Raw genomic sequence first — 288,358 nt, forward strand, 5'->3', positions numbered from 1 at the left:
AACGGATCTATTATTGAAGCTAGTTTTGAAAATAGTATATCTATAGATAATATTAAAAATATATCTAAACGTGTGATTCGTTGTCCTAAAGGTAAGCATGTTCATAAATTAAATGAAGAAATTTTGGATAGACTCAATGGAGATTTTCACACTTATATGAGTGATGATCCTATTTGATTCAACAGATGATGCCAGGAAGAAAAATTTTCCCATTGAATTTCTTTTTTTTTTTTAATATATTTTATTGATTTTCTACAGAGAGGAAGGGAGAGAGATAGAGAGTTAGAAACATCGATGAGAGAGGAACATCGATCAGCTGCCTCCTGCACATCTCCTAGTGGGGATGTGCCCGCAACCCAGGTACATGCCCTTGACCGGAATCGAACCTGGGATCTTTCAGTCCGCAAGCCGACGCTCTATCCACTGAGCCAAACCGGTTTCGGCCCCATTGAATTTCTTAATAGTATTACTCCTTTGGGAATGCCATGTCATAAATTAAAATTGAAATTAGGTGCAATCATCATACTATTGAGAAACCTTAATAGTAAATGGGGTCTTTGTAATGGTGCTAGATTTATTATCACAAGGTTGCGACCTAACATAATTGAAGCTGAAGTATTAACAGATGCTGTGAAAGGAGAGGTTGCTCTGATTCTATGAATTGATTGCCCTGTCTGACACTGGCGTCCCATTTAAATTAATTTGAAGAGAGTTTCCCGTGATGCCAGCATTTGGGATGACTATTGAAAAATCACAAGGACAAACTCTAGACAGAGTAGGAATATTCCTACCTGAACCCGTTTTCGGACATGGTCAGTTATATATTGCTTTCTCTCGAGGTAGAAGGGCATGTGACATTAAAGTTGTAAATATTTCATCACAAGGGAAATTAGTCAAGAACTCTGAAAGTGTTTTTACCTTTAATGTAGTATGCAGGGAGATATTAGAATAAGTTTAATCAATTTATCAGTCATTATTTTTATCAATGTTTTTATATCATGTCTTTGTTGTTATATCATGTTGTTATTGTTTATTTAGTAATCAATTCAAATGTTATTTTCATATGCATCTTACTTATTTTCTTTCATCTCTGACACTTCTATTAGAGAGAAAGGGCGACTAGAAATATTAAAATATTTCTTTTAGTTAATTTTCTTTCAATGTGCACAAATCCGTGCATCAGCCCACTAGTATTGTAAGAAGTGTGAATGGTGTCAGATGGGTATTGAAATTTCAGGAGGTTCACTTTGTAAAGTATCTGATTGTCTAACCACTATGCGGCACAACGGAAAGTAATACAAATAATGTTGACTGTGAACTGTAATGTAAAGATCAAAAAATATAAAAAGAGATAGAACACCTTCCAAAACTAAAATCATGGCAATTATCATTTTGACATGTATGTATCATATATGTCACATCAATTATTTGCAATAAAATCAATATTTATCTCTATAGGAGAAGATTCAGTTTTGAGGTTCATTGACTTTTAAAATGGAAAAAGCTTGATATATGATGCATCTTTGTAAGAAAATGTGGATGAGTCCTCTCATTACACTACGGCAGTGGTTGGTAAACTGCGGCTCACAAGCCACATGCGGCTCTTTGGCTCCTTGAGTGTGGCTCTTCCACAAAATACCACTTGTGGGCGCCCATGTACAGTGCGATTGAAACTTCGTGGCTCATGTGCAGAAGTCGGTGTTTTGTGGAAGAGCCACACTCAAGGGGTCGAAGAGCCGCATGTGGCTCGCGAGCCGCAGTTTGCTGACCACTGCACTAAGGCATTAAATTACTTTTCAAAAGTCAAACTTAATTTACCTGATTAATTTGACAAAATTTTCTGTTTACTTATCTGATTGAACACTATAGAATTATATCCTTTCTTTTGGTGCCATACAATGCTAGGGATTGCATCCTTACCAAGTTTGGACAGTTCATCTAATCTTGGTTTTATTTCCATTATTAGTAGCTATGGGGCTAAAGTAAGTAGATTTTATAGTGATCGTATTACTCATTTTCCAGAATTGAACATTAACCACCAATCCATGGGTTTCACTCTGCTCCAGTGCTGTGGTAAACTGTGGTTCATATATTTTATGAGTACCACCAATTTTTTGAAGCCCTCAAAGATCTTAAAGGAAAAAGAATTGTAAAAGACAATGGGGGAAGGAATAGCTTAGTGCAGACCCAGGAAAGCTTCCTATTTGTTCCTGAAGCACGATTTCACATCCTCTAAATCTGGTGGGTAATGCAAGATCCAGGTTTGAAAGACAGAAGAGGACACATTTTGCATCTTTGTCCTTTTATTTCTCTGTCTCTGCTAGTTAAATGGGGTGGGGCTGGGTAAGGGGAATGTTAGGTAACAAAGTGTGGGTGTGATGTGAATAGGAGCACAAAATTAAGAAAGGCCTGTTAGAAATCTTGGAAAAGTCATCTTCTTTACTGACACAAATGAAGTAGAATTGACAATTTTAATGACCTTTAATAATAAACCTCAACACACAAAATATTTTTATTGATTCAAGTCATAGCAATTTCATTAATTTCATAAAATTAATGAAAACACAGCCTTTTTAATGAATAATGTAATCACAATATCCTTAATATTAAACTTTCATCAAAGGTTGAGGAAAAAAAGAAGCAGAAAAGCAGCAAAAGGGAAGTGTCTGGAAACATGGATGATCGTGCTGATAAGGACACTGGCAGTATGGGACTGAGTCAGCAGAGCAACAAGGAACACACTGATCACCAGCGGCCAAATGATAAAATTAATGAAAACACAGTCATTTTCATGAATAAGGTAATAACAAAGCCAAATAATAAAAGCCAAATGGTAGAATTAATGAAAACACAGTCTTTTTAATGAATGAGATGATTACAATATCCCTAATATCAATCTTTCAACAAAGGTTGCAGAAAAGAAGAAGCAGAAAAGCAGCAAAAGGGAAGTGTCAGGAAACATGGGTGATCGTGCTGATAAGGACACTGGCAGTATTGGACTGAGTCAGCAGAGCAACAAGGAACACACTGATCACCCGCGGCCAAATGATAAAATTAAAGAAAACACAGTCATTTTCATGAATGAGGTAATAACAAAGCCAAATAATAAAAGCCAAATGGTAGAATTAATGAAAACACAGTCTTTTTAATGAATGAGATGATTACAGTATCCCTAATATCAATCTTTCAACAAAGGTTGCAGAAAAGAAGAAGCAGAAAAGCAGCAAAAGGGAAGTGTCAGGAAACATGGGTGATCGTGCTGATAAGGACACTGGCAGTATTGGACTGAGTCAGCAGAGCAACAAGGAACACACTGATCACCAGCGGCCAAATGATAAAATTAATGAAAACACAGTCATTTTCATGAATGAGGTAATAACAAAGCCAAATAATAAAAGTCAAATGATAGAATTAATGAAAACACAGTCTTTTTAATGAATGAGATGATTACAATATCCCTAATATCAATCTTTCAACAAAGGTTGCAGAAAAGAAGAAGCAGAAAAGCGGCAAAAGTGAAGTGTCAGGAAACATGGGTGATTGTCCTGATAAGGACACTGGCAGTATTGGACTGAGTCAGCAGAGCAACAAGGAACACACTGATCACCAGCGGCCAAATGATAAAATTAAAGAAAACACAGTCATTTTCATGAATGAGGTAATAACAAAGCCAAATAATAAAAGCCAAATGATAGAATTAATGAAAACACAGTCTTTTTTTTTTTTTTTAAAAACACTACCGTGAAGCTCGTGCAAGATCTATGAGTTAGTGCTTCAGTTAATTTTACTTAAATCCTTACAAAATAATTATTCTTTTTTTTAATTAAATCTTTATTGTTCAGATTACATTTGTTCCTCTTTCTTTCCCCCCCCCATAAATCCCCTCCTCCCTGTTGCCGCCCCACCCTCCGCCCTAACTCCTCACCCACTGTCCTCATCCATAGGTGCACGATTTTTGTCCAGTCTCTTCCCGCATCTCCCATTCCCCTTTCCCCCCCAAGAATAGTCTGTCCATTCCCTTTCTATGTCCCTGATTCATTATAATCACCAGTTCATTCTGTACATCAGATTATTTATTCACTTGATTCTTAGATTCACTTGTTGATAGATGCATGTTTGTTGTTCACAATTTGTATCTTTACCTTTTTCTTCTTCCTCTTCTTAAAGGATACCTTTCAGCATTTCGTATAATACTGGTTTAGTGGTGATGAACTCCTTTAGCTTTTCCTTATCGGTGAAGCTCTTTATCTGACCTTCAATTCTGAATGATAGCTTTGCTGGATAAAGTACTCTTGGTTGTAGGTTCTTGGTATTCAGCACTTTGAATATTTCTTGCCATTCCCTTCTGGCCTGCAAAGTTTCTGTTGAGAAATCAGCTGACAGTCGTATGGGTATTCCCTTGTAGGTAATTGAGTCTCTTTCTCTTGCTGCTTTTAAGATTCTGCCTTTGTCTTTTGCTCTTGGCATTATAATTATGATGTGTCTTGGTGTGGTCCTCTTTTTATTCCTTTGATTTGGGGTTCTCTGAGCTCCTTGGACCTGTAAGTCCATTTCTTTCACAAGGTGGGGGAAGTTTTCTGCCATTATTTCTTCAAATAGGTTTTCAATATCTTGCTGTCTCTCATCTTCTGGCACCCCAATACACTGTCTTTTTAATGAATGAGATGATTACAATATCCCTAATATCAATCTTTCAACAAAGGTTGCAGAAAAGAAGAAGCAGAAAAGCAGCAAAAGGGAAGTGTCAGGAAACATGGGTGATCGTGCTGATAAAGACACTGGCAGTATTGGATTGAGTCAGCAGAGCAACAAGGAACACACTGATAACGAGTGGCCAAATGATAAAATTAAAGAAAACACAGTCATTTTCATGGATGAGGTAATAACAAAGCCAAATAATAAAAGCCAAATGGTTGAATTAATGAAAACAAAGTCTTTTTAATGAATGAGATGATTACAATATTCCTAATATCAATCTTTCAACAAAGGTTGCAGAAAAGAAGAAGCAGAAAAGCAGCAAAAGGGAAGTGTCAGGAAACATGGGTGATCGTCCTGATAAGGACATTGGCAGTATTGGACTGAGTCAGCAGAGCAACAAGGAACACACTAATCACCAGCGGCCAAATGATAAAATTAATGAAAACACAGTCATTCTCATGAATGAGGTAATAAAAAAGCCAAATAATGAAAGGCAAATGATAGAATTAATGAAAACACAGTCTTTTTAATGAATGAGATGATTACAATATCCCTAATATCTTTCAACAAAGGTTGCAGAAAAGAAGAAGCAGAAAAGCAGAAAAAGGGAAGTGTCAGGAAACATGGGTGATCGTCCTGATAAGGACACTGGCAGTATTGGACTGAGTCAGCAGAGCAACAAGGAACACACTAATCACCAGCGGCCAAATGATAAAATTAATGAAAACACAGTCATTCTCATGAATGAGGTAATAAAAAAGCCAAATAATGAAAGGCAAATGATAGAATTAATGAAAACACAGTCTTTTTAATGAATGAGATGATTACAATATCCCTAATATCTTTCAACAAAGGTTGCAGAAAAGAAGAAGCAGAAAAGCAGCAAAAGGGAAGTGTCAGGAAACATGGGTGATCGTGCTGATAAGGACACTGGCAGTATTGGATTGAGTCAGCAGAGCAACAAGGAACACCCTGATCACCAGCGGCCAAATGATAAAATTAATGAAAACACAGTCATTTTCATGAATGAGGTAATAACAAAGCCAAATAATAAAAGTCAAATGATAGAATTTGTTATGCCCAGATTTCAGGATCCCCAAGAAACCACATCAGGGAGGCAGCCAGTCCGATGCAAAAGCATAAGAGTCTTTATTCGAGCTAGCTCGGCTCCCCCACCTTGCCGACACAGCGACAGGAAGCAGAGAGAGATAACTCTGTGTGGAGATGGGTTATATAGGGGGAGTTGGAGGAAGGGGAGGAGAAAGGACTGTGCTCTGCCGATTAGCCAGGCATCAGTCTGTGTCTTGTTCCTGGGTGTGGCTAGCAGAGGCTTAGACTTCCAGGAAGGAGCTCCTTGCCAAGCACGTGGCCAAGGTAAGATGGAACACTTACCCTGGGGCAAGGTGGAGGGCGTAGCCCGTACCCTGGGGCAAGGTGGAGGGCCTAGCCCTTACCCTGGGGCAAGGTGGAGGGCCTAGCCCTCACCCTTTCAGAATTAATGAAAACACAGTCTTTTTAATGAATGAGATGATTACAACAGCCCTAATATCAATCTTTCAACAAAGGTTGCAGAAAAGAAGAAGCAGAAAAGCAGCAAAAGGGAAGTGTCAGGAAACATGGGTGATCGTGCTGATAAGGACACTGGCAGTATTGGATTGAGTCAGCAGAGCAACAAGGAACACACTGATAACCAGCGGCCAAATGATAAAATTAAAGAAAACACAGTCATTTTCATGAATGAGGTAATAACAAAGCCAAATAATAAAAGCCAAATGGTAGAATTAATGAAAACACAGTCTTTTTAATGAATGAGATGATTACAACATCCCTAATATCAATCTTTCAACAAAGGTTGCAGAAAAGAAGAAGCAGAAAAGCAGCAAAAGGGAAGTGTCAGGAAACATGGGTGATCGTGCTGATAAGGACACTGGCAGTATTGGATTGAGTCAGCAGAGCAACAAGGAACACACTGATAACCAGCGGCCAAATGATAAAATTAAAGAAAACACAGTCATTTTCATGAATGAGGTAATAACAAAGCCAAATAATAAAAGCCAAATGGTAGAATTAATGAAAACACAGTCTTTTTAATGAATGAGATGATTACAATATCCCTAATATCAATCTTTCAACAAAGGTTGCAGAAAAGAAGAAGCAGAAAAGCAGCAAAAGGGAAGTGTCAGGAAACATGGGTGATCGTGCTCATAAGGACACTGGCAGTATTGGACTGAGTCAGCAGAGCAACAAGGAACACACTGATCACCAGCGGCCAAATGATAAAATTAAAGAAAACACAGTCATTTTCATGAATGAGGTAATAACAAAGCCAAATAATAAAAGCGAAATGGTAGAATTAATGAAAACACAGTCTTTTTAATGAATGAGATGATTACAATATCCCTAATATCAATCTTTCAAGAAAGGTTGCAGAAAAGAAGAAGCAGAAAAGCAGCAAAAGGGAAGTGTCAGGAAACATGGGTGATCGTCCTGATAAGGACACTGGCAGTATTGGACTGAGTCAGCAGAGCAACAAGGAACACACTAATCACCAGCGGCCAAATGATAAAATTAATGAAAACACAGTCATTCTCATGAATGAGGTAATAAAAAAGCCAAATAATGAAAGGCAAATGATAGAATTAATGAAAACACAGTCTTTTTAATGAATGAGATGATTACAATATCCCTAATATCTTTCAACAAAGGTTGCAGAAAAGAAGAAGCAGAAAAGCAGCAAAAGGGAAGTGTCAGGACACATGGGTGATCGTGCTGATAAGGACACTGGCAGTATTGGATTGAGTCAGCAGAGCAACAAGGAACACCCTGATCACCAGCGGCCAAATGATAAAATTAATGAAAACACAGTCATTTTCATGAATGAGGTAATAACAAAGCCAAATAATAAAAGTCAAATGATAGAATTTGTTATGCCCAGATTTCAGGATCCCCAAGAAACCACATCAGGGAGCCAGCCAGTCCGATGCAAAAGCATAAGAGTCTTTATTCGAGCTAGCTCGGCTCCCCCACCTTGCGGACACAGCGACAGGAAGCAGAGAGAGATAACTCTGTGTGGAGACGGGTTATATAGGGGGAGTTGGAGGAAGGGGAGGAGAAAGGACTGTGCTCTGCCGATTAGCCAGGCATCAGTCTGTGTCTTGTTCCTGGGTGTGGCTAGCAGAGGCTTAGACTTCCAGGAAGGAGCTCCTTGCCAAGCACATGGCCAAGGTAAGATGGAGCACTTACCCTGGGGCAAGGTGGAGGGCCTAGCCCTCACCCTTTCAGAATTAATGAAAACACAGTCTTTTTAATGAATGAGATGATTACAACATCCCTAATATCAATCTTTCAACAAAGGTTGCAGAAAAGAAGAAGCAGAAAAGCAGCAAAAGGGAAGTGTCAGGAAACATGGGTGATCGTGCTGATAAGGACACTGGCAGTATTGGATTGAGTCACCAGAGCAACAAGGAACACACTGATCACCAGCGGCCAAATGATAAAATTAAAGAAAACACAGTCATTTTCATGAATGAGGTAATAACAAAGCCAAATAATAAAAGCCAAATGGTAGAATTAATGAAAACACAGTCTTTTTAATGAATGAGATGATTACAATATCCCTAATATTAATCTTTCAACAAAGGTTGCAGAAAAGAAGAAGCAGAAAAGCAGCAAAAGGGAAGTGTCAGGAAACATGGGTGATCGTGCTGATAAGGACACTGGCAGTATTGGACTGAGTCAGCAGAGCAACAAGGAACACACTGATCACCCGCGGCCAAATGATAAAATTAAAGAAAACACAGTCATTTTCATGAATGAGGTAATAACAAAGCCAAATAATAAAAGCCAAATGGTAGAATTAATGAAAACACAGTCTTTTTAATGAATGAGATGATTATAGTATCCCTATTATCAATCTTTCAACAAAGGTTGCAGAAAAGAAGAAGCAGAAAAGCAGCAAAAGGGAAGTGTCAGGAAACATGGGTGATCGTGCTGATAAGGACACTGGCAGTATTGGACTGAGTCAGCAGAGCAACAAGGAACACACTGATAACCTGCGGCCAAATGATAAAATTAATGAAAACACAGTCATTTTCATGAATGAGGTAATAACAAAGCCAAATAATAAAAGTCAAATGATAGAATTAATGAAAACACAGTCTTTTTAATGAATGAGATGATTACAATATCCCTAATATCAATCTTTCAACAAAGGTTGCAGAAAAGAAGAAGCAGAAAAGCGGCAAAAGGGAAGTGTCAGGAAACATGGGTGATTGTCCTGATAAGGACACTGGCAGTATTGGACTGAGTCAGCAGAGCAACAAGGAACACACTGATCACCAGCGGCCAAATGATAAAATTAAAGAAAACACAGTCATTTTCATGAATGAGGTAATAACAAAGCCAAATAATAAAAGCCAAATGATAGAATTAATGAAAACACAGTCTTTTTTTTTTTTTTAAAAACACTACCGTGAAGCTCGTGCAAGATCTATGAGTTAGTGCTTCAGTTAATTTTACTTAAATCCTTACAAAATAATTATTCTTTTTTTTTAATTAAATCTTTTTTGTTCAGATTACATTTGTTCCTCTTTCTTTCCCCCCCCCATAAATCCCCTCCTCCCTGTTGCCGCCCCACCCTCCGCCCTCACTCCTCACCCACTGTCCTCATCCATAGGTGCACGATTTTTGTCCAGTCTCTTCCCGCATCTCCCATTCCCCTTTCCCCCCCAAGAATAGTCTGTCCATTCCCTTTCTATGTCCCTGATTCATTATAATCACCAGTTCATTCTGTACATCAGATTATTTATTCACTTGATTCTTAGATTCACTTGTTGATAGATGCATGTTTGTTGTTCACAATTTGTATCTTTAACTTTTTCTTCTTCCTCTTCTTAAAGGATACCTTTCAGCATTTCGTATAATACTGGTTTAGTGGTGATGAACTCCTTTAGCTTTTCCTTATCTGTGAAGCTCTTTATCTGACCTTCAATTCTGAATGATAGCTTTGCTGGATAAAGTACTCTTGGTTGTAGGTTCTTGGTATTCAGCACTTTGAATATTTCTTGCCATTCCCTTCTGGCCTGCAAAGTTTCTGTTGAGAAATCAGCTGACAGTCGTATGGGTATTCCCTTGTAGGTAATTGAGTCTCTTTCTCTTGCTGCTTTTAAGATTCTGCCTTTGTCTTTTGCTCTTGGCATTATAATTATGATGTGTCTTGGTGTGGTCCTCTTTTTATTCCTTTGATTTGGGGTTCTCTGAGCTCCTTGGACCTGTAAGTCCATTTCTTTCACAAGGTGGGGGAAGTTTTCTGCCATTATTTCTTCAAATAGGTTTTCAATATCTTGCTGTCTCTCATCTTCTGGCACCCCAATACACTGTCTTTTTAATGAATGAGATGATTACAATATCCCTAATATCAATCTTTCAACAAAGGTTGCAGAAAAGAAGAAGCAGAAAAGCAGCAAAAGGGAAGTGTCAGGAAACATGGGTGATCGTGCTGATAAGGACACTGGCAGTATTGGACTGAGTCAGCAGAGCAACAAGGAACACACTGATCACCAGTGGCCAACTGATAAAATTAATGAAAACACAGTCATTTTCATGAATGAGGTAATAACAAAGCCAAATAATAAAAGCCAAATGGTAGAATTAATGAAAACACAGTCTTTTTAATGAATGAGATGATTACAGTATCCCTAATATCAATCTTTCAACAAAGGTTGCAGAAAAGAAGAAGCAGAAAAGCAGCGAAAGGGAAGTGTCAGGAATCATGGGTGATCGTGCTGATAAGGACACTGGCAGTATTGGACTGAGTCAGCAGAGCAACAAGGAACACACTGATCACCAGCGGCCAAATGATAAAATTAAAGAAAACACAGTCATTTTCATGAATGAGGTAATAAAAAAGCCAAATAATAAAAGGCAAATGATAGAATTAATGAAAACACAGTCTTTTTAATGAATGAGATGATTACAATATCCCTAATATCTTTCAACAAAGGTTGCAGAAAAGAAGAAGCAGAAAAGGAGCAAAAGGGAAGTGTCAGGAAACATGGGTGATCGTCCTGATAAGGACACTGGCAGTATTGGACTGAGTCAGCAGAGCAACAAGGAACACACTGATCACCAGCGGCCAAATGATAAAATTAATGAAAACACAGTCATTTTCATGAATGAGGTAATAACAAAGCAAAATAATAAAAGTCAAATGATAGAATTTGTTATGCCCAGATTTCAGGATCCCCAAGAAACCACATCAGGGAGCCAGCCAGTCCGATGCAAAAGCATAAGAGTCTTTATTCGAGCTAGCTCGGCTCCCCCACCTTGCGGACACAGCGACAGGAAGCAGAGAGAGATAACTCTGTGTGGAGATGGGTTATATAGGGGGAGTTGGAGGAAGGGGAGGAGAAAGGACTGTGCTCTGCCGATTGGCCAGGCATCAGTCTGTGTCTTGTTCCTGGGTGTGGGTAGCAGAGGCTTAGACTTCCAGGAAGGAGCTCCTTGCCAAGCACATGGCCAAGGTAAGATGGAGCACTTACCCTGGGGCAAGGTGGAGGGCGTAGCCCGTACCCTGGGGCAAGGTGGAGGGCCTAGCCCTTACCCTGGGGCAAGGTGGAGGGCCGAGCCCTCACCCTTTCAGAATTAATGAAAACACAGTCTTTTTAATGAATGAGATGATTACAATATCCCTAATATCGATCTTTCAACAAAGGTTGCAGAAAAGAAGAAGCAGAAAAGCAGCAAAAGGGAAGTGTCAGGAAACATGGGTGATCGTGCTGATAAGGACACTGGCAGTATTGGATTGAGTCAGCAGAGCAACAAGGAACACACTGATAACGAGTGGCCAAATGATAAAATTAAAGAAAACACAGTCATTTTCATGGATGAGGTAATAACAAAGCCAAATAATAAAAGTCAAATGATAGAATTTGTTATGCCCAGATTTCAGGATCCCCAAGAAACCACATCAGGGAGCCAGCCAGTCCGATGCAAAAGCATAAGAGTCTTTATTCGAGCTAGCTCGGCTCCCCCACCTTGCGGACACAGCGACAGGAAGCAGAGAGAGATAACTCTGTGTGGAGACGGGTTATATAGGGGGAGTTGGAGGAAGGGGAGGAGAAAGGACTGTGCTCTGCCGATTAGCCAGGCATCAGTCTGTGTCTTGTTCCTGGGTGTGGCTAGCAGAGGCTTAGACTTCCAGGAAGGAGCTCCTTGCCAAGCATGTGGCCAAGGTAAGATGGAGCACTTACCCTGGGGCAAGGTGGAGGGCCTAGCCCTTACCCTGGGGCAAGATGGAGGACCTAGCCCTCACCCTTTCAGAATTAATGAAAACACAGTCTTTTTAATGAATGAGATGATTACAATATCCCTAATATCAATCTTTCAACAAAGGTTGCAGAAAAGAAGAAGCAGAAAAGCAGCAAAAGGGAAGTGTCAGGAAACATGGGTGATCGTGCTGATAAGGACACTGGCAGTATTGGATTGAGTCAGCAGAGCAACAAGGAACACACTGATAACCAGCGGCCAAATGATAAAATTAAAGAAAACACAGTCATTTTCATGAATGAGGTAATAACAAAGCCAAAATATAAAAGCCAAATGGTAGAATTAATGAAAACACAGTCTTTTCAATGAATGAGATGATTACAATATCCCTAATATCAATCTTTCAACAAAGGTTGCAGAAAGGAAGAAGCAGAAAAGCAGCAAAAGGGAAGTGTTAGGAAACATGGGTGATGGTGCTGATGATGACCATGACGGTATTGGACCGAATCTGCAGAGCAACAAGGAACAAAGTGATGAAATGAGTGAAAGCACAGTCATTCTTGTGAAGAAGGTAATAACAAAGCCAAATGATAAAATTATTGAAAACACAGTCTTTTTGATGAGGGAGATGATAACAATATCCCTAATATCAATCTTTCATCAAAGGTTGAAGAAAAAAAGGATCGGAAAAGCAGTAAAAGGGAAGTGTCAGGAAACATGGATGAGGGCGCTGATCACAGTGGCAGTGGTGGATTGAGTCAGCAGAGCAACAGTGAACAAACTGATAAGCAGCAGGTTTTTATTATGAAGAATGATGAGTCTGACAGGTAGGCCTACAGCAGTACTTAACAGTAGGTAATTATTCTTTTCCAATAAAAAATTCCAACTTGAGCTAATATTACTGATTAACTAAGTTTATATTTTCACTAGAGGGAGTGAACCTTGCTTGATAATTAGAAAAATGCAAATCAACAAACAATGAGATACCAATTTTAGAACTGATAATGATAAGTAATTTATTAAAGAAAATAAAAACCAGAATTGGCACGTGGGAGGAAAAGGCATTCTTGTGCTCTATTGGGAGATGTAATTGGCACGTCTTTTTTTGAAGGGTAATTTAGTTTGTTTCAAAATTTCAAGTATGTCATTCTTTTATCCCAATAGTGTCACTTCAAGAAATAAATCCTACGGGAAAACATGACTCGTATGAACACACATGTACACATTCTAAGGATATTAATTATATATTATTATGTATATCAAACATACAGTTGGTCATTATATGTATTATTTATATATATAAAAGCCTAAGCAACCGAATGACTGAATGGCCAAATGACTGGTTGACAGGAGCTGTTCCTGGTGGTCAGTGGGCTCCCACAGTGGGAGCACTGCTCAGCTGTCTGACCTGTCCCAGCAGCCACCAGCCTGGTGGCAGCCACTCACTCCCTCAGTAGTCATGTAGGTCCAATCTCTGGAGAACGGGCCAGGCACTGATGGACCTGCACTGTTGGCACAATCCTGACAGTGCCGCTGTCCTCCTGGAAGTCGGCCTCGGGCACCACGGCCACTTCCCCTCCCTAGAAGCTTGGCAAGGAAAAAAGACATACTAGTAAAGGCAGCTGTCAGGTGGCTCCCAACAACTGGTGCGAATGTCAGCAGGATGGATATGGATGCCAGCCCTACAAGGGCACCTCACTGTCCACCCAGAGGGCTGATCACTGATCGCACCCCAGTCCGCCGCCCCCCCCCCCCCCCCCCGCAATCCCCTTGGAAGGGGCAGCAGGTGCAGGGCTCATGGCTGGCGAGCAGCGCTGAAGCTGTGCGAGCCTCTCCTGATTGGGAATGACTGGCCAGGTGCAGTGGGGCCTGGATGAGCAGCAGCAACAGGCAGGAGGGGCAGGCAGCATTGGACTGCCAGTTTTGGACCGAACCCACAGGCCATGCCAAGGGGTCCCACCGGTGCACGATTCTGTGCACTGGGCCTCTAGTATATATATATAAAATGTGACATAGATGTTAAAGATATATCATATACACATATGCATTAAGGATATTTATATAAATGTTACAAATATACATATGTATGTTAAAGATATTTATTACAACATTGTATGCCAAAAAGTTGGAGATAGTGTAAATAGCTATTTTTAAGGAAATACTTTATTATACCCATAAAATAATGTAGTATGCAGCCACTGGAAAAAAATGAGGGTAGTCTGGCCTACAGTATACTGATTATTAGACAACTGAAGTGTATTTAAAGCATTAGGTTTAATGTCATGTCTTAAACAAATTTTGTGTGGATACTTTTAATACCTGCTCAGTTATGATAGGAAGTTATATGCTACACCGCCACTCTACTTTGTTTCCATCTAAATTACTAGCTACTTATTTTTTTGTGCTTGTTCCTAATTCCTGAGTGTTCAAATATTGGACCCTCAAATTAATCTGAAAGCCCAAGATTTCACAAGGCAATTTGTCCCATATCTTATATACAAATTTCAGAATATTGAGTAAAAGCTATTAAACACATCAAGGGATGAATCTGCTAGATCAGGAGTTGACAAACCTTTTTGGTAAAGGGCCAGACACTCAGTATTGTGGGCTTCATGAACCATCGGGTCTCTGAAATCTGTCATAGACACTAGATAAACCAAGGTGCTCCTCATGTCGTGAATCTTTTTGAAAGGTACCATGAGTGCATGCCTCTATCCTTCTTTTTTAAAGAGAATACATTTCAGTATGTACCTCACCCACTTTTTCAACAGGGACTGCATATTACAAAACTTACGAAAATTCAGTTTATAAAGTAAGAATATTACATGCATGTTTCCCCCTTTATTTCTATTACACAATTTTAATATGCTTGATTAGTGTACTTTGTACATTTGAGTAGTATATTCTAGAGTTGGATGATTTTCATCTAGAAAGAAATCCTTCTGTCATCTTTGTAAGCATGAGAAACATGATAATAAGGTTATTGAATATTATATATCTAGAAAAAAATGATGGCATCTTTTAGGTGTATAATTTTGTGAACAACTAGTCTGGCATGTTTTAAACCATATAGTGCCACAGCTGCGTAATTAAAAAACTTTCAAGTATTACAAAAATACTTTAGTCACTATGGAAGGATTGAAAGCTACAGCTAAACATGAAGCAGATGAGATCATCCAGGGCTGTGCCATTTAGCTACAAAGTCCTGAAAAGAATGATCTATACTCACTGATTCGAATTTCCCTTCCATGCATTCTTGAGCCCACTCTAGTACTTTTCAGTCCCACCTCGTCTCCAAAATTGTTTTTCACAAGGTTAGTGCTTGTTTTCCTCTAATAAATCTAGACATAATGTTTTAGACCTGGTTTTACATAACCTATCAGCAATATTTGACCCAATGGAAAACTTCTCTTTTTTCATTTGTCTCTTAGAACTTTGTGTTTTCAGTGGGGAGGGGGAACATAATCACCTGGATTCCTCCTTGCCTTTCCTAGTCTCTCCTTAGTCTGGTTTCTCCTCATCTCCCTCCTTTTACACATTCAGGTGTCCCAGGATTCAGGCTTTGATCTTTTTTCTCATGACTTTTACTATCTTCTATATACTAATGATCTTCAAATTTATATCTCCAGACCAGATCTCTCTCCTTAATGCCAGACCTATATATCAAATTGCCTACTTGATATCTTTTTTTTAATAGCCATTGGGTGTTTCAGACTTAAGATCTCCAAAATTGAACTATTGATCTTCTTTCGCATAGTTGCCCTTTATGTGGTCTTTCTTGTTTGAGTTAATGACAGTTCTTCCAATTGCTCTGCCAAAAACTTGGTGTCATCCTCAACTCCTATCTTTCTCTTTGTCTTAAACCTCACATCTAATCTGTCAGCAACTCTTGTCAGGTTATCTTCAAAATACAGAGAGACCCCAATGTAAGGGACTAATTCAGGCAAGGGGGTATCCAAAAGCCAAAAGTCTGTTATATATAATAAATTAGGTTTTCTGAATGTGTATGTGAAAAACTGACAAATTAATTTACCCGCTTTTACTTATGTAGACACATTCGTTTAAAATTAAGTGTTTATGAAAAGTTTAGTTTCACAGAAAAATTTTCTATAGATATTATTGCTTATGTACTTACAATTGTTTTGAGGCTGTGATAAGTATGCAATCTAAATTAAAATAAACATTTTTCCAAAAATACACTTTAGTTATATTTAACTAAAAAATAAACAATATTCTTAAAAACAAAACAAAATTTAAATTTTATAAGAACAGAAGAAAGTTTTCCTATATAATCATCTTTGGATGGTGATATATCCAGACACTCTCATTGTGGTGTGACGTTAATGTGCGATGTTGAGGCGCTTGCTTTAGGTAATCCTGCCTTGAAAAACCTGTCAAGTTTAGTTTGAGCTTTTGAAGTCTGCTGTTTTTTATAATTAACTCCCTAATATTTCAAAAATGGGTGTAATAGAACTGCATTTCATTATCTGATGAATTGCCAATAAGTGTTATTAGATCATGGAGATGAGATCCAAGCACTGATAACTTTATGTTTGGGGCATGTTGTTTCTTCTTCCTCCTTATCTTCACTTCTACCCTCATATTCCCAGGTCATCAGCTCACCTGCTATTCACTTTCAGTCATAGTGTGGTACCCAGGGTCACCTTCATCTTCTTCTAACCATTGTAAAACCTCTTCCTCAGCTACTTGCCCACCAATATTCTGTGTTGTCCCACAGTAATCGGTGACCTCTACACCTTCTAAATGCAAGTCTCTCTTCATCATCAAGCCAGTTCTTCCAATCAGTTTCCAATGTTTGCACTTTCACTTCTTTTCATGCTGCATCAAAATTTAAAAATTGCTGATTGTAAACGGTAACTCTTTAAAACGGTAAGTTTTGTAAGATAAACTGTCCTGCTGTATGTTCATCATTACCTTCTGTCTGCAATACAACCACTACTTCCTCTAAAAATTTTTTGCGGTATATTCATTTAGTTCCCAGAATTATCCCCCAGGTCCATGGGCTGGATATGTGATGTATTTTTTGGCAAAAACATACATCTAAATTTGCCATCCTCTGAACATAAAGTATTTTTGGCTGGATGAGCAACAGCATTGTCTAAATGCAATAAACATTTTGCATCCTCTGGTGGTATTCCAAGCTCTTCGCCTTGAAACTTCCTGACTGCAGGTAAAAATGCTTTCAAAATCCAGTCTTGGAAAATGTCTGAGTTGAGCCACGCCTTTTTAGAGTTGCAATACAAAGCAGGCAGATGACTCATTCTATTTTTTAAAACTCTAGGATTATGAGTTTTGCCAGTGATTACAGGTGTCAGTTTACTAGGACGTGACCCGTCGGTGTGGGCATATAGCAGTGCCAAGATCCTGTCCTTGCTGACTTTTCTTCCCGTGTCAGTTTCCCCTATTTGCAGACTGGAGTGTTTTCAGGCACAGAAGCAGGAACAAACCGCTTTTGCCAGCATTGTAAACCTGAGGCTGTAGTGGCATTGCATTATTTATGTTCTATTAATTTTTGCCTAAATGGTTCAGACTCTTCTGTTGGAGCACTTAAATTTTCACCGTAAATTCATTTTCTCATAATTTCGTGCCCTTTGTGAAAGCACCCAAGCCACCCATCACTTGCTTTGAATGGTGTGTTCATATGATTTGCAAACTAAACTGCTGCAGATTTCAATTTTCTGCCTGCACTGGGCCCACAGGAACGCTGTTGTGTGCACACTTAACAATGCTGCCTCAACTGAAGTGTCACCAGCCCATTCAATTGCTTTTTGGTGCCAATTTCATCAGTTTCCCATGTTTTCTGTGATTGGTGTTTACCCTGTACCACATATTAACATATTTTTTTATTTTGTCTTTGCTTTGTTTTTAACCCTCACTCGAGGATATTTTTTTCATTGATTTTTTAGAGAGAGTGGAAGTGAGGGGGGGAGAGACAGAAACCTCCATGTGAGAGAAGCACATCTAGTGGACCAGGGCTGGGGATGGAACCTGCAACCCAGTATGTGCCCTTGATCAGGAATTGAATCCGTGATCCTTTCGGTGCGCAGGCCGGCGCTCTCCCCACTTGGCCACAATGGCCAGGGCCGTCTCTGTTTCTTTTTAATGTCCAATACAGTTTGCTTTTTCTAATGCCATGTTGCTCACATATAGGAAACACATGTACTCTCGACTCTGTTTTGTATGATTTCTAATTTGTAATTTAGCATTATATTAACTCTTTTCCTTTTGTTTATATTTTAAGGTTAGGGTTACAATGATGTGTTTTACCTTACACATATAATTTTAATTTTTACTGAATAGGTCTAGAAAATGCATGCATTCACCAGTCACTGAGAATAAGCCAATGGGCAGGGCTGGGCAGGGCTGGGCACGGCTCAGTGCACATGGGAACATCACCGGCTCATGTTAAAACTGCTGCAGAAAGTCACTCCAATCGCCAACAGAACCAATTACCCACACGCCACATGGTGTGATCACATCCTGATCATTTGTCCAACATTGTTTAGGAGCAGAGACTCTTGGATTTAAATATGTAGACTATAGTTGAAGATAAGTAATATGTATTTATGTTGGTGAAATTACTACAGTGGTTTTACAACATGTGGCAAATTTGCTAACGTTTGTTAAAAATAACTGAATTAATTACAAAAATAACCTGTTAATTTAATTATAAGCAGATCTTGGTTAAAAGCATTTTAAAATTAATGGGGTGTTAATTTTCACTCATGACATACAGACCAGAAGTTTTATTTGTTAAATCCAAAGTCTTTTAATTCAATGCCTGCAAAATTGAGGGTTTACTGTATGCCCGGAAACCAATCACATCTTCCATTCCACGACACTAACATCTGTTATCAACATTAGCTTAATAGTCAATTAATTGACTTCTTTCCTTTTTCCTTCCTTCCTCCCTTTTCTTCTTATTTACCTTCTTTTTATCAATTCTAGTCTTTTATTCAATTGTAAACACAGCGGGCCTATTAAAAGCTAAGTCACATTGTGTTGTTGTTCTGCTCAGTACCTTCTAATTGCCTGATGCACTCCGAGTACATGCCTCCCGCAGGCACCCCTATAGCCCTGGCCATTGTGGCTAAGTGGTGAGACCATGAACCTGCACACCCCAAGGATCACGGATTCAATTCCTGATCAAGGGCACATACCTGGGTTGCAGGTTTCATCCACAACCCTGGTCCACTTGATGTGTTTCTCTCACATGGAGGTTTCTGTCTCTCTCTCCCTCACTTCCACTCTCTCTAAAAAATCAATGGAAACGGGGAGAGATCAACCAAAAGACTTATATGCAAGCATATAGGCCTAACCAATGGACACAGACAACAGGGGCGTGAGGGCATGAGTGGGGGAGTAGGGGGTAACATGGGAATAAGGACACATATGTAATAACTTAATCAATAAAATAATTTAAAAATCAATGGAAAAAATATCCTTGAGTGAGGGTTAACAACAACAAAACCTAGGTAGGTGTCCTGACTTAGAATCAAACTTGCATTTTGGCGTAAGGAGCAATGCTCCAATCAACTGAGCCACCTGGCCAGGGCTAACCAAATGTGTTCTGTTTAAAAGTTGCCTTCCATCTGCTATGTTCAAAATAAAAACTATTTCATATTCAATAATTATAGGCTTATTTTTGAAGTTTGGGTCAAGAAGAATTGTTTAATAATTGCTCTCGGCAAGATCCTCCCCTCCTTTCTAATATCTTTTTATTAGTTTTAGAAAGAGATGAAGGGAGAGGGAGAGAGAGATAGAAACATCAGTGATGAGAGAGAATCATCAATCAGCCACCTCATACACGCTCCCTACTAAGGATCGAGCCAACAGCCCGGGCATGTGCCCTGACTGGGAATTGATCTGGTGACCTCTTGGTTCATGGGTTGATGCTCAACCACTGACATACACAGGCCAGGAACTCTTCTTGTTTTTATTATTTTTTTTTAGATGTTTAGTGATAACCAGGAGAGTTACTTGTTTAACTATATATGTTATAATTTTATTTTAATCCTCACCTGGGGATATGTCTTACTGATTTTAGAGACAGGGTGAGAGAGAGACACACACACAGTGATGTGAGAGAGAAACATCCATCAGTTGCCTCCTGGTATGCTTCCTGTCCCGGAATTGAACCTAAAATCCAGGTATGCCTTGATGGGGAATCAAACTGGCAACTTTTTTGTGCACAGAAAGATGCTCCAATCATCTGAGCAACCTGATCAGGGCATTTTTGTACATTTGTTAAGGTATATGATAATGATATTCTTATGCATGCATTTATTCCATAAAAAAGTAATTATACTTTTCTGTTGGTAAGTTTCGCTTTTTATATTAAGACTAGAGGCCTGGTGCACAACATTCGTGCACGAGTAGGATCCCTAGGCCTGGCCAGCAATCAGGGCCAATCAGGGCCTTCCTTCCCCTGGTTGCTGGCTGCCAACCCAGGCCTTGCTCTGTTCCACTTCTCCCCCTGTTCCTACGTTCTGCACCGGCTCCTGGTGGTCAGCACATGTCATAACAAACGGTCTAACTCCTGGTTGGTTGAACTCCCGAGGAGACAATTTGCATATTAGCCTTTTATTATATAGGATTAAATATTAGCCTAAAAGTCTACAAAAGTTACCAATTAAGTTCATTTTCAAAGAAAATCACAACTAATTGGATTATTGCCATTTTCTAACTATATATATAATGACATGCAGGTATTTTATTCAACTTCTAATTTTTCCCCAGTTTATTGAGCTATAATTGACATGTAACATTGTATATTTTGAAGGGATATAGCGTGTTCATTTGATACACTTTTATGTTGTTAAATGATTAACACAGGATTCTTTGTTCACATTTCCATTACATCACATGATTACCAATTCTTTCTTTGTGGTGAGAACATTTAGATCTGCTCCATTAGCAACTTCCAAGTACATAATAAAGTATTGTTAACTACAATCACCATGCTGTACATCAGACAGGGTTGAGTCATATATGACATTTATTCCAATGATGCTGGCAATATGAGAGAGCAGCAGTTCATCCAAGAAAATCTGCTCTGCACCCCCCACACCATAAGCCAGCTGCTTATATGCTGTAGAAAGACAAAGATTACATGTCGTAAGCAAAAGAAATAAGAATGGGTATGCAAATGCAATAAAAATGGGTATTACAGGCATGGGGAAGTAGGCAAAAGGAATAAAAATGGGTATAATGGTTATAGATTACAGGCAATGCAAGCTGGGACTCCATAGTTTCACCAAAAAGGTTGTGAATCTTTCCATGATAATAGGCAGTTAAAGAGGATGGACCACATTTCCAGGTTAACTCCCAAGTCCAAGGGGGTTGGTTGGAGGAAACTCCCAGCCAGATGAGAATATGTTTTCTTTAATCAGAACAAAACAATCATGGTTAACACAGCATTATTAATATTTCTTATAACTATAGGTCATCTCTACTATTCTATTTCTGCTCTTAGCAGTAGGATTTCCTTCTTTCTCATACCTGAGAAAATGCCACTGTGTGTGTGTGTGTGTGAACATATATGTGTGTGTGTACACATATATACTATATACATGTATATATATACACACACATATACATGCACATTCACATACATAATACACACATATATACAAAATACATAGAAACATATACACATACATACCACATCCTCTTTATTTGTTTGTTTATTGGTGAGCACTTACTTTATATATTTTGCTATTGTGAATAAGGTTGCAGTGAACATGGGAGTGTAGCTATCTCTTTGAGGTGGTAATAAAAAATGAATGACTGTTCTATAAATGTTTGTCTGTCCATTCGGTCCAATGTTTGGTTCAAGTTTAGCATTTCCTTACTGATTTTGTGTCTAGAAGATCTATTCATTGCTGAAAGTGAAGTGTTGGTGGCCCCTGCTATTATTGTATTGTTGTCTATTTTACCTTTAGTTCTGTTAGTATTTGTTTACTATTTTTAGGGGAACCAATGTTGGGTGCACACATATTTACAGTTGTTATATCTTCTTTATGAAGTGATCCCCTTATAAAGACCTTCCTTGTCTCTTGTTACAGTTTTTGGCTTAAATTCTGTTTTGTCTGATATAGTATAGTTACAGCTATTCTCTTTTGGCTTCCACTTGCAAGGAATACCTTTTCCAACTCTTCACATTGAGCCTTTAAGTATCTTTAAGAATGAATTGTGCCCTGACCTGTATGGCTCAGTTAGTTGGAGCACCTCAAAAAGACCTTCAAACCTCAGAGCGAAGGTGGGGGGCGGGGGAGGGGGGCACGGGTAAGAGATCAACCAAAGGACTTATATCCATGCGTATGAGCAGGACCAATGGACACAGAAAATAGGGGGTGGGGGCATGTGCTGGCAGGGGGGGCAGAGCCGGCAGCTGGGCAGAGGTCAATGGGGAAAAAGGAGACATAAATAATCTTTCAACAATAAAATTTTTTTTAAAAAAGAATGAATTGAGTCCTGGCCTGTGTGGTTCAGTTGGTTGGAGTACCATCCCTTATATCAGAAGTTTATAGGTTTGATTCCCAGTCAAGGCATATACCTAGGTTGTGGGTTTAATCTCCTGTCAGGGTATGTATGGGAGGCAACCAATCTGTGTTCTCTCTCACATTGATATCTGTCCGTCTGTCTGTCTGTCTGTCTTTCTCTCTTTCTATTCCTCTCTTTCTAAAACCAAGGAGCATATACTCGGGTAAGCATGAAAAATGTTTAAGAAAATGAATGAATGGAGTCTCTTGTAGGCAGTGTATAGCTGTTTCTTATTATAATCCATACAGACATTCTATGACTTTTTTCTTTTTTATTTGATCTATTGAGGTTACTCTGGTTAACAAAATTTCACAGGTTTCAGGTGCACAATTCTACAGCACAGCCTCTGTACACTGCATTGTGTGTTCACTACCCCAAGTCATTCTATGCCTTTTGATTGGAGAACTCAGCCAATTTATAAAGTAACTAGAGGCCCAGTGCACAAAATTTGTGCATGGGTGGGGGGTGGTCCCTCAGCCCGGCCTGCACCCTCTCGCAATCTGGGACCATTGGCTCCTAACCACTCACCAGCCTTTCTTTCTGATCAACCCTAACCACTGTGCATTCCTGCCTGATGCCACTAACTGCTCCCTTGCCTGCCTGATCACCACTAACCACCTCTGTCTGCCTGCCTGACCTTCCCTAACCACCTCTGCCTGCCTTCCTGATAGACCCTAACTGCTCCCCTGCCAGCCAGATCACCCCTAACTGCTCCCCTGCCTGCTTAATAGCCCTTAACTGCCCTCCCCTGCCAGCTTGGATTCCTCTAACTGCCTCTGCCTCAGCCCCCCACCACCATGGCTTTGTCTGAAAGGATGTCTGAAAGTGTTTTCCATCTAAGTACCATATTACCCTTTTATCAGTATAGATTATTAACAGTAACAACTCAGTAATGATATCTTGTTTTCAGGCTGTTTTGTGGTTCCATTATTCCATTCTTCCTCTCTTGCTGCCTTCCTTTGTGAATTGAGGATATTCCATAGCTTTTTTTGATTCCTGCGCTTGATCTTTTGTGAATCTGCTGGAGGTTTGGCTTTGTGGTTACCATATAGTTTACATAAGACATCATATAAATATAACAAGCTATCTTATGTCCATCACAGCTTTGGTTATATTTAACTGCAGATTTTCCTTAGAAGAAGAAAAAAAGAAGAGACAAAAAGTTGATCTGTTATATGAAAAAAATAGGGTGCAGTTAAGAAAAAAAGAAGAGCACTCTATTAAAGAAGTTGAAATGAACCCATGTCTTCAAACCACCATTAGAACACGAGACATTGTATCAAAGATTGTAAGAGAGAATAAGGTAAATTTATCTTTGGTAAAAATTTCTTATTTCTTACAGTATTTTATCAATATTTATATCTCTTTGACTTTAATGTATATTATTATGATTAAAACAAAATTTTTTATCTCATTCAAAATGTGAATTATGACATTTATGACTAAAATTATTAATTTATTACTATCCTTGGCATCTAACAGATACTGTGTATATGTTTTCTAAATGAAGAAATGGAAAGTAAATTGAGCTTAACCATTAATATAAATGTTAATTTTGGCTTTTAGAAAATTTTGACATAGAGTTTAAGTTGCTTTGAGACTGTGATGGAACTAGTCAAATTTCCATAAAGAAATTTTATTTCAGAATATTGTATTTTTGCTCTATGGCAAATATAGCTATCACTTAAAATTTGACTTTTTCATGGAGAGGAAAGATCCTTGTGCTTAAACAGGCTACTTCCTTTTCACAGTTTTTTAAGGTACTGCTCTTAAGCTTTGGACTTTTTAATGGTATGAGACCAAAAATTCAATGAAATGTGTTCCTAGGTCAGTGATGGTGAACCTATGACAGGCGTGTCAGAGGTGACATGCGAACTCATTTTTTGGTTGATTTTTCTTTGTTAAATGGCATTTAATATATATAAAATAAATACCAAAAATATAAATCTTTGTTTTACTATGGTTGCAAATATCAAAAAATTTGTATATGTGACATGGCACCAGAGTTAAGTTAGAGTTTTTCAAAATGCTGACACGCCGAGCTCAAAAGGTTCGCCATCACTGCCCTAGGTTGTAGAAGAGCAAAATTACACTCAGAGCCAACTTTCTCAAGAACAGAACGCCAGAATATTACAAGATGGAAATCTGAACAAACACCTTTGCAAACCAAAGGAGATAGAAATAACTTATGCGAAAATGAATTCTGAGGTAGTTTAGACATTTTCAAGTGTGTGTGAGTATGTGTGGGTGTGTACATATTTAAGAAACCAATACTTTACATATGGAAACTATCGAGGATTTAAAAAGTGTGTGGTGTGTGTGTGTGTGTGTGTGTGTGTGTGTGTGAGATAGCGGTGACATTTTGGATAAAACTAGTGGCCCTGTGCACAAAATTCAGACACATTTAAAGGGAATTAATTAAAGGAACTATTTTAATATTGCTATTTTCCCTTTCTCTATAATAGACGTATCTGGCTGGCCCCACCCCCATTGGGCAACACCAAGACCCAGCTGGCCCCACCCCTGTCAAGCCCCGCCAGGTGGGTGATGCAGCCTCACATCCCAGCACCAGGGTGGGGAGCATGGCCTCAGGTCCCCCAGCCCTAGCGCTGGGGCGGGGGGTGCAGGCTCAGGTCCCCCCGGCCCTGGCCTGTGCCACGCAGCCTCACCCAGATCCACCGTGCCATGGGACCCATCAATGCACCTCCTGGTGACCAGTTGTTTGGTTGTTGCAGATGAAAATAAAGTCATGCATTTAAGCATGCACATTCATTTTCAATGCCTGATTTGTCCACATTCTCTAAATTGCAAAATAAATAAGATCTTCAGCCAGACAACATGATAATGCCAAGTTCTTTATATAACGATACATACCATTCTCTCCACTCAGAAGGCTCCATTTGAGTGGATTAAATGTATGTGACTCATATGAAAGGCACTGCTGCTTGCTCTTAATAGAGGAAACATTAGCTCATTACTCATCACTATAAAGTGCTATAAAATGGTTTCTGACTTAAAGAACAGAAAGAAAAATAACAAAAAATAAATAAAATGTTCAATGCTGTGGACGGCAGAATCCTCTCCCTATCCTTTTGTGTTTTTCTGCTTTTCCCATGAACCTATTTGCGCTCTGCCTCAAAAAAAAAAAAAAAACACAAAAAATAAAAAACAGAGAAGACAAAATCAGATGCTGTAATCTGCATTTTATAGTGTCATTTGAGTACAAAGAGGTGTTTTTCAATCTTTACTTTTTGTTTTTAGTCAATGCAGCTCAAACTTGCTCCCAACATTCCAGGAGCCAGGCCAACATGGCTGTGCAGACACACCTTTGCTAGGTGCTGTCAGGCTTCAGGGCTGGGGCAGGGAACACGCCAGGTGTTGCTGGAAATGAATCAGCTCTCCTCTCTACATAGAAGGAGTCTTTTCATCATAAAATGCAAACAGCAGCCATTTTCCATTACCCCCTCCCCAGCCCTCCTCACCTGGGGCCATAGGAAGGGGCTGGGAGGATATTTATTCTCAGCTCTTTGATTTCTCTTATTTAACTGAGCCCATTTACAGCTGCTTCTCTGAGGACAATGCCAGCCACTCAGGGCTAGCCACTCCTGGAAGGCAAGCGGCAGAGCTGACCAGGGGCTTGGACCAAGCCTGAGCACGTAGGTCACAGCCACCTCAACAGGCGGGCTACTCCCGAAGATTTGAGGCCCCTCTCAGCTCCACACCCCAGCTCCCTGCTCTCCCCCTTTCACCCACAGGTGCCACCGGCTTCGTGTGCCCCAAGGCTTTGTGTGCAGATGTCAGGGTTGCAGGTTCAAGACACTCTGCCTCCTCCTGGCACTTTGAGCCATAAGTGCCAGCAGGGACCTTTCCACTGGGTTTTGGTCTTTGGTCACTGCTGAGGTTTTCTGGACTCTCTAGGCGAGGGACAGCCAGGACCTTTGCCTCTGACCAACACCCTTCCTGCAGCCTGCCTGGGGTAACCCAAGCCCCAAGAAAGCATGGGAGCTTGTCTGGCCTGTGTGAGGGGTAGGGGGGTTTGGCTAGCCGTCCCATCCTCAATTGCAGTGGGAGAGGCTGATCTGGTGTGGGGCCAGGGCAGGGACTGGGCAGGGAAGCCATCTTGTGACAGTGTTATGACATGAGGGTCACTTTGCATATTATCTCTTTATTATATAGGATGATATTGTTCATTCAAATCCATTTGTCTCTCACAGCCAAGTAGTGACATTCACAATGGCCTCATTCAAAGGGGAAGCTTTTAATATTTTCCATTGTGCATGATCTCCAAGGTATTATTACTAACAACAGATGTTCCAAATTTGGGCAGTGATCTTATTTCCTTGATATATCAATAGAGAGGTTAGTTTTCACTTCCATTGATGGAATGGAAGAGGGTATAACCGATTCAGAGATGATATTTTAGATGTCATTCATTTACTTGTGAGAAAAGAAACAATTTGTTCCTAGTAGTATCCCATTTTAATACAAAGGACTTCTGAAGAGAATGACAGGCCATAATATATACGCCTTGATAATTTATTGGTAGGTATTTCATTCCCAGTAAAGTAGTTCAGTGTATTTTCCCTCATTTTACAATTATTACTACTTTAAACATCATGAACAAGAAATAAAAGTTATTGCATTACTGAAGCAACAACAAATCTCATGATATTCTAAGAAGAGCTCTGTAACTTTTATCTTATTCACCATTAGTTTTTTGACACATAGACTTCTTTTGTTTTTCTATATCCACACTGGAGAAGAACTATGAACTGGTGCAAGAGCACGAATTGTGGAGTCTGAAAACCTGGGGAAAATCCTGAACTTGCTTATGTTTTTAACCCCTCCATTCCAGATTGTGATAACAGAATGAGGTCATTGATGGATGTAGAAGTGCTTAGGAAAATGTTCGCTTATCAGTCAATAGTAGAGGTAGTTTTTGTAACTAACTCTGAAAGTATTAGAAAAGTAGAATATCTATGGGTTAATATTGGGAGAAAATAATTTTAGGAAATTTAGTTTATCCTATTATAAGCATGGTTAATACTCTTACTGTGGGGTAACTATAGGTTCAGACTATAATCTCAATTTGTAAGTGTAGTTAGCGTTATTAACCTTTTACTTAAATGCATTTCTGGGCTTGTGATTATTTAGAAAAAACCTTCCTAATTCTGAGACTTTTAAAATTCTCTTGTGATTTTTTTCACTTAAAAAAATTTATATTATATTACATTTTTGAACTTTGGAGAATTTATGCTTGTATAAAGTTAGAGGTTTGGATCCAACTCTATTTTTTTCCAATGGGATATCCACTTATTGCAATTTTTTATTATAATAATAGATTATTCTTTAGTTTCAGAAGCTATCGTGAAATGTCATTTCAATGTTTTAGCTAAAAGTCTTCTTTGTGTTGCATAGGTTTCTGAGAGTTCTGGAAAAGAAGAAAGTCGATTGCATGGAAATCACATGTTGTGGAATGAAATTGCCAAGCTAAGACTGGAAATAGGCACAATAAAAAATCAGGTCCAGGAAATGGGAAAAAATGTTTTTGAGGCAATAGCAATTGTCAAAGAAAAGAGTGACTGTCTTGAAAAGACAAAAAGAAAAACAGTATTTCAACACAATGCGGAGCTTGAAGTTCTGAGAGCTGAGCTTATAATGCTGAACAGTAAACTGGAGGATGAAAAACAAAACAGAGGAAGACTGGAAGCAGAAGTTGAATCATACCGGTCTAGACTGGCTACCGCTGTACAGGATCATGAGCATTGTCAGACATCAAAGGGAGACCTACAACTTAATTTCCAGAGAGCAAGAGATGAAGGGTTTTGTTTATGGGACAAAATGAATTCTGATATGTCTAACCTAAAATATAACAATGAGATTCTTTCTCAACAACTTTCAAAACTGGAAAGTAAAAGCAATAATTTAGAAATTGAGCTTCATCACACAAGAGATGCTCTCAAAGAAAGGACATTGGATTTAGAAAGAGACCTCATTCAAAAGCAGTGTCAAAAGGAGGAAATTGAACACACGTGTCAAAAGGAACAAGGTAAAGTGGATAAAGACATTGGAAAGCAGGAATCCTTACAGGAGAAGTTATCTCACCTACAGAGTGAAAATATGTTGCTTCGACAGCAACTGGATCAGGCTCACAACAAAGCTGACAGGGAAGAAAAGACAGCAATTAACATCCAACATCAGATTCAGGATAAAATAAGCATATTTAATGCTGAATGTGTAAAGCAAATTCATATGCTGAATGAAAGAATTAATGAATTAATCAACGAATGGCAGCTTTTTAAAGAAAGAATACATCAGTATGAAAATGATCATGTAGAAAAAAATGTAAGTATCCAGACAGATAAGTATTTTTCAAGTTTCCTAAGAGAAAATTCAAAGTAACATTTGATGATGGCTAAATGTTGAATCTAGTTGAATATTAAAAATATATAGATTATATATGTGTTTGCTCTATCAGCTTAAAAGCAGACATTGTATCCAGCAAATGAGCATTGGAACTAAGAGGTGTTTTTCTTTTCTTTTTTCTGAGTATTTATTTCTAATATAATTTTTAAAATTATAAGTTTATAGAATTCATTTTTAATAATTGCTGCAAAATTTCTGAAAATGTAACCACCAGGTCTGACTGAGCAGGCTCTGGCCCTCACGGTTCACTGCTACCATATTCCCAGTGTTTACTACTCAAAAGGTGCTCAGTACATATGTGTGGGAACAAAGTATAACCCTGTGGTGATTTCACTCCTAAGAATCTGCTATTCCAGAGGCAATCTAGATTGTCCTGTAAAAAGATTTTCCTACAGAAGGAAATTTTGAAAGCTACAGAAAATACCACCATCTTCCATATAACACGTTATCTTTGAAAAGGGGGTGGGTTTCTAATTTTTAGTATAAGCTCAAATGAAAAAACTGTCTCTGATAAATTCTCCTTGAGGTATTTCTTCCACAAAAACTCTTAGGCCCTGGGAAGTTAATTTGTCTGATATGCTTTAGCACCCTGTGTGGCATTATTCCCAGGATGTTCCTTGGTTCTGGCTATGGCTCTGGAAAAACAGAGCCCAATCGGTACCTCCAGGCCCCAGAGGGCACTGAGCTGGTACTGAAAACTGCTGGGAGCTCTCACTCCCTGGATTTATTCTGGTTCAGTTTGGGTCCTCTTTCTTTCTTTTTCTTTTTTGTTTGTTAATCCTCATGACAGAATATTTTATCCCTTTAATTTTAATGTATACTATTATGTTTAAAAGCAAATCAAAAAATGTCATCTCATTCAAAATCTGAACTTTGGCTGAAACCGGTTTGGTTCAGTGGATAGAGTGTCGGCCTGCGGAATGAAAGGTCCCAGGTTCGATTCCGGTCAAGGGCATGTACCTGGGATGCAGGCACATCCCCAGCAGGAGATGTGCAGGAGGCAGCTGATCGATGTTTCTCTCTCATCGATGTTTCTAACTCTCTATCTCTCTCCCTTCCACTCTGTAAAAAAAAAGAACAATAAAATAGATATATTTTTAAAAATCTGAACTTTGACATTTATGACTAAAATTATTAATTTGTTACTTGTCATGGCATGTAACAGATGCTCTGTGTATGTTTTCTAAATGAAGAAATGGAAAATAAATTGAGCTTATTCATTAACATAAATGTTAATTTTGGCTTTTAAAAAATGTTAACATACAGGCTAAATTGCCTTGAGACTGTGATAGAACTATTCCAATGTTCATAAAGAAATTTTATTTCAGAATACTGTATTTTTGCTCTATGACAAATGTGGCAATCACTTAAAATTTGACTTTTTCATGGAGAGGAAAAATCACTGTGCCAAAACAGGCTACTTCCTTTTCACAGTTTGTTTAAGGTACTGCTCTTAAGCTTCGGTTATATTTTTTAATGGTATGAGACCAAAAACTCAATGAAATGTGTCCCTGGGTTGTAGAAGAGTGAGATTACACTCAGAGCCAACTTTCTCCAGAACAGAATGCCAGAATATTACAAGATGGAATTCTGACCAAACACCTTTGCAAACCAAAGGAAATAGAAATAACTCATAAGAAAATGAATTCTGAGATAGCTTATTTAGTCATTTTCAAATGTGTGTGAGTATGCATGGGTGTGTATATATTTAAAAAAACAATACTGTACATATGGAAACTATAGAGGATTTAGAATGTGTGTGTGTGTGTGTGTGTGTGTGTGTGTGTGTGTGATAGGGGTGACACTTTGGGTCCATTAGAGAAAATGATATTGTTAATTCAAATCCATTTGTCTCCAACAGTCAAGTAGTGACTTCACAATGGCCTCATCCTAAGGGGAGGCTTTTAGTACTTTCTGTAGGAATCAATGTGTTGTCCATGATCTCAAAGATATTGTTACTAACAACAGATATTGCAAATTTGGGCAGTGATTTTATTTCCTTGATATATCAATAAAGAGGTTAGTTTCACTTCCACTGAAGGAGGGTATAACCAGTTCAAAGATGATATTTTAGATGTCATTCTTCTACTTTTGAGAAAAGTAACAATTTGTTCTAAGTAGCATCCCATTTTAATACATAGGACTTCTGAAGAGAATGGCATGCTGCAATATATACTTAGTGACAACTTATTGATAAGTATCTTATTCCTACTAAAGTAGTTCAGTGTATTCCTTCCCCCCCCCCACACACACACACATTGCACATTTAATATTACTTTAAACATCATGAACAAGAAATAAAAGTTATTGCAGCAACAAAAAACTCATGATTTTCTAAGAAGACTCTGTAAATTTCACCTTATTCATCATTTGATTTTTGAAACATAGGCTTCTTTTGTGTTTTTATATCCACACTGGAGAGGAACTATGGACTGGTGCAAGAGCACGAATTGTGGAGTCTGAAAACCTGGGGAAAATCCTGAACTTGTTTATCTTTTAACCCCTCCATTCCAGATTGTGATAACTGAATGAGGTCATTGATGGATGTAGAAGTGCTTAGGAAAATGCTTGGTTATCCGTTGTTCGTGGAGGCAGTCTTTATAACTATCTAGGAATGTATTAGAAAAATAGAATATCTATGGGATAATATTGGGGAAAAATTTTAGGAAATTTAGTTTATCCTAATATATGTAGGGTTAATACTCTTACTGTGGAGCAGCTGTGTGTTCAGACTGTAATCTCAATTTTTAAGTGTAGAAAGAGTTAGTAATCAATTACTTAATGCATTCTGGATTTGTGGTGATTCAGGAAAACCCTTTCCAATTTTGAGACTCTTATAATTCTCTTGTGATATTTTTCATTTTAAAAATTCATAATTGTATATTAAATTTTTGAAATTTAGAGATGTTGTGCTTGGAAAAAATTAAAGAATCGGATCCAACTCTATTTTTTCCAGAAGGATACCTACTTATTGCAATTTTTAAAATTATAAACATAGTTATTCGTTAATTTCAGAAGCTATCATGGCATGTTTTTCAATGTTGTAGCTAAAAGTCTCCTTTGTGTTTTTTAGGTTCCTGAAAGTTCTGAAAAAGAAGAAAGCTTATTGATTGAAAATTGCATTTTGTGGGATGAAAATGCTAAGCTAAGACTGGAAATAAACACAGCAAAAAATCAGAAGCAAGAAATGGAAAAAGAAGATGTTGAGGACCTCGCACTTGTCAAAGAAAAGCTTGACCATCTTCAAAAGACAATAAGAGAAACAGTATTTCAACACAATGAGCAGCTTGAAGTTCTGAGAGTTGAGAACACTGTGCTAAACAGTAAACTGGAGGATGAACAACAAAACAGAGGAAGACTGGAAGCAGAAGTTGAATCATACCGGTCTAGACTGGCTACCGCTGTACAGGATCATGAGCATTGCCAGACATCAAAAGGAGACCTACAACTTGCTTCCCAGACAGCAAGAGATGAAGGGTTTTGTGCGGGAAGGTCATTCTACAAACCAGTTGAAGTAGGCATATCTTTCATGTTCTCTCACTTGGAAATATTATGAAAGCATGAAAATGTTCAGATCATTGTAATATGTACATCCACAAATGACAACTAAAAAAATTAAATCTAGATCCACTAATGGATATTTTTAAAATATTGATATAATTCACACATTGTATAATTTGCCTATTTAAATTATATGAGTCAATATTTTAAACATATTCAGAGAGTTGTGCATCTATCACCTCAGTCAATTATATAATATTTTTATCACTCCAGAAACAAACTCCACTTAGCAGTAACTACCAGTTTCTCACAAAAACCAGTTTCATTTATGTCTCTATTGATTAGTTTATTCTGGATATTTCATATATATGCAATCACAGAAGTTATAGTCCTTTGGACTGGCTTCTTTCCCTTAATCTCATATTTTAAAGTGTGTGCACATTATGGCACATAACAATATTTTATTTCTTTCTTTTTATTGCCGAACAATACTTCATCATGTGGCTCTTCCACTTATCCATTTATCAATTGATGGAAATTTGTATTGTTTTCACTTTTTGGCTGTTAGTAATTCAACTATGAGTACTATTGTACAAGTCATTGTGTGAACACAGGTTTTTCTCTTCTTGTCATGGGATTTATTTTTTTAAATATACTTTATTGATTTTTTACAGAGAGGAAGGGAGAGGGAGAGGGATACAGAGTTAGAAACATCGATTCAGCTGCCTCTTGCACGCCCCCTATTGGGGATGTGCCTACAACTCAGGTACATGCCCTTGACCGGAATCGAACCTGGGACCCTTCAGTCCGCAGGCTGATGCTCTATCCACTGAGCCAAACCAGTCAGGGTGTTGTCATGGGATTTTTATCCTCTGAGATAACTGGCCTGATTTCAGCATCTCTCAGCCTTTACTCATGCTGTCCATTCTGTCTTTTCAGTTTCTTTCCCTCCTGCCTCATCCTATATCTATTCGGACCTGGCTCCCAATCTCCCCTCTATGAAGCATTCTCTGTTTCAACTCTCACTGACCTCATTCATTTCTGCACTTATCATCTCATTTGTGTGGAATGCTTTAGCCCTGAATTTCCCATTGTCTTAATTTTCTTCCCAAGAGATAATCTTGTCTTTCTATGTGTTAATTTGTCTGTGGGGGATATTATTTGATATAAGTGTACCTATCTGTGTATAAATTGAACACATTTGAGCTTAATATTGTTAAGATAAAACTAAATACTTTATATCACTGGCAGTCTTGGAATTCAAACCAAGATATTTGATCCACACAAATGTTGAGGTAAAGAGTCTTCTGCATTGGCAAGAAGAAGATAGCTCTAGCTTTCCCAAGCCTTCAAACAATATAGTTGAGATAACATGTGAAAAGAACTTCAGAAGACTTTTATTGGTCAGGTCTCTATGAAATAAGAATGTCTTATTATTTTTAAAGGCAAATAATTGATAATCTGCCACTTGCAAAAATAACATTTGCATTATAAGAGAAAAACAAGACAGAGATGCTGGTCAACATCCTAAGGGTGAAGGTGCCCCCAAACTCAGAACACAACAGTAGTACACTCAAAGTGACGCCAGTAAGAATCAACATAAAATGTACAAGCTTAGCAATCTACAAGGGCGATCCAGGTCACTCATGGTTTATGAGTGTGTGGTTGAGGATATTGTTTATGAGGAGCAAGAAGGGAAAAGGAAAAGTACAGATGACCTCAGTAAAGGGGTCAAGGCTAGAAATGTTGATTAGGGAACCTGGTTTAAAGTGTTGAGATTGAAGGATCTCTGAGAGAATTTTAAGAAGGGAACAGATTGATTTCTAGAAGTCTATTTCTATTTTGCTTGGTAGTTCAGTTTGTTTATTAAATTCCACATATGAGTGAAGTCATATAGTACTTGTCTGCTGCTCATGGTGGTGGTGTTGGGAGGTGGTATAGGGATTGAGCAAAAAAGAGAAAAATTAGAGAGGACTCATGGACATGAACAACAGTGTGGTGATTTCCAGGTGTGTTGGGGGGTTGGGTGGAGATGGAAGAGGTCATAGAGGGGATACATCATGATGGAAAGAAAATAAAAAAGAAGTGAGGTAGAAAAGAAATTAAAAATAAAAAAAATTGTGAACTTGGGCGATGAACCTATAGAGGGCCAATATAATATTCTATCTTTTGCTTGTTAGAAATTTTCTATACTAACAGGTGAAGAAAACACCCTATTGTCTTAGGTGAACACTGTCTCTATCTGCTGCTGGACTGGGGCTCCCCTAATTGATTCTTCAGAGTATTCCTCTTCTGTGTATGTCCGGGATTTGGTCCTATCAGCTTTCTGTCTTTTAGGGATTCTTAGTTTGAGGCTGTTAACTTTCTGTCTTTTTGAAATTCCTCATAATTTTTGTTGTATTGATTATATACTTACTTTCTTATGCTAAGTACATAATCTCTAGCCCTTATTTTTAGCTTAAGTATTCAAAACAAAGGTCATCAAGTTTTAAAACCAGGTATTGAGTTTCTTAAACTTGTTACATTTCCCTTGAACCTCAATATGGTTCTAGTCCATGGCATTCAATGCAGTGAAGAAAAATAAACATGCTACCACTTCCTTCCCCAAGCAAAAATAAATAAATAAAGAAGGAATAGACAGAGTGGAAGACTGTACATCATGGTTACTGTTTAGAAATGAAGTGCTGTTGGAGAGCCGGAGGGAGAGTGTGTATGTGGTCATTGTTATCAGTTGCTGCTGAGAAGTAAAGCATTAAGGGACTAAAAGAAGATGACCCTCAAAAAAAGTTAGTGCAATTATAGAATGGAAAGTCAGATTCTTATGTAAAAGAAAAAAATGAGTGTTGAAAATATGAATATGTGGATGAGACCTTGCATTTAAAAAATGTTAGATTTTAATGGGTGGGGACAACGGGATGACACAAAAAGCTACAAAAGTCAAGTGAAAGTTACGTTTTATATAATATAGAGAAGACACTTTATTTAAAGATAAAGGTGTATAATAGAAAAGGAGAAAATGAAACCTATGGAAGAAAGCTTACAAAGAATGAGAGTCTTTATCTCATCCTAAAGTCAGGTTACCATCATAAGGTAATGGGGACTGCATGGGAAGTTTTCAAAGATGACCTTAGTAGGATGTGGTTTAATAGAACCTGGGATATCTGGAACTATTGGTGAAAATGTTTCCAGGGCATCTTAGAAACTAAAAGGTCAATATAGCCACTCTCTTAAATATTTTTTAGCACTTAGTATTTAATATTTTATATATAAATACCTCTGTTTTAACAAGCTTTGGCAATTTAAGTTTCAGAAAGAAAGTGGTAAAAAGGTAAAATAAACTTAAGCTGCTGTAAGAAGTAATTATTTTTTAAATCTGTTCATATTGGCATCAAGTTTATAAACTAGATTTTATAAACTTGTCTACACACGTTATTCATGAACTCATGAGAAATTGTATTTTTAAGAAAGAAAAGTGAGTCTGTTGATTTTTAATGATTTTCTTTAATTTTTTTTTCAAAGTCTCAGCACGAAAAGGAAGACTTAAAAAAATATATTGAGTCAAACATCTTTCTGCAACAGAGGTGGCAGCAAGCAGTGAATACAAAGAATGACTTAGAAAAAGAGAAGACCAGGCAAGATTTTAATATTTCAGATCATTTCTGCTGTGAATTAAGATTTAACTGTCATTTTACTTTATTAAAACTGAAATACAAATTTATTTCATCTCTGTAATTTTCATAATTAAATTATCCTATTTTAAAAATTACCACAGAAACACACAGCACAATCTGAAACTGTTTTGAGGTCCACGATATTGTACTTACTCTTTTATGATTCCTAAAACCGTAATGAGACTGCCTTTTGCATATCCTGTCACCTGCACTCTTCATGTCCACCTTGAATTTTTATTTCTGCCACATATCTGGTCTCTCTGGTGACCTTCCCTTCTTTTGATAGTGTGTGTCCCTTCCGCCTTCCAATAGTTTAATAACTAAAACTTATCTGTGTCATTGTTTAACAACACTAAAAATTATCTTGATTTGGCTTATGTTTCTTTTTATTTTTTTTTATTTATAAAAGATATCACACATACAAAATGTCCGTATGGTTTAAAGAAGAAATTGGATAATCCTGTTTTTGCCACTCATAGAAACACAATGGCATCTTTCCCATGTCTGGGGAGCCCCCATCTGGCTTCCTTTCTGTTTATTGCCTGAGTTCTTCAGTTTGTTCTCTGATTCTCATCAGTGTTTTCCCTCTCATTTAACTGTCTTTCTCTACATTGTTTCGTATCCCTTTCACTGTGTTAACACTGTGCTAGCAAAGATCTCTTGTTAAAACAGTCTTGAAGAGACTGTTACACCTTATCTCCCTGATTTCCCTTCTTCTAAAGCCTGCCTCTTTCTGATTTCCCCTTCCACTCAGACTTCAAAGATTCTTCTTTCCTGCTTCTCCTTCTGTTTTGAATGATCTCCTAGATGTTGGTAATTTTCTTTACTTCTTGTAGACTATTGTCAGTAGGTACCAAAAGGTATTTTTGTGTTTTTTCAAAACATTCACATATAACTATGCTTTTCTTCTTCACCTTGGATACTGGTCTCTGGTTTCTAGTTGATCTTTAATAATAGATTAATGATTTATAGTAACATAGTAAAATGAATATTAATAATAACTTATTTATAAGAACTCTATATAGTTACAATATTAACTATATAGCCATATCACGTATGTCATGACTTGTTTCATTTTATTTACATAAGATTATAATTTAGTTTGTAGGATTTCAAGCAGTATTAGATTAGAACAAATGAGAGCATCATAATTTATAGATTTGTTTTATATTATTTTATAAACATAATATCTGTTTAAAAAATAACTAAAGGCCCTAGCCGGTCTTGCTCAGTGGATAGAGCATCGGCCTGTGGACTGAAGCGTCCTAGGTTCGATTCAGGCCAAGGGCACATGCCTGGGTTGTGGGCTCAATCCCCAGTAGGGGGTGTGCAGGAAACAGCCAATCAATGATTCTCTCTCATCATTGATGTTTCTATCTCTCTCTCCCTCTCCCTTCCTCTCTGAAATCAATAAAGAAATATATTTTAAAAATAACTAAATATTTAAGCTTAAAGAATTTGACATATTTGTCTTGTACATTTCTTCAGACTTAAAAAACTCCTAAAAGTTGCAAAACAGAAATTACATGAGTGTGATAATGAAGAGCTTAGTTTCCCTGGAGATTCAAAACCAAGTCCAGCTGACATGGAAATTCAGTCTAAAAAGCCAAAACAGAAGGTAATTTTAAATCAGTTTTGGGACCCAAAATTCACCTAATTTGGGGAAATAGATAACATTCAATGCTTTGGTGGTAAAATATAGATTTTTCTGTTAATTTTATAGACTTGGTATCAGTGAAAAAGACAGCTTTTTCTTTATCACTTTTCTATAAAAAGGGCCTACTGTTAACTCTCTATGTCTTGAACCCTGGCACCAGCACCAAGTCCAAAACATTTTGGTGGCAGCTTTCCTGAGACATAATGAACATACCATGCAGTTCACTCATTTAAAGTGTACGGTTCAGTGCCTTTTTCTGTATTCACAGAGTTACACAGTCATCATCACAGTCAGTTTGAGGACATTTTCATCCCCCTAAAAAGTAGCCCTGTGCCCTTTAGCAACCACCCTGTGCCAGCTTCCACTTCCCTTACTCTTCCTGGCCCTCAGGAACCACTACTGTCCTCTCAGTCTCTCAAGATTTGTCTGTTCTGCACATTACATATCAGTGGAATCACACAGTAGGTGCTCCTTTGTGACTGCCTTTTTTATTTAGCATAATGTTTTCAAGGTACATCTCTTTTGTAGCACGTATCACCAGTACTTCATTCCTGTTTATTGCTGAGTAACATTTCATTGCATGAAGTGACTACATTTTTAAAAATCTATTCATCGTTTGATGAACCTTTAGGTTACTTTCACTTTTTGGTGTTGTTACTAATACTGCTCTGAATCATGTACAACATTTTATGTGAACATATGTTTTCATTCTCTTGGGAATCTTATCTAATAAAGAGAGAATGTGCAAATTGACCATCAGGCTATAACGGTCAAGATAGCTGCACCCACAGGGGAGGCCAAGTTCCTGAGTTCCCTTAACGAGCCTTAAGGAGAAATCAGCAGGGACCTGAGGCTGCGTGGTGGTAGGCCAGGGCAGGGGACCTGAGGCCGCACCCTCCCTGCCCCTATGCCAGGCCGGGGGACCTCAGGCTGTGCCCCCCCCCCCCACCCAGTGGAGCTTGACGGGGACCACAGTCCGTGGCCCCCACCCAGCAGGGCATCACAGGGGACCTCAGCTGTGCTCCCCACCCTAGCGCCAGCCTGTGGGACCTCAAGCCGCACCCCCTGGCCCAGGCCAGAAGACCTCAAGATGCACCCCCTGACCTAGGCCAGGGAATCTCAGTCCTCACCCCCCACCCTAGCACTGTGCCAAGTGACCTGAGGCCATGCCCCCCTCCCAGCGGGGCTTGATGGAGGTAGGTCTGGCTGGGTCTGGATCTAGCCCAATGTGGGTAGGGCCGGCCGGGTCTGAGTCTTATGTGATTTTGAGGTGCATGTGTGTGGGCAGAGACTTGACTCTGGTTCCTATGGCACACCCCAGACTCTGACAGGAGGAAGACTTGCATATACATTTTACTAATTTTCTTTCACCTCTGACACTTCCATTATAGAGAAAGGGCAAATGGCAATATTAAATATTTCCTCTAATTAATTCCCTTTTAATGTGCACATACTTCGTGCACCGGGCCTCTAGTATAATTATAAATGGAATTGTTGGATAAGATCTTTAGCCTTTTGAGAAACTGCCAGATTGTTTTCCACAGTGGCTGCAGCATTTTGCATTTTCATTGGCAGTGTATGAGGGTTCCAGTTTCTCCACATTCTTGGCAACACTTATCATTACCTGTTTTTTTATTGTAGCCATCCTAGTAGGTATGAAGTGGCATCTTACTGGTTTTGATTTGAAATTGTCTAATGACTAGTAGTGTTGACCATTTTTTCACATGCTTATTATCCATTTCCATATATTCTTTGAAAAACTATTCAATTTCTTTGCCTGTTTTTAATTAGATTATCTTTTTATTATTTAAGTGTAAGAGATCTTTAAATATTCTACATACAAATCCCTGACTAGATAATGGATTTTCAAACATGTCTTCCATTCAGTAGCTCACCTTTTCATTTTCCTGATGGTGACTTTCAAAGCACAGAAGGTTTTGATTTTGATGAAGTCCAGTTAATCTATTAATCTATTTTGTCTTTTGGTTTCACATCTAAACTTGAAGTAAGACAGAGGAGACTTTGTATTTAAATGGTGCCAAATCCAGTCCTGAAGATATACACCTATGTTTTCTTCTAAGTCTTTTATAATTTTAGCTTTTACATTTTAAGTTAACTTTTATGTATGGTCTGAGGTAGAGGTCAAATTTTATTCATTTGCATGTGGATATCCAGCTGTCCCTGGACAATTTGTTAAAAAGACTACTCATATCTGATTTATTGTTTGGCACCCTTGTCAAAAAGCAGTTGGCCACAAATTGGGTTAAGTTTTGGATTCTCCCTTCTACTTCACTGATGAATAAGTCTGTCCTTATGCCAGTACCAAATCAAATGTTATGAGTATCTTTCCCAGTCATCTTGCATATTACTAGTTGCTTTATGTAATTAAAAAAGTCAGTGTAGTGGAATGTTTTTACCTCTACTTTTATGGAGGTTTCTTGTTTCTTGATAAAGCTTATGGCCAGCTTATGTTTTGCTGCCTCTGTGGCATGATGGGAAAGTAGGCTTACAACGATAACACCCATTCCTTTTTTTTCTGCATTCAAACCCAGTGCCTCCCACTTCACTTCCATTTCCATGAAATTCTAGTAACAGGATCCGCTGACTTAGCCATTTCCTTCATTGTGTTTAACTCATAATTCATAGACTTGCTGGTAGGTGTCACTGCCTGGGGAGGAAAAGATTAAAATCTGGACTGTCACCTTTCCTCATCAGAAATGCCTGACTTTGAAATCTCAAATTTTATTTTATTTCTTAATGTATTTCAGAGAGGGAGGGAGGGAGAGAGAGAGAGAGAGAGAAGCGAGAGAAATATCAGTGATTCGAGAGAATCATTGTTGGGCTGTCTCCTGCATGCCTCCTACTGGGGATTGAGCCTGCAACCCAGGCATGTGGCTTGGACCTGAATTGAACCTGGGATCCTTCAGTCTGCAGGCTGAAGCTCTGTCCACTCTCCCAAATCGGCTAGGAGTAAAATCTCAAAATGTTAAAGCCAATTTGTTTCCTATGGAGAAACACTGTGGTATAACATACAAGCAAGCTTGAAGTAAGCTAGAGAAGGTATTGTACTTAAATGGTGCCAAAAGGCATTGCAGTTGTTTTGCCCCTGAAATTTAAAATGATTTCATAATCCTCTCTGTTTCCTCACTGAGGAAAGGAAAGCTTAGTCCTAACCTTGGAGTGCTTCTCTGTGGCCCTTGGCTGTTCCCTCTGAGACTTTGCTCTGTACTTTTCATAAGAGATGACATGTGCTTGCAGCTCTTTTTGCAGCCTGCATCCTCCCTGTGGAACATCTAAAGCCCACAGGCCCTTTTGATTGTGTACTGTCTTGGTCTCCCTTAAAGAGGCAGAGCTAGCAGGCAGGGTTTCTCCTTCTACCATTCTCTTAGGTTTGGGTATCTGTCCAGTTAATTTTACTGGGGTTCATGGCATTAAAAAAGCCACCTCACAAATAGTTTTCAGATCAGATCTTCACCTTGGGCTTCCTGGAGGTGTTGTAGGACACTGTCTTTAACATTCTTACATTCTGAAAATCCTTAAAGGAATTTGAGGCACCACATAAATGCTTCTGAGGTTTTAAGGCAGCAGTTCTCAACCTGTGGGTCATGACCCCTTTGGGGGTGGAATGATCCTTTCACAGGGGTTACCTAAGAACATCGGAAAACACATATATAATTACATGTTGTTTTGTGATTAATCACTATGCTTTAATTATGTTCAATTTGTAACAATGAAAATACATCCAGCATATCAGATATTAACATTCTGTTTCATAACAGTAGCAAAATTCCAGTTATGAAGTAGCAACGAAAATCATTTTATGGTTGGAGGTCACCACAACATGAGGAACTGTACTAAAGGGTCGCGGCATTAGGAAGGTTGAGAACCACTGTTTTAAGGAGTTTTATAAATGTAGGTTTCATCCTCTGACCATGTTTTCCTGGAACACCTTGGATTTGATGTTAGCCCAGAAGCCATTTCTTTATGTTAGGATTATTTGACAATTGGACATGTGGGAGAAGGTACAAATGGGAAATCGATATTTGAAACCCGTAAATTGGGTCCTTTTTTATTTATTTGTCTATTTTTAGCTTATGATTCTCATCGATTTCACTTTCAGCTGCTTCCTAGCGAGAATCCCTGTCATCTTCCTTTCAGTGTCATTGTGTTCACTTGCCCAGAAGCCCTTGCTGTCAGCCTCCTCAGGGGCCATCAGGCCTCCACTCACCCTTTCTTGGAGGCCCTTTTGGTTTTCATTCTCACGCTTCTCTATATTATGTCGGGTTCTACCTGCCGCCTGTTCAGAGGTGCTCCCATATGTGTGTGTGTTTCTTTTTTAGTGTCAGCACTCTATTTGTAATGTCAGTATCTTGTGCCAGTTACTTATTGCTGCTCAGTAACCACCTCCAAACTTCGTGTCTTAAAGCAGCATTTACTTGTTCACAAATCTGCAGTGAGGCCAGCTCTTTTCATTTCCACTTGCCATCATCTAGGATGACTTGAAGCTGGGAAGTTGAATCATCTCTAAAGGCTTGGTCATTCATGGGTTTCTCAGGTGCAGCAGGCTTTTGGCTGGGGCGTTCGCTGGGACAGTCTCATCTGGACACTTGTTTGAGGATGACCATGTGGCTTGGGCTGCTTCGTTCTTCACAACATGGTGGCTGGGTTCCCAGGGTGAGCTTCCCTGGGGAGAGAGTCCGATGGCACCCAGACATAACAGTCACACAGCAGTCACCATATCCTATTCACCAGGACCCAGGTAACACTGAGGCCAGCACCTATTTCCTGGACAAGTGCCAGAGAATCTGGAGACGTGCTTCAAAAACTCAACATCCCTCACCTTGTCTTACCAAGTAATCATTGTATCTGAAGGAAAGTAGTTCTTCCCAAGTCATGATCACTGACATTCCAGCAAGTTTGTTGTTGTTGTTGATGATGTTGTTTTGTTTACTATGTTTCCTTAGTTTGTGGGAAGTAACAGAGAATTTCAAGATAGCACTATTGGATTAAGTCCCCATCCCCATTTTTTTTTTTAATTCTAAAAAATGTAGGGCTCATCTCACTAAACTTTTACAGTGAGAAATGTAATTTCTCAGTAACGCAGGGAATCATTTCTTTTTGGAATGCAATTCAAGTTAGCATCAAACTTTTGTAGTTCAGTGAAAAATTTATGACATTAGAGTCCATATTTATAAGATTCATTAATTAGTCTCATTTTGAAAGTCTTACTTTGGGAGGCATTTGCTGACTCAGTCCTGAATATCTCAACATGATATCCCTAAAACATTTGTAAATATTATGAAGTGTTCAGATGGGGAAGAGGAAACAGACTTTCTCCTAAAGGGCAGCATATAGATATTTTATGGAGGACAGACATGAAAAAGTCTTCGAAAAAGGAGTATAAAATTAAGTGCAGACATTTTGTCAAAGATGACAACAGTAAATATATTTTTTTAACTCCTGGTCATTTTAACTTTGGTCTTGATTCTGAGTAATTCAAGGTTCCAATTCCAAGACTCTACCACTGTACAAGTAACATTTTATTGCAATTGAATTCATTTCAAAATTCCATACTGGCGACCGCACCTTCATAATCAAACTATATTCTTTTATTCATGCAGAATGATGAGCTTACAGCAAAAGTGCAACCGTCATCTTCAAAATGTATACCCCTGGATGAAAAAAAGACACCTCTACAGCAGTTAGCAATGGAAGCACTTCTAAAGGAGTGTGAAGAACTAGAGAATACAGCAAAGAAGTGGGAACAAGAAAATGTAAACCTCAGAACACATATGGAAATGAATATGGTAGAATCCTGTGTAGCAGAAGAGTACAAAAAGAATATTGAAGAAAGAACAGGACGGGATGAAGTAGACAAATATAAACAAATCAATTCATTTTTACAGGTTAATTTATTGATCTTTAATGTGCTGTAATTCATTTCACTGCAAATTACCTTTTAGATAAATACAGTGTATTTGTGTTTCCTCTACTTTCTTTAATAGCAATTTATTATGTAGACTTCTGGAAGGAAGGTGGCATTTGTTTTACTTTTCAGTATTTCAGTTTCTATCCTTATTATCGATAAATTGATCTTTCCAAATGATTCCTGGTAGAGTATAATTTTATTTTTAAGACCAATTGATGTAAAACAAGAGTATCAGGAAGAAAAGGTAAAAAATGTGATTAATTTTTATGTTCTACTTTTAAAACTTTAAACTGATTCTATTATTCTCTGAATGATCAGATTACATGAGTACTAATAGAAGAATATTAACTTTATAACTCAGATTTAATTCAGTGGACATTGTTGATAACTTTTCAAAATTTCAGTTTTTTTCACACTTAAAGCTGATCTCTGAGTCATTGACTCAAAAACTAAAGAAAACATATATAAATTACTTTAAAAATGTATCCTTTTTATTTGCTTTAGAGACTAAGAGAATCTCAAGAAATGTCAGAGCAGATGATAAATAATCAGGATGCAAAAAGAAGTTATTTGGAACTCAGAAATAAAGAGCTAAAATCAGAGCTCTCCAGAGTACAAGATTCTCGAGATGACAGAAAAAAAGAATTAGAAAAATATGTGCAACTCTACCAAGAGCAAGTGAAAGGCAGAAAGTTACTGGAAAATGAACTAACTGAGTAAGTCAAACACAGAGTCAGAGAAAATGAATTTAACTCAATGAGCCTCTATGCTTAAAATATAATTACTGTTGTGCCAGGTTCATGAGATTAGCAGGACGTGAAAGCCAACTAAATAGTATAACTTTGGAAAGGGATGTTAGTAAATAAACTTACCTTTCAAATGTCCCTCCAAGACAGTTTCATCTGTCCCCTTTTTTGCTTTTACCTTCCTTTATTTTCCTGTTAATATTTCCATGTGGTTAACTGGGTCTATGACTAGTCTTTAAGCTGAGTGTCTTGAAGTTGTAAAATGTAGACAGCTATCTACACTAATAAAAGATGAACATGAAAATTGGTGTCACTCCGCTATGCCTACCAGTCAGTCAGATGAGTATGCAAATTAACCCAACAAAGATGGCGGTTAATTTGCATATGCAGGCTTGGAGCGAAGACTGAAGGCTCCAGCCAGAGTGAAGACTGAAGAGTGAAGACTGAAGAGGCTTGGCTTCTCCACTGATGCCTCAGCGGAGAAGCCAAGTGGTCACAGAGCTGGAGGCTTGAGCTGCCCCCTGCATAGGAGGAAGCCAAGCTTCCCACTTGCCCTGGCCACCGCTCGAGGGAGAAAACAACACGCAGGTGGGGCCAGGAGTCGGAGAGATCAACACAGAGGGGCACCTGCTCTGAGCCTCCATGGTGCGGCTGAGGGCAGGCCCCCAGTGGACACACACACACACACACACACACACACACACACACACACGGTGCCTGCTCTGAACCTCTGTGGCGTTGCCGGGGCAGCCACCAGTGAACACACACACACACACACACACACACACACACACACACGGTGCCTGCTCCGAGCCTTTGCTGTTGGACTGTGACTTAGGACTGCTCCCTGGGGAGCGGGCCTAAGCCATCAGTAGGACATCCACTGAGGTTCTCCTAGACTGTGAGAGGGAGCAGGCTGGGCTGAGGGACCTCCACCGTCCAGTGCATGAATTTCGTGCATTGGGCCTCCAGTATTATTATAAAACTGCTCATCAGATGCCCCTAAATAGAAATACTTATGATAACAACTTAAGCACAAAGGGCTAAGTTACTTCAACACATTCTGGTACTTGGTAATTTTACGTACTTAATTGTGATCTTGGTTATTATCCCTAGAGGACGCCTTTAGACAAACTATTCTTTATAGTTTTTCTACTCTCCATAGAGACATACATGTTAAACTAGAGGTCCAGTGCACGAATTCTTGCATGGGTGGGGTCTGGCTGACGGAGGAAGGGAGGTGGGAACTTGGAAGGTTGGCTGGCTGGCCCCACCCCCTGATTGAGGGGACAATTTGCATTTTTGGCTTTTACTATACAGGATAGGGAAATATTAACATAAGGGTGAGGGGCAGTATAATTGACAAAGTGGATAAAAATAATGTGTTCTGCAGGAGGAGGGTATGGGGAAGACAGAAAGGGAAGATCCCACCTCCAACGCCTTGGTAACAATGTCATAAGCAATGGCCTCTGGAGCTGTTTTCGGTCATTTGATCACCAGCCAGGCTATCTTGTTCTCCCTTAGAGGTTGTTATCCTAAATTATGACTTGGTGTCAAGTTATTAATATCTCCAAAGTAATGAGTGTATTGTACAGGGTGGTAAAGGCAAATGCTTGGCAATGCCTTTGAGGGATTTTTTTTTTAATCTCTAAAGTGGCTGCTAAATATGTCCAAGGGCATCTTCAAGGATCTTGTAAGTACAGCCCTTCCATAGGCAGCAAGTATTACCTGATAAGCTGTCTACATCACTGATAGCCTCCCCACTTTGGATTACTTAGCTGGGACCCCCTCTCCCCCCTGTCTGGAAACATAAATACTTTTTTAGAACAATTAAGAATCTATACTTGAATAGAGTAGGTCTGCTCTGACACATTTTCATTGCTAAAATGCTATTTCATGGGAAATTCCATTTACTATCCTGGCTACTTTAAAATAATGCAAGTCACTTAGGAAAAAATAAAATACTAAGCATTTGTTGTTTACAGTTTTCACAGGACTCAGGAGAGGCTAGCAGAAGTCAGGACCGAACTTCTCCTGGAGACACAGGATAACAGGAGGCCAGTCCTGACAGCACCTTGTGTTGGAAATCTTAATAACAGTTTTCTACCCAGGAGAAATTCTACTCCAAGAGAAAACTTGGACAGTCCAACCTCAAGGTCATACACTTTAACTTTTCAGAAGGTTAGTTATATTATCTGTTTTAACCTTAGGTTTCAGATTTCTGATGAAATTCATCTGTTTAATTGGATGAAATTCTGAGTTGGTTAATTGACTTAAATAAAATTGCTTAAATAAAAAGTTGCTCAAATAAAAATCTTAATTATTGTGCTAATATAGAAAGGAGACAGAAATTTTATAATCACTTTTAAGTCCCTGGATCTCTCATTTTCAAGAGATACCTATAATTAACTTTATTCAATAAATATGACTAAAGTGACATATTTTTAAACTTCTTAAAAAGCTGCATTTCAGTTTGATTTTAGAAATTATATATTACTAGAGGCCCAGGGCACAAAATTCATGCACTTGTGGGGGGTCCTTCGGCCAAGCATGTGCCCTCTTGCGGTCCAGGAACCCTTGGGGGATGTTTGATTGACGGAGAGGAGCAGGCCTAAGCCGGCAGTTAGACATGCCTCTTGCAGTTAGGAACCCCTCGCTTCTTACTGCCTGCCTGTTCTCTACTCTTTACCTATTGGCTCACTGCTGCTTAGCACTGCCTCGAAGGCGGGAGAAGCTCCCACCACCGCCACTGGGCTTGCCAGCCATGAGCCAGGCTTTTGGCTGAGCAGACCTCCCCCTGTGAAAGTTCACTGACCACCAGGGGGCAGCACCTGAATTGAGCGTCTGCCCCCTGGTGGTCAGGGCGAGTCATAGTGACCAGTTGTTCCACCATTCAATTGATTTGCAAATAAGCATCTTATATAATTAAGAGCTAATATGCTAATTAGACCGAACAGCAGAACGACTGTCTGGATGACCTTCTGGACTAAGCCTGGGCTGTGAGGGCCTGCCGAGGCTGCGAGGGGCTGCAAGGGGCTGTGAGGGCCGGTGGATGCTGTGAGAGGCTGCAAGGGCCCACCGAGGCTGCAAGAGGCTGCAAGGGCCGTGTCCTTTGCACGAATTTCATGCATCAGGCCTCTAGTCCTTCTAATAAAGAGGGAATATGCTAACTCACCCTCATGCTGTTGCAAAGATGGCAGCGCCCACAGCCAATAAAAGGTGAATACGCTAATTGACTGCCACACCCTCAAAGATGGTGGTGCCCACAGCCACAAGATGTTTGGCTGGGGAGAGCAGTTGGGGGCGATTGGGCAGGCAGAGGGGGCAGTTGGGGGCAATCAGGCTGGCAGGGCAGGGTTGTTGGGGGCAACCGTGCTGGCAGGGGAGCATTTAGATATTGATTAGGCTGGCAGGGGAGTGGTTAGGAGGTGATCAGGCTGGCAATCAGAAGTGGTTTGGGGCAATCAGGCAGGCAGGCAGGCAAGCGGTTGGGAGACAGCAGCCACGGATTGTGAGAGAAATGTCTGACTGCCGGTTTAGGCCCTGTGGGATCAGGCCTAAGCTGGCAGTCGGACATCTCTTGAGGGAAAATGCTTGAGCAGACATATCACTAGATTTTCTTTTTTTTTTTTTAATATATATTTTATTGATTTTTTACAGAGAGGAAAGGAGAGAGATAGAGAGTCAGAAACATCGATGAGAGAGAAACATCGATCAGTTGCCTCCTGCACATCTCCCACTGGGGATGTGCCCACAACCTAGGTACATGCCCTTGACTGGAATCGAACCCGGGACCCTTGAGTCCGCAGGCCAACGCTCTATCCACTGAGCCAAACCGGTTTCGGCCACTAGATTTTCTTGCACATGGAATTATTTTCTTAGAACTGGAAACTTAAAAATTTATTCCAGACAATTTTATAACAGAACAATTCCTCTAATTTCAACATTTTTTATATTCAACTATTTTTCTGTGTTTGTGTTCCTAACACAATGCATGTTACGATAGTCCCTTGTTGTTTTATAAATCTCTGTTACATAGAGAGACTCAATTTGACATTGATTGATTTTGAACTTTTGGTCCATTTCTAAAACTTTCAGAAAATATTAGAATTCCAATGATTTATTTAAGTTATAGTTTTCTATTTCTCAAATGTGTATTCAGTTAGCAAATCTTCATATACAAATACATGACAGTTAAAACAGTTAAGATTCCTAAGACTATAACTTTGTACATGGCATATAGAACATTCAGTCTCACCAGAATGTTGAGTCACAATTCTTCCTGACTAAACACAGGCCTCACGTTTACATCACCAAGGCAGTACCTTTCCACTCTGAATTTTACCTGTGTTCGCTCTCTCACAGTGGTTATGCTAGTTTCTCAAAAGGCAGAAACAGAGTTTACAAACTTGTTTACTGCATCAATTATGTGATCTATATAATTCCTCATGTCTTCACTTGGTTTGTCCACTTAGACAATTGCCCGTAGTCATTTTATCTTTTAAAGGATACCGATAATTGCTCAACTTCTGTTTTTCATTTTTTTTCTGTATTTAACTTTTCAGCTCTCTGATCAGCAAATTTTTCCTTAGTTTTTTTCTCTGCAGCAAAATACATGTTTTTAACATTACAAACTGATAATGTATTTCCTTCAATCATTAGCCTATTTACAGTTGGATAATGAATTGCTATGGTCTAAATGGGCAAATGTACTTGTCTTTATTATGTTTATATTAATTTATTTTATAACATTTAAAATTAGAATATCAAAATTTAACTTAAGATATCAATAGTTACTAAAAATATATTACATATGGGAATATGTATGTGTTTGTGGTTTGTATGTGTTTATCAAATTGGTTTCAAAAAGAGAAGGCAACATTATTTTCTAACCTGTAATATCAAATATAACTGAATGGAAGCTTATCAATAAATTAGTGTTAAATGAATGACACATATTTGCATTTGTTGTGTTTTGCATGGCTGTCAGCTTCTCTACATTTCTCTTTTATTATTATTTTTATTATTTATGTATTTATTTTTATTGTTTAAATATTACAAATAGTAGTACATATGTCTCCTTCCCCCCCCAGCTGACCTTACTCTAGCCTCCCCTACCCCCCAGCACATGCCCTCACCCCCCTGCCAGTGTCTTGCGTCCATTGATTATGCTTATATGAATACATACAAGTCCTTCGGTTGATCTCTTAACTCACCCTGCCCCCCAACCCTCCCAGCCTTCCCACTGTCATTTACCAGTTTGTTCGATGCTTCTCTGCCTCTGTATCTATTTTTGTTCATCAGTTTATAATGTGCTTTATTATCCATAAATTAGTGAGATCATGTGGTATTTTTCTTTCACTGACTGGCTTATTTCACTTAACATAATGCTCTCCAGTTCCATCCTTGCTGTTGCAAATGGTAAGAATTCCTTCTTTTTTTATAGCAGCATAGTATTCCATTGTGTAGATGTACCACAGTTTTCTAATCCACTCATCTGCTGATGGGCATTTAGGCTGTTTCCAAATCTTAGCTATTTGTAAATTGTGCTGCTGTGAACCTAGGGGTGCATATAACTTTTCTGATTGGTGTTTCTGTTACTTGGGATATAATCCTGGAAGTGGTATTACTGGGTCAAATGGCAGTTTCATTTTTAATTTTTTGAGGAAACGCCATACTGTTTTCCACAGTGGCTGCACCAGTGTGCATTCCCACCAGCGATAATGAAGGGTTCCTTTTTCTCCCCATCCTCTCCAGCACTTGTTGTTTGTTGATTTGTTGAAGATAGCCATTCTGAAAGGTGTGAGGTGGTACCTCATTGTTGTTTTGATTTTTATTTCTCAGATGATTAGTAACTTTGAGCAAGTTTTCATATGTCTTTTGGCTTTCTGAATGTCCTCTTTCAAAAAGTGTCTATTTAGGACATTTGCCCATTTTTTGATTAGATTGTTTATCTTCCTTTTGTTAAGTTGTATAAGTTCCCTGTAAAGGTTGAAGATTAAACCCTTATCAGAGATAACATTGGCAAATATGTTCTCCCATGCAGTGGGCTTTCTTATTGTTTTATTATGGTTTCCTTCACTGTGCAGGAGCTTTTTATTTTTATGTAGTCCCATTTGTTTATTTTCTCTTTAGTTTTCCTTCCCTAGGAGCTGTATCATTAAATATATTGCTACGAATGTCTGATATTTTGCTGCCTATGGCTTCTTCTAAGATTTTTATGGTTTCCCATCATATGTTTAAGTCCTTTATCCATTTAGACTTTATTTTTGTGTATGGTGTAAGTTGGTGGTCTAGTTTCATTTTTTATTTGCATGTATCTCTCCAGTTTCCCCAACACCATTTATTGAAGAGATTGTTTTGACTCCATTGTATGCTCTTGCCTTCTTTGCATAATATTATTTGCGCATAATGCAGTGATGGCAAACCTTTTGAGCTCGGCGTGTCAGCATTTTGAAAAATCCTAACTTAACTCTGGTGCCATGTCACATATAGAAATTTTTTGATATTTGCAACCATAGTGAAACAAAGATTTATACTTTTGATATTTATTTTATATATTTAAATGCCATTTAACAAAGAAAAATCAACCAAAAAAATGAGTTCGTGTGTCACCTTTGACACGCATATCATAAGTTCGCCATCATTGGCGTGATGGCTTGTGTCAATTTCTGGGTTCTCTGTTCTGTTCCACTGGTCTGTATGTCTGTTCTTGTGCCAGTACCAGGCAGTTTTGAGAACAATGGCTTTGTAGTATAGCTTGATATTTGGTATTGTGATCCCTCCAACATTGTTCTTCTTTCTTAAGAGTACTTCAGCTATTCAGGGTCTTTTTTTATTCCAAATGAATTTTTGGAGAATTTGTTATAAGTCTTTGAAGTATGCCGTTTGTATTTTAATGGGGATTGCATTGAATTTATAGATTTCTTTGGGTAGTATGGACATTTTAATGATGTTGATTTTACCAATCCAGGAACACAGTATATTATTCCATTTGTTCATGTCTTCCTTTATCTCTTTTTTCAATGTTCTGAAATTTTCTGAGTACAGGTCCTTTATCTCCTTGGTTGATTATTCCTAGGTATCATAATTTTTTTGTTGTTACAATGGTAAATGGGATTGCTCTTTTAATTTCTATTTCTGTGAGTTCATTATTGGTGTATAGAAAAGGTATAGATTTCTGGGTGTTAATTTTGTATCCTGCTACATTGCCAAATTCATTTATTAAGTCTTGTAGTTTTTTGATGGAGTCTTTGAGGTTTTCTAGGTACAATATCATGTCATCTACGAATAAGGACAGTTTTACTTTTCTTTCCCAAATTGGATGCCTTCTATTTCTTCTTTTTGTCTAATCACAATGGCTAGTACTTCCAGGACAATGTCAAACAGGAGTGGTGAAAGATGGCATCCCTGTCTTGTTTCTGTTCTTAGTAGAAATGGTTTTATTTTTTGCCCATTGAATTAGATGTTGGCTGTGGGTTTGTCATACATGGCTTTTATTATGTTGAAGTATGATCCTTCTATCCCCACCTTGCTGAGGGATTTTATCAAGAAAAGGTGTTGGATTTTGTCAAATGCTTTTTCTGCGTCAATGGATATGATTATATGGTTTTTATCTCTCAGTTTGTTTATATGGTGTATCACATTTATTGATTTGTGTATATTGTACCATCCTTGCATCCCCAGAACAAATCCCACTTGGTTATGGTGTATGATATTTCTAATGTGTTGCTGGATTTGGTTTTCTAGGATTTTGTTGAGGGTTTTAGAGTATATGTTTATGAGGGATATTGACCTATAATTCTTCCTTTGTACTGTCTTTATCTGCTTTTGGGATTAGGATATTGCTGGCTTTGTAGAAAGACCTTGGAAGTGCTCCTTCCTCTTGAATCTTTTGGAATAGTCTTAGGAAGATAGGTTTCATTTCTTCTTTAAATGTTTTGTAAAATTCCCCTGTGAAGCCGTCTGGACCAGGACTTTTGTTTGTTGGAAAATGTTTGATTACTGCTTCAATTTCCTCCATAGTTATCAGCCTATTCAGATTTTTTTATTCCTCCTGGCTCAGTTTTGGAAGGTTGTATTTTTCTAGGAATATGTCTATTTCTTCTAGCTTGACCAGTTTGTTGGAGTAGAGTTGCTTATAGTATATTTTTATGATTTTTCATATTTCTGTGTGTCTGTTGTTATTTCACTTCTTTTGTTTCTGATTTTGTTTATTTGGGTCCTCTCTCTTTGCTTCTTGGTGAGCCTGGCTAGAGGCTCATCTATCTTGTTTGTCCTTTCCAAGAGCCAGCTCTTGGTCTCATTGATATTTTGTATGTTTTTGTTTGTTTGGTTGGTTTTTGGGGGGGTGTCTCTCTGTCATTCATTTCTGCTCTGATCTTTATTGTTTCCTTCATCCTGCTCACCTTGGGCTTTTCTTGTTGCTCTCTTTCTAATTCTTCAAGTTGCAGAGTTATATGGTTTATTACCAATTTTTCTTGTTTTTTTGAGATAAGCCAGTAATGCTATGAACTTCCCTCTCAGTACTGCTTTCATTGTGTCCCAAAATTTTTGGATTGTTTTGTTTTTATTGTCGTTCGTTTCCAGATGTGTTTTATTTCTTCTTTGATCTCTTTGGCAACCCACTCATTGTTTAATAGTATGCTATTCAGCCTCCAAGTGTTTGAGTTTATGTGATTGTTTTTACTGTAGTTGATTTCTAATTTTATGCCATTGTGATCTGAGAAGATGCTTGATATGATTTCAATCCTCTTGGATTTGGAGAGACTTTGCCTGAGTCTCAATATGTGGTCTATCTTTGAAAATGTCCCATTTGCACTTGAGAATAATGTATATTTTGTAGTTTTGGGGTGGAATTTTCCAAACACTCTGATTAAGTCTATCTGATCTAGTGAGTCATTTAGGATTGAAGTTTCTTTGCTAATTTTTTGTCTGTAGGATTTATCCAGTGATGTTAATGGGGTATTAAATTCTCCTACTATGATTGTGTTGCTTTCAATCTCACCCCTGAAGTCTTCCAGGAGTTGTTTTTTTTTATGTATTTGGGTGCTCTTGCATTAGATGCATAAATGTTTACCAGAGTTATATTTATCCTCTTCTTGTATTGATTTAGAATTATGAAGTGGCCTTCCTTGTCTCTTGTTATGGTCTTCACTTTGAGGTCTATTTTGTCAGATATAAGTATTGTTACCCCAGATTTTTTTAAATTTCCATTTGCCTGATAGATATTTTTTCATCCCTTCACTTTCAGTCTGTGTGAGTCCTTTGTTCTGAGGTGGGTCTCCTGTAGACAGCATATATAAGGGTCATGTTTTCTTATCCATTAATTCATTTGATGTCTTTTGATTGGACCATTTAATCCATTTACGTTTAACGTTCTTATTGATAGGTACTTGTTTGTAACCATTTCTGTATTTTTAGCTTGTGTTCCTTCGTCCCTTTCTATTTCTTCTTTTTACATCATTCCCTTTAGCATTTCTTGCATTGCTGGCTTGGTAGTGATAAACTCTCTTAGCCTTATTTTGTTGGCAAAGGTCCTTATTTCTCCTTTAATTTTTATTGATAGACTTACTAGATAGAATATTCTTGGATTCAGTCCTTTGCTTTGCATCACTTTGTATACCTCTTTCCATTCCCTTCTAGCTTGATGTGTTTCTATTGAGAATTCATTTGATAATCTGATGGGGGATCCTTTGTAGGTAACACTCTGTGTCTCTCTTGCAGCCTTTAAGATTCTCTCTTTGTCATTAACATATGCCATTGTAAGTATGATGTGTCTTGGTGTGGGTCTTTTGGGATTCTTCTTGCTTGGGACTCTCTGTACTTGGGTAATTATTTTCTTCATATCAGGGAGGTTTTCTGTCATTATTTCTTCAAATAGATTTTCTAATCCTTGCTGCTCTTCTTGTCCTTCTGGCAGCCTTATTATATGTATATTACTTTGTTTTGCATTGTCTCAAAGCTCCCTTAGGCTCTCCTCCTGCTTTTTAATTTTTTCTCTCCAGTTGCTGTTCAGCTTGAGCTCGTTTCTGTATCTTATCTTTCAACTCACTAATTCGGTCTTCTGCTTCTTCTAGTCTACTGTTAAAACCTTCCATGGTGTTTTTTTTTTTTCATAGCTATATTACTTTTGATTTCTTCCTGGTTGTTGCATATGTTGTTGATTTTCTCGTCCATCCGGTGTATGAACTGTATGACCATACTCTGAATTCTTTTTCTGTCATGTTGCATGCTTACTTTTCACTTATTCCTTTCTTGGTGATTCCTAATTTTCTTTCTTCTGGGGATTATTTCATTGCCGCCCCATTCTAACTACCACCAGAAGGTTCAACTGTCCAGTTGTGGGGGCCTGGGCCATGTGCTGTGGGAACTTCCCACCCCCGAGTGTCACTCAAGAGCTCCGACACCAAGAGGTGTGGCTGCCATGGGTTGGTGGAAGCCACGTTTGCCCAGGATCAGGGTCACAGGTGCTCAGTGTGGCCTTGTGCCTGCACCGAGAATCAGGGACTCTGCCTGCGCTGCACTGAAACAGAGACCCCGCTGGCGTGTGCTGAAAATCAGAGTCCCCTAGCATGTGTCAGAAGTCAGAGACCCCCTGTGTCTGCACCGAGAACTGAATATCAGAGTCTTTGTTGCTTGGTGCGGCCTCACGCCAAGAGTCAGGGTCCCTGTGTGAGCATGTGCCAAGAATTGGAGTCACTGGCTCTTAGTGTGAATTTACTGAGAATCAGAGATCCTAGGCGCGCACGATGAGATACAGAGTCAAGTCACTGGTGCTCAGTGTTGCCTCCCGCATGGAGAATCAGGGTCCCTAGTCTGCTTGAGGAACTGGGTTGCACAGTAGCACTGTGTCGGCAAGAGGTCCACTCCTGCCTGCGGAAAACAGCCTTCCATGTGTGCTTGTCCTGAATCAAGGTGAGGTGGCTCTGCCATCCTGTGTGGGTGTGGGGTCTGGTCCCACAGGTGTGTACTGTGGAAAACAAACTCTCTGTGTCCATGTACCCAGGCTCAAATTCAGCCTAGCCTTCCTGCGTGGACCCAGGGTCTGGTCACAGGAAACAAACTCCTCAAGATTGTGCTCCCCGGCACAAATTTAGCACAGCCTCCCTGAGTGGGCATGGGGTCTGGCCCAGGGAAACAAATTTCCTGTGTCCGCACACCCAGGCTCAAATTCAGGTAGGACGACTGCTGCTATGTGGGCAGGAGGTCTGTTTGAGCAGAGAGAGTCTAGCAGCCCAACCTGCACCCCCTCCAATCTGGGAGCCCTCAGGGGAGTCCTCTTCAATCAGGGAGTTTCTGTCTGTCTTTGTAATCATATGAGCAAATTGTCTGAGACCCCAAGCCAGTTTGGTTTGGTGCTCACAGAATAATAGAGATCTTTTTTTTCTTTGATCCATTGGTGGAGATTTCCTAGAAGTTGCAGGATATCTTACTTTTAATTTTGTCTTGACACTTTGACTTTACTTATGTCTCTCACCTTTGCTTTCTCTCCATTCCCCACCCGCAACAGTACCTTGCTCCAGGTTCACTTTGCTCTAGTGTCTAGGAGATCCCACAACACATCTGCCACCAGAACTATAATTCCCAGCATTCCTGGTGTTCCCCAGGCTCTTGGTTTCAGCTTCTGGGCCATGAGCTGCAGAATCCAAAAGGACTGGGAACTCCAGCCGCCCCCAGGCTTGGCTGACAGAACCTGACACTCCAGTGGCATCCCTGGGACCCCGGCTGCTTGGTGCGGGTGCACACGTTCTGGCCACAGGCTTGGAGCAGGCGGGGTCCCAGGGATGCCCGCCATGTTGCTCCAACGATGAGGCAGGCAGGCATCCCACCCCACCCCCAGCTGTTCAGTGCCTGCATGTGTGCATGCTACCCACGGACCCGCCATCTTTGTTGGGGTAATTTGCATGCTCACTCCTGCTTGGCTTTGGGCATTTCGGAGGGATGGTCAATTTACATATTTGTCTATTATTTGTTGTTATTGTTGTTATTAATCCTCACCTGAGGACATTTTTTCCCACTGTTTTTCAGAGAGAGTGGAAGGGAGGGAGGAGGGGGAGAGAAACATTCATAAGAGAGAGGCATATCGACTGATTGCCTCCCACATGCAAACAAACTGGGGGTGGGGGGCAAACCCACAACCCAGGTATGTGCCCCAGACCACGAATCAAATCTGAAACCCTTAGGTCGACGAGCCTTTGCTCTAACCACAGAGGCAAACTGGAAGCAGCTATATATTGATTTTTTTATTCCTCAAATCAAAGATTTTCTGAAACCTTTGTTGTTCATATGAGTAAAGAAATGTATAGTCATAATACAGACAGCAACATAGTTTCAGTTATTTTTTTCCAGTAGAATGCTCATGTGACCTTATGACAGTACCACTTTTGTCATTTTAGGTTGAAAAATTAATAGCATACAACATACTTTAAGATTTTAATTTTCTAAAAGTATAAGAATAGAAAGCTCATTTTAAAGAAAAATCCATTTAAGTTAAAAAACTAAACTTTTATAAATAGCAGTTTTTATTGGAATTGCAAAGTAATGCATTCAGTGTGAAATATGATTTGACTTGCTTAACCTTCTTTGAACAAATGGTATCAAATATCACTTTTCTGAAGTTATGCTTATTCAATAGACAATAATAATTGTATTTTTATCAGATTAATCTAAATAGCATTATATATGCCTGTTCTCTAAAATTAAAATGAATACAAGTTAATTTCACTTATGTGATTTTTTTTCTATTTGTTCAATCCTGATTGCTCTAGTCTCTAAAAGTGGTACTTAAAGGACACATTACATAACCTATATATATCATTCCTCTAATAATGTCTATTGTTTAACCTAAATACTAAAATTAATATTTGCCCTATTTCAGATGTGGCAGGAGTTTGAAGAAACACTAACTAGTGGACTAAAAGAAGGTATGTTGCCAAAATTTATTAATAATTTTAGATATCATTGACTTTGTAAATAAACTGAAATTAGGAAATGGCATCTGTTTCCATGTTTGGATAATACATAGTGCATTAAATATTTTCTTATCCATGCGAATTAAAAATGTGAAAGTATAAACATTCTTATGGGAGAATATATTTATTCCACATGTAATCGTCATGTTCTACAGCTCCTTAAACATCTCACAAGCCCATCATTTCTCTTCATTTATGACTATTCCCTTTCTTCCCTCTGCTCTTTCTATGTACTGTTGACTTGCACACTGGAACTATGGTCAGAAAATTGGCTTCATCCATTTCTCATGGTTTTGCTAGTGATATAAGGCCAGATAACCAGACTCATCTAGTAATACTGAGTCAAGCAGTTAAAGTTCATATAACCGTCAACTGAGAGGGAATTTTTAAAACTCCAGTCATTGACTTTGTAATTCACTTACCTTTTACCCTCATGAAAAATTCCAAATTCCTTTGCATAGAGTAAAGTCACTGAAATCCACTTAGTTTTTGCCAAAAAATTCTGCCTTATCTTTGATACTTCCACTACTCTGGCCCTTTGCTCTAGCAGCTAGCTAAACTAGACATTTCTAGTTCCACAAATGGTCTTCCTCACGTCTAGTCCTGGCATCTGCTTCATCTCTCTTTTATTTGTCCATCAGGTATCAACTTACATATCACCTCTACCAAAAACCAACACAAAACTGGGATATCTCCTCTGTGTGCTCCAATAGTGCCCTGTGTTATACTTGTTAGTGGTATCCATGACTGAGTGCAAATTGCCTGTTCATTTGTTGTTGTTGTTTTTTAGTGTATAGTACACTAGGGGCCCGGTGCACAAATTGGTGCATGGTGGGGTCCCTCTGGGTGGCCTGCAGGGATCGGGCCGAAACCCATAGTCCAACGCTACCTGCAGCTCCTACCTGCCGCTCCCACTCATCCCTGCCCCACTGTGCCTGCTGCAAGACCGTGCCCAATCAGTTCTGATCAGGAGATGCTCATGCTGCAGCAGCAGCGCTTGCCACTCATGAGCCCTGCCTCTGGAGCCCTCCCAAGGGGAGTAGCCTGTGGAATCACACTGAAACTGGCTCTCTGACATCCCCCAAGGGGTCCCGGGTTGCAAGAGGATGCAGGCCAGCCTGAGGAACCCCACCAGTGCACAATCAGGCCAGGGAGGGACCACAGGGAGGCTCCAGGGCTTGTCCAGCCCATCTCACTCAGTCCCAATCAGCCAGACTCCAGCAGAAAGCTATCCTACCAGTCAGAGCATCTGCCCCCTGGTGGTCAGTGCACATCATATCGACTGGTCGACTACTTGACTGTCTGTCCCCTGGTGGTCAGTGCACGTCATAGCAAGCTGTTGAGCAGCCTTAGCATATCATTAGCATATTACGCTTTGATTGCTTTTTCTGTTACTCTACTGTTCAGTCTATTTGCATATTACCCTCTTATTATATAGGATGAGAGGCTCGGTGCACCAAATTCATGCCCGGGGTGGGGAGGTTCCTCAGCCCGGCCTGTACCCTCTTGCAATCTGGGACTCTTCGAGGGATGTCCAGCAGTTGGACATCCCTCTCGAAAAAAGGGACTGCTGGCTCCTAAGCGCTCACCTGCTTGCCTGCCTGATCATCCCTAGCCACTCTGCCTGCCTGCCTGATCGCCCCTAACTGCTCATCTGCCTGCCTGATTGCCCCTAACTGTTTCTGCCTTGGCCCCCATCATGGTGGCTATGTTCAGAAGGATGTCTGAAATGACATCCAGAAGGTCATTCCACTGTCTAGTCTAATTAGCATATTATGTTTTTATTATTATATATGACTCTTCAGGGGTGGGCTGTTTCATCTTCAACTTATAACTCCAGTGCTTTTCATATTACCTTCATGCATGGTGTTGAATAAATGAATGAAGGACAGGAAAATCAGAAGGTCTGATATTTGGCCATGATAACAATTAATTCAGTGTGCAATCATGGGCAAATTATACTTCATAGTAGTCTTGTATTGTGTATTATAGTCAGATATAGATGTTTTTATTCTCCTTAACACTTATACTTAATTGTAGTTTAGATAAAGAATAGAATTATTTTTCTTTCCAGATGCTGCTGAATTTGAGGCTGAAACCTACAGAGCTTGTTCAGTGGCATCAATCTATCAGTCAAGTTCAACCCAAGATCTACTTTTGAAAACACAGCAAGAATATAGAGAGATTTTGCTGAAAAACTACATGATCTAAAACATAACCAGTAAAAGTTTATGTACTAGACTGTGCATAACATCTTGTTTACATTAGACACACGATGTAAAATCTTTACTAAAGAAAAAAAATTTTAATCATATGTGTCTGATGAAAATTTATATAGTATTTTAAACTGGGTTTTTCGGGGGCATCAAAATAAGTTTTAAGCACACTTTGTACTTGAAAGCCAGCACTTTTGAGTTATACATACTCAAACTGCCCAAATACCAGCTGTTCAAACAACACTGAAACAAACAACTTTTAATTCATACTTTAGTGATGCTAGTTGATAGATTTTTTCTTTTTTATTTTCTTTTTTATTTTTGTTTTTTAATTTTTTTATTGCTTAAAGTATTACAAAGAGTATTACATATGTGTCCTTTTTTTCCCCGCCCTTGACAATCCCCTGGCCTCTCCTACCCTCCAGTGTCTTATGTCCATTGGTTATGCTTACATGCATGCATACAAGTCCTTCGGTTGATCTCTTACCCCCCTCCCTCCTGCCCCCCAACCCTCCCCGGCATTTTTGCTGCAGTTTGACAATCTGTTTGAGGCAGCTCTGTCTCTGTATCTATTATTGTTCAAAAGTTTATAATGGTCTCTATTATCCATGAATGAGTGAGATCATGTGGTATTATTCCTTCATTGACTGGCTTATTTCACTTAGCATAATGCTCTCCAGTTCCATCCATGCCGTTGCAAATGGTAAGAGTCCTTCCTTTTTTACAGCAGCATAGTATTCTATTGTGTAGATGTACCACAGTTTTCTAATCCATTCATCTACTGATGGGCACTTAGGCTGTTTCCAGATCTTAGCTATGGTGAATTGTGCTGTTATGAACATATGGGTGCATATATCCTTTCTGATTAGTGTTTCTGGTTTCTTGGGATATATTCCTAGAAGTGGGATCACAGGGTCAAATGGGAGTTCCATTTTTAGTTTTTTGAGGAAACTCTATACTGTCTTCCATAGTGGCTGCACCAGTCTGCATTCCCACCAGCAGTGCAGGAGTGTTCCTTTTTCTCCAAGTCCTCTCCAGCACTTGTTGTTTGTTGATTTGTTGATGATAGCCATGCTGACAAGTGTGAGATGGTACCTCATTGTTGTTTTGATTTGCACCTCTCAGATGATTAGTGGCTTTGAGCATGTTTTCATATGTCTCTTGGCTTTCTGAATGTCCTGTTTTGAAAGGTGTCTATTTAGATCCTTTGCCCATTTTTTGATTGGATTGTTTATCTTCCTTTTGTTAAGTTGTATGAGTTCCATATAAATTTTGGAGATTAGGCCCTTATCAGATATGACATTTGCAAATATGTTTTCCCATGCAGTGGGTTTTCTTGTTGTTTTGTTGATGGTTTCTTTTGCTGTGCAGAAGCTTTTTATTTTGATGTAGTTCCATTTGTTCATTTCCTCTTTAGTTTCAAGTGCCCTAGGAGCTGTATCAGTGAAGAAATTGCTTTGGCATATGTCTGTGATTTTGTTGCCTTTGGATTCTTCTAGAATTTTTATGGTTTCCCATGTTACATTTAAGTCCTTTATCCATTTTGAGTTTATTTTTGTGTATGGTGTAACGTGGTGGTCTAGTTTCATTTTCTTGCATATATCTGTCTAATTTTCCCAACACTATTTATTGAAAAGACTATCTTGGCTCCATTGTATGTTCCTGCCACCTTTGTCAAATATTAATTGGGCATATTGGTTCGGGCCGATTTCTGGGCTCTCTATTCTATTCCACTGATCTATATGTCTGTTCTTGTGCCAGTACCAGGCAGTTTAGAGAACAGTGGCTTTGTAATACAGCTTGATATCTGGTATTGAGATCCCACCTAATTTGTTCTTTCTCAGGATCACTGCAGCTATTCGGGGTCTTTTTTTATTCCAGATGAATTTTTGGAGAGTTCGTTCTAGAGCTTTGAAGAAGGCCATTGGTATTTTAATGGGAAGTGCGTTGAATTTATAGGTTGCTTTGGGTAGTATGGACATTTTAATGATGTTGACTCTACCAATCCAAGAACATGGTATGTTCTTCCATCTGTTTATGTCTTCCTCTATCTCTTTTTTCAACGTCCTGTGGTTTTCTGAGTAGAGGTATTTTACCTCTCTAGTTAAGCTTATTCCTAGGTAGCTTAATTTTTTTGGTGCGATGGTAAATGGGATTGTTTTTATAATCACTCTTTCTGAAAGTTCGCTATTGGTGTACAGAAATGCCTCAGATTTCTTTGGGTTAATTGTGTATCTTGCTACATTGCCAAATTCATGTATTAAGTCTAGTAGTTTTTGGATGGAGTCTCTAAGGTTTTGTATGTATAATATCATGTCATCTGCAAATAAGGACAGTTTTACTTCCTCTTTTCCAATTTGGATGCCTTTTATTTATTCTTCTTGTCTAATTACAATGGCTAATATTTGCAGTACTATGTTGAACAGGAGTGGTGAGAGTGGGCATCCCTGTCTTGTTCCTGTTTTTAGGGGAAATGGTGTTAGTTTTTGTCCATTGCGTATGATGCTGGCTGTGGGCCTGTCATATATGGCTTTTATTTTTATTTTTATTTTTTTTTAAATATATTTTATTGATTTTTTTTACAGAAAGGAAGGGAGAGAGATAGAGAGTCAGAAACATCAATGAGAGAGAAACATCGATCAGCTGCCTCCTGCACAACCCCCACTGGGGATGTGCCCGCAACCCAGGTACATGCCCTTGACCGGAATCGAACCTGGGACCCTTCAATCCGCAGGCCGACGCTCTATCACCTGAGCCAAACCGGTTTCGGCAATATATGGCTTTTATTATGTTGAGGTATGATCCTTCTATTCCCACTTTGCTGAGAGTTTTTATCAAAACTGGGTGTTGGATTTTGTCGAATGCTTTTTCTGCATCAATTGATATGACCATATGGTTTTTTTCTTTCAATTTGTTTATGTGATGTATCACGTTTATATATTGTGCCATCCTTGCATTCCTAGGATAAATCCTACTTGGTCATGGTGTATCATCTTTCTGATGTACTGCTGGATCCAATTTGCTAAGATTTTGTTGAGGATTTTGGCATCTATGTTCATGAGGGATATTGGCCTGTAATTCTCTTTCATTGTGTTGTCTTTACCTGTTTTTGATATTAGGGTGGTGCTGGCTTCATAGAATGAGCTTGGAAGTGTTCCTTCCTCTTGAATTTTTTGTAGTAATCTGAGGAGGATAGGTTTTAGTTCTTCATTGAATGTTTGGTAAAACTCCCCACTGAAGCCATCTGGTCCTGGGCTTTTGTTTGCTGGAAGCTTTTTGATGAGTGCTTCAAATTCTTCCATAGTTATTGGCCTATTGAGATTTTTAGATTCTTCCTGATTGAGTTTTGGTATACTGTATTTTTCTAGGAATTTGTCCATTTCCTCCAGGTTGTCTACATTGTTGGAATTGAGCTGTCCATAGTATTTTTTAACAATCATTTGTATTTCTGTGCGGTCGGTTTTTATTTCACCTCTATCATTTCTAATTTTGTTTATTTGGGTCTTCTCTCTTTGCTTCTTGGTGAGCCTGGCTAGAGGTTTGTCAATCTTTTTTTTTTTTTTTTTTTATCTTTACTTATGTCTTCCTTTCTTTTTTTTTTTTTATTATTTTTTTTTTTCGCTAAAAGTATTACAAAGTGTATTACATAAGTGTCCTTTTTCCCCCCCGCCCTTGACAGACCCCTGCCCTCCCTTACCCCCCAGTGTCTTATGTCCATTAGTTATGGTTATATGGATGCATACAAGTCCTTCGGTTGATCTCTTAATCCCCTCCCTCCTCCCCCCCAACCCTCCCTGGCCTTCCCACTGCAGTTTGACAATCAGTTTGAGGCAGCTCTGCCTCTGTATCTATTATTGTTCAAAAGTTTGTAATGGTCTTTATTATCCATGAATGAGTGAGATCATGTGGTATTTTTCCTTCATTGACTGGCTTATTTCACTTAGCATAATGCTCTCCAGTTCCAACCATGCTGTTGCAAATGCTTGTTTATCCTTTCAAAGAACCAGCTCTTGGTTTCATTGATTTTTCTGTATTGTCTTTTTGTTCTCTATGTCATTTATTTCTGTTCTTATCTTTATTATCTCTTTCCTTCTGCTCACTCTGGGGTTTTCTTGTTGCTCTCTTTCTAATTCTTTGAGTTGTAGCGTTAGATGATTTACTACCATTTTTTCTTGTTTTTTGAGATAGGCCTGTAGAGCTATAAACTTCCCTCTCTGAACTGCTTTCATTGCATCCCATAGGTTTTGGATTGTTGTGTTTTCATTGTCATTAGTTTCCAGGATGCTTTTAATTTCTTCTTTGATCTCATTGCTAACCCAATAAATATTTAATAACATGCTATTTAGCTTCCAATTGTTTGAGTATTTATTTTGGTTTTTTTTTTATTGTAGTTCATTTCTAATATTATGCCATTGTGGTCTGAGAAGATGCTGGGTATGATTTCAATGTTCTTGATTTTGGGGAGACTTTTTTTGTGACCCCATATGTGGTCTATTTTTGAATGTGTCTTATGAGCATTTGAGTAGAATGCATATTCCGTGGCTTTGGGGTGAAGTGTTCTGAAGATGTCAATTAAGTCCATCTGATCTAGTGAGTCATTTAGGGTTGCTGTTTCTTTGCTGATTGATTGTCTAGAGGATTTATCCAGTGATGTCAGTGGTGTATTAAAGTCCTCTACTATGATTGTATTGTTGTTGATCTCTCCTTTGATATCTTCCAGGAGTTTTTTTTATGTATTTGGGTGCTCCTGCGTTGGGTGCATATATGTTTACCAGGGTTATATCTTCTCGTTGTATTGATCCCTTTAGTATTATGAAGTGGCCTTCCTTATCTCTGGTTAAGGCCTTTACTTTGATGTCTATTCTGTCCGATATAAGTATTGCTACCCCAGCTTTATATTACTTTCCATTTGCCTGAAAGATATTTTTCCATCCCTTCATTTTCATTCTGTGTAAGTCCCTTCTAATGAGGTGTGTCTCTTGTAGCCAGTAAATGTTTGGGTTATGTTTTTTTCTCCATTCAGCCACTCAATGTCTTTTGGTTGGAGCATTTAGTCCATTTACATTTAAAGTTATTATTGAAATTTACTTGTTTGTAGCCCTTTCTTTTTTTCTGTGGCTGTTTTCTTTCTGAGCTTTTTCTTTTTTCTTTTTACACCAGTCCCTTTAGCATTTCTTGCATGGCTGGCTTGGTGGTGATAAACTCCCTTAGCCTTTTTTGTCTGTGAAGCTTCTCATTTCCCCTTCAATTTTGAATGATAGCCTTGCTGGTTAGAGTATTCTTGGATTCAGTCCTTTGATTTGCATCACTTTGTAAATTTCCATCCATTCTTTTCTGGCCTGATGTGTTTCTGTTGAGAAATCATTTGATAATCTAATGGGAGATCCCTTGTATGTAACTTTCCGTCTCACTCTTACAGCCTGTAAGATTCTCTCTTTGTCCTGAACATTTGCCATGGTAATTATGATGTGTCTTGGGGTGAGTCTTTTCGGGTTCACCTTGTTTGGGACTCTCCGTGCTTGTGTGACTTTTTTCTTCCCCACCTCAGGGAAGTTTTCTGATATTATTTCTTCAAATAAGTTTTCTAATCCTTGGTCCTCTTTCTGTTGTTCTGGCACCCCTATTATTCGTATGTTGTTTCGTTTCATGTTGTCCCAAAGCTCCCTTAGGCTCTCCCCCTGTCTTTAAATTTTTTTCTCCAATTTCAGTACAGTTTGGGTGTGTTTTACTTCCTTGTCTTCTAATTCACTAATTCGGTCCCCCGCTTCTCCTAGTCTACTGTTGATTCTTTCAATGGTGTTTTTTATTGCAGCTATATCGCTCTTCATTTCTTCTTGGGTCTTACATAAGTTATTGATTTTTTCATCTGTTTCTTCTTGCTTCTTGCATAAGTTATTGATTTTTTCCTCCATCCGGTTTATGCACTCTAGGACCCTTATTCTGAATTCTTTTTCTATCATGTTGCATGCCTCTGTCTCACTTAGCTGCTTTTCTGGCGAGTCCTCCTTTTCTTTCCTTTGGGGGTTTCTTTGCCTACCCATTTTTGATCTCACTGACATATCAGGATGTTGAGTCTTTCAGTGGCTGCTCCCTGGGTGGCAGTGGCTCCTTGGTCTGTGCTTGCTCCTCGAGCGGTTGCGGTAGCCACTGCTCCTCACTTGGCAGCAGCTCCTCTGGTGGTTGCTGTTCACAGCTGTGGTGTCTCTTCTGGCTGTGGGGGGAGGCTTCACGTATAGCTATTGCTCCTCAGACAGAGGGTGTGGTGATCAGGAGGCTGCTGTTGCTTGGATCTGCTGCGTTGATTTAAATCCACAAAGTACAACAGAACAAGGCACAATGTACCAGGCACTGAACACAAATATATTCACAATATTAATAACCCCAAATAAAGGTGACCACTCCAATTAAGAGAATTAGGGAATAAGGAAGAAAGAAGAGAAAAATATAAAAGAGAAAAAAGAAAAAAATAAGAAAAATAAACAAAATAGAAGTGCAAAATGAAATTGGAAAAAAAGAGGGGGGAAAAAAGAAAAAAGAGTGAAAAGAGAGAATCAAGTAGTAGAGGGGAAGAGACTATTTGTATGAGGAGAGAACTCCAATAGAACTGCCACTAATCCCAACAAATTCCAGCAACAGATCCCTGGAGATGAATGCAAACTACAAACAACGAATGATATCAAGAGAGGCAAGGGTAAACAGAAGCACAAAAATAACCAGGGGGGTGGGAGGGACATAGGGTAAAAACAAGCAGAAAAAAATAAAAAGAAAAAGCAAAAGAACCTCACAACCAGTCCTAAAAAAGAAAAACAAAAACAAACATAAAAACAAGCAAAAAAAAAACACACCCAAATAATATACTCAACAATCAAGCAAACAGCAAGAAAACAATAGAAAGATAAGGGAAAAAAATGTTTGGATAGTGAAGAAAGATAAGGGATAGGTGTATAAGGATTTAGAGCAGTGGATTGAAAATAGGATATATAAGTAGGGTGAAATTAGACAGGAGGTAAAAAGATGGAATAGGGAAAATCTAAAGCAGGAATAGGGTAAGAGAAACAGGACACCAAAAGGGGAAAGTGAGGAAGAGGGTAAATGTGACCACCTGAGTTAAGAGAATTAGGGGATAAACAAGAAAGAAAAGAAAAAGATAAAAGAAAAAAGAAAAGAAAAAAATAAATAAAAGGAGTGCAAAAATGAAATTGGGAAAAAGGAGGGGGGAAAAAGAAAAAAAAAGCAAAAAGAGAGAATGAAGTAGAAGAGGGGAAGAGACTATTTATATGAGGAGAAAACTCCTATAGAACTGCCACTAATCCCCACAAATTTCAGCAACAGATCCCTGGAGATGAATGCAAACTACAAACAACCTATAATATCAAGTGAGGCAAGGGAAAACAGAAGCACAACAATAACCGGGGGGGGGGGGGGGAGGACCAGCAGAAAAAAATAAAAACAACCTCACAACCAATCCTAAAACAAAACAAAACAAAAAAAAAAACAACAACAATATACTCAACAATCAAGCAAACAGCAACAAAACAATAAAAAGATAAAAGAAGAAAAAAATTTGGATAGTGAAGAAAGATAAGGGAGAGGTGTATGAGGATTTAGAGCAGTGAATTGAAAATAGGATATATAAGTAGGGTGAAATTTTGACAGGGGGTAAAAAGAAAGAATAGGGAAAATCTAAAGCAGGAATAGGGTAAGAGAAACAGGACAACAAAAGGGGAAAAGTGAGGAAGAGGGTTTTAGCATAGAGGTAAAATTGAGGTAGGGAAAATTGATGCTAAAGGAACGATGAAAATAGAATGGAGAACACTACTCCCAAAATAAAATAGAGAGAAAATAAAATGGCACTTTAAAAAATGGTAAAATGGTAGGAGTAATAATACTGGTTAAAAATAATAATGTAGTAATTAAAAGGATAAAATCAGGTGATGGAAAAATAAAAAAAATTGGTTTCTTAGTTAAAAGGCGAAAAAAGAAAAAAAAGAAAAAATTTGCAGTAGTGAAGGTCTTTCGGTTCTACTCTTCAGCCTGGCTTGCCTTAGTCCTGCCAGGTATTCAAGAGAGTGTTGAATTTCCCTGTGATACACTCTTCCTCCGTGTTGTAAATCACAGTCCTGATTTTAAAGCAGGTCATATTTGTGATCCAGACTGCCTTAATTTGTGTTCACCTAAGAGTCAGTTTGTGGCTCAGCCTCTGGGTGGCAGTGTTTTGGGGTTGGCCTCTGAGGCTGTATGGCTTCTCTATCCAGCAGCAAGGGTATATTTTCTCTATTGCACTTAAAACTGGTTTGGGGAGGTCAACTGCCCAGAGCTGGTTCTTTAATCGTTACCCTGCTCTGTGTTGTTGGTGGGCCCGAAAGTCCCTCTATAGGCCAGACCCTGGTAACTCCCAGGGACTAATCAGATTATTTGATCCTTTATCTCGTACAGGGTGGAATCTGGGTGTGGCTGTTCTCCTTGCCCAGGGGCTGGGGGGAGGAATTCCACGCTCCGGAGAGAATGGCTGCCCCAGTCCTGGGCCTAAGGGTGTCTCAGCACCCAATTCGCTGCCACCTCCCCCGGCTCCCCCTCTCTCCTCAGCCTCTCCCCAGATTCCACTCGTCCGCACCTTCTCCCTCTCTTCAGGACAGGTGAGTGTCTGTATCTGAACTGTCCTATGAGCAGGGTTCAGTGTAAACAAACAAACAAACAAATGCCAGCCTGCCGCGGAAACGCTCCTCTCTTACCGGCACTGCATGATCTGGTCAGCTCCTTAGGCTCCCCCCTTTAGGCTCAGTCCTCTGTAATCACAGAATCCAAATCTCAAATCCCCCAGCGCCAGCAATCTCGCAGAACTCCTTTCCCCAGTCAGGGGCTGTGTCTGTCCCAAGAGACATGGCTGTCTGCCACTTGGTCTCCCTCCGACCCTCTGGGCTCAGAGGTCTGGCAAACTTTCCTGCCCAGATCCCTGGTTTTTTACCTTTCCAGGGGAGCTCTGCCCTTCCTGGCTGTAAACTGTCTCACCAGCTGAGTAATTTCGCCAATTCAGGGTGGGTGTTATTAGTTTCAGCTGCTTACTACATTTGCTCCGGAACAAGACCTGGGACGTGTCTGCCTATATCGCCACCATCTTGCTTCTCCTAGATTTTTTTTTATATATTCCGATTTTATCACAATATTTGGCCCTAACGATTTTGATAAACATAATTTTGATATCTGCTGCTATGGCCACTAATTGGATGTATTAAAATTATTATAGTGCCATTAGACTTATGTAATTTTTTAAAAGTATTTTTTTTTTATTGATTTCAGAGAGGAAGGGAGAGGGAGAGAGAGATAGAAACATCAGTGATGAGAGAGAATCATTGATCAGCTGCCTCCTGCACACCCCCTACTGGGGATTGAACCTGCAACCCGGGCATGTGCCCTTGGCCAGAATCAAACCTGGGACCCTTCAGTCTGCAGGCTGATGCTCTATCCATTGAGCCAAACTGGCCAGGGCTAGACTTAAGTAATTTTAAATGCTGATTCCAAAATCTTTCCTCATGGGGGAAATAAAGTTTGCCCAAGGCTTTTCTACCTTTCCACTTACTGATTGATTTTTTTTAGAAAGAGTCTTAAAATTACAGAAAGGTCCAAGTACAAAGAACTCTGTTGCCCTGAACTATTTGAAAGTAAATTGTTGACACTGTGCCACCAAGCCTTATTCCTTTAGAACATTCCATTTGCCTACCATACCACCTTCACAATCAGAAAATTCACCCTAATATATTCCATAATTTCATCCTCGCATCTTTTTCAATTTTTGCCACTGGTCGGTAGTATCTGTTAGAGCATAAAGACCCTGTTCAGATCCATGGGTTACGGTGAGGGCTGGTGTCTATTCTTCTCCTTCAGTCTGGAACAGGTCCTTAGTCTTTTCTTCACTTTCATGACCTTGAATCTTTTGAAGAGGAAGTTCCACTAAAGTATGTAGAATGTACTTAAATGTGGATTTTTCTGATGTTTCCTTATGATAATATTTAGATCAGACATTTTTAGCAAGAGCATCACAGAGGTAGTCCCATACTCTTCTCATTGCATCCTGTGATGTGACCTACAGTTTTGATTTGCCATTCCTGGGGCTGTTAATGTTGATCAGTGAAGGCAGTATCTGCTTGGCTTCTCTGTACTATTTCCTTTTTCACTTCACAAGTATTGCTTTACAGGGAAGGTTTATGGAGCCAGTGTAAATATCGCTTCTTCATTAAACTTTTGATTCATTTATCAATACAAACTCAATGTTTATTTCATTTAATGGGTTATAATTTGTTAAAATAAATTTTAGAATTTTTCTTTTAGAAATATTCTGTATTGGAAGTTTCAGTCTTATAGAAGAATTACAAGAATAGTACAAAGAATTCCTGGAAACCATTCCCCAAAGGTTAACATTTTACTACAATTACTTTATCCTTTCTCACTTCTTGTCTATTACCTAAATAAATGTAAATGTAGGTTGGTTAGATATAATATATGAACCATTTGTAAGTTACAGACACGATACCTCTTTACTCCTAAATACTTTAGTGTGAATTTCCTAAGAAAAGGGAATTATCTTACATAATTGTAGTATAATTATCAAAGTCAGGGAATTAAAATTGGGTCAGTATTAATATTTAATCTTGGATCTTACTCAGATATTTGCTATTGTCTCAATAATATCCTTTATATTCCAGGTAAATCCAAGATGATGTGTTATGTCCAATGTCGTGTTTCTTTAGTCTCTTTTAATCTGGGACAGTTCTGTAGGCTTCCTTTGCTTTTCATGACATTTATAGTTTGAAGAGTACAGGCCAGTTATTTGCAGACTTTCTGCTTAGGTTTGTTTGAAGTTTCCTCATGTAGCTTCACGTTATGCCATGTGGGTAGGAATCTCACAACAGATGCTGACTTCTTCCCATGCAGCAAATCTGCAGGCATGTGCTCAGCTCCATTACTGCCAGTATTGACTATGATCATATGGTTAACAAGTGTCTGCTCTGTTTGTCCAGAGTAAAGGTACTATTTACCTTTTGTATGTCACAAACATCTTGTGTGGAGGTACTCTGTCTATAAATAGTTTGTTACGCCTCAAAATTTCACCTACTATTTTTAGCATCCAGTGAAGATCCTTACATGAATCAATAATAATTATGTTGTTTGCCAAGTGATATTATGTTGTTTGCCTTGCTACAAAAATAAATGCGATAGAATAATAATAAGAATGCCATAAAAACAATAAGGTTGATTTAGCTGGAGGAAGAACAGATTCCCTCATGAGAAAGGCAAAGAGTTTGAAGGTCAGACTCCACAAAGTGAAGGGGCATTGAGCTCTGTAAGGTCAGGATAGACACATGTGGATGATGCGCCTGCTCCTAAACAGGGTTTCAGGAAATGGGTTGTGTTTTCATTGTTACTAGATCAGAAAGAGTGCCTGGGCCCCATCAAATTGAGTGAGGAAGAGAGGCAGGGTCCCAGCTGCCTGGACTGATCCCTACAGGGTGTGTCTGAAAGCTGCAGAAAAACCCTCTAGTGAAAACAAGGAGGGCCTCCAGTCACTTAGTGGGACAAAGATACGAATTGGCTACAGAATATCAGGCCAGGTTTGAGAGGGGAAATCAGGATAGATCCGTGTAAACACTCAAAAGTGAGTGACTTTTAAGGACACCACTCACTGTATGTTGTAACCTGGGGAATATGCTCAAGAAATTATGGTGAAGATTGGAGGGAAGGCACAGAAAAGATGAGCAATATGGAAGGAAGGGAAAGGGAAAGACTATCCTATTCACTGAGCTATTGTTTTTGTTATGGATGTTGGTCTGCTGGAATGATCTCTTCTGGAGGGACTATCTAAGCCAGGTCTGACCTATTTTTTTTTAATATTCAATTTAATTTTTAAAAAACTTAATAAAAATATAACAATCAAAAAATTTAAAGTATACTCACTACCCATTCCAGTAAGTCATATCAACTATAGAATAGGAAAAATAAATTCAGAAGTGTAATTACTTTAAAATACACTACCTCCACTTTTGTCAATATTCTACATTTATATATATATTCTATAGGGGACGCAGAAATCCTTTCTAAAAACATTATCTCCTTAAAATCTTGATTATAGCCACAGGCAATATTTGACATATAAAACTGTTGTACAGGCCTTTCAAATTTGGCATTTCATTGGTACAATACAATGACCAACAGGTATAATCACTGTAGAGTGCCTAGACATTCCAGTAAGAGCCATTATTTTTTTTAATGTAGAATGATTAATATATATTCTACAAGGGGCAGTGAGGTGAGTAATTCTATAGGGTGTGTCCTGACATAACTTTAAAATTGTATAATAACACAAACAACTTTGTTAAGGCCATGTTTTATTTGCTGATTAATGGACAAAAGGCAATGTAATTTATCTTCAAGTATTTTCTTGAAAGTCTGTGCTCATAGAAATCCTGAAAAGTTGGAAAGACTGTTAAATCACTGAAACTTTAAATATATCATACACAATCTTGTTTGTACAAAAATACAAGTTAAACATAAAGCCATCATGACAATTTTATGCAAATCTGCTTTATTTGATCTTTAGTTATTTATAAAAGTTTCTCAGTTCTGTTGAGAAAATATCAGTACCAGATTAAATTACTATCTATTGGGAAAGGGCCCTAAAAAGCTTATTTTAGCATTAAACTTTTATGTGATCAAGTGCATTGCCTAATTGAGATCACCTAAACACTGCGGGGGGGAGGGGGGGCAATATGTCTAAAAACCATCAAATAATTTGGCTGTAATGTATCATAAAATAAAGAAACCTCACACATCTGTACAATGAACAGTATGTATCATACACACACACACACACACACACACACACACACACACACACACACCGGTGTATACCAGCGTGCATGTACACGCACATGTAGAGGCAAGGACACACGCCCAGTCATAAAGCCTAATGAGGTGCTCTTCCAGTTCACTATTCAGCTTTGCATTTTTTCTTACTTCATCAAATCAATATCTTTTTGTCACGTTCCTTTCTTGAAGACAGTATGTAGAAGATCATGACCATATTCCTCAAGGTCTCCTTTTCCTTCCTCAAGTGTAACAAAATCTCCCTCTGGTGTTTTATGTAAAGACTAGAGACCCGATGCACGAAATCCATGCAAGGGTAGACCTTTGCAGCCCTGGCTGCCACAGCGGCTGCCTCAGCCCTCACAGTCCTGGCTTCATCTGGCAGGTTATCTGGAAAGTTGTCTGGACAGATGTTCTGCTGTTCGGCCCTTTGGTCAATTTTCATGTTACACTTTTATTATTATAAAGACTAGAAGTCTAGTGCACAAATTTGTGCATGAGTGGGGTCTGGCAGGCCTGCCATGATCAGCGGGGTTGGCCAGCGGGGGGGGGGGGGGAGGGGGGGGGCGGGTGGCACAGGTGGTTGGCCGGTCAGCCACCCCCTGGTTGAACTCCGGGTTGAGGAGACAATGTGCTTATTAGCCTTTTGCTATAAGGATAATCAACCTTTTTTGGACCTTTTGTTGGGATCAGCAACTGGGTCCTTGAAGACATTAACCCCAAGGCCATTGGTTACAACATAACTACGCTTAAAGGAACGATTCAAGAGATCTCTTGTTAATTTTTGTAGCAAAGCTCCCCAGAACCAAAGGCAATATTTTCAATACTCCATTTGTTTTGCTTCATGCCTTCTACAATCTCTTGTAAGGTACCAATATCTACTCCATCCTCTTGAATAACTTGAAGATACAGTGGCAGCAACTTGTAGCCCTTTGAGTTCTTAGTAATAGGGGATTTCTTGCCTAAAGTATCCAAAACCTTTAATACAGTGTCCAGAGGATTTCCAGAATCAGGTCTGATTATTAGTGGTGCCTCTGAACTTCTTGATACTATTAAATGTGTTGATCTTCACCCCATATTTTCTCACAAGCATTATAAATGTCATAATTATTGCTGACCACAGATGCAGGCACTGAAGAAAATTGTGTTACTATATGTTCAAAAGCATCTTTTTCATGGTCTTTCCCCCAGGCTGTTATGGTACTGTGTTCTCCTGCTGGAAGAGAACAGCCTGGAACTTGATCTTTCATTCACAGCATTTTTTTAAAGCAATTCCTGCTACCGTATCCATTCTTCTGAACTTAACCAAATAAGCAGACGCTCCCATGCCAGCAGTCTCTTGGGAAGAGACTCCTCTATAGCCAAAATACATGCAACTTGTATTCCAGACCAACTAAGTTACCAGATGTTTCTAACAAACATTTGGCCAATATTTTCTTCAACTCTCTAGAATTTGTGGCCACAGTGATTGGATACCAGGAGTGAACAGGAATTGTCTCAACCCACTGTATAAGCCATTTACACTCTTGATCTGTGTTTTTTCCACTGTGAAGAGCATATTTCCTCTGTGAATGACAGAGCCCTCAGGGACAGCTTTTACTTCTACTGGAAGATGCCCAGGGTATTTCTCCAGAATGTAGTTCCGCCCCTTTTCATTAAATACATCATCTTGGAAATGCTCTATGTACTCCTCTTTGGCTTCCTGGATCTTCTCCTTGGTCACTACTTTACCTTTTAAGTACTTATTAAGAATGTACTGCAACCCAGAAAATACTGTTTCCTCATAGTTCATCTTCCTTATTTTGGAGTTTTCTGTCTTCTTTCCATGGCATTCAAAGTAGGAATAAACTTTGCTTGTGTTAGGTGAGTATTGTTTATAGTGAGTAACCTTGTAGGAGTTGGTGGCCAGAACATGCTGAACTCAGCTTCTGCCTCAGCATTCATCTCAGGCCAGAGTGGGAACACGTAAGGGGGGCTGCCTGGCACTACTGTGAGAAGGAAGAAAAAATGGGCTTCACCTTGCTCTGTCCCTTATGTCACCGCTGGTCAGAGGAGGAGTTGAGAGGGAAACAGAGTGTAGAGGCGAGGCCTGAGGAGGGCCGGCCAGTAGCTGAAAGTGGCAGGGGTGGTAGGGGCTAGGACATGTGCACCTGGGAGTAGGATGGCCTCACCTGGGCTCCATGACCTAATTTTTTAGTGACCAAATGCATTGATGACAAACATCTTGCATGACTAAAACATTCAACGTGAAAGAGACCAGTGGATTTTGATGTAAGAGTTGGAGACATTCATAACATTGTTTCAGGTTTCTCATGGCCACTAACCTTTAAAAAACTACTTGTTATGTTTTGGTGTGGTATCGAACAATATCCACAATTATCTGAAAAGGCTATTAAAATACTCTTCTGTTTTTCAACTATGCATATATGGGATGTGGCCAAATTTTCTTTATCTACTCACCCACAACAGCAAATGACAAAAGATTGAGTACAGAAGCAAATGTGAGAATCCACTATCTTCTATTAAGGCAGACATGACAGAGATTTGTAGGAAAACTTTCACCGTTTTCAATGTGGTACGTGTTAGGGTTTTTGGCAGGTGAAGCAGGCTATGAAGGAATTCACAACTAAAAGAAGAGATAGTTTTTACTTTCCCCAAAGGGAAAGGGCCCTTGTATTGATAATCAATACATAAGCAAAGAACAAAACTTCCTTCCCTCCCTCCACCCCCTTTTAAAGCCTTGGCTACTGTTGCTAGGTGTCAAGGAAGGGAGGGGTTTTGGGGGGCGGGGAGGCTGAAACTGAGCATTCATTAGGGGCATTGTCCATTAGTCCTTCAGGAGACAGTCCACACAGATGTCTTAGGGAGGTGTCTTATCGGTATTTTCCCCAAGCCTGTAAAACATGCTTAGAGTAAAAGTTATAAAGCGTTCAAAAGAGGCTTGTTTGAAGGGGAGTGGAAAGGGAAGTTTTTAGTAATTATCCCTGAGTTGTAAACCAGCAGGGAGGAGGTGTATGCAAGAATGTAGCCTTGAGAGTAACTTGTCTTGTTGTTTGAATCAGAAGAGCTACAATCTTGGGTATTCATGACAAGGTGCTTCTCATAAATTGTGGAAGGTTACAGCAAAATAAAAGAAAGGCCTTTTTTCCTGTCCTTACACTACCTATTCAATATTATTTCCTGTTCTTACAGTACATATACAATATTATAGCTGAATATTACTGAGCCATAAGAAAAGATGAAATACTGCCATTTTCAACAACATGGATGGATCTTGACAACATCATGCTAAGTGAAATAAGTCAGATGGGAAACGTCAATAACCATGTGATTTCACTTACATGTTGGATATAAACTGAAAACAATAAACAAAGAAGACAAACAAAAACTCATAGACACAGACAACAGTATGGTGGTTACCAGAGGGAAAGGGGAGTTGGGGAAGTAGAAACAGGTAGAGGGGGTCAAATGTGTGGTGACAGAAGGAGATAACTTGGGTGGTGAACACAATGCAGGATAAAGATGACCTACCATAGAATTGTACACTTGAAACATACATTTATTAACCAATGTCAACGCAATAAATGTAATAAAAATCTTTAAGTACCATCTTTTTCAATGTTTTTCTTTTTCAAATATAATTATTTTTTCATTAAAATCTTTATCATGTTAACATAATAGTTTTATAATAGATTTAAATGAATTACTGAAATAATTAAAACGTTTTCATTTTAGCTTTTAGTATGCTAATGTCAGTAGAATGATTGATGTAAAAAATGCCTATTAGAGATTCTGAATAATTCTTAAAAGAGTAAAGAGATTGTGATAATGATGGTCTCTAGACTAAGGAATCCAAATATAATTTAGGAAGTGAGAATAGTTTTATAATCCAAACTGTACAAGTTTTGGCTTAGAGTGGCATTTTGATTTGAAGTGTTTTTCAAATGGTAGTGTTAAAGTAGGTTATGTGGTTATCAGACTTTGTATTATTTTAAGTCATCTTATTTTGAAACATTTCTAAACCTTCATTTTTATGTTATGTCTTTAAAATACAACAGAGGAAGTGTAAAATAAAACAATATTTGCAAAGCTGTAGAGTTGTTTTTTTTTGTGTGGAACATTAGTGTGTGTGTGTTGTTTGTTTTGTTTTTGATTAACGATGACTAGTTTCCTGAACTAGCTAAATAAGATATAAGAATGCTGAAAAAGATGTATGAGAATCTGGAATATTCCTAGTATCTTACATATACAGAATGACCTAAATGGAGAAAATTTTACAGTATTTAAAGAATGTACAGGCCATTGCCATTTCAGAATGTACGTGGGTGTTAATTCACCGCAATGAGAGCCCTTGCCTATTAGTGTTCACTGCTATGTAGCATCTGTGGCCACATGGTTACTGAGGTTGAGGTTTCTGGTGTCTTTTCTCCCTCTAAGCGGGCGGTCACCATCAAGTCCCTCCCAGCAGCAGGTCCGGTCAGGGCAGGCGCTGCTCAGGTCACCTCTGTGCCTGGTCACCGCCTTGGTTTGGAGCCTCACTCCCTGTGGCTGCGCTCACCCGCCGCCCGCCTTCGCCGCCCCTGCTCCTCCCCAGCGTCGCCCAAGGGTCCTCCAGCTGCGCGGAGACTGGAGACCGAGGCAGAGGGAGGACGGAGGACACAGCGCCCGCCGCTGCCGCCGGGCTCCGCACCCTCGGGAGGAACGTGAGTGCCCGCCTTCCTCCCGCAGCGCCCACTTTTCTCTTTCCCGGGGTGTGTTGCGGGGGTGGGGGTGGGGGGGGGGGCGGAGGCTCTTCTCCCCAAGTTGCCGGGTTTCTCCCATCTCCGGTGGGAGACGCGGCTCTTCCTCCGGGGGCAGCAGGCGCACGCAGAGCACACGCGGGGCCGCGAGGGCGGGTGCTCCCACCGCGGGCCGCCCCCTCGCCTCGCCCCCATCCCCTTCCTCCTGCCCTGCCGGCGCGGACCCCGCGGAAACCGGCCCCGGGGCTCCGGCCACCAGGGCTCCGGCCACCAGGGCTCCTGCCTCTGCTCCCCGCCTTGCTCCCCGCCGCCCACCGCTTTTCCCCGCATCTGCGGAGCTGCGAGCGCGGGTGGGACCGGGAGCAAGACCCCTCCGCCTGACTTCCCGGCAGCGCCTTTCCCAGGGGGGCCGCTCCTTCGGGCTGGAGGTGGGAGCCAGTCTGTGCAGGCGGCACAACCCCCTGCAGGAAATTATTGTCTCTGGGGGAGAGCCGGTGGCCTCGCAGGTTGAAGGATGGCTTGTCAGAGGCCCAGGAAGGCGAGGGAGGAGGGACAGAGCCGCTAGCTGCCACTTGGTGCTGGGTCGCTGCTCTGTGCCAACAGCCCTGGGCTCAGCGCACTTAAGGGTTTCTTCCCTGTCCATTGTAGCAGGAGGCTGCACCGTGTAGCACAATACCGAACTCACATTATTCATTCCCAGCTTCTCCTGCTAAATCTATGATCTGATTTTAGTTACGTTGTATTTACAGTTAATCTCAAGACACTGGTTTTAATGAAATATGTAAATGCAACTATGTTTGGTAAAACTACATATAATTTATCCTAAACACTTTTCCTAATTTGTTGTTTAACTGTTCAGTAATTACAAAATATGTGATGAATTCTGTAATGTAATTAAAAGCTGGAAGCTTTTTTTGTTTTGTTTTTTAAATAGTAGCAATGTGGAATACCATACTTCTTTCTACATGTTCCCCAGTTTGTTTTCATGCCTGTCTTTTTTTTGGCTTTTTTATTTTTTATTTTAATATTTTTATTCTTTAAAGTATTACAAAGTAGTAAATATGTCTCCTTTTCCCCTCTCTGCTCCCCCCCCCCATGTCTGTGTTTATTGGTTATCATAATTTCCTCTTTTTCAAACGTACTCCATTGGCAGTGTTGGGAAAATTGGACAGATACATGCCCCCCAAAATGAAACTACACCACCAACTTACACCATACACAAAAATAAACTCAATATGGATAAAAAGACTTAAATGTAAGTAGTGAAACCATAAAAACCCTAGAAGAAACCATAGGCAGCAAAATCTCAGACATTTCACATAGCAATACGTTTACTGATACATCTCTTATGAAAAGGGGAACTAAGGAGAAAACAAACAAATGGGATACATCAAAATAAAAAGCTTCTGCACAGCAAAAGAAACCATTAACAAAACAAAAAGAGAGCCCACTGTATAGGAGAACATATTCGGCAATCATACATCTGACAAGGGGTTAATATCCAAAATATATAAGGAACTCATACAACTTAAAGGGAAGAAAAAAAATCCAATTAAAAAATGGCCAAAGGACCTAAATAGACACTTATCGAAAGAGGACATACAGTTGACCAAGAGACATGAAAAAATGCTCAAAGTCATGAATTATCTGAGAGATGCAAATTAAAATGACAATGAGGTACCATCTCACACATGTCAGAATGGCTACCATCAACAAGTCAACAAATGACAAGTGTTAGTGAAGCTGTGGAGAGAAAGGAACCCTAGCACACTGCTGGTGGGAATGCAGGCTGGTGCAACCATTACAGAAAACAGTGTGGAGTTTCCTCAAAAAATTAAACATGGATTTGCCATTTGACCCAATGATCCCACTTCTAGGAATATATCCTAAGAAATGTGAAGCACCGATCAGAAAGAATGTATGCACCCCTATGTTCATAGCAGCACAATTTACAACAGCTAAGATCTGGAAACAGCCCAAGTGCCCATCAGTTCATGAGTGGATAAAAAAGCTGTGGTACATTTACACCATGGAATACGATGCAGCAGTATAAAGGAAGAATATCTTACCCTTTGAGACAGCATGTAGGGACCTGGAAAGTATGCTATGTGAAATAAGTCAGTCAGAGAAACACAAATATCACATGATCACACTCATATATTGAATCTAAGTAACAAAATAAACTGATTAACAGAATGGACCCAGAGACATGGAAGCATGGAACAGAGTGAAGAATCTCAAAGGGAAGGTGGGAGAGGGTGAGTCGGGAGGGAGGTAATCAAGCAAAGACCTTGAATGGATAATCCATGGACACAGACAAAAGGGTGCTAAAGGCCTGGGGCAGGAAGGGGAGGGACGAGAAGGGGCTGGAGGTGTCAAAGGGGAAGAAAGGGGGACATAAGTAATACTTTCAACAATAAATAATTACTTAAATAAATAAATAAATAAATAAATAAATGTACTCCATTGGCATCTGTCAACTGGGACTTTCCCACCCATTCTATGCAAGTTATTATTTTTTATTTATTTATTTATTTATTCATTTTTAATTAAATCTTTATTGTTCAGATTATTACATTTGTTCCTCTTTTTCCCCTCATAGCTCCCTTCAACCTGGTTCCCACCCCACCTTCTGCCCTTACCCCCTCCACTGTCCACATCCATAGGTGTATGATTATTGTCCAGTCTCTTCCCGCACCCCCACACCCCTTTCTCCCCGAGAATAGTCAGTCCACTCCTTTTCTATTCCCCTGATTCTATTATATTCACCAGTTTATTCTGTTCATCAGATTATTTATTCACTTGATTTTTAGATTCACTTGTTGATAGATGTGTATTTGTTGTTCATAATTTGTATCTTTACCTTTTTCTTCTTCTTCCTCTTGTTAAAGGATACCTTTCAGCATTTCATATAATACTGGTTTGGTGGTGATGAACTCCTTTAGCTTTTTCTTGTCTGTGGAGCTCTTTATCTGACCTTCAATTCTGAATGATAGCTTTGCTAGGTAAAGTAAACTTGGTTGTAGGTTCTTGCTATTCATCACTTTGAATATTTCTTGCCACTCCCTTCTGGCCTGCATAGTTTCTGTTGAGAAATCAGCTGACAGTCGTATGGGTACTCCCTTGTAGGTAACTGACTGTTTTTCTCTTGCTGCTTTTAAGATTCTCTCTTTGTCTTTCGCCCTTGGCATTGTAATTATCATGTGTCTTGGTGTGGTCCTCTTTGGATTCCTTTTGTTTGGGATTCTCTGTGCATCCTGGACTTGTAAGTCTATTTCTTTCACCAGGTAGGGGAAGTTTTCTATCATTTCTTCAAATAGGTTTTCAATATCTTGCTCTCTTTCTTCTTCTGGCACCCCTATAATTCGGATGTTGGTGCGCTTGAAGTTGTCCCAGAGGCTCCTTACAGTATCTTCATATCTTTGGATTCTTTTTTCTTTTTGCTTTTCTGGTTGGGTATTTTTTGCTTCTTTGTATTTCAAATCTTTGATTTGATTCTTGCGATCCTCTTGTCTGCTGTTGGATCTCTGTATATTGTTGTTCATAATTTGTATCTTTACCTTTTTCTTCTTCTGTATATTATTCTTTATTTCAGTCAGTGTATGCTTAATTTCTAGTTGGTCTTTTTTCATATCCTCCGGGGTCTCACTAAATTTATCGGCGGTTTCTAGAAAATTCTTGAAAAACCTTATAAGTATGGTTTTTAACTCTATATCCAGTAGTTTTCTTTCCTCCATTTCTGTCATTTGTGACCTGTTTCTTTGTCTTCGCCTTTTTTATGCTTCCCTGTGTTGGTAGAGTGGCTTTGTGTGCTAGGTATCCTTTAGGGCCCCGTGGCTCAGCCTCTCCAATTACCTTAGGTGGACACTCTTGGTGCACCCTTTTGTGGGCTTTGTGCACAGTCTTGTTGTAGTTAAGCCTTGATTGTTGTAGGTATCACTGGGAGGAATTGACCTCCAGGCCAATTGGCTGTGAGAATCAGCTATGTCTACGGTGGGAGAACTTCTGTGCTAAAGACACCCTTCTGGGGCAAGACTTGCTTCAGTGGGGCTTTGGTGCTCACTGAGTCTGCCCCCTGAGTGTGTCCCTTATGGATCTGAGGAGTTGTAATATGGATGGTCCCACTTTGACCACTGGGTACACTGGCTCTTGGATCTCTAAGGAGGTGCTAATTTAGCCTCTGCGTGAGGCTACCCAGCAGGAGCTACGAAGAGATCTTCAGATTCCCCTTCATTGTTTGGGGTTTTGAGGTGCCCAGATGAGGCCCAGCTGTGAAGCAATGCAAGCTGCTGTGGGGCCTTGGGCTTTCTCTTGGAAGTTCTGGGTCTGTCTGGCCCAGCTGCAGTTTGTTAGGCAATTTTCAGATTGCAAAGGGCCATGGCATTCATATGCAAAAGCCTCTGCAGCTTGGGTGGGGCAGGGTCTCAGGAAATCAACAGGGCAGATCAAGCAGCTATGGGTGATCCTCAGCCCTGCCGTAAGAGGCCAGGCGTCTCAGCATCCAGTATTCACTGCAAGCACTGCTGAGAGAAAGCAGCCCTAGGGTTCCAAGTTTGGCCCACTGCCAGACAGTCTAGCCCGGGGAGGGGGGGGGGGGGGGGGTGAGCTTTTTGACTCAACGGCCACAGTGGGTTCTTAAACTGGACCGGAGGGCCGGAACAAAAGCATGGATGGAGTGTTTGTGTGAACTAATATAAATTCAAAGTAAACATCATTACATAAAAGGGTACGGTCTTTTTTTTTTTTTTTAGTTTTATTAATTTCAAACAGGCCGGATCCGGCCCGCGGGCCGTAGTTTGCACATGGCTGGTCTAGCCTCTCCCCGTATGAGTCTGGGTCCCCAGAGACTTTCCTGGAACTTAAGTTCAGAGCAGTCAGGAGCTTGTGACTGCCTCCGATTCAAAAAGACAGCTGCGTCCTCAGTTGCCAGCCTTTGCTGCATGCGCCTCCGTACCTCTGCACTTTATTTCTGCACCGCACCTCCTCTGAGTCTCAGTGTACTTTTCTCTTTCCTTATAGTTGTAGACTTTCCACTCAGCCAGCCTTCCTGTAGTTCTGGATGATGTCTGTTTTGTCTTTTAGTTGTATTTTTGAAGTTGTTGTGAGAGGCAGCAATTTCAGGTGTTTACCTATGCCGCCATCTTGGTTCTCTCTCTATGCAAGTTATTTAAAGCTGAAATGAGTGTGGTCCTTTCATCTGCTCTACAGTTTCAGCATATCCAGCATTAGTTCCCAGCAGCTCAGAATCTTTAAGGAAGTATCTAAATCTAGAAATGGTGTCCATGGAGCTTACTTTGAAAGCAATGTCTGATTCAAACTTTGGCCATATATCTGGAAGAAGCCAGTGCTGCAGGAGGAGGTGGTATGAATGCAAAATGAATCCAAGGCCCTGAATTATATTTTCAGTGCAGTATTTTCCCTTTTGATATACTATAGGTATGCTGAAGTTTCTGTAAAAATATGAGGGCCCATTTACATGTATCTAGCCTTTCTCTCAGAGTATAATTTTAAGAAAATATTAATATAGGTTATTGGGTACATTGTATCCTTTCTCTTAAACATACTAAGCTGATGTGGCTCAGTTGGTTGGCATTGTCCAGTGCACTGAGGGGTTTCCAGTTTGATTCCAGGTCAGGGCACATGCCTGGGTTGCAGGCTTAATCCCAGGTAGGGGCATGCAAGGGGCAGCCTTTCAATGTGTTCTCCCATCAATGTTTCTCTCTCCCTCTCTAAAAGTCAATGAAAATGTTTAAAAAATAAAATAAAGAAGATGGAGGCCACTCTTTGGGGAAAATATTTAATGGCCTGAACTTGGCTCAGGTAATGCAAATAGAATATTGCAAGTAAAGAACAGTATTTATTTGGCAACTAATTGAATATGGAATTGAGAAATGAGTCACACATTATCACCTTGGCAGTAATGAGAATGTGAAATCTAATAATATATATTTAATCCATTAGAAGAGGAAACATGAATAGTCCATTTTAGAACTTTGGAGTTGGACTTTCTGGCCTGCCATTTAGATTATCTACTCCTTGATGACAGAGACTTTCATACTAAGTTGTTTTTATTTTTTAATTGAGCTTCATTTTTTTATTGTTGACACTATTACAGATAATCCTATTCTTCCCCCTATGCCCACCTTCACAAATCAACCCCCCCTTTCCTCTAGCCATCATCATACTGCTGTCTGTGTCCTTGGCTTATGCATGTATGTTCTTTGATATTCCCTTCACCTTCGTTCATCTAGTCCACCCTTCCTACTCCCCCTCTGACAGCTGTCAGACTGTTTCATGTATCCATGCCTCTGTTTCTAATTTGCTGGTCAGTTTATTCTGTGCATTAGACTCCACATGTAAGTGATCTCACATGGTATTTGTCTTTCTCTGACTGGCTTATTTCACTTAGCATAATAATTTCTAGGTCCAGCCATGCTGTCTCAAAAGGTATGAATTCCTTCTTTTTTACAGCCACATAGTGTTCAATTATGCAAAGGTACCACAGCTTTTTTATCCACTCATCTACGGATAGGCTATTTCCAGATATTGGCTATTGTAGATAATGCTGCTACGAACATAGGGGTGCATATATACTTTTGATTTGGTATTTCAGTTTCTTCGGATATACTCCCAGAAGTGGAGTCGCTGACTCAAAAGGCAGTTCCATTTTTATTTTTTTGAGGGAACTCCATACTGATTTTCCATAGTGCCTGCACCAGTCTGCATTCCCATCAACAATGCGTAAAGGTTTCATTTTCTCCACATCCTCACAGGCACTTGTTTGTTGATTTGTTGACAGTAGCCATTCTGACAGGTATGAGGTGATATCTCATTATTTAATTTGAATCTCTCTAATGATTAGTGACATTGAGCATTTTTTCACATGTCTGTTGGCCATCTGTATGTCCTTTTCAGAGAAGTGTCTATTCAGGTCCTCTGCCTATTTTTAAAAAAATATGTTTTTATTGATTTAGAGAGAGAATGGGAGAGGAAAAGAGAGAGAGAAACATCGGTAGAGAGCAACATCGATGTTGAGAGAGAAACATCAATAAGTTATCTCCTGCACACACTCCAACTGGAGATCCTGCAACCTGAGTATGTGCCCTGACTGAGCATCACACAGGAAACCTTTTGGTCCATGGGACAATGCTCAACCTACTGAGCCACACTGGCCAGGGCCCTTTCGCTATTTATATTTGGATTGTTTTTCTTCCTGATGTTGAATTGTATACTTTATCTATATATTTGGGAAATTATCAGATGTATTTTTGCCCAATATTTCCTCCCATACTGTGGGTTTCCTTTTCATTTTGTTTATGGTTTCTTTTGCTATGTAGAAGCTATTTAATTTGATGTAGTCCCATTTGTTTATTTTTCTTCATTTCCCTTGCCCTAGGACACATATAGGCAAAAATATTGCTATGAGAGATGTCTGAAATTTTACTGCCTATGTTTCCTCCTAGACTTCTTATGGTTTGTGACATTAATTTAAGTCTTTTATTAATTTTGTTTATTCTTGTGTAAGTTAGTGGTCTAGTTTCTTTTTTTTTTTACATGTAGCTCTCCAATGTTCCCAGCACCATTTACTAAGAGATTGTCTTTACCCCATTGCACATTCTAAAATGTTCAAACACATGGAGGCTAAGTAGCATGTCATTAAACAATGAATGAGTTAACAATGAAATCAATGGAGAGGCAAAAATTACCTGGAAACAAATGAAAATGAACACACAACAACCCCAAATTGATGGGACACAGCGAAAGCAGTCCTAAGAGGGAAGTTCATAGCATTAAAAGCCTTCCTCAAGAAGCAAAAAAAATCTCAATTAGACAGTCTAACCCAGCCGTGGGCAAACTACAGCCCGTGGGCTGGATCCAACCCGTTTGAAATGAATAAAACTAAAAAAAAAAAGACCATACCCTTTTATGTAATGATGTTTACTTTAAATTTATATTAGTTCACACAAACACTCCATCCATGCTTTTGTTCCCGCCCTCCGGTCCAGTTTAAGAATCCATTGTGGCCCTCGAGTCATAAAGTTTGCCCACCCCTGGTCTAACCCAACACTTAAAAGAACTAGAAAAAAAAAGCAGCAACAAACAAAGCACAGAGTAAGTAGAAGGAAAAAATTAATATAGATCAGATTGGAAATAAAAGACAGAGGCTGAAAAAAAAAATACAGAGGATCAATGAAACCAAGAGCTGGTTCTTTGAAAAGGTAAACAAAATTAATGCACCTTTAGCCTGACACATAAAAGAACAATGAGAGAGGACTGAAATAAAAAATCAGAAATGAAAGAGAAAGAAGAACTGACATTACAGAAATACAACGGATTATAAGCAGACCCTATGAACAACTATATGTCAACAAATTGTCAACCTGGGCAAAATGGGCAAATTCTAAAAATATACAAACTTCCAAAACTGAACTGGGAAGACTTATTCCTTCATTGTAATAAGACTATTCAGATTTTCTGGTTCAGTAATCAAAAATCTTTCAGCAAACAAAAGATTGGATGGCTTCACAGGCAAATTTTACTGAACATTCAAAAAAGAATGAACACCTGTCCTTCTCAACTATCCCAAAAAATTCAAGAAGAGTAAAGACTTCCAAGCTCTTTCTGTGAGGCCAGCATTATTCCAATTCTAAAACCAGATAAAGACTACAAAGGAAGAAAATTATATGCCAGTATCTCTGATGAGCATCCTATCTAATAAAAGACAAAAGGGTAATTAACCGTACCTCCGCTATGCTTCCCATTAGCTAATCTATGAGATATGCAAATTAACTGCCAACAAAGATGGCGACCAGCAGCCACACAGCTGAAGCGAGCAGGAGACTTGCTTTCTCCAGTGATGGAAGAAGCCAAGGTTCCCTGCCTGCCACGGCCTGGCTCTGAGCTTCAGAAGCAACAATGTTTCAATTATAGAAGCTAAACAAACCCCAGATACCTTCTTTCAGCCAGCTGCAGCCTCAGAGCTGGAAGCAGCAGTGAAGGCAACAGAGTTTCAATTATAGAAGATAAATAAGTCCCAGAATAAAAAAAAAAAAGAAAAAAAGGAGAGGCTGGGAGCTTCAGTCGCAGGCCAGCCTGAACACAGCCCTTAGCCTCTCACCCAGACTGGCCAGGCACCCCAGTGGGGAACCCCACTCTGAAGGGGGTGTGGCCGGCTGCATACAGCCATTAGCCCCTTACCCAGGCTTGGCAGGCACCCAAACGGGATTCCCACCCTGATACGGGACACACTTCAGGGCAAACCAGCCGGCCCCGATCCATGCACCAGGCCTCTATCCTATATAGTAAAAGGGTAATATGCAAATTGACCCTATCATCAGAAAGACTGGGGATGACTGGTCACTATGACACACACTGACCACCAGTGGGAAGATGCTCAATGCAGGAGCTGCCCTCTGGTGGTCAGTGAGCTTCCACATGGGGGAGCTCTGCTTAGCCGCAAGCCAGGGTGATGACTGCCAGTACAGTGGTGGTGGTGGGAGCCTCTCCTGCCTCCTCAGCATCACTAAGGATGTCTGACTGCTGCTTAGGTCTGCTCCCTGCTGGCAGATGGACATCCCCCGAGGGCTGTCAGGCTGCCAGAAGGATGTCTGATTGCCAGCTTAGGCCCAATCCCCCAGGGAGCGGGCCTAAGCCAGCAGGTGGTCATCCCCCGAGGGGTCCCAGACTGCAAGAGGGCACAGGCCCAGCTGAGAGACCCCCCCCCCACCAAGTGCACAAATTTTTGTGCACAGGGCCTCTAGTAGATACTGAAATCCTCAACAAAATATGATCAGGTCAGACCCAGCAATACACTAGAAAGACCATACACCATGATCAAGTGGGAGTTATTCTGGGGATGCACAGCTGGTACAATATTTGCAAGGCAATAAATATGAAACATCACATAAACAAAATGAAAAATAAAAATCACATGATCATGTCAATAGATCCTGAAAAAGCATTAGATAAAATCCAGCATCCATTTATGATAAAAATTCTCAGCAAAGTGGGAATAGAGACATCATCTTTCAACCTTGTAAAGACCATATATAAAAAACCTACAGCCAACATCAGACTCAGCAGGCAAAAACTAAAAGGATTTCCCTTAAGATCAAGAACAAGACAGGGATATTGCTTTCATGCATAGTAATGCAATTCCTAGCCACAGTGATCAGACAAGAAAAAGAATGTTTTCCACTTAAACATTTGTGAAAAACCCCTCTATTCCTATTTTTTAAAAAGACAGTGCTTTGTTATCATACATTTACAATATAAAACTCATTTTATACTGACAAAATGCATCAAAGTAAAAATAGCATAGTATGTTAAGTTTTTTGAAGTTGCTCCACTAGTTATTTTTATCTTATGGAATAGCAGTTTGTGTAAGAGAACCATGCACCTGGAAAGAATATTTATCTATTAGGATATGTTTTAAGTACATTATAAATGCTTAACACAGGATTTTTCTTCTCATATCAAATGAAGGTGCTTGTTCATTAATCTTAAGATTTTAACCTTGCCCCCGATACATGTAATTTAAAATAATTTTATGTCAACACATATTACTTATTTCCTTGAATTCTGAATCCATTAAATTGACTTGACTTGCAAATTAGCTTCATACAGATGAATGTATAAAGTGTTATGCAACAGCCATGTATGCTTTTTCCTGTAGGTTATATGTAATCTATTACAAAGCATTTTAAACTTTACTCCCCCTCATAAAAATATCTGCTTCAGAGAAGTTTATTTGACTTAGCTGGGCAGTTTAAAATAATTTTCTTGGAACTTGTATTAGCTTATTGCAAAAGATTTCAAAACAACCTAAGCGTGGTCTGGCATTCCAATAAGCCATAAAACATGATTCTTATATTTGATCACTAAGCAAACACCTTAATTTTCTCAAATTCTACAATTGGTAGAAGTAGCAATGTATTATCTCTACTATTACAATCATTATTCAAAAAGGAATAGTATCACATTTCATTTTTAAATAGCTATCAGATGGAATGCTTCAATTGGAATATTCATTATCTGTCTCAATTTAAAAATAATTAAAGAAGTGCTTAAATTTAATCTAGAAAACATGAAATATATTAAAATAAATTTCTAAGGAAAAGAAAAATCTTACTGTTTCATCAAGTTATTATTAAAGTGCAGATAACTAAGGCATTGGTATATAACTTTTGTATTATATTCTTTCTTAAGTGGAAATAGGTGTCTGTTTAAAATGTCATATTAGCCCTGGCTGGATAGCTCAGGTGGTTAGAGCATTGTCCCCATAGGCAAGGTTGTAGGTTCCATCTCTGGTCAGGGCACAAACAACAATCAACCTATGAATGCATAAGTAAGTATAAAAACCAACCAAACGCCCCCCCCCTTCCTCTCTTTCTAAATTTAATTAATTCAATGCCATATCTAAGTCACTTACCTGGTATACTTCGGTGATCACTTAGCCTAACATTTTGGGTTGATTATATTCCATAATATATTCTACATTGTACTCTTACGGGAAGAGAAAACCTGCCACTATTATACTAAAACTCTATATCTGTAGTTTAAGTGTGTATATTCTGTATTTTACAGAATATTCTGTATTCTGTGTTTTCTATACTTCCGTATTTCAGTATCAAAATTTTAATATGCCAATCATATTCCCCTTATAAAAATGATTTAGTTTAACTGTATATTGTCCAAAAATTACATATTGGTAAAAAGCAAGTGTCTATTTACAAAGGCCAGTGTGTAGAACTAAGAGGGGATAAAACAACTAAAAAATAAGTGCATTTAAAAATGTTGTATGCTCTAATAAACTTTAACCAGTATATATGAGTTCTGAGTATTCTGAGGAGTACATATGCATGCATTACAGCACACACACACACACACCTGCAGAAGAAAGTAAATTAATGCACATGAAATAACTGCAGAACAAAAGATTATTAATTTTGAAATAAAATTTTTAAAATAGAAAACAGATTAGTGGTTGCCCAGGTTAGGAACAAGAGGGAAGAGGGTGTGGTTATAAAAGGGCAACACAGAGAGGCATCCTTGTGGTGATGAAAGCCTTTTGCATGTTGACTATTGTGGTGATGGATACACACAGAAAAAATTTCATACCACACGCACACCACACAAATAAGTACAAGTGAAACTGGGGAAACCTGAATTAAATCCATGAAGTATCAAAATCAACTCCTGGTTGTGATATCATAATACAATTTTAAGGTATATGGGATCTTTTATTATTTCTTTGTTTGTTTGTTTTTAATTTTGTTTTATTGGTTAAAGTATCACAAAGAGTATTACATATGTCTCCTTTTTTTCCCCTTGACCTTCCCCCGGCCTTCCCTACCCCCCAGTGTCTTGTGTCCATTGGTTGTGCCTATATGCATGCATACAACCCTCCCTGGCCATCCCACTGTAGTTTGATAATCTGTTCATTGCTGCTCTGCCTCAGTATCTATTTTTGTTCATCAGTTTATAATGCTCTTTATTATCCATAAATGAGTGAGATCATGTGATATTTTTCCTTCATTGACTAGCTTATTTCACTTAGCATAATGCTCTCCAGTTCCATCCATGCTGTTGCAAATGTTAAGAATCCCTTCTTTTTTTACAGCAGAATAGTATTCCATTATGTAGATGTACCACAGTCTTCTAATCCATTCATCTACTGATGGGCACTTAAGCTGTTTCCAAATTTTAGCTATGGTGGATTGTGCTGCTATGAACATGGGGATGCATATATCCTTTCTGGTTGGTGTTTCTGGTTTCTTGGAATGTATTCCTAGAAGTGGGATCACAGGGTCAAATGGGAGTTCCATTTTTAAATTTTTGAGGAAACTCCATACTGTCCTCCACAGTGGCTGCACAAGTCTGCATTTCCACCAGTGGTAATGGAGGGTTACTTTTTTTCCAAGTCCTCTCCAGCACTTGTCGTTTGTTGATTGGTTGATATAGCCATTCTGACAGGTGTGAGATGGTACCTCATTGTTATTTCGATTTGCATCTCTCAGATGATTAGTGACTTTCAGCATGTTTTCATATGTCTCTTGGCTTTCTGAATGTCCTCTTTTGAAAAGTGTCTATTTATGTCCTTTGCCCATTTTTTGATTGGATAATTTATCTTCCTTTTAAGTTGTATGAGTTCCCTATAAATGTGATAACATTATCAAATATGTTCTCCCATGCAGTGGGATTTCTTGTTGTTTTGTTGATGGTTTCTATTTCTGTGCAGAAGCTTTTTATTTTGATGTAGTCCCATTGGTTTATTTTCTCTTTAGTTTCCAATGCCTTAGGAGCTGTATCAGTGAAGAAATTGCTTCAGCATATGTCTGAGATTTTTTTTGCCTTTGGATTCCTCTAGTATTTTTATGGTTTCCCATCTTACATTTAAGTCCTTTATCCATTTTGAGTTTATTTTTGTGTATGGTGTAAGTTGGTGGTCTAGTTTCATTTTGTTGCATGTATCTGTCCAATTTTCCCAACACCATTTATTGAAGAGACTGTCTGGACAATTTCTGGGTTCTCTATTCTATTCCATTGATCTATATGTCTATTCTTGTGCCAATACCAGGCAATTTTGAGAACAGTGGCTTTGTAATACAGCTTGATATCTAGTATTGAGATCCCACCTACTTTGTTTTTCTTTCTCAGGATCTCTGTGGCTATTTGGGGTCTTTTTTCATTACAGAGGAATTTTTGGAAAGTTTGTTCTAGGTATTTGAAATATGCTGTTGGTATTTTAATCGGGAATGCATTGAATTTATAGATTGCTTTGGGTAGTATGGACGTTGTAATAATGTTGATTTTACCAATCCATGAACATGGTATGTTCTTCCATTTGTTTATGTCTTCGTATATCTCTTTTTCCAATGTCCTGTAGTTTTCTGAGTAGAGGTCTTTTACCTCTTTAGTGAAGTTTATTCCTAGGTAGCTTAATTTTTTTCGTGTGATGGTAAATGGGATTGCTTTTTTAGCCTCTCTTTCTGTAAGTTCACTATTGGTGTATAGAAATGCCAGTGATTTCTTGGCATTAATTTTGTATCCTGCTACATTGCTGAATTCGTTTATTAAGTCTAATAGTTTTTTGATGGAGTCTTTAGTGTTTTTTATGTATAATATCATGTTATCTGCGAAGAAGGATAGTTTTATTTCTTCTTTTCAAATTTGGATGCCTTTTATTTCTTCTTCTTGTCTAATCACAATGGCTAATACTTCCAGTACTATGTCGATCAGGAGTGGTGAGAGTGGGCATTCCTGTCTTATTTCTGCTCTTAAGAGAAATCATTTTAATTTTTGCCCATTGAGTATGATGTTGGCTGTGGGTTTGTCATATATGGCTTTTATTATGTTGAGGTATGATCCTTCTATTCCAACCTTACTGCGAGTTTTCATCTAAAATGGGTGTTCAATTTTGTCAAATGCTTTTTCTGCATCAATTGATATGACTATGTGGTTTTTATCTCTGAATTTGTTTATGTGATGTATCACGTTTATTGATTTGCAGATATTGTATCATCCTTGCATCCCTGGGATAAATCCTACTTGGTCATGGTGTATGATCTCTCTGATGTATTGCTGGATCCGATTTGCTAAGATTTTGTTGAGGATTTTGGCATCTATGTTCATGAGGGATATTGGCCTGTAATTCTTTTTCATTGTGTTGTCTTTACCTGGTTTTGGTATTAGGGTGATGCTGGCTTCATAGAATGAGTTTGGAAGTGTTCCTTTCTCTTGAATTTTTTTGAATAGTCTGAGGAGGATAGGATTTAGTTCTTCGTGAATGTTTGGGAAAACTCCCCTATGAAGCTGTCTGGCCCCAAGCTTTTGTTTGCTGGAAGCTTTTTGATGACTGCTTCAATTTCTTCCATAGTTATTGGCCTCTTGAGATTCTTAGCTTCTTCCTGATTGAGTTTTGGAATGTTGTATTTTTCTAGGAATTTGTCCATTTCCTCCAGGTTGTCTAGCTTGTTGGAGTAGAGTTGTCCATAGTATTTTTTAACAATCATTTGTATTTCTGTGGGGTCTGTTGTTATTTCTCCTCTATCATTTCTGATTTTGTTTATTTGGGTCCTCTCTCTTTGCTTCTTGGTGAGCCTGGCTAGAGGTTCGTCAATCTTGTTTATGCTTTCAAAGAACCAGCTCTTGGTTTCATTGATCTGTTGTATTGTGTTTTTGGTCTGTGGGGGGGCTGTTTCTCTCTTTTTTATGTCCCACATGGAAAAGGAAACAGTCCATTTGCTGAGTGGAGGAGCTGGGGATTAAGAAATTAAAGAAAGACCAAGATGCAGAAATAGATTTTAACCTGGGGCCAGGTGGGCGCCATCCTCTCTGATGGAGAGGTGGCAAAAAGCGGCCTGAGCCACACAGCAGGTTTATTTTAAAGGCCTAGATTTACATATCTAGTTCCGCCCCTGCCTGATTAACATGTCAGCCTTATTGGGGAATCATCTTCCCAGGGCGTAGCTGCCTATGCTCTGAGTTCAGCTGAGAATAATTATAAGAAAATGCCTAGGTGTCTCCCAGGTGGCCCTCTACATTGGTCTCTATATCATTTATTTCTGCTCTAATCTTTATTATTTCCTTCCTTCTTTTCACTCTGGGATTTTCTTGTTGCTCTCTTTCTAATTCTTTGAATTGTAGAGTTAGATGATTTACTACCACTTTTTCTTGTTTTTTGAGTTAGGCAGATAGAGCTATAAACTTCCCTCTCAAGACTGCTTTCATTATGTCCCATAGTTTTTGGATTGTTGTGTTTTCACTGTCATTCATTTCAAGGATGTTTTTAATTTCTTCTTTGATCTCATTGGTAACCCAATCAATATTTAATAACATGCTATTCAGCTTCAGAGTATTTGAGTGTTTTGGATTGTTTTTATTGTAGTTTATTTCTAATAATGTAAAAAGAAATAGAAAATAAATCAACAGACAAAAACAGGAAAACAAAGAAAAAAAGAGATAACAAAATAATAAAAACTAAAAAAATAAAAATGAAAAAGTGAAGTGTTCCTATGGCTGGTTTAAGATCCCAGTCTTCTGTACTATCGTGTTTCTCAGGTTCCAATTGCTGGGACTGAAAGTCTCTCTTTAGGCCTGTCCCTTTGTACTCTCAGAAACTAATTAGGTTGTTGTTGTTTTTTTAATCCTTTGTTTTTTTGTGTCCATTCAGCTACCCAATGCTTTTTCACTGGAGCATTTAACCCAGTTACATTTAGGGTTATTATTGATAGGTGTTGGGGTCCAACCCCAGGAGGACCAGGAGTCCCCAAAGGTGTGGACGGAATCAGCCAAAAAGGAATGACATGGAGACAGATTCAGTTGATCAGCAGCCTGGCCAGGATCTCTAGCCAGGATATCCAGCCAACTTCTGTCTTTTATTGTCTTACTAGAGGCCCGGTGCATGAAAATGTGTGCACTCGGGGCGGGGAAGGGGGTCCCTCAGCCTGGCCTGTGCCCTCTTGCAGTCTGGGACCCCTCGGAAGATAACGACCTGCTGGCTTAGACCTGCTCCCGGGTGGCAGAGGGCAGGCCCAATCCCTAAGTGCAGCCCCTGGTCGGGCTCAGAGCAGGGCCGATTGGGGGTTGGGGTGCTGCCCCCTATCATGCACAGAGCAGGGTGGATCGGGAGGTTGTAATGCCACCACTAGTCACTCTCAGGGTAGAGCCAATTGGGGGGTTGGGGCACCGCCCCCTGTCACACTCAAGGCAGGGTCGATGGGGAGGTTGTGGGGCCACCCCCTGTCACACACAGAGCAGGGCTGATCAGGGGGTTGGGGGACTGCCCCCTGTCACTCACAGAGCAGGGCCCATCAGGGGGGTTGGGGCTCTGTACCCTGTCACGCACAGAGCAGGATTGATCAGGGGTTTAGGGAGCTCCCCCCATCACACAAAGAGCAGGGCCGATCAGGGGTTTAGGAGCACCCCTCCTGTCACACACAGAGCAGGGACCATCAGGGGGTTGGGGAGCTCCCCCCTGTCACTCGCAGAGTAGGGCCGATAGGGGAGTTGGGGCACCGCCCCCTGTCACACACAGAGCAGGGCGGATCAGGGGGTTGGGACGCAGCCTCTATCACACTCAGGGCAGGGCCAATGGGGAGGTTATGGCTCTACCCCATCACACACAGAGCAGGGCCTGTGGCGGGGGGGTTGGGGTGCCACCCTCTATCACCCAGAGAGCAGGGCTGATCAGGGGGTTAGGGTGCCGCACCCTGTCACACACAGAGCAGGACTGATCAGGGGGTTGGGGCGCTGCACCCTGTCACACACAGAGCTGCAGGGCTATCGGGGTTGGGGAGCTACCCCCTATCAGGCACAGAGCAGGGCTGATCAGAGGGTTGGGGCAACTTCCCTGTTATGAACAGAGCAGGCCAGATAAGGAGGTTGTGGCCCCGCCCCCTGTTTCACACAGAGCTGCAGGGTGATTAAGGGGTTTGTGCACTGCCTCCTGTCACGCTGATCCCGGTGCTGGGAGGCATATTACCTTTTTACGATATAGAATAGAGGCCTGGTGCACGGGTGGGGGCCGGCTGGTTTGCCCTAAAGGGTGTCCTGGATCGGGGTGTGGGTCCCCACTGGGGTGCCTGGCCAGTCTGGCTGAGGGCCTGAGGGCCATTTTCAGGCTGGCGTGTGACTGAAGCTCCCAACCTCTCCTTTTTTTCTTTTTTTTTTAAAATTCTGGGCCAGCTTTACCTCTTAGGCCTCGGCTGCTGAAAGCAGGTTTCTGACCTTTGTTTACCTTCTGTATTTGATACAATGTTGCAGTCCAGCTGGCTGAATCCCGGCTGACTAAAGCAGGTTTCTGGGGTTTTGTTTAGCTTCTATATTTGCAACATAGTTGCTTAGAGTTGCAGCTGAGAGGCCGGCAAGTCAGGCAGGGAACGTTGGAGTCTGCTGTCACTGGAGCAAGCAAGCCTCCCTGTTCGCTTCAAGCTGAATGGCTGCCTGCCACCATCTTGGCCGGCAGATAGGTACTTATTTATTGCTATTTTAATTCTGTATGCCTAGGTTTCTCTCTGTGTTTATCCTTCTCATTACAGCAGTTCCTTTAGCACTTATTTTAATGCTGGCTTGGTGGTGATGTACTTGGTTAGCCTTTTTTTTTTGGTCTAGGAAGTTTTTTCTTTGACAATCTATATTGAATGATAGCCTTGTTAGATATAATAATTTTGTTTCAGATCCTTGTTTTTGATTACCTTGAGTACTTCATACCATTTCCATCTGGCTTAAAGGGTTTCCTTTTTTTTTTCCAGCTAATTTATTCTTTTTCTTTTTTTTTTCTTTTTTTTTTAATTAAATCTTTATTGTTCAGATTATTACATTTGTTCCTCTTTTTTTCCCCCCATAACTCCCCTCCTTCCAGCTCCCACCCCACCCTCCGCCCTCACTTCCCACCCACTGTCCTCATCCATAGGTGCACAAATTTTGTCCAGTCTCTTCCCGCATCTCCCACACCCCTTTCCCCCCAAAGAATAGTCAGTCCATTCCCTTTCTATGTCCCTGATTCATTATAATCACCAGTTCATTCTGTACATCAGATTATTTATTCACTTGATTTTTAGATTCACTTGTTGATAGATGTGTATTTGTTGTTCATAATTTGTATCTTTACCTTTTTCTTCTTCTTCCTCTTCTTAAAGGATACCTTTCAACATTTCATATAATACTGGTTTGGTGGTGATGAACTCCTCTAGCTTTTCCTTATCTGTGAAGCTCTTTATCTGACCTTCAGTTCTGAACAATAGCTTTGCTGGATAAAGTAATCTTGGTTGTAGGTTCTTGCTAATTATCACTTTGAATATTTCTTGCCACTCCCTTCTGGCCTGCAAAGTTTCTGTTGAGAAATCAGCTGACAGTCATATGGGTATTCCCTTGTAGGTAACTGAGTTTCTTTCTCTTGCTGCTTTTAAGATTCTCTCTTTGCCTTTTGCTCTTGGCATTTTAATTATGATGTGTCTTGGTGTGGTCCTCTTTGGATTCCTTTTGTTTGGGGTTCTCTGTGCTTCCTGGACCTGTAAGTCTATTTCTTTCACCAGGTCAGGGAAGTTTTCTGTCATTATTTCTTCAAATAGGTTTTCAATATCTTGCTGTCTCTCATCTTCTGGTACCCCTATAATTCTGATGTTGGTCGTTTGAAGCTGTCCCAGAGGCTCCTTACACTATCTTCGTATTTTCGGGTTCTTTTTTCATTTTGCTTTTCTGGTTGGGTGTTTCTTGGTTCTTCGCATTTCAAATCTTTGACTTGATTCTTGGGCTCCTCTGGTCTGCTGTTGGGAGTCTGTATAATATTCTTTATTTCAGTCAGTGTATGCTTACTTTCTAGATGGTCCTTTATCACACCATCGAGGGTCTCATTAGATTTCCTGTACATCTCATCAAGTTTATCGACAGACTCTAGAAGCCTCTTGAGAGACCTCAAAAGTGTGGTTCTGAACTCAATATCCTCCCTTGATAGTTTTGTGCTGTTTCTTTGTCTCCGCATTTTTTACGCTTTCTTGGTGCACCCCCTAGTGGTCTTTGTGCGCAGTCTTGTTGTAGTTAAGCCTTGATTGTTATAGTTAATACTAGTGGTCTTTGTGCGCAGTCTTGTTGTAGTTAAGCCTTGATTGTTATAGTTAATACTAGAGGGATTTTACCTCCAGGCCGACTGGCTGTGAGAATCAGCTGTGTTTGCAGTGGGAGAACTTCTGTCCTCTAGGGAGGTGCTAATCTAGCCTTTGCCTGAGGCTATCCTGCAAATGCCTCTGTGCAAGGCTTGGGCGGGGCGGGTCCCAGGGGATCAACAGGGTGGACGAGAGAGCAGTCATGGCTGCTCTCAGTCTGTCCCCAGGGGCTCTTGCCTCTCTGTCCCAGCAACTGCTGCAAACCTCGGAGGGACCGAAGCCAGACAGTCCCGCTTCTCCCGTTTGAGTCTGGGTCCCTAGAGACTCGCCCGGATCTGGAGCTCAGAGTCTGAGGCTCCCTCCGGATTGAAACAGACAACAACGCCCTCAGCCACCAGCCCGCGCCTCGCGCACTCTGCCCCTTAGTATTTTACTTCAGCACTGCGCCTCCTCTGATTCTCGGTTCCTCCTAGTTGTAGAACCTCCACTCAGCCAGCCTTCCTGTGGTTCTGGATGATGTCCGTTTTGTCTTTTAGTTGTATTTTTGAAGTGGTTGTTCGAGGCAGCAAACTCCAGCGTTAAACTATGCCGCCATCTTGGTTTCCCCCGCTTAAAGGGTTTCTGATGAGAAATCAGGTGTCAGCATTATGGGATCTCTTTTGTAGGAACAGTTTGCTTTTCTCTTGCTGCCCTTAGGATTCTCTCTTTGTCTCTAAATTTTGGCATTTTAATTATGATGTGTCTAGGGATGGGCCTGTTTTGTTTCTTCTTACTTGGGGTTCTCTATACCTCCTGAACTTATATGCCTTTTTCCTTTACCAGGTTAGTGTAGTTTTCTGCCATTATTTCTTCAAACATGTTCTCTATTCTTTTCTCCCTTTCTGCCTCTTCTGGTACACCTGCTATTCTAAAATTGTTACATTCCATGTTGTCCCACAACTCCCCTAAACTGTCCTCCTGTTTTTTAATTTTTCTTTTTTGTTGTTGTTCTCTGATTGAGTGAATTTTTTCAATCCTGTATTCTAATTCACTGATTTGATCTTCAGTTTCCCCTAATCTGCTTTGTATTTTTTCCAATGTGTTATATCATTCTTTATTTCCAACTGTTCTTTTTTCAGTTACTATATCTTTTTTCATGCTGTTGAGCATCTTTACCGTCATCACTCTGAACTCTGTTTCAGATAAAATTCTTATCTCTGCTTTATTTATCTCTTCTCCTAGATAATTCTCTAGTTCTTTATGTGGGGGTTGTTTCTTTGTTTCCTCATTTTGGCTGTCTGTTTGAGTTTGTAACTATAGCTCTCAGTTTCTGGTGCAGAACACTGTTAAAGGCTGTTTCTGATTAAGTAGACCAGGTAAAGACTCAAAGCCTCCAGAGACTGCCTCTGCCTAGAATCGTGGTTCTCAACCTGTGGGTCGCGACTCCTTTGGGGATCAAATGACGCTTTCACAGGGGTCGCCTAAGACCATCAGAAAACACATATATAATTACAGATTGTTTACAGTAGCAAAATAACAGTTATGAAGTAGCAACAAAAATAATTTTATGGTTGGGGGTCACCACAACATGAGGAACTGTATTAAAGGGTGGCAACATTAGGAAGGTTGAGAACCACTGGCCTAGAGACTGATAGACTTGAATTGCCTCCAGGCAATCATCCTCAGGTGTGGTGAGAGATTTTTCAACAGGGTGGGACAGTTGCTTCTGCCTGGAAGCTAATTGTTATTTTTTTGTCTCTTAGGTGGCCTCAGGGCATGGTCTTTTCCAATAGGGTGAGTCAACTGTCTTCCCCCGAGGCAAGGCAGGTGTCTATGTGGGAAAGATGTCCTTTGCTGCATGAGAGAATGACTCAGCCCAGGAAACTGGGGGTGTTTGTCTTTTGGGCTCTAATCCATGAGTCTACAATCCTGGCTTTCTGCTCACACAGCTCCAGTCCACTCCACCCTCCCTCTGCCAGAGCACAAGGTGGGAGACTCCACAGGGAATGTTTTGCATTGGCCCTTTAAGAAGGTGCCTGAATTTTCAGCTGTCACTCCCTGGCAGATAGCAACCTTGCTGCTTTTCACAGCCAGATGGTATGTGGGTACCGTCCTCAGTTGTGTTGCTCTCTGCTGAGGGGCCCAGCTTGGGGATTAGATTCCAGAGTTCTTAGAGGCACCCCCTTGCTCCCTCCCCTCCCCCCCGCCACAGCTGAGATATCTCTCTGCAACTTCAGTTGCTGTCTGTAGGCATCCAACCAGCCCTTCCCCACCTCTGCCCCTCCTACCAGTCTTTATGCAGTCTCCACTTTCCGTACTTGGGTATCAGGGTTCTCTCCTGCAAGTCTTCCGTTGATTATTCAGGAAGTTTTTTTGTATTTTAGTTGCAATTCCAGTTTGTTCTTGGGAGCATATCCATGCACCATCCTCTTACTCTGCCACCATTTTTAATCCCTGGGAGTTGATTTTCTTTTTCAAGGGTTGTCCTTGTTTTGTCTAATAAGTTTCCTCCAGCAAATTTGTGAAGTTTGTCCCTTCTGGAGTGTGCAGACATTCATGTATGTCCATTTATAAAATGTTTAAATCTTGCTTCCTAAGATTTGCTGCTGGGTCTGCATTGCTTAGCATTTAGCCAAAGATTGGATCAAAGTTCTCTTTACACCTCATCAGTTAGGACTTCCACTTGCTGATGGATCTGTGTGTTGGCTCACAAGGACATTCAATGATCAGGTCATTTTCAAGTCTTCCCTGGTTTTGCACATCCCAGAGAATGAATGAATCGGTTGTGGAAGAGTGTTCCACATGTTTCTTGGTTGCTCTTACAGGGAAAACACATTAATGACAGCCTTTGAACTGGAATTGGAAAATGTTTGCTAAGGGATTTGGTAAGGCATCCATCTCTCAGTCATTTTTCATTACAAAACAAATACTAGTCTACACATTATGAATTCCATTAGCATAACTTAAATGAGTGTGCAGGGAAAGCTGAACCAGGGCATTATTTGAGTCTTAGATAGGCATGAGGATTCCAAGCAATACCTTTCTACAGGGCATCTGCTCTGGGTCCAAAATTAGTTCCACAAAAATCTAGGAATGGGAAATTTTAAATTCCAACTGCTCGTTTGTCCAAGGAAACACAGAAACTCAGCGTTGGCCTAACGTTTACTCTGAGTTTCTCTGGTCCATAGAGAAACTCTAGATTCCACTGACCTGGAGTCCTGGTGACTGGTTCCTACCTCTCTGCAGCCGGGTCATGTCTTTGATCCTCAGTGCAGGCTGAATCAGGAATGCCAGAGCCTTCTGGTCACCTGTCACTACAGAGAGCCTCTCCTGTAAATCTGAGGAGCAAATAAGGTACAATAGGTCATTTTCTAATTGGGCTGCTGAAGGAGGCAAATGCTTGGTCATCATAGTTTAAAACACTCCCACACCCAAAAAACCAGTTGGTCTAGCTTAGCTGAGTTGTCTTGAGAATGTTTTGTTGTTGATTTGGTTAATTGTTTTTCTACCAATGAAGGCACTCATCCCTCAGCAGGGACCCCTTCACCAGCAGCAATTTTTGCGGAAGGTCCAGGCACTCAGCTTCTGAGTTTCCATTTCCAAGCAATTTTGTGAACTATTGAACCAAAGAACAAAATGGCAATAAATGGCCTCAGAAGAATAACTCCCTAAATTAAAATCTATGTGTTTGTCTTGCTGTAAGATGTGTTTACCAAACTTTCACATTTTCCTGGTGCATTTTATGCAATGTTGGTTTCTGTTACTCTTCATTTTGGCTAGCTCCTGAAATCATTAGCAAATGTAGTAGGAATGTGGTGAGCTCTGAGTTAGATGGTTTTGCATTAGCTGTTGCCTTGGGCCTGCTCCTGCTCCTGTGCGTTTCACCCACCATAGCAGGTGTGGTCCTATTGGAATTGCTGGATCAAGAACTACACTAAAAGGAGTCTCTCTTGGCACTCACATGTTTATACCATTTACTGTGGAATATGGAGTCAACCTATTTTACCTTCCTAAGAAATGGACTAAAGATGAAAAGACAGGAGTTGCTGATAGAGAAAGATGTAAGCAAGGGGAAATGAGTATTTAGATTTTAAGTTTGTAAATCTTAAAGAATATAGAACATGTATGGAGCACAAGAGGCTTCATAATGGTGAAGATGATCAGCACAGTAAGCGAATTACTGAAAAATTTGGCTAAAGCGATTTGAGGAAAAAATAGATATTTTATGTCATTAAAAAAATTATCTTACCCTTCAATAAAAACAGCCTCTCTTGCTTGCATTTTGCTTTTCTTGTTTTTTTTATCTGCATCATAAAATTCCTCAATAAGACATCTTCCTGGTGAAATCTTTACCATCCAGTTTGCCTTCCCTGCGAACCTTCGATAAACTGTCAACTCCTTCACCAGTTACAAAAGTACAGCTTGAAAACTTCTTCAGTCTGATTGTCAACTGTAAAGATATTAATATAATAATAATTTATAATGATAATGGAAAAGTATTCCATCACAATAAAAAATGAAAAACCCTGATATGTCTAAAGTGGGCAGGATTTACATAAGGAAAAATACTACCACATCGCCAATAGTGTCAACAACAAAAACAAACCAAAAATCCAAACATGAAAGTATCGCCCTGCCTGGGAGCTCAGTTGGTTAGAGCATCGTCCAGGTATGCCAAGATTGTGGGTTTGAATCCCAGTTCAGGCACATAGAAGAAGCAACCATGAAAGAATAAATAAGTGGGACAACAGATGTTTCTTTCTGTCTAAATAAATAAGAATATTTTAAAAAGCTTTATTTAAAAAAGTAACTACCAAAAGATAAGAGGAACATATAATAGGACTTAAATAAATTGAGAGACATCATATGTATCTGCATATACTGATTCAAGAGATTATCAGTTAAAATTAATTCTCAAGCTAATTAAAATTTCACTAAGATTTCTTTTAAAACTTGGAATACTGATTAGAACTTCATTTCAAATAATTTCAAGGTAAACATGGCCAAGAAGAGACAGAAAAAGAATATTAAAGAGGGGGAACATTGTAACTGTAAAACACTACAATACGTTTTATAAAGAAGTTAAAATAGTGCGGTGCTGATGCAAAAAGAATCAGACAGTCCAATGGATAAAACAGACCACCCCAAAACAAAAAAACATAACCTGAGAGTTTAATGCACGGTAAAGTGACATTTTAAACTAGGTGAGAAAAGGTGGTTTGGGACAGGTGAATAGCCATTTTTTAAGGAAGTTCTTAAATGTGAACACCATGCTCCAAAATAAATCTTGGATTGATTAAAGATTTATTTGGCCCACCTCTTACACAAATTAAAATGTAAGAGGTGGGCCAAAGGGGGAGGATTAAGAGGCCTGCGGAAAGGTGCTTTCATCTGGAGAGCGGGCACTGGTTTCTCATAAATTTGCACCTGCAGACACATATTTCCACAATCTCTGAAACCATGAAAACATCCTTCTGTTGTTGCATCTGCTATATTCCCTGGAGGTTGTCTGGGGCCAGAGGGATGTGGAACAGATATAAACGGGGGCACTGGGAGATTTAGAGGTGTTTTTAATGGGAGTTTTCTCAGGGACCAGACCTTGAGCATCCTGAAGTTCTACACCACCCTAGCCCTGTTCATAAGCAAAGACTCCTTTTTCACTGGGATAACTATTGCAAGCCTCTGGAAACACCTGGCCAACTCCCAGGGATGTTTGAAAAGAACCCAGACCTGCCCACAGACAATCACTTAGATTTTTTTTTAATTTTAATTTTTGTTAATCCTCACGAAGTATATTATTTCCATTAATTGTTTCTTTGTGGAAGGAAGGGAAGTAGGAGAGGTGGGGGTGGCAGAGAGAGAAACACCAATGTGAAGGAGACTTTGGTTGACTTCCTCCCGAATGCACCTGATGGGACCAGGGATCTAATCTGCATCCTAGGTTCATGCCCTTGACCAGTTATGGAACCCACCACCCTCTGATGCTCAGGCAGAAGCTCTAACCAGGGAGACACATCCACCAGGCAGTCTCTGTGATTTGAGTTACTTGGGCTTTGCACATGGGCTCTGGCTGCCCTTGACCACAAGGTCCTATGCACATGCCTAGTGATGTCAGAGGCCGTTGCTTGGTTACTGCGATTCCGAGGGGAGAGATGTTAAACTGCCAAACTGCCCTGCTTGAATGCTGTGGCGTGAGGTGGTTGGCTAGAGAGCTAGTATTGAGCTCAGGAGGCGTGAAAAGTGGAGGGAAGGTGAGGCTTCTCTGAAGCCCTGACTCTCCACCATGAAGAAGGTGTTTTCTTTTCTGAAAAGTCCCAGGGTGGCGGCCATGGACTCCCCCACCAATCCTGGGAGGAGTGGCTTGGGAGCCCCAAGGCCTCTCTTTCGAGACACAGATATGGGAGCGATCCACAAAGCTGCCAGCATGGGCAACGTGCGGAAAGTGAAGAAAATCCTATTGTTCAGGAAAAGTGGCCTGAACGATCGGGACAGGATGAGCAGGTAATGGGGACTGGGAGGATGGGGTCCTGGGGTCCACTGGGAGGAGGTGGGTGGACTTGGGAGAGACACCCCTTGCAGGTCTCAGCAGGTGGGAGCAGCCTCCTGTCAGCCAGGGCGCTGTAGCTCCTCCCTGGTGGACACCTGACCTGGGGTCTAGCCCTCAGACCAACTTTATGAGCAAAGACAACAACATAAGGACCCTCTCACAATGCCTCTTACAGAACACTTCACTGACAACCTTTAAGTGATGTAACTGCATATCAATAATGGAAACACAATTAAGTATATACAGTATTTTGTATTAGACAGAGGCCTGGTGCACAGGATTTGATCACTGAGGGAAGGGGGGAGTCCCTCAGCCCGGCCTGCACCCTCTCACAGTCCAGGACCCTTCACTCCTTACCGCCAGCCAGCCTGCACACTGCTGCTTAGTGCTGCCGCAGAGGCAAGAGAGGCTGCTGCCACCGCTGCTGCCCTCACCAGCCTTGAACCCAGCTTCTGGCTGAGTTGAGCTCCCCCTGTGGGGGCACACTCACCACCAGGGGGTAGCTCCTGCGTTGAGCATCTTCCCCCTGGTGGTCAGTGATATCATAGCGACTGGTCATTCTGCTGTTCGGTCGATTTGCATATAAGGCTTCTATTATATAGGATGTACACATTTTTACACTATAATGTTACATGCTATAGAAAAATGCATAATGAGAGAAATAATTCCCATAATCAATCACCTTCTGAGCTAAAAGTTCTTTGGATAAAATCCAATACCCGCTTTATATCAGTGTGCACCTGTGTTCTTTATGGAGGGACCTCAGAAGGAACTTTGAGGTGGGAAGATGGCTGTGGTCCTGATTAAGAAGACTCACTTTCTCAAAGTGTGTGCTCTTCCTATGTTTATCAATTTTACAACCAAGTAAATATGTTTTAAAATTGTTTCAGTTACATGCTATCTTTCATTGATCTGGTGAAATTAAAAAAATTTTGTATAGTAGACACAGGTTTATCCTTCTAGCTATCATCAGGTGCTATAAACTTTCAGAAAGTATTTATTTACAGATAAATAGTTGGAACAGAATGGGAAATGCCCAAACACCCCAAATATATGTAAGACCTTAGAAATTGATACTGGTGACATTTCATGTTTGTAGAAAAAGGTCAATTAAAAATGGTGGACATTTTATGTTAAGTATTGGGGGGAAAATAGCTAGATTAAAATAAATTTCCAATTAAAAATTTTAAATATAGAAAGTGAGAAAAGTACCAGAAGAAAGCACAAAGGTTTATTTATGCATTTTTAAAAAAATGTTGACCAAGACTTCAAGAGCAAGATTTCAGGAGGTTGATTGAGCAATATAAAAAATTCAAACCCTCTGTGTATTTGAAAATAATATTATCAAAATCAAAGAAAATGTGCTTGCAAAATATTTGCAATGTATGTGTATCAGAGGAAAAAGTATGCCTTCCTTTTACAGAGAAGCCTTTAAAATCAACAAGAAAAAACTCTAATTTGAAAGTGGACAAAGTGCTTTTTGCATAAGTATAAGTGACCAGCAGACAAAGGAAAAAATATTTAGTGTTCCTGGTAAGAAAAGGAATAAGTTAAAAAAGGAGTTAAATAATATTTTCCATCCACAAAATTTGTGAAGTTGACCAGCGATTGTCTTTATATTGCTACTTCAAATTTAAGTTGCTTTTGATTTTGAAATAGGGAATTTGATGCTGAGTACCACACTTAACATATGTATTCTCTATACCCATCAATTCTCTTTATACTAAAATATCATTATGAAATAATTAGATAAATTACACAATTTGTTTTACTCAGCACTTCTTAAAATAGCAGTGTATTAATAAGAAAGACTCAGCTTGGTTATACATACAAACAGACTATGATCTTCTGTTATGGAAAAATATGTGCAAAATGTGATAAAATTTATTTCTGAGCATTTGTATTATAAACTAGAGGCCCGGTGCACAAAAATTTGTGCACTCGGGGGGTCCCTCAGCCAGGCCTGTGCCCTCTTGCAGTCTGGGACACCTCGGGGGATGATCACCTGCTGGCTTAGGCCCGCTCCTGGGGAGATTTGGCCTAAGCTGGCAATCAGACATCCCTCTAGCAGCCCAGGAGCCCTCAGGGGATGTCCATTTGCCAGTGGAGAGCAAGCCTAAGCTGCAGTCAGACATCCTTAGTGCTTCTGAGGAGGCAGGAGAGGCTCCCACCATCACCACTGTACTGGCAGCTGGCAACCTGGCTTGTGGCTGAGCAGAGCTCACCCCTGTGGGAGCGCACTGACCACCAGGGGGCAGCTCCTGCATTGAGCATCTGCCCCCTGGTGGTCAGTGTGTGTCATAGTGAACAGTCATTCCCAGTTGTTCTGCTTTTAGGGTTAATTTGCATATTACCCTTTTATTATATAGGATGAACATTTCCTTTAATGAACATATACAGACATTCTAGTAAATATTATGAATTGATTTCTCACTTTCTGTTTTTTGGACATTTTTTTGAGATTTGGTATCTTCTGACAACTATTGGCCTCTTCAGAAGTAAAGGGAATATTTTTATGTTTATTTGATGTTTACTGTTGACACTGTTACAGATGTCCCCCATTTCACCCCCTTAGTGCCCTTCCACCCAGCCCCCTTCAGCCTTCACACATTGCTGTCTTTGTCCATGGGCTGTGCACATATGCACATATGTTCTCTGGCTAATCTCTTCCAGTTCCCCCACCCCTTCCCTCTGAGATCTGTCAGTCTGGCCCATGTATCCATGCCTCTTCTCCAATTTTGTTTGTCATTTTATTTTGTTTGTTAGATTCCACATGCAAGTGAGATCATATGGTATTTGTCTTTCTCTGACTGGCTTATTTCATTTACCATAATAACCTCCAGATCCATCCATGCTGTGGCAAAGGGTATAAGAGCTCCTTTTTTACAGCAGCGTAGTATTCCATGGTGTAAATGTACTACATCTTTTTCATCTACTTATCTACTGATGGGCATTTGAGTTGTTTTTCACCTATGCCTGTAAGCACATCATATGTGTTTTACTTCATATAGCTTTATTACATATAATATGTAAATGATTATAGATAAATATTTTTAGTTGTGTGGTTATAAAAATGAAACATTCAAAATAGTGCCCTGACTAGTATGGCTCAGTTGGTGGGAGCATCGGCTGGTACCCCTCCTGTACACTGAAAGGTCTCAGGTTCTTCTCAAGTCAAGACTCCTATCCAGGTTTCTGGTTTGATCACTGCTTGGGTGGGTGCCTATGGGAGGCAACCAATTGATGCTTCTCCTTCACCTCGGTGTTTTGCTCACTCTCTCCCTCTCCTTCCCTCTCTCTCTCAAATCAATTAAAACTAATTTTTAAAAAACATTTAAACATGTTCTTTTTGTTTTATTGTTGACAGTATTACAGACTTCTCCCATTTTTTTCCTTTTTTGTCCTCCCTCCACCCAAACCCCACCCCACCAGGCAACTTTCCCATATTATTGTCTGTGTCCATGGGTTATGCATATACGTTCTTTGGTTGATCTTTTCCTGTCCTCCCACTACCACCCTGATATCTGTTGATCTATTCCATGCATCCAAAGCTCTGGATATATTTTGTTCATCAGTATGTTTTCTTCATTAGATTACACATATAAGTGAGATCATGTGATGTTTTTCTTTCTCTAACTGGGTCTTTTTCTTTAAAAAAGTAATAAAACAGAAAATATAGGAGAACCATGGCCTGTGGGGATCGGCCAAAACAGGCAGTCCAACACCACCTGCCACTCCTGCCTGCCACTTTGGCTCATCCCAGCCCACTGCACTTGCCCCCACCGCTGTTCCTGCTGCTCTGCTGCAGTCTCCGGGCTGTGGCGGCCAGCCATAAGCCCTGTATCTGGCGCCTGTCCATCAGCTGAGCCACACTCCCTCTGTGGGAGCACACTGACAACCATGGGCAGCTTCTGTGTTCAGTCTCTGCCCCCTGGTGGTCAGTTCACATCATATTTACTGATCGAGCACTTGCATAGGCTTTTATGTTTATACTAGAGGCCAGCGCACAAAATTGAGTGTGCCTGCCCACTCACTTGCGCTCCGCTAATCGACACCCCCCACACATGTGTGAACCTCACTGTGCCCGCCTCACTGCGCCCACCTTTCCACAACCACCCGCCCACCACCCCGCCATCTGCTGGCCACCAGCTTTGCTGTGATCAGAGCTTGTGGGTTGTGGGGGAGGGACTGAGAGATGCTCCATGCACCTCCTGGTGACTGGTCATTTGGTCATTACGGCATGAAGGCATTATGTCCTCTGGCCTTTTTATAATATAGAATAATGGCCCAGGGCATGAAATTCGTGCACATTAAAAGGGAATTAATTAGAGGAAATATTTTAATATTGCTATTTGCCCTTTCTCTATAAAAGAAGTATCAGAGCTGAAAGAAAATTAGTAAAGTGTATATGAAAATCTTCCTCCTCTCAGAGTCTGGAGAACACCACGGGACCCAGAGTCAAGTTCCCAGCCACCCGCTGCACCTCGAAATCGAACGAGACCCAGACCCAGCAGAACCTAGCCCCATTGGGCAAGATCCAGCCCCAGCCAGCCCCACCACCATCAATCCTCGCCGGGTGGGGAGGAGGGGGGCGCAGCTTCAGGTCCCTTGGCCTGGCACCAGGGCAGGGGGCGTGGCCTGAGATCACCCATCTACCTCCACCAGGTGGGTGGCGCAGCCTCAGGTCTCCACCCCGACTCAGCACCATGCAGCCGCAGGTCCCTGCTGATCGCTCATTACGGCTTGTTACGGGAACCCTGCCTTTGCTGTGGGCATAGCCATCTTGTGATGGCCTGATGGAGTGAGGGTCAATTTGCGTATTATCTCTTTATTATATATAGGACTAGAGGCATGAAATTCGTGCATGAGGGGTTCCCTCAGCCCCACCTGTACCCTCTCCAATCTGAGACCCCTCTGGGGATGTCCGACTGCCGGTTTAGGCTTGTGGGATCAGGCCTAAACTGGCACGGATCAAGCCTAAACCATCAGTAGGACATCCTTCTCACAATGCGGGACCCCTGGCTACTAACCGCTCACCTGCCTGCCTGCCTGATTGCCCCTAACCACCTCTGCCTGCCTATCTGATGGCCCTTCACTGCTCTCCCCTGCAGGCCTGATCACCCCTTACTTCTCTCCTCTGACAGCCTGATCATCCCTAACTACTCTCCTCTGCTTGCCTGATCACCCCTAACCACCTCTGCCTCGGCCCCCACCGCCATGGCTTTGTCTGGAAGACATCTGGAAGGACATCAAAAGATGTCTGGTCTATCTGGTCTAGTTAACATATTACCCTTTTATTAGTATAGATGATAATATTCCATTGTGTAGGTATACCACTGGTTTTTAATCCATTCATCTGCTGCTGGGCACTTAGGCTGTTTCCAAATTTTAGCTATTATAAATTGTGCTGCTATGAACATAGGGGTGCGTATATTCTTTCTGATTGGTGTTTCTTATTTCTGGTGATATTTTCCTAGAAGTGGGATTGCTGGGTCAAATGGAAGTTCCATTTTTAATTTTTTGAGGAAACTCCATACTGTTTTCCACAGTGGCTGCACCAGTCTGCACTCCCACCACAGCAGTGTACAAGGATTCCTTTTTCTCCACATCCTCACCAGCACTTGTTGTTTATTGATTTGTTGATGATAGTCATTCTGACAGGTGTGAGATGGTACCTGGTTGTCATTTTAATTTGCTTCTCTCGGGTGATTAGTGACTTAGAGCATCTTTACATATGTCTCTTGGCCTTCTGTAAGACATTCTGAATTTAAAATTGGATTCCAATGTCAGAGATGTTAAAGTGAGAGAATATAAGCATTTTAGAATAATTGAAATTCTGTGTTCTTTCTAATCTTTAAAACACATATGCAAAGTAGGTATAATGATATCAGTTTGCTAATTGACATGTTGTCTTTGTAAAGTGGCGGTAATAGTAATAATGATACTAATATCACAATTATTAAGCTGTTTTTTATGTGCAAGTTAATGTAGTAAACACTTTGCATAGATTCTCATTAAAACAAACAGCGGTGTCCTGTGAGATTCCTATTATTTTTATCCCCATTTTGTTGATGAGGAAATTGAGGCCCAGAAAGGCCAAGTGACAGCTAATAAGTGACAATTAAAACAGGATCAGAACCAAGTTGAGCTGAATTCCCAGGTCATCCTCTCCGTATTCAAATAGGCTTTTCCTTCACTAATGTGGTGAGTAACAAAAACTAATAAAAATTGTACTGTCTCCAGAAGAAAATTAAATATTTGCTTTGAAGGCATAGAGAGAAATGTTTACAATTATGTGGATATTATATGCTTTCATCTGGTGCCCTCTAATTCTCTAAGCAGTCCTCTCACTTTCATAGGACTGCTTTGCATGTGGCCTGTGGCAAGGGCCATCCGAGAGTGGTGAGACTGCTAACACGCAGACATTGCCTATTGAACCTCTGTGACATTGACAACAAAACAGCTCTCATTCACGTATGTATTAGCCAACTATGTCAACATGAGGGGGGTTTAATTTAATTACTTAGAATAAAAATGAGTTTGTCTCATTTAACTAGAAGCCATTGGTGAAACTTGTGGAATGTTTACTTTGAATTCCTAGAACTTATAATCTATTTCTTGGCATAATACTGACAGGCTATACAATATGACCAAGAGGAATGTGCAACCATTCTTCTAGACCATGGTGCCAATCCAAATGTAATGGACATCCATGGCAACACTCCTCTTCACTATGCTGTCCTTGGCAACAATACAGCTATAGTGGAAAAGCTACTTTCCTGTATGGCAAATATGGAAGCAAGAAATAAGGTATAGACCAAGTAACTTTATTTACAAAATACTTGAAATACATGTTTTTCCTTTAGTTTCAAGCCTTTTAAAAATTATATGTTCTATTAATTTTAAAGAGAAAGGAAAGGAGAGGGAGAGAGATAGAAACATCAATGATGTGGAAGAATTATCCATTGGCAGCCTCTTGCCCATCCCATCTGGGGATTCAGCCCACAAACTGGACATGTGCCCTGACCTCCTGGTTCTAGGGTCAGCACTCAACCACTGAGCCACACCAGCCAGGCACAAGGACTTTCTTTCTCCTTCCTTCCTTCCTTCCTTCCTTCCTTCCTTCCTTCCTTCCTTCCTTCCTTCCTTCCTTTCACACAAAGATTTTCTTTCTCACATACATACACTGAATACAAGAGATCAGGCCCTATCACCATGGAGACACTCCAAAGCCCAATCAGGGAGGGCTGGAGAAATGTAGTGTCCATGGAAGGGGCAAAGCTCTGCCTCCCAGCTACCCTTCCACTCCAGAAGGAAGAACTTCCTGTTAGTGCCTTGGAGTGGGAGATGGGCTCAGAGCCCACTAAGGCTGAAGGCCTGGGGGAGTGAAGTGATGCTGGGGCCTGGCTGCTGTGCTGGCAGGGGCTTAGGAAATGGTGCTGCTGGGGATGGGTGGGAGGAGGAGGCCTAGTCCCCAGCAAGGGGAGCTGGGTGAGTGCAAGAGGGAAGAGGAAGCCACAGTCCACAGGCAACAAAATAACAACAGGATACCACGATAGGAACACAGATTCTGGGAACCCGTACTGTAAATGTTGGAAGTGAGATTTGGAGAAGGATGCTGCAGTTAATCTGTTGAAGAGGAAGTGCAGGGCATTTTAAAGGGAAGAACAGCAGTGACTGCACAGGGGTGAGAAGATAGGGGATCCTTTTATTTATTTTTCCTGCTCACCAGAGTATTTCCCATCCTCCATTGATTTTAGAGAAAGTGGAAGGGAGGGAAGGATGAGGGGTGAGAGAGAGAAACATTAATGTGTGGGTACCTCTTGCATAGGCCCAGACCAGGGCTGGGGACCAAATCTGCAACCCAGGTACAATCTTTTGAATGGGAATCAAACCTGGACCCTTCCATGGGCAGACCAATGCTCTAACCAGTGAGAACACCAGCCAGGGCAAAAGGGGCTACTTTTTATTTACTTTCTATATTATATGTGTAAGTTCAGAGGATCTTTTATAAGTTTTAATGTTCAGTTTATATTTATATAATTTAATAAATTATAAACTGTTTTTCTGTTTATACAGGATGACTTCACACCACTTTCACTTGCTAAATATGAAAACAAAGAGAAAATGGTGGAGATTTTAGTAACTAGAGCTTCAAAACCAATCACATGGAAAGGTACAATTGCTCATTCCTTGTTTTATATTTGGAGGGTACATTTATTAAAGCTGGGGCCAGTGAAACAATGAAGGGCTGAGTTGGAACTATTCTAAGCTGTCAGAGAGACTGAAATAAAGCTGCAGGAAAAGACCAGACTTTCTCCTTTGTTACCAGACCTGCCCCCCAAGGACACTAGAACATCTTTGTTCAGGTAATGGAAGGTCCCATGTCGCCTTTCCCAGAGAAGTAGGCAGCAGCCTGCCTGAGACTCCATAACTGAGGTTGGCCCCTCAAAGGATCTCTTTGCCATAAGAATGAAACATTCCCAAGTGAGTTTAATTTACCTCAGGTTTCAAAATATTTTAAATTATGCCTCACATGGAAGCCAGTTAGAAATCTCTGATTCAAGAGTAGGTTATTGGTCCTTACAATTGTTAAGGCCCCATAATGACTCATCAGTATCCATTAGTGACAGGTAGGATTCTGTCATCCAACCCAGTTGGGTGTGGACAGGGATATTAAGCATCATTCTCATAAAGATCTGCTGGTTCACAGTGTGAGTAGATAGGGAAGGGATAGTAGTGGTCCAGGCCACATCCTGACTTCTATTAGTTTTCTGTGGTTGACATGATTCACAACAAAAATAAGGGAGCATTGTGTTATCGGACTTCATGAGGTAATGTGTTTATACATACATTTAGTTGCAAGTTATATAGTAGCTAAAAAACCCTGAATTATAAACCCCAAAGAAAGAATAGGTAATAACCAAAATCCTATATAATAAAAACCTAATATGCTAAGTGTCTGGTTGTCTGGTCATCCATTCAACCAATAAAAGCATAATGTGTTAATGATATGCTAAGGCTGCTCAACTGTTCACTGTGATGTGCACTGATCACCAGAGGGCAGATGCTCCAACTGGTAGGTTAGCTTGCTGCTGGGGTCCAGCCAATTGGGACTGAGCGAGATGGGCCAGACATGCCCTGGAGCTCTTCTGTGGTCCCTCCCTGGCTGGCCAACCTCCTGCTTCCCTCCCCAGCTCCAATTGTGCACCAGTGGGGTCCCTCTGCCTGGCCTGCGCCCTCCCTCAATCCAGGACCCCTCAGTGGGGCACATTGACTATCAAGTAGTTCCATCCTATATAATAAAATGCTAATAGGCAAGTCAACCAAATGGCAGAATGACCAATTGCTATGACGCACACTGACCACCAGTGGGCAGAAACTTAACACAGGAGCTTCCCCCTGGTAGTCATTGCACTCCCACAGGAGGAGTGTCACTCAGCCAGAAGCCCTGAGATGGCCTCATGACTACCAAGCACAGAGGCAGTGGCGGGAGCCTTTACCACCACCGCTGCAGCACTAAGGATGTCTGACTGCCGGCTTGAGGGCAGGCCTAAGCCGGCAGTTGGACATCCCCCGAGGGCTCCTGGACTGTGAGAGGGCACAGGCCAAGCTGAGGGACTTCCCTGCCTCGAGTGCACGAATTTTGTACACCGGGCCTCTAGTTAATATTTTCTGAGAACTGCAACATTTGAATGTTAGAAACTATGAAAAACCCACATTGGGATTTCATTTGGATTCTAAATTAGTTTCAAAAAATAAAGCTCATGATGAGAGTTTTCCTTTGCCTTGCTGTTTCTCCAAGCATCTCTTTTTGCTGTATTATGTCATTTAATTCTCCAAAAAACCTTCAAAAGTAAGGTAGTAAAACTATTATTTTGTAGAGGAGGACCTTGAGCCATAGAAAAGTGACTTGTTTGAGAAAAAATAGCTGTTGGTTATAGAACAGGGATGTCTGAGTTCAAGAGACTTGCCATTATGTCAAGTTAACTCTAGTTAATTCACCAAACTATGTTACCCTCAAATCCTGACTGTTTCGTGCTTTTAAAAAAAAAATTACATGCTTCATAAGAAGTTTGTAGAACTTACAAGTTTGAAGTGTATAGTAGAATTAAAGTTTTAATATTGACTCTGATGTTATCTGAAATATTCTAAGAATTTACAATATTAGGGAAATATTTTTATGTGTGTATTGACATAGTAATATTATTTATAACCTTTTTTTTAATTGATAGCGAACAACAACTACCTTCGAAATATAAAGAAGAAAGACCTATAAGATCTTCTGACGGTAGCAATCTTGGTAAGACTTCTGATAGTGAATTACTCTTGGTTGTCCTACCATGGATGAATTAAGAGTAAGTTTTGCTAATGAAAGAGCAATAAAAGAAAACCCACAAATAATGTGTAAGTTGCATGTATAGTTTTTCTTAATCTCTTTCTTAATAGAATAGTGTTCAGTATTATTAAAACAGTTAATTATAGGTAATTTTAATACCTGGGGCAACAGTGAAAAGAGGTTCATTTATTTAGTCCTTAACCGTAAAATCCTATATGATATCTTTATGTAAAAAAGAAAAATGACTTTAAGTTACGTTGTTGTATGTTTCCTCTATATTCATTTTGTAACTAATTGGACTTGTTTTAAAAATGAATCTTTTGTTTAGTTTTTACAGCCAGTAGATTACATTTAGTAAATGAAAACCTGTTTTTTCATAGTGATTTGTCTCACTAAAAAAGTCACTAAAACTGGGAACTCAACAATATTTTCCTGGTACCACAAACAAATGGCAAAAAATAAGAACTACAGAACTTAGTTGAACTACAACGCTCAATGAGATTGTTTTTCTTGATTTCAGAGAGGAAGGACAAGGAAGAGGCATAGGATCATCAATGATGAGAGAGAATCATTGATCAGCTGCCTCCTGCACACCCCACACTGGGGATCGAGCCTGCAAAGGGAGCCTGTGCCCTGACTGTGAATCAAACTTTGATCTCCAGTTTCATAGGTCAATGATCAACCACTGAGCTGTGCTGTCAGGGCCCAATGAGGTTATTTTTCAAAGATACCTACTGACAGCACAGAAGTCAGAAAGGCCAAACCTGTTGAGAATCATGGAGTATTTCATATATAATGCCAACAAGATCTCACTGTTATCACCTTTATTCCTCAAATGTCAAGACAGAATGAGATATGATGATTCAGTAGAACAAGATGTTTCCTTCTGTTTGTTGGATAATTGTCAGGACATTGTCATTTCTTAGAACAAGATACTCTGTTACCATTGATCAGAAGGTAATCATAATAAGTATTCAAATAACCCAATTCAGGACTCCTACAAATTACAATAAAAGTACAAAAGTGTTTCACAATGACAAAAATGCCATAGTGCTACCCAGATGTGGCTCCTAGTTCATTGTGCAATCAGAAATGTATGAGGACACCTTGGACTCGGTAGACCTTTATCAGAGGACTTGTGTAGGCCGGTTTTGCAACTTTTAGGAAATACAAGGATGAAATGGTGTTTTGACCCTGAAGTTTCTCATAATATGAGAGCGCTGTCCCTGGTTTATTTCTGTTTTTTGTGTGTTTTTTTTTCAGCAGAATTTTCAATTTTTTCCCAAAATCTAATTATTAATTTACTTACTGGTCTACTATTTAACTCTCAGGTGCCTTTTAGGTACTGAATGACATTCTTATGTTGCAGAATTGAAATATTTTAAAAACACAGTCCCTGCCCTCTAAGAATTTGTTAATGTCATTGTCATTCCTATTACTTACTATACTTTATTCAGTGCTTACCAGGTGGTAGAATGCACTAGGACTTTATAATTATCATTTATTTTATTGATGTGAAGTATGTGCCAGCCACTTTAAGACCATGATGAGAATTAGAGTTTTAAAAATGTGGGTTAGGCCTTGGCCCTGTAGGTCAGTCCTTAAAGCATTGTTACCAATATGCCAAAGTTGTGGGTTTCATCCCTGGTCATGCTACATACCAGAACCAACCAATGAATGCATAAATAAGTGGAACAATAAGTTGAAGTTCTCTCCTTTTCTCTCTCTAATCAATGTTTTTAAGTAGTTAAAAATCAAATAAAAATAAAGGTGTGCTTGCACGCCCAAGTCTTTCTCCGTTTCTTTTCCCACAGGGATGTATCTCCCAAACTCTGAGGGACCCCAGGAGGCTTACAACCAGAGCAACAATGGTCAGTGGCAATTTATCCCGGGCAAACCCTATAAACCTGTCCCCAAGACCCTCTTTTGTCTGACTACTTAGTGAGCCTAGGCTAATTTCTCCATCCCTTTCTTGTTTCACTATCCCCAACTTTAATAAATGTCCTCTAAAATTCACACACACACACTATAAAAATTAAAAAAATTAAAATCTGGGTGGGATTTAAAGTAAGCATGCAGATGGAGGAGAAGTTTGCCAGGTAAAGGGGCAGAAAGGTTATGTTTGGCAGGGGGAACAGGTATTGCAATTACACGTTAGGCAGCAGGAACAGCAGGGTAAGAGCTAAGATGCACACGTGAAGTTTATGGGATTCATGAGCAGTACCGTTTCAATGTGAAAATGTGCACTACGGGAATGGTTGGGAATGAGGTGAGTGCTTAGCTAAGGCAGGCTTATGAAAGTCCTTAGTACTACAGAAAGGACTAGATCTTATCTTGTAGATCTTGGGAACTTATCAGATAGAATGCTGTTAGCTTCAGATAATAGGTGGCCTAATTAAGAGGCTGAAACAATAGGAACCAGGATTGTTTTGGTGGCTCAGTGATGACATAAGGATCCCAGGTGTTGTCCCTTATTCAGCTGTGAGGTTGTCAGTGTTTATGTCTGCTTTCCTGGTCAGTAATTGGCTATGGCTCCAAAGCATCCTATTCTCACATGGCAATATGTGAAGGCCAAAGCACTGCTTTGTTCATTTTTAATTTTTTTAAAAATCTACTTGGTACACAATATATTACTTTCAGGTGTATGACATAGTGGTTTGACGTTCACATATCTTATGCTGGGTTCACAGTGAAAAGTCTAGTAACCATCTGTCACCGAGCAAAGTTATTTCAATAATTAACACATTCTCTGTGCTGTGGACTAGATCCCAGTGGATTACATATTTTATAACTGGAAGTTTTTACTTCTTATTCATATTCTTTATTTCATCCCTCTCCTCAACTATCCTCTGGCAACCATCAGTTTGTCCTCTGTAGCTACAGGGTGTGTTTCTGTTTTGTTTGTTTTGTTGTTTTAGATTGCACAGGTAAGTGAGATCAAACAGTACTTGTCTTTCTTTATCTTATTTCACTTAGCATAACATCCTTTTGGTCGATGCATGTTGTCCTAAATGGAAAGATTTCATTCTTTTTTATGTCTGAGGATACATGTATATACACACATATATAATCTTATATACATATAATATATATATACTGCACCTTCTTTATTCATTTATCTATGGAAAAACATCTATGCTGCTTCCATATCCTGGCTATTGTAAATCTTGCTGCAGTGAATATGGGTGTGAATATCTTTTCAAATTCGTGTTCATGTTTCTGTTGGATACATACCCCGAAGTGGAATGGCAGTTCTATTTCCAATTTTTTGAGGAGTGTCCATGCTGCTTTCCACAGTGACTGTACCAATTTACAATCACTTGAACAGTGCATGAGGCTTTCTCTTTTCTCCATATTCTCGCCAAAACTTGTTAGTTATTCATATTTTGATGACAGCCATTTTGAGAGGAGTGAGCTGGTACTTCATTAAGGCTTTCATCTGCATATCCCTGGTTAGTGATGTTGAGATATGTGCTTTCTTTAACTTAAAAAAATAAAACAACAAACAGACTGTCAAACTACAGCAGGAAGACCTGGGAGGGTTGGAGAGGGAGGGGGTAAGAGATCAACCGAAGGACTTGTATGCGTGCGTATAAGCATAACCAATGGACACAAGACACTGCGGGGTAGGGGAGGCTGGGGAAAGTCAAGGGGGGGGAAAAAGGAGACATATGTAATACTCTTTGTAATACTTTAAGCAATAAAACAAATTTTGAAAAAAGAATAATAACCGAGATTGAAATGTAATTGAACTCTTTATGTGATTAAAAATGTTTTGACAAATTAGTTTACACATCAAAAAAAATATGGTTTTATTGATATTTAGTGAGAGAGGATAGGAAAGGGAGAGAGAGATGGAAATAGCAATGAGAACCATCACATTGATCTGATGCCTACTGCCCACCCCTTCTGGGTATCAAGCTTGCAACCCATGTGGCCTGACCAGGAATAGAACCAGCGACCTCTTGGTGCATGGGACAATGCTCAAGCCTCTGAACCACACTGGCCTGGCCTATGTGTTTCCTGTAAATAGGGAGAAAATGGACAGACTTTCAGTTGACTTCCTCTAGCAGTGGTTCTCAACCTTCCTAATGCCAAGACCCTTTAATACAGTTCCTCATGTTGTGGTGACCCCCAACCATAAAATTATTTTTGTTGCTACTTCATAACTGTAATTTCTCTACTGTTATGAATCATAATGTAAATATCTGATATGTGGGATGTGTTTTCATTGTTACAAATTGAACATAATTAAAGCATAGTGATTAATCACAAAAACAATATATAATTATATATGTGTTTTCCGATGGTCTAAGGCCACCCTTGTGAAAGGATTGTTCGACCCCAAAGGGGTCGCAACCCACAGGTTGAGAACCACTTTAGAGTGAAGTTTTATAGGCCTGAGTTACATCACATGCTCATTCCTAAACCAGTTATTGGTAAACTAGGTACTGTGATGAGCTTAGTATAATCATTTCCCTTTTTGGAGCTGGGGAGACACCACCTTCTTTGTGTATCAGGACAGTAAATGTCCAAATACAGTTGTGGTTGTCCAGCAAGAATGAAGACTGACGTAGGAAGCCAGCAGTGTTTACTGCAGGGATTCATGGGAGTTTTGAGCGGAAGAGGAACAAGATGAGATTTGATTATGGCCCTCTGGTTGTGATAGGACGGAGGGATCAGCAGGCTTTTTCTGTAAAGGGCCTGAGTTTAGGCCATGTGGTCTGCCATGTCTACTCAAGTCTGCCACTGTGGTGTGAGGGCAGTCCTAGAGAGTCTGTAAGTGAACAGGCATGGCTGTGTTCCAGTGAGACTTTATTTGTAAAACCAGATGGCAGCTTGTATTTGGCCTTGGGCCCTCCTTTGCTGACTGACCCCTCATGTAGTGGGTACATAGAAGGAAACCACATAAAGAAACGTGGAGACAAGGGAAGCTTTTGCCTCCTTGAACTAGCATCAGTCCATTATGAAGTTTTTACCCATCCATGCAGAAATGAGTCAGGAAACTATATTTACTCCATTTGAAATGTTAGTTTTTTTCTAGGTCTATGTCTTTCTCACTTTTTCTGCTTAAAAAAATCTTATTAATTTAATATGGAACAATAATAGTTGGTGGTATTTCCCTCCCTATGAAAGCCATTTCTTAAGAGCCCATGTTTGACTAGGGCAGTTGACAGTGGCAAAATAAGTGGAGACAGTAGGAGGCTAAGTTCATATGATTTCCTGGTGATTGCATGCAAAAAGTGGTGAGGAGAAAGAAATCTAAGGTGACTGATAAGTTTCCAGGTAGTGCACTGGCATTTAGGTCGGACATGAAGACTAGGACTTTTTCATATGAGCAAGAAAGAGCAACAGTTCAACTGGAAAGAGCAGTAAGTTCCCATACATGTTGAGTTTGATGGAATATCCATGGATATCCCTACATTTTGGATACAATTTCTTTACTTTGACTTGGCCTGCCAATAACTGCCTTAAACAGGTGAACCATGATTTTAGTTTTATTATAAATTAGGAACAAGTTAGGGAAGAATTCTGTAAGCACAAGGATACTATTATACTAATATGACAATTATTGTTTTTCTGTAGTTATCACAGTTACTTGATTGATTCATAACTATTCTAAAAAGGAATTAAGCCCTGTTTAGTTGAAGAAAATTGTCAGTGTGATGTTTTCCTTTTCTTGAGCGGAACTTCCATGTTATAGAACATGTTGCCAATCATTAGAGCTCTGTATTTTCTATTCTGCGTAAATAGGGTTGTTGCTTGTTTCACATTGTTTTCTGACATCATTGTTTTATTTATCCCTTTCTATGCCTTTCTTCCAATAGCTGAAGATCTACAGGGATCTCCAAAACAAGCACTGAGCAAAACAAAATCAAAGACAGGTATTCTGTGCAATCAGCTTCTGACTGTAATTATATATAACACCTCAAATCAAATAATAACAATTTCACATAATGCAATTTTGTTAAAGATCCTAAACCATAACCTAAGTTTGCTTATTCACTAGAGAGATTTATAGGACTCAGCATATAGTTGTGCTCATACCTGAGATTTATTACAGTGAAAGACCAAAGTAAAACCAGCAAAGAGAAAAGGTTTGCCTGTGACAAAGGGTGGAGGAAACCAGGCACAAGCTTCCAAGAGTCCTCTCCCTGTGGAGTTAGCAGGAGGTCTTCATTACTCCAGGGTCAAATTCTGACAACACACGTGAACTGTCATCTACCAGTCCGGTTAGACTCAGTGCCAAGGTTTTTATGTCATGCTAACCACATAGGCATCTTCCCCATAGCATGTACCAAAATTCCAGATTTCCAAAAGGAAAGCCAGTGTTCAACGTGAACACCATAGGTTGTACAAAATGTTTAGGCACAGGGAGCCTCTATTATCAGTTTGGAAAATGTGAGAACCCTGATCGGATTCAGATTTTCAGACACCAACTGAAGGCTATGCGTTTAAGCAGGACTTTCTAAGGATAGTAGACTTGAGCCTGCTGCATGAAATGTTTCTGCACAGCAGGTATAGCCCTGACTGAATCTTTGGTGCTCACCTACAATTTTATTTTAAAAGCAAGTAATATAACATGGTATTAGTTTCAGTCGCATCATCCATAATTGCCTGCAATGCTGATTACATTTGTGACTCTCGGTGAGTATTTAACAGGTATTTGTACATAAGTTACTAGTGCAATATTAGGGAATGATAAACGTTTCTTTTTATCCAATTACCGTTTCAAGATAATTTTTAGATAAAATCAGCATAATAATTTCTGATTTAAAATTAGAATATAAAGTGTCTTTTAATTACAAATAAAAAATCACTTTTTGTTTGTGTTGCACTAAATCCCCATTTATAATTATCAAGTAAGATTGGTATACTTACCAATTATTTTCTTGTCCTAGTTTACAATTAAGATTATTGGCTTTATTTACGTCTTTCCATATGCTTCACTCAATTTGGGATAATACCCATATTCTGATCTTTATGTTAATTTCTAAGGTGACTGTGTCTTCAAAATAGCATTAATATGTTGATATATATTAATAGCAGATTCAGCGGATACATTTTTTAAAGAAAAATTAATAAGCCTTATTTTTTGAGCTGTTTTAGGTGCACAGCAACATTGAGCTGAATGTACAGAGTTCCCATCAACCCCACAGCCCCTACACACACAGCCTCACTCATTTTTTATTTCCTGCACCAAAGTATATTTATTACAACAGATGGACGTGCATTGACACATCAGTATCAACGAAAGCCCATAGTTTACCTGAAGATTCACTCTTGGTGTTGTACATTCTATGGGTTTTGACAAATGTATGATGGCACATATCCACCATCAAGAGTATCGTATAGAATTGTTTCATTATCCTAAAAATTCTCCCTGCTCTGCTTATTCATTCCTACCTCCTCCCTAACCCTTGGAAACCACTGAACTTTTTTTTTTTTTTTTTTACTGTCTCCATAGTTGTGTATTTTCCTGAGTGTTGTATAGCAGAAATTATGCAGTGGATATCTTTTTGAGTGTTTAAAAAATTAAAATGCTAAGGTAATTGGATGTAGTGATCCAAGATGTTCTTTGAACTTTGTGGTTTGTTGTTGTTGTTCATCAGCATAGGCTATGATGACATATGCGGTACAAGCTGAAAGAGAATGATTTCTGTAGGCATTTGCCACCTAATGTTGAGGGTTGAGAAAAATGACCTCACGCTCTACTGCAGAGCACTAACTGTCTGGACCACCCTGCTCTATGAGCTGGGACAGATATACTGTAGCAATGGAAGGAAATAGTCTCATGGGTTCTACTTTATCAAATTGGACTCACAAAGTCTCTCTTACTTATCTTGCAACTAGAGTCTCGATGCATGAAATTGGTGCAATGGATCCGGCTCCCACCGTTTTGGAGGCTGCCTCGGCCCCCGCCTGCCACAACAACAGCCTCTGCCTCAGCCACTGCTGCCAGGGCTTCATCCGGAAGGTCATCTGGAAGTACGTCTGGATGTCCAGTCTAATTAGCATAATACACTTTTATTATTATAGAATGGAAATGGGGCCAGAAAGAGTCTGCTTCCTATGTTTTGCTGTGCTGGAATGTGTAGTGTCTAGTGACCAAGCTTCCTTTTGATGGAGTGTTCCATCCTAAACTGGCTGTATTCACTGAGAGCTGGAGAGGTCATACTGTGCTACGCAAAGTAATGTAACTGCTCCTAAGGGAAGGAGTCCAGAAAACTAATGCTATTTAAGTTTGACATTGTTATTCTATGACTAGAGGCCCCGTGCACATATTCATGCACAGGAGGAGTCCCTTTGGGTGGCCTGTGGGGATCGGGCTGAAACCCGCAGTCCAACTCTGCCTGTAGCTCTTACCTGCCACCCCCGCTCATCCTGCCCCACTGTGCCGGCCGTGGGCTGGTGCCCATTTAGTCCCTATCCAGAGAGGCTCGTACGCCAGCAGCAGTGCTTGCCACCCCTGAGCCCTGCATCTGGCGCCCTCCTGAGTGGAGTGGCCTCCAGGATTGGGTCGAAACCGCCTCTCCAACATCCCCCAAGGGGTCCCAGATTATGAGAGGGTGAGGCCAGGCCAAGAGACCCCACCGGTACATAATCAGGGGTGGGAGGGACCTCAGGAGGGCTCCAGGATGTGTCCGGCCCATCTCACTCATTCTTAATAGGCCAGACACCTACAGCAGGCTACCTATTGGTCAGAGTTTCTGCCCCCTAGTGGTCAGTGCAGGTTATAGCAAGCTGTTGAGCTGCATTAGCATATCATTAGCATATTATACTTTAACTAGAGCACCAGTGCACAAAAATTTGAGCATTCGTGGCGGGAGGGGGTGCCCTAGCCTGGCCTGTGCCCTCTTGCAGTCTGGAACCCCTCAGGAGATAAGGACCTGCTGGCTTAGGCCTGCTCTCGGGTCACAGAGGGCATGCCCAATACCTAGGTGCAGCCCCTGGTCAGGCTCAGAGCAGGGCCAATCAGGGGGTTGGGGAGCTCCCCCCTGTCACTCACAGAGCAGGGCCCATCAGGGGGTTGAGGAGCTTCCCCCTGTCATGCACAGAGCAGGGCTGATCAGGGGGTTGGGGAGCTCCCCCCTGTCACTCACAGAGCAGGGCCCATCAGGGGGTTGAGGAGCTCCCCCCTGTCATGCACAGAGCAGGGCCGATCAGGGGGTTTAGGAGTTCCCCTCTGTCACTCACAGAGTAGGGCCAATAGGGCAGTTGGGGCACCGCCCGCTGTCACACACAGAGCAGGGTCAATCAGGGGGTTGGGGCCCTGCCCCCTGTCACACACAGAGCAGGGCCCATCAGGAGGTTGAGGAGCTCCTCCCTGTCACGCACAGAGCAGGGCTGATCAGGGGGTTGAGGAGCTCCCGCCTGTCACTCACAGAGTAGGGCCAATAGGGGAGTTGGGGCACCGCCCCCTGTCACACACAGAGCAGAGCGGATCAGGGGGTTGGGGTGCCACCCTCTATCACCCACAGGGCAGGGCCGATCAGGGGATTGGGGCGCCACCACTGTCACACTCAGGGCAGGGCCAATGGGGAGGTTATGGCTCTACCCCATCACACACAGAGCAGGGCCCATGGAGGGGGGGAGATGGGGTGCCACCCTCTATCACCCACAGAGCAGGGCCGATCAGGGACTTGGGGTGCTGCACCCTGTCACACACAGAGCCACAGGGCGATTAGAGGGTTGGGGAGCTCCCCCATATCAGGCACAGAGCAGGGCTGATCAGGGGGTTGGGGCACCTTCCCTTGTCACAAACAGAACAGGGTGGATGGGGAGGTTGTGGCCCCGCCCCCTGTCACAGACAGAGCCTCAGGGCGAGCAGGGGGTTTGGGCGCTGCCCCCTGTCATGCTGATCCCAGTGCCGGGAGGCATATTACCCTTTTACTATATAGGATAGAGGCCTGGTGCACGGTTGGGTGCCAGCTGGTTTTCCTTGAAGGGTGTCCTGGAACAGGGTGGGGGTCCCCACTGGGGTGCCTGGCCAGTCTGGGTGAGGGGCTAAGGGCCATTTTCAGGCTGGCAGGTGACTGAAGCTCCCAACTGCTCCTTTTTTTCTTTTTTTTTTTTTATTAAATTCTGGGCCAGCTTTAGTTCTGAGGCCTCGGCTGCTGAAAGCCAGTTTCTGGCCTTTGTTTTTCCTTCTGTATTTGATACAATGTTGCGGTCCGGCTGGCTGAAGCCCAGCTGACTGAAAGCCGGTTTCTGGGGTTTTGTTTAGCTTCTATATTTGCAACATAGTTGCTTAGAGTTGCAGCTGAGAGGCTGGCAGTGGCATGCGGGGGACGTTGGAGTCCGCCATCACTGGAGCAAGCAAGCCTCCCTGTTCGCTTCAGTGCATGGCTGCTGGCCGCCATCTTGGCTGACAGTTAATTTGCATAAGGATATGCTGATTAGCCAATGGGAAGGGTAGTGGTCGTACGCTAATTACCATGTTTCTCTTTTATTAGTGTAGATTGGTTGAACAGTTGACTGGACTACCAGACACTTAACATATTAAGTTTTTATTATATAGGATTCTTCTTCTACTAATGTTGCCATTTTCTGTCAGCCTTATGGGATTTGGTTGGGATTATGTTCATTATAGATAACAGTTAATAGGTAGGTATCAAATTTTGAAAGAGCCCATTCTCTTTTATTCTTGGATTTGATATATTTAAAAAGCGAAAGTAAGTGTTGTTAATGGCCTGCTAATAATATAATTAATAGTCCCTCTGGTATAGTCTTTGTGTGTGGTCCTAAAGGAATACTTTATAACAAAGAATTACTCTGATACTTTTAGTGTCTTGTATTTTTCTATTGTTGTTTTAAAATGTATTTTACTTTTTTCCTTAATAGTGCATGATCTCTCTGAAGAAGACCCTTTATGCAGGTAAGATTTTATGGGTTTTTAAAAGCTATAAGTTACCTAAAGGAAAACAGAGAAAAGAAACTAAAAGTTCTAGAGTGTTCTACTGTGTGCTAGACCATATATTATATATAACCTGTGTTATATAATCATCACAATAGCTGTCAATGTAGCTGTGTATTGTAGCCTACTTTTTATTAATGAGGCAACTATAATTCAGGGAGGTGGATGAATTGACCCATGATTCTATAGTTAGCAAGTGGCCAACCTATGACTTGACTGTCAACCTGTTTGACTTCCCAGTCTATTCTGTTGTCCCTCAACATACACTGATAAGTTCCTATGTAGCGCTGGCATTGAGATATATATGTGAATCAGACCGACTCAGAAAGTGAAGTCTGATTGTGTGTTAACTCTGATTTAGAGATTTTCTAAGAGGCTTAATTAATCTAAGCATTTATCTTACTCTCCTTGACAATTGTAGTGGTAAATAGGACCTTGCTCTTTTTACCAAAGCTTTTAGGGCCCTTCTCAGTTAGCTATGGCCACAGAACCAAAGGTTGTACCTAAGCATGGCCTCATCAGTCAAGCGTTGTTAGGTAAAATGATATCTATTTTTCTTGGAATGAATTACAGTGGGGCCTTGACTTAGGAGTTTAATTCGTTCCTTGACGGAGCTCGTAACTCAAATTACTAGTATGTCAAATCAATTATGAACGAGTGAGACACGTGATGATGGGCTGATGTTGTGGCGTTCACTGTGACATTTGCTGTGCCAACTAGCGGTGGGGTATCTGAAGCTGGCTCATAACCCGAATTTTAGCTCGCAACTCATAGCAAAAAATCGGCCGAGAGACGGCTCATATCTTGAAAAACTCGTTAGCCGGGACACCCGTAAGTCAAGGCCCCACTGTACTTACCTGTAAGTAAAGAATATCTATGTATAGTTCATGTCATATTAATTAAATTCAGCATGTATTTAAAGGATATTTGTAATTGATTCCTCTATTTACTGACTTCCCAGCTTGGTTTTCTCTTCAGGCTACGACCTTTGCCTAGTTGTATGAGGTTTTTTCCTTGATCCTATGGTATTTTTTCCTCTTCCATGAATTCTTGATTTATTTTATTTTATTCTCTGCTTTGTTTAGTGTTTCTTTCATTGTGCTTTTTCCCCCCAATGCTGCCAGCTATGGTGGTCTCCATTTTTCTATAGACAGAATCAAAGGCACATAGAATTTCAGTAGTTTAAGGAAGCCTAGTAATTAATTAAACAAAACTGCCTCTAGCTATTCAACCTGTATTTAATATCATGCCTAACTAATTGTTGGCATAGAATACTGGAAATGAAAAGAGATTAAAGTGACTCATTGGGATATATAAGGTGGTGAAACTGACTTATAAAATCAGGTTGCTAAGTGTAATACACTACCTTCTTTATCAAATCTGTAGGAAAGTTTCATAATAGAAAGATGGGGAGTGGTAGTGAACACAGTCAATAGGGGGTAAAAATGGAATTAGCAGGAGAATCCCAAGTTTCAAGTGGAACACTAGGTTGGGATTGAAGATGAGAATATTGGGGTTTGTGACAAGTTAAAGGTAAGTTATAATAAGGAAGGCCATAGGATGTTGGGAGTTCTCTAGAAAGGCAGATTAAAACATGAGGCTCAAGGAAGTCCTGAAGAGATTGCTACTCTTCTATTTGTTTGTTTAATAGAAGGAAATAGCACCATTCAAGGTTTCTTTTCAAAGATATTTAAAACATTGGAGCCATTGGAAAGATTCTTTTGATCACAAATAGGACTGTGGTCGCATCAACCTGAACTCTGATTCACAGAGTGGGACTTAGGTACCCTTGAGTCCTAGGGTGGGCTCAAATGGAAAAAAAAATAGGAGCTCCCTATTTCCCTGGCAAACAAACTAAATGGAGTCGGAGTGATCCACTCATTACATAGGTGTGTTACCCAACTCCATTACTGATGTGACATCTAGTCCTTCCCCTGCCCAACTCTCTGTGTACATGGGAAGCACATCAGCTAATTGGTTTATCCACATGCTGCTACACACAGTATACAAGCTGTTGTTTAAAGACTGACCCCATGTCAAGCAATTCATTCCAGCTCAATGGAGTGCCTGCCCAAATTTCTGTTTGGGTGTTCTCCTTTTGGAGCTAATTGGGTCATGCTCTGAAGCCCTCCACTGAGTGTGTTGGTTCTGGGGCCTCTTGGGAGGGACACTCTTGCAAGTCAATGTCAGCCTCTGCCTGTGACTTCCCCTGGGCTACCTGTGTGGAACAACAAAGCGATCCAGCTTGTGACTGCCTCTGCTGGGCCTGGATGCACCTGGGAGGGGCCAAGCTGCAGAGCAATGCCTCCTTCTACCAGCACCAAGCCCATGGGGCAGCTAAGCAAAAAGCCCAAGTCACTCCAAGATCTACCTCCACCTACCAGCTTTCTGTTGGGGCCAGTCTCTGAAAGAGCTCCTGTTGGTATGTGAGTTGCATGAGGTAAGTGAGTCATCAGGTAGGTGCCAGTGGTGTTTACCATGTTGTTGCCGATTCAAACTTGGCTTCATTTTTTGGTATTAGGCCCAGTCAGCAAAAGTCCCAGGGTACACAAATGCCAGTTATCACCCACCAGGTACCTGTGGACCTTTGTGTTTGATGGGTCTCAGGGAGTCATTAGGATAAGGCCAGCAGAATTCATCAGGCCCCCAGGTATCAAGATTTGGCTGTGTGAAGAGAGGGCTCAGCACTGGAATGGTGGCCTCAGTTAGACCAGTAAGGGAATAAAAGCCCCAACCCAAAGTCACATAACTCAATCTCTGATACCCCCTGGGTCCATCCCGACCTCCTTAAGAGACCTCCATGAAAGTCTACACCATGGGCCCAGGCAGCTGGCTCCTTTGTACTGTATAGGTTTACAGGGTCGGGGACAAGGATTCAAGATGTATGTTCCCCAGGCTGAGGCCATAAGGAAGGGAGGGCTTGACCCAAGGGTGATGGCATCTGCGAGAGGGACTCAGCACGGGGAGGGCACACAGAGGCCATCCCCTCAGCTCTCTCCCAGAGCCACACAAAGCAGTCTCTCTTCACATGACTCCCAGTGCACTCTGAGCCACCCTTTCTTCATAGGCCCCAGGGTGAGTGGTGGGACCTTGTGTACCGGACCTTTAAGAGGGCTCTTGGGTTCCTAGCAGACTCCCACCTTTCCTGGGAGGGCAGAAGCCCTGCTTATTTTCACAGCCAGATGTCCTGTGAGCTCCTCTTCCAGGCTCTGGTTCTCAGGGCATTGTGATCATTTTCAGAAGATGACCAGGGAGAGTCTACTAGGGACTCAGGGTCTGCTTGAGATGGAGGAACAATTTTGAGAATGGGTTCTCATTCAGGAAATATTTGTAATGCTGCAGAGACAGACATTCCAAATGCATCTTTCCTTCACAATCAAGCATTTTACCTGTCAAATTAGAAGGCATTTGTCTTAAGCTTGCTCCTTCTTTAGAGTTATCACGTAGTGGCTCTTCCTCATGGCATTCTGTCATTTTGAATTTTACAGAAAATTCATGTGACCTCTGCTTTGACTCATCTTTGGAAAGTTGCAAGTTCTTCCTCTGCTCTAATGTGCCCTGTTTGATGCCCATTTCCTCCTCCTTTTGCACAGAAGTGTGTCCTGAATATGCAGATGTATCCTCTTTGTCACATGCCCTATTTATTTGTGATTCTTGAGACATTTTTTCTAAATGCAAAGGTGGGAGATGAATATGCTTGCTTTGATTTTCAGATGTCTTTGCTGTTGGGGTATATGTTTTTGAAATAATTTATCCTTGAGTAATCAAGTATGGACAAAGATAAGTTAGAAAATAATTAAAATTTAACTGTTAGGATTCTTAATCTATGATTAGTTAGTTCCAATCACAGGATTGAAACTAAGAAGTAAAGAGTAATAATAACTTGCCTTGGCCTAAATACAAATAAAAATATGAACCCTCACACCTAATTTTGGCACTATTGGAATTATACAATTTATTAGATGCTAAATCTATCAAAATTAAATTACTAGCTGAATTTTAACATTACAGATGCTTCCTTCCTCACTTAAAATATTTCACCTCACCATATCCTAACAGTGAGCCCCTAAAGTGCAGAATTTGTTAGGGGTGCTCCAAGATGGAGGCAAAAGAGGTGAAAGTCACACTCACCTCCTCCCTGGGCCAAATTGGAACGAGAACTAAATTATATAACTACCAACCTGAAGACTATCTGAACATTAGTCTTATACCCAAGATCTACAGAAGAAGCCTCAGCTACACTGGCAGGAAGGACAGAGATTCCAAAAGGGCTGGCCCCACATCCACTTGTGGTGGCTGAGAATGCAGAGGCATGTCTCAGGGCAAAGGTCCCCCTGAGGAGCATGTGGTCTCAACTACATGCTGGGCTCCCACCCTTGTTTCAGGAGTCTGTGCCCTCATAAGCTGAAGATGTAAATGTTCTGGAGCCTGCAGAAGGGTGATCTGGGAGTGGGAAGGCTAGCAACATAAGCATTTGTTTTTTGACATTTGGACATAGAACTTTCAACCATTTCAGGAACTTCCTGTATAGTTTTAAGGTAAAAGGAAGGAATGGGTTCTCCTTAATAGGTGGTTTCCATGCTAAAGAAGCAAGACTGCCATTTTTGACTGACATCGTTTAGTCTTTGGACCAGAGACAGATGATGAGGAAGGGACAGTGTATCTTCCTACCTTGACTTAGGTCATCAGATGTGTTCCAGTTTAGGGAATAAAAGTTATGTCTGCCATTAATTGGTGAAAACAGATTAATCTCAGGCAGAGTGTGTCTTCATTAAATAGCTCACAGGTTGGAAGAGGTAGCAGCAGAAATAGATAATGGAAAGTATTTTTTAAAAAAAAACAACTAAGGCCCAGTGTTAATTATATTAAGAATCTTTATTTGATATATAGATAGCTGATTTTTCACTTAAATTGTTTTGTTGTTTTTTCAAAGAAATGGACTCACTCATTTGTGTTGTATATTTTACTACAAATCTCGCATTATTGATTCATGCCCTACATCAGACCATGAAGACTTGAAGGTAAAGTGATCTCTTGTGAAATTAATTTTCCTGTTCTGAATTGAATTATGTCTATCACTTACTCTTAAAGTTTCCTAGTGGCTTCCCTATCATTGTTTTATGTTTGTAATGCAAAATTAGTCATATTATTGTTAAATCCTTCAGTGAGGAAATATGTTTTGAATTGATTTTAGAGAGAGAGGAAAGGACTGGGAGAGAGAGAGAAAGAGAAACATTGATGTGAGAGAGAAACGTTGATTGGCTTTCTCCTGCATGGCCAATCATGGGAATGAACTGACAATCTGTGTATATGCCTTGACTGGGAATTGAACCCCTGACCCTTCCGGGCATGGGACAACACTCCAATCACCAAGCCCCACAGGCCAGAGTAGAAAATATATTTATTTTATTGTGTGGTTCTTTTTATATACAATGTCCACAAAAAGGTGGGTCCATAGAGACACAAATCAATCAAACAGGTGGTTGTCAGAGACTTGGGTAGGGGGGATGGGGAGTCTCTATTTCATCGGAATGAGGTTCCCTTCTGGAGAGATTGAAAAGTTTTGGAACTAAATAGAGGTGATCATTGCATAGCATGGTGTATGTGGCAAATGCTACTGAATTTTTTACTGGTTTACTTTATGTTTGGTGAACTTTAATCATTAAAAAAAGAATACTGTCACAATCAATCAATCAGTCAAATGAAGATAATGTTACCCCTTTTAAAACAATCCAATAGACTTATTTAAAACATGTCTCCTGGTGAAAGGTTACAGTGTTAATTTGAGACTTGTCCTGTTTCTTGAGGTAGGCCTATATGGTTGTGAATTTCCCTCTTAGGGTTGCTTTCATATGTCCCATAGATTTTGGGTTGTCATATTCTCATTTCATTTGTCTCTAGGTATCTTTTAATTTCCTCCTTGATCTCATTGTTAACCCATTCACTTTTTAGTAACAGGTTGTTTACCCTCCATGTGTTTGTGTGTTTTCAGCGTTAATTTGGTAATTGATTTCTAGTTTGATACCATTGTGGATGGAGAAAATGATTTCAGAGAGAGAGGAAGGGAGAGGGACAGAGAGATATAAACATTGATGAGAGAGAAACATCAATCCTCTGACTCCTTTATGTTCCCTGCAGGGATTGGGCCCACAATCTGGGCATGTGCCCTGAAAAGGAATCAAACCAGTGACCTCTTGTTTCCTGGGTCAACACTATTTCCTATCTCCTCCCTATCTCCTCCTTCTGGTACTCCTATAATGTGGCTGTTCCTATACTTTTTGTTGTCACAGAAATCTTTGAAACTAGCCTCATTTAAAAATATTTGTTTCCTGCACTAATGGGATATTACCTGCTCTCTTGTCTTCTAAATCAAAGATTCTATTTTCACCCAGCTCTCATGGCTCAGTGGTTGAGTGTCAAACTTTGAACCAGGAGGTCATGGTTCAATCCATGTCAGGATATATGCCAGGGTTTCAGGCTCTGAACATGTTTTAAACAAAAATGAGGAGAGTTTTTATAATGATACAGAAAATAAAAAAGTAAGGATCCCAGTAGTTATGTCTGAAGTGAAAGAAGACCAAGACTTTGCTATGCAGATGAAAAAAAATATGACCCCAAATACCATGGATTGGAAATTAGGCATGTGGGGCATGCAGTAGGCAGATGATCAGTTATTCTCTCTCATCATTGATGGTTGCTTTTTTAATATTTTTATTGATTTTAGAGCGGAAGGTAGAGGGAGTGAGAGACAGAAACATCAATGATGAGAGAAAATCATTGGTTGGATGCCTCCTGCACATCCCCTACTGAGGATAAACTGGAATCAAACCCAGGACCCTCAGTCAATGCTCTATCCACTGAGCCAAACTGGCTAGGGCTCATCATTGATGTTTTTATCTCTTCCTATCCCTTTATTTCTGAAATCAATCAAATGTATTTTTTTAAAAAAAGATTCTGTTCTCTGCTTCATCTAATCTGCTACTGATTCTTTCTAGTGTATTTTTCATTTCAGATATTATATACTTTATGAGTGGTTATTTTATATGGTTTCTTTGTCCTTTTATATACTTGCTATTTCTTTGTTGAAGTTCTCACTACATTCCTTGATCATCCTTGTAATCATGTTCTTGAACTCTGTATCTGGTGAACATTTTTCCTCCATTTTATTTAGTTTGTTGTTGTTTTTTCTGAGTAATTCTCTGTTTGTGTTTTTGTTTGTTTTTTTGTTTTGACTTGGGTTATGTTTCTTTTTATTACCATTTTAGCTGCCTCACTGTACTTGTTTCTGTGTATTGGGTATATCTGCTTTGCCTCGCACTCTTGGTATAATGGCCTTATGTATTAGGAGTCATGTGAGTCTCATTGGCATATTCTTTCTGATCACCTGAGCTAGGTGCTCCTGAAATGTCACTTGTGTGAGTTATTGTGTTAGGTGAGCCTGCCTTGGTAGAGTTTTCATTGCTGTTGGTCTGTTCATGGAAATTGGGCATTGTACCTACACCTCAGTTTAGTGATCTGAAAAGCAATCTTCCTTTGTGCCTTGTCTGTGGCAATGGTTCAATTAAAAAACCATGATATGTCTGCTGTTACAAATACTTATAAAGAAACAAAGCCAAATCAAGACTTGTTCCACAAGCCATTATGTGCAAATAATTGCAGTGCTAATTATTGTAAAAGCATGGACTCTAAATTAAAAGATGAGAGTTCCTCTGCACTGCACAATGACAGAATAGCTGGAGTACCTATAATAATAAAAGCGTAATATGCTAATTACACTGGACAGCCAAACAACCTTCTGAATGTCATTCTGGACCTCCTTCCAGATGAAGCTGCAGCAGCGGAGGCCAAGGAAGAGGTGGTTAGGGGTGATGAGGCAGGCAGGTGAGCATTTAGGGGCGATAAGGCAGGCATGCAGAGTGGTTAGGGGCGATGAGGCAGACAGGCTAGCGATTAGGGGTGGACAGGCAGGAAGATGAGCAGTTTGGGGTGATCAGGCAGGCATGTAGAGTGGTTAGGGGTAATGAGACATGCAGGCAAGTGGTTAATGACAATCAGGCAGGCAGGCAGAGGGGTTAGGAGTGATCAGGCAGGCAGGAAAGTGGTTAGGGGCAATCAGGCAGGCAGGCGAGTGGTTAGGGGCAATCAGGCAGGCAGGCAGAGGTGTTAGGGGTGATGAGGCAGGGAGACAGCATGGTTAGGGGCAATGAGGCAGTCAGACATTTCCTGAGGGGTCCCGGATTGTGAGAGGTTGCAGGTTGGGCTGAGGGACCCCCCTCCCCATGCATGATTTTCTTGCACCAGGCCTCTAGTATTTAAATGAAGAACTACAGCAAGATATACAAAGGCTTAAGAATGACATAGACATGGTAAAAGTAGAGAGCCTGGCTTGGAAAAAAGAGAAATTTCAACTTCAAAAAGAGGTATATTTTCACTTGCCTTTGTTCTCTTTACCAATTCTCTGATCCATTCTCATTTTCCACTACTAAAAAAAGTTTGTGTATAAAATGAGTTTGTCTAAATATGTAATTCTGCCGGAACCGGTTTGGCTCAGTGGATAGAACATCAGCCTGCGGACTGAAAGGTCCCAGGTTCGATTCCGGTCAAGGGCATGTACCTGGGTTGCGGGCACATCCCCAGTAGGAGGTGTGCAGGAGGCAGCTGATCAATGTTTCTCTCCCATCGATGTTTCTAACTCTCTATCTCTCTCCCTTCCTCTCTGTAAAAAAATCAATAAAATATATTTAAAAAAATAAATAAATACGTAATTGTATATTTAAGTAGATTCTATCAACTAAATAATAGTTTAGGAAAACATTCTCAAGTTTGTTTTTTAATTATGTCTCTCTGTTAGTCGTTCTTATGAATTGGGAAACTAAGTTAGCTTTGTACATGTGACCTTCTGAACCAGTGAAAGTATAAAGGAGATTGCTGAAAAAAAAAAATGTAATAAGCACTAGAGTTTTGTTTTGTTTTAAGTCCATTGGTTTAAGTATAAATTATACCCCATAGCCTGGCTGGTGTGACTCAGTGGTTGAGCATTGACCCATGAACCAAAAGTTTCCTGTCTGGATTCAGGGTCAGGGCACATGCCTGTGTTATAGCTGGATTTTCAGTAGGGGGTGTGTAGGAGGCAGCCAATCAATGTTTATCACTCATCAATGTTTCTATCCCTCTCCCTTCTGCTCTCTTTAAAATCAACTTAAAAAAAAACACCCATAAATTGCATCCCAGAAACAATAAAATGGAAGGAAGTTATGACTGAGAGAAGGGATATAAACAAATAGCCCCAGCTAAACTCATCTATTTTTGTGCTATAGTGTGTGCAATCTTCAATGGTTTACTGAAAACCTTGGAACCTAGAATTCCAATATGATCACTTCAAGATATTTTTATTTTATTTTACTTTTGAGTTATTGTTTCTGTTCAATATTATTTTTATTAGTTTCACATGGACAGCATAGTGGTTATTCATATACTTTGCATCACAGTCCCCCCAACTTTGAAGTACCCACCTGCACTGTACCTAACCATTGGAATATTATTGCGATATTTTACAAACAAACATATATACTTTCATGTATATTTGTTATCACCACTCTCAGATGTGTTTGTTGAGTCAAACCTTTATGTTGTTTAATAAAGTATGATACTGCCATAAAAAAACAAAATCTTACCATTGTGACAGCATGGATAGGCCTAGAAGGGATTATGCTAAGTGTAATAAATCAGACAGAGAAAGGTAAGTTCTGCGAGAGTCCACAGCCAGTGTGGCTTTCGAGGGTTCTAAGGCTTGGAGGAAGAGCTGACGCACAAATGATACACAAGATGAAATATTATTTTTAATACCGGGATAACCAGAGGACAACTTAACCATAGCAGTCAAGTTCTCCCTGTTGCTCCTTTCCCGGCTGCTTTTATTAGCTAGAATACACAATTGCCTTTAGGAATGCAAACAGACATACCAATGGTAATTGTTTATTAAACAGTAAGATTGTCAGGTTTGGGGGAATTTTGCTTTAGGCCATTGAGTCAGCAGCAGGTAACAAAATGTAGATATTCATCCTGTGAATGTCAAAAGGAGTCCTGGTCAGCCTTCTGCCAGACTCCTCACATTTATATCTGTTACTGTTGATCTTGGTCTCCAGCAAAGTTCCATCTGATTTCACTTACTAGTATATGTGGAATGTAGAAAGTAGAATAGATGATCTAATAAATTTAAAACAGACTCATAGGTAACAGAGATCTGACTGAAGGATGCCAGTGGGAAGGAGGTTGGTGGACTGGGTCAAAAGTAAAGAGATCAACAAGTACAAATTGGTAGTTACAGAATAGTCACAGGGATGCCAAGAGAATATAGTCAATCATGTTGTAATAAGCATGAATGGTGTCAGATGAGTATTGAAATATCAGGAGGATTACTTTGTAAAGCGTCTGATTGTCTAACTATTTGCTACACAACTAAAACTAATGCAAATAATGTTGAATGTGAATTGTAATGGAAAGATTAAAATATATAAAACCATAGAATACCAACCATAGAATACCTTCCAAAAATAAAAGCATAGCAATTATTATTTTTAAAAAATATTATTTATTTTTCTTTATTGATTAAGGTATTACATATATGTCCTTATTCCTCCATTCCCCACCCCCCCTCAAAGCTCATGCCCTCACCCCCCTGGTGTCTGTGTCCATTGGTTATGCTTGTATGCATGCATACAAGTCCTTTGATTGATCTCTCCCCTTTATTCCCACCCTCCCATACCTTCCCTCTGAGGTTTGAGCATCTGATCAATGCCTCTCTGTCTCTGGATCTGTTTTTGTTCATTAATTTATGTTGTTCATAATAATCCACAAATGAGTGAGATCATGTGATATTTATCTTTCTCTGTCTGACTTATTTTGCTTATCATAATGTTCTCCAGCTCCATTCATGCGATTACAAATGGTAGGAGTTCCTTCCTTTTTACAGCAGCATAGTATTTTATTGTGTAGATGTACCAGTTTTTTAATTCACTCATCTCCTGATGAGCACTTAGGCTGTTTCCAAAACTTAGCTATTGTAAACTGTGCTGCTATGAACATAGGGGTACACATATCCTTTCTAATTAGTGTTTCTAGTTTCTTTTTTTTTAAAAATATATTTTATTGATTTTTCAAAGAGAGGAAGGGAGAGGGATAGAGAGCCAGAAACATCGATGAGAGAGAAACATCGATCAGCTGCCTCCTGCACACCCCCCACCGGGGATGTACCCGAAACCAAGGTACATGCCCCTGACCGGAAGCAAACCAGGGCCCCTGAGTCCACAGGCCGATGCTCTATCCACTAAGCCAAACCCATTCTGGCGGTATTTCTAGTTTCTTGGGATATATTCCTAAAAATGGGGTCACTGGGTCAAATGGCAGTTCCATTTTGTTTGTTGAGAAAACTCCGTACTATTCTCCACAGTGGCTGCACCAGTCTGCATTCCCACCAGCAATGAAGGAGGGTTCCTTTTTCTCCGCATCCTCTCCAGCATTTGCCATTTGTTGATTTCTTGATGATAGCCATTCTGACAGGTGTGAGATGGTCATTTTGATTTGCATCTCTCCGATGATTTGAGCATGTTTCCATGTCTCTTGGCTTTCTGTATGTCCTCTTTCAAAAAAATATCTATTTAGGTCTGTTTCCCATTTTTTGATTGGATTGTTTATCTTCCCTTTGTTAAGTTCTATGAGTTCCCTGTAAATGTTGGAGATTAAACCATAACGTTGGCAAATATGTTCTCCCATGCAGTGGGCTTTCCTGTTGTTTTGTTGATGGTTTCTTTTGCTGTGCAGAAACTTTTTATTTTGATGTAGTCCCTTTTCTTTATTTTTTCTTTAGTTTCCATTGCCCAATATCTTCAGCTGTATAGGTGAAGATATTGCTTCAGTATATGTCTGATATTTTGCTGCCTGTGGATTCCTCTTAAGATTTTTATGATTTCCTACTTTATGTTTACATAAGTCCTTTATCCATTTTGAGATTATTTTTGTGTGTAGTGTAAGTTGTTGGTCTAGTTTCATTTTTTTGCATGTATCTTTCCAATTTTTCTAACACCATGTATTGAATAGACTGCCTTTATCCCATTGCATGCTCTTGCCTCCTTTGTCAAATATTCATTGAGCATAGTGGTTTGGGTCAATTTCTGGGTTCTCTATTCTCTTCCATTGGTCTATATGTCTGTTCTTATGCCAGTACCAGGAAGTGTTGAGAACAGTGGATTTGTAATACAGCTTGATATCTGGTATTGAGATCCTCTTACTTTGTTCTTTTTTCTAAAGATTGCTGCAGCTATTTGAGGTCTTTTTTTATTCCAGATGAAATTTCAGAGAGTTTGTTCTAGTTCTGTGAAATATGCTGTTGGTATTTTAAGGGGGGGAGGTGCATTGAATCTATAGATTTCTTTGAGTAGTATGGACATTTTAATGTTGATTCTACCAATCCAAGAACATGGTATGTTCTTCCATCTGTTTATGTCTTCCTCTATCACTTTTTTCAGTATCCTGTAGTTTTCTGAGTACGGGTCTTTTACCTCCTTAGTAAAGTTTATTCCTAGGTATCTTAATTTTTTTGGTGCAATGGTAAATGAGATTCTTTTTTTAATCTCTTTTTCTGAAAATTCACTCTTGGTGTATAAAAATGCCATAGATTTCTTGGCATTAATTTTGTATCTTGCTATATTGCTGAAATCGTTTATTAAGTATAACAGTTATTTGATGGAGTTTTTAGGGTTTTTTCTATGTAAAATATTATGACATCTGGGAATAATGACAATTTTAGTTCTTTTTTTCCAATTTGGGTGCCTTTTATTTCTTCTTGTCTGATCGCTATGGCTAGTACTTCCAGTACTATGTCAAACAAGAGTGGTGAAAGTGGGCGTCCCTGTCTTGTTCCTGTTCTTAGGGGAAATGTATTTAGTTTTTGCCCATTGAATATGATCTTGGCTGTAGGTTTGTCATATAAGGCTTTTATTATGATGTGTTATGATCCCTCTATTCCCACTTTGAGCAGTTATCATTTTGACATGTATGTTATTATCATACTAGAAACCCAGTACATGAATTCGTGCACCAATGGGGTCTCTTGACCTGGCCTGCAGGATCAGGCTAAAGCCAGATCTCTGAGATCTCTTGAGGGGTCCCGGACTTTGAGAGGGCACAGGCCAGGCCGAAGGACCCCACCAGTGCATGATGAGGGCCGGGGAGGGATCTGAGAGGTTGGCTGGCATGGGAGGGGCCGCAGGTGGTTGGCCATCCAGGGGGAGGGACCACGGGAGATTGGCCGGCCAGTGGGGAGGGACCACAGGAGGTTGGCCAGCCATGGGAGGTTGGCTGTGGGAGGATACTGACCAGCAAGAGGAAGTTCCTGCATTGAGTGTCTGCCTCCTGTTGGTCAGTGCACATCATAGTGACCAGTTGACTGGTCGTTCAGTCATTCAGTCATTTGTTCACTTAGGCTTTCATATATATAGATAAGTCACAGAAATTATTTGCAATCCTCCTATATAATAAAAGGGTAAAATGCAAATTGACCCTAACAGCAGAACAACCAGAATGACCTCTGGACCAGTCACTATGAGGCACACTTACCACCTCTTGATCTCTTTCCCTGGCCAGCAGGCTCCAATTGCCTGATGGCCACCCACGGCAGGGGAGGGGCTGACGAGCGGGCGGGAATAGCCATCCTCTCAGTCCCATCCCCCAGCCATCAGGCACTAATCACGTGATGGTGAATGGGGAATTGGCAGTGGGTGGCGGTGGGGGGTGGGGCCAGCTGCAGGAAGCTGGGGAAGATGCCCTGATCACAGGCCAGACCTTGGGACTGTACCTGCTCATGAATTTCGTGCGCTGGGCCTCTAGTATCTAATAAAAGAGTAATATGCAAATTAACCATCATTCTGTCACTCTGTCACAAATATGGCAGCAGGCAGCCACAGAGCTGGAGTGAGCAGGAGGCTTGGGTTGCTCCCGGCAATGGAGGAAGCCAAGCTTCCAGCCTGCCCTGGCTGGGCCTGGGCTCCACTCAAGGCTACAAAGTTTCAATTATAGAAGATAAATAAATCCCAGATACCTGCTGAAAAAATAAAGAAAAAAGGAGAGGCTGAGAGCTTGGGTTGCCGGGGGCATGGCCAGCCTGAAAACAGTCCTCAGCCCCTCACCCAGGCTGGCCAGGAACCCCAGTGGGGACCCCGACATTGAAGGGGGTGTGGCTAGCCTGAAAATAGCCCTCATCCCCTCACCCAGGCTGGCCAGGCACCCCAAGGGGACCTCCTCCCTGATCTGGGACACCTTTCAGGGCAAATCAGCCGGCCCCCACCTATGCACCAGGCCTCTATCCTATATAGTAAAAGGGAAATATGCAAACTGACCCTAACAGCAGAATGACTGGGAATCACTGGTCACTATTGTACACACTGATCACCAGGGGGAAGACGCTCAATGCAGGAGCTGCCCTCTGGTGGTCAGTGCGCTCCCACAGGGAGAGCTCTGTTCAGCCACAAGCCAGACTGATGGCTGCCAGCACTGCGGTGGTGGCGGGAGCCTATCCCGCCTCCTCAGCAGCGCTAAGGTTGTCTGACTGCAGCTTAGGTCTGCTCCGTGCTTTCAAGTGGACATCCCTCGAGGGCTCCCAAACTGCCAGATGGATGTCTGACTGCCACTTAGGCCTGTTCCCCCGGGGAGCAGGCCTAAGCCAGCAGGTGGACATCCCAAAGGGGTCTGAGATTGTGAGAGGGCACAGGCTGGGCTGAGGGACACCCCCACCCTCGAGTGCACAAATTTTTGTGTACCAGGCCTCTAGTAAACTCAATATTTGTCTCTAAAGAAGAAAACTGAGTTTTGAGTTGGAAAGAGATTGAGATATTATGCTCCTTATAAGAAAAAGTGGATGCCACCTCTCATTACACTAGGCATTAAATTACTTTTCAAAAGTTATACCTAATTTATGTGATTAATTTGATGAGATTTTATGTTTATTTATCTGATTCAGCATTATAGAATTATATCCTTTCTTTTGGTGCCATAAAATGCTAGGTAATGCACCTTTAAGAACGTTGGACAGATCATTAAACCTTGGTTTCATTTCAGTTATCTGTAAATATGGGGCTAACATAAGTATATGTCTACTTGTATATCCTCTAGCTATAAGATTTTATAGTGACTGTTTGTGAAATTATGAAAGCATTACTTATTTTCCAGAATTATACATTAACTAACAATTCATTGATTTTCCTCTCCTCCAGTGTTATGGTAAATTTTGGTTCATATATATTTTGAATACCACCACTTTTTGATACCCTCAAAGATCTTAGAAAAATTAGTTTTAAAAGGCGATGGGGGAAGGAATAGGATCCTGCAAAAAGAGGATATCTTCCTATTTGTTACTGATGCACAATGTCATATCCTCTAAATCTAGTGGGTAATGTAAGACCCAAGTGAGAAAGACAAAAGGGGCAAATTTTGCATATTTTGTCTTTTTATTTCTTTGTCTCTGTTAGATAAACATATAGGTCACATATATTATTTGCAATAAACTTAATATTTGTCTCTAAAAAAAACTGAGAAGAGAAACTGAGTTGGTTTTTTAATTTAAATTCTTAATTGTTTAAAGTATTACATATGTCTCCTTTTTCCCCCATTGACTTCTACTGGGCTGCGCCCAAGCCTCCCAGCACATACCCTCACCCCCCTACTGTCTGTAGCCATGGATTATGCTTATATGCATACATATATGTCCTTTGGTTGCTCTCTTACCTTCCCCCCCACACCTCCCCTGCCCTCCCTCTGAGGTTGTATTGTCTGTTCAATGCTTCTCTGTCCATGGATCTATTTTTGTTCATAAGCTGATGTTGTTCATTATATTCCAGAAAGGAGTGAGATCATGTCATATTTATCTTTCTCTGACTGGCTTATTTCACTTAGTATAATGCTCTCCAGGTCCATCTATGCTATTGCAAATGGTAAAAGTTTCTTCTTTTTTATAGCATCACTAGAGGCCTGGTGCATGAATTCATGCAGAATGGGGTCCCTTGGCCTGGCCGGGTGACTGGAACTGTCTTGCCCAGTCCCAATCAGGGCAATTGGGGCCATCTGTGTATGTGTGTGGCAGGGGGTTGTATTGCGGAGGTTGGTCAGCCAGAGATAGGGGCCGATCGTGGCCATTGGTGGTGGGGTAGGGACACGGGTGATTGGCCGGCTGGGGTGGAGAAGAGGGACATGGGACGTTGGCTGGCCAGCCCCATTGGGGGCCGGCCCATGGGGGGGCGGGGAGGGAGGGACCACAAGAGGTTGGCTCTGGGAGTGTACTGACCACCAGGGGGCAGCTCTTGCATTGAGTGTCTGCCCCCTGGTGGTCAATGCGCATCATAGCAACTAGTGGTTTGGTCACTTAGGCTTTATAGAAATATAAATAGAACTAGAGGTCTGATGCACAATATTCATGCAAGGGGCTCAGGCCTCACAGCCCCACCTTTGTCCAGAAGGTTGTCCAGACTGTCATTCTGCTGTTGGTCTAATTAGCATATTAGCTCTTTATTACATAGGAATCCATTGTGTAGATATGCCACAGTTTTTTAATCCACTCACCTGCTGCTGGGCACTTAGGCTGTTTCCCAATCTTAGCTATTGTAAATTGTGCTGTTATGATCATAGGGGTGCATATATCCTTTCTTTTTTTTTACTTGAGGATATTTTTCCATTGATTTTTAGGGAGAGTGGAAGAGAGAGGGAAAGAAAGAAAAAACATTAATGTGAGAGAAACACATTGATTGGTTGCCTCCTGCACAAGCCCAGACCAGGGCCAAGGCCGGGGAGGAGAATGTAATTGATGTATGTGCCCTTAATTGGAATTGAAGCCAGGACCGTTTGTTCCAAAGGCTGATGCTCTATCCACTGAGCCAAACTGGTTAGGGCCATACATCCTTTCTGATTGGTGTTTCTTATTTCTTGGGATATATTCCTAGAAGTGGGATTACTGAGTCAAATGGGAGTTCCATTTTTAACTCTTTGAGGAAACTCCATACTGTTTTCCACAGTGGCTGCACCAATCTACATTCCCACCAGCAGTGCAAGATGATTTCTTTTTCTCCGCATCTTCACCAGCAATTGTCATTGTTGATTTGTTGATGGTAGCCGTTCTGACAGGTGTGAGATGGTACTGCGTTGTTGCTTTGATTTACATATCCCAGATAATTAGTGACTTTAAGCATGTTTTCATGTCTCTTGGCCTCTGTATGTCCACTTTTGAAAAGTACCTATTTAGGTCCTTTGCCCAGTTTTTGATTGGTTCGTTTATTTTCCTTTTGTTAAGTTGTATGAGTTCCTTATAAATTTTGGAGATTAAACCCTTATCGTATATAACTTGGTAAATATGTTCTCCCATGCAGTGGGCTCTCGTGTAGTTTTGTTGATGGTTTCTTTTGCTGTGCATAAGCTTTTTATTTTGATGTAGTCCCATTTCTTTATTTTCTCCTTAGTTTCCATTGTTCTAAGAGTTGTGTCAGTAAAGATATTGCTATGCCATATGCCTGATATTTTGCTGCCAGTGGGTTCCTCTAAGATTTTTAAGGTTTCCCATTGTGTGTTTAACTCCTTTTTTCATTTTGAGTTTGTTTTTGTGTATGCTATAATGTGGAGGTCTAGCATGTATCTGTCCAATTTTCCCAACACCATTTATTGAAGAGACTGCCTTGACTCCATTGTATGCTTTTGCCTCCTTTGTCAAATATTCATTGAGCATAATGGCTTGGATTGATTTATGGATCCTCTGTTCCATTCCACTGGTCTATATGTTTGATCTTGTGCCAGCACGTGGCAGTTTTGAGAACAGTGGCTTTGTAATATAGCTTGATAGTTGGTATTGTGATCCCTCCAACTTTGTGCTTCTTTCTCAAGATTGCTGTGGCTATTTGGGGTGAGAAAACTGAGTTTTAAGGTACGTTTTAGATGATATGTGAATAGCAGCACAAAATTAAGAAAGCTCTTTGAGAAAACTTGAAAAATTCTGCTTCTTTATTAAAAAAGAAATGAAGCAGAATTTATAACAATTTTAATGATAAAATTAAACATACAAAATACTTTTATTGATTCAAGTCATAGCAACTAAACTAAGATTCAAATGATCAAATTAATGAAGTATTTTTAGTTAATAAAGTAATAACAATATCCTTAATATCCAACTTTCATCAAAGGTTGAAGAAAAAAAGGAGCAGAAAGTCAGTAAAAGGGAAACATCCAGAAACATGTATGATGGTGCTGATGACAGTGACAGTGGTGGATTGAGTCAGCAGAGCAACAGTGAACAAACTGATAAGCACCAGGTTTCTATTATGGAGAATGAAGAGTCTGACAGGTAAGCCTACAGCAGTACTTAGCAGTAGGTAATCTTTCTTTTCCTATAAACAAATTCCAACTTGAGCTAATATTCCTGATTACCAAATTTTTTATTTTTACTAGACAGAGCGAACCTTGCTTGTAATCAGAAAGATGCAAATCAACGAACAATGAGATACCATTTCTTGAACTAATAATGATAATTATTTTATTAAAGAAAATAAAAACCAGAATTGGCACGTGGGAGGAAAAGGCATTCTCATGCACTCTCTGTAGATGAAATTGGCACTTTTTTTTAAAGGAAATTGAACAAGTTTTGAAATTTCAAGTATTTCATTCCTTTATCCCAATAGCTTCACTTCCAGAACTAGATCCTACAGGAAAACATGACTTGTATAAACACACACCTACACATTCAAAGGACATTAATTATATATTATTATGTATATAAAACATACAGTAGGACACTGTAATATATATATATATATATATATATATATATATATATATATATATAGATAGATATATAGATAGATATAATATGACATAGATGTTCAAGATATATAATATACACATATGCATTAAGGATATTTATATAAATGCTACAAACATATGTATGTATGCTAAGGATATTTCTTACAACATTGCATACCAAAAAGTTGCATATATTGTAAATACCTATCTATAAGGGAATGCATTATTATACCTACAAAATAATGTAGTATGCAGCCAATGGAAAAAAATGAAGGTAGCTCTGGTCTACAGTATAATGATTGTTTCACAATGGAAATGTATTTAAAGCATTGGGTTTATATCATGTCTTCAACAAATTTTGTGAGAATACTTTTAATATCTGCTCAAGTATAAAAGGAAGTCATATGCAACACTGTCACTCTACTTTGTTTCTATCTAAATTGCTAGATACTAGTTTTGTGTGTTTTGTTCCTAATACCGGCGTGCTCAAATATTGGACACTCAAATTAGTAGGAAAGCCCAGGGATTTTCACAAGGCAGTTTGTTCCATGTCTTATCTACAAAGTAGAGGCCTGGTGCATGAAAATAATGCACTCGGGTTAGGGGATCCGTCAGCTTGGCCTGCAGCTATGGTGAGCAGGCCTAAGCCATCAGTTGGACATCCTTAGCCCTGCAGCGGAGGCAGGAGAGGTTTCTGCCACCGCCGCTGTGCTCACCAGCCCTGTGCCATGCTTCTGGCTGAGTGGCACTCCCCTGTGGGAGCGCACTAACCACCAGGGGGAGGCTCATGCATTGAGCATCTGCCCCCTGGTGGTCAGTGCATGTCATAATGACTAGTCGTTTGGCCGTTTGGCAATTTGCATATTAGTCTTTTAATATATAGGATTTCGATATATTGAGTAAAATCTATTAAAACACATCATGAGGCTAATCTGCTAGACGAGGGGTAGACAGACCTTTTCTATAAAGGGCCAGATAGTCTGTAATACAGTCTCTATGAACCATTAGGTCTCTGAAATCTGTCATAGACACTAGGTAAAGGAGTGGGATTGGCTGTGTTCCAATAAAACTTTATTTACAAACACAGGCTCTGGGCTGGATTTGGCCTGCAGGCATTCCTTTGTTGACCTTTGCATTATAAACCAAGGTGTTCCTAATGTAGTGAATATTCTTTTTGAAGGTATGCATGCATACTTTTATCTTTCTTTTTTAAGAAGAATGCATTTCAGTATGCACCACACACAATTTGTCAACAGGGACATCATATTACACAATTGACAAAAATTCAGTTTGTAAAGTAAAATTATTACCTGCATGTTCCCCCTTTATTTATGTTACACAATTTAAAGATTACTAACTACAGTGTACTTTGTACATTTGAGTAGTGTAACATATTCTAGGATTGGATGATTTTCATCTAGCAAGAAATCCTCCTGTCCTCTTAGTAAACACGAGAAACATGATAATCAGGTTATATAATATTATATATCTAGCAACATTTCATGGGATCTTTTAGTTGTATAATTTTGTGAATTTCTTTTTTTAATTCTTAGCCTGAAATGTTTTAAACCAGTTAGTGCCACAGGTATGTAATGAAAAAATTTTTAAGTATTACAAAAATGCTTCATGGTCACTATGAAAGGATTGAAAGTGACAGCTAAACATGAAGATGATGAGATCATCCAAGATTGTGCCATTTAACTACAAAGTCCTGGAAAAAGAAAAGGTCTATACTCACTGATTCTAATTTCCCTCCCATGCTCTCTTGAACCCACTCACATAATTTTTAGTCCCACTTCTTCTGAAAAATTGTTTTTCTCAAGGTTAGTACTTATTCTCCTCTAATAAATCTAGGGATAATGTTTTAGACCTGGCCTTACCTAACCTATCAGCAATATTTGAACCAAAGAAAAACTTTTTTCATTCATCTTTCAGGACTTTGAGTTTTCAGGGGGTTCAAACAGACTAACTCAGTTTCCCCCTTGCCCTTCCTAGTCTGTCCTTCTTAGTCTGTTTGGTTTCTCCTCATCTCCCACCTTTTACACATTCAGGTATCCCAGCATTCAGTCTTTGATCATATTTCTCATGACTTTTATTATATAATATATACTAACTAGAGGCCCAGTGCATGATTTCGTTCATGGGTGGGGCCCCTCTGGGTGGTCTGCAGGATTGGGCCAAAAACCGCAATCTAATGCTGCCTGCAGCTCCTACCTGTTGCTCCCACTCATCCCGGCCCCACTGTGCCTGCTGCGGGCTCACCTCCAGTCAGTCCCATGAGTCCTTCATCTGGCACCCTCCTGAGGGGTGTGGCCTGTGGGATAGAGCTGAAACTGGCTCTCCTTTCACCCCCTGAGGGTTCCCGAATTTCAAGACAGCACTGGCCAGGCTAAGGGACCCCACCAGTGAATGATTGGGCCTGGGAGGGACTGTGGGAGGGCTCCAGGGCATGTCCGGACGTGTCTTGCCCAGTCCCATCAGGGCCAGCTGGCTGAGAAGAGACCGCGGGAGGGCTCCAGGGTGTGTCTGCAGCAGTTGACAGTTGACAGGTCTCTGGATGACTGAACACTTAGCATATTAGGCTTTTATTATATAGGATTAGATGCTAGCCTAAAAGTCTACAAAAGTTACCAAATAATTTAATTTTCAAAGAAAATCATAACTAATTGGATTATCACCATTTTCTACTATCCTATCTAATAAAAGAGAAACATGGTAATTAGCTGTACCTCCGCTACCCTTCCCAATGGCTAATCTGGGTGATATGCAAATTAACTGCCAGCCAAGATGGCGGCCAGCAGCCAGGCAGCTTGAAGCGAAAATGAGGCTTGCTTGCTCCACTGATGGAGGAAGCCAATGTTCCCCGCCTGCTGCTGCTGGCCTCTGAGCTTGCAGTTTGAAACATTGTTACAAATATAGAAGTTAACAAAACCCCAGAAACCTGCTTTCAGCAGGCAGGGATCTCAGAGCTGGAGTTGAAACAGTGTTTCGATTATAGAACCCAAACAAACCAGATACCTGCTTTCAGCAGCTGAGGTCTCAGAGCTGGAGCCAAGCCTCAGAGCTAAAGCTGGGCCAGAATAAAAAAAAAAAAAAAAGAAAAAAAGGACAGGTTGGGAGCTTCAGTCACCCGCCAGCCTGAAAACAGCCCTCAGCCCCTCACCCAGACTGGCCAGGCACCCCAGTGGGGATCCCCACCCTGAAGGGTGTGTGACCAGCTGTAAACTGCCATCATTCCCTCACCCAGGCTGGCCAGGCACCCCATTGGGGACTCCCACCCTGATCCAGGACACCCTTCAGGGCAAACCAGCCGGCCTCCACCCGTGCACCAGGCCTCTACGCTATATAGTAAAAGGGTAATATGCCTCCCAGCACCAGGATCAGCGGAGCCCAGAGGACTCCCGGAACTGGGATCAGCATGACAGGGGGCAGCACCCAAACCCCCTGATCGCCCTGTGGCTCTGTGTGTGACAGAGGGAGGGGCCACAACCTCCCTATCCGCCCTGCTCTGTTCTTGACAGGGGAAGGCTCCCCAACCCCCTGATCAGCCCTGCTCTGTGGGTGATAGAGGGTGGCACCCCCCCTCCCACGGGCCCTGCTCTGTGTGTGACAGGGTAGAGCCATAACCTCTCCATCGGCCCTGCCCTGAGTGTGACAGGGTGCAGCGCCCCAACCCGCTGATCTGCCCTGCTCTGTGTGTGACAGGGGGCAGTGCCCCAACTCCCCTATCGGCCCTACTCTGTGAGTGACAAGAGGAGCTCCTCAACCCCCTGATGGGCCCTGCTCTGTGCATGACAGGGGGGAGATCCCCAACCCCCTGATGGGCCCTGCTCTGTGCATGACAGGGGGGAGATCCCCAACCCTCTAATGGGCCCTGCTCTGTGTGTGACAGGGGGTGGCGCTGCAACCTCCCCATCGACCCTGCCTTGAGTGTGACAGGGGGCGGTGCCCCAACCCCCCAATTGGCCCTACCCTGAGCATGACTGAAGGTGGCATCGCAACCTCCTGATATGCCCTGCTCTGTGCATGACAGAGGGCGGCGCCCCAACTCCCCAATCAGCACTGCTCTGAGCCCGACCAGGGGCTGCACCTAGGAATTGGGCCTGCCCTCTGCCACCCGGGAGCAGGCCTAAGCCAGCAGGTCATTATCTCCCGAGAGTTCCCAGACTGTGAGAGGGCACAGGCCGGACTGAGGGACCCCCCTTCCCTCCGGAGTGCACAAATTTTTGTGCACCGGGCCTCTAGTCCTATATAATAGAAGCCTAATATGCTAAGTGTCTGGTCAACTGGTCGTCTATTCAATCAATCAAAGCATAATATGCTAATGACATGCTAAGGCCATTCAACTGCTCACTATGACATGCACTGACCACCAAGTTGCAGATGCTCCAACCTGTAGGTTAGCTTGCTGTTCGGGTCCAGCTGATTGGGACTGAGTGACATGGGCCAGACATGCCCTGGAGCTTTCCCACAATTTCTCTCTGGCTGGCCCACCTCTCATGTCTCTCTCACATTTCCATTCTTGCACCTGTGGGGTCCCTCGGCCTGGCCTGCACCCTCTTGCAATCAGGGACCCCTTAAGGGATGTTGGAGAGCCAGTTTTAGCCCTCTCATGCAAGCCAGGCTGAGGGACCCCGCTGGTGCATGAATTCATGTACCAGGACTCTAGTATATATATATAAAATGGTATGTGAGTATTTTATTTTTTCCAATTTCTAATTTTTTCTAGTTTTTTGAGATATAATTGACAGATATCATTGTATATCTTGAAAGTATACAATTCTGTTCATTTTATACACTTTTAGGTTGTTATACTAGAGGCCCAGTGCATGAAATTCATACATGGTGGAGGGTGGGGGGGGGGGTCCATCAGCCCAGCCTGCACTCTCTCCAATCCGGGACCCCTTGGAAGATGTCCAACTGACTCTCACAATCTGGGACCATTGGCTCCTAACCACTCACCTGCCTGCCTGCCTGATCACTCTTAACCCCTATGCCTGCTAGCCTGATTGCCCTACCTGCACGCTTGATCACCCCTAACTGCTCTCCTGCTGGCCTGTTCACCCCTAACCGCCTCTGCTTTGCCCCATACCTAGGACCCAGGATTCCCTCATCTGGCCAGTTGTAGGCACTTGGGACCCAGAATTCCCTTCCTCTGACTGGCCACATGCAACCAGGAACTGGGCTGGGTTCACCCAGGCTGGCTGCAGCCACAGGGGACCATGGGCGGGTGGCTTTGCCTGGTAGGTAGCCACGGCCGCCTGGGACTCTGGGGTTGACAGCTTGTCCCTCTCCCAGGTGGCAGGCACAGGTGCAGCTGCTGGCACCAAGGACTGTGGGGCTGGTGGTTTGTCCCTCTCCCAGGCCACAGCAACAGCCACTGGCACCTGGGACCATGGGGCGGGCAGCTTGTCCATCTCCCAGGCCCCAGCCTGACTGGTCTCCATTTCTCTCTTGTGAGCTCATTTGTGCCTGGCTGGTCCCCATTACTCTCTCCCAAGTGTTCAGTGTCTGAACAGCTCCGGTGCAACAGCACGAGGGCATGAGGGCGTGATGACCATTTGCATATTAGCTCTTTATTAAATAGGATTAGAGGCCCAGTGCATGAAAATCATGCATGGGAAGGGGGTCCCTTCAGCCTAGCCTGCACCCTCTTCAATTTGGGATTCCTGGGATCAGGCCTAAACTGGCAGTCAGACATCCCCCTCACAATCTGGGACTGCTGGCTCCTAACTGCTTACCTGCCTGCCTGCCTGATCACACCTAACTGCCCCGCCTGCCAGCCTGAACACCCTAATCACCACTGCCTGCCAGCCTGATCGCCCCTAACTGCCCTCCCTGTTGACCTGGTCTCTCCCAACTCCCCCTCCCACAAGCCTGGATGCACTTTACTGCTTCCCCTGCTGGCTTGGTTGCCCCTAACTGGCCCCCCTCAGGCCTGATCGCCCCTTACTGCCTTTTCTGCAGGCCTGGTCACCCTGAACTGCCTTCCTTTGCTGGCCAGGTGGCCCCTAATGCCACCTCTTGCTGGCCTGGTTGCTGCTCACTGCCCCCTCTGCGGGCCTGGTCGCCCCACACAGCTTGCTGTTCAGTTGTTTGGTCATCCCTCACTAACACCCCTGTCAACCTGGTTGCCCCACGCAGCCTGCTCTTCGGACATTTGGTCATCCCTCACTAATCCCCCTGCCAGCCTGGTCGCCCCATGCAGCCTCCTGTTCGGTTGTCCATCGAGTTGTTTGGTCGTGATGTCTGGCTTTTTATATATTATTAGAGGCCTGGTGCACAAAAATTTGTGCACTCGGGGGGCGGGGGGAGGGGGGTCCCCAGCCCAGCCTGTGCCATCTCGCAGTCTGGGACCCCTCGGGAGATACAATCTGCTGGCATAAGCCTGCTCCCGGGTGGCAGAGGTTAGGCCCAATCCCTAAGTGCAACCCCTGGTCAGGCTCAGAGCAGGGCCGATTGGGGAGTTGGGGCGCTGCCCCATCATGCACAGAGCAGGGCGGATTGGGAGGTTGCCGTGCCACCCTCAGTCACGCTCAGGGTAGGGCCGATTGGGGGGTTGGGGCACCGCCCCCTGTCACACACAGAGCAGAGCCGATCAGGGGGTTGATGCACCGCACCCTGTCAAACACAGAGCCGCAGGGCAATCAGGAGATTGGGGAGCTCCCCCCTATCAGGCACAGAGCAGAGCTGATCAGGGGGTTGGGGTGCCTTCCCCTGTCATGAACAGAGCAGGGCAGAGAGGGAGGTTGTGGCGCCTTCCCCCGCCACACACAGAGCCGCAGTGCGATCAGGGAGTTTTGGCGCTGCCCCCTGTCACGCTGATCCCAGTGCCGGGAGGCCTTGCTGGTCCGCTGATCCCAGTGCCAGGAGGCATATTACCCTTTTACTATATAGGATAGTGGCCTGGTGCACTTGTGGGGGCTGGCTGGTTTGCCCTGAAGGTTGTCCTAGATCAGGGTGGGGGTCCCCACTGGGGTTCCTGGCCAGGCTGGCTGAGGGGCTGAGGGCCATTTTCACGCTGGCGGGTGACTGAAGCTTCCAAACGCTCCTTTTTTTCTTTTCTTTTTTTCATTCTGGGCCAGCTTTAGCTCTGAGGCCTCTGCTACTTTGTTTACCTTCTGTATTTGATACAATCTTGTGGTCCGGCTGGCTGAAGCCTGGCTGACTGAAAACTGGTTTCTAGGGTTTTGTTTAGCTTCTATATTTGCAACATATTTGCTTAGAGTTGCAGCTCAGAGGCCGGCAAGTGAGGCGGGGAACGTTGGAGTCTGCCATCACTGGAGCAAGCAAGCCTCCCTGTTCGCTTCAGTGCATGGCTGCTGGCCGCCATCTTGGCTGACAGTTAATTTGCATAAGGATATGCTGATTAGCCAAAGGGAAGGGTAGCAGTCGTACGCTAATTACCATGTTTCTCTTTTATTAGTGTAGATGATGATTACCACAGGATTCTTTGTTCACATTTCCATTACATTGCACAGTTACCAATTCTTTATTTGTGGTGAAAATCTTTAGATCTACTCCTTTAGCAACTTTCAAGTATATATTACAGTATTAACTATAATCACTATGCTGTACATCAGACAGGGTTTAATCATATATGAAGATATATGACATTTATTCCAATAATGCTGACAATATGAGAGAGCAGCAGGTCATCCAAGAAAATTTGCTTTGCAACCCCCACACCAAAAGCCAACTTATATGTGGTAGTAAGACAAAGATTACATGGGTAAGGAGGCAAAAAAAAAATAAGAGTGGGTATGATTCAAAAGCAATAAAAATGGATATTACAGGAATGGGAAGAAGGCAAAAGAAATAAAATTGGATATAATGGTTACAGATTACACCAATGCAGGCTGGGACTCCATTGTTTCACCAACAAGGTTATTAATCTTTCCATGATAATAAGCAGTTAAGGAAGATGGACCACATTTCCAGGGTAGCTCTCAAGTCTAAGGGAGCTGGGGGAAATTCCCAGACAGATGAGAATATGTTGTCTTTAACCAGAACAAAACAATCACTGTTAATAAAGCATGATTGATATTTCTTATAATTATTTTCCACTATTCAATTTCTGCCCTTAGGAGTAGGATTTCCTTCCTTCTCATGCCTCATAAAATGCCTCTGTGTGTGTGTGTGTGTGCATGTGTGTGTATTTGTGTGTATACACACATATATTATATATATACATACAGATACATATTCATATATATAATACACACATACATACAAACATATATACATACCACATCTTCTTTATTTGTTTATGTATTGGTGAACACTTAATTTATAAATTTTGCTATTGTGAATAAGGTTGTAGTAAACATGGGAGTGCAGCTATCTCTTTGAGACAGTGATAAAATATGTATGACTGTTCTATAAATGTTTGTTATGTCCATTTGGTCTAATGTTTTGTTCAAATTCAACATTTCCTTGTTGATTTTGTGTCTAGTTGATCTTTCATGGCTGAAAGTAGAGTATTGATTCCCCCTACTATTATTGTATTGTTGTTTATTTCTACCTTTAGTTCTGTTAGTATTTATTTAATATTTTAGGGTAACCAATGTTGAGTACATACATATTTATGATTGTTATATCTTCTTTATAAAGTAACCCCCTTATAAAAGACCTTCTTTGTCTCTTGTTCCAGTTTTTGGATTAAATTCTGTTTTGTCTGATACAGGTATAATTACAACTGTTCCCATTTGATTTCTACTTGCAAGGAATATCCTTTCCATCTCTTTGTGTTGCGCCTTTAAGTATCTTTAAGAATGAATTGAGCCCTGGTCTGTGTGGCTAGGTTGATTGGAGGGCCATCCATTATACCAAAAGTTTATAGGTCCATTTCCAGTCAAGTTTGATATCTGGTCTGGATATAATGGGAGGCAGCCAATCAATACATTGGCTGCCTCACATTGATGTTTCCCTGTCTGTCTGTCTGTCTGTCTTTCCGTTTCCCTCTTTCTAAAACCAATGAGCATATCCTCGGGTGAGGATTAAAATGTTTTAAAAAAATGAATGAATTGAGTCTCTTGTAGGCAGCATATAGTTTGTTCTTATTATAATCCATAAAGTCATTCTATGCCTTTCTCTTTATTGAATTTATTGAGGTGCCTTCGGTTAACAACATTATACAGGTTCCAGTTGTGCAGTTCTATAGCACACTCTCTGTCCACTGCATTGTGTGTTCATTACCCCGAGTCATCCTATGCCTTTTGATTGAAGTCAATCCATTTACAAAATAATTATTGACAGGTAATGACTTACAATGCTCTCTTGTTGTTTTCTGGCTGTTTTGTAGTTCCATTGCTCCATTCTCCCTCTCTTGCTGCCTTGCTCTGTGAACTGAAGATTTTCCATAGTGTGGTTTGATTTCTGCTCTTTATTTTTTGTGAATCTGCTGGAGGTTTGGCTTTGTGGTTACCATGAGGTTTAAGCAAGACATCACCCTATATAATAAAGAGCTAATATGCTAATTAGACCAAACAGCAGAATGACCGTCCAGACGACCTTCCGGATGAAGCTGTGGCTGCAAAGGGGCTGCGAGGGTTGAGCCCCTTGCAAGAATTTTGTGCTTCGGGCCTCTAGTATAAATATAACAGGCTATCTTATGTTGATCACAGCTTTGGTTATATTTAACTGCAGATTCACCTTAAGAGAAGAAAAAGAGAAGAGACTAAAAGCTGATCTGTTATATGAGAAAAATAGGGTGCAGTTAAGAAAGAAAGAAGAGCACTCTATTAAAGAAGTTGAAATGAACCCACAACTTGAAACCACTATTAGAACACAAAACATCACATTGGATATTATAACAGAGAATGAGGTAAATTTATCTTTGGGAAAAATCTCTTATATCTAACAGTACTTCATCAATATTTATATCCCTTTAATTTTAATGTATATTATTATGTTTAAAGCAAATCCAAAAATGTCATCTCGTTCAAAACCTGAACTTTGGCCAAAAGCGGTTTGGCTCAGTGGATAGAGCGTCGGCCTGCCGACTGAAAGGTTCCAGGTTCCATTCCGGTCAAGGGCATGTACCTGGTTTGCAGGCACATCCCCACATCCCCAGTAGGAGATGAGCAGGAGGCAGCTGATCGATGTTTCTCTCTCATAGATGTTTCTAACTCTCTATCTTTCTCCCTTCCTCTCTTTTTAAAAATAAAACAATCAATAAAATATGTCATTTTAAAAAAATCTGAACTTTGACATTTATGACTAAAATTATTAATTTGTTACTAGTCATGGCATATAACAGATGATCTGTGTATGTTTTTTAAATGAAGAAATGGAAAATAAATTGAGCTTATTCATTAACATAAATGCTAATTTTGGCTTTTAAAGAATGTTAACATACAGGCTAAATTGCTTTGAGATGGTGATGGAACTATTAAAATGTTCATAAAGAAATTTTATTTCAGAATACTGTATTTTTGCTCTATGACAAATGCGGCAATCACTTAAAATTTGACTTTTTCATGGGGAGGAAAAATCACTGTGCTAAAACAGGCTACTTCCTTTTCACAGTTTGTTTAAGGTACTGCTCTTAAGCTTCGGTTATATTTTTTAATGGTATGAGACCAAAAACTCAATGAAATGTGTCCCTGGGTTGTAGAAGAGTGAGATTACACTCAGAGCCAATTTTCTCAAGAACAGAATGCCAGAATATTACAAGATGGAATTCTGACCAAACACCTTTGCAAACCAAAAGAGATAGAAATAGCTCATAAGAAAATGAATTCTGAGATAGCTTATTTAGTCATTTTCAAATGTGTGTGAGCATCCATGGGTGTGTATATATTTAAAAAAAACAATACTGTACATATGGAAACTATAGAGGATTTAGAAAATGTGTGTGTGTGTGTGTGTGTGTGTGTGTGTGTGTGTGTGTGTGATAGGGGTGACATTTTGGGTCCATTAGATAAAATGATATTGTTAATTCAAATCCATTTGTCTCAAACAGTCAAGTAGTGACTTCACAATGGCCTCATCCTAAGGGGAGGCTTTTAATATTTTCCGTAGGAATCAATGTGTTTTCCATAATCTCAAAGATATTGTTACTAACAACAGATATTCCAAATTTGGGCAGTGATTTTATTTCCTTGATATATCAATAAGGAGGCTAGTTTTCACTTCCACTGAAGGAGGGTATAACCAGTTCAAAGATGTTATTTTAGATGTCATTCTTCTACTTTTGAGAAAAGTAACACTTTGCTCTAAGTAGCATCCCATTTTAATACAGAGGACTTCTGAAAAGAATGGCATGCTGCAATATATACTTAGTGACAACTTATTGATAAGTATCTTATTCCTACTAAAGTAGTTCAGTGTATTCCTTCCCCCCCCCACACACACACATTGCTCATTTAGTATTACTTTAAACATCATGAACAAGAAATGAAAGTTATTGCAGCAACAAAAAACTCATGATTTTCTAAGAAGACTCTGTAAATTTCACTTATTCATCATTTGATTTTTGAAACATAGGCTTCTTTTGTGTTTTTATATCCACACTGGAGAGGAACTATGGACTGGTGCAAGAGCACGAATTGTGGAGTCTGAAAACCTGGGGAAAATCCTGAACTTGTTTATCTTTTATCCCCTCCACTCCAGATTGTGATAACTGAATGAGGTCATTGATGGATGTAGAAGTGCTTAGGAAAATGCTTGGTTATCCGTTGTTCATGGAGGTAGTCTTTATAACTATCTAGGAATGTATTAGAAAAATAGAATATCTATGGGATAATATTGGGGAAAAAATTTTAAGAAATTTAGTTTATCCTAATATATATAGGGTTAATACTCTTACTGTGGAGCAGCTGTGTGTTCAGACTGTAATCTCAATTTTTAAGTGTAGGAGTTAGTAATCAATTACTTAATGCATTCTGGATTTGTGGTGATTCAGGAAAACCCTTTCCAATTTTGAGACTCTTATAATTCTCTTGTGATATTTTTCATTTTAAAAATTCATAATTGTATATTAAATTTTTGAAATTAAGAGATTTTGTGCTTGGAAAAAGTTAAAGAATTGGATCCAACTCTATTTTTTCCAGAAGGATACCTACTTATTGCAATTTTTGAAATTATAAACATAGTTATTCTTTAATTTCAGAAGCTATCATGGCATGTTTTTCAATGTTGTAGCTAAAAGTCTCCTTTGTGTTATTTAGGTTCCTGAAAGTTCTGAAAAAGAAGAAAGTCTATTGCATGAAAATTGCATGTTGCGGGATGAAAATGCCAAGCTGAGACTGGAAATAGACACGGCAAAAAATCAGAAGCAAGAAATGGAAAAAGAACATTTTGAGGACATTGCAATTGTCAACAAAAAGAATGACCATCTTCAAAAGACAATAAGAGAAACAGTATTTCCACACAATGAGCAGCTTGAAGTTCTGAGAGTTGAGAATACTGTGCTAAACAGTAAACTGGAGGATGAACAACAAAACAGAGGAAGACTTGAAGCAGAAGATGAGTCATACCGGTCTAGACCGGCTACCGCTGCACAGGATCTTGAGCATTGCCAGACATCAAAAGGAGACCTACAACTTGCTTCCCAGACAGCAAGAGATGAAGGGTTTTGTGCGGGAAGGTCACTCTACAAACCAGTTGAAGTAGGCATATCTTTCATTTTTTCTCACTTGGAAATATTATGAAAGCATGGAAATGTTCAGATCATTGGAATATGTACATCCACAAATGACAACTAAAAAAATTAATTCTAGATCCACTAATGGATATTTTTAAAATATTGATATAATTCACACATTGTATAAATTATATGATTCAATATTTTAAACATATTCAGAAAGTTGTGCATCTATCACCTCAGTCAATTATATGATATTTTTATCACTCCAGAAACAAACTCCACACCACTTAGCAGTAACTACCAGTTCCTTGCAAAAACCAGTCTCATTTCTGTCTCTATTGATTAGCTTATTCTGGATATTTCATATATATGCAATCACAGAAGTTATAGTCCTTTGGACTGGCTTCTTTCCCTTAATCTCATATTTTAAAGTGTGTGCACATTATGGCACATAACAATATTTTATTTCTTTCTTTTTATTGCCGAACAATACTTCACCATGTGGCTCTTCCACTTATCCATTTATCAATTGATGGAAATTTGTATTGTTTTCACTTTTTGGCTGTTAGTAATTCAACTATGAGTACTATTTGTACAAGTCATTATGTGAACACAGGTTTTTCTCTTCTTGTTATGGGATTTATTTTTTGAATATACTTTATTGATTTTTTACAGAGAGGAAGGGAGAGGGAGAGGGATACAGAGTTAGAAACATCGATGAGAGAGAAACATCGATTCAGCTGCCTCTTGCACGCCCCCTATTGGGGATGTGCCTGCAACCCAGGTACATGCCCTTGACCGGAATCGAACCTGGGACCCTTCAGTCCGCAGGCTGATGCTCTATCCACTGAGCCAAACCAGTCAGGGCGTTGTCATGGGATTTTTATCCTCTGAGATAACTGGCCTGATTTCAGCATCTCTCTGCCTTTACTCATGCTGTCCATTCTGTCTTTTCAGTTTCTTTCCCTCCTGCCTCATCCTATATCTATTTGGACCTGGCTCCCAATCCCCCCTCTATGAAGCATTCTCTGTTTCAACTCTCACTGACCTCATTCATTTCTGCACTTGTCATCTCATTTGTGTGGAATGCTTTAGCCTTGAATTCCCCATTGTCTTAATTTTCTTCCCAAGATATAATCTTGTCTTTCTATGTGTTAATTTGCCTGTGGGGGATATTATTTGATATAAGTGTACCTATCTGTGTATACATTGAACACATTTGAGCTTAACTATAGTTAAGATACAACTAAATACTTGATATCACTGGCAGTCTTGGAATTCAAACCAAGATATTTGATCAACAGAATGTTGAGGTAAAGAGTCTTCTGCATTGGCAAGAAGAAGATAGCTCTAGCTTTCCCAAGCCTTCAAACAATATAGTTGAGATAACATGTGAAAAGAACTTCAGAAGACTTTTATTGGTCAGGTATCTATGAAATAAGAATGTATTATTATTTTTAAAGGCAAGTAATTGATAATCTGCCACTTGCAAAAATAACATTTGCATTATAAGAGAAAAACAAGACAGAGAATGCTGGTCAACATCCTAAGGGTGAAGGTGCCCCCAAACTCAGAACACAACAGTAGTACACTCAAAGTAACGCCAGTAAGAATCAACATAAAATGTACAAGCTTAGCAATCTACAAGGGCGATCCAGGTCACTCATGGTTTATGAGTGTGTGGTTGAGGATATTGTTTATGAGGAGCAAGAAGGGAAAAGGAAAAGTACAGATGACCTCAGTAAAGGGGTCAAGGCTAGAAATGTTGATTAGGGAATCTGGTTTGAAGTGTTGAGATTGAAGTATCTCTGAGAGAATTTTAAGAAGGGAATAGACTGCTTTCTGGAAGTCTGTTTCTATTTTGCTTGGTAGTTCAGTTTGTTCATTAAATTCCATATATGTGTAAAATCATATGGTACTTGTCTGCTGCTTGCTGTGGTGGTGTTGGGTGATGGTGTAGGGATGGAACAAAAAGAGAAAAAATTAGAGAGAACTCATGGACATGGACAACAGATGATTTCCAGGTGTGTGATGGAGTTGGGTGGAGATGGAAAAGGCCATAGTGGGGATACATTGTGATGAAAAGAAAATAAAAAAGAAGTAAGGTAGAAAAGAAATTAAAAATAAAATTGTAAACCAGGGCGATGAACCTATGGAGGGCCAATATAATATTCTATCTTCTTTTGTTTGTTAGAAATTTTCCATACTAAAAGGTGAAAAAACACCCTATTGTCTCTGGTGACCACTGTCTCTAGCCACTGCTGGACTGGAGCTCCCCTAATTTATTCTTCAGGGTATTCCTCTTCTGTGTATGTCTGGGAGTTGATCCTATTAGCTTTCTGTCTTTTAGGGATTCCTTGTTAGATGCTATTATCTTTCTGTCCTTTTGAAATTCCTCATAATTTCTGTGGTATTGATTATATACTTATTTTCTCATGCTAAGTACATAATCTTTAGCCCTTATCTTTAGTTTAAATATTCAAAACAAAGGTTATCAAATTGTAAAACCAGGTATTGAGTTTCTTAAACTTGTTACATCTCCCTTCAACCTCAATGTAGTTCTAGTCTATGGCATTCAGCAGGGTGAAGAAAAATAAACATGCAACCACTTCTTTCCCCCCAAAACCAAGCAAAAATAAATAAATAAAAAAGCAATAGACAGTGTGGAAGACTGTACATCATGTTTACTGTTTAGAAATGATGCGCAGTTGAAGGACTGGAGGGACAGTGTGTATATGATCACTGTTATCAGTCTCTGCTGAGAAGTAAAGCATTAAAGGACTAAAAGAAGATGACTCTCCAAAAAATTTTAGTGAAATTATAGAATTGAAAGTCAGCCTCTTATGTAAAAAAAAAAAAAAAAGAAAGAAAGAAAAAAGATTGAGTGGTGAAAATATGAATAAATGGGTGAGACCTTTGCATTAAAAATAATGTTATATTTAATGGGTGGGGACAACAGGATGACAGAAAAAGCTACAAAAATCAAGTAAAAGTTATGATTTTATGTAACATAGAGAAGACATTTTATTTAAAGAGGAAAGTGTTTAACAGAAAAGTAGAAAATGAAACCTATGGAAGAAGCTTACAGAGAATGAGATTCTACCTCATCCTAAAGTCAGATTACCCCCATAAGGTAATGGGGACTGCATGGGAAGCTTTCAAAGATTACCTTAGTAAGATGTGATTTAATTGAACCTGGAATATCTTGAACTATTGATGAAAATGTTTCTAGGGCATCTTTAGAAACTAAAAGGTCAATGTAGCCTTAAAAAGTATTTTAGCCCTTAGTAATTTATATATCAAAACCTCTGTTTTCACAAACTTTGGCAATTTAATTTCCATAAAGAAAGTGGTGAAAATGTAAAATCAATTTAAGCTGCTGTAAGAAGTCATTATTTTTTAAATCTGTCCTATTGGCATCAAGTTTATAAACTAGATTTTATAAACCTGTCTACTACCATTTATAAACTTGTCTACGCATGTTATTCATGAATTCATTAGAAATCATATTTTTAAAAAAGAAGAGTCTCTAGATTTTTAAAAATAATTTTCTTTAAATTTTTTTTTTTAAATGTCAGCACAAAAAAGAAGAGTTAAAGAAATATATTGACTTAAATATATTTCTGCAGCAGAGGTTGCAGCAAGAAGTAAATGAAATTGGTGATTTAGAAAAAGAGATTACTCGGTAAGATTTTAATATTTCAGAACATTTCTGCCATGAATTAAGATTTAACTTTCATTTTACTTTATTAAAACTAAAATAAAATTTATTTCCTCTGTGAATTTTTACAATTAAATTATCCTATTTAAAAACTTACTGGAGAAACACACACCACAATCTGAAACTGCTTTGAAGGACATGATATTGTACTTACTTTTTTATGATTCGTAAAACCATAATGAGGATGCCTTTTGCATATCCTGTCAATTGTGCTTTTCATGTCTACCTTGAGTTGTTAATTCTGCTACATATCGGCTCTCTTTGGTGATATTCCCTTCTTCTCATAGTGTGCATTCCTTCTGCACGCAAATCTATCCTATCTAATAATAGACAAACATGGTAATTAACTGCAACTTCGCTACCCTTCCCATTGGCTAATCAGCGAGATATGCAAATTAACTGCCAACCAAGATGGTGGCCGGCAGCCAGGCAGCTGAAGCGAAGAGAAGGCTGGCTTGCTCCAGTGATGGAGGAAGCCAAGGTTCCCCACCTGCTACTGCCGGCCTCTGAGCTGCACTCTAAGCAACTATGTTGCAATTATAGAAGCTAAACAGAGCCCAGAAACCTGCTTTCAGCAAGCCGGTCCTCAGAGCTGGAGCTGTAAGAGTGTTTCAATTATAGAAGCCAAACAAAAGCAGATACCTGCTTTCAGTAGCCGAGGTCTCAGAGCTGGAGCCAAGCCTCAGAGCTAAAGCCATCTCTCAGTTCCAGTGACAGCCATAGAAGGTAAATAAATCCCAGAATCAAAAAAAAAAAAAAGAAAAAAAGGAGAGGTTGGGAGCTTCAGTCAGCCGCCAGCCTGAAAACGGCCCTCAGGCTCACCCAGACAGGCCAGGCTCACCAGTGGAGACCCCCACCCTGAAGGGGGTGTGACCAGCTGCAAACAGCCATCATTCCCTCATCCAGGCTGGCCAGGCACCCAAGTGGGACCCCCAACCTGATCCGGGACACCCTTCAGGGCAAACCAGCCAGCCCCCACCCGTGCACCAGGCCTCTATCCTATATAGTAACAGGGTAATATGCAAACTGACCCTAACAGCAGAAGGACTGGACTGGCTGGTCACTGTGACACATACTGACCACCAGGGGGCAGATGCTTAATGCAGGAGCTGCCCTCTGGTGGTCAGAGTTCTCTCACATGGGAGGAGCTCTGCTCAGCCACAAGCCAGGCTGATGGCTGCCAGTACAGCGGTGGTGGTGGGAGCCTCTCCTGCCTCCTCAACAGTGCTAAGAATGTCTGACTACAGCTTAAGTCTGCTCCCCGTTGGCAAGTGGACATCCCCCAAGGGCTGCCAGACTGCCAGAGAGATGCCTGATTGCCATCTTAGGCCCAATCCCCCGGGGAGCAGGCCTAAGCCAGCAGGTGGTCATCCCTGAGGGGTCCCAGACTGCGAGAGGGCACAGGCTGGGCTGAGGGATTCCTGCTCCCCCCTCCCTTGAGTGCACAAATTTTTGTGCACCGGGCCTCTAGTCCTTCCTAATAATAGGCAAGCATGGTAATTAATGATACCTCCGACATGCTTCCCATTGGCTAATCTGGGTGATATGCAAATTAACTGCCAACCAAGATGGCGGTTAACTGCCAACAAAGATGGCGGCTAATTTGCATACTACAGGCTTGACAGGACAGCACCATCCTGCCTGTCCCGCTGCCATCCAGGCCTGCTATCTGCGACCCGGGTGGCAGGCAGAGCGTATGGGACCGACCCAGGGCTGACCACAGAGATCTGCCACTGGACACACCCAAAAATGGCCCACCCGGGGATCCCGGGTTGGCGGGTGCTAATGCACTGATCAGCCACCTGCTGCACCTGCAAACGGACCGCCCAGGGATCCCAGGTTGGCAGGTGCTAATGCACCGATCTGCCAATGGCCACGCCCAGAAATGGCTCTCCTGCTGGGATTCGTGGCTGGCAGGTGCTAATGCACTGATCAGCCACCAGCAGCGCCCACAAACAGCCTTCCCGTGGGGATCCCAGGTTGGCAGGTGCTAATGCACCAATCTGCCAATGGCCATGCCTAGAAATGGCCCTCCCGTGGGGATCCTGGGTTGGTGGGTGCTAATGCACGGATCTGCCAACACGCACACCTGGACCACCTTTGCTCTGCACAAACTATGCAACTGGGAGAGGGGAGTGGGCCCCCTGGGAGCAGGGCGGGAACTGCCCGGGGTTTGCGTCAGGCAGCCCAGAGCGGTGTGCGAACTATTGCTACCAGTAGTTGCTTGCTCATTCATTTACTTGCTCATTCATTCACTCATTCACTCGCTCATTCATTCAGTCATTCACTCACTCAGCAAACCCTCTCAGGTCCCTGGTACCAGGGCAGGCACTGAAATTGAAGCAGGATAAGACAGAGCTATGTTCTCAAGATGTTAGGCGGCCAGGAGAGGGGCTCCAGGCATTGGGAGCAGGGCGGGAACTTTCCCACGTGGGCTTCAGGCAGCCGGGAGTGGGGCCAGAACTTCTGCCCTGTTGCCATGGCAACACAGCAGAAATTCCTGCCCCTTAGCTGCTTGCTCATTCATTTACTCAATCATTCATTCACTCATTCACTCACTCATTATTCACTCACTCAGCAAACCTCTCAGGTCCTTGTCACCAGGACAGGCACCGAAATTTGAAGCAGGATAAGACAGAGCTATGTCCTCAAGATGTTAGTAATTCAGTAGGGCGAAGCAGGCACATGAATGAGGCAGTTGTATGCACAGATGCAGTGTACTGGGTTCAGTGAGGGCTGTAACTAACGCTGACTTTGCTCTCTTGATAAAATGGGGCCTCGGGAGCCAGGCCACCACAAGCCTGTAGGCCTGTGCCTAGGCCAGGAGTGGCCAGGGTCTCGAAACATGACAGAGGATGCAGGTCGGGCTGAGGGGTCTGGCCCCACCCCTCACCCTCACCCCCAAGTGCACAAATTTTTGTGTACCGAGCTACTAGTGTATATATAAGTGACTGTCACTACCGGTTGACTGAACGACTGGTCCACTGGTTGCAATGATACCCACTGACCACCAGGGGGCAGATGCTCAATGCAGGAGCTGCCCCCTGGTGGTCAGTGCACACCCAAGGCCAACCTCCCGCAGTTGGCCTACCTCCCACAGTCCCTCCCCTTGGCCGGCCAGCCCCGATTGGCCCCAATTGGGACTGGGCAAGATGGCCAAAATCAGCCCCAATCACTGGCCAGGCCGAGTGGTGCCACCTGTGCACGAATTCGTGCACTGTGCCTCTAGTAATTTAATAACTAAAACCTATCTGTGTCACTGTTTAACAATGCCAATAATTATCTTGATTTGGCCTATGTTTCTTTCTCTTTTTTTAGTTATAAAAGAGATCACATATACAAAATGTTTGTATGATTTAAAGAAGCTGGGTAATCCTGTGTTTATCACTCATAGAAACACAATGGCATTTTTCCCATGTCTGGGGAGCCCCCACATGGCTTCCTTTCTGTTTGTTGGCTGAATTCTTAAGTTTGTTCTTTGATTCTCTCAGTGTGTTTCCTCTCACTTTACTGTCTTTCTCTATATTATAACCCTTTCACTTTCTTAACATTGTGCTAGCAAAGATCTTTTCTTAAAACAGTCTTGAAGAGACTTTTCCACATTATCTCTCTGATTTACCTTCTTCTAAACCCCTGCCTCTTTCTGCTTTCCCCTTCCACTCAGACTTCAAAGATTCTTCTTTCTTGATTCTCCTTCTATTTTGAATGATCTCCTGGATGTTGGTACTTTTCTTCCTTCTTGTAGACTATTGTCAGTAGGTACCAAAAGATATTTTTGTGTCTTTCCAAAACTTTCACATGTAATTGTGTTTTCTTTTTCACCTTGGATACTGATTTCTGGTTTCTAGTTGATATTTAATAATAGGTTAATGTTTTATATTAACATAGTCAAATGAATATAAGGACTCTATATAGTTACAATATTAACTATATACCCATATCACATATGTCATGGCTTTTTTTCATTTTATTTACAGAAGATTATAATTTAGCTAGTATGCTTTCAGAAAATATTAGATTAGAACAAATGAGAGCATCATAATTTATAGATTTGTTTATTTTATATGATTTTATAAACATAATATCTGTTTAAATAATAACTAAATACTTAATCTTAAAGAATTTGACATATTTGTTTTGTACATTTCTTCAGACTTAAAAAACTCCTAAAAGTTGCAAAACAGAAATTACATGAATGTGATAATGAAAAGCTTGGTTTCCCTGGAGATTCAAAACCAAGTCCAGCTGACATGGAAATTCAGTCTAAAAAGCCAAAACAGAAGGTAATTTTAAATCAGTTTTGGGACCCAAAATTCACCTAATTTGGGGAAATAGATATCATTCAATGCTTTAAGTAGTGAAATATAGATTTTTCTGTTAATTTTATAGACTTGGTATAAGTGAAAAAGACAGCTTTTTCTTTATCACTTTTCTATAAAAAGGGCCTACTGTTAACTCTCTATGTCAGTGGTTCTCAACCTGTGGGTCGTGACCCCTTTGGCGGTCGAACGACTCTTTCACAGGGTTCGCTTGAGACCATTCTGCATATCAGATATTTACTTTACGATTCATAACAGTAGCAGCATTACAGTTATGAAGTAGCAATGAAAATAATTTTATGGTTGGGTCACAACATGAGGAACTGTATTTAAAGGGCCAGAGGCTTGAGAACCACTGCTCTATGTCCTGAACCCTGGCACCAGCACCAAGTCCAAAGAATTTTGGTGGCAGCTTTACTGAGACATAACGAACATACCATGCAGTTCACTCATTTAAAGTGTACGGTTCAGTGCCTTTTTCTGTATTCACAGAGTTACACAGTCATCATCACAGTCAGTTTGGGGACATTTTCATCCCCCTAAAAAGTAGCCCTGTGCCCTTTAGCAACCACCCTGTGCCAGCTTCCACCTCCCCACTCTTCCTGGCCCTCAGGAACCACTACTGTCCTCTCAGTCTCTCTAGATTTGTCTGTTCTGCACATTACATATCAGTGGAATCACACAGTAGGTGCTCCTTTGTGACTGCCTTTTTTTATTTAGCATAATGTTTTCAAGGTACATCTCTTTTGTAGCACGTATCACCAGTACTTCATTCCTGTTTATTGCTGAGTAACATTTCATTGCATGAAGTGACCACATTTCTTAAAATCTACTCATCATTTGATGAACCTTTGGGTTACGTCCACTTTTTGGTGTTGTTACTAACACTGCTTTGAACATTCCTGTCCAACTTTTTATGTGAACATATTATTTTCATTCTCTTGGGAATATAATTATAAATGGAATTGCTTGATCAGATCTTTAACCTTTTGAGAAACTGCCTGATTGTTTTCCACAGTGGCTGCACCATTTGTATTTAATTGACGGTGCATGAGGGTTCCAATTTCTCCACATTCTTGCCAACACTTGTCATTACTTTTTTTTTATTGTGGCCAACCTAGTAGGTGTGAAGTAGCATCTTATTATTGGTTTTGATTTACAATTTTCTAATGACTAGTGATGTTCACCATCTTTTGACATGTATATATTCTTTGAAAAACTATCTATTCAATTCCTTTGCCCATTGTTAATTGGATTGTTTTTGTATTATTGAATTGTAAGAGTTCTTTAAATGTCCTACATACAAATCCTTTATTAGATAAAGGATTTTCAAATATTTCTTCCATTCAGCAGCTTACCTTTTCAGTTTCCTGGTAGTGCCTTTCAAAGCACAGACGGTTTTGATTTTGATGAAGTCCAGTTAATCTATTTTTGTTTTTTGGTTTCACATATAAACTTGAAGTAAGGCAGAGGAGACATTGTATTTAAACGATGCCAAATCCAGTCATGAAGATATACACCTATGTTTTCTTCTTAAGTCTTTTATAGTTTCAGCTTTTACATTTTAAGTTAACTTTTATGTATGGTCTGAGGTAGAGGTCAAATTTTATTCATTTGCGTGTGGATATCCAGCTGTCCCTGGACAATTTGTTAAAAAGACTATTCATATCTGATTTAATTGTTTGGCACCCTTGTCAAAAAGCAGTTGGCCACAAATTGGGCTTAGGTTTGGTGTCTCCCTTCTACTTCACTGAAGAATAAGTCTGTCCTTATGCCAGTACCAAATCAAATTTTATGAGTATCTTTCCCAGTCATCTTGCATAGTACCAGCTGTTTTATGTAATAAAAAAAAGTCAGTGTAGTGGCATGTTTTTACCTCTACTTTCATGGAGATTTCTTGTTTCTTGATAAAGCTTATTGCCAGCTTATGTTGTGCTGACTCTGTGACATGATGGGAAAGTAGGCTTACAATGATAACACCCATTCCTTTTTGTCTGCATTTAAACCTTCAGCCTCTAACCCAGTGCCTCCCACTTCACTTCCATTTCCATGAAATTCTAGTAACAGGATCTGCTGACTTAGCCATTTCTTTCATTGTGTTTAACTCATAATTCATAGCCTTGCCAGTAGCTTTCACCACCTGGGGAGGAGAAGATTAAAATCTGGACTGTCACCTTTCCTCTTTAGAAATGCCTGACTTTGAAATTTCAAATTTTATTTTATTTTTAAATATCTACACTAATAAAAGATAAACATGGTAATTAGTGTACGACCGCTACCCTTCCTATTGGCTAATCAGCATATCATTATGCAAATTAACTGTCAGCCAAGATGGCGGCCAGCAGCCATGCACTGAAGTGAACCGGGAGGCTTGCTTGCTCCAGTGATGGCAGACTCCTATGTTCCCCGCCTGACCTGCGGGCCACTCAGCTGCAACTCTAAGCAACTATGTTGCAAATATAGATGCTAAACAAAACCCCAGAAACCGGCTTTCAGTTAGCCGGGCTTCAGCCAGCCAGACCACAACATTGTATCAAATAGAGAAGGAAAAACAAAGGTCAGAAACTGGCTTTCAGCATCGAGGACTCAGAGCTAAAGCTGGCCCAGAATAGAAAAAAAAATAAGAAAAAAAAGGAGCAGTTGGGAGCTTCAGTCACCCGCCAGCCTGAAAAGGGCCCTCAGCCCCTCCACCAGACTAGTCAGGCACCCCAGTGGGGGCTCCCACCCTGATCCAGGACACCCTTCAGGGCAAACCAGCCGGCCCCCAAAGGGTAATATGCCTCCTGGGACCAGATCAGCAGAGCACCGAGGATCCAGGCCCTGGGATCAACGTGACAGGGGGCAGCGCCCAAACCCCCTGATCGCCCTGCGGCTCTGTGACAGGGGGCAGGGCCACAACCTCCATATCTGACCTGCTCTGATCATGACAGGGGAAGGCGCCCCAAACCCCTGATCAGCCCTGCTCTGTGCCTGACAAGGGGGAGCTCCCCAAACCACTTATCGCTCCGCGGCTCTGTGTGTGACAGGGTGCAGCACCCCAACCCCCCTCCCCGCCCATTGGCCCTGCTCTGTGTGTGACTGGGTAGAGCCATAAACTCCCCATCAGCGCCGCCTTGAGTGTGACAGTGGCGGTGCCCCAAACCCCTGATCGGCCCTGCTCTGTGGGTGATAGAGGGTGGCGCCCCAACCCCGCTCCATAGGCCTTGCTCTGTGTGTAACGGGGTAGAGCCATAACCTCCCCATCGGCCCTGCCATGAGTGTGACAGGGTGCAGCGCCCCAACCCCCTGATCCGCCCTGCTCTGTGCGTGACAGGGGGTGGTGCCCCAACTCCCCTATTGGCCCTACTCTGTGCCTGACAGGGGGAAGCTCCCCAACCCCCTGATCGACCCTGCTCTGTGCGTGACAGGGGGTGGCTCTGCAACATCTCCATCGACCCTGCCTTGAGTGTGACAGGGGGCAGTGCCCCAACCCCCCAATCGGCCCTATCCTGAGCATGACTGAGGGTGGCATCGCAACCTCCCAATACGCCCTGCTCTGTGCATGACAGGGGGCAGCGCCCCAACTCCCCAATCGGCCCTGCTCTGAGCCTGACCAGGTGCTGCACCTAGGGATTGGGTGTGCCCTCTGCCACCCGGGAGCAGGACTAAGCCAGCAGGTCGTTATCTCCCGAGGGGTCCCAGACTGCGAGAGGGCACAGGCCGGGCTGAGGGACACTCCCTTCCCCCGGAGTGCACAAATTTTTGTGCACCGGGCCTCTAGTATATATATATATATATATATATATATAATTTTATTGGGGTTCATGGCATTTGAAAAGCCACCTCACCACTTGTTTTTAGAGAGGAAGGGGGGGAGAGAGAGGGAGAGAGAGAGAGGGAGAGAGACATCAATGATGAGAATCATTGATGGGCTATCTCCTAAATGCCCCCTACTGGGGATTGATCCCACAACCCAGGAATGTGCCCTTACCTGAATGGAACCCATGACCCTTCAGTCTGCAGGCTGTCCTCTATCTACTTACCCAAACCAACTAGGGCTGAAATCTCAAAATTTTAAAACCAATTTGTTTCCTATGGAGAAACACTGTGGTATAACACATGAACAAGCTTGAAGTGAGCTAGAGAAATTGTATTTAAATGGTGCCAAAAGGCATTGCTGTTGTTTTGCCACTGATATTTAAAATGATTTCATAATCCTCTCTGTTTCCTCACTGAGGAAAGGAAAGCTTAGTCCTGACCTTGGAGTGCTTCTCTGTTGCCCTTGGCTGTTCCCTCTGAGACTTTGCTCTGTCCTTTTCATAAGAAATGGCCGGTGCTTGCAGCTCTTTTGACAGCCTGCGTCCTCCCTGTGGAACATCTAAGGCCCAGAGGCCCTTTTGATTGTGTACTGTCTCGGTCTCCCTTCAGGAGGCCAAGCTAACATTCTCTTAGGAACTTTGAGTGTCTGTCCAGTTAATTTTATTGGGGTTCATGGCATTAGAAAAGCCACCTCACCACTTGTTTTCAGATCAGCTCTTCACCTGGGCTTCCTGGAGGTGTTATAGAACAGTGTCGTTAAAATTCTTACATTCTGAAAATCCTTTGAGGCACCACGTAAATGTTTCTAAGGTCTTAAGAGTTTTATGAGTTTTGGATTCATCCTTCAAACATGTTTTCTGGACATCCTGGATTTGATGTTAGCCCAGAAGCCATTTCTTTATGTTAGGATTATTTGACAATTGGACATGTGGGAGAAGGTATAAACAAGAAATCAATATTTTAACCCGGTAAATGGGGTCCTTTTATATTTATTTGTCTATTTTTAGCTTATGTTTCTCATCAATTTCACTTTCAGCTGCTTCCTAGTGAGAATCCTTTCAGTGTCATTGTGTTCACTTGCCCAGAAGCCCTTGCTGTCAACCTCCTCAGGGGCCATCAGGCCTCCACTCACCCTTTCTTGGAGGCCCTTTTGGTTTCCATTCTCATGCTTCTCTACATTATGCCGGGTTCTACCTGCCGCCTGTTCAGAGGTGCTCCCATATGTGTGTGTGTTTCTTTTTTAGTGTCAGCACTCTATTTTTAATGTCAGTATCTGTGCCAGTTACTTATTGCTGCTCAGTAACCACCTCCAAACTTCGTGTCTTAAAGCAGCATTTACTTGTTCACAAATCTGCAGTGAGGCCAGCTCATTTCTTTTCCACTTACCATCAGCTGGGATGACTTGAAGCTGGGAAGTTGAATCATCTCTAAAGGCTTGGTCATTCACGGGTTTCTCAGGTGCAGCGGGCATTTGGCTGGGGCGTTCGCTGGGACAGTCTCATCTGGACACTTGTGTGAGGATGACCATGTGGCTTGGGCTGCTTCGTTCTTCACAACGTGGTGGCTGGGTTCCCAGGATGAGCTTCCCTGGGGAGAGAGTCCGATGGCACCCAGACATAGCAGTCACACAGCAGTCACCATATCCTATTCACCAGAACCCAGGTAGCACTGAGGCCAGCACCTATTTCCTGGACAAGTGCCAGAGAATCTGGAGACGTGCTTCAAAAACTCGACATCCCTCACCTTGTCTTACCAAGTAATCATTGTATCTGAAGGAAAGTAGTTCTTCCCAAGTCATGATCACTGACATTCCAGCAAGTTTGTTGTTGTTGTTGATGATGTTGTTTTGTTTACTATGTTTCCTTAGTTTGTGGGAAGTAACAGAGAATTTCAAGATAGCACTATTGGATTAAGACCCATCCCCATTTTTTTTATTATAAAAAATGTAGGGCTCATCTCGCTAAACTTTTACAGTGAGAGATGTAATTTCTCAGTAACGCAGGGAATCATTTCTTTTTGGAATGCAATTCAAATTAGCATCAAACGTTCACAGTTCAATAAAAGACATATGACATTAGAGTCTATATTTATAAGATTAATTAGTCTCATTTCCAAAGTCTTATTTTGTGAGGCATTTTTTGACTCAGTCCTGAATATCTGAATACCATACCCCTAAAACTTTTGTGTTAAGATTATGAAGTGTTAAGATGGGGGAAGAGATATGAGACTTTCTATTCAGGAGCAATGCATAGTCATTTTGTGGAGGAAAGACATGAAATAGTCATAGAAAAAAAGAGTATAAAATCAAGGGCAGAAGAGATGTTGTGTGGCAAAGATGACAACAGTAAATACATTTTTGTGACTCCTGGTTGTTTTAACTTTGATCTTGATTCTGAGCAATTGAAGGTTTCACATTCTAAGACCCTACCAGAGTATAGGTAACATTTTATTGCCACTGAATTCATTTCAAAATTTGATACTGGTGTCCACACCTTCATAACCAAACTATATTCTTTTATTCATGCAGAATGATGAGCTTATAGCAAAACTGCAACCATCATCTTCAAAATGTATATGTCTGGATGAGGAAAAGACACCTCAACAGGAGTTATCAATGGAACCACTTCTAAAGCGACGTGAAGAACTAAAGGATAGAGTAAAGAAGGCGAAACAAGAAGCAGTAAACCTCAGAAATATAGAAAAGAATATGGTAGAAATCTGTGAATTAGAAGACTATAAAAAGAAGCTTGAAGAAAGAGCAATACGGGATGTAGCAGACAAAGTAGAAAAAGTCAATTCACTTTTACAGGTTAATTTTTTTGATTTATTGTGCTTTAATTCATTTCACTGCAAATTACCTTTTCGATAAATACAGTATTTTTGCCTCTCCTTTACTACCTTTAATAGCAACTTATTTTGAAGATTTCTGGAAGGAAGGTGGCATTTGTTTTTCCTTTTCACTATTTTAGTTTCTAACATTATCACTAAATTGATCTTTCCAAATGATCCTTCATTTTAGTTTTAAGACCAGTTGATGTAAAATAAGACTATTAGGAAGAAAAGGTAAAAAACATGATTTCAAAATTGTACCATACTCTTGAATTAAGTTATATTTTTTAACTTTTAATATCTTAAACTGATTCTATTATTCTTTGAATTATCAGATTACATGAGTACTAATAGAATAATGATTAACTTTATAACTCAGATTCAATTCAGTGGACATTGATGATAACTATTTTGAATTTCAGCTTTTTTCACACTTAAAGCTTATCTCTGAGTTGATGACTCAAAACTAAAGAAAACAAATATAAGTGTTCAGCTTATAATTACTTTAAGAATGTATCCTTTTTATTTGTTGTAGAGACAAAGAGCATCTCAAAAAATGTCAGAGCAGATGATAAATGATCAGGCTTCAACAAGTCACTTGGAACTCAGAAATAAAGAGTTGGAGTCAGAAATCTCTAAAGTGCAAACTTCTCAAGATGATATCGAAAGAGAATTGAAAAAATATGTGCGACTCTACCAAGAAGAATTGGAAGGCAGAAAGTTACTGGAAAATCAGCTAACTGAGTAAGTCAAATGCAGAATCAGAGAAAATAAATTTAATTCATTAATTAGCCTCTAAACTTTAAACATAGTTACTATTGGGCCAGGTTCATAGATTAGTAGGGCGTGAAAGCCAACTAGGTCATTTAACTTTGGAAAGTGATGTTAGTAAATAAACTTACCTTTCAAATGTCCCTCTAAGATGGTTTCATCTCTCCCCCTTTTTTGCTTTTACCTGCCTTTATTTTCCCAACTTAATATTTCCATGTAGTTATCTGGGTCTACTACTAGTCTTTTTTTTTTTTTTTTTTTTTTTTTTTAAATATATTTTATTGATTTTTTACAGAGAGGAAGGGAGAGAGATAGATAGTTAGAAACATCGATGGGAGAGAAACATCGACCAGCTGCCTCCTGCACATCTCCCACGGGGGGATGTGCCCGCAACCCAGGTACATGCCCTTGACCGGAATCGAACCCGGGACCCCCCAGTCCGCAGGCCAACGCTCTATCCACTGAGCCAAACCGGTCCTGGCTACTACTAGTCTTTAAGCTGAGTGTCTTGAAGCTCTAAAATGTAAACAGCAATATTATTATAAAACTAGTGGCCCGGTGCACGAAATTGGTGCACAGGGGAGGAGGGGTTATCCCTCAGCCCAGCCTGCACCCTCTCCAATCTGGAACCCTTTGGGGGATGTCCGACTGCCAGTTTAGGCCTGATCCCTGTGGGGATTCCCACAGGGATCAGGCCTAAACTGGCAGTCAGATAACCCTCTTGAAATCTGGGACCGCTGGCTCCTAACTGCTCACCTGCATGCCTGACTGATAGCTCCTAACCACTCTGTCTGCCAGCCTGCTCGACCTCAGCTGCCCCCTGACCAGCCTGATAACCCCAACTGCCCTCCCCTTTTGGCCTGATTGCCCCTAACCACCTCTATCTTGGCCCCACCAATATGACTCTGTCTGGACAGACATCCAGAAGGTCTCCTGGTCTAATTAGCATATTACCCTTTTATTAATATTGAAAGAGGCCTGATGCATTGGTTGGGGCTGGTTGGTCTGCCCTGAAGGGGGTCTCAGATCAGGATGTGGGTCACCTTGGGGGGCGTGGCCAGCCTGGGTGAGTGGCTGGGGTGGTTTGCAGGCCAGCCATGCCCCCATCAGGGTGGGGGACTTCACTGGAGGGCATGGCCAGCCTGGGTGAGGGGCTGAGGGCCGTTTGGGGGCGGTTTGCAGGCTAGCCAAGCCTCTGGCTTTGTCAGAAGGTCTTCAGAAGGTCTCCGGTCTAATTAGCATATTACTTTTTTATTAGTATAATTGCTTGTCAGAAGCCCCCGAAATAGAAATAGTTAAGATAAAAACTTAAACACAAAGGGTTAAGTTACTCCAACACATTCTGGTACTTGGTATATTTACTTTCTTGATTGTGAACTTTGTTATTATCAATAGACTAGAGGCCCAGTGCATGAAATTGGTGCACAGATCGGGTCCCTAGGCCTGGCCAGTGATGAGAGCCTATCAGGGCTTTTGGGCTGCCAGCCTGGGCTTCCCTTCATTCCTCACCACCCCCTGGTGGTGAGCACACATCATAGCAAGTGATCAAATGCCCGGTCTTTGGTTGAACTCCCAAGGAGACACTTTGCATAACTAGAGGCCCAGCAAGCAAAATCACACAAAACCCACACCCGCCATGCCGGCAGGACCCCAGGCCCACCGTGTGAGAGTAGCTCACTGCCTCTGCCGCGCAGGCCTCAGACCCCGACTCTGTGCCAAACGGCTGGCGGGCTGGGGGCAGCAACTGAGAGGTGCTCCATGCACCTTCTCGTGATGGGTTGTTTGGTTGTTCTGGCGTTCCAGCATTATGGCCACGGGCCTTTTATAATATAGATAGATGGCCTCTAGAGCTGTTTTCATTCATTTGATCAGCAGCCAGGATATCTTGTTCTCCCTTACAGGTTGTTGTTCTAAATAATGCCTGGGTGTTAAATGATTAATATCTCCAAGGCAATGAGTGTATTGTACAAGGGTGGTGAAGGCAAATGCTTGACAATGTCTTTGAGAGTTTTTTTTTAAATCTCTAAAGTGGCTACTAAATATGTCCAAGGGCATCTTAAAAGGTCTTGTAAGTACAGCCCTTCCAGAGGCAGCAAGTATTACCTGATAAGCCCTCTGCATCACTGATAGCCTCCCCACTTTGGATTAAGTACTTAGTTAGGAACCCGCTCCCCCTACTGCCTGGAAACATAAGTATTTTTTTAGAAAAATTAAGAACCTGTACTTGAATAGAGCAGATCTGCTCTGACACGTTTTCATTGCTAAAATGCTATTTAATGGGCAATTCCACTTACTATCCTGGCTACTTTAAAAAATTGCAAGTCACTTAGAGAAAAATAAAATACTAAGCATTTGTTGTTTACAGTTTTCCTAGGATTAAGGAGAAGCTAGCAGAAGTCAGCAACAAACTTTTCTGGGAGAAACAGCTCAGCAAGAGAAATTCCATTCCAAGAGAAAACTTGGGGATTCCTACCTCAAATCCATGCACTTCAACTTACCACAGGTTAGTTATATTATCTTTTTTCCTCTTGGGTTTCAGATTTCTGATATAATTCTTGTGTTTCATTTGGTGAAATTCCGAGTTGCTTAATTGACTAGTACACACTAATAAAAAGTCTTAATTATTGTGCTAATGTAGAAAGGAGACAGAAATTTTATAATCACTTTTAAGTCCCTGGATGTCTCATTTGCAAGAGATACCTATCATTAACTTTATTCAATTACTATGCCTGAAGTGACACATTTTAAACTTCTTAAAAAGCTGCATGTCACTTTGATTTTAGAAATTATATATTCTTGTCTAATAACCAGTGGTGTACTTGGAGATGCTTTGGCTTACTTTCTAATGGATTTTAAATTGGTGATGGTTCATAACCATTTTTAAGTTTTGTTGAACCCCAACTTTTCCACCCCTAACCATAAGTGAATGATTGACATCTAAATATTTAACCATTTATGGATATTTGCTACTTAAATGAAATGGAGATAAATCATTTTAATGAATTAAATAAACTTGTAGCACTAAAAGGTTAAATTTCTCTCTTTAAGTGAAAATGTTTGTCATCTTCTTAGGTCAAAGGACAGTGTTAATTGCTATTTACTTCTGCAATTTCATTCCAATTGTTATAAAATGTCTTGCTGAGCAGCTGGTCCTTCATAAAATAGTTAAATTTAACAAATATTTGAATTTTTATTTTTAAATTTATGTATTAATATTTGAATTTTTAAATGAAGTGTACTTCTGTCTGTTTATCTGGACAGCACTTGAATGATTGATGACTAAGATGGCAATGATAGGGAGTCTTGAAACAGCAACTAGCTTCCATTGTGTATCAGTGCTATTAAAATATTCCTTCTTCATCTTATTATTGACTTCTTCAGCAGCAGAATTTCTGTTTGGTTCTTTTTTATACTTCTCATCTGTTTGGTAAAGTACTGCTTCTGTTCATTCATTTCATTCCTGAGCTTGTTGAACTGATTTTGAGTTTTCTTGTATCTCGCTGAGTTCCTTCATGACTATTTTGCTATTTTGATTTCTCTGTTCATTTAGATCACAATCGTCCAGTATTCTGAGTTTCCTTCTGGAGAATTATCATTTTCTTTCTGTGTTAGTGTTACTATGGTGGTCCAGGCTGCTTGATGGGTTGTTCCTCTGCTGGCACATTTGAAGTGCTGAACACTTTTCTTAGGAATGTTGTGATTTTCACAATTCAGCAGGTTGATAATTTCAGGTCTTTCTTTTGTTTTCCAGTAGATGGTCTTATAGTGCAGTTTTTCTTTTCTCTTACCTGTACTACTGAAGCTTGGGGAGGGTGTGCAGTGAGTCAAGGTGTTTGAGGCTTACCCTTGGACATGGGAGTGGCAGCCTGGGTAACTAGGGTGGTGGGTGCCAGTGCTGTATCCTGGTCGCCTGGGCCTCAGGGCACCCCATGGTGGTAGGTGTGGGTGTGGCCAGTTGAGGGGAGCCAGTTTGTGAGCCCACTGAGTTGCTGCCTCATTCCCTTTAGCCACTGGCAGCATTGTGCTGTGGCCTGGAGGCTGGAAACTTGGCTCTGCTGCTGCTCCTGGTCTGTGGTGGTGTGAGCACAGCTGCAGCTGGGGAGGGATCTGGATTTGGGGAGGGGAGGGACTCCTACTGGGCAGTGGTATGGGCAGTGCACCCTGCCTCCTCCACCAGTACTGTGTTTGCAAGGGCTATAAGTTCAGCTGTGTCCTTGGAGAACTGCAGTAGGGGCCTGTCCCTGCTCCTCTCTCCATCCTGCCTCTCCTGCACATCCCAAGACGTCCACTATCCAGGTGAGTAGAGGTGCCTTTGTTGGGTTCTAGATGTTCCACTTGTTGTAGATTTAAGAGGAGACACACTTTGTCATGATGCTGATGTCACCCACTGAAATACCCATTTCAATCAATGCACGATGGTTTATGGTTTTCATTATTTTTTATGGTGTTTTCATGCAGGGAAAGGTAGCACAGGCCTGTGCTAAATGAGACTTCAACCTCTTTTTCTTAGTTTGCTTCATCATAACACAACATAGAAGAGCAAAGCTAAGAATTTCTAGACAGCCTTTAGGCCAAATACAGTCTCAGTTGTTAAAAATTTGTAAAACTGGGCTACTGGTACAAAAAAAAAATCAAATGCTTTTGTAAATTGTTAAGCAATACTATGATGCAGACTTGAAATGTCCTCACCAGAAAATCAGAAAATACCTCATTTTGCAAAATGAAGAGGGAAAAGAATGTAAATGCAGAAGCAATGCAAGGGAAGATATTTATGGAAATGTTTTTGTTTAATATTTTGGAAGGAATGAGGTGCTTACTCTTAGTATTTCTATATGAATTGAAAAAAATAGTTGATTTTAAACTTAACATTGTAGTTTCAAGGTATACATAGTTTCCCTGAGGGGCATTGGTTTGCCAAATCATGCTAGACTCAGGAAGAGAGAGTCTGAAGCACCAATCTATCAAGATATAGAGATAGGCCGCCAAATTTCTATAGCAGTTGGGGTTTACAAAATTCTTAGACTTGTGGAAAGAAGGTGCCTTGTAGAGTCACTGGGAAGGTAATTATTGCCATTAGGAAAACAACTAATTCTATGAGAGATGGTAACATGCCTAAAATAATAGAAAGGGGTGGGTTTGGGGATAGGGCATTATAAAACAAACAGACTTCTAAAGATTATTGAGTTATGATTCTAAAGAGTAAATATTACAAATGCATCAATATTGAATTTGTTTATCAATCCCCTTTATTTGCAAACTTTAAACATTTTGAACTATTCCTACTGTAGTGCTCTGTCTTATTCGGCATTGTTTTTCCAACTTTAAGGACAATCCTATCTAATAATAGACAAACATGGTAATTAACCGTACCTCCAACATGCTTCCCATCGGCTAATCAGGGTGATATGCAAATTAACTGCCAACCAAGATGGCGGCTGGCAGCCAAGCAGCTGAAGTGAACAGGAGGCTTGTGCTCCAGTGATGGAGGAAGCCAAGGTTCCCCGCCTGCCTTGCCGGCCTCTGAGCTGCAGTTTAAGAAACACTGTTGCAATTATAGAAGCTAAAGAAAACCCAGAAACCTGCTATCAGCCATCAGAGCTGAAGCAGCAGGACCGAAACAATGTTGCAATTATAGAACCAAACAAACCCTAGATTCCTGCTTTCAGCAGCTGAGGCCACAAACTGGAGCCAAGCCTCAGAGCTAAAGCTGGATCTCAGCTCCAGTGACAGTCATAGAAGGTAAATAAATCCCAGAATAAAAAAAAGAAAAGAAAAGAAAAGGAGAGGTTGGGAGCTTCAGTAGCCCACCAGCCTGAAAATGGCCCTCAGCCACTCACCCAGACTGGCCAGGCACCCCAGTGGGGACCCCCACCCTGAAGCAACAAGATGGCAGCTAATTTGCATACTGAAGGCAGGCAGCAGCGGGCAAGGCTGTCCGAAGTACGGACCCGGATCTGTGACCCTGCTGGGCGGGGTCAGTGCTTGAGGCTGTCCCCGGTCTGGGACCCAGATCCATGATCTGCCAGGCTGGGGGCACCGCGAGAGGCTGTCCATGGGACCAAGACAGGGATCTGTGACCCTGTTGGGCAGGGGACTGCACTTGAGGCTGTCCGTGGTCCTGGAACCTGGTTCTGTGACCTGGCGGGCGGGCGGCAGTGCTTGAGGCTGTTTTTGGTTGTAGGACCGGATCTGTGACCCTGCCAGGCGGGGGGCAGTGCTTGAGGCTGTCCGAGGTCCTGGGACCCAGATCCATGACCCTTCCTGTCGGAAGGCAGCTCACACAGGGGCGGATGGGCCGGGGTTGGGCAGGGCAGGACGCCTGGCTTCCGCCCAGCCCCAGTCACTCTGGGCAGGTGAGCAGTGCAGAGAGCCTCTGGACAGGGGAGGCAGGCAGGCGAAGGGCGGCCTGTACTCCACACATGGCGGTGGTGACAGCTGTGAGTGCGCCAAGCGGACCCTTCAGGCTGAGCTGAAGTAGCGCCTGCAGGCCCCCAGGAGGGGCTGTGCAAGATCCTCCTCCTGGCCCAGAAGGTGCAGGATCGCAGTGACAGCCACCATGGCGGGCCAAACTGACGTCCTCCTGGCCACAGCACAGGGGTTTGTGGATCTGCAAAGCCAGAGGCCTCCCATGTGCACATCCCCCCCTGGCGTGCAAACATCCCCCAGCACACTGTCACCCTCTCACACCTGCAACAGTTGCAAACCAAGGCGTGCACAAGTTCCCCCTGCCTCTCCACCGCACTTCCATCAACCCGGCATGCCTAACACCCCCACAGGATGTGCACACATCCCCACTGATGGACTCACATCCTTTGGAGAGTGTCTGGGTGTTCTGGGTGTTGAGGGCGGGCGCCTGTGAGATGACAGTGAGAGGGTGGAGTGGTGATGCCCTGTTCCCATGGAGGCCAGTGCAGCTACGAGATCACCTCTGGGGCGTGGTTAATGCAGGTGCTGAGGCGGGAGCAGGTGCAGACAGACACACCTGGTGGGCATGGGGGGCCCTCGCTGAGGTGTCTTCGGTCAGCGTTCAAGATCAAGAACCCAGAGGCAGAGAGGAATTCTGTCCTCTCAGTGAAAGAGTGGGATAGTCAGGGCGACTATAGAGGAGGAATGTGCACTTTGGGTGCCAGCACCCATAAGCGAAGGCTGCCCTCACTTGCTTGAGCCTCACTTGCTTGGGGCCTAATGCACTCCTGCTGGGCAGCAGATGACAGGACGTGCTTTTCCGAATTAATTAGAGAAAACATTGATTCTTCTGCTGCCCACAAAGGTGGAAAGTGAAGTGGGGAGACATGTGGGGAGTGAGCAAGGTTCCCCGCCTGGGGGTTCCAAATCTGCTGTTGGTTTCTTTCACTGCTGACTAGAGATATACAGGGTGTCCCCCCAAAATGTATACACACTTTGAATACCTACTAATTCCAATGGTTTTAAGCATAAGAAAGAAACAACAACAGGGCTGTTATCTGTTAAAAGTGTGGGCACAAACGGGACATATGGACATTCCCTGAGGGGTTTCAGATTGGAGAGGGTAAAGGCCAGACTGAGGGGCCCCTTTCCCCCACCCCCAGCCCAGTGCACGAATTTTGTGCACTGGGCTACTAGTCCTATATAATAAAAGAGAAACATGCAAATTAGTAATTCCTCTGCTAAGCAAAAGCCCTGCTCACAAGCCACAACCACCAGCCACGCCCACCAGTCAATGAAGAGTGAGTATGCAAATTAACCTGACAAAGCTGGTGGGTGATTTGCATACACAGAGCAAATTACTGGGGAGCCCACAGCTTGTGGGGATGTGGCTGCCTCAGTTGGGGAAAACCCAGAACCTGGGAAGCACCAGGAATTCTGGAAATAGTAGTTTTGGTGGCAGCCCCAGGACCTGAAGTGGAATCCCAGAGTGCAGGGAGCACCAGGAATGCTAGGAATCCTAGTTCTTCTAGAGACTAGAGCAGTAGTTCTCAACCTGCTGGCCCTTTAAATACAGTTCCTCATGCTGTGACCCAACCACAAAATTATTTTCGTTGCTACTTCATAACTGTAATGTTGCTACTGTTATGAATAGTAATGTAAATATCTGATGCAGGATGGTCTTAGGCGACCCCTGTGAAAGGGTCGTTCGACCGCCAAAGGGGTAGCAACCCACAGGTTGAGAACCGCTGCACTAGAGCAAAGTGGGCCTAGAGCAAGTTACTGTTGAGGTTGGGGATGAAGCGAAAGCAAAAGTGAGAGAAATAAGTAAAATCAGAGTGTCTAGGAAAAATTAAAGGGAAGATATCCTAAAACTTCCTGGAAATCTCCACCAATGAAGCAAAGAAAAAAAAATGCCTCTATTAATCTGTGAGCAACAAACCAAACTGGGTTGGGGGTCTCAGACAATTCGCTCATATGATTGCAAAGACAGATAGAAACTCTCGGATTAGAGAGGGCTCCCCTGAGGGCTCCCAGATTGGAGAGGGTGTAGGTCGAGCTGAGGTTCCCGCCCGCCTGCCACCCCCTCACCCAAAGTATTGCTCCAATCTGTGATTTCAGTTCTCTTCACGTTCATGATATTTAGATTTGTTGCCTTTGCCGTCATTACATGGAAGTGAGCCTTACCCAATTGATTTCATTGTACTGGTATAGCTTGCTACTTATCTGATTTGTTCATTCTTACCATTAATTTTCACATTCTAGTTTAATTCTGGATGTTTGTCCAATACACCAGAAGTGATTTCACAGTTTTATTTAACTCTGTTATTTAGTTTATTATGATAAATTACAAAAGTTAAAATTAGCTTGAACCGACGTATCACTACATTTTCTTGCACTTGGAATTGTTTTCTTAGAACTGAAAACTTAAAAATTTATTCCCGACAATTTTATAACAGATAGAATTTCTCTGATTTCAAAATTTTTTATATTCAACTGTTTTTTAATATTTGTGTTCCTAACACAATGCATGTCACCTAGTTCCTCATTGTCCTTTCAATCTGTGTTAAATAGGGAGACTCAATTTTACATTGACTGATTTTGGACTTTTGGTGCATTTCTAAGACTTTCAGAAAACATTAGAACTCTAATAATTTATGTAAATAATTTTTTCTATTTCTCAAATGTGTATTCAGTTAACAACTCTTGCTATACAAATACATGAAAGCTAAAACAGTTACTATTCCTAAGACTTTAGCTTTGTACATGGCAGACAGAACATTGTGTCTCCACAAAAGGTTGAGTCTCAGTGCTTCCCCACGAAACACAGACCACATGTTTACATCAACAAGGCAGTGCCTTTCTACTCTGAATTTTACCTCTTTTCAAACTCTCACAGTGGTGATGCTGGTTTCTCAGAAGGCAGAAACAGAGCTTAACAAACTTGTTTATCACATAAGTTATATGCTCTATATAATTCCTCATGTCTTCACTTTATTTTGTCCACTTACACAATTGCCCCGTAGTCGTTTTATCTTTTAAAGGCAACCGATAATTGCTCAACTTCTTCCTATGCTTTTTTTCCATTCATTTTTCTCTGTACTTAACTTTTCAGCTCCTTGATTAGCAAATTTTTCCTTGGTTCTTTTTTTTCTGCAATAAAATACATGTTTTTGATATTTACAAGCTGATAATATATTTCCTTCTCACATTAACCTTTTTACAATTAGATAATGAATTGCTATAGTTCAAATGTGCAAATGTACTTGATTTTATTTTGTTTATATTACATTTATTTTTATAACTTTTAAAATAAGGATGATACCAAAATTTAACTTAAAAATATCAATAGTTACTGACCATATATCACACACGGGAATGTAGATGTGTGTGTCGTTTGTATATGTGTATCAATTGGTCTCAAAAGGAGAAGGCAACATTATTTTTCAACCTGTAATATCAAATGTAATAGAATGGTAGCCTATCAATAAATTAGTGTTAAATGAATGAGCATATATTTGCATTTTTTGTGTTTTGCTGTTGTTGTTGGCTTCTCTGCATTTTTCTATCAAAAATATAACTTTTCCCTCTTTAAAAGGGGGTTGTTTTGAACAACGTACATTAAGTATAAAGTCAAGGAAGGAGAAGACATTTCTGTAAGTGTAGAGTAGTCATCTTTCTTGTTGGAGCTGTGCTGGAGTAGATGGCAAATGACAGCCCTGCTTCCCTTTTGAGATTAGATCATAGAGTCAGGCAGATGGAGATGGACTTACTAGCTTGGTTACTCACACATAGTAAGGAATTGGAAAATGTGGTTTAGATGTGGGGTCACAGGGCTTCTGAACACTCATCCCAAATCAGGCAGTTTCACACCCAGTTGGGAGTGGAGGGAAGAAATACCTGACACCTGTCCCTGGGCAGGCTGCTCCCTGCAGAGATGAGAGCAGACCCAAGTTCATGTGACTGTGGGCAGCCATGTCTTTTCAAAGAAGTGCTTTGGGGCTAAGCAAGCATCCCCAGTTCCTTCTCTCAAGTGCACACATCAGATATCTCTTCTGTCCCCTAGTGAGGAAGGTAGAGAGAGCCTAAGGCCTCCTGTGGAGACTGGAGGGCAGAGAAGTGAAGGTGCTCCTATGATTTCTGATGGGGTTAAGTCATAATGGAAATTAAGTTCATGTCTTGTGTACAGACCAACTAAGGATGAAAGAGGTTGGGCAGAAGTATGCCAAACAGTAAAGAGAAATCTGTTTTGTGTTTTAAATTTTGCTATAGATAACCCCCAACACAGATAATTCATTTGTTGGTTGATTTGGGTAAACCAAGTTTTATTTGGAGGGAATGGATAGTTCCTTTAAGGAAGAATTTCCTTAGTTTAACCAAAGATTTTCTCCTTCAAGTTTCTTGTCCTGTGGCTAAATAATCTGTGCTTTATTAATTGAGTGTAATGACTGCTACAAATAGGATGTATGATATTAATTTCTGTTTCTATATTTTTACTCATTGCTTAAAAATTGATAGTTGAGTTACAACGCTATTATTTTGTGTCTCATGCTAAAACATTATTGAGCTACATGACAGTTTTACAGATTCATTTTCTCTGAGTTATAGTTAAAGTTTTGTTTATTTTTCCATAAATATGAGGAAGGAGCCGGCACAGAACCTTAGGCCTTAGAGCCCACTTTGGGCCTGCAGCTAATTGGTTTTCTGACCTCAGGCAACCTGTAATCTCTCTGAGCTTTTGTTGCCTCTTAGGACAAATTAGGAACTTGGACTAAGTCAGTGATTTTCATTGATTATGCTTATATGCCTGCAACAAGTCCTCCGCTGTCCAAAAGAGACAAGAACCAGAAAGTAAATGAAACTCTGAGTAACCACAAGAGCTGCCACAAAATAAAAACATTAAATATTGTGCAGTTTATTCAGGGGACATTAAAGCCTTCAAGCAGAATTGTGTATTTGGAGCCAAAGTTTCAAAGTTTGCTTATCTGGTTTCTCAATTACTAACATATTAGAAATGACAATTAAGGGGAGGTAAAAAAGACTAGCTGCTAATGATAGACAAACTGACATTAGCAAGAAATACAAGAGAGAAATAGAGCATGAAGGAAGATATACCAATTCCAAATCCTGGCAGTTTGTGCATATATTTTTGATGTTTTTGTAATTTTATTTTTCAATTACATTTTACATTGAATATTATATTAGTTTCAGGTGTACAACATAGTGATTAGACATTTATATAACTTACAAAGTGATCACCCCATAAGTCTGGCACCCCCTGGCACCATACATAATTATTACAATATTTTTTTTAAATTAAATCTTTATTGTTCAGATTATTACAATTGTTCCGCTTTTGTCCCCCATAGCTCTCCTCCACCCAGTTCCCACCCCACTCTCTGCCCTTACCCCCCACCACTGTCCACATCCATAGGTGTACGATTTTTGTCCAGTCTCTTCCCATACCCCCCACACCCCTTTCCCTCCAAGAATTGTCAGTCCACTCCCTTTCTATGCCCCTGATTCCATTATATTCACCAGTTTATTCGGTTCATCAGATTATTTATACACTTGATTTTTAGATTCACTTGTTGATAGATGTGTATTTGTTGTTCATAATTTGTATCTTTACCTTTTTCTTCTTCTTGCTCTTCTTAAAGGATACCTTTCAGCATTTCATATAATACTGATTTGGTGGTGATGAACTCCTTTTACTTTTTTTTGTCTGTGAAGCTCTTTATCTGAACTTCAATTCTGAATGATAGCTTTGCTGGGTAAAGTAATCTTGGTTGTAGGTTCTTGCTATTGATCACTTTGAATATTTCTTGCCACTCCCTTCTGGCCTGCATAGTTTCTGTTGAGAAATCAGCTGAGAGTCATATGGGTACTCCCTCTTAGGTAACTGACTGTTTTTCTCTTGCTGCTTTTAAGATTCTTTCTTTGTCTTTTGCTCTTGGCATTTTAATTATGATGTGTCTTGGTGTGGTCCTCTTTGATTCCTTTTGTTTTGGGTTCTCTGTGCTTCCTGGGCTTGTAAGTCTATTTCTTTCACCAGGTAGGGGAAATTTTCTGTCATGATTTCTTCAAATAGGATTTCAATATCTTTCTCTCTCTCTTCTTCTGTCACCCCCATAATTCGGATGTTGGTACGCTTGAAGTTGTCCCAGAGGCTCCTTACACTATCTTCATATTTTTGGATTCTTTTTTCTTTTTGTTTTTCTGGTTGGGTGTTTTTTGCTTCTTTGTATTTCTCATCTTTGACTTGATTCTTGCAATCCTCTAGTCTGCTGTTGAAACTCTGTATAATATTCTTTATTTCAGTCAGTGTATGCTTAATTTCTAGTTGATCCTTTTTCATAACCTTGAGGGTCTCACTAGATTTCTTGAGGGTCTCACTAAATTTATCGGCAGTTTCTAGAAAATTCTTGAAAAACCATATAAGTGTGGTTTTGAACTCTATGTCCAGTAGTTTGCTTTCCTCCATTTCTGTCATTTGTGACCCGTTCCTTTGTCTCTGCATTTTGGCTGCTTCTCTGTGTTGATAGATTGGCTTTCTGTGCTAGGTGTCCTATAGGGCCCAGTGGCTCAGCCTCCCCAGTTACCTGAGGTGGACACTCTTAGTGCACCCCTTTCTGGGTTTTGTGCACTGTCTTGTTGTAGTTAAGCCTTGATTGTTGTAGATATCACTTGGAGGAATTGACCTCCAGGCCAGTTGGCTGTGAGAATCAGCTGTGTCTGCAGTGGGAGAACTTCTGTGCTTTAGATACCCCTCTGGGGCAAAACTTGCTTCAGTGGGGCTTTGGTGCTCACTGAGTCTGCCCCCTGAGTGTGTCCCTTATGGATCTGAGGAGTTGTAATCTGGATGGTACCAATCTGACCACTGGGTACACTGGCTCTTGGATCTCTAAGGAGGTGCTAATTTAGCCTCTGCCTGAGGCTACCCAGCAGGAGCTATGGAGAGATCTGCAGATTCCTCTTCTTTGTTTGGGGTTTGGAGGTGCCCAGATGAGGCCCAGCTGTGAAGCAATGCAAGCTGCTGTGGGGCCTTGGGCCTTCTTTTGGAAGTTCTGGGTCTCTCTGACCAAGCTGCAGTTTGTTAGGTAATTTTCAGGTTGCAAAGTGCCAGGCCTTTCATATGCAAATGCCTCTGCACACAGCTTGGGTGGGGCAGGGTCTCAGGGGTTCAACAGGGTGGAGCAAGCAGCTATGGCTGCTACTCAGTCCTACCCTAAGAGGCACCGTGTCTCAGTGTCCCGCAGTAATCACTGCAAGCACCTCTGAGAGGAAGTCGCCCTCAAGTTCCAACCGATGCCAGACAGTCCAGTTTTTCCCTGTATGAATCCGGGTCCCCAAAGACTCGCCCAGAAGTGGAGTTCAGAGCATTTGGGAGCTTGTGACTTTCTCCTGATTAAAAAAGACAACCAGGTCCTCAGTTGCCTGCCCTTTTTGCGTGCGCCTCCCTACCTCTGCACTTTACTTCCGCACCTCCTCTGAGTCTCAGTGTTCTTTTCTCTTTCCTTCTAGTTGTAGAATTTCCACTCAGCCAGCCTTCCTGTGGTTCTGGATGATGTCCTTTTTGTCTTTTAGTTATATTTTTGAAGTGGTTGTGCAAGGCAGCAATTTCTGGTGTTTACCTATGCCGCCATCTTGGTCTCCCAATTTGCTCATATTTACCTTCACTATGCTTTTTGTATGAAAGCAGAAATCTATGGAACTTTCCATTAAATATGACATATATATGCTTGATAAAAAATTAAAAAAAATAAATCAGTGATTTTCATACCTTAAATATTTTTTTAGACTAGAAATTTTATTTTTAGAATTTGCATGAAAATGTTTTATATAATACAGACAAATCGAGCTGCCTAACTAAGGGGGGATGGAGACTCTGAAGCCCTGCAATCCTGCAGGTGTCCACAGGGGAAACAGATTCCTATGGGAGAGAGTTTGGGAACTACCAGTTCTGAGAAAAATCCTTCTAATGACAAATCCTTTGAATTGAATGTTGCTGATACATTGTTTTAATGTGTATACTTTTTTCACCTTTTTATATTGTTGAAAATGACACAATAGGAATAAAATGGCAGATGTGTTCTCCTTATTAATGTTGGAACTTCAAGCTCCTTCCACCCTCTGGACAAAGTCCTCACCTAGAAATAAGCATAAACATCACAGAAATAAATATTTAGGAAAGGAGCTTTTGTAGGAACAGAGAATAATGTTCCATGGGTAGTTTCTTAATTCAAGTTGTGTAAAAGTGTGATTCACATAATACCTATTTTATTAATGGTGACAGAAAAGTGATTCAATAAAGGCCTTGGTCTTTATCTAGTATCGAGCTATTTATTTTACAAAGTCTGTCTAGTAATGTTGCCACATTATCCATTTAATAAGGCCTGTCTGTCATGCTATTGTCATAAGTGTTAATAAAAACAGCCTCCAAAAATACTGGGGAGCATGTTAGTCATAAAATTTGTCTTCATACCTGAAATTTGGTATTGGGTATCACATGATAATGATCACCACAGTGTTTAATGCTTAATATACTATTTTAAACCCTGTTTCAGGCATTGAGTGAAAAGATACCTTTTTAAAGAAAAGTTTTATTAAGAACACTCTAGATCAGGACACTTTTAATATAATTGGAAGTATTTCCACACATTTCATTATTAAGTAGACTATAATTATAATTGTTTGTTTCCAAATGTAGCTCTAATTTCTAGAAAGAAAACAAGGTTGTTACAATTACAGAATTATATATTGATTTTTGTTACTGTTATTTATCCTCACCTGAGGATACTTTTTCCATTGCTTTTCAGAGAGACTGGGAGGGAGGGAGGAGGGGGAGAAAGAAAAGAAACATCCATGTGAGAGAGAAATATCTAATGGTTGCCTCCCGCATGCAACCCTACTGGGGGCGGGGAGCAAACCTGCAACCCTGGTATGTGCCCCAGACCAGGAATCAAACCTGCAACCCTTACGTCAAAGGGCTGAAGCTCTTTGAGGAAAACCGGCCAGGGCCATATATTGATTTTTTTATTCCTCAAATCAAAGATTTCCTGAAACTTTTGTTGTTCATATGAATAAAGAAATGTCTCAGTCGTAATACAGACAGTAGCATAGTTTCAGTTATCTTTTGCCAGCAGAATTTTCATGTGACCTTATGACAGTACCACTTTTGTAATTTTAGATTGAAAAATTAATAGCATAGAACATATCTTAAACTTTTAATTTTCTAAAGTATAAGAATAGAAAGTTCATTTTATTATTATTTTTTTCTTTTTGAAACAAGTTTATTAATTTGTTAGTAATATATATAATTGTTAGGCAGAATGTGAAGATGAAGGGTTGCTCTCTCCTACTGGCAAATCAACTACACAATACGTCACAGTATGTGCAGACGTGTACATTGAGGATCTTGGCAAAAGTTTAATCAAATCCCGCTTTCAGTTTATTAAAGAATTTCTCAAGAGTGCCCTTGGGGGAGGTGCAGCAACTTCATGACCAAGTCACAGCTCTCTTCAGAATTCATTCTTATAAAGGCAGTTTTGATTATGTTGATCCAAGTTATGCGGTGGTGGCAGGATGGGTAAAGGCAACGTTTCATTTTTAGTCTCCCCAAATGCTGTCTCACTTGATTTAGGAGGGCTTGGGAATTATCTTCCAGGGAATTTCTGCCATGTGAGTAATGTTCCTGAAAGTTTGTGCAGTCATGAGGAATGGGTCTCTCATTATCTGTGCATGATGGGGAGCTGCTTTCTCTGATAAAACTTTTCCATCTCCTGGTAAAGGGGAAGCTGTGGTAAGACAAAGAGTTTTGCCATTTGGTGAGAGAGGGGGGTGTCTTTTGTTTGTTGCAGTGAAATTCGTCAAGTGCAGTTGTGTGCTGTCTTTGCCAAGGCCTTACGGGAATCCTACGGGGCACAGGCTTTCTTGATGGCAGTTGGGGTTTTCAGTTCAATCTGTACTTGAGTCACCAGATGCAAATTAGACATTTCTCCCTTCAGCTCCCAGTATACATTTTGCATATCATCACTTGAAATACTTAGTCTTTGGAGAGCTCTGCTCTGCAGATTGTCTTCCTGAGATGGATGTGTTTGTTTGGCTTTTTGAGGCTCTATTCTGAGAGAGTTACATTCTTTTTTCATCGGTTCTAGTTCTTGTTCCAAGCCATGGATCTTCAGGTCACAACTCAGCTTTTCCACCTCCCAGTTTGATGAAGGTGGATTTAAATTCCTTATCACCTGCAGTGTTTCCACCTCTGTTCTTAGCCTGAGGACTTCTATTTCTTTAGACTGCTGCTGTTCATTCAATACTTTTAAACATTCAGGTTGCCTTTGTTCATTTTATCCAATTTTCTCTTTAAATTATCTCTATCAATGCAAACCTCTCGGCAGGCATGATAAAGCCTTATTTAATTGTTCTCGGCGCACAGAACATGTTTTTTCATCTAATAGAGCGCCTGTAAGCTTTTCTTCCAAAAATCTTACTGATTTTTTTAGGAAAGGGTTTTTTTTTCTCTGAATCCTTAAAGCGTTTTTTGATGTCTTCATCAAAAAACAGTGACAAGGGCAAAATGTGAAGCAACAGACTCATCTGAATATATTGAGTCCGAAGTCACTTATCTCTCCTATGGGCTTTTCCATGATTTAGAATGCAGACACTGTCTTCTGCCAGCATATCCATGACAACTCGAGTCAGGCTGCCTCTGGATCTCCAGCGTTGGGAACAGGGTCACCAGGGGTCACCACGGGCTCCCTCCGGTTTCCTGGAAGACACCAGACACCGCCTCTTTCCCAACGAAGGCCTCTGCTCCAGGTACACCGTGGAAGGGTCCCCATTGCCTTGGCCTGGGCTGTGCCAGGACCAACCACTGGGCTGGGGCCTGGGGATCAGGAAGGAGTGGCAAGAGGGGCAGGAGAAGCTGAGGCGCCCCCGGGAGCAGACCCCTACCCAGCAACATGCCTGCGAGGCACAGAACCACGTGTGGCCCCTCAGCGCCCCCATGGGCAGCCCTCTCCCTCCGCCCCCCAGCAGGGAAAGGCAACTCAGGGGGGCTGTAGGCTAGCAGCACCTGGCCTGAAGGGGGATGTAAAGATCATTTAAAATAAAAATCAATTCAAGTAAAAAAAAAACTCACAAAAACCTAAATTTTTATAAATAGCATTTTTTCTTGGAATCGCAAAGTAATGCATTCAGTGTTAAATATGACTTGACTTGTTTAAACTTCTTTAAACCAATGGTATCAAATATTACTTTTCTGAAGTTATGGTTATTCAATGGACCAATAATAATTGTATTTCTATCAGATTAATCTAAATAGCATTATATATGCATGCTCTCTATTATCTAAAATTAAAATGAGTCTGAATTAATTTTGTTTATGTGATTATTTTTCTATTTGTGCAATCCCTAATGCTCCAGTCTCTAAAAGTAGTATTTAAAAGACACATTTCATAAGCTATATATCATTTCTCTAATAATGTCTCTTATTTAACCTAAATACTAAAAATAATATTTGACCTATTTCAGATATGGCAGGAGTATGGAGAAACCCTAACTAGAGAAGGTATGTTGCCAAAACTTATTAGATATCGTTGATTTTGTAAATAAACTGAGAATAGGAAATGGCATCTGTTTCCATGCTTGGATAATATATACTGCATTAAATATTTTTTTCCATGTGAATGAAAAATGTGAAATATAAACAGTCATAAGGAAGAATATACTTATCCCACATGTAATCACCATGTTCTATGGCTCTTTAAAGACCTCAGAAGTCTACCAGCATGCATCTCTCTTCATTTCTGGCTATTCTCTTCCTTCCCTCTGCCGTGGACTGTCGACCTGCACACTGAAACTATGGTCAGAAAACTGGCTTCATCACTTCTCATGTTTTTACTAGTGATATAAGGCCAAATAACCAGACTCATCTAGTAATACTGTCAAGCAGTTACAGTTCATGTAACTGTCAACTGAGGGGAAATATTCAAAACTCCAGTCATTGACTTGTCATTCTTTTACCTTCATGAAAACTCCAAATTCCTTTACGTGGAGTAAAAACACTGAAGTCCATTTAGTTGTTGCCAAATAATGCAGCCTTCTATTTGCTGCTCTGCCCCTTTGCTCTAGCAGCTAAACTAGACATTTCCAGTTCCACAAATGTTCTTCCTCATTTCTAGTTCTCGCATCTGCTTCATTTCTCTTTCTGGCATACTTTTTTTTTTTTTTTTTTTTTTTGTCCATCAGATATCAACTTACATATCACCTCCAGCAAAAAGCTGACAATATTGACACAAAACTGGGATGTCTCCTCTGTGTGCTCCAATAGTGCCCTGTGTTATATTGGTTGGTGGTATCTATGACTCTGAGTGAAATTGCTTGCTCGTTTGTTGCTTTTTCAGTTTACAGTAAACTAGAGGCCCGGTGCCCGAAATCTGTGCAAAGGTAGGGTACTTAGGCCTGGCTGGCAATCAGGGTCGATTGGGGCCTTCCAGCTCTGGGCCCGGGCCTTGCTTCATTCCACGCCACCTCCTGGTGGTCAACACACATCATAGCAGCGTTCGAACTTCCGGTCTCCCAGTCAAACTCCTGAGGGGACACTTTGCATATTAGCCATTTATATATATAAATGATTGTTCAGGGGTGGGCTGTGTCATCTTCATCTTGTAACTCCAGTGCTTGTCACACTACCTTAGTGCATGGTGTTGAATATGGGGAAAACCAGAAGCTCTGATACTTAGCCATGATACCAATTAATACAGTGTGCAACCACTGAATTAATAATTACGTTTCATAGTATTCTTGTGTTGTATATTGTACCCAGATATAGAAGTCTTTATTGTTTTTAACACTTATACTTAGTTGTAGTTTAAAGAATACAATTCTTTTTCTTTCCAGATGCTGCTAAATTTGAAGCTGAATCCTATAGAGTTTGTCCTGTAGGATCTGTACGATCAATCAGTCAGTCAAGTTCATGTCAAGATTTACTTTTGAAAACACAAAAAGAATATAAAGAGATTTTGCTGAAAAATTACATGATCTGAAACATAAACAGTAAAAAATTATTTACTGTACTGTTTACATAACATTTTGTTTTCCATTAGACACATGACGTGAACTTGTATTAAAGAAAAAAATTTTTGATCATATATTTGATGAAAATTTATATAGTATTTTAAACTGGAGTATTTTGGGGGCATCTAAGTAAGTTTTAAGCAGATTTTGTAAATGAAAGCCAGCACTATTGAATTATACACATTCAAATTGCTCAAATACCAACTGTTTAAACAACATCAAAGCAAACAACTTGTCCTTCATATTTTAGTGAAGCTAGTTGATAGATATTTTTACATATTCCAATTTTATCACAATATTTGATCCTAAAGATTTAGACAGAGATAATTTTGGTATCTGCTGCTATGGCTTCTGTTTAGCTATATTAAAATGTTATCATGGCATTGGACTTATGCAATTTTAAACACATATTTAAAAATTTTTCCTTGTGGGGGAAATAAAGTTTGCCTAAGGCTTTTCTACTTTTCCATTTATTGAATGAATTTTTAGAAAGAGTCTTAAAATTACAGAAAGTTCCAAGTTTTAGTTCAAAGAACTCTGTTTCCCTGAACTATTTGAGAGTAAATTGTTACACTGTGCCACCGTGCTTTATTGTTTTAGTACATTCCACTTGTCTACCATACCACCTCCACAATCAGAAAATTCACACTAATACATTCTATTGTTTCATCCTCACATCCTTTTCAAATTTTGCCACTTGTCTGTATAGCATGAAGACCCTGTTCAGATCCATAGGTTCCATTGAGCTGTAGTGGCTATTCTTTTCCTTCAGGCTGGAACAGGTCCTTAGTCTTTCCTTGACTTTCATGACATTGAATCCTTTGAAGAGGAAGTTCAACTAATGTATGTCGAACGTCCTTCAATTTCAGACCATGGATTTTTCTGATGTTTCCTTATGATAATACTAGAGGCCCAGTGCATGAATTTGTGTACCAGAGGGATCCCTTGGACTGGCCTGCAGGATTGGGCTGAAACCAGCTCTCCAACATCCCCTGAGTGGTCCTGGATTACGAGGGGGGGGCGCGGGAGGTTGGCCAGCCAGGGAGGGACCGTGGAAGGGCTCCAGGGCATGTCCAGGCCATCTTCATCAGCCAGACTCAAGCAGCAAGCTAATCTACTGGGTCGAGTGTCTGCTCCCTGGTGGTCAGTATATGTCATAGCAAGTGGTTGGCCTTAGCATAGCATATTACACTTTGATTGGTTGAACAGATGACCAGACACTTAGCATATTAGGCTTTTATTATGTAGGATTCAGATCAGACATTTTTAGCAAGAGCATCACAGAAGTAGTCCTATACTCTTCTCATTGCATCCTGTGATGTGACCTACAGTTTTGATTTGTCATTCTTTGTGATGTTAATGTTCATCAGTGAAGGCAGTATCTACTGGGTTTCTCCACTGTAATGTTTCTTTTTTCACTTCACAATTATTGCTTTATAGGGAAGTTTTTAGAGTCAGTGTAAATATCTCTTCTTCATTAAACTTTTAATTTATTCATTTATCAATATGAATTTGTGGTTTATTTCATAAAATGGGTTATAATGTGTTAAAATTATTTTTAAAATTTTTCTTTTAGAAATATTTTGTATTAGAAGTTTCAGTCTTATAGAAAAGTTATAACAATAGTACAAAAAAATTCCTAAAACCATTCCTCAAATGTTAACAATTTACTACATTTACTTTATCCTTTCTCCCTTCGTGTCTATTGCCTAAATAAATGTAAATGTAGGTCTGTTAGATATAATATATGAACCATTTGTAAGTTGCACACATGATACCTCTTTACTCCTAAATACTTTAGTGTGCATTTCCTAGGAAAATAGAATTATCTTACATAATCAACACTAATAAAAGACAAATATGCTAATTAAAGCAAAAGAGCCACAGAAGTCCAAAAGTGCATTTGGTATCTTAGTAGTAGTACTATTAGTAGTGCAGTATAAAAATTTTAAAAACTATTATAGTTTAAAGTGAATACTTATCTAATCTAATAAGAGAGAAACATGTAAATTGACCTCACCTCTGCTATGCCCATGCCATGCCCACCAGCCAATCAGAGCGACTATATGAAAATTAACCCAACCAAGATGGTGGCCGGCAGGCACGGAGCTGAAGCAAGCAGGAGGCTTGGTTGCCCTGGCGATGAAGCAAGCCAAGCTTCCCACCTGCTCTGGCTGACTGTGGCCTCCTCAAAAGGCAACAAAATTTCAATTATAGAAGCTAAATAAATCCCAGATACCTGCTTCCAGCCAGCCTCCACTGGGAGTTTGGGTGGCTGGGGGTTGTGGCCAGCCTGCAAACAGCCATCAGCCCCTTACCCAGGCTGGCCAGGCCCCCCAGCGGGGACCCCCACCCTGAGGGGCTGTGACCAGCCTGAAAATGATCCTCAGCCCCCTCACCCAGGCTGGCCAGGCACTCCTATATAATAAAAGGGTAATATGCAAATTCACCCTAACCGCAGAACGATGGGAATGACTGGTCACTATGACACACACAGACAACCAAGGGGCAGACACTCAACGCAGGAGCTGCCCCCTGGTGGTGGTCAGTGCAGTCCCACAGGGGGAGTTCGCTCAGCCACAAGCCAGGCTGATGGCTGCCAGTACTGTGCTGTTGGTGGGAGCCGCTCCTGCCTCCTCAGCAGCACTAAGGATGTCTGACTGCAGCTCAGGTCTGCTCCCTGCTGGCAAGTGGATATCCCCTGAGGGCTTCTGGGCAGCAAGAGAGATGTCTGACTGCAAGCTTAGGCCCATTCCCCCAGGGAGTGGGCCTAAACCAGCAGGTGGACATCCCCCAAGGGGTCCCAGACTGTGAGAGAACACAGGCCGGGCTGAGGGAGCCCTCGAGTGCACAAATTTTTGTGTACCAGGCCTCTAGTTATGTTGTGTTTAGGATGTATTCCTTTTGATTTGCTTAGTTTTGGGTTTTCATCAATTGTGGAAAATTCTGTGTTTATTTTTTCAAGTATTTCTTTGGCATTCATCCTATTCTCTTTTTCTGGAACTATGACTAGATAGTTAACATATGTTGCTAACCCTAGTTTTCATATTATCTATTTTTGTCTGTGTGTATTACATTCTCCATAATTTCGTCAGACCTATTTGCTAGTTTATCAATTCCCTTTTTATTACTTTGTTGCCTAGTCTAGCTACTAAGTTTTCTATTTCAATTACTATACTATATCCTTCATTTCTAGAAATTCAATTTGTTTCTTAATAAAATATCTTTGTTCACTTTTAAAATAGTGAATTTATTTTGTGCTCATAATTGTTATCATCTCAACTTCTTTATCGATACCAAAAATATGTTATATTATATTTTCATATAATGCAAAATGTTGGAATCTGTTTCCTTGTTCATGTTGTGATATTTTTTGGTTTGTTTTGCAATAGTAACCACTTCCTTGGAACTTTATTGTTGAGAGTTGTTAGAGCCTTAGGTTGAATGTGAGTTTTGCCAGATAGGGTCTGAATTTGCTTCTATTGAGTACTCAGAAGCCAATATTTCAGGATCACTTTTAGACAGATTTTCTTCACTGACTTTGGAACACAATTCAGCATGAAGTTATACATTTTTAGTGGATACTCTCCCACAGATAGGTTTAGCTGCTGGCCCCATCTTTAGGGCAGGTTTACCTCAAATTCACCATGACACTGGGTTCCAGCTTTGTATGGATAAGGGAGAATGATTTCTGCTATTACAGGTCTCCCAAGCTAGGCTCTAGTGTAGTCTCCTATACTCTCATAGTTCTTAAAATAAATTTCAAGTTCATTGGTGTTTTATGGAAGCCTTCAGGGTGAAAGCTAGATTAAGGGCTTATTTCTCTCTCTTATACTTTGTATTGGTGTCCTGATGATTTCCTGTTTCCTTGATAGATAAAATATACATTAAAAAAAACTTAAAATATTTTTCAGATGTTTTCATTAGTAAAAGTAAAATTTTTCATTGAGTCTTATCTACCATATTGCTAGAGATCGAATACAACATTCCATTTTTTTTAACCCTCATGGAATTGTTCCAGATTTTCTAGGCTTATGATGCAATTACAGTTAAATAAATAAAGGGCCTTTGGTATTTTCCAACAGCTATAGGGGCTGAAATTTCTATGCAGTATTAGAGGTGTAGGAGCAGGAATTGCCAGCTATTAAATTTTACTTTCTCACAGCATAAACCCACTTTTATACTAAATTCAGCCAGGTAGAATTAGGGGTTTTCCACTTTAATAAACTTTATTATCTCACTAGAGTCCCGTTTGCAGGAAGGTTCCTGCAAGAATAAGGCTTCATTCCTGTCTCTGCAGTTCCTACGCCACCCGTCTCTGCTACTCCTACCCTGCCCTTCTCTGCCACTCCTACCCCACCCTTCTCTGCCGCGTCTCTCCCACCCATCTCTGCTACCTCGGCTCTGTTGCTTGGCTTCCTTCTACGATGTCTTCAGTCTTCACTCCCAGCCAGTATATGCAAATTAGCTGCCATCTTTGTTGGCGGGTTAATTTGCATATTGCTCTGATTAGCCAATGTTGGGCATAATGAAGGTATGGTCAATTTGCATTTTGTCTACTATTAGGATAATGAGATCTGGTTATCCACTTATTGATGAGAACAAATAATTACTGTGTTAATAAGTATACTGTATATTGGCAATATACTTGGGCAATAAACATACTTTGATAATATAAATTATATATTGACTAGAGGCTCAGTGCACAAAAATTTGTGCACTCGAATGGGTCCCTCAGCCCGGCTTGTGCCCTCTCGCAGTCTGTGGCCCCTCAGGGGCCCCTTCCCCTGGCTGCTGGCACCAGTTTTCCTCCAGGGCCCGGAACCCAGGCATTCGCTCTTTGCTGGGAGGGGCCCCGGGCCCCGGGGGCGTGGCCAAGGCCGGCGTGGCGGGCTTCCCTCTTTGCTCTTCGTTTGCCACACCGGCCTTCGCTTGCTGCTCCTGCCTGGGGCCAGCCAGCTTCCCTCCGTCGCTTGGCGCCTATGTATGCAAATTAACCGCGCCATCTTTCTTGTCAGTTAATTTGCGTATCGCCCTGATTAGCCTATGGGAAGCGTAGCGAAGGTACGGTCAATTACCATTTTTGTCTTTTATTAGATAGGATGGAAATAAACACTGTGTCAATTTAAAATTTTTTTCTACATTAAGACAACTTTTTTAAACCTCGAATTTTCTTTTTCTTCCCCATATTCCCCATATTCAAAATACATAGCAAATGTACATTTATAAGATTTCCATAAATCACATTTAATTCAGTTAATAATTTACTTTTCATTTATGATGTTGGTAATTTGCATATTCACATGCAACATTTACTTCTTAAGAAGAATACTTATTTATTCTGAATGGGCACAGGAAGTAGTATAGGAAAAATGCAGTCTTGTAAGCCTTAGAAATAGAAGTACAGGAAAACAAGTGAAAAAGTATGTATATACTGAGTCACATTTCTCTGGTACTTTTATGGACAATGACTATAGAATTTTTTAAAAATTAGTCTCAAAAATCACAGCATTAACTTATACCCCATCTTTATCTGTTTTACTGGAAATGTTTTAACTGGAAATGTGCCATAACTTAAATGGTGCAAGTTTAAAAAAATATTACAAAGGATATTAAAGGTTTTAAATTATCTGTAGCCATATTGACTATATGGCTATATTTTGGAACATAATTTTCGCTATGTGTTTTAAGTGAAGTTTGAGGTTTCTTTTTCTCATGGTAGTTTAGAAACATACCTAATTTCATTGAAAACATATCAAGACCCTAAAGTATATGTAATGTATTATACTTGGCATCCAGTGCCCCAGTTGAGAATGGTAAAAATGTTAAGAGTTCCCAAATGAAATGCAACTACAAAGAAGTGAGTCTGATTTTTCAATGAACATAATTTCTAGATCAAATGTGTTACTTTTTCAACATATTTACTTTGGGAGGCAATATATTTATTTTGGTGATGCTGTCATTCCTCAATACAATTTGTAAAATTATTTTTAAATTTGCCTTGACAGGCAATTTTCAAACCCCTTCCCCTTTTTCCTATTATACTACACATCCTCCGATGTACATAACACACACATAAACACAAACACATGCACTTCCTTTCTTGAAAAAAGCCCAGTATTACTTAATTTGAACATCCATTTATTCAACAAATTGGTATCAGAATAATGTTTGGCTGCCTCCAAAACCAAATCTATGCCTAAAAGACAAATAGATCTCAACCCTAACAATATTCAAAACCAGGTTGAAATAAATTCCCCTCCAAAAAATTCCCCCAAATATTTTAAGTAATAACACCTTTATTGGAATAAGTTAATTGCAAACCAAGATCTTTACTTATAAAATGACACGATTAATTCGAAAGTATAAACTGAGCTGTGTTCCCTCAAACATCAGTTGCATTAACTCACAGTAATAACAAACAACTCTTATGTAGTGCTTTTCTGTTTACAAGCAATTTCTAAATCACTTTTCTCATTGGATCCCTAACATAATCCTGTGAAATAACTCAGATATAGTAGCTTAGGGACCTTAGTTATTTCATTGTGTTCATGGATATCTTTTAAAATCCTTAGTCTCAGCAAAATCTGTTAAAAATTGATGTTACTTGAGAGTTTTCATGACAAGAATTAAAATTGTAACTACGTGAGATGATAAATGTTAATTTAGCTGTTGTATAAATCATTTCACAATATATACATACTAGAGGCCCGGTGCACAAAAATTTGTGCACTCGGGGGTGGGGGGTCCTCAGCCCGGTCTATGCCTTCTCGCAGTCTGGGACCCTTCGGGGGATGACCACCTGATGGCTTAGGCCTGCTCCCCAGGGGATTGGGCCTAAGCTGGCAATCAGACATCCCTCTGGCAGCCTGGCAGCCCTCAGGGGATGTCCAGTGGCCAGTGGGGAGCAGACCTAAGCTGTAGTCGGACATCCTTAGCGCTGCTTAGGAGGCAGGAGAGGCTCCCACCACCACCGCTGTACTGGCAGCCATCAGCCTGGCTTGTGGCTGAGCAGAGCTCCCCCATGTGGGAGTGTACTGACCACCAGAGGGCAGCTCCTGTGTTGAGCGTCTTCCCCCTGGTGGTCAGTGTGTGTCACAGTGATCAGTCATTTCCAGTCTTTCTGCTGTTAGGTGTACTGGGCTGCTGTGCTGTCTGTTCCTGGAACAGACAGATAGGAAGGTACTGACATCAGGTCAGGCCTTGAGATATGGTCTCATGGTCCCTCCTCAATATACTGTGCTCTCTGTTCCCGGAAAACATAGATAGGAAGGTGATAATGCTATACTGTATCGGGAACAAATTGCGTAAACAAGGCTTTGTAACTTTGTAGTTTTTGCAAATAAATATGCTGTAACTTTTGCAGTCTACACCACAGTTCAGCCTTTTGCTTTGGCGGGGTGCTGGGACTGTGGTCAGCCGGCCGGCTTAATAAAGGCACCTAAATTTAAATTCTGAGTTGGTGGTCTATCTCGCTGAGTCAACCCATAACATTTGGAGGCCTGCAGCGAGATTCCCGGCAGGGAGGAGAGGGACCCCTTGTTTAGGACAGGAGGCTCTCCCACAGCAGGGAGCAGAGGGACCCCCTATTCAAGGCAGGAGGCTCTCCCCCACTTGTTGCCGGGCACTCAGCGAGATACCCCACACCTGTGGAGAACGACTACCAAGGAGGCCTCCAGTCCACCCAAAACTTTCAATTCGGAAACCGAGCCACCTGGACTCTCAAGAGAGGTAAGGACCTGTTGTTAAACAGGAATTGGGACGTCCCACGGAAGGACCTATATGGAGGGCTGGACACAGCGGTACTCCTGGTCCTGACCCGGGGCCACGACAGTGGCCGGGGTCCCTGGTTTGTGCGGCTGTAGGCTGCACTGGGTTTGTCTGTCTGGTATATGTTTGTCTTGCTGTTTATTGTTAAAAAGTTGTCTGCTTCTGTGTACACCCTGCTGCAATGTTTTTTGAAAAATTTCAGGACTTCAAGGAGCAAGCTGCAGGTTCCGGGCAACCTTAGGTTGCATTTGGCTGATTTATTTTGTCTTTGTTCTTTGTTGTCTTTGTCTTTGTCAAATGCGATAGGGTCAGTTATCTTTGTCGACCCCCGATCAGTCAGGCCCACTCCGGGTGAGTGGAAGGGGAGCTTGATCACCTCCCGGGAAGCTATAGAGCTCCCTCAGGAATTAGGAAATTGTTAGGAATTGTGTGGATTGTTTAAACTCTGAGTGAATGTCTGGTGAAAGTGTGTGAGAGTGGAGGGAGGGGGCCTGCCCTCTCCTCTCCTTTATGTGGCTCAACAACTACAGTTATGGAGTCCGAGTGGGCCCCAACCTGCAGTTCCGTGATTCGTCATATGGCATAACGGTGACTCACCCCCATGTGGAGGTGACCAGGCCCGGGGTTTATATGGGTGCACTTTAGCTACAACGAATCTAAGCTCCCAAGGGATGCGGCCAGGCGGGCATCTGCATGAGGATCTGTGGAAACAGGTCATCCCCTCGCTTGTCTGTCTCTCATCACCGATCATCATGGGGTTGGGACAAAGTTTGTTTGTGTGGGACTAGCCAATTTACTACAGAGAAGGAGGAAAAAAGTGTAAATCATTACTGGTCTGTGTGAAGTAAGAGCTACTTTGATTTATTCTGCTTTCTGTTGATATACTTGGCTGAACGTTTGGGCTGGTCCCTTAGCAGTCTGCAAATAGTCTCTCGGCAACTGCAAGAATTATTTTTCTCAGAGTCTTTTGCTCACTGTTAAGGAGAATCAGCCCACTTAGTTAATAAAGATTTCTGTCTATCAGCTGCTCTTCCCTAGGTTGTAATTTACTGTATTAAACTGAAATTCTAGGGTAGATTTAAAGTTTATAATGTTAATTCTTTTGATTTACAGTGATTCTGTGAATGAGTGGCCCACTTTCCAGGAGAGGTGGCCGGATGCAGGGTCTTTTGACCACTGCCTACTGGGTCCATTACGTCATACACGGCCACCCAGGGCATCCTAATCAAATTCCTTATATTCAAGTTTAGGTTGACATATTGTCCAAGAAGCCCTGGTAAATGAGGGCTTGCCTCCCGAGGGAAAATTGGGACAGAGACAGACAATTCTTTTGGCCTGGCCCCAGAAGGGAAAGGCTCCCCCGGTCCTTCAGGGAGAGCAGGAAGAACCCATTAGCCGCCCCCCCCCCTATGGTCCCCTGGCGCCGGATTCAGGTGAGCCCGGGCCTCAGGCCCAGGCCAAGCCACCAGCTCGACCCAGAGCCCCTGCCTCCCCTGATGCCAATTGTCTTCCCTCTGCACCCACCGACAGGAGGGGCTTTGTCGTCCTTCAACCCCTTCAGTCCATCCCATACTAGACAGGGACAGCGTATGGAGGGGGGGGGGGAGAACCTGCAGGACCTTATGACATCCGCCAGTCCTGCAGTTCCTATGTTGCCACTACTGCAGGCCGGCCCTCTAGATCTGGGCTAGACAGGCAGCCCTCTGGGGAAGCAAGGCAGACCGAGGATCTATTCCCAGCTCCAGACCAGATTAGGGAGTGAATGATCAAAGAAGGGGGGCTGGATGCCTGAGCTGCCTGCAGTGACCCTAAAAAAGAAGCAGCAGCAAGAAAATAGACCTGACATTAGCTTGCAGGCTACAGCAGTTAAGCCATAAGGCTGAGATCTATAAAAGCTGCAGATAGAGTTAGTAAAAGCTCCCTGCTTGCAAATGTACTGAAAGGGTTTAGTACCTGTTCCTGCTGGAAGAGGAGGGGCTGATATCCCCTTTCAGTACACTCCCTTCAAAGAGGCCTGGTTACTGCTCTGCCATAAAGGGGACTGGTGGGAAGACAGGGAAAGCAGGGCCCTGTAAATATAAACAGAGTTAAGAAAAAGGCACTCTCCCTGGACCTGGGAGCCATCAGGACTTTGAAATTCTCCAAGAGTGGAGAAGTCTGACTCAGAGACTAGCTGAAACCTCGTTGAGTTAGGAGGACCGGAGGCTGCATATTGAACTTATAGACTGCAATTTGCTAGGCAGAGGTCCAAGCCCAGTTGTATAGGGATTAAGCTACCTATGTACAGCAAAACAACTTTCTCCTGTGCCAGAATACATTTTAAGGACATTGGACAAACTGTATTTGTGGCTAGAAAGAAGAACTGGCCTATGTGTAAACTGTCCATGAAAAAGGCTCTGTGGAATGAACTCAAAAAGTAAATGGTGTCTAGCTGCCGAGAGGGCAGTTTCCCAGGTGGGCAAAGAAGAATACCTATTAAATTTTGGTCTCTTGCCGAAACCGGTTTGGCTCAGTGGATAGAGCGTCGGCCTTCGGACTGAAAGGTCCTGGGTTCGATTCCGGTCAAGGGCATGTACCTGGGTTGCGGGCACATCCCCAGTAGGAGATGTGCAGGAGGCAGCTGGTCGATGTTTCTCTCTCATCGATGTTTCTAACTCTCTATCTCTCTCCCTTCCTCTCTGTGAAAAATCAATAAAGTATATTAAAAAAAATTTTTTTTGGTCTCTATTGAGAGACAGTTGACAGTTAGCAACCTGTATACTGTCTTATAGGCTTGTGTAACCATGGCCATGTCAGGGGTGGCACAAAACCTCAACTGTAGGAAACTGGGGAAGGCCTGTCTAGAACAGAGGGGGTTAATAAAGTGGTGAATACTAGCCTTCTGTTACAGGAATTACAGACCCTGTAAGGTCCTGTGACAGATAAGACCCTGTAGGGAAATAAAGCTACTTTAGTCCATTCTGAAAGAACAAATAAAAGACAGATTAAAGGCTGTGTTTTCCTCCAGGCAACCCAACTGGAGCCCCTATAGTGACAGGGGAAAGGAGGCTCTCGATCGGTATCGCCAGACTCTATTAGGGGACATCCAAGCTGCTGCTTGGAGACCCACAAACCTCTCTAAGGTGACAGAGACAGTCCAGGGGCCTAACCCTGATGCCCTGGAAAGTCGGAGGGCTGTCAATGTTGCATTTGTTTCCAAGTCGGCCCCAAATATTAGGAAAAAATGACAGAAGTTAGAAGGCTTTGAGGGGAAATCAATCTCTAAGTTGGTTGAGGTGGCCCAGGAGGTTTTTGACAATCTGAAGGACCCACTGGCAGGTTTAAACACCTGGATGGCCAAGGTCCTCCTGGCCCTAAATGAGGAAAATGGCCCAAGGGGCCAGAGAGACAACAAGGGCAAAGAAAAGCCTCGTGGAATAAAAGGAGTTCAACCCAGGCTTGGGAAAAATCAATGTGCATTTTGCAGAAAGGAAGGACATTGGAAAAGGGAGTGCCCTGATCCTGCGGGGGAACCGACTCCCTCCCATGCTGGTGGAGGAGGTGGATTGGGATTGTCAGGGCTCAGCTGGCTCCCAGGAGCCCAGAATAACCCTGACAGTGGGGGGTCAAAAGGTGGACTTCCTTGTGGAACTCATAGCACTCACTCAGGCCCTCTGGTAGGGAAAGGGGAAAAGAGTAAACATTTCAGCTTCCTGAAAACAGCTGCCTTGAACCATGCCACACTCCTCCCTGACGAGAAGGCAGAGGCCCCTTTGCCTGACTGCGAGGAGACACTGACTACCCTTACTTCCCTCCGTGAGGACCTTGTGGACCAGCCCTGCAGAATCCGGATGAGACCCTCTACACGGACGACAGGAGCAGCTTCGTAGAGGAAGGTACCTGGTAGCGGGGGGTACATGAGGAGCCAGGGGAGATCTAAGAAGCCCTGGTAAGTGCCCTGACACTGGCCCTGCCAGACCTACCTAGGGACTACAGGGATATATCTCCTCACACTGCCCTTACAGGAGGACACGGGAGCCACCTTAAAGAAGTCTCCTGACCTCAGGAGGAAAGGAAAAAGCTCCTGAGATACTTAACCACCTGGCAGCCATATAGGAGCCAAGGAATTGACTAAAAGACCAGTAGGGCCCCTAGAAGTTCTCGTAGCCCTGCCAGCACGAAGGCTCCCAGAGAAGCCTACTCATCTTCCAGAGGAACAGAGGCTAGTTGAGAAACTAAGGGCCGGGAAAGGAAAGGCTGGATGGCTAATTCTGCCAGATAGGAGGCCTATAATGCCAGAAGCCCTGGGGTGGACCATCGCTTCCCAGACCCACCAGAGCACCCACCTGGGGGAATGAAGCTATCAGAACTACTGGGAAGAGAATTTTACATCCCAGGGCTCCCGAAAATATCTCAAAAGTTGGCTAGAAGGTGCCAAGTGTGTGCCCGGGTGAATCAAGGGCCCCCTGTTGTGGCCACACTGGGACAGCGATTCCGAGGTCAGAACCCCAGAGAACACTGGGAAGTGGACTTCACCGAGATACCAGGAGGACAAGGAGGGTATAAATTCTTGCTGGTTTTCATTGATACCTTCTCTGGCTGGCCTGAGGCATACCCAACCAAGGCAGAGACAGCACAGTTAGTAGTTAGAAAACTCCTCACTGAAATCGTCCCCCGGTTTAGCCTGCCACTATACATGGGGTCCGACCATGGCCTGGCGTTTATCGCCAAAGTTACAATCCATAGTTAAGGCCCTAAGAGTTACTTGAAAATTGCATTGTGTTTATAGACCACAGAGTTCTGGACAGGTAGAGAGGATAAATTGGATCTTAAAGGAAACATTAACTAAGTTAAAATTAGAGACTGGCGAAAACTGGGTAAGTCTCCTTCCTTTTGCTCTCCTCAGAGCTAGGTGCACCCCATACATCCAAGGGCTAACTCCTTTTTGAGATAATGTTTGGGCAACCGCTGCCATTGGTGCCCAGGTTGAGGGAGGAGGAAGTCGCCCATCTCTCTACCTAAAATTTGCTTAAATCCTTACAGGCTTTGCAGAGCAGCGCCAAGTCAGCATGACGGGTGGCGAGAGCCATACTGGAGGAGGACTTGCTGAGATCCAGTCCAACACAGCCTGCCTTCTCTCTGGGAGATCTCGTTTGGGTGAAGTGTCATGACCCTGGCAGCCTGGAACCTAGATGGGATGGACCCTACCAGGTGGTGCTGAGCACTCCAACCGCCATCAAAGTCGCAGGAAAGAGGCACTGGATCCATCGTGTATGCAGGTTAAGAAAACAAACGACAGCGTCGAGGGATGGCGGGTCCAGAAGACCAGAGACTCGTTGAAGAGAGGTTCGACCTGGGGCCCGGAAGAAGAACTGCACGATCGGAAATTGTAACCCTGCCCTCCTCATGCCTCTCGCCTGGTGGACTGACCAATGGGAAGGGGGAAAGACCTGGGGACTAAGACTCTATGTAAGTGGCCGAGACCCTGGCCAACTCTTCACCATTCAACGCCGGACTCTTCCCTGGTGGTTCAACCCGATTGGTCCCTTGCATCCCCTAGACAAGCCAGAGAGGCCGAGCCAGCCACAGCACCCAGCCCCAGCTAAACCTCCTAGTTCCCCTGGGTCACAAAGGTCTGGGAGCCCCAGCCCTACTCCACCTGCAGCCACGACCTCGCCAGCCCTTGGGGACCTACAACAGCTTTTGGATACAGGTGCAGGAAAACCAAACTGGAAGCTGCTGGGAACCTTGGACTTAATGTTTTCTTTCCTAAATCGCACCTCCCCAAACCTGACTGCGGATTGCTGGCTGTGCCTCAACCCTGAACCCCCTTATTATGTTGGGATAGGGGCAGGGGCCCAGCTCGGGAAGGACGCTTCTGCCATCAGAAACCTTTCGGCAGAAAGTCTGCCAGACGGATTGTGTATGTGGGGACACAAACACCAAGGACTTACTCTTGGGGACATCTTAAACCCCGGGACTTGTGTGTACCTTATGAACTACCCCGTTAGCAGTTCCACCTATACAGATCTATGTAATTCATCTATCATACTTCCAAAGAATTATACAGGAGAGACCCCCACCTACTTAGTAGCTCCAGAGGGGACTTGGTGGGCATGTACAACTGGTATAACCCCTTGCATCTTCTCTCCAGTCCTCCAGAATCCGATGGACCCTGGACTATGCATTCTAACTCATATCCTCCCACAGGTATATTATTATTCGGGAGAAGGGGGCAGAGAACATTTAAACCTCGAACCCAGAAGGGTTAAAAGGGCCCCCATCCTAGTCCCCCTCCTTATTGGAATAGGACTAGCAGGGTCCACGGCCATCGGGACAGCCACCCTAGCAACCGGCCACCAGAATTATAAAGAGTTAAGTAGGCAGATAGATCAAGATTTAAGCTCTCTCGAAAAATCTGTTAGCCAACTGGAGGACTCCCTTGGTTCACTCGCAGAGGCAGTATTACAAAACAGACGAGGCCTAAATCTGCTTTTCCTGAAGCAGGGAGGCCTCTGTCTGGCCCTAGGGGAGTCTTGCTGTTTCTACACCAACCACTCGGGGGTGACCAGGGAGAGCCTTAGCCAGCTGCGAAAACGGCTGGCTGACCAAGAAGAGACTAGAAGGGCTGAAGGCAATTGGTATGAGAATTTATTTTCCTGGTACCCCTGGCTAACTACCCTGATCTCCTCCTTGGGAGGACCAGTCGTTCTGCTCCTCCTAGGGTTCATATTTGGCCCCTGCATTGCCAAATGCCTCCTCAATTTCATATCGTAGAGGAGGGCGCTGAATCAAAGATTTGATTCGGGAATAAGACCAGTAGGGAATGTACTGGGCTGCATATCGGGTCCCTCCTCATGGTCCCTCTCATGGTCCCTCCTCAATATACTGTGCTCTCTGTTCCCGGAAAACATAGATAGGAAGGTGATAATGCTATACTGTATCGGGAACAAATTGTGTAAACAAGGCTTTGTAACTTTGTAGTTTTTGCAAATAAATATGCTGTAACTTTTGCAGTCTACACCACAGTTCAGCCTTTTGCTTTGGCGGGGTGCTGGGACTGTGGTCAGCTGGCCGGCTTAATAAAGGCACCTAAACTTAAATTCTGAGTCGGTGGTCTATCTCGCTGAGTCAACCCATAACAGTAGGACAACTAAGTTAGAAAAGTATAGTGAATGTATGTAATATACTGTATGATAAAAATGCTACAAACACCATTTAGTTGCCATCAATAAGAAATTCACTTGTTTTAAAAAAAAATAAAAATTCTGGCATTGTCCAGAAAAATTTAACAGGTTTATTTATTTTACCTAATAATAGACAAACATGGTAATTGACCATACCTTCGCTAAGCCTCCCATTAGCTGATCAGCGAGATATGCAAATTAACTGCCAACAAAGATGGCGGCCAGAAGCCAAGGAGCTGGAATGAGCAGGAGGCTTGCTTGCTCCAGTGATGGAAGAAGCCAAGATTCCCAGCCTGTCGCAGCCGGCTCTAAGTTACACTCAAAGCAACAAAGTTTCAATTATAGAAGGTAAATAAACCCCAGATACCTGCTTTCAGCCAGCTGTGGCCACTGAGCTGGAGCCTTGGGTTGCCCCTGGCAATGGAGGAAGCCAAGCCCCGGCTGGCTCTGAGCTCCACTCCAGGCTAAAAAGTTTCAATTATAGAAGGTAAATAAATCCCAGAAAAAAAGAAAAGAAAAAAAGGAGAGGCTGGGAGCTTCTGTTGCTTGGGAGGCTTGGCCAGCCTGAAAACAGCCCTCAGCCCTTCACCTAGGCTGGCCAGGCAACCCAGTGGGGACCCCCCACCCTAAAGGTGGTGTGGCCAGCCTGCAAACATCCAACAGCCCCTCACCCAGGCTGGCCAGGCACCCCAGTGGCACTCCAGTGGGGACCCCCACCCTGAAGGGCAAACCAGCCGGCCCCTACACATACACCAGGCCTCTATCCTATATAATAAAAGGGCAATATGCAAACTGACCCTAACAGCAGAATGACTGGGAATGACTGGTCACTATGACACACACTGACCACCAGGGGGCAGATGCTTAAAGCAGGATCTGCCCCCTGGTGGTCAATGCACTCCCACAGGGGGAGCTCTGCTCAGCCACAAGCCAAGCTGATGGCTGCCATTACAGTGGTGGTGGTGGGAGCCTCTCCTGCCTCCTCAGCAGCACTAAGGATGTCAGACTGCAGCTTAGGCCTGCTCTCCACTGGCAAATGGACATCCCCCGAGGTTTCCCGGGCTGCCAGAGGGATGTCTCATTGACAGCTTAGGCCCAATTCCCTGGGGAGCAGTCCTAAACCAGCAGGTGGTCATCCCCCAAGGGGTCCCAGACTGTGAGAGGGCACAGGCCTGGCTGATGGACACGACCCCTCCCCCGTGCACAAATCTTTGTTCATCAGGCCTCTAGTATTGTTATAAAGTTGAACTGTTGAAACTTGTTTACTAAAACATTTGACTTGCATAAATGCTTTATGTCCCCACATTTATATTTAAAAAATTCACACACAAATGAAAATGGAAAAACTGCCAATACCTGATTTCTGTCCCCTATTTTCAACTTGCAATCATATATTAGGTTCCTTTTGATCCCATGGGAAAATAAAAATGACACAAAAACCTAACATTCAGAACTACCAATAAGCGGAGGAAGAAACATTTACTTTTTTTTTTTAAACAAAGAAATGCTTCATTGTAAAATGTAGCATGCATCAGAAAAGTGTATAAAATATATATATAAGATGTAATAAATATTTCTAAAGCAAGCATGGTATAACTAGGTGCAGGTCAAGAAATATTGTGATGCTACCACCCCATATCTCTCTCTCTTTTTTTTTTAATTAAATCTTTATTGTTCAGATTATTACATTTGTTCCTCTTTTTTCCCCCCATAACTCCCCTCCTTCCAGCTCCCACCCCTCCCTCTGCCCTCACTCCCCACCCAGTATGTTCATCCATAGGTGCACGATTTTTGTCCAGTCTCTTCCCGCATCTCCCACACCTGTTTTTCCCCCAAGAATAGTCAGTCCATTCCCTTTCTATGTCCCTGATTCTATTATAATCACCAGTTCATTCTGTACATCAGGTTATTTATTCACTTGATTCTTAGATTCATTTGTTGATAGATGCATATTTGTTGTTCATAGTTTGTATCTTTACCTTTTTCTTCTTCTTCCTCTTCTTAAAGGATACCTTTCAGCATTTCATATAATACTGGTTTGGTGGTGATGAACTCCTTTAGCTTTTCCTTATCTGTGAAGCTCTTTATCTGACCTTCAATTCTGAATGATAGCTTTGCTGGATAATCTTGGTTGTAGGTTCTTGCAATTCATCACTTTGAATATTTCTTGCCACTCCCTTCTGGCCTGCAAAGTTTCTGTTGAGAAATCAGCTGACAGTCGTATGGGTATTCCCTTGTAGGTAACTGAGTTTCTTTCTCTTCCTGCTTTTAAGATTCTCTCTTTGTCTTTTGCTCTTGGCATTTTAATTATGATGTGTCTTGGTGTGGTCCTCTTTGGATTCCTTTTGTTTGGGGTTCTCTGTGCTTCCTGGACCTGTAAGTCTATTTCTTTCACCAGGTGGGGGAAGTTTTCTGTCATTATTTCTTCAAATATGTTTTCAATATCTTGCTCTCTCTCATCTTCTGGTACCCTTATAATTCTGATGTTGGTACGTTTGAAGCTGTCCCAGAGGCTCCTTACACTATCTTCGTATTTTTGGGTTCTTTTTTCATTTTGCTTTTCTGGTTGGGTGTTTCTTGCTTCTTCGCATTTCAAATCTTTGACTTGATTCTTGCGCTCCTCTGGTCAGCTGTTGGGAGTCTGTATAATATTCTTTATTTCAGTCAGTGTATGCTTACTTCCTAGATGGTCCTTTATCACACCATCGAGGGTCTCATTAGATTTCCTGTACATCTCATCAAGTTTATCGACAGACTCTAGAAGCCTCTTGAGAGACCTCAAAAGTGTGGTTCTGAACTCAATATCCTCCCTTGATAGTTTTGTCCTGTTTCTTTGTCTCCGCATTTTTTATGCTTTCTTGGTACACCCCCTAGTGGTCTTTGAGCCCAGTCATGTTGTAGTTAAGCCTTGATTGTTATAGTTAATACTAGAGGGATTTGACCTCCAGGCCGACTGGCTGTGATAATCAGCTGTGTCTGCAGTGGAAGAACTTGTGTCCTCTAGGGAGGTGCTAATCTAGCCTTTGCCTGAGGCTATCCAGCAAATGCCTCTGTGCAGGGCTTGGGCGGGGTGGGTCCCACAGGATCAACAGGGCAGAGGAGGGAGCAGTTATGGCTTCTCTCAGTCCGTCCCCAGGGGCTCTGCCTCTCCATCCCAGCAACAGCTGCAAACCTCGGAGGGACCGTAGCCAGACAGCCCTGCTTCTCCCGTTTGAGTCTGGGTCCCTAGAGACTCGCCCGGATCTGGAGCTCAGAGTCTGAGGCTCCCTCCGGATTGAAACAGACAACCACGCCCTCAGCCACCAGCCCTACTGCGCGCACTCCGCACCTTAGTATTTTACTTCAGCACTGCGCCTCCTCTGATTCTCGGTTCCTCCTAGTTGTACAACTTCCATTCAGCCAGCCATCCTGTGGTTCTGGATGATGTCCGTTCCGTCTTTTAGTTGTATTTTTGAAGTGGTTGTTCTAGGCAGCAAATTCCGGCGTTAACCTATGCTGCCATCTTGGTTTCTCCTGGATGTATTGAGACATTTCTTTTTAAAGAATGAAATGTTTTCTGTCATAGAGGATTCTTAAGCACATTCTCCATGAATGCAGCATGCTGTACTACTTAAGCTTGGGGAGGGGATGTTTGTGACTCAAGGTGTGGAAAGCTTAACCTTGCAGGTGGAAGTGGTTGTGGGGTGACCAGGGTAGTGGGTGTTGGTGCAGAATCCAGGTTGCCTAGGTCTCAGGGCACTACCCTCCTGACAGGGATGTGGTCAGTTGAGGGGGGCCAGCTTGTGAGCCCACTGAGCTGCTACCTCATTCCCTATGGCCACTGGCAGCAAGGTACTGTGGCCTGGAGGCTGGAGACTTGGCTTTGCTGCTGCTGCTGCTGGTCTGGGATAGTGTGAGCACCTCTGCAACTGGGGAGGGATCTTGATTTGGTGGGGGAGGGATGCTGCTGAGATGTTGCCCTCTGCTGTTCCTGGTGTGAGGGCTGCACCCCCCAACTCCTCCATCATTACTGTGTTTGTGAGGCCTGTCAGCTCAGCCTTGCTGCAGTGATGTGTTTATCCCTGTTCTCCCTCCCGCGCCCTCTACCCTCATCCTGCCTCTCCTACACATTTTAAAAGCCTACCTTTGAAAGTACTGGCCTGTGGAACTTTTAGTGTGTGGGCCAGAGGAAACTTTGTTGGGTTCTGGATGTGAAACTAGTTGTAGATTTCAGGGGAGATACAAAGGGGTGTCTCACTTGGCCATGATTCTGTCACTCAGTAAAATTCCAATTTCAATCAGTGTACGTCGGCTTATGGTTTTGATGGTGCTTTCATGGTCTTAATGCAGAGAAAAATAGCACAGGCCTGTGCCAAATGAGGCTTCAACCTTGTTTTCCCATTTGGCTTTATCGGAACACATCACAGAGGAGCAAAGCTAAGGATTTTTAGACCGCCCTTTGGCCAAATAAGGTTTAAATGCTTCAAAGTTGTGAAATTGGACAATGGATATTAAAGAAAGAAAAAGAAAAGAATGTCAAATACTTCTGTAAATTGGTAAGCCTGATGCAAACCTAACATGTTCGTGTTAGTTCTCACTGGGAAAGTCAGATAATGTCTCATTTCAGAAGATGAAGATGAAAGAGTATGTAAATGCAAAAGCATTGCAAGAATAAGAGAAGATTTTTTGGGGAAGCTTTTCTTTTAATATTTTGGGAAGAATATGGTGCAGGTTTTTTTTGTTTTGTGTTGTTTTTGTTTGTCTCCTTTTTTGTATTCTTATATAAATTTGAAAAAATATTTTATTTTAAACTCAATGTTGCTTCCAAGGTATGCATAGTTTCCTCATAAGACATTGGTTGACCAAATTATGCTAGACTTAATAAGACAGAGTAAAAAAAGCACCACTCTGTCCTGACTGGTTTGGCTCAGCGGATAGAGCGTCGGCCTGTGGACTGAAGAGTCCTGGGTTTTATTCCGGTCAAGGGCATGTACCTGGGTTGCGAGCACATCCCCAGCAGGAGGCGTGCAGGAGGCAGCTGATTGATGTTTCTCTCTCATTGATGTTTCTACCTCTCTATCCCTCTCTCTTCCTCTCTGTAAAAAATCAATAAAATATTTTTTAAAAAAGCACCACTCTAACAAGATATAGAGATAAGTCACAAGATCCCAATAGAATTCCTTGAAAAATTTATACAGTTGTTATTTCCAGAATTCTTAGATTTAGGGAAAGAAGGTGTCTTGTAGAGTTGCTGGGAATTTCATTATTGCTACTGGGAAAACAATACTAAGAGAGGTGGTAAGATGCTGTCTAAAATGAAAGAATGGGGTGATTTTTGGGATGGGGCATTACAATAGAGCAGACTTCTAAAGGTTTTTAAGGTATGATTCTGGAGAGTCAAATGTTAAAAACACCTTAACATTGAATTTGTTTTTTAATCTCCTGTATTTGTAAAGTTTTAACATTTTGGACTATTCCTACCTTGTTTTCCCAACTTTTAAGGACAATAATTATAATAAAGTATCATTTATCCATGCTTTCAGCTTCTCCATTTTCAGAATATTTATATGTGTTCTTTTCTCACCATTACATAAGGTTAGCCTTGCCCACTTGATTCCATTTAGTGATATAGATGACTGTGTATCTGTTTTGATAATTTTTATCTTTAGTGTTCACATTCTAATTTAATTTTGGATGTTTATTGTATGCATCAGAAGCAATTTCAGTTTATTCAATTGTGTTCTTTAATGATATTATAAAATACAAAAGTTAAGATTAGCTTGAACACATATATCACTAGTTAGGTTTTCTTTAATTTTCTGTTTTTCTCATCCTCACAGGAAGATATGTTCCTTTAATTGCTTTTTAGTGAGAGAGGAAGGGAGATAGAGGAGAGAAAGAGAGAGAGAGAGAGAGAGAGAGAGAGAGAGAGAGAGAGAGAGAGAAACATGGATGTGAGAGAGAGACATGGATTGGTTGCTTCCAGACAGTTGATCGACTTTACAACCTAGGCATGTACCTGCTGGGAATCACAGGTGCTGCAGCCTTTTGGGGTATGGGATGATGCTCTAACCAACTGAGCCACCGGGCCAGGGACCACTGAGATTTTCTTGTACATGGAAGCTTTTACTAACAACTGAAAATTTGAAAATTTATTCTAGGCAGTTTTACACCAGATGAAATTTCTCTGGGTTCAAAATATTTTATGTTAAAGTGTTTTTCATTAGTTATGTTTCCAACACAATTCCTGGCATAATCGTTCCTCAATCACTGTTCTTTAAATCTGTGTTAAATAGGAAGAGTTCCTTTTACATTGATTGTTTTTAGACTTTGATCCATGTTTGACACTTTCAGAAAATATTTTAATGATTCATTTAGGTAATTGTTTTCCACTTCTCAAATGTGTATTCAATAGTTTAGCTACTATGTATACAAATACATGAAGGCTAAAAGAGTTAATATTCCTAAGACTTTAACTTTGTACATGGCACACAGAACATTGTGTCTCAACACATTGTTGAGTCAGATATCTTTCTGACTAAATATAGGCATCATCTTTACACCACCAAGGCAGTGCCTTTCTACTGTGAATTTTAACTCTATTCAAACTATCACAGTGGTTCCCCTAATTTTGCATAAGGCAGAGGTGAGTTTAATAAACTTGTTTATTTAAGTTACTCTATTTAATTGCTCAGGTCTGCACTGCACTTTGGTCACTTACACAATTGTCCTTAGTAATTTTGTCTTTTGAAGGATACAGATAATTGCTCAACTTCTTCCTATTCCTTTTTTTCATTCATTTTCTCTGTGCTTAACTTTTTAGTTCCATGGTGAACAAATCTGTCCTCATTTTTTTGCAGCAAAATACATGTTTTTAATATTTACAAATTTCCCAGTGTATTTTTCACACATTAACATATTCACAATTAGATAATGAATTGCAATCCTTTTAATGGCAAATGTACTTGATTTTATTTCATTTGATATTATGTTTACTTCTAAAAGATTTAAAATAAGAATGCTATCTATCGAAATTTAGCTTAAAAATATCAACAGTTACTGAAAATATATTAAATTTAAAAATGTGTACATGTATGTGGTTTGTATATGTTTATCAAATTGGTTTCAGAGAGAAAATGCAACATTATTTTTTAACCCATAATCTCAGATATAATTTAATGGAAGCCTTTTTATAATATAGAATAGGCCCGGTGAACAAAATTTGTGCACTCGCGGGGGGCAGGGGGCGGTCCCCCAGCCCGGCCTGTGCCCTCTCACTGTCTGGGACCCCTTGGGAGATAACGACCTGCTGGCTTAGGCCTGCTCCCAGGTGGCAGAAGGGATGCCCAATCCCTAAGTGCAGCCCCTGGTCAGGCTCAGAGCAGGACCAGTTGGGGAGTTGGTGCGACGCCCCCTGTCATGCACAGAGCAGGCCGGATCAGGGGGTTGGGGTGCTGCCCCCTGTCACACACAGAGCAGGGTAGATCAGGGGGTTGGGGAGCTCTGCCCTGTCATGCACAGAGCAGGACCCATCAGGGGGTTGAGGAGCAACCCCCTGTCATGCACAGAGCAGGGCCAATCAGAGGGTTGAGGAGCTCCCCCCTGTCACTCACAGAGTAGGGCCAATAGGGGAGTTGGGGCACAGCCCCCTGTCACACACAGAGCAGGGCGGATCAGGGGGTTGGGGCGCTGTACCCTGTCACACTCAGGGCAGGGCCAATGGGGAAGTTATGGCTCTACAGCATTCCACACAGAGCAAGGACCGTGGAGGGGGGTTGGTGTGCCACCCTCTATCACCCACAGAGCAGGGCCGATCAGGGGCTTGGGGCGCCGCACTCTGTCACACACAGAGCCGCAGGGCAATCAGGGGATTGGGGAGCTCCCCCCTATCAGGCACAGAGCAGGGGTGATCAGGTGGTTGGGGCACCTTCCCCTGTCACGAACAGAGCCTCAGGGCCATCATGGGTTTGGGGAGCTCCCCCCTGTCACACACAGAGCCGCAGGGCAATCAGGGGGTTTGGGCGCTGCCCCCTGTCATGCTGATCCCGGTCCTGGGAGGCCTCGCAGCTCCGTGTATCCTGGTGCCAGGAGGAATATTACCCTTTTACTATATAGAATAGAGGCCTGGTGCACGTGTGGGGGCTGGCTTGTTTGCCCTGAAGGGTGTCCTGGATCAGGGTAGGGGTCCCCACTGCGGTGCCTGGCCAGTCTGGCTGAGGGGCTGAGGGGCTGAGGGCCATTGTCTGGCTCCCAGGTGATTGAAGCTCCCAACTGCTCCTTTTTTCTTTTTTCTTTTTTTCTATTCTGGGCCAGCTTTAGCTCTGAGGCCTAGCGGCTGAAAGCAGGTTTCTGGCCTTTACCTTCTGTATTTGATACAATGTTGTGGTCCGGCTGGCTGAAGCCCGGCTGACTGAAAGCCAGTTTCTGGGGTTTTCTTTAGCTTCTATATTTGCAACATAGTTGCTTAGAGTTGCAGCTGAGAGTCCGGCTAGTGTGGGGAACGTTGGAGTCTGCTGTCACTGGAGCAAGCAAGCCTCCCTGTTTGCTTCAGTGCATAGCTGCTGGCCGCCATCTTGGCTGACAGTTAATTCGCATAAGGATATGCTGATTAGCCAATGGGAAGGGTAGCGGTCGTACGCTAATTACCATGTTTCTCTTTTATTAGTGTAGACTAGTGGCCCAGGGCACGAAATTCGTGCACATTAAAAGGGAATTAGAGGAAATATTTTAATATTGCTATTTGCCCTTTCTCTGTAATAGAAGTGTCAGAGATGAAAAGAAATTAGTAAAATGTATATGAAAATCTTCCTCTGGTCAGAGTCTGGGGCACACTGTGGGACCCAGAGTCAAGTCCCTGCCCACCCAGGCATGCCTCAAAATCATGCGAGACCCAGACTTGGCTGGCCTCACCCACATTGGGTGAGATCCAGACCCAGCCAATCTCACCCACATCAAGCCCCACCAGGCTGGGGGCACAGCCTAATGTCCCCTGTCAAGCCCCACTTGGTGGGGGGCATGGCCTGAGGTCCTCCATCAAGCACCATCAGTCAGGGTGTGTGGCCTTAGGCCCCCTGTTAAGCCCCATTAGGCTGGGGGTGCAGCCTCAAGTCCCCCACCCCAGCCCAGGGCCATGCAGTCTCAGGTCCCTGCTGATCGATTGCTACGGCTCATTACAGGAATCACATCTCTACTGTGGGGTGCAGTCATATTGTGATAGTGTGACAGAGTGAAGGTCAATTTGCATACTACTGCTTTATTATATAGGATTTGAAAATGTATACATGCATGTGTTTCGTATGTGTGTTTATCAAATTGGTCTCAAAAAGGGAATGCAACATTATTTTCCAACCTGTAATTTCAGATATAATTTAATGGTAGCCTTTCAATAAGTTAGTGTTGAATGAATGAACATCTACTTGTATTTGTTTTGCTTTTGATGGTATTAGCTTCAGTATCATTCTTTATTTTTAAAATATATTTTATTGATTTTTTTTTTTTTACAGAGAGGAAGGGAGAAGAATAGAGAGTTAGAAACATCAATGAGAGAGAAACATTGATCAGCTGCCTCCTGCACACCCCCCACTGGGGATGTGCCCACAACCAAGGTACATGCCCTTGACCAGAATCGAACCCAGGAACCTTCAGTCTGAAGGCCGACGCTCTATCCACTGAGCCAAACCGGTGCTGGCTAGCTTCAGTATAATTTTTTCTAAAATGTAACTTTTCCCTTGGTCAAAGTGGTGACTACAGCTGAGTCCCCGGTTTTTGGACTTATGGGTCTGTTGACGCCACAGCTGGCATGACCTATGTCAAGTGATGCCCACGGCAAGGAGGGCTCTGCTCACACCTATCTGAAGTCACACCAAGCAGAGCACTTTAGACCTGAGTTCATCGCCTACCTCCATCTCCACATCAGGACCGAGCCCTTTCCCTGGGGAGATGGTACCATACTCTATTCCATAATCCTCATCTGAATCCACTGCCAACTGGCTATGAAGATGAATAAAGAGAACCTGGACCACTACCCAGTGGGGACCACAGCACTGGTTTGGACCACACTCTGCACACAGACCAGAAAAGTGTATGGAACCTTAAGCTGACTTCTTTCCTAGTGTAAAATGACTATATACTATACTGGTCTTCCATCTCTTTGCTATGGCAGGAGATAGCTTAAATAAATAACTTTGGTTGGTCATGAAATAAACAAACTAAAAAAAACAAATAAAATGTAACTTTTTTGCTGATAGAGTGGGACTTGATTTGGTCAATGTACATTGTGTATAAATTCAAGGAAGAAGAAAACATGACCATACATGTTGTATAATCATCTTCTTGGAGCTGTGGTGGGGTAGGTGACAAATGACAGCCCTCATTCCGTTCTTATATCAGAACATAGGAGTCAGGCAGATGGAGATGAACTTATAAGCTTGGTTACTAACACATCATAACAAACTGGAGGATACGGTTCACATATGTGGCCACATTAGTCCTTCAAACACTTATCACTTCTTCCCACAGTTGTAATCAGAGAAAACAAATGCTTTACACCTGTCCCTGCTGAGAAGCCCAGGAATTCATGTAACTGTGGGAAGACACATCTTTTCCAAGAAGAGGTTTAGTACCAGGCAATTATTCTTTCTTACTTCTCTCAAATTCACCCATCAGGTACATCTCCTCTCCTCTCATGAGGAAGGTAGAGAGAGTCTAAGTCCTCATGTGGAGACTGGAGGACAAAGAACTGAAGGTACTACTACAATTTCTGATGGGGTTAAATCATAATTGAAATTAGGTTTATGTCCTTTGTACATGACAACAAAGGTCAAGAGAGGTTGGACAGAAGTATTCTAGTCGGTAAAGAAAATCCAGTTTTGTATTTTAAATGTTGCTACAGATAATTCACAACATGGATAATTAACTTCTTCATTCATTGGTAAGCCAGGTTTTATTTGGGGGGAAATGAATGTTCCTTTAAGGAAGACTTTCCTCAATTTCAGCTTGCTTGATTTAACTAAAGATTTACTTCTTCAAGTTTCTTGTCATGTGCTTAAAAGAATGCTGTGCTTTATTATTTGAGTGTATTCACTTCCACTATGGATGTTATGTTAATAATTTCTGCCACTTAATGTTTATTCATTACTTTAAAACTTATCTAGTTACAAAGTTACCATTTTGGATCTCATGCCTAAACATTATGGAGGTACATGACAAAGTTTTACATACTCATCCTCTCTGAGTTATAGTTAAAAATCTATGTATTTTTCCTGAATATGAAGAAGAAGTAGCTGGTAGAGAAACTTAGATTCAGTGAGAAGACTTAGAGCCCACTTTTGGCCTGTAGATAATTGGTTTTGTGACCTCAGGCAATCTACAATATCTTATGTCAGTGGTTCTCAACATTCCTAATGCCACAAGCCTTTAATACAGTTCGTCATGTTGTGGTGACCCCCAACCATAAAATTATTTTCATTGCTACTTCATAACTGTAATTTTTCTACTGTTATGAATCATAATGTAAATATATGATATGCAGGATGTATTTTCATTGTTACAAATTGAACATAATTAAAGCATAATGATTAATCACAAAAACAATATGTAGTTATATATGTGTTTTCTGATGGTCTTAGGCGACCCCTGTGAAATGGTCGTTCAACTCCCAAAAGGGTCGCGACCCACAGGTTGAGAACCTCTGTGCTAAAGGGTCTGTTGTAAAAAGAAGAAATAGGAGAGGAAAAAGGAACACAGGCATAAAGAATAAAAATGGCAACAAACAAGTACCTATCAATAAAAACTTCAAATGTACCATAAATGGATTAATGCCCCAATCAAAAGACATAGGGTACCTGAGTTGATAAGAAAACATGACCCATATATCTGCTGTCTACAAGAGACCCACCTCAGAACAAAGGACTCATACAGACTGATGATGAAGGGATGGAAAAAGGTTTTTCAGATGAATGGAAATGAAAAAAAAAGTTGGGGTAGCAATACTTATATCTGACAAATTAGACCTCAAAGTGAAGGTCAAAACAAGAGATAAGGAAGGCTACTTCATAATACTAAAGGGCACAATTCAACAAGAAGATATAACTCTGCTAAACATATATGCAGCCAACATTGGAGCACCAAAATACATTTAAAAAAAACACACCAAAACAACTCTGGAAGATATCAATGGAGAAATTGACAGCAATAGAGTCATAGTAGGGGACTTTAATGCCCCACTAACACCACTGGACAAATCCTCTAAACAAAAAAGCAGCAAAGAAATATCAATCCTAAATGATTCACTAGAACAGATGGAATTAATGGACATCTACAAAACATTCTACCCCAAAGCCACAGAATATACATTCTTCTCAAGTGCACAATGGTAATTTTCAAAGATAGACCACATATTGAGACACAGGCAAAGTCTCTTCAAATTCAAGAAGATAGAAATCATATCAAGCATCTTCTCAGATCAAAATGGCATAAAATTATAACTCAATTACAATAAAAACAATGCGAAAAAAATCAAACACCTGGAGGCTAAATAGCATGCTATTAAACAATGACTGGATCACCAAAGAGATCAAAGAATAAATAAAAAGCATCATGGGAACAAATGACAATGAAAACACAACAATCCAAAATCTATGGGACACAGTGAAACCAGTCGTGAGAGGAAAGTTCATAGCTCTACAGGCCTGCCTCAAAAAACAAGAAGCCATGGTAATAAATTACCAAACCCTACAACACAAAGACTTAGAAAGAGATAAACAAGAAAAGTCCAGCATAAGCAGAAGGAAGGAAATAATAAAGATCAGAGAAGAGATAAACGACATAGAGACCAAAAAAATATAAAAGATCAACAAAATCAAGAGCTGGTTCCTTAAAAGTATAAACAAGATTGATGAACCTCTAGCCAGGCTCACCAAGATGCAAAGAGAGAGGACCAAAATAAACACAATTAGAAATGAAAGAGGTAAAGTAACAACTGACAACACAGAAATATAAAGGATTATGAAAAAAATACTATGAACAACTCTATTTCAACAAAATGGACTTATTCTTAGAAAAAAGCAAGCTCGGAGAAACCAAGATGGCAGCATAGGTTAATGCTGGAGTTTGCTGCCTCGAACAACCACTTCAAAAATACAACTAAAAGACGGAATGGACATCATCCAGAACCACAGGAACGCTGGCTGAATGGAAGTTGTACAACTAGGAGGAACCGAGAATCAGAGGAGGCGCAGTGCTGAAGTAAAATACTAAGGTGCGGAGTGCGCGCAGTAGGGCTGGTGGCTGAGGGCGTGGTTGTCTGTTTCAATCCGGAGGGAGCCTCAGACTCTGAGCTCCAGATCCGGGCGAGTCTCTAGGGACCCAGACTCAAACGGGAGAAGCAGGACTGTCTGGTTACAGTCCCTCCAAGGTTTGCAGCAGTTGCTGGGACAGAGAGGCAGAGCCCCTGGGGACGGACTGAGAGCAGCAATAACTGCTCCCTCCTCCGCCCTGTTGATCCCTTAGGACCCGCCCCGCCCAAGCCCTGCACAGAGGCATTTGCTGGATAGCCTCAGGCAAAGGCTAGATTAGCACCTCCCTAGAGGACACAAGTTCTTCCACTGCAGACACAGCTGATTATCACAGCCAGTCGGCCTGGAGGTCAAATCCCTCTAGTATTAACTACAACAATCAAGGCTTAACTACAACATGACTGAGCTCAAAGACCACTAGGGGGTGTACCAAGAAAGCATAAAAAATGCGGAGACAAAGAAACAGGACAAAACTATCAAGGGAGGATATTGAGTTCAGAACCACACTTTTGAGGTCTCTCAAGAGGCTTCTAGAGTCTGTCGATAAACTTGATGAGATGTACAGGAAATCTAATGAGACCCTCGATGGTGTGATAAAGGACCATCTAGGAAGTAAGCATACACTGACTGAAATAAAGAATATTATACAGACTCCCAACAGCTGACCAGAGGAGCGCAAGAATCAAGTCAAAGATTTGAAATGCGAAGAAACAAGAAACACCCAACCTGAAAAGCAAAATGAAAAAAGAACCCAAAAATACGAAGATAGTGTAAGGAGCCTCTGGGACAGCTTCAAACGTACCAACATCAGAATTATAAGGGTACCAGAAGATGAGAGAGAGCAAGATATTGAAAACATATTTGAAGAAATAATGACAGAAAACTTCCCCCACCTGGTGAAAGAAATAGACTTACAGGTCCAGGAAGCACAGAGAACCCCAAACAAAAGGAATCCAAAGAGGACCACAGCAACACACATCATAATTAAAATACCAAGAGCAAAAGACAAAGAGAGAATCTTAAAAGCAGCAAGAGAAAGAAACTCAGTTACCTACAAGGGAATACCCATATGACTGTCAGCTGATTTCTCAACAGAAACGTTGCAGGCCAGAAAGGAGTGGCAAGAAATATTCAAAGTGATGAATACCAAGAACCTAAACTAAGATTACTTTATCCAGCAAAGCTATCATTCAGAATTGAAGGTCAGATAAAGAGCTTCACAGATAAGGAAAAGCTAAAGGAGTTCATCACCGCCAAACCAGTATTATATGAAATGCTGAAAGGCATCCTTTAAGAAGAGGAAGAAGAAGAAAAAGGTAAAGATACAAATTATGAACAACAAATACGCATCTATCAACAAGTGAGTCTAAGAATCAAGTGAATAAATAACCTGATGAACAGAATGAACTGGTGATTATAATAGAATCAGGGACATAGAAAGGGAATGGACTGACTATGCTTGGGGGGGAAAGGGGTGTGGGAGATGCAGGAAGAGACTGGACAAATATCATGCACCTATGGATGAGGACAGTGGGTGGAGAGTGAGGGCGGAGGGTGGGGTGGGAGCTGGAAGGAGGGGAGTTATGGGGGGAAAAAAGAGAAACAAATGTAATAATCTGAACAATAAAGATTTAACTATTTAAAAAAAAAAAAAAGAATGTCTCTAGTTTGCCTGGGGCCTGTGGACAGCCATGGTTGATGGGGACGAATGTGTTAGGGCTGGGGGAGGCCAGGTCCTGGTCCAGTGGTCTAGCTACAGCAAGTAACCAGTGGTATGGCTCAATTAATCGCTTTTCTGGTCTGAGTGTCATTTTCCTTCACTGTAAAATAAGACAGAGGACACATAAGGATCGATAACCTTAGTTGCCCCTAGACAGAGCTTTGTTAGCTGGAGACCGGTTTTAGGTTTCCGCTGTACCCTTGTAACTCTCATATCCTGTGAATTTTACGGACACACTTGTACCAACTTTTCATTAAGCAAATACATGTTTAAAAATCTGTAATCTAGAAGTTGACGCATTTCCTTCCATTGGCAAAACCTGCTGTTGTATTCCTAGCCCATGATCTTTATGCTTCCGAGGGTTTATAGGGCCCCCTTCATTTATCACCATCATGATTTTATGAACAAAACTTGAATCTGGCTCTAAGAAAACTAAGTAAAATGACAAAGAAAGCAGCCCATTCTGATGCAGGTCATTAACAGGCATGAGGAGATCCAAAGCTGTTCCCCAGCTTGGAGCACTCATTCCACAGCTGGCAGCACAAAGCACAGTGACACTGCCATGTAACCGCACCTTCTTAATTGGGAGTGCTCTTGCAGGGGCAGCCAAGATGTTCCTGGTGAAGGAATGCTGCCGCCACAAAGACAGCCAGGCTGCCAGACAGAATTTTCACCGTCATCGCATGGAAATTGGTTTAGTTAATATAATAAATTCCATCCCCAACTTCATTTTATAGGAAATGCCTACTATCTGGAACCTGTGCACTAATGCCTGGTGATTTTCCACAGGGGTTTGAGCTGCATTTTGTGGGAAAATGTACGGCAGGTATGTGTCATATATATATTCTCTCAGATGTGTATGTCTGAGTGTACGGAGGATAGAGGAAACAGAATTATGAAAATTGGCAGCAACATCTCAGAAGCAAGATGTGCAAAAGATTCTAAGTAGATTATAATTTTCCAAGTCTAACACAGTCAATTTCCAGAAACATGGCCCACCTTTCATGTTGACAGGAAGATGGCTCCTTCACTGCAGACTGTTTTATGTGAATATTTTTGACCCCTGACCTCGGAGCATCCTCTGCATGTCTATGTTCGAGATTTGAAACCTGAGTGCCAGAGACATGCTGGCTGTTCTCAATCAGCAATAGCAAAGGGATGTGCAGGTTTCCAGGGATAAATTTTGGTTTTGTTTTTCTTGATTTTTAGAGAGAGTGGAGGGGAGAGAGATAGAAACATTGATGAGAGAGGAACATCACTGGTCAGCTGCCTCCTACATGCCCCACACTGGGGATTGTGTCCACAACCCAGGCATGTGCCTCAACCGAAATCAAACAGACAACCTTCTGGTTCCTGGGACTATGCTCAACCACTGAGCGACACTGGCAGGACAAAGTTTTGTTTAATCGCTTGATGTAGGCAGGAAGAAACCATCTCAGAGAGGTTGGGCACTCCCCTGTGGTCACACAGCCAGCAGGGGAAAAGCAGGAACTACAATGCTTTCAATACCTTTGATGGCTCCCAAGAGCTTCCCATCTCTGGCAGGTGGGCATGTGACTTTTCCAGGTCCGGAAGAGAAGCTGGACAGCTGTTAAAGGTAGGGTCTTCCCCAAAGAAGTGACCATAGAAACAGCATGCAGTGGAGGATTTGTGCGGGCCGTTCATGGTTTCTGAATTGTGTCATCTGAATCTTTATCCTTTTTAACAAGTATTAGATTCCAAGAAGGACTGTCGCTGTAGACCCTGCTCTCCGAATGCACCAGCAAGGCAATCATTTTGCAGCGCTGGCACCTGTATTTAGGGTTCTGTGATTTACCCCTTCTCTGACCCACCAAGGATTGTGAGGTGGCCAGATGCTCTGCGCTTCCATGGGAATGACTAAGCAGTCTGATTATTTCAATGGACCACTTGAGTGAAGTAATCACCTTCTCAAAACAGACACAGGATGGGAAGAGGGGATACGGCCATGCAGGTAAGGACCCTGACTGGGCCCAGGCCAGGTGTGGTGAAGACATGCTCACTGAGCACAGTGATACCCTGGGCCCTGTGAGGACCCGGGTGGATGTGACACTGCAGTTCCCAGTGCAGCAGGATAAAGAGGAGGGCAAATAGACATACGCAGGTTGTGGGCAGTGCCTATCCAAGCAGTGAGGATGTTCTAATGCTAACCTATCTTGACGTTTCTGGGTGGCAGGTCTAACCCAGTTACAGACCAACTGTGTATCTGTGTGGGCCTCTGGAGGCACTGTGATGGTGGGAACAGGCTGAGAGGTGGGTCTGTGGGCAGGAGGGAGAAGCTGGGGCAGGTGGGAGAAGCTGGGGCAGGAGGGAGAAGCTGGGGCTGGTGGGAGAAGCTGGGGCAGGAGGGATAATCTGGGGCAGGATGGAGAAGCTGGAGAAGGAGGGAGGCCTGAGCGACCACTCACACCCTCCCACCCCCCACCCCATCCCCTGCAGCAGAAATCCAGTTTCCTCCAGGGAACAGGACTGCACACAGGGGGCTGGAAAGGACAGGCAGCCTCTGAGAGAACAGGAAACACCCCTGTCCAGGTGCCCTGCTTGCCCAAGTCCACCAAGCTGGTGCACCCACTGGTGCAGGTCCCATGGCCTCCCCCAGGCTCGGTAGCAGGTCTACCTCAGCACCCAAGACAAGTGGTGCAGGACCAGCCTCCCCTCCCCAGCACACCAAACCAGCACAGACATCACTCCTGTGGACAGACAGCTTCACTCCTGCGGGGAAACCTAGCCTTGGCTTCTGACAAATGGGAGAAAGAGACCCACAGGGACGCCTGGAGTGAGACCTTCGTCCTTTCACCCACACTGGTGGTGGTAGCTCCCCTGGGGCTCTGCTTACCTGCAGGTCCCCGCAGGGCAGGGTGGTCACAGCCACCCCCAGGAGCCTTCCCCCTGGAATAAAGGGAGCACAGGGACCACAGGGTGTCACCATGTGCACAGGCCTCCCTGACCCAAGCGCTCCACTCCCACAGCTCCTGCCCAGGAGGTCCAGAGCAAGTGCCCAGGGCATCAGACCACATGTTCTGTGTGTCAAAACGCGTGCCCTGTGCATCAGAGCGCATGCCCCAAGTGTCAGAGCGCGTGTTCCCAGTGTCAGAGTGCGTGCCCCCAGCGTGGACAGCGTGTACCCCAGACGTCAAGAGCGCATGTGGCTTCCCCACACCACCAGGCAACTAGAGCAGAACAGAGGTCGCTTCTGCAGGACCCCTTTCAGGACAATAAACCAGAGACAGTAGAGAAAGCTGGGGAGCCAGGGGAGCTCCCAAGGAGGAGGGGCCACTGAGCACTGCAGTCCAGGTCCTGGGCCCTTTCTGGGGGCTGGCAGAGAGAGTGGGAAAGGTGTGCGCAGTGTGGCGGGCTTGAACCAACCTGGTGGACAGGTAAGGGGTTAGGGAAGAGAAACAGCGGAAAAGGCCATGCAGCATGCAGCAAATTTTCCTAACTAAAGACTCACTTCTAGAAAACATGAATTTTGAGGATTATGTCTGCCAAAGTCAGCTGGAAAGCTGGTCAAACCCCACATGGAGGGAGGACCAGGGCGTCCAGGTCTCACGTGGAGATTTCCTGTCCCGTCCTCAGGAAATGGGAGCGTGACTCTTACTGAGGAGATGGGAGGGTTAGCTCCATCCTCCAGAGAGCACAGGGGCCCTGTCAGGCTGGGCCTGCCCACCGGGTGTGCACTCACCTGCTTTTCCGCTCAGGCACAGCTGTGTCCCCACCTGGCAGCCAGGCTCCCTGAGGCTGCCCAGTCCCCCAGCCATCACATGCCTGCCTTCCTGGTGTGCTGAGCCCCTGCCCAGTCTGCCTTGTGCTGTGGGAAGACCAGCGCGGTTACACTGAGTCCTCCCTGGGGAAGGGGGTCCTAGGCTCAGGGCACCTGGTCCTTGTGGATTCGAATTCAGGGAAGGCTGGAGACCCTGGCCCTGGAGGTCGGGCATGGTCTCTGGGAGGTGGCAGTGTCCACGCTGCTGCCCTCCTGGCTGGGCGCTTTGCTGCTGGGATCGGCTCTGCGGGGTCCTATGCACAATGGGAGGAGTCTGGCAGAGGCTGATGTGGCAGGGATGTGCCCCTTTCTCCAGCCCACAAGCGGATTCCATGGACACCCGCTCTCCGGGGTGGAGGTGCGGAGATGGAAGGCAGGCGAGGTGGCTCCTTCCTTCCCAGGTCTGAGTGCACCTGCATCCATGGAGCCTGCCTGTCTGGGAGAAGCCTCAGACACTATGGCAACAGGATGCCTTACCCTGAGCACCAGGCCCTGGCTTTCTGGGATCTGGCAGCAATGTTTGGGGCGCTGTCAGAAAAGTAGAAGGAGGTGGGGAGAGTTGGCTCCAGGTGTTGTAGGGACAGGCTTATGCCCTCTGTCACAGGCTTTCTCCTTGCTGATCCTGGGAAGGGAGGGCAGGATGAGGGGCGCAGTCCTCAGAAAGAGCACCTGTTCTTAGGTTTCTGGGGCCTGGAGGGAAAACCTTAAATGTCTGGCAGTTGAAGTCTGAGTTTTGTTGTGTGCTTCAATGTCATTAAGTGCAGGCACTGTTTACAATATAATCTTCAGTGTTGTCTCAAGCTTCCAAGAGCCATCCAAAATGCTATCTAATGACATTCCTAGGACTTTAGACAATAATATTATTAATAGCATCCAGTTACATCCAGGTTCTAAGGATGTAACTAGATGCTATTTATAAGAAACTGAAGTTCATCAGGTCATTTCCCATTCCACTGTGGTCTCCACATGTTAACATCTTGCTCATTCTTGTCACCAGACATATCTCTTATACTGTTGAATATTAATAATCTCTGTTTCCCTGATTTTTTGAGATGACATTTCTCTCCTACTCATTTAATAAAGGAAAACACTCCCTCTGGTCCTTTGGGGGGACAACTATTTGATTGAACGGTTTCTAAATGTCTGTACATTTTGCAATTACTGTACACGTCTTTTTCTTCTTGATTTTTTTCTGTTTTTTCTCCAAAACGTGTACAGTAACTGAAAAATGTATTCACTTCTTTGCCATCGCCAAGGGCATTTGCAGGTTTCCTGCACTCCTGACAACATTTGAGTGTGTTTAGGAAATGCTGTTTGGAGCCCGAGGCTGGGCCACATTAGTGCGCTGGGAGAGGGGATAGAGGGCCTACAGGGCAGGGAGGACCAGCATTCTGACCCACTGCCTTCCCTGCCAGGTGGGCACGTGGAGGGAACGCTGCCGTGATTGGTCCCTCGTAACCAGGTGACCACAGAATGTGTTCTGGTTGGCTGGGGCCCGCCAGGAGCCCTGCCTTCAGTTGAGAAACAGCTGTGGCAGGCAGTGGAGCTTCGGCTGTGCTCTCTTCTTGCAGTGGTTGTGATTCTCAGCAGTTGCCTGATCAGTACACCTTTTAAATACGTGAGACTGCTGGCTGTCCTCACAGACTAGTCAACTCTGTGGAGGCGGCAGCAGCTGACAGCTGGGCGGGGGCGGCGGGGGCCCCTGGGTTTGCCCTTTTGGGGGTTGGGCGGGGCGGGGGGTGGTTAGGGGGACTGTTGAGTGAAGGCAGTGACAGCAGCAGGAGTAGAGGTTCCTCATGGGGAACAAATTCAGCTGCTGCCTGAAGCCCAATGCCAGCCCCAAGGTGGGCCAGAGCTTGGAGTGGGTGAATCCGCACCCTGAGTCTGATGCCTGTGAGGTGACTCAAGCTGCCTGGGCACATGAGGACTTGGGTCTCCTGTTCTGCAAATGCCACCCTGTGCTGCGCCTCAGTAACCAGCAAACGCCCAAAGGTAAGGGGTGGCAGGGGTTCGCTGATCTCAGTCACACCTCTGGGCTCTGCTGACCCCAGGACCCCCTAGATGGGCACCATCTCAGACTCCTCCTTGCCTTCTTTCTGGCATCCCGATCCTTTATTTTTCCCCCGTCATGTCTGGCCAGTTTCTTTCCCTGTTCAGTACCCAAATACCCAGTTCTTTCTTCCATCCCCATTCAGCCTGAGACACTCCAGTTGGCCCTTCCTGTTCCTGGCTCTCTGTAGTGTCTCCTGGGACTCCAGGAAGAATTGTGGGTATATTCTCTCCTTTTTCTCAGTGAAAACTTTAACATCCCAACTTCCAAGGTTCCATCCCATCTCCCTGTCCTTACCTAGCCTTTTGGTTCTTAGTGAAGGAATCAGGTAGGGCCCAGTGATACCCTTGTTTCCACCTGTTAAGACAGTTGATACTCTGAACAGTTCTGCTGCAAAGATTTTAGGGGTTGTTAGGTAAACTCAAAATCGATAACCGACATAGAACCTATATAGTGTTATTACATTGGCTGTTTTCAGTTGCCTGGATAGAAGCTATTTATTCCTTCCAACTTATAATTTGAACACAGAAGGAAATGGTGGGAGAGGGAACTCAAAATTTCTCGAATCATGTGAAATGTTACTGCCAGTCCTACAGAGAATAGTTGCTCGTTTGTTTTTTTACTTATAGCAGAACCCAGGGAGTTCTGATTACTTTGATATGTCCACGTTGACACAAAATTTCCTCAGTCTTCCTTCAGTGACCTAACAGACTTCCCTGTCACATTGTTTGTCCTAAAGGAGCGGGGATGGTTCACAAGAGTGTTGGTCAAAAGTTTCTAAAGAGAACACACATATGTAGACTTTAGTTTGTAACATAAAGTCTTGGCAGTTAAGATGTAAAATTGTGGGCAAGGAGGTTTGGCCTCATCGTCTCCCGTACTGCCAGTAGGTTCCTGTTTAACTGTAAGAATGTTGAGGTCAAAGTTCTGAAGTCCAGATGCCTGAAGAGGGGTTTGGGGAATGGAGAAGTGGGAGGAGAGAGGGAGAAGAGAGGAAATATGGTACTTGGTTTAAAATAATTCTGGGTAACAAATATAGCTAATGAAGACTGTGATTTGTGAAGTAGGAAAGATACATTTACAAAGATGTTAAAGCCTCTTTGGCCCTTTTTTTTCTCATTTAAATGGTAGAGATTATTTCATAGAGAAAACACACCATAGCTCTTATTCTATTGAAACCCTAGTTGAGCTTTTAATTTCTTTAAAAGTTAGAATAATTAAGCCTAGGGGTTCACCTGGATGGTCGCTATGTCTTTATAACTGAAAAGTACTCCCTGTTCAGTATATTAAAATAGTATGAAAAAATGAGCAACTTACATGAATTAATGAATTGTACCTTTAAACACAAAACAAGTGAGAACATGTGAAATTTTCTGTTCACTCTGTTTGGTGCTATAAGGTAAGCCTCTGTCTGAGTGGTTTTATAAACCAGTTAGTAGATGGGTAGTGTTGGATGAGAGACCAAAATAGGACCTTTATATATTTAAGATTTACAGCTCACTCCCATGTATAGCCCATTTGGTCCTTCTAACTGCAAACAAGTCCCATGTATATACTTCTATTGCTGATGAAGAAACTGAGACTTAGAGATGTGAACGGATGTGTAACCAGCTGCTGAACAGGAGAGGCTGACATGCTGGTGATAGATATGCCAAATTCAATTTGGTGATGCATACAGCACTCCTTAGAATGCAGCCTATATGTTATAAACTCTCCACAAAGTGAGCCTATTTAACTTGCTCCAGTCTTGATTATTTCCATTTGAAATTATTGTATACAACTCAGAAGCAACTATTACCACTCCATCTATGTCTAAAACAGCAACAACAACAAACTGATGAACAAAATAGGTCCAGAGACATAGAAATATGAAACAGCTGATGAATCTCAGAGGGAAGGCTGGAGTGGGTGGGTGGGTGGGACTAGATCAAGCAAAGAATGCAAGTGAAAACTTTCACATATATGCGTAACCCATGGACACAGACAATAGGGTGGTGAAGTCCTGGGGGTGGGCTAGAAGGGGACAATTGTGGAAAATAGAGGACATCTGTAATACTTTGAACAATAAAGATTGAAAAAAATCACTTTGATGAAAGTATAAAAAGTCACTGTCGTGAAAGTTTCCCCGTAGATTAAAACATTGAGCTTTTATACTGTCCTTTTAAACGTGCCACGATGAATAGCCCCAAGGAAGCCACAGCTAACTAAATAAGTTCATTTTGTGAATAGAGTTAGAATTAGCCAAATGGTAAAGAACATTTGCCAAATATAGCTCATGATTTGGGCATATTTGATATATTAGCAGGTATCTGACAGTAACTGGCCACAGTTTACTTTGTTTCTTAACACTGTTTCTGAAATGTGCTGGTAATATCAGTGTGAAAGAGACTGACTATATTTCTAATTGATAAGTAGAAGTGGGGAAACACCTAAATAATCCATAGATTATTTAGGTGCAAGTTAAAAAAAAAGTCTAAGACATAGCCGGGTTTTACTGCACATGTATAGCAAGATTCTGCAATTTTGAATTTACTGAGTAGAATTTTTATATTGTTGCCTTTACTAAAATTGGCTGATTACCATTACTTAAAACGTATTCCCATGCCCTAACTGGTTTCCCTCAGTGGATAGAGTGTCGGCCTGCGGACTCAAGGGTCCCAGGTTCAATTCCGGTCAAGGGCATGTAATTGGTTGCGGGCACATCCCCAGTAGGGGATGTGCAGGAGGCAGCTGGTCGGTGTTTCTCTCTCATCAATGTTTCTAACTCTCTTTCCCTCTCCCTTACTCTCTGTAAAAAAATCAATAAAATATATTTTTAAAAAAGTCTTCCCTACAGTAAGTGATATAAGTTGATGTGTAGCTATTTTTTAAATTATGAATTTTTCTCGTCAACAAAATTGTATGCCTTTTCTCTTCTTCCTTCAGGTTTAATCCCTTCTGGCCATCCTGGGGCTGGCACAATTTTCCGGAAGAAATGTCAAATGATCGGTAAGTCAAGATAGGATTGAGGTCACAGGTTTTTGTTTGAACAAATAAAAAACATTTCAGTTGTTTATGTATGAGGATTGAATTTGTGATCGTACATAGTGCTCAAGCACAGAATCCTGTCCCACATTAGAATTTGAAGCTATTCAAACTCTCTCCCCTATGTAATGCTGCCAGAGTACCTCAGAGGCACAGAGCCCTATGGGGTTCCCCAGAAGCCTAGCAGGAGCACGTGCAACTATGCCCACTTCCTGTGTCCTGTTTGTTTTAGGATAAGAACCAGAACTGTAGGACTTTAATGCTTCTGCTTGCCTGCTTATTTCCTTAATGTTATGTTCAATTGAGTTTACTTGCTTAAAAAGGCACAAGGATCGAGGCTTTCTGTTGATTGTGACAGCAGTAGTACAGGCAGGGAAGGATCCATTTTATTTGAATCCATGCAGCTCAATACAAAGTGGGGGTTTTAACATGTGTTTTCATGGCCTGTGTGCATGACTGTCTGGAGCTGATCATTTTGCTTAGGATTGCTGCATTTCTCAGTTTCTTCCAGAGCCAGGGGCTGCTCAGCTGTAGAGAGAGGGTGAGAGAGTAAAGGAAGTGCTATCCCATGCCCCTCTCCTCAGTCCTAAGGAATGTGTGCCTATGATGCCCCTCCCATGTTAAAGGAGGCAGAATGGGAACCAGAGTTCAGCCCAAGACCCTCTTTGGAGCTTTTATTTTTCTTCAGATCTTTATTGGAACAAAACGATTTTGTGTGTTGTACACTTGTTTACTTAGGTTAGCCGCATCATTTTAAAGTTTAAATTGGATAGGTTACTTTGCAGTTGAGTAGAGATGCATTTAATTTCTTAGTAAAATATTCTAGGTGGTTACCTAAGTGGTTCAGGATGCTTGCAGGTGCCTGGCCAGAAACTGGTTCTTAGAGCCCTCAACTGTTAGGTCCTCGTGGTTCAAGTACAGAGGGTATCCATGTAGAAGTGGAAACTCTGACTGAGTACTGGCTCAGAGGCACAACAGATAAGCTTTTTTGTTAGCCAAGTTTCTCCCCTGGCTTTGCCCTTTGCCCTTTCCTTCTGGACATGAGAGACTTTTATTTGTACCTAAAACAGAATATCCATTAGGTCAAAAGTGTAAAACTTAGTTTTAAGATACTGCTTATGGGACTCATCTTGCCAGGTGCTTTAAATTTTAAATTTTGTTGGAAGTTATAAAAGAAATGGAATAAAATTTGGTCTTATCTATATATATAAAAAGCCAGCGACTAGAACACCATAACGGGTGGGATCAGGCCAGTCGTTTTGACACCCACTGTGGCCAGTGAACTGACCAGATTGTGGGGGGGCTGGCTGGCCAACCTCCTGCAGCCCCTATCCCAGGCCCGCACCACCCCTGCTGGGCCCCCACCACTCCCAGTGGCCCACAGCTCCTCCCCCAGGATGGTCCTGCCCCTGATTGCTCCCCCTCCCCAACAGGGCAAGGGGCTGGCCAGCCAACCTCCTGCAGCTCTAATCCCCAGTCAACCCACTCCTGATCACCCACCACCACCCTGATGGCCAGTGGCGCCTCCCCACAGCCAGCTCTGCCCCTGATCACCGACCCCCACACATCCAGCCCCTCCCCACAGCTGGCCCCACCCTCAATTGGCCTCCCCCACCCCAATTGGGGGTGGGGCCTTCTGGCCAATCACCCATGGCCCCTCCCCACAGCCAGCTTGGCCCTAATCAGGCCCCAGTCAGGGCAGGCTGGCTGGCCAATCTTCTGCCCTTTCCTCCTCTCAACAGGCCCGCCCACATCTGTCCTGATTGGGGCCTGGCCAGCCAGACTCCACCCTTGCACGAATTCCTTCACTGGGCCTCTAGTTTTGTATATTAGTAATCTTTCAGAAAATCAGTAACTTATGTTTTTCTGTGGCATTTGTATCAGGATTGATCAGTTAATTCTTTTTATTCTTAGTTGGAGAAAAGAGGAAGAACAACTTTTTCTACCACGTAAGTACATACTCGAAAAGTTATGTAAGAAATTAATAATTTGAATTAAAATTGTCTACCATAATTGTTAAAAATCTATTGAGTCCAGTATCATTAGCATGAACCTGTTTTGGAAGATTTTCTTAATCACTTCTGTTACCTTAATTAACAGGTTTACATATGCAGGAAAGTTTTGGTTTAGTAATGGTCATTTTTAAGGGGTCCTGACCTTTAAGTTAAATGTCAGTAACATGGTTGTGATATAAAGATCTGCCTTAATTTTGTGCCTTAACTTTTCATTTGTTTTTTAACAAAAGTAACAACCATATAATAGCTAAGGCAATTTTTGTGTTATCTATTGACTTATTGTTTTAGCAGCTGAAAGCTTAGCTTTCTCCCTCCAGTGTGGTCTTATTTCTCTCCTTCTGTTCTCCCAACATGTATCAAGGTTTTTAATAAATCTGAATCAGTGTTTCTGTTATCATAGCTATGCAATTGTTTGTTACCATTGAGCCATCTATTTCTCTGGCTGTGCCTTTTTCTTGTATACCCTTCATTCTTTTGATCAAAAAATGTATACGCACTCTGCATGAATGTTGGTGTTTATTAACTTACTTGAGGCCCCATGCCTGTGATTCAGGGCCTGGTGGGGGGTGAAGCTTGTGGGGATAGGCCCGCTGTGGGAGCCGCCAAGCAGCACTCCCATTGTGGGAGTGCACTGACCACCAGAGGGCAGCTCCTGCATTGAGTGCCTGCCCCCAGCTGGTCAGTGCAAATCATAGCGACTGGTCATTCCACCGTTTGGTCGTTTTACACATTAGGCTTTTATTATATAAGATAGTTCATTTTCAAAATTTGAAAGAATCTACAGAAGTGAAAAATTTTGTGAATACCTGTTTTCAAACTGATGACCATTCTGGTCCAGGCACTGCTAACAAAACTAAGTAGTGGAATTGCAAATGTCAAGAATTAATATTTTAGTCGATATTTGTGTGCCCTCAATTTGTCACCTATTGCCAGTTATATATCTCCCCATTTAAAAAAAGTCTAGTCAGAGTTTAGAATAAGTTTTCTTTATTCAAAGCATAGTCTGACTTTACCTATTATTTTGAATCAATTAAACCTGAAAAGGAGTGAAAATTGAGTTATCATCTGTTAAAATGTGTATTCATTTTTGGGACCCCCTGTATTACTGAAATTTGAGCACTGCTACACTTCTTCAGAATAATCCAAACCCCTCTCCCTCGTCAACATGATCTCACGTAGTCAAAGGCAGCATGTAGGCTGGTCTCTCTGATTTCAGAAATAACTGCTTTATATCTAACAATCTAATAACTTGGCAGAGAAAGATGACTGTTGGCAAAAACTCTACATTTATGCTACATTAACATAATACCTAGTAAGTTTTCATTTTTATGTTGTGGAATTAATTTTTTTTAGTGTATTCAGTTCTTCTTTTCTATTTTTTCCCCGAACATGCTGTGACATTTGTCACAGGCCTGTCAAAAATATTTTCCACGTACTGACCACATTTGTTCCATTTCTTATTGGAAGCCATCTCCCTAGCCTTTTGTTATCCTCCTCTACTATGCACTTGTTCTCTGAAGGCCTGCTCTGTGTCTGCTTTGAAGCATATTTCTTTAAAGTCATCCGGGATCTCACATACTGCTCTCTTATGTTGGATCCCCGATTTCTTAGATCAGCGATTTTCAACCTTTTTCATCTCATGGCATGCATAAACTAATGACTAAAATTCTGTGACACACTAAAAAAATGTGTGTTTTACCAATCTAAAAAAAAAGTATAATTGTGATTCATTCACTCTTGGCATCTATTGTGGTGTTGGTTGTTGTCATTTTGTTATTTGACAATGTAAGGGAAAAGGTCAATGCCCCTGCCCAAATAGTCAGGTATTGCATTTTGTAAACATTCTTGCTGCACACCAGTGTGCTGGGTGGTACACTGGTTGAAAATCTTTGTCCCGTGTTTATGTTTTCCTCTGTATTGTTATTCTCCTTTGTTTCACTGAAGCACTTTTTCCTGGGAAAGGATACATGGGCAGAAATTGTTTGAAGATCTAGCCTCTCTGAAATGCCTCCTACTTAACAAAGCAGAGAATTCTAGGTTGAAATTAAGTTTTGCAGTTCTAAAGACATTTCTACTGTTTTCTCATTATAGTGTTGCTCTCAAATATATTGGCAATGTATGATACACTGTATATTTGCAATTTCAGTAATTTCCTCCACCCTTTCTTCTCTGGAAATGTTTAGAAGCTTATCTATTCCTGGGATTCTGAAATTTGATGGTATGTTTGGTATGCACCTTTTCATTTTATTGTGGCCATCAAGACTCCAGGTCTTATCTACTTTCAGGGGATATTTTTGTTTCTTTTATACAATCTTTATTCCTTCTTTTTCCTAACATTCCCATTACTCAGACATTGGAACTCTTAGACCAATATTCCTGGACAAATCTCTAAATATTTTCCCTTCTTATTTCCCATTTTGTCTTTTTCTGCTTCCTGGAGATTTCCTTGACTTTGTTCACCAACCTCCTTTTTTAAAAATTTTTATTGAATTCAGAGAGGAATGGAAAAATAGAAACATCAATGATAAAACATAATCATTGATTGGCTGCTTTCTGCACGACCCCTACTGGGGATTGAGCCTGCAACCTGGGCATGTGCCCTTAACCAGAATCAAGCCCGGGACCCTTCAGTCCGCAGGCCAATGCTTTATCCACTGAACCAAAGTGGCTAGGGCCACCAATACTTTATAATTCTGTTTTGTTTATCTAGTTTTTAATTGATAGTGTTCTCTTATATCCTGTCATTTTTTATAGCATTTCATTCTTTTACCAATGCAATGTTTTGCTTTTCTGAAGTTTATTTATTTATTTATTTGTTTGTTTACTAGTGGCCTGGTGTACAGAGTCGTACTCAGGTGGGGTCCCTCGGTGTTTCGGACCGACGGGGGGGGGGGGCTTGCAGGAGGGAGGGACCTTGGGAAGTTGGCCAGCCAGCCCCCCCTTATTGCCAGCAGCAAGTAAGGCACGGTTAAGGCACCGCCAATTCCATGAGGAATCGGGATCCCTCCTCCCTCCTGTCTGGGTCCGGTGTGCAGGTGAACCAGATTTGAGGATGTCAGGTCCCCATCTGCAAGGTCTGGGCCAGTGCGCATCATAGTTACCGGCCAGTCTTCCAGTTGTTCCAGTTGTTAGGCTTTTATATAGAGAAAAATTTAATCCTGACCTGAAGATAGTATTCTATTGCTTTTCAGAGAGAGTAGAAGAATGGGAGGTAGGAAGCGGGAGAGGAGAGAGAGAGAGAGAGAAAAACATCTATGTGAGAAATACATCCACTGACTGCCTCTCAAATGCTCCCCAACCAGGGAAGGGAGTGAATCTAAAACCCAGGTACTTGCCCTTGACTAGGAACCAAACCCTAGAGCTTTTGGTGCAAAGGACAATGCTCTAACTACTGAACATCACTGGCCAAAGGAAGACTGATGAATTAATTAATTAATTAATTTATTTATTTATTTTTGCTTCTGAATTTTATCACTCACATTATTTCCTTTTATGCTACCGTTTTATTTTATACTAGGGGCCCGGCGAATGAAATTCATTCACGGGTACAGTCACTAGGCCTGGCCTGCAATCAGGGCCGTCTTTCCCAGCTTCCCGCAGCCGGTCCTGCCCCCCACTACCACCGAACCCCGTTTGCCATCAGGTGATTGGTGCTTGACAGCCAGGGGAAGGGACTACAAGAGGTATTCAGTGCACCTCATAGTGACTGGCCCAGCAGTCATTCTGGTCATTCTGCCATTTGGGTCAATATAACCCTTTGATTATATAGGATAGAGGCCTGGTGCATGGGTGGAGGCCGGATGGGCTGCCCTGAAGGGGGTCCTGGATCAGGTTGGGGAAGCCTGCAGGGTGGAAGGGCCCCTGGGGCAGGGGATGTGGGGTTTGCAAACTGGCCCTGCCCCCAATCTGAGTGGGGGTCCCTTGTGGGGGTAGGGATGGCTGGGCAAGGGGCCACCAGAGTTTGCAGGAAGGCCATGCCCCCAATCAGAGTGGGTGTTCCCTGCTGGGGGCAGAGCCAGCCTGGGTGAGGGGTCTGGGGTGGTTTTCATGCAGGCCACACCTTCTGCTCAGGGTGGGGGTCCATGTTGGGGGCGGAGCCAGCCTGGTTTAGGGGCCTGGAGTGATTTTCAGGCTGGCCACCCCCCTGATCAGGGTGGGGTCCCCGCTGGGGAGCAGGGCTGGCCTGGGTGAGGTGTCTGGGGCAGTTTACAGTCTGACCATGCCCCCAGTTGGGGTGGGGGTCCTTGCTTGGGGGTAGGGATGGCCTTGGCAAGGGGCTGAGGATGGTTTACAGGCCAGCCACAACCCCAATTGTGTTGGGGTGCTCACTGGGGGCAGAGCCGGCCTGGGTGAGGGGCCTGGGTGGTTTGAAAGCTGACTTAATCTCCAGTCAGGATGGGGGGGGGTCCTCACTGGGGATGGGGCTGGCCTAGGCAAGGGTCCTGGGGTAGTTTACAGGCCAGCCAAGTCCCCGGCTTTGTCAGGACAGACATGTGGAAGATGTCTGGTCTAATTAGCATATTACCCTGTTGTTAGTATAGATAGGACAACTCATTTGCTGATACCACAGATTCTAAATTGTTCTATGAAAGTAATAACTAAGAAATATGATGTTCTTAGCATGTAGATTTTAGGAAATGCTTTCAATTTGCTTTTTGTTTATGAGTTCAGATTTTTTAAATTAAATTCATTGGGGTGACATTGGTTAAAATCCTTATTTAGATTTCAAATGTACATGTCTCTGATACATGATCGCTACATTGCATTGTGTGTCCACCACCTAAAGTCAAATAATCTCCCCTCACCATATATTTGGTCCCCTTTACCCTTTACTTACCCCCACACCCCGTCCCTCTGGTAACCACCATACTGTTGTCTATGTCTGAGTTTTAGTTTTATATTCCACATATGAGTGAGAACATATGCTTCTTAACTTTTTCTGTCTGACTTCATTTAGCATATAATACCCATGTTGTGACAAATGGCAGTACTTCCTCCTTTCTTATGGCTGAGTAGTAGCACCATATACACACATGAACACACACACACACACACACACACACATCTTCTTTATCCAAACATTTACTGAAGGACACTTTATTTTCACGTTTTGGCCATCAGGAATAATGCTACAATGAACATATATCTTTGCAAATAAATGTTTTTCAATTGTTCTGGTAGATAACCAAAAGAGGGGTTGTCAGGTCATATGGTAATTCTATTCTTGTTTTTGTGAGGTAATTCCATACACTTTTCCATAGTGGATGTACAGTTTATGTTCCTACTAGCAGTGAATGATGGTTTCTTTTTCTCCGTAACTTCTACAACACTTGTGATTACCATTCTGCTTTGGTCTATCTTTCTTTTTGGCTTCCTTCAGGTGTGTTGTGGTCCCTGGCTGACTTTTTATATCTAACAAGAGGCCCAGTACACAAAATTCACGCACTGAGGGGTGGCAGGGGTTGTCCCTGAGCCCGGCTGCACCCTCTCCAATCTGGGACATCCCCCTCCTCACAATCCAGGACTGCTAGCTCCTTACCACTCGCCTGCCTGCCTGCCTGATTGCCCCTAACCACTTCTGCCTGCCAGCCTGACCACCCCCTAACCACTCCCCTGCCATCCTGATCACCCCCTAACCACTTCTGCCTGCCAGCCTGATTGGCACCTAACTGCTCCTTTACCGGCCCAATCACCCCCAACTGCCCTCCCCTGCCAGCCTGATCTCACCCTCAACTGCCTTCCCCTGTGAACCATCTTGTGACAACATGGGAGTGGCCATCTTGTGATGACATGGGGGTAGAAATCTTGTGGCAGCCATCTTGTGACAACGTGGGGCGGCCATCTTGTAATGATGTGAGGGTGTGAGGGTCAATTTGCATATTACCTCTTTATTATAATGGATTGGAAACACAAGGTGTGAGCATACTTTTTTTTCATATTTACTCCAGAATTTCATTATTTCTTTTTTTGTTTAAATAAGTCTTTATTGTTCAGGTTATTACAGTTGTTCGTCTTCTTTCCCGCGTTAGCTCCCCTCTACCTTGTTTCCACCCCACCCCATGCCCTTACTCCCCCATTGTCCTCATCCACAGCTGTTCAATTTTTTCCAGTCTCTTTCTGCACCACCCACCCGCTTCACCCCAAGAATTGTCAGTCCACTCCCTTTCTATGGCCCTGATTCTGTCTGCCAGATTTGTCCACAATAAAGGTACTATTTACCTTTTTTAAAATAAGGCTTTATTGTTCAGATTATTACAGTTGTTCCTCTTTTTCTCCCATAGCTATTTTCTACCCAGTACCCACTCTCTGTCCTTACCCCCCCACACACACTGCCCTCATCCATAGGTGTACGATTTTTGTCCAGTCTCTTTCTGCACCACCACCCCCTTTGCCCCTTAGAATTGTCAGTCCACTCCCTTTCTATGTCCCTGATTCTATTATATTCACCAGTTTATTCTATTCATTATATTTTTTATTGACTTGATTTTTAGATTAACTTGTTGATAGATATGTATTTGTTGTCACTTTGTTGTTCATAATTTTTATCTTTACCTTTTTCTTCTTCCTCCTCTTCTTAAAGAATACCCTTCAGCATTTTGTATAATACTGGTTTGGGGGTGATGAACTCCTTTAGCTTTTTCTTATCTGTGACGCTCTTTATCTGACCTTCAATGCAAAATGATAGCTTTGCTGGGTAGAGTAATCTTGGTTGTAGGTTCTTGCTATTCATCACTTTGAATATTTCTTGCCACTCCCTTCTGGCCTGCATAGTTTCTGTTGAGAAATAAGCTGACAGTTGTATGGGTACTCTCTTGTAGGTAACCAGCTATTTTTCTCTTGTTGCTTTTAAGATTCTCTCTTTGCCTTTTGCTCTTGGCATTTTAATTATGATGTGTCTTGGTATGGTCCTCTTTGGGTTCCTCTTGTTTGGGGTTCTCTGAGCATCCCGGACTTGTAAGTGTATTTCTTTCACCAGTTAGGGGAAGTTTTCTGTCATTATTTCTTCAAATAGGTTTTCAATATCTTTCTCTCTCTCTTCTTCTGGCAACCCCATAATTCAGATGTTGGTATATCTCAAGTTGTCCCAGAGGCTCCTTACACTATCTTCATATTTTTTATTCTTTTTGCTTTTTACTTTATGGGTTGGGTGTTTTTAGCTTCTTCATATTTCAAATCTTTGACTTGACTCTTGGGATCCTCTAGTGTACTGTTGGATCTCACTATATTATTCTTTATTTCAGTCAGTGTATGCTTAATTTCTAATTGATCCTGTTTCATATCCTTAATGGTCTCTCTAAATTTCTCAAAGGTTTCTAGATGATTCTTGAGTAACCTTATAACCATGGTTTTGAACTCTGTATCCAGTAGTTTTCTCTCCCCCATTTCTTTCGTTTGTGACATGTTTCTTTGTCTTTGCATTTTGGCTACTTCCCTGTGTTGATAGAGTGGTTTTGTGTGCCAGGTGTCCTATAGGGCCCAGTGACTCAACACCCAACTCACCTGTGATTGACACTCTTGGTGCACCCCTTTGTGGGCTTTGTGTACAGTTTTGTTCTAGTGAAGCCTTGACTGTTGTTGGTATCACTGGAAGGAATTGACCTCCAGGCCAGTCGGCTGTGATGACCAGTTGTGTGTACAGTAGGAGAACTGCTGTGCTGGAGACAACCTTATGAAGCAGGACTTGCTTCAGTGAGGCTTTGATGCTCACTGAGTCTGCTCCCTGAGTGTGTCTCTTATGAATCTGTGGGGTTTTAATCTGGTGTGATCTCACTTTGACCACTGTGTACACTGGCTCTTGGATTTCCAAGGAGGTGCAAAGTCAGCCACTGCCTGAGGCCAGCCAGCAGAAGCTACAATGAGATCTGCAGATTCCTCCTCTTTGTTTGGGGTTTGGAGGTTCCCACATGGAGTGCAGCTGTGAAGCAGTGCAGGCTGCTAAGGAGCCTTAGGCCTTCTTTGGAAGCTCTGGGGTTCTTAGACCCAGTTGCAGTTTGTTAGATTAGGTTGCAAAAGGTCAGGCCATTCATATGCAAAAGCCTCTGTTCACAGCTTGGGTGAGGTTATAAATTGGGTGGAGTGTGGTCTCAGGGAATCACAGGGTGGTGCAAACAGCAATGGTTGCCCATCAGCCTTGCCCCATTAGGTTCCTGGGTCTCTGTGTCCCACGGCTTCATGCAGGAAGAATGATCGCTGCAAGCACCTCTGTGAGAAACCCGCCCTCGTGTTCCGACCTGATGCCAGACAATTTGGGTTCTCCTCGTATGAGTGTGGGTCCCCAGATTCTGGCCCATCACTGGATTTCAGAGCTTTCGGGAGCTTGTATCTCCCTCCCAATTGAAAAAGACAACAGCATACCCAGTTGCCAGCCCATTTCACATGCCTCCGTACCTCTGCTCTTCCGCCCCTCTGCATCTCCTACCAGTCTAGATGTGCTTTTCTCTTTCCCTCTAGTTGTCGGACTTCCACTCAGCCAGCCTTCCAATGGTTCTGGATGATATCCATTTTGTCTTTTAGTTGTAGTTTTGATGTAGTTGTGTGAGGCAGCAAATACAGGCATTCACCTATGCCGCCATCTTGGTTCTCCCCCGAGCAGGAACTTTTAACTCTCAGGGCTTGTTCCAATTATCTATAGGAACATAAGCACAGGTGACCCAATTCGTTTCATTTGGATATACCAATACAAACGTGAGAGGGTACTTACTATTAATTAATATGGCCGAGCTTAACCAAAAACTAAGAAGAGAGAGAGAGACACAGGAGATAAACAATGCAAGAAATCACACAGGTTTATTTACCAGAGAGCTGATGGGTTTCAGTCCTTGGCAGGCCACCCGGAGACACTCGCCGACAGAGGAGACACACGGAGGTCGTCAAAAATACGCTGCAGCAATGAGCTCGGTCTCTTGACTCGAAGAGAGGCGCCTCTGGCAGTTTGGGCTCAGGCAGAGCAAGAATGGCAGTTTCCAGTTCGGCAGTTTCAGGGGGAAGGAGAGCGTTCTGTCTGTGGAGGGCAGACAAGCGTCTAAACCTCACCAGATTTGCTCTCCTTAAATCCTTGAAGCTGGGCGTCTTCAGTGTCTCATATCGGGTGCCATACACTGGTGCCGCCCTGTTATCTAGGTATACACTCAGGCAGGAAAGTTGTGACCATGTTCACAGCTTATCAATCATACATACATCTTATTTTTGGAGTTGTTTACAAGTTTTGGTCTAAGAATAAAATGGGGTCTACTTATGCTAACTTATGCTAATACAAAGTGAGTCTACTTTATGCTAACTTATGCTAATACAAAAATGGAGTTTACTTTATGCTAACTAAACTTATTACTATAACAGGCTTCTTCAGTGTCTCTTGCCAGTGTGTTCCGGTGGCCTTCTGGGCTTATCAGGATGCACACGCAGGAGGTTGCAAGTTTCTTATCAGGAGTTAACATGCTGGGAGTTATTGGACAGGAGTTAGCTTGCAGGGCATTACAAGTTACTTATCAGGGTCTCACACACACACACACACAAGTTAAGTTTCACTTCTAAGTAAAGTTTAAAATTCACTCTAATAAAGAAATGAAATTTGATTATACTATCTTATACTAACTAAACTTATTACTGTAACAGGGCTACACTGCAAGAATTTGGGGTCTGCATTCTGAGCCTGCCTTGGGTTCTGTAAGACAAACTGGCTTTCTTACCCCTATTCCAGTCACTCTCTTTAGACACTAAAGTGTGCTTCCTCTGTTTTGTTCTTATACTTTGGGTAGCTTTTTTATGCCTTTAATTCTAATGACATATCTCTGAAAGGAAGGGGAAAGGAACTGGAATTGTGGTCAATTCAGAAATCTCAAACTTACACATTCAAACTCAAAATTAGAACTTAGAACTTATATTTAAAGTGTAAATCAAAGTTTAAAGTTTTAATTCAATGAAGTTAAAAATATTAATTCAGAGAATATTTTTGGTTACTTCTATAGTTAGCATACTCCATTTTTCTACTACAGCCTTGGTTAAGAGTTCTATTCAAACTGCATTTCATCAGATTGTCCCATTTCTGTGCCACATAGATGGAACAGTTCGCATTAATGCGTATAAGTGTTTGAAATTTTAAGTGATTCAGAAGTCATTATTAATTCTTAATATCCACAACTTGTGAAAAAGTAGAGAGAAAACAGTAAAGTTCCATTTTATTTTTTAACTAGACGCCCGTTCCTTGAAATTCATGCATGGAGGGGTGGGGTGCTCCCTCAGCCCAGCCTGCACCCTCTCCAATATGGGTAAACCGGCAGTCGGACATCCCTCTCACAGTCCGGGACTGCTGGATCCTAACCGCCTGCCTGCCTGCCTTCCTAGTTGCCCCTAACCGCTTCTACCTGCCAGCCTGATTGCACCCTAACTGCTCCCCTGCCGACCTGATTGACACCTAACTGCTCCCCTTACAGCCTGATCACCCCCAACTGCCCTCCCCTGCTGGCCCAATCGCCCCAAACTGCCCTACAGGCATGGTCAGCTCCAATTGCCCTCCCCTGCAGGCCTGGTCACCCCTAACTGCCCTCTCCTACTAGCCTGTTTGCCTCCAAATGCCCACCTTGCCAGCCTCATCACCTTCAACTGCCCTCCCCTGCAAGCCACCTCGTGACTTCCATCTTGTGACAGCCATCTTGTGACAACGTCGTGTGACACTAACTAGGCTTTTATTATATAGGATATGTAAAGATGAGGCAGCAGGCAGGATTTCAACAGGTACTTGATAGTAAGGTTTGAGTTGTCACCTAGACTCCTAGGCATGATAATTTTTCTAGCCTTTGCTATTGAACTTAAATCTGAGGAACCCTGGGTTCTCTGTTCTATTCCATTAGTCTATATGTCTTTTCTTGTCCCAGTACCAGGCAGTTGTGAGAACCATGTCTTGCTGATATAGCTTCATTTCTGGTATTGTGATCCCTCCAACTTTGTTCTTCTTTCTCAGCATTGCTGTGGTTATTCAGGGTCTTTTTTTATTCCATATAAATTTTAAGAATGTATGTTATAGATCTTTGAAATGTGCAAATGGTATTTTAATGGGGATTGCATTGAATCTGTAGATTGCTTTGGGTAGTATGGACATTTTAATGGTGTTGATTCTACCAATCCATGCACATAATATGTTCTTCTATTTGTTTAGCTCTTCCTCTATCTCTTTTTTCAATGTCCTATAGCTTTCTGAGTAGAGGTCTTTTACCTCCTTAGTTAAATTTATTCCCAGTTATCTTAATTTTTTTGGTGCATGGATAAATGGGATTTTTTTTTCATTTCTCTTTCTGTGAGTTCATTATCCTATATAATAAGAGAGAAACATGCAAATTAACGATCTCTCTGCTATGCCTGAGCCACGCCCACAAGCCTCACCCACAAGCCAATCTGAGTGACTATGCAAAATATCCAACAAGGATGGCGGTTAATTTGCATATGCCTGTGTCAAGTGCCCCAGGAGGCGACGGTGGCCACGGCCGTGGGCTCCTGGGACCTTCACCAGCCCCAGGAGGCACGCCAAGCTACACCCAGGGGCTCTCAGGACTTTCGCCAACTCTGGTACCATCCCCTCCGCTACCCTCACCAGCCTATCAGGATGAGAGTCCCCTTTCCCCACCCTCCCCCATGCATGAATTTCTGCACCGGGCTACTAGTCTATATATATAAAGAGCCAGGGACCATAATGTACAAAACAACTGAAGGGATTACCAAACACCACACTTCATACGCAGCAGGTTCGGGTGAGCAGGGACTGGCGAGCGGGCTGAACTGCTGACCTCTCAGAAAACGGGAGACACAGGGCTGATCAGCTGCTGTAGGTGCTTGTGTGGCCCAGAGAGAGAAGCAGGGTCTGATACACAGCCTCCATGGCAGCTGCTCATCAGCCCTTGCCTCTCTCTCTCTGGGCCTCACCAGCAGCTGCAGCTCTCTCTCTCTGAGAGGTCAGCAGTTCAGCCTGCTTGCCAGAAGCCTGGGTGACTGCTGGTCAGCCACACCTCTCTGATCAGGCCCGGAGATAGGCCCAGAGATGCTGACTGGCATAGAAACTGACCAATCAAACAAATCTGGGTGAACTGAGAAGAGCCATTGGCTGCCTAGGAGGAAGAGCTTTTGAGGCTGACTGGCATTGAAACTGACCAATCAGAACATAATCTGGACCCAATGGCTGCCTAGGAGGCAAAGATTTTGAAGCTGACTGGCATAGAAACCAACCAATCAAAACCTAATCTGGATGAACTGTGAAGGCAGATCTTAAGGTGGGGACTGAGGAGAGGTTTTAAGGGCAAAGTTTGTTTGGTGGAAGGTGTAAGAAAGTGGTTCAATTTTTTAATGACCAGTTTGGCTGTACAGTGCATAGGGCTGGCTCTCAATCAAGATATAGTGATTATGTATTTTTGTCTGCCAAGTGCATCTCCTCCTGCTGAAAAAGGCTTCCCTTCCCCCTCCCCCCCCCGCCCCCGCCTTAAAGCAATCCTATCCTATATAATCTAATGAGAGGGTAATATGTGAATTATAATGGGTTGACTCACCATCTTCTGGACATCCAACTTCCTTCTGGACAAAGCCATGGTGGTGGGGGCCAAGGCAGATGCAGTTAGGGGTAATCAGGCTGGTAGGGGAGGGCAGTTGGGGGTGAGATCAGGCTGGCAGGGGAGAGCAGTTGGAGGCAACCAGGCCAGCAGGGGAGGGCCATTGAGGGCAAGATCAGCCCATCAGGGGAGGGCAGTTGGGGGCAATCAGGCTGGCAGGGGAGGGCAGTTGGGGGTGATCAGGCCAGCAGGCAGAAGCAGTTAGGGGCAATCAGGCAGGCAAGCAGGCGAGTGGTTAGGAGCCAGCAGTCCCAGATTGTGAAAGAGATGTCCAACTGCCGGTGTATGGATTGGGCTTAAACGAGCAGTCAGACATCCGTGAGGGGTTCCAGATTGGAGAATGTGCATCTCGGCCGAGGGACACCACCCCCAGTGCACAAATTTCATGCACCGTGCCTCTAGTGCTGCTATAAAAAAGAAGGAACTTTTACCATTTGCAACAGCACAGATGGAACTGGAGAGCATTATGCTAAGCGAAATAAGCCAGTCGGAGAAAGATAAATATCATATGATCTCACTCATATGTATGATATAATGATGAACATAATTTGATAAACAAAAGTAGATCCAGAGACAAATAGCAACGGGGAGGGGGGCGAGGGGTTAAGAAGAGAAACCAAAGGACTTCTTTGCATACATATTAGCATAACCAATGGACACAGACACTGGGGCGGTAGGGGCTTGCCCACCAGGGGTGGGAATGACATGGGGAGTCAATTGGGGAAAAAGTAGACATGTAAAACTTTAGACAATAAAAAACAATAATAATAATAAATAAGTAAATCTAAGGAACCCCTTCCCTTTCTTGAAAAGATTGTAAAAGTCAATCTATTCTACCATTTGTTCTGAATGAGTGAACATACAGTAGGATTTTTGCCTTGTGTATTTTAGTGACCTACTGCAATAACTATAAAGACTACCTTATCATTGGCAGTTAGGCTCTTTGATTCTTTTTTAGTATTTGCATTTTTATCTCTATGTTTTTCTGTGGAGTTTATTGAGGTTGTATGCTAGCAACAGTAAAGTTTTAACCATAAAGAACAATTGTTTTACATATTCAAGCAAGATGAGAGGAACATAATCATCTGGCAGCCAGTATATCCAGGATTTGCTACGAGGTTTAATTCTGCCACCATAGTGGGTACTAGATACTTGGTACTGGAAATTTTGAAAAATTGGGAGTAGACCTGGACTGATGGGGAAGTACTCAGTGTTGCTTTGATTGGACCTAACAGTACTATACTGTAAAGTGTTGCTTTACTAAATGAACCCCCATAGACCTGTGAGCCCATGTCTGATTAAAAATTTTCAGTGTTTTAGCACTATTTTCAAATAGAACACAATGTACATTTATAATGGAAAAAATTTTAAATAGAGGAAATGGGAGCAAATATCACCCAAAGTTTTACTAACTAGTCTATATTTTGGTGCATTTTTTCCTATTCTTTTTACTCCCCCTATATAGGTTTCTGGTCATAATTGACTTTATTATGGTGTATTATATGCCATATTGCAGCTGTATAGTAGTAAACCTTCCATTTGGAAAAAAAGTATTTGAATTGAGTTTTCATATTTTATGCTGTATTTGTCTGATGAGATCCCAAAAGTAAAGAATATGTTAACTGCATGGCTTAAGAAATATATCAGAGTTTTAGCTATAGTTAATTTATTTCTAGCTGGAAGGAGAATTTGTTCCTCCAAAGAGTGATTGTTTTCAAATTATGCCATCTGGAGCCTATGGTTACTGAGGAGTCAGTGGCTTTAAAGGGAAGCATCTGAAACAGGCAAAATGATATTATATCTATAATGATAAAGGTATAATATGCTAATTTGACCCCACATCCTCCCGGACAACCAACTTCCAGATGAAGCCAGGGCTGTGAGGGAAGCCTGGGTCCCGGGTGCCAGAGGGAAGCTGGTGCTGGCAGCAAGGGAAAGGAAGGCCTACTCCTGCATGAATTTTGTGTATCTGGCCTCTAGTATAATATAAAGATATTTCTGATTATTGGATACTGGCAGTTTTTAAATGCTCTGTATTTTAAATGATATCAACCGGATAATCTCCCTTTCCTGGCTTTTGTGTATATGAGGGCACACTGGTGGGAAAGTATGACAGCATGATGAAAGCTAGTTTATAGGAATATGAGGAAAGAAGGCTTATCTGAATTAGTTTATAATAACACAAGAAAATTGATACAGTAGGCAGTTAGGCAGACACGAACAGAGTAGGAACGATAGGCCAAGTATGTCACCAAAGTAGAAAGCTGTTGGTGCCTAGCAATGGGCAAAACTGGGAAACCAAGTATTGTAGGGTGGGACCTCACCCAAGGGTGACCTTTCCTCCCTTAGCATATCACAGGTCATGCAGTTTACAACCCCTGAACTTTCATATCTCTGGTCCCCTCACTTTTCCTCCCCCAGCATATTGACACCCTTGAAGAGAAACAATGGTCACAGAGAATAGTCTCATACAACTTGCATGCATGCCCTTGCATCCTGACTCCCATAGCATTAAGCCGTGAGGACAAAAGAAGTCCTGGCCTGATTCTAACAACCTTAGTAACAAAGCCTCAGGTCTGCTGAGCTTAGAGACAGAGTTTTGGTCAAAGTACAAGTAATATCTAGGCCTCAGTTGGTTTCAGCTTCAGGCCCAGCTTAGGTCCCCTAAGACCGTCCCTAAAATTTCTGCCTTTAGGTAAAAGCCCTTAAGATGAAGGACCCAGCACCTGTGCTCTCTCTCCCTTGAGCATGCCTGTAGTTTTCCCCGCCCTCTTCTCAGGTGCTCTCACTCTGGAGCATGCCCATGCCTTCCCCCTCTTGTTCCCCCGGGCGTGTATATTCTTCCTTTCTTTCTTCTAAGTTCCAGGGGCCCTTCTTCTGCCTCTGTAACTTGTGTGTGGAGCCCACGCAGGAACACTGGCTCACTTCTACCTCTGTGACTTTCTAAATATACTTTCTCTTATAATTTAAGTTCTTGGCTCTAAATTCTTCCTCAGCAAAACTCAACGACAAAAGTCAAACCTCTGGTGCCATTTTGCCACTAACAAAATGAAGCTTATTAAAATTGTTGGTATTCTGTCATATTAAAGAATACTACTATTACTTTCAACTACTTACAGTGACTAGAATTGGGTTTTGGTTTTACTCTAAGAGGATTTTTGTAACATCGTTTGGGCTCTTTCCGTATTTGATTATTGCTGTATTGTTAGGCTCTTAACAAATCAATGGATACTTCTAAAAGACATGAATATTTCTAGTGTTTTAAAGATAATTTATTCTCTAGGATATCTCAAAAAATCATTGTCATACCTCTGACACCACTGCAGGTAAATTCTAATTTAGATCTGTAGTAGGATTCGCCTTCCAGTTGCAATTGATTTTAGGTAATTGGTCAAGCACTTGTCCCACTCCTAACTTGCCCAAGATTCGGTGCTCAGCAGATTGGGGGTATAAGAGGAGTGAAAGTCCTGTCTTCCCTAGAGAAGCTCACTTTTTTATGAGGGGGATGCCCTGGAAGCTGTTGATACCGAGTAACAAGTAGTAACTCAGATGTGTGAGAGTAGAGAAAGGAGCAGTTGTGTCGTGTGGCTGTTGGCAGAAGTGTCCTGGAGGTAGATGGGAAGTGGGGTTAACCTTGCTGAGAAAAAGTGGAATAAAAAGGCCTTGTAGTCAGAGAGAGCATCTGAGTAAGGCAGGGTCCTGATAAGTATCATGTAGCTTAGGGAATCTATATATATAAAAGCCTAACCAACAGAACACCCAGTAGCTATGATGCATACTGACCACCAGGGGGCAGACACTTAATGCAGGAGCTGCCCCATGGTGGTCAGTGTGCTTCCACAGCCAACGTCCCAAAAACCCTCCCCCCACCGGCCAGCCAGCCTGATGGCCCCGATGGCCTGGCCAATCTCCCACAGTCTCTCCCCTGGGCCTGGCAAGCTCCCACAAGCCCTCGCCCTGAGTGACTAGCCAACCCTTTGCAGCACCTCCCGCTGACCAACCAACTTCCCATGGCCGTTCCCCAAGGCCGGCCGACCACCGTCCCACGTTTCCTCCCTCCAGCTGGCCCCAATGGTCCTGATTGGAACCTCCAATGACCTCTCCCCCTGGTCAGCTGCCCCCAATGGCCCCGATCAGGGTGGCTAGCCAACCTTTCATGGCCTGTCCCCCCTGCCAACCTCCCACAGCCCCAATTGACCCTGAATGAGGGACCTTACTCGTACATGAATTTGTTCATTGGATCTAGATTATATATATATATCTATATATATATCTATCTATCTATCTATCTATCTATCTATATATATATAGATAGATAGATAGATATAGATATATATATATATAAAAGCCTAAGAGACCGTTACAACCAATCATCCAATCGCTATGATGCCCACTGTCCACCAGGGAGCCGACACTCAAATCAGAAACTGCCCCTGGTGTTAAGTGTGCTCCCAAAGCCAACCTCCCACGGCCGGCCAACCTCCCATAGTCCCTCACCCTGGCTGGTCGGCCCTGATCAGCCAGGATCAGGACTGGGCAAGGTGGCCCCAATCAGTCCTGATCAGCGGCCAGGCCAAGCGACCCCTACCTGTGCATAAATTTGTGCACCAGGCCTCTAGTAGAATTCGTAATATCATGTTAAGTACCGTATTATCTGAGGTTCTCTTTTGAGTAATGTAATAATAGTCTTATTTCAGCATGAGGAGAGAGTTAAATTCTCAGAGTTGTTTGATCTATTTTTGGATGTGAGAGAATCTTAAAACAATACTTTTTAATTCTCAAGGTAAGGAAACTGAGGCCCAGAGAGAACTCTGGTCCCTAACTTGTGAGCCGCAGGCCAGCCCCAGCACACACACACCTCTGCCTCAGATACATGTATTTTTCACACTGTCTCCTGAACTAACATTTATTATTTGCTTTTATGTACTTCAGTAAAAGCTCTTGCTTCAATATTATAGAAGGCAGTATGTCTTAATGTAGAAAATAAATAGTAGAAATAGAAATCTTGGCAGGATTCATTTCTCAAGGAAAAAACACTAAAATCTTATTTTAAATGTTTTACATTGTTATAAAGGGAATTAATCAAAGGTGTTTGCCAAGTTGGATTATAGGTAGTATGTCAAGGGCAGCATTTTATGACCCCCTAGTCAATTCTCATCATTGGAAGTGAGAGCATGCAGTGTGTTTACTGTAGAGCTGCACATGGTATTGCACTGAAGCAGTTCATAGGGTATGAGAACAATTGTAATGCTTAATTGTCTGACATTTTAACCAAGGAAAAACACACTTTTGTAGGTTTAACTTACTGTGATATTTTCTCCTCTTCCCCTTCCCCTTCAGGTGTCTCCTGGTCACCTTAGGGAAAAGTACAGCTCGTGTGCTACAGTATTTGTAGACAGCACTATTTCTCAGTCTGATTTGAAAATCACCTTGCAGTGGTGAGTACAAATAGGGGACAGAACCCTTATCCTGCCCATATAAACTTTCATTTTATTGTCCTTTTCAGTGCTCAGGTTAAAACACTGGTGTCAATTATATATTGACTAGAGGCCTGATGCACGAAATTCGTGCAAGGGGCTCAGCCCTCTCAGCCGTGGCAGCTGCCTCAGCCCTCACAGCCCCTGCTTCATCCGGAAGGTCATTGGAAGGATGTCCGGAAGGTCTTTGGCTGTCTGGTCTAATTAGCATATTATCCTTTTATTATTATAGATTTCCACTTCCATTTTAATCTTAGAGTGGATGGAAGAAGGGAAACCCACTTAACAATTAAAAAATCCCCCCCAAAGTGTTTATCTTTACTTGAGGCATTACTGTTCCTGACACATTGTTGAACCAATGAAAGGAGAGGTGCGCTTTACTGAATGTTTCTGGAATAGAGTATTTCTTCATGAGATACAGGCCTAAAACCATGTGTACTACCCTGGAAGCTGCTCTTGGAAGAAGGGACAGCTTGTCCCCTACTGGCACCAGAGTGTATCTGCAATTACAGTTCATTGGATTGTGTCAGGTTTCCCCCATCCTACTTTCTTTTTTCCTGCACCATTTCTATATTGAAATGCACTCTCCTTCCAGGAAAAATGCATCAAAGCAGTCTAAAGGAACAACTTTTCAAAATAATTTCTTTGAGGGTTAAATTTGTTCAACTGAGGTTTTAATTTCATAGATGAATTAAATTTAGTCATATATATATATGTATAGATATATATTTACACATCTTCAAGAAACTACATTATATCGATCCATATATAGCAAAATCATGAGAGAGGTGAAGTTTGGGAAACATAGTCACAGTCAGGTTTACGCTTCAGCAAACATAACAGTGTCATGATGATGAAAACTATTCATTAAATTCTGTGAGTTCATAGTCCACAATTGGAGATGCACTTTAAAAACACCCTAATATGAAACTTTCAAGCTTACTTAAGAGCAAAATAAAACCAAAACTTGGATGTAGAGCTTCCTGAATCACATTGGCGCTGTCCAAGGATCATTATTGGTGTCTCTCCAGGATGAGAGGGTTGACTTTCCAGAACACAGTTTGGGAAATTCTACCTGAAAATATTAAAATCCTCATTCCTGATTTTATTTTTCAGTCCTAAGACATAATTTATTTATAAACTCAATTTTGTTTATATTGTATCAGCTTTTTTGGCTACTTAAATTCTCAGTAACTTCTACTTTAATTATAACAGCCAGTTCACAATCATAATAATGTAAGTTTCTTCTCTCATAACAACAGTAGAGATCAAATTGAGTTTCAGCAAAACTGGAGCCCGTCTCTCTCTAAAGTCCTGAGCTTTGGCACCAACTCACAATCACTGAGTCTTTTTCTTCAGTCTGGCCACTAAATCCGGGAGTAAAAACCAGTCCTTTCTGGCTGCATTTCATAGCTTCTTTTGAATTAGATGATTCTGGTGTTACAATATATAATTCAAGAGTTGTTCTGAAGATTAGCCTTACTTAGACAAGTGGGTGTTACGCCTTTTCCCTCCAAATTCGTCTAATTTTTGGAAGTACAGTAAATTTTCATTTGCTCTTATCAAGTTTTGAAAATGATCATTCAGTACATTTACTATTGGTAAATTAAAGGTTTAGTTGGAATATTAATAGAGCTCATTAGCTTTTAGGAATGGTTTTGAAAAAATGTTTATTCTGGGGTAATAGTGCATTGTTCTCAATGGGATGGGTGAGCCTTATTAGAATCACTTACGCAATTTTTGTCTAAATGTGTCTCTAAAAACATGCATTCCATTTCTCCTTCCCTAACACACTCTGTCACTCTCACAAGACTTCTGATAAGCTGAGGAGGGATGGAAGGCATTTTTATGTGGAGAAAAGCATTTGGGATGATTTTGATTTTAACTCTACTTCATGTGTTCTCAAACTTTGCTGCACTTTGTCATCACCCGAGAAGCTTCCAAAGTTAACCAATGCCCGTTAAATCAGAGCATCTCAAGGTGGAAGAAGGCAGTTTGTAAAACTCCTCTGATGATCCCAATGCACAGCCAAGCTTGGGAACCACACTGCCTGGGTAGAGGGTAGAAGAAGGAGAACTGCTTCTCACTCTTGGTGGGACCTTGAGCAAGTCAGTTTTAAGCCTTGGTTACTTTCTCTGTAAAATGGGTTGTTGAGTTAAATATCATCACAAGTTCATTGGTTCCTTTCAGCTTATATGCTTCAAATTCTATGATTTTAAAATCATTTTGAAGATGAAACTGTTTGAAGCACTACAGAAGTGCCCATCTTTGATGCTAACAATGCTACAGGCCTTTGTACAACTGCTAATATTCTATAACTTAGTTATAAAATTCAGATTTGCTTTTCCTCAATTATTTGGAGCTTCATTTCTGACATTTGGGGCAAAGAGAAAAAGCATATAACTTGATCTACAGCACTCCTTTGTTTCATGTTACACAGCATCTGGGAATAACATAGGGATATAGGAACTTACGCAGTATGTGAGGACTTACATCTGCTCATTAAAATTTTATTTAAACTAATATGGAAATAAATGTTTTTAATACTACACGGTGTATAATTTTACTTCATTGCATTCTTATATTTGCCATTACATTTTCTTAACAATTATGTAAAAGTGACCTTAAATGATACTCTTCGGTATAGAGCATTTTATTTAACTTTAGGGGAAGAAGGAAAATAGGTGGGCAGGTGGAAAAACTACTGTGGCTTAAATTTAAGCATGTGTGCAAGTAGATCTAACTTGTACAGGATGAAAGGTTCTCTGAGTAGAAAGGCAAAAGATAGGGCAAGAGTGTAATAACTTATATGTTATAATGATCACCCAAAACATGTCTTCTAACAGCATATTCCTTAGCATTTTGGTTTTCCTAATTTTAGTAACTGACAAAGAACTACCACAAGGCAGAAAGTGCTTGGGTGATACTTTCTGAATGAGGATCTCATGGCCACTGGGCAGCGGGGATGGTCTTCCCCCACCACAACCCTTTTCAAACCTGTCTTCAGACCTGACATAAAGTCAATTGTTACTTTTTCTTTTCTCCACAGCCTGGCACTAGCAATATATTACCACATAAAGAAGAGGTGAGTTTTAAAACCAGTCTTGTTATTCTAGCTAATAAACTTACAAGATATAAAGTTAGTGTTAGATTTTAACTATGGATATTATTGGAGTAAGCTATAGTGCTCTTATTACATTGTTGAAATGAACCATTTGTTTTAGTCTTAGTACTCCTAATGCATAAGTTATTGAGGATCCTGAAGAAAATTTGTTTATGTGGGTTATATTGATATTTACTGTATTAGAAATTAAAATTGAGAATTTAAAAATGAATTCCTTGTATGTTGAAACATGGTTTTTATAGCACTGTTGAAATTTTGAGCAGGATACTGCTTTGTTGTGGCGGATTGCCTTGAGCGTTACAGGGTGTTTACAGCTTCCCTGCCCTCTCCCCACTAGATGCCAGTAGCATAATCTTCCCAGGCCCCATTTTGACAACAAAAGCTGTATCCACCATGGCCGAATGTTTCCTGGGGGGCAGAAACACCCCTGAAAGCAAGTCATAGTGGTAACAAAATTCTTTATAAAAGAGAATCATTTTCCACAATAAATTGGTCGAATGGAAATTGTGTCACTTATTTACATTTTGCAAATCTCTTTATGTCTGGTTCAACAGAAGACAGCTGATTCTCACTTACACCCTGTCTTCAATCCTTAGTGATTACCTCAGTCATTTCAATAATTTGTTTTGAATAAACAATATGCAGACCCAGCCTCATGTATCTTTATGGCTAGAAAAGTTTGTATTTTCAAAGCCTTCAGATAATTTTGGATATTCTTTGATACTATACCAGAAGTCTACAGAACCTGTCTTCTGAAATTAGTTACAATGGAATTTTAAATCCTATCCTTGAACTTGTACTAAGGTCTCTGTTAAATTAGTACCCATGCATACATCTTCTATGCTAAATGAATCTCTTAAATTGTAAGCAATTTTCAAATAACATTGTGCATTGGTCATTTGGAAAGTATCAGCTCACATTTCTTTTTACAGTATCAAAACTCACTTTTGTTAGGTAGCATCACATAACCACCAGTCTTCCCAGAAAAAACTTTAGGTATTGAAAAACTGTTAGGTTACAAAAAGGATACAAGTTTTCCCCAATCTTGATTTTGAGCTTGATAGCTGGAACTGTGCAATTGGCAAGAAATGTATAAGTTATTTTCCTGGAAGTGACAGACTCACTTTTCAGTCTTGAGTGCACGACACTTGTATTATCAAATAAAAATATTATTCTCTGAGAACAGTAGGGCATTCATCTCACAACTAATTCCAAGTGCTTTTCCTTAACAACCACATTTCAGTATGCAGAAATGCTTAATGCATACTTCCCCTTGCTGCATTTCTCAACCTGTGGGTCACGACCCCTTTGGCGGTCAAATGATCCTTTCACAAGGGTCACTTAAGACCATCCTGCATATCAGATATTTACAGTACAACTCATAACAGTAACAACGTTACAGTTATGAAGTAGCAACGAAAATAATTTTATGGTTGGGTCACAACATGAGGAACTGTATTTAAAGGGCCAGAAGGTTGAGAACCACTGTAGAGTATAAAAAGAAGATTCAACTTTTAATTACATTATTCATTGTCACTGCTTTATCAAAGATGTGCTTAAGTAAAGCATATTTCTTGTCAACAAGTGGCAGTGAAGAATAGAATAACTACTAGCACAGATTGGGACCCCTGCCTTGATTCTTGCTCCGAAACCAGTTTTACTGACTTTGGTTTTTATCCAGTCATTGCAAATGTCAGTGTAAATGCAGGCAGTGCCTTAATATTTCTATACAAACAGTTTTGGCCTCCTGGGTCTCCTGGAAATGGTCTAGTGGAACCACTGAAGCTTGCAAAACACACTTGGAGAACCACTGTGTAAATGAGCAGAGTGTAGTAGTGTGGAATATTAAACCTAAAAACCCCCAGAAGACTGGTTTCCCTCACTCAGTTGGTTGGAGCATTGTCTTGTACACCAAAAGCTGGCAGGTTTGATTCCAAGTTAGGGCAACACATACCTAGGTTGTAGGTTCAATACTGTAAGGCCACATAGCTAGTTTTCCAGTTCCATGTATAGGAGGCAGCCAATCCATTTTTCCCCCTCAAATCAATAGAGTGGTCACTTCTAAAATACAAAGGCAAATTTTAACCTCAGATTATTGTAAAGAATCAAGAAGAATATAATATAGGAAACTAGTAAGAGAAAAAACAGTGGAAAAAAAAAAAACAGGAATCTCATTCTCACATGAAGAATTGCCCACTACTACTGCGTTGTAAAATGTTCCTGTGTCTGCCAATGAGAGGTTAGAGGACTGGCCATCGATTTGGTTGCCTAGCGTTGCCTATTAGGGAGGGTCAATGCTTATAAAGGCAGCTCTGACAGGTCATTGTAGAAAAAATTTCAGAGAATTTGATGTGCTGAATAAAAAGAGGTCAGAAAATTCCTACGGGATCTAAGAGAAGAATTTGTAGAAGGACTTTCTTTGTTGAAGGTTAAGCTCCCTCCACCCCCCTCTACTCCCAGCAGATGTGTTGCTAACACGACAATTCCTGGATTAGTTTTTTTTCAATCACGTTCTTGTTTTCTAGAGATGCAAATAGATCCAAGGACATTTTTGATGAGAGACTCCATCCTGTCACAGTAAGTGCCAGTTGTATTGAGGTTGTCCTTTTCTCTCAGACAGTTGTGCTTATTCCATGCTGATTTGCTTCAAAATTAATCACTAGTAAAAAATTACTTTCTCCAGCTTGGAGTTCACATTACCTTCCTTTAAGTTTTCTTCCCCACCACATGTTGTATCTAATTATTTTACAAAAGAAATCTCTATATATAAAAGCATAAGCGACTGTCTAACTGGTAGCTATGGCACCAACTGACCAACAGGGGGCTGACACTCAATGCAGATGCTACTGAGTTGCTGTGACTTGGCAGCTGTGGTTCTCAGGTGATGAACCCGCAATCAGAGAGGAGGGAGTCGATTCTGGGGTGTGTAACCCCGAGAACTGCCCTCTTGCAATCCAAGACCGTTTGGGGGATGTTGGAGAGCGGTTTCAGCCTGATCCCTGCAGGCCAGACCAGGGGAGCCCACCTGTGCACAAATCTGTGCATCAGACCTCTAGTGTTATATAAGAAACTAGAGGCCCAGTGCACAACATTTGTGTACTGGGGTGAGGGGTGCCTCAGCCTGACCTGCACCCTTTCACAGTCCGGGAGCCCTCGAGGGATGTTGGAGAGCTGGCTTTGGCCTGATCCCCGTAGGCCAGGCCGCGGGACCCCACCTGTGCTCAAATCCATGCACCAGGCCTCTAGTTTATAATAATAAAAGTGTACTATGCAAACCGACCAAACAACCAAACAGCAGAACGACCTTCCAGATGAACTTTGGATGACCATGCTATGACACACACTGGTGCCAGGCCTGCCAAGGTGGGTGCAATGTGATTGGTCAGGGGGCCCAGCCATCGCCCCATGATCGCCCTACAGAGGGAGGCCAAGGCCCCAAAGAGGGAGACACATGCCTCTGGCTGGCGGGGCGATCGATCGGGGTGGGGTGGCACTCCGTGATCGCCCCAATGAGGGAGGCCCAGGCCATCCTCTGGGCGGTGACCATTTGTGGAGCCCCAGCTGGGTGGGCAGAGCCCCACGACTAATTGTCCTAAAGAGGAAGATCCAGGCTACCCCTACAGACAGCACTGTCGTGTGTGGGCAGGGCCACCCTCTGCAGAGTGATTGATCTGGGGGCCCCTACAATCAATCAACCCACAGAGGGAGGCCCAGCCCACTGGCTAGCAATGTGGTGGTGGGTGTGCAGGGCCAGCCAGTGATCACCCCGCAGAGGGAAATCCCAGGCCAGCCAATGATCACACCCCACGCCTGTTGCCCGCAGAGGGAGATGCCAAGTGATGGGGTAGGGGTTGGCAGTGCCACACCATTGGCAAGCAGTGGCAGGAATGGGGGCATGGCCAGCTGCCCGTAGCCAGGAGAAGGTAAGCCCCAATAGGGCCTCATCACCAGTCAAGCCTAGGGACCCTACGTGAGGGGTCCCAGATTGTGAGAGGGCACAGGCTGAGAGCCACCCACCCATGCACGGATTTTGTGCACTGAGCCTCTCATGTTATATAAGAAACTAGAGGCCCGGTGGGTGACATTCATGTACTGGGGGTGGAGGATCCCTCAGCCCAGTCTGTGCATTTTGCAGTCTAGGAGCCCTTAGGGGATGTCTGACTGATGGCTTACATCCTTAGCACTGCCGCGGAGGCGGGAGTGGCTCCTGCCACAGACACTGTGCTCGCCAGCCATCAGCCTGGCTTCTGGCTGAGCAGCACTCCGCCTGTGGGAGCACACTGACCACCAGGGGTCAGCTACTGTGTTGAGGCTCTGCCCCTTGGTGGTCAGTGGGCATCACAGCGACCAATTTTCCGCCATTCGGTCGATTTGCTTATTACCCTTTAATTATATAGGATAGGTCAGTAAGAACTGAGTTTCAGCTTTGTATAATTAGTGAGCTACAGTGGACAACATGCCTGAAAAACAAAAATGTATATTTTTAAAAGAAAATTTTCAATAGCATCAAGCAATATGAATATTTGTACATAAACCTAATAGATATGTCAGGATCTCTAGAAGACAATTAAACAGCTATTTAAATATTGAATTAATTAGAATGACAAAAATTTTCAAATGTCTTCAGATATGCTCTATAACAATATGTGGCTGGTGAGCACTGTATGCACAGCACAGCCTTAGAGCCTGATGGTTACATTCTCAAAGTTGATTGCAGAGAAGTATGACATGATAACCAACAAGTCTTTGGAGCCTAAAAATAGTTCACATTTCGACAGAATACTGTAGGGGAAGGTGGAAAGGAATATATAAATATTCTGAGGTTGTGCCTGTATTTATCTTTATTGAGTGTCAATATTCAGTCGCTGTTTTTTAAGGTCCCATTATTTATATTTAAAAGGCTAAAATACATGTCACCCAATCAAAATTATTTTAAGCGGCACATGGGCACAAGTGGAACATGGTTGTTACAAAAGTACTTAATATTTTTCTTCAATGGATGCTTTCTTTCAGGAAGAAAAGGTTCCTGAGGAATTCTTTCATCATAATCCTGATCCCGAATCAATTTACAGATTTATTCGACCTTTCTTCATTGCCTTTAAGGCAACAGGAGGATATGCCATAACAACATTGGTAAGATAGTTCTTCTTTCAGAACTTTATTAAGGGAAACCTATCAAAGGATGAAAAGTTCACACACTTGAGCTTAATAATCACCATGATTTAAAATGTCCTTGCTTTTTTCACCACAAAGCAATTGTTTTCAAAGGCAGCAGGAGGGAGAGGTTTCCAATTTCTCCCTCCAGACCTCAGGAGACATAGGCACATGCAGTGCACACAGGCATACATACAAGGTGTGCTGATGGGGCCGGATGGGGGCAATAACAGAACCTTCTGGGCCCCAGGCAGTGTCAGGTTCAGTGTAGGTCTAAGCTGAGTCGCAGGCCGCATTCCCCAGGCAGTTGTAATGTGTGTCCTGACTGAGAACTAGAGCCCAATGTTCTCTGTTCCTTGGATGATGGGTGTTCATCCGTCCTTGCTGTCCTCTTGTGCCTGCCTGTGATGTTTCCAGGATTCTAGTGCCAGTAGGACCTGAAAGGGCTTTGCTGGTTGTCTGCTCAGCTACAGCTGTGTAAGGGGCTCTGTGTCATTCATCCAGGATTCCTGTGGAAAGAGTGTGTCATTTGGAATGAGTGGTCCATTCTCGTGAGAACGAATGGGGATTGTATCACTCCTCCCTCGGACGATCCTAAACGGGAAAGTCTCCTGCTTGGTCTGAGGGAAGAGTACTTAGTGCAGTGCCTCCTCCGTCAGTGTTCAGTCAGAATTTTGGAGAGGCAGCCTGTGCTTCCGAATAGAGTCCCCTCAGTGGGCACTGGATTAGACACAGGCTTTTCCACGTATCTGCCAGCCCTCTGGAGTGCTGAGCACAGCTGATCAAAGGCGGGAGTGGTGCTCCCACTTGAAGAGCTAGGGAACTCAGCAAGGAGAGCATCTGGGGTAGAAGAGGGTGAGTGCTTTTCAAACACATTAAGATGATGCACCTGTGAGACAGAGGGGCATCTCTAGAGATCATCCTACTATATAAAAACCCTGAGTTCGCCATAATCGGAGGTTCAGCCAACCGAAAGTCAGTCCTGCAGTCAGCACTTGGTTGCCGTGGTGACCCAGCACTGACTGCTGTGGCTGCAGGCACTATGACCCAGCACTGACTGCTGAGGGGACTGCAAACCAGGCCCAGAGAGAGGCCTGAAGAGAGAAGCAGGGTCTGATCCATAGCCTGTGTGGCAGCTGTTGATCAACACTTGCCTCTCTCTTTCTCTCCAAGACGGGCCAGCAGCAGCATCTCTATTTCTCTCCAGGTCTCCACCGGGGCTGCTCATCAGTGCCGCACTTCTGAGCAGGTTCTGTTGATAGACCCAGAGACACTGACTGGCATAGAAACTGACCAGTCAGAACCAAATCTGGGTGAAGTGTGAGGAGCCAATGGCTGCTAGGAAGCAGAGCTTTTGATGCTGATTGGCATAGAAAGAGACTAGTCAGAACCAAATTGGCCAGCAGAGGAGGGCAGTTAGGGGTGATCAGGCAGTCAGGCAGAGGCAGTTAGGGGCAATCAGGCAGGTAGGCAGGTGAGCAGTTAGGAGCCAGCAGTTCCAGATTGTGAGGGAGATGTCCGACTGCCAGTTTAGGCCCATGGGATTGGGCCTAATCTGGCAGTTGGACATCCCCCAAGGGCTTCCCAATTGGAGAGAGTGTAGGCTAGGCTGAGGGAACACCCCCCTCCATGCACGCTTTTGATGCACCAGGCCACGCGTTTGAATATGTGGAATTCGAGCATGAATCTGAGCTACTGGCAGGGAATTAGTATTAGCTATTCCAATACCAAGAAAATGTGTGAATAAAAAGTGCATGGAAGCAGGAAGAGTAACAAGAGCAGGTCTTTAGTGGATATTTATGGAATGAGCAACTTCTTGTCAGCATTGAGCACTTTGACCTCACTCTCTTTCTGGAACCTCGCTTATCTTCCTTCTATTTTATTGTTTCTCCCTGTTTTCGATAGCATCCTAAGCTATGCCTGATGATTTCTCCTTCAGAGCTGAGTCCTTACAGATCTAAGTGCAGAGGATAGAGGAGAGCCATGGTTGAATAAAGTGTTTGCTTTTAAGGAGCTTCTGTCCTAGTGAGGAAGAGATAAATATTTCTTTAACTGAGTGTTGTTAAAAGGTGAATATCTCAGGTAGTAGTAAATATCACGAAGGTACAGCAGGGTGACGTGATATCATGCTGAGAGGGGCTTGCTACTTGAGAGAGGTGATCAGGAAGAGCCTCTGTAAGAGATGACATCTGACCCTGGCCTGACTGAACTGAGGAAGATGAGGAGCTCTGGCGTTATGTGCAGAGGGAATAAGTGCCAGCCTCTGAGATGGGAACTTATACTTGGTATTTGAGTAAGAGTGAGGTATGGCCAGTGTGGTCAGAGTGTGGAATGAGGGAGAGAATGTAGGTCATGTGGACCTAGAAGGGCAAGTGTTACCTGATTGGGCCTTGCAGCTTGCAGGCCATGGGAGAAAGTGACATTTTTATTTGTTTGGTGGAAACACTTTGGCAGAGTTGAGCAGGGTGGGTAAGTGCTCTTGATTACAAAAGCTATCCAGGCTGCTTTGGGGAGAATGATGGTAGCTGGGAGTCTGAGTGGAGGCCGAGAAGTCAGGGGCAATAACAGTGACATGGGTGAGAAGTGACAAATAGACTAGGAAGCAGCCTCACTATCAGTGACAGGCAGCGATAACAAGAGTTGCTAACAGTTTGCAACAGGTCAACTCAATTGGATGTCTTTGGCCAAGCACTTAGGCAAATGGCAGTGCCCCACATGACATTAGGGAATGTGTGGGGAGTGGGGAGCTGCGGTGAAGAGCTCTGGTTTGTATGTGCACATGCACCGATGACCTTAGCAGTAGTAGTTTCGGTCGAGTGACAGTGCCAGGGGCAGACTACAGTGGGTGAAGGAGAGAGTGGGAGATGAGAAGCAGCTTCAGGGCATTCACTGTGAGCAAACAGAGAAGAGGCAGTCTAGGGATTGTGGGGAGTGGGATGGGTATCACATAAATACATTCATATTGGGGAGAATCTCTGTCACAGGAAAGTGTTCAAGAAGAGGTAATTGTGGGAGGTGTTCTTCAGAAGTGGGATGGGATTGACTTCACTGCTAGAAGAGTTTCAGTGAAAAGAGAAATCTCAATTCCACTGACACAGGAGGGCAAGTGGTATAAATGAATGAGCAATGGCACATTCTAAATCTGTAGAAGTGATGAAGGAAAGTTGAGTGATTTCCAATGTTGTGTATGTCTCTAATTATTCCCAGAAAGTTGACAGTTGAACCTTGTAAGGAGGTTCATTCATAGGATATCTGGGAGCATTTAGCTTTGGAAGATTGGTGCAAACTTTCACTAATAGCACATAATGTTCAGTAACCTTTTGCTTTCTAAAATACAGTTGGGTTTTAACACCTTGGCTAATGTGGGCTGTCAATCTGATAATCTCAGACAGTAAACATATTCTCCTTCAAAGAACCCTTTGACGAAACAGCAAATCACAGCTTGCCTCTATAATCTTTGCTTAGCTGTTAACTTCACCCAGTTCTTTGTAGAATAGACATGTAATACATGTGAAGAAATCATGAGATCTCACCAGCTATCTGGCAGGTTTAGAGGAGAACCAGGGAGATAGAGACTGGCAGCTCTGCTACCAACTGAAACCAACAGAACTGACCAAGCTTCAGGTTGTGTAAGACAGAGATGGATTTCACAGAATCGTGATGGAGATGTGAGGCTTAGGGGATATGAAATGTCTATCCTTGGTGTGCGTGTGTGTTTCTTACAAAGACACTAAGTCCAGGAATACCTGACAGTTGTAGAGACCTGCCTCAGACACACCTGTTTGCACTGCCAGTCCTGCTGCACCACACAGCAGCCACTGGGGGGACTCTCTTTAAAAAAATTTTTAATCCTCACCAGAGGATATTTTATCCATTGATTTTCAGAGAAAGTAGAAAAGAAAGGGGAGGAGAGGAGAAATAGAGAGAGAATCATCAGTATGAGAGAGAGACATCTATTGATTGCCTCCCGCATGAGTCCTGACAGGGGCCAAGAGTGGAACCAGCGACTCTTTGGTGAGCAGGCTGGAAATTTACATGGGAAAGTAGGCAGTAGAAGTGTCTGATTTGCAACTGTTTCTTGGCCTCTGGCTTTGGCTGGCCAAGCAGTGTCTCTAGAAGCTATGAATAAAAGGCATGTCAAAAACTGATGAAATCTATCATTCCTGAAAGTTCTTATCACAGCACTTAAACTGAACTAGAATCAAAAACCAGTGTTCTACTTTGCAGGTTTACATAGAAAGACTTTTATCTTATGCTGAAATCGACATTTGCCCATCTAACTGGAAACGCATTGTTTTGGGAGCGATTATTCTGACCTACAAGTATCTGCACGATGAGGCTATGTGGAATTTTCACTTCTTCTCATTGCTAAGGGGCATTACAATCAAGAACTTGTGAGTTGGCAAGATTTTGATGAAGTTTCAAACCATTTTCGAATACCTTATTTGCCCCCATAAAGTTTACAAAATAAGAAATATTTTGAAAGGTTCCATTGTGCAGAGGACTGAACTAGGCATAAAATTACATACATTTTTCTATCCATATTTGCTTTGACATTTCATACTCCTCATTAATTAGTATGTCTTCATGTGTTATTATTGTAATAATCTGTGTGATAATTTGGTATATTTCTCTGGTAGCAAAGTTTGTAGAAGCTCAGATTCAAAAACAACAGTAATGTAAATACCTTCAGGCCTTTCTTAACGCTTTCCACCAGTTCAGGTCTTTTATTCCCCCGTTTTCAAAATTTCATTTATTTTCAATAAGACTTTACATTCAATATCTATATATAAAGAGAAAACTAAGCGACCGGCTGCCCAGCCAGTAGTTATGATGTGCACTGGCGACCTGGGCAGATGCTTAACACAGGAGTGAAACCATAGGAATGGGAACATGGAACAGACTGATGAATCTCAGAGAGAATGGGGGAGTGGGAAGTGCGGGAAGAGATTAACCAAAGATCTTATATGCATACTAGAGGCCCAGTGCACAGATTCGTGCACCAGTGGGGTCCCTCGGCCTGGCCTGCAGGGATCAGGCCGAAACTGGCTCTCTGACATCCCCTGAGGGGTCCCGGGTTGTGCAAGAACACAAATCTGTGCACCGGGATTCTAGTTATTTCATATTAGTCTCAGGTGTACAGCATAATGGTTAGAAAATCATGTGCTTTGCGAAGTGTTTTCCCCAGTATTTTTAGTACTGACCTGACACCATGCGTAGTTATTGCAGTATTATTGACTCTCTTTCCCATGGTGTAATTTATATCCCCATAACTGCATTGTAATTGCCAGTCTGTACTTCTCAATTTCTTCACCTTCTTCACCCAGCGCCCCCAAACCTCTTCTCCTCTGGCAACCATCAAAATGTTCCCTTTACCTCTGAGTCTGCTTCTGTTTTGTTTGTTCATTTATATTGCTTTTTAGTGAAATCATATGTTATTTGTATTTCTCTGACTGACTTATTTCACTAACATTATACCCTCTAGGTCAAACTATTCTCTCACAAATGGCAGGAATTCATTCTTTTTTATGGATGAGTCATAATATTCCACTGCTTTTTTATCCACTCATCAGTTAATGGGCACTTGAGTTGCTTCTACAGCTTAAGGATTATGAATAATACTGCAGTGAATATAGGGTGCATATATCCTCTCAATTAGTGCCCTGGTTTTCTTCAGATATATACCAGGGGTAGAATCACTGAGTAATAGGCAGTTCAATTTTTAATTTTTGAGGAACTTCCATACTATTCCCCACAGTGTCTGCACCAATATACCGTGCCACCAAAAGTGCACGAGGGTTCCCTTTTCTCCACATCCTTGTCAGCACTTGCTGTTTGTTGATGATAGCCATTCTGACAGGTGTGAGGATATCTCATTGTGGTTTTAATTTGCATATCACTGATGATCAGTGATGTTAAGCATCTTTTCTTATCTATCAGCCATCGGTATGCTCTCTTTGGATAAGTGTCTTTTCAGGTCCTCTGTCCATTTTTTAATTAGATTGTTCATATTTTTGGTATTGAGCTGTATATGTTTTTTATAAGGTGTTGCGTTATATATGTTTTTTATAAATTTTGAATATTAAACCCCCTATTAGATATATCAATGTCACATATGTTTTCCCATCAGTGGGTTGTCTTTTTATTTTGTTGCTGTTTTCTTTTGCTATACTAAAACTATTAGTTTGATATAGTCCCATTCCTTTATTTTTTCTTTTATTTTGCTTGCTCAGGGTAATCTATCAGCAAAGCACTAAGAGAAATATTCCAGATTTTAGTGCCTATGTTTTCTTCTAGGAGTTTTATGGTTTTGACACTTACATTTAGGTTAACAATCCATTTTGAGTCTATTCTTGTATATGGTGTAAGAAGTGGTCTAGCTTCAATGTTTGAATGTATCTGTTCAATTTACCCAACATCATTTATTGAATAGACTGTCTTCATACCATTGAATGAAGTCTCCTCTTTTGTCAAATAGTAATTAAACATATAGGTGTGGGGTTATTTCTGGGCTTTCAATTTTGTTTCATTGATCTATGTTTGTTTTCATGCTAGTACCATGCTGTTTTGATGACTATAACCCTGTAGTGGAGGTTGATATCAGGTAGTGTGATACCTCCAGCCTCATTTGTTTTTCTCTCAACTGCTGTGACGAATTGTCCAGGGTCTTTTGTGGGTATGTATAAAACTCTGGATTAGTTGTTCTACTTCTGTAAAAGATGGCATTGGCATCTTGATAGGAATTTGGTTGAAAGAGATTATTTGAGGTGGTATGGACATTTTAAAGGTGTTAATGCTTCCTGTCCATGAGCATTGTACATGCTTCCATTGATTTGTCTCTTCCTCAGTTTGTTTTTTGGTGTCTGATAATTTTCCAAGAGTTTTCCCCTCAAAGATAAGAGTGGTGGTTCTGAATGGATCCATTTGTTGCTGTGGTGATGTGCCCAGTCCTTTTGTTGGCACATCTCTATTTTACTAATCCTCTTCCTGCTATCAGCCTGGTAAAATGTCTGCAAGTTCTTCAGGGCTAAGAAACAGCATACATCATTCCTTTCATCTGAGCACTAGAGTGGAGCCCTGAGAGTGAGCAAGAAGAAGAAACCTACAGCTGCACTAATGGGACTCTGATAATTGAGCCCCTAGTCAACAGCTGTTGTGCACAAGAGACATAACCTCCTTCCCTTTGTCCCAAACTCAAAGTCCTTCCCCTTGTCCCAAACTCAAAGGGGACCACAAATGGTTGAGCCTTGTTTGCCTGGTTGAACATTAGTGTATTAGCCCAGCTGGGTAGCCTTTATTTAATTCAAAGCTAAACTCAGAGCCAACCTACTATCTTAGAATGACAATATTGAAGAGAACCATGTTGACTAAAATTGCCCTGTGGTGGTTTTGTGTTTTCCTTCTTCCCCAGAAATGAGTTGGAAAGGCAATACATATGTCTACTGCGGTTTCGTCTGTACGTTTCTACCAGTGTCTATGCCCAATACTATTTTGACCTTCGGTCCTTAGCAAGTGACCATGGATTGTTGCGTATTGCATTGTCTCCTCTTCGAAAAGAAAGAGCACTGAACCTAGAGGTAAAGCTGTGGAATCACAAAGTGGGGTTTTCTGTCAGACTCAAAAACCAGTATCTGTGCATAAATCATATTATGTAGAGACTAGGAAAATGAAAAGCTGTTTTAAACTAACACATTGAATAAGACTTATTAACTCTCTCACATCATATTAGCAGTATTTTTATGGTGTATATAAGAATCCTACATTATAAAAATTACCTTTTCTGTGACCACGATTCAGAATAATTTAAATCCATTTTAAACTTTGATGGTTTTTTTTGAAACTGTATTCTATTTTATAACCATACATGAATAATTTCCTACAATTGTATCATTAATCATTTCTACAACCATATTCTACTTATCACTCTTAACTCAGTTTGCAAATTCATGTCTTTTCTGTATAGATCACAGTTCAGTACCTTCAGTTTGTTAGACAAAAGTAACCTGAGAGACTGATACTTAGATTGTAGAATATGTACTTCAAACACTGGGTGTAGAAAGTATATGGGTTTTTAATGGCAATTGTAAAGGATGTGCGACAAAATAATATTTATGGCTTATGAATTCTGGGGAGTATACAACAAAATTATAACTAAAATGGACAGTTTTTGTGGTACTTAATAGTCCTTTAGAGTGCGTCTGCCTTAATGTGCAAGTGAAATAGTACCTTGATGGTGCATCAGTCACTAGACCTTTCGAGCTTTCAGTAAAATACAGCACATGCCTGCCTCATTAAAATTTCCTTAGAGTAAACGCTAGCTAATGAAGATTGGATAGAATGTAAATAGCTGAGTAAACAATAACATTTCCCAACTGTATATTTATTATATTTAAGGAACCAAGTGTACAGACAACAGATGATCCTGTTGTTAGGAAGACTGTCACACCTTTGACATCTTGAAAAAACTCAAACTAAAAAAAAATACTGAGTTCCCCTTTGCTCTGTCAATCTAATCAGAGTCCCTAAACTACTTAACTTCGTGGATGAACATAAAATAGGATCCCAAGGACCATGCAGTGTATACGCCAGCTCTACGAAGAGGCAATGACTATAATCCATATAAAGAAGTGGGACTGTGTGGCTATCAGTGATGCTTTCTCTGTGAAAGCTGCAGCTCCTTTATTTTGAATGTACCTGTGTTCTATCTCATGTTTACCCGTAGGCCATTTCCAGATATTGTGAAAACAAAAACCTGTGCAGGGTGGCCACAAAAAAATCTGGCAGCTGTGCTAACCTTACTGATGTGCAGCGTGGCCATGCCATCTTATCTTAAGGAGGAATGAGGGCTGTGACATGGTGAGCGCCTCATCTGCAAGGACTGGAGAAGAATCACTGCTTCTGCTCCAATCCCAGATAAGTTCTTTTCTTTTAAGGGAGACGGGGGTGGCGGGGAGGGGGAGGTTGACATAATGAGTATCTCACCTACCAAAACAAGGACTGTTGAAGTATAATATTCCCTATTCTGGCAAGTTTAGTATTTCCTCTTAAAAATAAGTGAAAGGTTTTAACCTGATGAGGATCTTTTTTAGCCTATGCTTCATTTATGATCCTTAGTATTTTTCATTTCCCTTTGATTATTTTTATTACTAGAGGATATTACATTTGTTTAATTTTGTTTTCATTTTTGGATACAAAGGAAATGTCTCTCTTAAACTTTTAACAATTTCTAGTTAACCTGCCACTTGACGTTTTCTTTTCAGCTTTGGTCCTCTCACTTAGTAAGTTTAAAGTACCTATTTCTGTATACTAGTATAGTTTCAAATGCTTTAATGTTTACTTTAATAACGTGGAAAATGGATTATTTTACAGTAGAAAATTCCTTAAATATTTATATTGCTTCCTAGAGCAAAATGGCTACTTTTTTAATATATATATTATGTGCTGTTTCCTTTCCTCCGGAACCTTTTGGACATTGTTACCATATATGAATTACTTTAAAATAATTTTAATTATGAGTTTTCATTTTAGTTTTTCTGACTTTGAAGATTTCTCTTTCTTTTTAATTGATGTCAGAGGGAAAGGAAGGGAGAAGGAAAGGGAAAGGGAGAGAAACATGGATATGTGAGAAATATCTACCAGTTGCCTCCCATCCAGTGTCTGAGACTGGGGATCAAACCTGGCACCTGGGTATTTGCCCTGACTGGTCACTGAATCCTGGACCCTTTGGTGCCTGGGAAGACACTCCAATCCACTGAGCCATCTAGCCTGGGTGAAGATTTCTCTTTCAAAGAAATTAAATAACAACTATTCTCATTATAAAAATCATATATTTTGTGCTCTTTAGACTTTGAAAATTCTTGTGTAACTGGCCTTAAAACTGCCCCAATGAACTAGTGAAGTGTAGATTTCTGGTGGTACAGACGCTGGATACAAAGGGTGGCTGTTCTGTATTACTTTCCAGGACCGCCTTGCTAGCAGGTATTTCCAAGTGCTTAAATTGCGTAAGTGACTTACTCTACCTATAATGCATGCCATTAGCTATCATGTCTAGAAATTGGTTTTAAAGAAATTAGACAACCAGTATCTAGAAAATAAAATTTCATTGTTTGTGATCTACATCTTGCTTTCCCTGTAGGACTGTCTGTGTTGCACTATTGCCTTTTTGAGTTAAAATGTGTCCGTGATGTCAGCATTTTCTCTCCTAACTCTGCAGTTACAATGGCGAATTCAAAAAACACATTAGCAAGGAAGAATTTTACAAATTTGAACACTTCCATGATGTTTCTTCTTGAGTCTTTGCAAGCATAACCTTTCAAAAAATTTAACATGTTTAGAGTTGATAATACAGTTGAAAGAAGTGAGTAGAAAATATTCACTAGGCTAGGATGTGAGTCAAAAGGGTCATTAAGTTGAGTTTAAATATTTTCCAGGTTTTACTGGGTTGCATGTAGGCATATTTAATATTTCATTAAAGTTATCAGAATGTTGGCAGGAATAGTTGAAGTAATTAAAATTTATTGTAAAGATTAGGTGCTTAAAGCCAGTCTCTATATTAAAAAGTAAGGAAATAGTAAGATCTTTTATTGTAACTTTCTTTATTAGTGTCTTAGTATATACTGTATACTTACTGTGTACAGTGATGTAAGTTCCACAGTGATAGATTAAAAGGCTTCATAATACATTAAGTTTGCTACTTCAGTAACTAATTTAGGTGGGCATACTACACTGAATTCCCATTTGAAAAATATAGTTTCGTACTTTTTCAGTTTACTTTGCCTCATTTTTAAAGTGAACATGAATAAAATGAGATTTTAAATTTTTTATATCGTGATATACATTTGAAAAGTTTTGTTAACTGAAAATATGAGAATTTATCTTACATGTCAACATGTGATCATGATTTAAAAGCCGGGCCGAGTGCAATGTGGCACCCCAGGACCGAGGAGCTGCCTTGCCTGCAGCCGTGATCTTGATCCTGACCTCGATCTGAAAGCAGGACCACAGGCAAGGCAGCACTCCAGGACTCAAGGCGGCCCGTGATCTAGATCATGATCAGAAGGCCGGCCACAGGCACGGTGGCACCCTGGGACACAAGAGCCTCCTTGCCTGTGGCACATGATCATGATCGTGATCAGAAAGCCAGGCCTCAGGCACGGCTGCACACCAGGACCCAGGAGCCACTGTGCCTCTGGCCCGAGATTGAGATCAGGAAGGTGGACCACAAGCAAGGCGTTACCCCGGAACCCAGGAGATGCCTTGCTTTCGGCCCGTGATTGTGATTTGAAAGCCGGGCCACAGGTAAGGTGGCACACCAGGACCCAGGATCCACCTTGCATGCAGCTCATGTTCGTGATCATGATCGTGATCATTATTGGAAAACCAGGTCTCAGGCAAGGCGACTGCCGGGACCCATGAGGCTCCTTCAATGCGAACGGTGATCGTGATGTGAAAACCGGGCCGCAGGCAAGGGGTCTGCAGGAGACCCAGGAGCCACCTTGCCTGTGGTTTGTGATTGAGATCGGAAAGCAGGACCACAGGCAAGGTGGCACACCTGGACCCAGTAGCCGTCTTGCCTTTAGCCCATTATCGAGATTTAAAAGCCAGAACTGCAGGCAAGGCAGCACTAAAGGACTCAAGGAGGCCCGGTGATCATGATCAGGATCAGAGGGCCAGCCGAAGGCACAGCAGCACACCGGGACCCAGGAGCCACGTTGCCTGTGGCCTATGATCATGATCGTGATTAGAAAGCCTGGTCTCAGGCAAGGTGGCACCCCAGCTCCCCGGAACCGCCTAGCCTGTGGCCCATGATCGTGATCATGATAGAAAGGATAGGCCTCCCGCAAGGCGGCGGCTCGGGACCCATAATCCTCCTTGCCTGCATCCTGTGATCAATTTTGGAAAGCCAGGCCCCAGGCAAGGGGTCCCCCGGAGATCCAGGAGCCACCTTGCCTATGGCTTGTGATCATGACTGAGATCGGAAAGAAGGTCCGGAGGCAAGGCGGCCTCTGGGCACCAAGGAGCCACTGAGCCTGTGGCCCGAGATAGAGATTGGAAAGCTGGACCGCAGGCAAGGCAGCACCCCAGGAAACAAGCCGGCCCATGATCATGTGATAAAGCTGGGTTGAGTACAAGGCGGCACCCCAAGACCTAGAAGCCACCTTGCCTGCAGCCCGTGATCATGATCATAATCGTGATCTGAAAGGAAGGATACAGGCAAGGCAGAAACCCAGGACACAGGAGCCGCCTTGCCTGTAGCCCATGATCATGATTGTAATTGGGAAGCGCGGCTGCAGGCAAGGGGGCACCCTGGTCCCTGGAGCCACTGTGCCTGCGGCCCATGATCATGATTTGAAAGCCGGACCACAGGCCAGGCTGCACCCCGGGACCCAGGAGCTGCTTTGTCTGCAGCCATGATCGTGATCTGAAAAAAGGACCACAGGCAAGGGGGCAACCCAGGACCCATCAGCCAACTTGCCTGTGGCCGGTCATCATGATCATGATTGGAAAGTTGGGCCGCAGGTTAGGCAGCAACCCAGGATGCAGAAGCCACCTTGCCTGCAGCCCATGATCGTGATCGTGATTGGAAAACAAGGCCGCAGGCAAGGCAGCACCCTGGGTCCCAGGGCCCGCCTTGCCTGCATTCCATGATTGAGATCAGAAAGCCAGACCATAGGCAAGGTAGCACCCCGGACCCAGAGGCTGCCTTGCATGCGTAGTGTGATTGTGATGGTGATGGTGATCGTGATCTGAAAGAAGGACCACAGGTAAGGCAGCACCCCAGGACCCAGAAGCCAACTTGCCTGCGGCCCGTGATTGTGATCGTGATCATGATCGTGATCTTTATCCTGATCCTGATCAGAAATCAAGGCTGCAGGCAAGGAAGCACCCTGGGTCCGAGGAGCCGCCTTGCCTGTGGCCCATGATCATGATCGTGATCAGAAAGCCCGGTCTCAGGCATTGTGGCACTCGGGTCCCAGGAGCCGCTTTGCCTGCATCCAGTAATTGAGATGGGAAAGCCGGACCACAGGCAAGGTCGCACCCTGGGACGCATTAGCCGGCTAGCCTGTGGCCCATGATTGTGATTTAGAAGCCGGGCTTCAGGCAAGGGGGCACCCCCCTACCCAGGAGCCGCTATGACTGCGGCCTGTAATTGAGATTGGAATGCACAACCACAGGCAAGGCGGAACCAGGGACCCAGGAGCTGCCTTGCCTGCAGCTCCTGATAGTGATTTGAAAGCCAGGTCGCAGACAAGGGGTGCCCTGCAGACCAAAGAGCCACCTTGCCTGTGGCTTGTGATTAAGATCAAGATTGGAAAGGAGGACCTCAGGCAAGGCAGCTCCTGGGCACAAGGGTGCCACCCTGCCTGTGGCCCGTGATTGAAATCGGAAAGCAGGACCACAGGCAAGGTGGCAACCCGAGACCAAGGAGCTGCCTGCCTGCAGCCGTGATCATGATTGTGATCCTGATCCTGATTGTGATCTGAAAGCAGAACCACAGGCAAGGTGGCACCCAAGGACCCATCAGCCATCTTGCCTGTGGCCTGTGATTATGATCATGATTGGAAAGCAGGGCCACAAGCTAGTCAGCAACCCAGGACCCAGAAGCCACATTGCCTGGGGCCTGAGATATTGATCGTGACCTCGATCATGATTGTGATCGTGATCATGAACCAAAAGCATAACTGCAGGCAAGGCAGCACTCCGGGAACCCAGAAACTGCCTTGCCTGCAACAGTGATACAGATCATGATTTTGATCTGAAAGCAGGACCACAATCGAGGCAGAACCATTGGACCCTGGATCCGCCTTGCCTGTGGCCTGTGATCATTATTGTGATCATGATTGGAAAGTAATGCCCCAGGCAAGGAATTATCCTGGGTCCTCGGAGCCCCCTTGCCTGCATCAGGTGATTGAGATCAGAAAGCGGGACCACAGGCAAGGTGGCACCCCAGGGAAAGGGGCCGACTTGCCTGCGGCCTGTGATTGTGATCTTGATCAAAAAGTAAGGCCTCAGGCAAGGTGGCACCCCGGGTCCCAGGAGCTGCCTTGCCTGTTGCCCATGATGGTGATTTGAAAGGCGGGCCAAAGGCAAGGTGGAAACCCGGGACTAAGGAGGTGCCTTACCTGCAGCCATGATCGTGATAGTAATTGGAAATTAAGGCCACAGGCAGGGCAGCAACATGTGTCCCAGAGCTGCCTTGCCTGCTTCCTGTGATTGAGATCAGAAAGCCAGACCACAGCCAAAGTGGCACACTGGGACCAAGAAGCCACCTTGCCTGAGGACTGAGATCGTGATTTGAAAGACAGGCCACAGGCAAGGCAGCACCTCGAGACTTATAAGCCGCTTTCCCTGCAGCCATGATCATGATCTTGAGCTTCATCAGAAAGCAGGACCACAGGCACAGCGGCACCCCAGGACACATCAGCCACCTTGCCTGTGGCCCGTGATCATGATCATGATCAGAAAGCAGAACCGAAGGTCAGGCAGAACCCTGGGTCCCAGGAACGCCTTGCCTGTGGCCCATGATCATGATTTGAAAGCCAGACCACAGGCAAGGTGTCACCCCGGGAAAAATGGGCTGCATTGCCTGCGACCTTTGATCGTGATCTTGATTGGAAAGTAAGGCCTCAGGCAAGGCAGCACCCTGGGTCCCAGGAGACGCCTTGCCTGTGGTCCATGATCGTGATTTGAAAGCCGGACCATAGAAAAGGCAGCACCCCGGGACCGAGGAGCTCCCTTGCCTGAAGCCGTGACAGAGATGATGATCCTGATTTAAAAGCAGGACCACAGGCAAGGGGGCACCCAGGGGCAGAAAGGGGACCGTGATCGTGATCATGGTCTGACCTATGGCCTCAGGCATTGCAGCACACCTGGAAACACGAGCCCACTTGCCTCTGGCCCATTATTATGATCATGATCTGAAAGCCTGGCCTCAGGCATGGGGGCACCCCGGGTCCCAGGAACCACCTTGCCTGTGGCCCATGATTGTGATATAGAAGCCAAGCTTCAGGCAAGGGGGCACCCCATGACCCAGGAGCCTCTGTGCCTGCGGACCGTGATTGAGATCGGAAAGCTGGACCACAGGCAAGGTGGCAATCCGGTTCCCAGGAGCCGCCATGCCTGTGGCCCACGACGTGATTTGAAAGCCGGACCATAGGATAGGTGGCACCCCGGGACAAAGGTGCCGCCTTAACTGCGGCCCGTGATTGAGATAGGAAAGCTGGAATAGAGGCAAGGTGGCACCCCGGGTCCCGAGAGCCATCTAGCCTGTGGCCCATGATGGTGATTGGAATGACGGACCACAAGCAAGGTGGCAACCCGGCACCCTGGAGGTACCTTGCCTTCAGCCATGATCATGATCTTTATCATGATCTGAAAGCAGGACCACAGGCACGGCGGCACCCCAGGACCCAATAGCCAATTTGCCTGTGGCCCATGATCATGATCATAATCAGAAAGCTGAGCTGAAGGTCAGGCAGAACCCTGGGTCCCAGGGGCCGCCTTGCCTGCGGCCCGTGATCATGATTTGAAAGCCGGACCACAGGCAAGGTGGCACCCCGGGACAAAGGGGCCGCCTTGCCTGGGGCCTGTGATCGTGATCTTGATTGGAAAGTAAGGCCTCAGGCAAGGCAACACCCTGGTTCCCAGGAGCCGCCTTGCCTGCGTCCCCTGTTTGAGATAGGAAAGCCGGACCACAGGCAACGTGGCACCCGGGGTACCAGGAGCCGCCTTGCCTGTGGCCCTTGATGGTTATTTCAAAGCCAGACCACAGACAAGGCTGTACCGCGGGACCCAGGATCTGCAGTGCCTGCAGCCATTTTCGAGTTCATGAGCGTGATTTAAAAGCAGGACAACAGGCAAGGGGTCAGCCAGGGACACAAGGGAACCCGTGATCTTGATCATGCTCAGAGGGCCGGCCTCAGTCACTGCGCCACACCCGGACCCAGGAACAGCCTCGCCTCTAGCCCATTATCATGATCGTGATCTGAAAGCCTGGCCTCAGGCATGGGGCACCCCAGGTCCCAGGAGCTACCTTGCCTGTGGCCCATGATTGTGATTTAGATGCCAGGCTTCAGGCATGGGGGCACGCCACCACCCAGGAGCCGCTGTGCCTGCAGCCCGTGATTGAGATTGGAATGGACGACCACAGGCAAGGCGGAACTCCGGGACCCAGGAGCTGCCTTGCCTGCAGCCCCTGATAGTGATTTGAAAGCCAGGTCGCAGACAAGGGGTGCCCCACAGACCAAAGAGCCACCTTGCCTGTGGATTGTGATTAAGATCGAGATCAGAAAGGAGGAACACAAGCAAGTCAACTCATGGGCGCGAGGGTGCCACCCTGCCTGTGGCCCGTGATTGAGATCGGAAAGCCGGACCACCGGCAAGGTGGCAATCCGGGTTCCAGGAGCCGCCTTGCCTGAGGCCCACGATCGTGATTTGAAAGCCAGACCATAGGGTAGGTGGCACCCCGGGACAAAGGTGCCGCCTTAACTGCGGCCCATGATGGAGATAGGAAAGCCGGACAAGAGGCAAGGTGGCACCCCAGGTCCCGAGAGCCGTCTAGCCTGTGGCCCATGATGGTGATTTGAATGACGGACCACAAGCAAGGTGGCAACCCGGCACCCAGGAGGTGCCTTGCCTGCTGCCACGATCGTGATCTTGATCATGATCTGAAAGTAGGACCACAGGCACCCCAGGACCCATCAGCCAACTTGCCTGTGGCCCATAATCATGATCATGATCAGAAAGCTGAGCTGAAGGTCAGGCAGAACCCTGGGTCCCAGGAGCCGCCTTGCCTGCGGCCCATGATCATGATTTGAAAGCCGGACCACAGGCAAGTTGGCACCCCGGGACAAAGGGGCCGCATTGCCTGAGGCCTGTGATCGTGATCTTGATTGGAAAGTAAGGCCTCAGGCAAGGCAACACCCTGGTTCCCAGGAGTCGCCTTGCCTGCGTCCCGTGTTTGAGATAGGAAAGCTGGACCACAGGCAAGGTGGCACCCGGGGTACCAGGAGCCGCCTTGCCTGTGGCCCTTGATGGTTATTTGAAAGCCAGTCCACAGACAAGGCGGCACCCCGGGACCCAGGAGCTGCTGTGCCTGCAGCCGTGATCGAGATCATGATCGTGATTTAAAAGCAGGACCGCAGGCTAGGGAGCACCCAGGGACACAAGGGAGCCCGTGATCATGATCATGCTCAGAGGGCCGGCCTCAGGCACTGCGCCACACCGAGACCCAGGAGCTGCCTTGCTTCTGGCCCATGATCATGATCGTGATCTGAAAGCCTGGCCTCAGGCATGGGGGCACCCCTGATCCCAGGAGCCGCCTTGCCTGTGGCCCATGATTGTGATTTAGAAGCCGGGCTTCTGCCAAGGAGGCACCCCAGGACCCAGGAGCCGCTGTGCCTGCAGCCCGTGATTGAGATTGGAATGCATGACCACAGGCAAGGCGGAACCCTGGGACCCAGGAGCTGCCTTACCTGCAGCCCCTGATAGTGATTTGTAAGCCGGGTCGCAGACAAGGGGTGCCCCAAAGACCAAGGAGCAACCTTACCTGTGGCTTTTGATTAAGATCAAAATCAGAAAGGAGGACTGAAGGCAAGTCAGCCCCTGGGCATAAAGGTGCCACAGTGCCTGTGGCCCATGACTGAGATCAGAAAGCAGGACGACAGGCAAGGTGGCACCCCGGGACAAATGTGCCGCCTTGCCTGCGGCCAGTGATTGTGATCATGATCAGAAAGTAAGGCCTCAGGCAAGGTAACAACCAGGGTCCCAGGAGCCGCCTTGCATTTGTCCCGTGATTGAGATAGGAAAGCCGGACCACAAGCAAGGTGGCACCCCGGGTCCTGGGAGCCGCTTTGCCTGTGGCCCATGATGGTGATTTGAAAGCCGGACCACAGGCAAGGTGGCATCCCGGGATCCAGGAGGTTCCTGGCCTGCAGCCATGATGGTAATCTTGATCAGGATCTGAAAGCAGGACCACAGGTACGGCGGCACCCCAGGACCCATCAGCCTTCTTGCCTGTGGACCCTGATCATGATCATGATCAGAAAGCTGAGCTGAATGTCAGGCAGAAACCTGGGTCCCAGGAGCCGCCTAGCCTGTGGCCCATGATCGTGATTTGAAAGCTGGACCACAGGCAAGGTGACACCCCGGGACAAATGGGCCGCCTTGCTTGGGCCTGTGTTCGTGATCTGTATTGGAATCTAAGGCCGCAGCAAGGCAATACCATGGTCAAAGGACCCTCCTTGCCTGAATGAAGTGATTGAGATGGGAAAACTGGACCACAGGCAAGGTGGCACCTAGGGCCACAGGAGCAGGCTTGCCTGTGGCCCAAGATGATGATTGCAATCGGAAAGCCGGGATGCAGGCCCCCTGGGTCCCAGGAGCCACCTTGCCTGTGGTCCTTGATGGTTATTTCAAAGCCAGACCACAGACAAGGCGGCACCACGGGTCCCAGGATCTGACGTGCCTACAGCCATAATCGAGATCATGATCGTGATTTAAAAGCAGGACCACAGGCATGGGGGCTCCCAGGGACACAAGGGAGCCCGTGATCGTGATCATGATCAGAGGGCCGGCCTCAGGCACTGCGCAACCCCGGACCCAGGAGCCAACTTGCCTCTAGCCCATTATCATGACCGTGATCTGAAAGCCTGGCCTCAGGCATGGGGCACCCGGGGTCCCAGGAGCCGCCTTGCCTGTGGCCCATGATTGTGATTTAGAAGCTGGGCTTCAGGCAAGGTGGCACGCCACAAACAAGGAGCCACTGTGCCTGCAGCCCGTGATTGAGATTGGAATGCATGACCACAGGCAAGGCAGAACCCCGGGACCCATGAAATGCCTTGCCTGCAGCTCATGATAATGATTTGAAAGCCAGGTTGCAGACAAGGGGTGCCCCCAGACCAAAGAGCCACATTGCCTGTGGATTGTGATTAAGATCGAGATCAGAAAGGAGGACCACAGGCAAGTCAGCACATGGGCACGAGGGTGCCACCCTGCCTGTGGCCCGTGGTTGAGATAGGAAAGCCAGACCAGCGGCAAGCTGGCAATCCGGGTCCCAGGAGCCGCCTTGCCTATGGTCCACGATCGTGATTTGAAAGCCGGACCATAGGGTAGGTGGCACCCCGGGACAAAGGTGCAGCCTTAACTGCGGCCCGTGTTTGAGATAGGAAAGCTGGAATAGAGGCAAGGTGGTACCCCGGGTCCCGAGAGACGTCTAGGCTGTGGCCCATGATGGTGATTTGAATGACGGACCACAGGCAAGGTGGCAACCCGGCACCCAGGAGGTGCCTTGCCTGCTGCCATGATGGTGATCTTGATCATGATCTGAAAGTAGGACCACAGGCACGGCGGCACCCCAGGACCCACCATCCAACTTGCCTGTGGCCCATGATCATGATCATGATCAGAAAGCTGAGCTGAAGGTCAGGCAGAACCCTGGGTCCCAGGAGCCGCCTTGCCTGAGGCCCATGATCATGATTTGAAAGCCGGACCACAGGCAAGGTGGCACCCCGGGACAAAGGGGCCGCCTTGCCTGGGGCCTGTGATCGTGATCTTGATTGGAAAGTAAGGCCTCAGGCAAGGCAACACCCTGGTTCCCAGGAGCCGCCTTGCCTGTGTCCCCTGTTTGAGATAGGAAAGCCGGACCACAGGCAACGTGGCACCCGGGGTACCAGGAGCCGCCTTGCCTGTGGCCCTTGATGATTATTTGAAAGCCAGACCACAGACAAGGCGGCACCCCGGGACCCAGGAGCTGCTGTGCCTGCAGCCGTGATCGAGATCATCCTCGTGATTTAAAAGCAGGACCACAGGCTAGGAGGCACCCAGGGACACAAGGGAGCCGGTGATCGTGATCATGCTCAGAGGGCCGGCCTCAGGCACTGCGCCACACCGAGACCCGGGAGCTGCCGTGCCTCTGGCCCATGATAATGATCATGATCTGAAAGCCTGGCCTCAGGCATGGGGGCACCCCGGGACCCAGGAGCCGCCTTGCCTGTGGCCCATGATTGTGATTTAGAAGCCGGGCTTCTGCCAAGGGGGCACCCCAGGACCCAGGAGCTGCTGTGCCTGCAGCCCGTGATTGAGATTGGAATTCATGACCACAGGCTAGGCGGAACCCCGGGACCCAGGAGCTGCCTTGCCTGCAGCGCCTGATAGTGATTTGTAAGCCGGGTCGCAGACAAGGGGTGCCCCAAAGACCAAGGAGCCACCTTGCCTGTGGCTTGTGATTAAGATCAAGATCAGAAAGGAGGACCGCAGGCAAGTCAGCTCCTGGGCATAAGGGTGCCACAGTGCCTGTGCCCATGACTGAGATCAGAGAGCAGGACGACAGGCAAGGTGGCACCCCGGGACAAAGGTGTCGCCTTGCCTGTGGCCGGTGATTGTGATCGTGATCAGAATGTAAGGCTTCAGGCAAGGTAACACCCCGGGTCCCAGGAGCCGCCTTGCATTCGTCCCATGATAGAGATAGGAAAGCCGGACCACAGGCAAGGTCACACCCCGGGTCCCAGGAGCCCCTTGCCTGTAGCTCATGATGGTGATTTGAAAGCCAGACCACAGGCAAGGTGGCATCCTGGGACCCAGGAGGTGCCTGGCCTGCAGCCATGATGGTGATCTTGATCTTGATCTGAAAGCAGGACCACAGGCACGGCGGGACCCCAGGACCCATCAGCCTTCTTGCCTGTGGCCCCTGATCATGATCTTGATCAGAAAGCTGAGCTGAATGTCAGGCAGAACCCTGGGTCCCAGGAGCCGCCTTGCCTGTGGCCCATGATCGTGATTTGAAAGCTGGACCACAGGCAAGGTGGCACCCCGGGACAAATGGGCCGCCTTGCTTGGGCCTGTGGTCGTGATCTTGATTGGAATGTAAGGCCGCAGCAAGGCAACACCCTGGGTCAAAGGAGCCTCCTTGCCTGAATCAAGTGATTGTGATGGGAAAGCTGGACCACAGGCAAGGTGGCACCGAGGGACACAGGAGCAGGCTTGCCTGTAGCCCATGATGATGATTGCAGTCGGAAAGCCAGGATGCAGGCACCCTGGGTCCCAAGAGCCGCCTTGCCTGTGGTCCATGATCGTGATTTGAAAGCCTGAACACAGGCAAGGTGGCAGCCCAGGACAAAGGGGCCTCCTTGCCTGTGGCCTGTGATCATGATCGTGATTGGAAAGTAAGGCCTCAGGCAAGGCAACACCCTGGTTCCCAGGATCCGCCTTGCCTGCGTCCCGTGTTTGAGATAGAAAAGCCAGACCACAGGCAACGTGGCACCCGGGGTACCAGGAGCCGCCTTGCCTATGGCCCTTGATGGTTATTTGAAAGCCGGACAACAGACAAGGCGGCACCCTGGGACCCAGGAGCTGCCTTGCCTGCAGCCCCTGATAGTGATTTGTAAGCCGGGTCGCAGACAAGGGGTGCCCCAAAGACCAAGGAGCCACCTTGCCTGTGGCTTTTGATTAAGATCTAGATCAGAAAGGAGGACAACAGGCAAGTCAGCTCCTGGGCATAAGGGTGCCACAGTGCCTGTGGCCCATGACTGAGATCAGAAAGCAGGACGACAGGCAAGGTGGCACACCGGGAAAAAGGTGCCGCCTTGCCTGCGGCCAGTGATTGTGATCATGATCAGAATGTAAGGCTTCAGGCAAGGTAACACCCCGGGTCCCAGGAGCTGCCTTGCATTGGTCCCATGATAGAGATAGGAAAGCCGGACCACAGGAAAGGTGGCACCCCGGGTCCCAGGAGCCGCCTTGCCTGTGGCCCATGATGGTGATTTGAAAGCCGGACCATAGGGTAGGTGGCACCCCGGGACAAAGGTGCCGCCTTAACTGCGGCCCGTGATTGAGATAGGAAAGCTGGAATAGAGGCAAGGTGGCACCCCGGGTCCCGAGAGCCTTCTAGGCTGTGGCCCATGATGGTGATTTGAATGACGGACCACAGGCAAGGTGGCAACCCGGCACCCAGGAGGTGCCTTGCCTGCTGCCATGATCATGATCTTGATCATGATCTGAAAGCAGGACCACAGGCACGGCGGCACCCCAGGACCCAATAGCCAATTTGCCTGTGGCCCATGATCATGATCATAATCAGAAAGCTGAGCTGAAGGTCAGGCAGAACCCTGGGTCCCAGGGGCCGCCTTGCCTGCGGCCCGTGATCATGATTTGAAAGCCGGACCACAGGCAAGGTGGCACCCCGGGACAAAGGGGCCGCCTTGCCTGGGGCCTGTGATCGTGATCTTGATTGGAAAGTAAGGCCTCAGGCAAGGCAACACCCTGGTTCCCAGGAGCCGCCTTGCCTGCGTCCGGTGTTTGAGATAGGAAAGCCAGACCACAGGCAACGTGGCACCCGGGGTACCAGGAGCCGCCTTGCCTGTGGCCCTTGATGGTTATTTGAAAGCCGGACCACAGACAAGGCGGCACCCCGGGACCCAGGACCTGCTGTGCCTTCAGCCGTGATCGAGATCATGAACGTGATTTAAAAGCAGTACCACAGGCTAGGGGGCACCCAGGGACACAAGGGAGCCGGTGATCTTGATCATGCTCAGAGGGCCGACCTCAGGCACTGCGCCACACCGAGACCCAGGAGCTGCCTTGCCTCTGGCCCATGATAATGATAGTGATCTGAAAGCCTGGCCTCAGGCATGGGGGCACCCCGGGACCCAAAAGCCGCCTTGCCTGTGGCCCATGATTGTGATTTAGAAGCCGGGCTTCTGCCAAGGGGGTACCCCAGGACCCAGGAGCTGCTGTGCCTGCAGCCCGTGATTGAGATTGGAATGCATGACCACAGGCAAGGCGGAACCCCGGGACCCAGGAGCTGCCTTGCCTGTGGCCCTTGATGGTTATTTCAAAGCCAGACCACAGACAAGGCTGTACCGCGGGACCCAGGATCTGCAGTGCCTGCAGCCATTTTCGAGTTCATGAGCGTGATTTAAAAGCAGGACCACAGGCAAGGGGTCAGCCAGGGACACAAGGGAACCCGTGATCTTGATCATGCTCAGAGGGCCGGCCTCAGTCACTGCGCCACACCCGGACCCAGGAACAGCCTCGCCTCTAGCCCATTATCATGATCGTGATCTGAAAGCCTGGCCTCAGGCATGGGGCACCCCAGGTCCCAGGAGCTACCTTGCCTGTGGCCCATGATTGTGATTTAGATGCCAGGCTTCAGGCATGGGGGCACGCCACGACCCAGGAGCCCCTTTGCCTGCAGCCCGTGATTGAGATTAAAATGGACGACCACAGGCAAGGCGGAACTCCGGGACCCAGGAGCTGCCTTGCCTGCAGCCCCTGATAGTGATTTGAAAGCCAGGTCGCAGACAAGGGGTGCCCCACAGACCAAAGAGCCACCTTGCCTGTGGATTGTGATTAAGATCGAGATCAGAAAGGAGGAACACAAGCAAGTCAACTCATGGGCGCGAGGGTGTCACCATGCCTGTGGCCCGTGATTGAGATCGGAAAGCCGGACCACCGGCAAGGTGGCAATCCGGGTTCCAGGAGCCGCCTTGCCTGAGGCCCACGATCGTGATTTGAAAGCCAGACCATAGGGTAGGTGGCACCCCGGGACAAAGGTGCCGCCTTAACTGCGGCCCATGATGGAGATAGGAAAGCCGGACAAGAGGCAAGGTGGCACCCCAGGTCCCGAGAGCCGTCTAGCCTGTGGCCCATGATGGTGATTTGAATGACGGACCACAGGCAAGGTGGCAACCCGGCACCCAGGAGGTGCCTTGCCTGCTGCCATGATGGTGATCTTGATCATGATCTGAAAGTAGGACCACAGGCACCCCAGGACCCATCAGCCAACTTGCCTGTGGCCCATAATCATGATCATGATCAGAAAGCTGAGCTGAAGGTCAGGCAGAACCCTGGGTCCCAGGAGCCGCCTTGCCTGAGGCCCATGATCATGATTTGAAAGCCGGACCACAGGCAAGGTGGCACCCCGGGACAAAGGGGCCGCCTTGCCTGGGGCCTGTGATCGTGATCTTGATTGGAAAGTAAGGCCTCAGGCAAGGCAACACCCTGGTTCCCAGGAGCCGCCTTGCCTGCGTCCCGTGTTTGAGATAGGAAAGCCGGACCACAGGCAACGTGGCACCCGGGGTACCAGGAGCCGCCTTGCCTGTGGCCCTTGATGATTATTTGAAAGCCAGACCACAGACAAGGCGGCACGCCGGGACCCAGGAGCTGCTGTGCCTGCAGCCGTGATCGAGATCATCCTCGTGATTTAAAAGCAGGACCACAGGCTAGGAGGCACCCAGGGACACAAGGGAGCCGGTGATCGTGATCATACTCAGAGGGCCGGCCTCAGGCACTGCACCACACCGAGACCCGGGAGCTGCCGTGCCTCTGGCCCATGATAATGATCATGATCTGAAAGCCTGGCCTCAGGCATGGGGGCACCCCGGGACCCAGGAGCCGCCTTGCCTGTGGCCCATGATTGTGATTTAGAAGCCGGGCTTCTGCCAAGGGGGCACCCCAGGACCCAGGAGCTGCTGTGCCTGCAGCCCATGATTGAGATTGGAATTCATGACCACAGGCTAGGCGGAACCCCGGGACCCAGGAGCTGCCTTGCCTGCAGCGCCTGATAGTGATTTGTAAGCCGGGTCGCAGACAAGGGGTGCCCCAAAGACCAAGGAGACACCTTGCCTGTGGCTTTTGATTAAGATCTAGATCAGAAAGGAGGACAACAGGCAAGTCAGCTCCTGGGCATAAGGGTGCCACAGTGCCTGTGCCCATGACTGAGATCAGAGAGCAGGACTAAGGGCAAGGTGGCACCCCGGGACAAAGGTGTCGCCTTGCTTGTGGCCGGTGATTGTGATCGTGATCAGAATGTAAGGCTTCAGGCAAGGTAACACCCCGGGTCCCAGGAGCCGCCTTGCATTCGTCCCATGATAGAGATAGGAAAGCCGGACCACAGGCAAGGTCGCAACCCGGGTCCCAGGAGCCCCTTGCCTGTAGCTCATGATGGTGATTTGAAAGCCAGACCACAGGAAAGGTGGCATCCTGGGACCCAGGGGGTGCCTGGCCTGCAGCCATGATGGTGATCTTGATCTTGATCTGAAAGCAGGACCACAGGCACGGCGGCACCCCAGGACCCATCAGCCTTCTTGCCTGTGGCCCCTGATCATGATCTTGATCAGAAAGCTGAGCTGAATGTCAGGCAGAACCCTGGGTCCCAGGAGCCGCCTTGCCTGTGGCCCATGATCGTGATTTGAAAGCTGGACCACAGGCAAGGTGGCACCCCGGGACAAATGGGCCGCCTTGCTTGGGCCTGTGGTCGTGATCTTGATTGGAATGTAAGGCCGCAGCAAGGCAACACCCTGGGTCAAAGGAGCCTCCTTGCCTGAATCAAGTGATTGTGATGGGAAAGCTGGACCACAGGCAAGGTGGCACCGAGGGACACAGGAGCAGGCTTGCCTGTAGCCCATGATGATGATTGCAGTCGGAAAGCCAGGATGCAGGCACCCTGGGTCCCAAGAGCCGCCTTGCCTGTGGTCCATGATCGTGATTTGAAAGCCTGAACACAGGCAAGGTGGCAGCCCAGGACAAAGGGGCCTCCTTGCCTGTGGCCTGTGATCGTGATCGTGATTGGAAAGTAAGGCCTCAGGCAAGGCAACACCCTGGTTCCCAGGATCCGCCTTGCCTGCGTCCCGTGTTTGAGATAGAAAAGCCAGACCACAGGCAACGTGGCACCCGGGGTACCAGGAGCCGCCTTGCCTATGGCCCTTGATGGTTATTTGAAAGCCGGACAACAGACAAGGCGGCACCCTGGGACCCAGGAGCTGCCTTGCCTGCAGCCCCTGATAGTGATTTGTAAGCCGGGTCGCAGACAAGGGGTGCCCCAAAGACCAAGGAGCCACCTTGCCTTTGGCTTTTGATTAAGATCTAGATCAGAAAGGAGGACAACAGGCAAGTCAGCTCCTGGGCATAAGGGTGCCACAGTGCCTGTGGCCCATGACTGAGATCAGAAAGCAGGACGACAGGCAAGGTGGCACACCGGGAAAAAGGTGCCGCCTTGCCTGCGGCCAGTGATTGTGATCATGATCAGAATGTAAGGCTTCAGGCAAGGTAACACCCCGGGTCCCAGGAGCTGCCTTGCATTGGTCCCATGATAGAGATAGGAAAGCCGGACCACAGGAAAGGTGGCACCCCGGGTCCCAGGAGCCGCCTTGCCTGTGGCCCATGATGGTGATTTGAAAGCCGGACCATAGGGTAGGTGGCACCCCGGGACAAAGGTGCCGCCTTAACTGCGGCCCGTGATTGAGATAGGAAAGCTGGAATAGAGGCAAGGTGGCACCCCGGGTCCCGAGAGCCTTCTAGGCTGTGGCCCATGATGGTGATTTGAATGACGGACCATAGACAAGGCGGCACCACGGGTCCCAGGATCTGACGTGCCTACAGCCATAATCGAGTTCATGATCGTGTTTTAAAATCAGGACCACAGGCATGGGGGCACCCAGGGACACAAGGGAGCCAGTGATCGTGATCATGATCAGAGGGCGGGCCTAAGGCACTGCGCAACACCCGGACAAGGAGCCGCCTTGCCTCTAGCCCATTATCATGACCGTGATCTGAAAGCCTGGCCTCAGGCATGGGGCACCCCGGGTCCCAGGAGCCGCCTTGCTTGTGACCCATGATTGTGATTTAGAAGCCGGGCTTCAGGCAAGGGGGCACGCCACAAACAAGGAGCCACTGTGCCTGCAGCCCATGATTGAGATTGGAATGCATGACCACAGGCAAGGCGGAACCCTGGGACCCAGGAAATGCCTTGCCTGCAGCGCATGATAGTGATTTGAAAGCCAGGTTGCAGACAAGGGGTGCCCCCAGACCAAAGAGCCACATTGCCTGTGGATTGTGATTAAGATCGAGATCAGAAAGGAGGACCACAGGCAAGTCAGCTCATGGGCACGAGGGTGCCACCCTGCCTGTGGTCTGTGATTGAGATGGGAAAGCCGGACTACGGACAAGGTGGCAATCCGGATCCCAGGAGCCGCCTTGCCTATGGCCCACGATCGTGATTTGAAAGCCGGACCATAGGATAGGTGGCACCCCGGGACAAAGGTGCCGCCTTAACTGTGGCCTGTGATTGAGATAGGAAAACAGAACAAGAGGCAAGGTGGCACCCCGGGTCCCGAGAGCCGTCTAGGCTGTGGGCCATGATGGTGATTTGAATGACGGACCACAGGAAAGGTGGCAAACCCGGCACCCAGGAGGTGCCTTGCCTGCTGCCATGATTGTGATCTTGATCATGATCTGAAAGTAGGACCACAGGCACGGCGGCACCCCAGGACCCACCAGCCAACTTGCCTGTGGCCCATGATCATGATCATGATCAGAAAGCTGAGCTGAAGGTCAGGCAGAACCCTGGGTCCCAGGGGCCACCTTGCCTGCGGCCCATGATCATGATTAGAAAGCTGGACCACAGGCAAGGTGGCACCCCGGGACAAAGGGGCCGCCTTGCCTGGGGCCTGTGATCGTGATCTTGATTGGAAAGTAAGGCCTCAGGCAAGGCAACACCCTGGTTCCCAGGAGCCGCCTTGCCTATGTCCCCTGTTTGAGATAGGAAAGCCGGACCACAGGCAAGGTGGCACCCGGGGTACCAGGAGCCGCCTTGCCTGTGGCCCTTGATGATTATTTGAAAGCCAGACCACAGACAAGGCGGCACCCCGGGACCCAGGAGCTGCTGTGCCTGCAGCCGTGATCTAGATCATCCTCGTGATTTAAAAGCAGGACCACAGGCTAGGGGGCACCCAGGGACACAAGAGAGCCGGTGATCGTGATCATGCTCAGAGGGCCGGCCTCAGGCACTGCGCCACACCGAGACCCAGGAGCTGCCGTGCCTCTGGCCCATGATAATGATCATGATCTTAAAGCCTGGCCTCAGGCATGGGGGCACCCCTGATCCCAGGAGCCGCCTTGCCTGTGGCCCATGATTGTGATTTAGAAGCCGGGCTTCTGCCAAGGGGGCACCCCAGGACCCAGGAGCTGCTGTGCCTGCAGCCCGTGATTGAGATTGGAATGCATGACCACATGCAAGGCGGAACCCTGGGACCCAGGAGCTGCCTTGCCTGCAGCCCCTGATAGTGATTTGTAAGCCGGGTCGCAGACAAGGGGTGCCCCAAAGACCAAGGAGCCACCTTGCCTGTGGCTTTTGATTAAGATCAAGATCATAAAGGAGGACCGCAGGCAAGTCAGCTCCTGGGCATAAGGGTGCCACCGTGGCTGTGGCCCATGACTGAGATCAGAAAGGAGGACCATAGGCAAGGTGGCACCCCGGGACAAAGGTGCCGCCTTGCCTGCGGCCAGTGATTGTGATCGTGATCAGAAAGTAAGGCCGCAGGCAAGGTAACAACCTGGGTCCCAGGAGCCGCCTTGCATTCGTCCCGTGATTGAGATAGGAAAGCAGGACCACAGGCAAGGTGGCATCCCGGGACCCAGGAGGTGACTGGCCTGCAGCCATGATGGTAATCTTGATCTTGATCTGAAAGCAGGACCACAGGTACAGCGGCACCCCAGGACCCATCAGCCTTCTTGCCTGTGGACCCTGATCATGATCATGATCAGAAAGCTGAGCTGAATGTCAGGCAGAACCCTGGGTTCCAGGAGCCGCCTTGCCTGTGGCCCATGATCATCATTTGAAAGCTGGACCACAGGCAAGGTGACACCCCGGGACAAATGGGCCGCCTTGCTTGGGCCTGTGGTCGTGATCTGTATTGGAATCTAAGGCCGCAGCAAGGCAATACCGTGGTCAAAGGACCCTCCTGCCTGAATCAAGTGATTGAGATGGGAAAGCTGGCCACAGGCTAGGTGGCACCTAGGGCCACAGGAGCAGGCTTGCCTGTGGCCCAAGATGATGATTGCAATCGGAAAGCCGGGATGCAGGCACCCTGGGTCCCAGGAGCCGCCTTGCCTGTGGCCCTTGATGGTTATTTCAAAGCCAGACCACAGACAAGGCGGCACCACGGGTCCCAGGATCTGACGTGCCTACAGCCATAATCGAGTTCATGATCGTGTTTTAAAATCAGGACCACAGGCATGGGGGCACCCAGGGACACAAGGGAGCCAGTGATCGTGATCATGATCAGAGGGCGGGCCTAAGGCACTGCACAACACCCGGACAAGGAGCCGCCTTGCCTCTAGCCCATTATCATGACCGTGATCTGAAAGCCTGGCCTCAGGCATGGGGCACCCCGGGTCCCAGGAGCCGCCTTGCTTGTGACCCATGATTGTGATTTAGAAGCCGGGCTTCAGGCAAGGGGGCACGCCACAAACAAGGAGCCACTGTGCCTGCAGCCCATGATTGAGATTGGAATGCATGACCACAGGCAAGGCGGAACCCTGGGACCCAGGAAATGCCTTGCCTGCAGCGCATGATAGTGATTTGAAAGCCAGGTTGCAGACAAGGGGTGCCCCCAGACCAAAGAGCCACATTGCCTGTGGATTGTGATTAAGATCGAGATCAGAAAGGAGGACCACAGGCAAGTCAGCTCATGGGCACGAGGGTGCCACCCTGCCTGTGGTCTGTGATTGAGATGGGAAAGCCGGACTACGGACAAGGTGGCAATCCGGATCCCAGGAGCCGCCTTGCCTATGGCCCACGATCGTGATTTGAAAGCCGGACCATAGGATAGGTGGCACCCCGGGACAAAGGTGCCGCCTTAACTGTGGCCTGTGATTGAGATAGGAAAGCAGAACAAGAGGCAAGGTGGCACCCCGGGTCCCGAGAGCCGTCTAGGCTGTGGGCCATGATGGTGATTTGAATGACGGACCACAGGCAAGGTGGCAAACCCGGCACCCAGGAGGTGCCTTGCCTGCTGCCATGATTGTGATCTTGATCATGATCTGAAAGTAGGACCACAGGCACGGCGGCACCCCAGGACCCACCAGCCAACTTGCCTGTGGCCCATGATCATGATCATGATCAGAAAGCTGAGCTGAAGGTCAGGCAGAACCCTGGGTCCCAGGGGCCGCCTTGCCTGCGGCCCATGATCATGATTTGAAAGCCGGACCACAGGCAAGGTGGCACCCCGGGACAAAGGGGCCGCCTTGCCTGGGGCCTGTGATCGTGATCTTGATTGGAAAGTAAGGCCTCAGGCAAGGCAACACCCTGGTTCCCAGGAGCCGCCTTGCCTGTGTCCCCTGTTTGAGATAGGAAAGCCGGACCACAGGCAACGTGGCACCCGGGGTACCAGGAGCCGCCTTGCCTGTGGCCCTTGATTATTATTTGAAAGCCAGACCACAGACAAGGCGGCACCCCGGGACCGAGG

The 288,358-nt window shown here is 42.7% G+C and overlaps 3 protein-coding genes and 1 pseudogene across 9 annotated transcripts; 3 read left to right on the plus strand and 1 right to left on the minus strand.

Annotated features, from left to right (window-relative positions):
* Positions 1 to 5,039: 5,039 nt before the first annotated feature.
* LOC139016748 (putative coiled-coil domain-containing protein 144C) lies at positions 5,040 to 28,292 on the plus strand. Its single transcript, XM_070424999.1, has 7 exons — positions 5,040 to 5,165; positions 12,377 to 12,535; positions 12,631 to 12,791; positions 23,656 to 23,833; positions 24,996 to 25,070; positions 27,949 to 28,198; positions 28,285 to 28,292. Exons 1-7 carry the CDS (start codon positions 5,040 to 5,042, stop codon positions 28,290 to 28,292), a joined length of 957 nt encoding a protein of 318 aa, XP_070281100.1.
* On the plus strand, positions 28,270 to 205,826 carry LOC139021703 (ankyrin repeat domain-containing protein 26-like). Of its 7 annotated transcripts, none has more exons than XM_070432216.1 (21): positions 77,130 to 77,211; positions 109,737 to 109,851; positions 110,014 to 110,187; positions 111,457 to 111,553; positions 113,613 to 113,680; positions 115,531 to 115,587; positions 119,545 to 119,601; positions 121,571 to 121,705; positions 124,562 to 124,595; positions 129,568 to 129,655; positions 142,847 to 143,007; positions 153,111 to 153,288; positions 155,636 to 156,076; positions 159,633 to 159,739; positions 163,929 to 164,058; positions 170,420 to 170,701; positions 171,257 to 171,465; positions 173,858 to 173,995; positions 188,551 to 188,715; positions 189,430 to 189,466; positions 190,798 to 191,430. In XM_070432216.1, exons 4-20 carry the CDS (start codon positions 111,546 to 111,548, stop codon positions 189,455 to 189,457), a joined length of 2,286 nt encoding a protein of 761 aa, XP_070288317.1. In that variant the 5' UTR covers positions 77,130 to 77,211; positions 109,737 to 109,851; positions 110,014 to 110,187; positions 111,457 to 111,545; the 3' UTR covers positions 189,458 to 189,466; positions 190,798 to 191,430. The 7 variants fall into 7 exon arrangements, with proteins under 7 accessions (XP_070288299.1, XP_070288289.1, XP_070288307.1 ...); XM_070432224.1 differs by lacking the exon at positions 77,130 to 77,211 and adding an exon at positions 108,025 to 108,042; XM_070432233.1 differs by lacking the exon at positions 119,545 to 119,601.
* On the minus strand, positions 73,170 to 74,452 carry LOC138998852 (nicotinamide phosphoribosyltransferase pseudogene; annotated as a pseudogene).
* Positions 205,827 to 226,478: 20,652 nt separating the features above from the next.
* Positions 226,479 to 266,949, plus strand: LOC139016850 (cyclin-Y-like protein 1). Its single transcript, XM_070425060.1, has 10 exons — positions 226,479 to 226,674; positions 229,658 to 229,720; positions 231,671 to 231,705; positions 249,702 to 249,799; positions 252,888 to 252,923; positions 255,488 to 255,539; positions 257,976 to 258,095; positions 262,344 to 262,510; positions 265,528 to 265,693; positions 266,839 to 266,949. Exons 1-10 carry the CDS (start codon positions 226,479 to 226,481, stop codon positions 266,947 to 266,949), a joined length of 1,044 nt encoding a protein of 347 aa, XP_070281161.1.
* The last annotated feature ends 21,409 nt before the right edge of the window (positions 266,950 to 288,358 follow it).

The sequence above is a fragment of the Myotis yumanensis genome, unplaced genomic scaffold (assembly GCF_028538775.1).
Source record: "Myotis yumanensis isolate MYYU_CA2020_CCGP unplaced genomic scaffold, mMyoYum1.0.hap1 SCAF_1, whole genome shotgun sequence".
Taxonomy (NCBI): domain Eukaryota; kingdom Metazoa; phylum Chordata; class Mammalia; order Chiroptera; family Vespertilionidae; genus Myotis; species Myotis yumanensis.

Excerpts from the sequence above, each read along its gene's own strand:
- LOC139016748 (XM_070424999.1), top strand. The coding sequence starts at position 5,040 with ATGGGTGATCGTCCTGATAAGGACATTGGCAGTATTGGACTGAGTCAG. Across the intron at positions 12,792-23,655 it reads AAGAATGATGAGTCTGACAG|ATTTTCCTTAGAAGAAGAAA; the intron begins GTAGGCCTACAG and ends ATTTAACTGCAG. Across the intron at positions 25,071-27,948 it reads CCCCTGTCAAGCCCCGCCAG|GTTTCTGAGAGTTCTGGAAA; the intron begins GTGGGTGATGCA and ends TGTGTTGCATAG.
- LOC139021703 (XM_070432198.1), top strand. The coding sequence starts at position 28,372 with ATGAATTCTGATATGTCTAACCTAAAATATAACAATGAGATTCTTTCT. Across the intron at positions 143,008-153,110 it reads GAGAATGAAGAGTCTGACAG|ATTCACCTTAAGAGAAGAAA; the intron begins GTAAGCCTACAG and ends ATTTAACTGCAG. Across the intron at positions 156,077-159,632 it reads CACTCTACAAACCAGTTGAA|CACAAAAAAGAAGAGTTAAA; the intron begins GTAGGCATATCT and ends TTTAAATGTCAG.
- LOC139016850 (XM_070425060.1), top strand. The coding sequence starts at position 226,479 with ATGGGGAACAAATTCAGCTGCTGCCTGAAGCCCAATGCCAGCCCCAAG. Across the intron at positions 226,675-229,657 it reads TAACCAGCAAACGCCCAAAG|GTTTAATCCCTTCTGGCCAT; the intron begins GTAAGGGGTGGC and ends TTCTTCCTTCAG. Across the intron at positions 265,694-266,838 it reads AAAGAGCACTGAACCTAGAG|GCCATTTCCAGATATTGTGA; the intron begins GTAAAGCTGTGG and ends GTTTACCCGTAG.